The sequence below is a fragment of the Sorex fumeus genome, unplaced genomic scaffold (genome assembly GCF_029834395.1).
Source record: "Sorex fumeus unplaced genomic scaffold, SorFum_2.1 ptg000054l, whole genome shotgun sequence".
NCBI classification, from domain to species: Eukaryota; Metazoa; Chordata; class Mammalia; order Eulipotyphla; family Soricidae; genus Sorex; species Sorex fumeus.
The window spans coordinates 26660877-26869942 of NW_026606111.1; the positions used below are offsets into that span (position 1 = coordinate 26660877).

At 45.4% G+C, this 209066-nt stretch overlaps 1 protein-coding gene and 1 non-coding gene across 3 annotated transcripts; one reads left to right on the top strand and one right to left on the bottom strand.

Moving 5' to 3' along the window:
• The first annotated feature begins 1581 nt into the window (after positions 1–1581).
• Positions 1582–122997, top strand: FOXO3 (forkhead box O3). Of its 2 annotated transcripts, XM_056125053.1 has the most exons (4): positions 1582–1927; positions 3124–3949; positions 108770–110206; positions 122485–122997. In XM_056125053.1, exons 2-3 carry the CDS (start codon positions 3320–3322, stop codon positions 110168–110170), a joined length of 2031 nt encoding a protein of 676 aa, XP_055981028.1. In that variant the 5' UTR covers positions 1582–1927; positions 3124–3319; the 3' UTR covers positions 110171–110206; positions 122485–122997. The 2 variants fall into 2 exon arrangements, with proteins under 2 accessions (XP_055981028.1, XP_055981027.1); XM_056125052.1 differs by lacking the exon at positions 1582–1927 and having other exon boundaries at positions 2878–3949.
• A 71009-nt stretch (positions 122998–194006) lies between these two features.
• LOC130033891 (U11 spliceosomal RNA) lies at positions 194007–194141 on the bottom strand. Its single transcript, XR_008794000.1, has one exon. It is a non-coding gene; the product is annotated as a U11 spliceosomal RNA (small nuclear RNA).
• Positions 194142–209066: the final 14925 nt, after the last annotated feature.

Below are 209066 nucleotides of genomic sequence, written 5' to 3' on the forward strand. Positions count from 1 at the left end.
GCACCCCAAGCGTGGCAGGAGCGGCCCGCCAGGCGCTCTCCAACTTTGCTCTTGCGGCGGGACCCAGCGCCCCAAGGTCTGCTCCGGCCTGCCGCCCTTCCCGGTTCTCTCCTGTCCCCCGCCTCCCTGTGCCACTTTAACTCTCCCACCGTCTGCGCGCTAAGGATGGGCTTCGGTATTGCTCCTCTCCTCTCCCTCCTCGCTTCCCTTCCCTCCTTCCTGCCTTAGAATTTTACTCGATTGTTTATTATTTGCGGCGGGGCGGGGGCGGTGGGCGGAGAGGGGCGTCTGGGGCCTGGAGACTGGTGGCCGCGGCCAGTCAGCGCGCGGCGTGCCTTGACGTGTCCGCGGCGCAGCGAATGGCCGCGCGGCGCAGCGCTCCCGGGTCACGCGCGTGTGGACACAATGACATCATCTGTTTGTACGCGTCGAACTAGCTTGGTGCGGGGGCGGGGCCGTGCGTCACTTGAGTGACGGGCTCTGCGCAAAAGCCGGAGCCTGGAGTCGGGCTGTTCGGGAGGACTCCTGCAAAACGCTCTGTAGGACCTCTTTGGGTGTGGGGGGGGGGGGGGGGCTGGCAGTCGCGGAGCCCACTTTGGACTAAAATAGGACCAGTGACTCGACAGGATTGGAGGAGTGGTCGGAGGAGTTATTTATGAATCAAAGCCCCGCGAGAGACTTCTCTGTTGCGTGTGGCATGGACTCTTTTCTCGTGCACACACGCACGGTTTGGATACTGGTCGTAGACCGAGGACTTCTTAAGAGACTTCTTCTCCCCCGGACGGAGAGTCCTTTGTAAAGTTAAACAAACAAACAAAAAAAAGCACAACTAGCTGCTGCTATACTGTCACCTGCAGATTAGAAGTAATTTTCCACTCGGAACTGCGAATTCCCTTTTCCAAAGTGTTCAAAGCCTGCTCCTGTGCTTGAGAATCGGGACTCGTGCTGTTTTCCTGACTTAGTTGCACTCCCCAACCTCTCTGACCGCGAAATCCAGGAAAAGCGGAGCGCGGTTGAGGTCGAGCGCCTGAGGCAAGAGACTCAGCGCCAAACCCTTTTGGTGCCCGATTAAGTCAGAGGGTACCAGCCGATCGAAATCCCGCGGGCACCAACGTCGTCGCGTGTCAGTAGCCTACGCCGAGGTACCCGTTGGCGGTCAGCAGCCTATCTCGGGGGGGGGGGGGTGACTTGGTGTCCGGTTCTTAAGAGGGATCGGAGACACCAGGGCGGGCCCGGAGTCCGACTGCCCGGCGCGCAAGGCTTGGGGGACACCCCCCCCCCCCGCCGCCCCCGGGGACGGGCAGGCGCCTAGCGCCGAGTTAGAGAGCCCACGCGGCTGCGCTCCGCCGGGCGTTTGTAGGCGCTGCACCCCTCGCCCCCTCTTCTCCGCCTTCCGCGCCGCGCTTTGTTGTCGTTTGGAGGCTCGCGGGAGGGAGGAGGAGCCCGGCGGCGACGGCTGCGGGAGTCCACCGGGTCCTGGCCCGCAGCCCCCGCGGAGCCGGCCGCGCAGGCGCGCGTGTGAGCACATAAACACACGCGCCTACATTCATACACACGCACACACACACACACACATATACACACACGCACTCACACACGCTCGCTCGCTCGCCCGGGCCCGCCGCCCAGCCCTCCCCCTGGGCGGAGACCCGCCCGCCCGCCGTCAGCCTAGGTTGAGGCACCCTGCGTGTGTCTATAACTTTGTGCTGCTGCCGCGGCCGTCCTGCTCGTGGAAGGGAGGACGAGGAATGTGCAAGGCGGCGGCGGCGGCGGCGGCGCGCAGGCTGTCAGGCGGGTCCTCGCGCGGGCTGCGGCGGCCGGAGCGCCTCTCCTTCGCCCAGCTTGCGCGCCCCTTCCTCGCCGCGCCCCGGGCCCGAGCGGGATCGTGCGTCCTCCCGGCTCGTCCCTGAAGGGGGAAGGAACCGAGGTAGGCGCCGGTGCTTGTGCAGCGGGGCGGCAGCCTTCCCCGCGGGTGACTCCGGATCTGCTTCCGAGCTGGCCCAGGCGCTTCCCTTTCCCCCCCTCCTCCCCGTGACTCCGTGTGCGCGCCCTCCTTCTCTCCCGCTCGTGTTTTTTAAAAAAGGACTTGAGTGAAGGGGGGTGGGGGGAGGAAAAACTGTCAAGATGGCAGCAGCGGGTGCAAGGAGGTGATGAGCGTGCTGGCCGGGCTTTCGGGCCGCGGGGGAAGACTTGGCGCTGCCCGACCTGTTGGAAGATTTCTGTTCCGACTTCCCCCCTTCCCCCGGGCCTTCCAGGGCGAGGGCGAGGGCGAGGGCGGAGGGCGCTACGGTCGCGAGGGAAGCCCCCCCGGACCCCCACCTTCCCTCAGTGGCTACTCCTGCGGGACTCGCCCCTTGGCGACCCCAGCCGAGCACCCCCCCCCGCCCCCCCCCCCGTCCCCATCCCTTCTCCGCCTGTCTTCCAGGCTGGTGGGTAAAGGAGGATCCGGCTGCACGGGAGCGCGTTTGCCCTCCCAGCCCGCGGGCGCAACCGGGAGGAGAGGGGCCGCCTGCCCGCGCAGTACCCCGGGTCGCTCTGCAGCACGGGGGGTGGCCCGGGGAGCGCTGAGGCTGCAGGGGCCGGGGGAAGGGGCGAGGAGCCTGAGACGCCCCTGACTTTGGCGCCGCGGCGGGAAGCGCCGGAGCGGGCCGGAGCGCAACATAAACAAACGCACGCTCGGCTCGGGGGCCCCCGCGGCGGAGCTGCGCCAGCCGGGCTGCGGCGCGTTTTAAAGGCGCGGCCCGCGCCCCTCCCCCGCCCCTCCCCCTGCCTCCCCGCCCCGCACCTCGCCCCGGGGAGACCTGCGGCCGGGGCGGCGGCGGCAGCGGCGGCAGCAGCGGCGGCGGCGGCACGGAGGCACGGAGGCACGGAAGGGGGGAGGGGGCTGCCCCGGGCCCGCCCGTCGATTCGCTCGCGGCTCCCCCGCGGCCTGGCCAGGGGGCGGCGTCTGCTGCGCCAGGTTCGCGGGACGCACGTCTCCAGGTCTGCCTGCTCCGGGGAGGCGGGCGCGGTGCCGTAGGCAGCGGCGGCGGCGGCCGCGGCGGGCAAGGACTGGCCGAGCGCGGGGCTCCAGCCCGCGGTAACCAACTCTCCTTCTCCCCCGTCTCGTGCTTCCCCCCCCAGGCGGCGTCAGTAGCAGCGGCGGCGGCGCCCAGGAGCCCCGACCCCGAGCCTTCGCGGCGCCCCCCCCCCACCCCGCCCTCGCTCCCTTCCCCCCGCCGCACCCCACCCGGGCCCGAGAGGAGAGCGCGAGGGAGCGAGCGAGCCCGAGCCGCGGGCGGGCGAAGCAAGCGAGCGAGCGAGCGGGTGGGCGGCGAAGATGGCAGAGACGCCGGCCTCGCCGGCGCCGCTCTCGCCGCTCGAAGTGGAGCTGGACCCGGAGTTCGAGCCCCAGAGCCGGCCGCGCTCCTGTACGTGGCCCCTGCAGAGGCCGGAGCTCCAGGGGAGCCCGGCCAAGCCCTCGGGGGAGGCGGCCGCGGACTCCATGATCCCCGAGGAGGAGGACGATGAAGACGACGAGGACGGCGGCGGCCGAGCGGGCTCGGCCATGGCGATCGGCGGCGGCGGCGGCGGCGGGAGCGTCGCGCTGGGCTGCCCCGGGCTGCTCCTGGAGGACTCGGCTCGCTTGCTGGCGCCTGGTGGCCAAGACCCCGGCGCGGGGCCAGCCTCGGCGGCGGGCGCGCTGGGCGGCGGGGCACTGACGCCGCTGCAGCCCCAGCAGCCGCTGCCCCCGCCGCAGCCGGGGGCGGCGGGGGGCTCGGGGCAGCCGAGGAAATGCTCGTCGCGGCGGAACGCCTGGGGAAACCTGTCCTACGCCGACCTCATCACCCGCGCCATCGAGAGCTCCCCGGACAAACGGCTCACCCTGTCCCAGATCTACGAGTGGATGGTCCGCTGCGTGCCCTACTTCAAGGATAAGGGCGACAGCAACAGCTCCGCCGGCTGGAAGGTGCGTACCCACCTGGGGCGGCCCGCGCGCCCCGCCGTTCGGGCCTCCTTGCGCAGCGCGCGCCACGCGCCCGGGATGCGTCGGAGCGCGCCCGCGGGGGACAGGGGCCTTGCAGCCAGGTTTCGGGGAGGCTCCGTGCGACCCCCGGAGGAGGAGAACCTGGGGACTGCCTCGGGGAGCGAGGTGCGGGTGGGGTGGGGGTGTCGGTCACGGCTTAGGAGAGGGGGGCCGCGCGGGAAGGGAGGTAAGGACGGGCGGGCCCGAGCGCGTGTGCTGGATTCTGGACCGCCCGGAGGAGGTAGGTACGCGGTTTCCAACTTCGGAGTGGAAATCTCCGGAGTGGGGGGCGCGGCTGGTGGGGGTGGGGGCGCGCTACGGTGGACCGAGGGGGGCACTCGGGGCGTGTTGGCCACTCGGTACCCGGAGGAGGTGGTGGCGTGTGCTCCGCGGAGCGCGGTACGTTGGCACTCGCTAGAGGCGAACCACGGCCCTCGAGCCCCAAGTTTCGGGCGGGTCGGTTGTTCATTCCCAGCAGCAGCTTTGGCAAACCTTTGCCTCTTCTTCCCTGCCCGCGCTCACGTCTTCATTTGTTAGGGACGTGTTTCTGGTAAACCTGCCTGCCCGGGTTAGCCTCTCAAATACCTGGGAACCCAGAAGGACCACCAGAGTTGGGGGAAGGAGGCGTGCCGGCACACCTGCTGCTCTGCGGAAGCCTGGCACTGCCTTTAGAAGGGTTCTGGAGAGCTTGGCGTTTCCAACAGGCCCCTGGGAGGGAAGTTGGGTAGCAGCGCCAGGGCACAATGGCTTCTCCCTACAAGTGAACCTGAGGAGAGGCGCTCTACCGGCCCTTCTTCTCCTCCCCGGGCGGCCCTTCTCCTCCTCCTCGGGCGTGGGACACGTGGTCAGGGAGAGGTGTGGAAAGGCCTATGATGTAATGACTTCCTTGCAGTTGGGCATCGGCAGAGATGAACTCCTCTGACCGTGCAGGGCTGCTGATACCCAGCTGCTTCCTGGGTACCTCTTCCTCTTGGCCTCATCCCCCAAGACAGGAATGCCTCAGTACCAGGCCAGAGAGCCCTGCCAGGGGGAGATGTTGTCACTTACCAGGTGCTTCTACAGTGCAAGTTAGCCTTTTTCAGAGGTAGTTGCTTCTTCTAACCCTTCCTTTATTGTCTTTGGGGGAACCCTGTATATTTCTGGGTTCCAGTGTGGAATGAGAATACTTTAACCTCAGTGAGTGAACTAACCCATTGGAGAGGAACCTATTTGTGAAAGAACTAAAGAATTTATTGTAACTTGCTTTAGACATAAATACTGCAAAGCACCTTTACAGACACCTTTATCGTGGCCTGAATAAAATGGCCTTGGTCAGATTCTTAAGGAGTAAAATTTGTGCATTGGTATTATTTCACAAATCTCGGTCATGTCCTTGAAGGAATGTATGCACTTAATATTTGGTTTAATTTTATTGCTTTGCAAAGGAATGTCAGTTTTGTGATATGAGGGCTTTTTACAGAAAGGATGAGACATAAGTTCATTTCAGAGAAGTACTAATATGATACTGTGCTAATGGTAGTGACTTTAAAGCTTTTTTTTGCAGGTGATAGTGAGGATTAGTATATGTATAGTGTCAGGGAGGGGTGAGTTTTACAGGATCTAAGATGATGGATGTCGGTTTTGGAATATTTTTCAAGTTTCTCGTGCTTGAAACTTAGTCCTGCATGTTTTGAATTTAATGCAGAGATTCTGTTTAAAAAGTTCTTTCTTGTCTAAAAAGCTAGCAGAAGAAAAGTTTTCACCTTTCCTGATCTTTTTTAAGATTATAAAAAAGTTCTCTGAATAGCATTCTTTATGACAATAGGAATTATAACTGTTTAAATGTTTGATTTTTCTTGAAGATTTGCTTGAGGAAGTGGTATTAACAAGTTTCTGAACTGAGATCGGCTATAGCTGTATTTTCTTGTACGGTGTAAGACTTGCGATAGAAAATTTGGGCCCACTCATAAACTTTGTGGTTTTACGTTATAACCAGTTTTTGGTCTTAGGGGTTCCCCTTTCCTTCTCTAATTTCTCTTTAAAAATCTTAGGAAATATTGTAAATTGAAACTCTCAAGCTATACACGTTTAATGTGGCGCACATAGTTTATGATTTTTACTTCAAATTTTACTCTGGTTCTGAATATCACATAGCAGCTAATCCTTGAAGACAATAGAAATATAATCTAGTTAAAGGGTTTCTGTAAGATGACCTTCTTCAAAAGATGCAGCCATGCAGGAACTTCCAAATCTTTGATGATGAAGAAGGTCCTTTGAAACTGTGGCTAGTTTCATATTCTGATTATGACTAAGAGCCAATCTTTTAGTGTGTCCGTGGTTAGTGGGGGTGGAAGAAGAGGGAAAAGGGAGAGGTCAGGAACTAATTGTGACCCATTTCCATGCGTCCAAGTTTCAGGAGCTGATTGCTATCATGATTAGTCATTTTGGAAGCGTGCATAAGCCTTGAAACCATGCTACTTTCATTCTGAGTTATGTATTAGGCCTTTTTAGTTTCTGAAATTGCCTAGAATTCAGGATTTCCTCTTCTCACTTGTGCACCTAGACACAGTCTATAGGGTTTACTTGGCTACTTGCGTTTAGGGCCACTGCATTACGAGATGTAACCACAATTTTGTAGCCCACATTAACACTTCAATATCAGAATGAAAGAACTTAAAAAGAGGCTTGAAGAGCAGAATCACTCCCAGGGGTTTGAGGCTCTGATTGCATATTAGAATCTTCTAAAAGTTTAAAATACCAAAACCTAGAGTTTCTTACTTAATTGGATTAACACGGGCTTTGCATTTTCATTTTATTATTACTATTTTTTAGTTTCTCAATTGATTCTGATATGCAGCCGGGTTGAGGTTTATCTAGTTCAGTCCCCCACCCTTTTTTTTTTAAATAGTTGAAGAACCTAATTTTTCAAGATAATGATTTTTGTAACATCATGTGGCAAGTTATTGTGGGGTAATTAATTAGCCTCAGTTCTAAGGTCTGTGTCCTTTATCACAGTATTTTCCTCTTTAAATTGATCTCCCCCCCCCCCCCCCCCCCCCCCCCCCCCCCGGCAAGAAGTGGTCTTATATAAGCAGAAGTTGCTTTCCTGAAAAGCATGTTTGTCTCTCCCTCTCTGAACTATATTGCTTCTTTTAGCAGAAAATAGATGACTATTTACAGACTGAGCCAGTGTAGCTCAGTTCCCATTCCTGTGAGTATTTGGGAAACAATGCAGTGATGAAGGTGGCAAGCAGCAACTACTTCAAAGCACTAACATTGTTATAAAAAAGTTAACTCTTGGTTAACTTAAATTTGTCACTTGCAGCTTGTGCCTAGGGGGAAGGTGATGGCTATCTTACAGGTTCCCTTACCTCAGGCATTAAAGTAGAAATGAAGACTCAGATGTGGTTGAAAGGGGAAAAGGTTACATTTCCTTTAACTTAGATTAAGTTTGCTTGCACTGCACCCATGGTGGATGGTGGAACTGCTGAGTTCTCTTGGTTCCTCCTCTTCTGGGCAGACCTTTGGGACTCCAGGGTTTTTGTGGTAAAGCCTGCATTTCCCCCACTTTCTTGCCTACACCCCCCACACTGGCATTTCCTGTGGGTCAAGACACAATCACATTAGGTAGCCCTGAGTTTCTGTGGGTGCTTCAGAAATGGGTTGACTGTTCCAGCTGCTTTACAGGCTCCTTCAGGGCCTGAGTCTGCCTGCATGTGACAAAGTATATTCTTGGCTTCTTCCCAAGGCTTTAAAAAAAAAAAAGAATAAAATGAGGGCTGGCCTATCACATATGGTTTCTTTATGTCTTCTTTCTTTCCTTTCTTTAGATTAATGCAGCTAGTGCCTTCTCTATGCACTGCATTGAGATGGCAGCATTTTATCAGCAACTTTTACATGAACTTTAAAAAACATTTTTTTTTAAAAAAATGAACAAGACCTTTCCTGCTGGCTTGTGATTTTGGCCTCTGTGGCTTTTGGAGCACCTTACTGAAGGGCCAGTTATGGCCGTGTGGGAGGAATCATCCCTTTGCTTGGCCCAAGTTGCCGAAACACTGTTTTGTCATTTCCTTGGGCAGAACTGTCTTTGTCAGTGATTCTCAACTAATATAGTTCCTCTTTCTACAAGAGCAGTACACTAGGAGGACTGTCTTTCCTCTTTTTCAAAGCTTTGTCATCGCCCTGTAAAGTGAAGAAATTAGCCCTTTCAGACTTTGACCTGTAAGCCCCGTGTAGACTTTTAAAAGAAGAAGAAGTGTTTGTTTCTGTAGGTTTATCTCCTCTGAAAATGAAATGAAACTATAGCAGGCTTATTTTTAGAAGATTTTAGGAAGGTTCTATTTTAAGAGAATGACACCACAGAAGAACATTTTGTAGTTAAACTTTTTTTTAATACTCTGTGATTTTTCTTAAGACCCACAAGATGTTTTCATTTGGAAAATGTTAATGACGAAGCATCGTCTTACTGAAAAGCTATTATTTATTTTTTGGTTTAGAAAAAGTTTAGCAGTCACCATCCACTCAGAACTAGGAAAAACGGAGAGTTAAGACTGAGGCCTTCTGGTGGAGTAGCCTACTCGCCAGGACTGGTAAATAAAATTCCAGATTCTTGGAGCTGGAGAGAATTGAGGAATTTATTTTGCTTTCATCGACACTCTTGCCGTCAGGGAGCAGGCTTACCTATTCTTAACCCTTCCTTTTTCTCCATGCATTCTTCTGTATCACAAACTGAGGCACCTTGAGGACCTATTTTGACTTCTTGCTGCTGTGGAAGGTGCCGGGCTGCATGTCTGTAGTTGGGTTAGCGTTGGTGGATATGAGGTGGGTTAGCTTCAGTAGGTGTGAAGTGGCTTAGCTTCAGTGGGTGTGAGATGGGTTAGCGTTGGAGGATGTGAGGTGGGTTAGCATCAGAGGATGTGACAGCAAGTTGGTGCACAGCAAATGAGCAGCACATCACTGAGAAACCTTCGGCAGTCACTTGTATCACATCTCATTTCATTCGCTCAATGAATAATTTCTGCAGACGAGCTGTGTGCAGGGCACGGACTGCTGGACTCCAGGCACAGAACGGTCACTCAGGCATCTGAGAATCCAGTTAACCAGAGCTGACCTGCCACTGGGGGAAGACAAAAATGAACATGCAAAAATCTGTGCTTTGTGACCTTGTTGTTCATGCTTTTTGCCTTTTTCTTCCTCATCTATATGTGTGCTTTCTTCTCTGTTTTCAGCTCTCCCTAGAACAGTTCCTGGCAAGTGGCAAAGTTGGTGTTGAGTTCTATCTCGGAGCTGGTCACTCACTTCTCTGCAGATGGATTTTAGCTTTCTCTGGAGATAGAAGGCCAGTGTATCCTGGCTCCTGTGGTTTCGGGCTGTTTGGAAGAAGCTGGGGGTTTTGCAGGTTCACCTGGATAAGCACATCTGTGACTGCCTGGGATCGTTGGTTGTGTCTCAGGTGGCCTAGATGAGGGTAGGCCTCCCTCTTTGAGTGGCGATGATGCTTTGAGCTGTGCTGCATCTTGCCTCGTATTTCTAAGTAAAATGGACCGTCCAGCATATTAAACTGTTTCATTTTATAGGTGAGGCACAGGCCAGAAGCATGGGAGGGACTGGCTAGGGACCTTCAGCTTGAGCAGAATTAAGAGTATTATCGTCAGAAGGCCTGGCACTGCTGCCTTTGCTGTCTGCTGCAGGCCACTGTGGTTTCACAGCTCTTGGTGTCTGTGCTGTTGGCCTGCATGTCTGCAAACTCCCATTTCATTTATTCTTTCCTGCTGTTTCTTCCCTGCTTTCTAGACTGGCTCACGCCAGAGTAGGGGTTAGCATCATAGGGAAGCCTGCGATTCAAGTGGTCTCTTATTAAGAGAAAGTTGAAAGTCTGCCTCTGCATGCACCCTACTTTACGAAGTGCCATGTTCTCTCTGGAAGAGTCTCCAAAGGGATTCTTCACTGTTCTTACCTACTTCTTACAGGAGCAGAGCTGCTGGTTGAAACCAAGTTGTCCGAATGTTCTGCATTGTGTGCCCATGAGCATCTATCCATTGGAAATCAAAGTTACATATGGAAGAAAAGTGATAGCAAGCAGTCTTTCAGATGTCAGGGCCAGCCTACGGATCTGCTGGGTGTTACTGTGCAGTTAGACAACTGATAACTTCTGTTAACCTTCTGATTCTGATGTCTTTAGTCCCCAGAGTTGGTATCTAACCGTTTTATTTCTCAAACAACTTTTCACCTCTGTCACAATTTTCTCTGTTGAAAAAATTTAAGTACAATAAGCAGGGATCAAGAGAATATTGAGATGTCTTGCTCCTCTCTTGTGAAACTCGTGTGTGTGATTGGAATTTGATTTGACCTGGGCTGTTCTCGAGTTTGTGTCTACTACATTTTAGTCAGATCTTTTGGAGGGACTTTAATTTTCATTCAGACTTTTCTTTGCAGCACATCAGTTGTTATAGGGTATCTATACAAAGTGAAACTAACTTAGGGCTAGAGATAGAATAGCAAGGTAAGGCATTTGCCCTGCATGTGACCAATCTGGGTTCTATTCCCAGCATCCCAGATGGTCCCCTGAGCATAGCTGGGTGTGGCCCCCAAACACAAAACCAAAATGAAACTAACTTCTCTGATAACTGTGGTCTTTTCACTAATTTGCTGCTCCAGTGCTTGTGTGCTGTGAATAAGAGAGGTGACTTTCTGAGGGGGCTGGAGCAATAGCACAGTGGTAGGGTGTCAGGCAGCTGGCCCGGCCAAGCCGGGTTCGATTCCTCCGCCCCTCTCGGAGAGCCCGGCAAGCTACCGAGAGTATTTCGCCTGCACGGCAAAGCCTGGCAAGCTACCCGTGATGTGTTCAATATGCCAAACACAGTAACAACAAGTCTCACGATGGAGACATTACTGGGCCCGCTCGAGCAAATCGATGAACAACGGGAGGACCGTGACCGTGACTTTCTGAGGACTTGCCATGCCACGATGTCCCACTGATCCCGTGGGGAGAAAGAGAGATGAGTGCAGAGCAGGAGAATCTCGTGGCACATGACTGGACAAGACCACTATAGGAATCCCCTAAATGTTTTAGCTTTCCTCTTGTATGAACCCATAACACATCCACAAAGATGCCTTTGGCAGTTTTCAGTAGATTTTTGTAATATTTTTTTTCTTTCAGTTACCCAGTGTAGTTTTTATTGAATGAAACTTATTTAGATGGGGGGTGGGGGTGGGGGAGGTGATGGCTGAGTGATAGTACAGCACGTAGGGCACTTGCTTTGCATGCAGCTGACCCAGGTTCAATTCCTGGAACCTCCTATGGTCTCCCCGAGTCTGCCAGGAGTGATCCTTCAGTGTAGAGCCAGGAGTAAAAACTGAGCATCACCAGGTGTGGCCCGAAGACAGAAACCAAAGCAAAACTACACCAAACAAACCGCCACCAATAAAAACCTGAAAAAGAAACCTCAAAAAACAGAAAGCAAAGAAATATGGGGCTGGGGGACAAGGGATGGAATATGTGTTCACGAGAGAACAGGAGCTTAAAAAGAGCACGCTACAAGCAGAGACATAGAGGCAGGCACGTGAGATTGTGGTCGAGAACACAGGTGTGAGTGGGCAAGCGGTTTTTATGACTTTTTGTTTATATCAAGATGTTTGCACATGTGTAGGAGAGAATTTGTATAATTTTTTTTTTTTTTGCTTCTGATGTTTAGTGAAATTAAACTCTCCTGGAGCCATGGAGAGTTTATTTTAAATTCAGAGCCAGCAGAGGGAGTACACAAGTCTTTAAGCTCATTTTGAGTATTTCCCTCCACAAAGCTAAAATAATACTTGACTTAACACAAAATAAAATAGATGTACACTGCTTATAAATTTTTAGAAGAAAACTGATCTTCTAAGATATGTGGACCGTTTGTTATTCTCAAATGGTTCACTGTACAACAGCACTTTTTTTTTCTTTCCCAAAAGCACTTTTAACTGAAAGATTTCCCTTACTGATTTTAATTGTTTGGCTCCCCTGCACTAGTGACATATTTACATGTTCAACTTGACTTAATACCACATTTTTTCTGAGTGAGTCAGGTGTCTGCTTCCATGGAAGGGTTCTGTGTTTTAGAACTCTTCTGTTTGGGATATTTGATAATGTCCTAGACTATAACTACCCCATGGGGGAGATTATAAAAAAAAAGAGAGAGAGAAAATGACAACATTTTTCATTAGAATTAGTAGTCATGAATCCATTGAGGATTTTAGCAGAAGACATTTAAGGTTATGTAATGCTTTGAGTTGTCATCTCCTGCCGCTTTGTCCTATGTTTTGGTAGTGATGCTTTATTTTATTTTGTTTTTCCTGCCTTCCTTTTGTTGCTGCTGTTGCAGTAACCAGGGGAGCCAGTGTACATTTCATTGCAGAGCTTCCACAGGTTTCCACATCTGGTCGTGGTGCTTGCACATGGGGGGTCCTGCTCATTAGACTGCTGCTCACACATGGCAGCTGACGTTCATATGCCTTCTACTTGCTGGGGTCTCACTCCGGGCAGGGGTGCGTGCTGGGGGTCCTACACACCTGATTGGAGATTGTACATTCTGTTGTGGCCCCTGGGGTCCCAAATAGCAGAACCAGTGGGACCCCTGGAAGTCCCAGGTAGCAGCACCACTGGCACCGGAACTTGACATGACACATGTGGGTGGCACCAGGAATGGAACTCAAGGCCTCATACTTGCAAGGCAGGTGCTTGTTTGGCCTTGAGCCACTCTTTGGGTCCAATTTTAATATGGGAACTATAGTGGGTTGGAAACTATCTCTCTAAAGGTTATGTCTTCTAGAACCCCAGAAAGTGACCTTTTTTTGGAAAACCAGTTCTTTTATGGAGGTAAATAATGATCACTGGAATGATGAAGGCCTAATGATATCCACACAAGGAGTTGAGAGAACTCTCTAGATGCAGAGAGGGCCATGTGGAAACCTAGATAGAGGTTGAAGAGATGTTAAGCCAAGGAACACCAGGGTTTTTCCAGAAGCTTCCCAAAAGGGCCAGGCAAATTCTTTACCTAGAGCTTAGAGAAGCCAGAGCCCTGCTGGCAACTTGGACATGTAGCATATCTGATTTCTGTGGGAGAATGCACTTCCCTTGTTTTCATTCCCTGAATTTGTGGTCCTTTATTTTGGTAGCCCAAGAAGGCTGGGTTGCAAATAGAGATGCATCTGGTTGTGGTGCTTGCATACGTGGGGTTCTGCTCATTAGACCAGGTTTGGGCTGTTATCGCTGAGAAATTTCTATGTTTGGAGATAGGCTAATCAATGTGTTAGCTAGATGAATACAGACAATGTCACTAAGGAAAATTAATTTCAGGGGGAAGAAAGTAAGAATCTTACTTTCCTTGTCTACTTTTCAGCTTTAATTGTCATTAGTGTTAAGTTCAGGTTTACAATGTTTTTGTACATTGAAGAATGCATTGTTTTTGTACATTGAAGAATGGCTTCCAAAAGAAGTTTTAACTTCCATCACCAAGGCATATTTTCCCCTTGTAATTTTTAAATTTTATTTAATTATATGAATAAAAATATAAAAAATAATCTTTGGATTTTATTTTACTCTTTTCACCCTAAATGTCAGTGCTTAGGGATTCTGGCAGGGCTTGGGTGACCATCCGGTGCTGGGATTGAACCTGGGTTGACTCTTTGCAAGGCAAGTACTTTAATCCCTATACGATCTCTTGTATACCAATGAGAACTTTTAACATATGCTCGTGGTAACTTTAATATGTGACACAGTGTTGTTAACTATAGTCACCATGCTTTACTTGACATTACTGGAACTTAATTATTTTATGAGTCAAATCGGTACTTTTGTGGTTTGCCCACCTCTTGCAAAGGCTTTATTTAATGAAATTAAAGTGATTAAAGTAATAATCATACAGAGACTGCTTTCTGGTCATGTTTCTTACTTCTTTTAACCTGCTGAGTCCCATTCCTGAAAAGCCTGAATTCTTCTTTTGTTTCCCAGTTAGGATGCTGAACTGTCTCCCACTCATTGCTAATTGCATGTGTCTTGGAATTCCCTGCTTTTTTTCCATCCTTTGCCATTATCCATTTTTTTTTAAACATCTATTTCCACTAATGCTTACATTAACCCTTGAGAGTGCTGTCTGGTGTGCTTATCTTAGAGTTACAGCTGACTCAGGTGACAGCTTTGGGTGGGGCGGGAGTGGTCTTCCACCAGTGACCTCGGCTCCCTCCCTTGATTTTTGCATGAGCTCATATGAACTTTTGAAATGGAATCTGTAGGTTGGAGAGATAGTACGGGATTATGGTGCTAGCCTTGCAAGGGCTTGGGTGATGCCCACATATGGTCTCCCAGCAAAGCCCGGAGGAATCTCTGAGCGCAGAGCCAGGAGTAAACCCTCATCACCATTGAGTGTGGCTCCAAAACAAAATAATTTTGTCAGAAACTTGTTCGTTTGGGCATTCTCATTTGATTACTGTCTCATGTGGCCATGGCTTACTATGGGTCAGGTACAAAGTTTACTGTTTAGAATTTAATGGAGTGATAAATAGTATTTAGAAATCCTTTGGCTTGGGCTGTTTGTTATCTCTGAGAAATTTCTGTGTCTGGAGACAAGGTAATCAGTGTGTTGGCTAGATGAATATGGACAGTGTCACTAAGAAAAAGTGAGTTTCGCGGGGGGGGGGGGGGGCGGGAAATTGCAAGGAATTCCTGGTAGAGGTTTGTTGTCCAAATCAGATATAATTAAAGACATTAAAAATATATTTTGAGGTGTTTGACTTTTTGCAGTGCAGTTGTTAAGGAGTTTAAAGGCAGACTGCGAAGACGGAAGCAGAAAATGTTACATAATGCAGGTTGCTGGCCAGGTAAAATGTTTATAGGTGAAGACATTACTTCTTTTGTTTTCAAGATAAAAAATATGTATGAGTTCAACCTAAAATGATGATTTGAAGATTTTAATTGGCTTTAGGAATGCAGTACTCATGTACCTTAGGATGAAATGTGGCTGACAGAATACTAATCCTATGTGTTAGGAAACATTTCAGAACTCTCAGCTTTATAGTAAAGATAGGTGAGTGGGGGCTGGATAGTGTCCAGAGCAGAGCAGACTGAACCCCGGTGATAACTGTGCCGCAGGCAGAGCTGGTCTGTCCGATGTTAAATGTTGCCAGGGTGGGGCAGGAGGCACTTGGCAGTAGAAGGTGTCACTGGCCACTGGGTGGACTTTCAAAGGAGTCCTGCTCTGAGTATAAGCTTGAAGTTTAAGGAGGGTGTAATGTTTCATTGACAAAAACGCTTGTTCCCATCACCTTGAAAATTGGTACTACATTAAAGAGATCAAGTGGTTAGTTGTCACTAATTCATATATAGTTCATGTCTCAAAACTGCTTTTTTCTTGACGTGTCCTAATGTTTTTAAAAAGATGCGGCTTTCATCATAAATTGCCTAGGAATTTTATGATGATGCCTGATTCCATATTTCATATTAAGTTGTGCTGATTGATACTCACATCCTCTCTTGCCCCCCTTAATTGATTCAATTAAAAACCAAAAACTCTGATCGTTTTAATTTTCTTCTAATACTGTAATAGTTTTATAAAGTAAAAAACAGTTTTTTTTCTAGATCTTGCCCCTAGAATTCCTAAACAGTATTCTACGTAATTTAAAGCTCAGGTTTGCTATAGATATTTCAGAGTTTTTCTTTACTGTATCTGTACTGTTGTTTCTCCTGGCTTCTATTTCAAGTCAGGAATTTATTCCTGTCAACCTTCAAACCTAGTATGAAGGAGACATTACTGGTGCCTGCTTGAGGAAATCGATGAACAGGATGATCGTGATTATGAACCTTCAAACATTTGTATCTCAGCCTATGTAAGCACTTTTTTGTAGTTGTTGGTCAGCTGTTAGAATAAGAAGAGATTTTCTTTGTTCCTAAGTTTTTCACTGGTACCATAAGCACCGTTTACTTGCCAAGTATGTACCTATTTTGCAAGTTAACAGTACCCTAAGCTAAATTTTAAGTAAAATACTTAAAAAGTTCTTTTTTCTTTTTAAGAAGTGAAAAATTGGAACTCTGAGCTTAAGCATTATTCTGACTTGCTTTTTTTTTTTGCTTTTTTGGGTCACACATGGCGGTGCACAGAGGTTATTCCTGGTTCTGCACTCAGGAGTTACTCCTGGCGGTGCTCAGGGGACCATGTGGGATGATGGGAATTGAACCTGGGTCTGTCGCGTGCAAGGCAAACGCCCTACCCGCTGTGCTATCTCTCCAGCCCCCCTGACTTGCTTTAGAAGAATAAGGAATTGGAGTCAGAGAGATAGTACAGCAGGTAAGGCACTTGTGGACTGGATCACTGGAACCACATGTGGTTGGTCCCCGAACACCACCAGGAGTGAGCCAGATGTGGCCCAGATACCATCCTCCCCAATTGAAAAAACAATAGGGTCAGTTTGATCAGGTACATCTGTATACCTTTGTGTAACCCTGAGAAACCTGGAATGGGGCTTATGAAAATGTGGACCTGATTGTTCTTGAGGTCTCCTTGCATTCCCATGGGTGTGAGTGTGCATGCTTTGACACACTTAGGCTTGGAGGCTCTTGATAGCTTCCTGGGTGAGCTCGTCTACTATTTCTTGAAATGAGTGACCTAGATCAGGCCTTCTATCTCTAACGCTGTCCAATAAAGATAGACTTACCACCCTGTGTTGGAATAGATGCATGTCCTCCACTGAACTGCATTGTCTCAACCAGTCCTTTTTAGTCTATTTCCTTTTCCAAGAAAGACCCTTCTTTCAGGCTGAAAGATGAGAATCTCTTCAATCTGGGCCATATTTAGGCTTTACTACACTCAACTTCATGTCACTTACTAAGATTAAGTTTGACTGTAGGCATCTTACAGTAGGTGTCCTTTGTAGGAAGGATAGAAGTTCTTGGCAAATCTAAAATGAGGGACTGCTTTGAGTTAATTTCTGGGCAGTCACTACTGGATAAGTGAAATGCCATGTGTTAAATGTAGAAAGCTAATTTGTGCCAGTGCAGACTATGGTGCCTTTTATGCAGATATTAAAATTACAACTTTTAAGTACTATTTGGATGGTTAGAATGTTTTCCTTTGAAGAGCAGGGGAGCTAGTGGTCAGTAGGAAGACCAACCCCTGGGCATAAATTAGGGAGGGGAACATTAGGACAAAGGTGGAGGGGAAAATGCCTCTGTTGGAGGTGGGGGAAGGGAGAGGAAATTGGGACATTGGTGGGGGGGGGGGGGTTAGGAGGGGGTCAGGGGACACTGGTGAAGGGATTCTTGCTGGAACATTGTAGGCCTGAAACTCAATCATGAGTATCTTTGTAACTTAGTAACTCGTGGTGATTCAATTAAAAAAATTTTGTCAAAAAACTACAGTTTCTATTTTTAATTTGCACATCATAATTTTCTAATCAGATTATAAAAAGAAACTTCAGATGGAGAAATCAGTTAAAATTGTTAGTGCGTCTACAATTGGCAGTCTCTTTTTTCCTACAGTTTGCCCTGTTTAAGTGAGCAAGAGAGATAATTGCATCCGGCATCTGTCTTTGTTACCTGCCCCAAGAATCCCTGTTCTGTTCACTGGCCACCAGAAAGCTGTTTTTTGTTCTCAGTGATCTGTTTTTTGTTCACCATTCTGCCTGAAACAGAATCATAAAACTGTCAAAAGTACCCTCATACCCTTCAGTTGTTATCCACGTATCTGTGTTTCTCGGGAAGAAGAAGAAAACTTGTTTTTTTGCCTCTGCGTCACATGGTTTTTCAACTTTGAAGACATTTGTCAGCATGGTTATTGGGAGGATTTTTCCAATGACCAAGTCCTATGAGAGTTCCTTTTGAATCTCTTTTCTCCTGCCTCCCCTTTCAGAAAAACATTTACTTTTGCTCAGAGGTAGATTTTACTTTTCTGGTGCGTGTTTCCAGACTTTAAATTACTTGTCTGTGAAAAGTTAAAGCTCTCTGTTCTCAAATCCCTGTTAACTATTTTGAAATAAATAGCACCCCTTGTTAAAAATGCTTCCTGATAGATTTTTTTGGATGGAGACCAAATCTTTGCTAAATAAGGACACTTCATCGCCCATCCAGCCTTTTCTGGGATTTGAACCTAAGGCAGCTAATATTGGGATAAGCTTTAGACACTCAGAAATGAAGAACCTCACTTTTGCTTTTCTAGTTGCATCCAGGTAGTTTCGCGTCTTTTCTGGCAGGTCTGCTGTACATATATTAGGAAGAGGGAGATGCTTCTTTTTTCTCTCTTTCACATTCTCTTTAAAACCCCGCTCCTGGAAGAGAACAGCGCAGAGTCTCCTGCCTCCGTGCCTGGCTGTCCTCACCGGGGCCCCTTGGAGGAGGGTGGGTTGAGTCCCCCCACCCCGAGCAGAGTCCCGGCAGCTGAAGACCTCTGGTTCCAGCCACAGCCATGCTTATGACCACTCCCCACACATTCGGACGAGCCTCACGCATGAAAGAACTGGCAGAGGAACCCAGGTGTGCGGGACCCGGGGTATAGATCTCCAAGCCTGCTTGGATTGGGACTGGGGCCTCCTCCACCCAGATCCCCCATCTTCCAGTATGTAGGTGCTACACCCACCAACTGCCCCCGGCACCGTGTAATCCCATCAAGGGCCAAGACCCAGAGACTATAAAATCCTGCTCCCGGAAGCGTGTGGCCGCATTTGCTCGCGGCCGCACAACATCTTACTATCTAGTTCTTACTCTGGGGAACCTGGCAGGCTACCAAAAGTATCCTGCCCACATGGCAGAGTCTGGCAAATTCCCCGTGGCATATTCAGTCTGCCAAAAACCAGTAACAATGATGGGTCTCAGTCTCCTGACCCTGAAAGAGCCTCGACTGTGGCACTTTTTAAAATCTCAGGGCTAGGACAAAGGAGACGTTACTGGGGACTGCTCGAGGCAATCGAACAACAGGATGACACTGATATAGTGATAACATTCTCTTATGAGCTCTTTGGAACCTTCCTCTTAAGACTAGTGGTCCTCTACCCCAACCACGTTGGAGAATCACCTGGGAAACTGAGAATCTTTGTTCCATGTATATCTCATCATCTAGGTCAGAGCCTGTTTTCATGTGGGACCTGGGCATTTCTATTTTTTAAAAGTTTCAGGACATTGCAATGCACACTGGGTTTAAGAATCACTGTCTTCTCTCCTCTATGGGAAGATTATAAGGTGGAGTTTGTTCCTTTGCAGTGTAGTATGAAAGAGTGCTGTCAAATTGGGTCTAAGAATATAGTTAGCTTCTAAGACAAGGGCATCATTACTTAACAGACTGTTCTAGGATCTCCTCCTCCAAATGCATGTGGTTTCTTTAAACGTTCCAGTTCTTCCGCCCCACCCCTTGTTTTTCTAGTCACTGCTAGACCCTAGTTAAACTTATGTTGAAGTTTTAAAGAAATTGTAGGAAGAGATGGTGCTATTTCAAGTTTAACCTAAGACTTGAAAACTGAAACTCAAATATTCCTCCTTTGTGCAACCTGATCCAGTCGAGTAGAGGGTTCCTCCTTGTCTGGATGCTCTAAGCTACAAGGTCTCAAGGTATGGCCAGTAGCCAGCTTGGATAGCAGCATGGGTAGCACCTAGGAACTTGTAAGTGCAGATTTTTGGGTCCATCCCACACATAGACCAAGTTACAAACTCTGGATCCCCAGCATTCTGGTCTCCAGGTGATTTCGTTGCAAGCCCAAGTTTGAGAACCAGGCCTTTAAGTCATTTGCTAAGCCTATGGGATTCTCCTGGTGATGGATTGAGAGTTATCAGAATTCTCATGCCCTCTTGGCTTCAGAATCCTGACAAGAGTGGGAAAACACAAACAGATGTGGTATCTGTTGACATGGAACAAAGACCAGCCCCTGGAGTTTCTGGACTTCCCACAGATCCTGGTGGCAGAGAGGTGCTCTGACGAGACCCAGGCTCTATCTCTCTCCTGGACGGCAGCAGAGAAGGTCCCATGAGGAGGCACAGAGGAAATCGCATGTGCCTGTCCTCCAGTGTGACAGTGGGGATCAAAGGACGCCCGTTGAGGTCAGGTTCTTAACTTCTTTGTGATCTTTCCCCAAGTTGGTGCTGGTCTTTTGGGAATGTGCCTGGTTTCCAGACTAGCATCCAACAGGGGAGCAGTCACAGTGACTCACCCACAGACAGCTGTGGGACATGCGGGAGGAAGATAAGATTAAAAAGTGCTTGTTGTAATCGGTGCAAGCGGGCACGTGAGCAGAGTGAGCAGAGGGGAAAGCCTGCTGTGCTGTGCCCAGAGATGAGGGTGGAGAGAGGCCGTAGGGGGAGGAGAGGGCCCCTAACCTGGCTCAGAGTCCTGAAGGCGCGTGGCCTCTTGGCCTCAAGGTGAAGCCAGGTAAAGATCAAAACAAGTGAGTGCAGCTTGTCATTGCATTCTGTAGTCCATTAGGCAGAGCCTCATGATCAGCTCTATCAAACATAGCTGATGGCTTTAGGAATATAAATAGTGCACAGAACAGTAGGTTGGCCAGGACTGGGAAGTTCATTTCAGGACCTCTCAGCAGCTGCTTCCAGAATGTTGCCTAAGATTCATAAATATACTTATATGTGACATTTTAAAACAAAAACAAACAAAACACCACCACCAGGAGTTGTTTGGATTACACATTCTTTCGCTGCTCGTTGGATACTTCTTGCTATAGGAATCTCTGTCCCAGATGCCAGGGCTTGGGGTGCCCCTAGCTGTAGAGGGGCACACCAGTGCTCCGGGCTCTTCTTGGAAGTGGGGAGGATGGGTGAGCCACTCATCAAGATTCTGGAGAAGGATCAAGATCAAGCAGTCTCACCCAGGAGCTGGAAACTCAGAAAGTTCTCACAGTGGTGGGGGAAGTGGCATAGTTGTGTCCGGGGACAGTTTCGAAGGGAATCCTAAAGAATAAGCCTTAAACACCAGAGGCAACATTCAGAATTGGGCTCTGGGGACTGGGGGCGTGGATAGCTCCGGTCCGCGGTATGTACTCTATCTATGGAGGTACCTGGTTTTGCTCCGCAGCACTGCGTGGCCCCCTGAGCACTGTCCTTTAAAGTGGTCCTGGTGGCTTTCAGACTTCTGGGCCTAAGTGGAATCAAATCACCAGGCCCTCTCTCAGGCTCAGTTGGCTGGGCATTACAGGAATAGCCTCCAGGGCCCCCTGTGCACTGGGCCTATCCTCAGGCACCCCAAGTAATCGGACTTGGGGAGTGACTTAGGGACTTTTAAGACCAGCAGCCAGATGTAACCTGTGAGAACATTTGAAGTGCCTGGTCGTTGAGGGGCTTTGTAAAACTGCCGCTGCTCACATAGGAAATGAACACTTGTCAGTTCACTTCCATTTTTCCAAGGGAATGGGGTCCCAAAGGTTGGGCCCATGGTTTCTATGTTTCAGGGACAAGGGTTACTGTGAAATGAAAATCTGACATTCAAGATCCAGATGCAGAGAAGTACCTTAAGAGACTATCAGACTTATAAAGAAGAGCTTGCCCACCTAGAAGGTTATGCTGCTAGCTGAGGAACTGAGTCCTTGATCCCTCTGGCCTCAGACCTGAGTGTCTGAAAGTTCCTTTCAGGAGGCTGTGGAGAAAGTGGCTTGGGTTTTGAGAGCATGAAGCCTCAGTCCCATCTGCATGGGGAAACTTTTGATTCCCTGCACCCCCAAAGGACAAACATTAGTAAGATGGGTGTGAATGCATGTGCTATGTGCAGTCTAGCCTAAGGTTTGCAAAACCTTTATTTTCATGACCAAAACTAAAAGCTACTAATAATTGAGCATTTGTTATAGCGGAAGGCTTTGTGTATATTCGCTCTTCCTCTTCTTGGTGAGAAAGCTGAGGTACAGAGTGGGTAAGTGACCTGGCCAAGACCATGTCATTGTAATCGAGCTTGGTTACCTGTCTGGGGTTACTAAATAAATTCCTCAACTGGTACACTTCTAAGTTCTAGAAATATTATAAGTTCTAAATATTATAAGATCTAAGTTTGATCTTATAATACTGCCCCCAGCCTCACTGGACTGCCACCCTATCATAATTCTTACTTTGATTTAAAAGAAGAGGAAGGTGGAGTGTTGGCCTGATCCATTAAAATTGAGACGGGTAGTATACTTGGCTTTCAGAACTCTTTCAGAACCAGGGCCAGATCAGTAGTACAGTGGGTTGGTTTGATTCCCGGCATCCCATGTGGTCCCATGAGTTCTGTCAGGAGTGATTTCTGAATACAGAGCTAGGAGTACGCCCTGAGCACCAGTTGGTATGGCCAAAACCCCCAAAGCCAATAAAAACACCAAAAACCTAAAACTATTTCAGAACCATAAGAGCAGCTTTGAGTGTTAAATTGTGGGCAGGCATTCACAGTGAATACGAGGGAGGGGCTTTTCAGTACTTTTGTGACGTGTAATTATTGTTAGGGCTGGGACTCTCCAAACTGCCTCTTTTCTCCAGGCTGCAAAGTTAGACGTAAGTAATGCTCCAAGAAGGGTGACGCAGATCATATTTTGCAGATGTAAAAATGAGGCACAGAGACACTCTCACTCTGAACTGTGTCCAAACTTCCCTGCCCCTCTTTCCCTCTGGTAATGGAGGCCTCCATCTGGTGGGCAGCCTTGTGGTGCTTTAGAAGTCCTTGGGTCATGTGAATCGTTTCATTCTTGTTCTTGAATCTGCTTCACCCTTTGTGGCCCAGGATGCTGGAAATGATGGCTTAAGCTGATCTGAAATGAGCCGTGGATGTTGGGTGACAGAAGAAGGCAGCCACGTTGTATAAGACTTAGGTTGTGCTTTGATTGGCCAAGGGCAGCCTTTGAGCACAGGCCAGGGTCCAGTGAAAATATCTTGGCGGAAGCTGGAAGGTTGCGGTGTGTTGGTGCCGGAACACTGGGGCAGTGGTTAGGTGGAGCCCTCACATTTCTTCAGCAAATATTGTTGTAGAACATGTACATGTTTTCAGTTAAAAGTAATTAATAATCATGTTTTATCATGACATCAACAACAGATTCTCTTTCACTCTCCATCACGGGACCAGTGGGACGTACAGACAGGAGAGGGCCATCACAGTTCCTCACTCTGGATGAATAAAGGAAAGCAAAGTTATGATGTTGTTCCATAGTAGTGGGATTGGGAGGGAGGTAGGGTTTCGACGATGTCTTCTAAGGCATGCAGAATTAGGAATCTGTGCTTTGTTAGACTGGGAGAAGAACTCAGTTTGTGACCAAAATCTTTCCCAGTCCCCAGTGTTGAGGAATGAGAGAAAAGAAATAGGAAACTGTGCCGTCTTTCCCCCGTGATCACCCTTTCATGAAGAATGGTCTAAACCTTGCTGCCAAGACTTTTGTAAAAAAAAAAAAAAAACAGGATCGTCTGGTATTTCTCATCTATGTGAAAAACAAAAAGCATATCTTTTTTTTTCTGGGATGAATGGTAAAGAAAAAACTCCTCAGTTCTTTAGAGAATGCACACATTTGAAAATAAAAGCCCAAGTCCAAACCAAACAAGCAAAAACCTATAAACAAAGGTGGTTGTATTTGGAATATTATAGGAGAGTTTTGACTATCATGTAGAGACAAAATGGTTTTTTTTTTTTTGTACTCCTAACCCCATAGGAAAAATAAGAAATCATTCTTCTTTCTCTTTAGCAGGGACCATTTCTTACCAAGTCACTGATTTCTTACCAAGTCACTGGCCTAGCAGCCCAGAAGGATCATCTGGCACATAGAATGAAAGACTTGGCCTAGGTCTCTTGTTTTGCAGGTGTGGAAGCAGGCCCTGAGGGCTTGTGGTGTGTTCTGGGACAGGATGGGTCTTGGATGACCACATGACCCCTGTGCTTAGCCAGAGACTCCCAGAACCGCACTGTCCACTGGGCTGGTTTTCATCAGAAACTCATGCAAATTTATATAGTTGAAACAACTCAGCAGCATCTCTTTCCTCAGTGATTGGCAGTAATATTATTGAAAGGCTAGACATTTTAAATGAAAAGTTTGTTTTGCATGTAAACAGGACCCTCCCCACCCCAACATAAAAAAAAAAACAAGAAATGTAAATGACGTGTTTATAAGATAATGCATTTATGCTGCTTCCTACCTTTCTGGTAAGGTTTTGTCATACAGATGATCATTGACTCTACTTGTAGATATGAAGGGCTGGCTGGGGCTGCCTTTTTTCTTGAGACTGGTATTGAGACGTTTTCAGGCAGATTTTGGGTGTATCTTAGTTCTTGTTTACAATGCAAAAAGCAAGTCTGACTCAGAAAAAGTAGTGCAGTACTTCTCTCAAAATGTTACATGACCCCCTCCTTCCCTCCCCTGCTCCCCCTCCCCACCATCTGCTGTTCGCTCTGTCAGGTGTAACTGCACATCAGGCATTCCAGTCCCTCTGTCTCTTGGCACCAGGCCCCCCAACACCTTCAGAAACCCACTTTTCTGAACATTCTCTTGTCCATCTCATCTGGGCCTGAGGAATTTTTTTTCTGGGGAAGGACTAAGCCGAAGACTAAATTATTGTGCTGATAGCACATTTGAGTTACTGAACTGAATTCTGGATGTCATCTGATCTCTTTTTTTTTCTGGATGAGGCCATTTATAAGGATAAGAAAGAGGTAAAGAACTTACCGGAAGGTACCCAGGAAGATAGCTTTCTACTAGTCATGATCTCAAGTGATACAGGACAGCCGTTGGACCCTGGAGGATTTCTGCAGGTATTGTGACTCTACCCCATTATTGTCCTCATCACTTCCCTGTGGCCAGAGTGGAGATGATCTGTCCAGGTAGACTTTCCTGGGACCAGAATGCTGTCCTTGCAAACTACTGATCTTGGACTGATTGATCTTGGTGGCAGCCACATTTGGTGTGAGAGGGTCTGGGTTCTCTTAAGTGCTCGTGGCTTGTGACTCTTTCTTTTTAAGAAAGAGTTAAACTGCATGCGATGTTTCCAAGAATTAGTTTCTTTGAGCCCGAGGAGTGGGCACAGTAAACTGGATCAATGACTTTAATTGGCAGCAATTTGCTGCAAGGGAAGTTTGTAGTTCCACCCTTCTTAATGCTGGGTAGTTAGATCCTATGTTAGATACTGTTTGGTAGACATGAGTATCTTTCATTGGAAATGAAGTCCCCAAAGCAGCTTCCATAACTATTAAAGATAGATTGATGATGCTGAGCTCTTTTTATGCATTGAAGAATTTTAGCGGTCTGTGCAGTTTCTTCAGCTTTGCCTCTTTCCAGTCACTTTTAATGTGACGAGATTTTAGAGTCTTGACTTGGATTATTGAGAGACTTGTGGCAAATGGGATGTCTAATGTTGTAGTGAAATAACCACAACATAATAATAAATAATAATGTTGTGTGCTTTATTTATTTTTAGGTTTTGGGCCACACCCAGTGATGCCCAGGGATTACTCCAGGCTCTGCACTCAGGAATTAACTCTGGTGCTGCTTGGGATTCATATGGGGTGCCAGGAATTAAACTCGGGTTTAATGCAAGTGCCTGCCCCTTGAACTATATATATAGCTCCAGCCCCTGGTGCATGTTTTAAGGATAAGAGCTGTGAAAGTAGCAAGTTACCATGGAATGAAGCTCCCATGAACACAGCATTCTTGGATACAGGCAGGGTTGGAAGTCAGGGTGTGGCTTGGTGGTCTCTGTGCCCTGGGACAGGGTCTGAGCCTCGTCCCAGGGCTCACACCCTGTGGTCCTTTGAGAGGAGGCTGTGGGTGGTCTTGTGCTGCCTGGGTCACAGTCATGACTGAGTCATTCATCTGCTTTCATCTGATCAATATGGTGGTGGTACATGGAAGACCAAGAAGGATATAGTGGTGGGCCATGACTGACTGTGTAGTGTAGTGAAAACATAAGGAGAGGCCCCCCCCCCCAAAAAAAAATTGCATTATTTCTTGGGGGAGTGTGTGCAGTTCCTGTGCACCAGAGTCTCCCTTGCTTGGAAGGGCTGCCTGCTGAGCTGGGTGTCCCAGCCTAGATTTCTGCCCCTTGTTATTTTTACCTCTGATAATGAAATTTCAGACTGTACCCTGTGGTGTTGCAGTTCATCTTTTGTTGATAAAACTCATACCGTCATCAAAGAATTCCTCGCAGCCCTCAAGGAAAAGTGATTAAACATGGACCCCTCTTGATAGACTGCAGGGAACGGGGAGGAAGAATGTGTCCTTCTTTTCGCTGTGGCTTTGCTATTTGTTCGTGGAAGCATGAAAGGGTACTGAGCCTGCTTTTTCTGTACAGGACGTCACTTGGCTCGCCCCTGACGTGCGGAGTGTTGCATGAGTTCACGAGTGTAGCACTGCATCAGATGGGGCACTTAGGTAGTATTTTGATGATTTTTTTAACTGAGAATCTTGCCATCTGGAGGAAAGTTGCATTTACTAGAATGCAGAGCCAATTTTGGATGATACTGAGTCCAGTGTGTATTTTAAGTGGTTTAGAGTTTCATTTCGCTAAAGCCTAGGAGGTTGTGGGACTAATAGAATAATAATAATGACAGCTTTTCCTGAGGAGGCCTGAAGAGCCTTAGAAGCACACTAATGGAAGGTAAAAGGCAGGAATCTCGCTCCGCTTTATAAAGATGAAATTGAAACATGGTAGCTGGCACTGGGTCCCGAACTGTTGAAATGGGGCATTGAATTTACCATCCATGGCTATGGTTCTTGCTTTTCCACCAAACTTTGTTCTAAGAGGCCCCCTGGCCATGCAGTCTTTGCTCTTATTTTCCCAGCAAACCCAACCTCCTACCCCCTAGTGGGTGGGGTGGGCGGGGCAGATTTTCTACCTGGAGTTTCATTTCCACTGACTGTGTCTAGATCTGTGCCCGATAGATTCCACAGCTGGTTAGGGCTCATGATGCCCCTTGGCCTGGGCTCCTACAGCTGACCTTGGAGTTTGTAGCCCAGTTGGCAGCAGAGTCAGGGGACCCTTGCCACTTCTCAACCCCTGAGCAGAGAGAGGCTGGGATCTATCAGGCGAGATAGCGAGAGCCTCTGCAAGGTGTGTCCTGTGCTTTTCTTCTGGGTTGGAGACGCCTTTTACCACCCATTGAGTGCTGCTGAGGCCATTCTGGGCACCGAGGCACATCAATTATTAGTATTGGTCTACAGTCTCCCAGGTTTAGCCAGAAGAATATCTAAACCACTTTACATCCACATTGGATTCAATGTCATCACATTTGCCTTCTCCAGAGTGAGAGGTGTGCTGTTCCAGGTTTCTGTGCTTTTTGTTTTGGCCACTGCCCTCAGGTATCCTTCAAGGAAGGGGCTTGGGAAAGGTGAGGGGCACCTTCCTAAGTCCTGCTTTCCTGTCCTTCCTTTCCCACCTTCTCAGCAGGTCCCTCGCTTTATTTTTGCTTCTAAAACCCGAAATAGATCTGCCGTTCCTGGCTGGTCTCAAGCCAGCTTTCCTAAAGATGTTAATTTCAAATTTGTGTGTGTTTATGGGCCTCGTATACCAGAGTGACAAATTACAGAAATATATGCAGCGTGAATGGAAGAAACCTCAGGGTAAAGGACAATATAGTACTTGACAGGTGCTTGAGTTAGGTCACAAATTTGGCTCTTGGGTTTCAGAGCAGCTGAAGCAAAAGGGACATAAGATCAGATTCCTGGTTTGTAATTGCTTTTACGTTAAAACAGATTAGTTTTACAGCAGAAACATTGCCTTTTCTGTTGTCAAGAGGCCATTTCTCTCAGGTCTTCTTAAAGAGAACACTGATTTAATAGATAGCAGTCTCGTGCTTGAAATTTGGTTCTCTTAAGGCCCACTTGTTGGAACTTTCTTAGTTTGATGTGTTTATCTCTGTCTAGCATGGCAAATACTTCACTGATGTACCAGGCATTTGGTGAGCTGTGAATGGTACCAGATTTCAGACATGACCGGGGCTGAAATCTCGAAGTGGTAATGGCCAAGGTTTCTTTGGAAAGGTTTTTAGAACAGTCCATGAGAGAAGAGGGAAAAAGGTTGGAAAGCAGGAATGAGAAGAAGTTTAAGGAGTAGCTTGTAGCAGCGCCTCAGCAGAAGGGCCTGTGGGCTGTGGCCAAGGCCAGGAGTTGCTTTGTAGTTGCTGTCAACCTGTATGCCTGGGCATTCTCTGGCCTCCCGTAGCCCTGGGCCGGGGGTAAGCCTGGGTCTCCCGAGGCAGGCCTCATGGATATAGTCAGGCTCGGGAATCAGTTCTGTATTAACACATAGTCAGCACCATCCTCAGCAATCCCAAAGGTGAGGATGATTCCTTTTCAGTTGCTGCAGAAATTAAGACTCAGCTGGATCTGGCTCCTGAGTGGGAGGTTGTTGGTGCCACAGGCTTTTAGAGCTTCTATAGACCTGGTGTGCAGTGCCCACCATCTGCCCACTTCTGCCTCTTGCCTAGGTGAGGCACCCAGAGTTACCAACAATTGCTCGTGGCCAGAATAAGCCTTCAGGTGGCACGTATAGGAAGGATTCCTGACACTGTGGGGTTGCAGCTCTGCAACCAACAGAACTGGTCTCAGAAGTGCTCAACAGAGCTGGTTCCATGAAGCCCAATTAGAGGTGGGATTGTTGGAGGTAGGGTGGTCAGGTAGTACATGGGAGCTCTGTGCCCACCCATGGCACCTCTATGATACCAGTTCATACAACTGTGTGTGTGTGCGCACACACGTGTGTGCGAGCTGTGGGGTTGCCTTTGAGGTGGAAGCAGTGCTCTGTGCTCTGTGCTGTCCTTGTTTTTTCTCCTCTTTCTGTTAGGCGCGTCCGTGTTTCTGCAGACAGATGAGGCATTGTTTGAAGTACAATTGTACTCCTGCTTTTGCGTTGTCATCAGAAACCCTTGATGAAACATTTAATTTCTCTCTGAAGGTCTCTGGACTTGGTCTACTTGCCTGCTGGTACATTTGGTTCTGGAGCCTAGGGCACAGCTGTTTTTATAGAAAACTTAAGGATTTAAGTTTGAGATGCACTTTGAGATGACTTGGACTAGTATTTCTGATAGTACAAATAGGGACAGACAATGCTCTGCCCACATCTCTCTTCTGATATGTCCCACTGGCACCTTTTTGCTGTAAGGCAATAGGGAGCCTGCCTTCTAAGTAAGTTTCTGTCTAAAACCAGATTTTTGGTTTCAGATCTCCCAAGCCATGGCTCAGGGGCTCCCAAGGCCACTCTCTGTGTTTCTCAAACAAATGGGTCAGTGATTGAGCCCGAGAGCCCAAGGGTGCAGTACCATGCAAGGCCTATGATGCCAGAGACCACCTGGGCCAACCCAGCAGTGCTCAGGGACCCCCAGGCTGCCCCTGGTGGCGCTTGGTGGGGTGAGTATGGGATGCCAGGGATTGAAATGGGCTCTGACACATGCCTTCCATCTTCTTTATTTCCCAGACCCTAGAAGTTTTTCTCCTGCAGTACTAGGACTGTAAACCAGGTCTCCTGTATGCAGAGCATGTACTTTACCACTAAATCAGCAGCCCCTGAAAATAAGATAATTTTTAGGGCTACTTTTGACAGAGTTCAAAGTATTTGTTTGGGTCTGGAGAGATAGTGAGTAAGTGTTGTAGACTTGCACATGACTGACCTGGGTTCAATCCCCGACATCCCATATGGTGCTCTGGGCACTACCAGGAGTAATTCCTGGAGCCCAGAGCCAGGAGTAATCCCTGAGCATCACCGGATTGGCCCCAAAACAAAATGAACAAATAGTTTTTGTGGCAGTGTGGTAACACATTAATTTTCTTCATTACTACATTCTTATTGTGTTCTGTTTCATCCTCTTTAAGTTCATCTATCCAACAAAGGTAGAGATAATAGGTGTGTCTTGTTTTTTAAGGTAAATTTCTTTTAGTCTATTCTTTGGAATGCTTAAAGTTCTAGTTTTCCTCTGCTCTTGGGCTTCTGTTTTGCTAGTGTGCTCATTCACTTGATCAATAATTGATGCAATACTTTTTTGAAGTTAAACTATATGAAAAATTAAGATCAACAAAAAGACAAAATGAGGTGGTAGTTACTGTCTAATGAGCTGCTACATTTTTGTAAAAATAGCTTTCTAGGGCCCCAGTGATAGGACAATGGGTGGGGCATTTACCTTGTATGCGGCAGACCTGGGTTTGATCCCTAGCATCCTATCTGGTCCCTCAAGCACCACCAGGAGTAGTTTCTGTGTGCAGAGCCAGGAGTAACCCCTGAGCACTGCTGGGTGTCCTTCTCCCTCACCCCCCCAAAAAAAACTTTCAGAAATTTAGTCATTGTCTGCTTGCATGCACATGACAGATAGCTTTCTAGAACCAATCTGGTGAATACTACTTCTGCTTCTTATCTCATTCCTTGCTCCTCAAGCTCCTGTTCCCCACCCCCAGCCATGGCAGGCGCTAAGAAGTAGCTTAAAATATCAAGACATTGAGCCTCTCTTTGTGGTGAGTCAAGATGCAGGGTCCTGCTGGCTGCGAAGCCATGCTCCAGGCCTCCCAGAGTGCGGTAGGCCGGGGAAACAAAATGCAGCTTGACTGGGCCTTGCCCTTGCACTCAAAACCTCAGCAGGATGCTTTCTGCTGTGCTGGGATGATTTTCTGCATCTTGGGGAAAGAAATAAAAGCATGGCATTTGTTCTGGTGCAACTAGAAAATGGGAGAGCTTGCAGGATTACCATGTTTGATAGGAAGTGATGATAGCTATCTTAGTGCCTTAACACTGATTACGTGATCTTAGTGCCATAGATTCTGTAGTAGAACATCTGAAACCTGACATTCCTCAGGCAGACTTGTTGAACCCAGAGATACAGACTTCCAGTTATTCAGTAAATCAGCATGGGTTGCCATGTGTCGCATAGACGCGATAGTCAGTAATTTTGTAAATCAACAAAAAGCTCATTTAAAGACAGCGGTGGTGGTTGCAGAACATTGCAATTAGCAGTTGCACAGTCAAAAATGATTAAAATGTATATTTTGTGCATATTTTACCCTAATTAAAAAAACAACGCCAAACCTGTTTTGGTCTGTGGAAGTGGTGGGGGTGGTTTAATCCAGATCTGTTTGGGGGCCCCAAAGTGGATGGCATCATGGTGCCTGTCTGTTTCTATTCCCATGCAATTCTTTCCTGTGAACTAGCTACATTGCTTCAGAAAATTAGTGTTTTTTTTCTGGGGCTAGGAGGGGGAAATCTTAGTGGTAGTAAAAGAAATCAAGGCTGTACTTAAACGGGCTTCTGTCATGTTTTTCCTGGTCACACACATCCCACATTTTGGAGCTCCGTGACCCAAGCGCCATGGGCCGGAGTCAGCTGCTCTGGGACACGGAGATGTGGGCAGTCCTGGAGCCCTGTGAACTTCCTCTCCCAGCGCGAGGAGTGTGGGTACCAAGGAGGACCTTGTTCTGCACCAGCATTTCTGCCCATGCCTGCTCTGGGCCCTGTCATTCGAATGTCTTGGAAAATGCTGCTTTGGTGAGATGGGCTTTTGTTCTTAGAGAGCAGGCTGGATTCCCGGCCATGCACACTTTCCCAGATTCCAGTGCAGGCTTGCAGGCCCACTCCCCTCCTGGCTTGTCCAATGAGGAGGGATGGGTGGGTGGGTGGGCAGGGGAAAGTTTCCTGCCTCACTTTCCTTGGGCAGAGGCAAGTGGGAACAGGAGGAGGAGTTAGGCAGGGGGTGAGGTCTTGATGCAGCTGGGTGGCTGGAGAGAAACAAGTTTCTGCCTCTGATATTTGGGAAAGCTGTGCTTTCTTCGGATACTTACAGGAAATTTCAGGGGCTTTTGGATTACATAAGGCTATCTTCTAATTGTAAGTGTGTAAAAAAAAAACAGAACTGTTTTGTACTGAATTTTTAGTCAAGCTTAAGTGACTCTTTGCAGTTCCACAAATAATCAAAACAAATGTGTTGTCCAGAGTAAAACTTTAGCAAAAGCAGGCATTTTTATTTTTTTTTTTAGAAAAGCAGGTATTAAATTTTTTCAAGGGAACTTTTTATCTTCTAGAGAATATTCTTAATCAAAGGATTTTTCTCCTCCAATATAATAAATTATAATAGGGCTGGAAGAGAGCTCGGAGGCTCATGTGCGTGCTCTGCATTCAGGATCCTAGATTCAGTCTTGAGCACCGCATGGTTTCCAGAGCACCACCAAAAACCACCCAGGAGCATCATGCTGGAAGCAACCCATGAGCACCTCCACTTCCAGGAGTGACCCAAACACCACACTCAAAAGACAGAAATTCTTAAACAATAGTAGTTACTCAAAAACAGGAATGTAGATGGATAAAAATAACTAGAAAGACTAGAATCATGAATAGGATTTAATTTAAATCTTTTTCTTTGGGGAGGGGTGGTGGTCATACTTGGCCATGCTTGGCACTTATTCCTGGTTCTGCACTCAGAAATTACTCCTGGCAGTGCTTGGGGAACCATATTGGATACCAGGGATCGAACCTGGGTGAGCCACATGCAAGGCAAAAGCCCTATCTGCTGTAGTATCTTTCTGCCCCCTAAGTCCTTTCTTTTTTTTTCTTCTTCTTTTTTTTAAGAGATAATGCGCAGAGGAGGAATAACAGACAAAAGAATTATTTAGTGCCTGCAATGGTTAAGAATTAAGAATGGAAAGCTGAGTATCGTGCTCACAATTTCTTTTATGATTAATTTTTTTTTTCTCATTTTAGTCTTGATACTACACTTGATCTTAGCCAAAAGTTCGATTCCTCCGCCCCTCTCGGAGAGCCCGGCAAGCTACCGAGAGTATTCGATATGCCAGACACAGTAACAACAAAGTCTCCAATGGAGACGTTACTGGGCCCGCTCGAGCAAATCGACGATCAACGGGAGGGCCCTTTACATTTTAGTCTTGGGCTCCTCCTTTTTTAAGAGCTATCAGACAGGAAGGAATGTTCAAGCTGTTTTTGACCTGCTACTTCACTTGCTAGAAGGATAAACTGAGGCCCAGAACTTGTAATGATCTCAGCTTAACCAATTAGTTGGTTAGGGTTTGGAATGATTATTCTCAACAGAGGCTGCATTGTGCTGCCACGTGCTTTGGACACGTATATAAAGAATTGCTTGGAGCAAAGGTGGTGCATTGGAGGCTGAGAACATGAAAACTTCTGCTTCTGTGGTCTCGATATTTCTCATTTCCCAGCCCCGGTGTGGCAGGGACTGACCAGAAGTTCTGCACCTGAGCCTTCATTTTCCTTCCCAGCAGTGGGATAAGGATAGCCTCTGCGCCTCACAGAATGCTGCCTCCCTGCTCCAGGGGAACTGTGGTCTTGAAGCTAAGTTCCACCAAGGAGGAGGGGGACTTGCTTTAGATCTGTTAGCATTTCCCAAAGTGGCTTCCCTTGGGAACAGGAGTGATTTTTTTTGCATGGTTTGGACTATTAGATTAAGTACAATTTATATATATATATATATATATATATATGTTTTTTTTTTTTTTTAACTGGTGTCTTCAAGGCAATCCCACCTCGGCTGCAATTCCATCTCATTCCTTTGGTTGTTGTGTTACTCAAGAGTCAGCACGAAGTCCCAGATTCTGACTAATCAGGCAGAAGCAGAAGGATGGGAACCAAATTAAACCGTTGTCCTGAAGTTCACGTTTGGGTCAGGCGTTCAGGAAGCAGCACATAAAAATGTGCTTGGATACAGTTTCCTCATAGTTTTTCAACAGCTTGAAATAACATCTTGAGCTGGCAGTAAACAAAAATCTCGGGTTATCGTTTTTCTTTCCATCTGACTGAACAAGTTATTGTATAGGAAGGTGAAACAAAACTTTGTGTTTCTGATTTTTTTTTTTTGGGTCACACCCTGTGGTGCTCAGGGCTTACTCCTGGCTCTATGCTGAGGGATCACTCCTGGCAGGCTTCTGGACCATACGGGGTACTGGGGATTGAATCTGGGTCAGCCGTGTGCTAGGCAAGTAACTTGCCTGCTCTACCTGACATTTGGGATCCCCACTTTTTTTTTCTTTTTGGGTCACACCTGGCGATGCACAGGGGTTACTCCTGGCTCTGCACTCAGGAATTACTCCTGGTATTGCTCAGGGGACCATATGGGATGCTGGGAATCGAACATGGGTTGGCCGCATGCAAGGCAAACTCCCTATCTGCTGCACAATCGCTCCAGCCCCGGGATCCCCACTTTTTACTTAAAATTTTAGTTACCTTGAAAGAAGAAATTTTATTCTTAAACAGCTGAGTTTTAAGTTTAACCATTGTCACCTTTTAAAAAAAAGCATGGAAAGTCATGTTTTCATACAAAGTGGATATTACTTACCAAAATAAAAAAGGGACTGGAGATATAGTATAGTGGGTAAGACAGCCATTTCCTTACAAACTGCTGACCTTGGTGCCACATATGGTTCACTGAGCACAGAAGTAAGCCCTGAGCATGACCAGGTGTGTTCCCCAGACCAACAGTCCCTCAATTCCTAAAACAATAACACAACTTTGGGCCAAAAAGATAGTATATTTCTCCCATCCTGGGAATGCTGAGACTAGACTCTAGACCGAACATGTTGCCACTCGGTGCCTCTTTTGCAGGCCACAGCACCCAAAAAGAGAGAGAGAACAAAAGGGAGTGCCATGCCACAGAGGCAGGGTGGGATGGGGGGGATATTGGGGGGTGGGAGGGGTACTGGGATCAGTGGTGATGGAAAAAGGGCACTGGTGGAGGTATGGGTACTCGATCATTGTACAACGGAAACCCAAGCACAAAAATCTGTAAGTCTGCAACTGTACCTCATGGTGTTTCACTAATAAAAAAAAAAAAAGATAGTATAGCAGGTAGAGAATTTGACTTGCCAGCAGCCATCCTGGGTTAGATCCCAGACAACCACCTAAGCCAGTAAGTAGTAAGCCCTGAGCACTTCTGGGTTCCCCCTCACTACAACCCACCTACTCCCACCTACTCATCCAACCCCCCCCCCAAAAAAAAACATAAAAGCCCAACTAATTCATGGATGAATTTCATAAAAATGCCAAATGCTGGAGAAAAGGACCTGCTCTACGATTTGTATTTTTGATGACTTTTGGTTTTTATGGTTTTGGAAAAGACCAAATGAACGTCTGGTGAAAGTAGACCAGCAGCTGCCTGGGACCTCGGAGGTGGGAGATTAGCTGCAAAAAGGGCATCAGGGACTAATGTTGGCTGATAAAAATGGTCTCTATTTGTTGTGGTAGTGGTTACCCTGGAATCAATATGGCTGGAGCTTATTTAGCTGTGCTTTAAATGAGTACTTTTTTTTTTGTGGCGGGAGGGGTCTGTAAATTGTACCCCTCTAAAGTTTTTTTTAAAAGAAAAATTTCTAAAAGATGATGGTTGGAATTTCTTTGAGTAACTTGAGCAAATAGTACTTTTTAGCCAGATTTTAAGTAAACAGAGTCCTTTCACATTTCTTTGCTCCTTCCTTTATTCAAGCTTTATTCAAGGAATTTACCCAAGAGCCTTTTCATCACCTCTACTTTCCTTCTCATTTTAGTAAGAGCAGTTCTTTTCTTTCAGGAACTTACTTCTTTGCTAGTGAAGCAAAGATGGATTTGAAATTTTCCCTAGATTATTTTTCAGGTAGGAGTTCTGAAAGTAGGGGGGCAGTGGGAGTGCAGTTGGGGGGGGGGGAGAGAGAGAGAGAGAGAGAGAGAGAGAGAGAGAGTGTGTGTGTGTGTGTGTGTGTGTGTGTGTGTGTGTGTGTTGGGGGCATCTGTTCCTCAGGTCACTGTGCTGGGCTCCTCACACCTGCCTAATCTTCTGTGTGAAGATGAAAAGAAAGGATTGGATTTTGCTTTAGGCGTTTTCTAGTTGAGGCTTATGGGTGCACACTTGTGGCTTTGGGAGCTCTCAGAAGTCTTTTTGTTGAGAGGGTGGTGAGAATGGTTGGTGCAGGCAGTATTTCAGTGGCTGTGGGAGGAGTAGGATTCTCAGTTTTCATTGCACTCCAGTCTTTAAGCTCAGGCTCAGTTCCATTAGAAATGAGAGAGGCCATTTTCCTAGTGTGTCCACAGAGAAATGGATGTATGCTTAGGAATGTATAATTCAGTGGGTAACTTGAACATCCAGATATTGGGGATATTGCTGTGTTTGTGTTTAAAGTACCAGGCCTCCGTGAACAAAGTTAGCTTCTAAGAAAGAACTAACTTTCTCTTACTATAAGGCTCATGGTAGCTGGATTTGATACGTGTTTTTTTTCTTAGAATGGACGATAACACATTATAGTAACAAGATGTTCTTTTATTTCCTAGTTTATCAGAAGATGTTGATTGTGAAATAGGGTGTGCAGATATTTTAGCTCTTACTGTTTTTAAATAGATGAGCTTGAAAGAGTGAGAAAAGGTTATGTCATAAGATTAACTGTGCCTAAGGAAAGCTAAATAATGGGGGCGGGGAGAGAGAAAAATAAATATTTTTCTCTCTGCTGTGTATTTTCTTTGGACATCTTGGTTTTGTGTTTGTGTTGTGTTTTTTGCTAACTTTTGATGTGTCTTAGAGCTATTTAAAATAGAGGAGTCAATGGCACAAGGGCTGGACGTTCCTATTCTTTCCTCTCTTTTGTTTTCATTCTCCCCAGAAAGTTGTCCTCTGCAGGTTAATTTCAAATGGTAGGAAAAGGGCGGGTTGAATTTTTAGACAGATTTAAGTTTGTTTGCAAGTGGAGGACAGGTCATGTTTTAAGATCTTAGAGAAGAGCTTCTTTCTTTTCTCCTTTTCTCAGAGTGTTGTCAGTGCTGAAGCTCTCTCAGCCTCCTAAGATTTGTAAGTAGAATAAAACAAAACTGATAGGTGGCTCGAGTTTTGGTTTCTTGTTACCAGAATGAATAGTGACCAGTCTGTGTGGCCTTCTGCCTCTGAGGTCTTCAGCCCTCCCTTCGGCCCCACCTCTGCCTCCTTTGCTTATGCTTCTAACATCTTTGCTTTTCCTAAGAGGTGGATGAAGCCATTATGTATTCCTGCCTTTTAAGCTTCAGGAATATATAAATGGCAGATCTAAGCTCTGCCTACCCAGAGAGGGCCCTGGTCTCTCATTGTCCTTGCTCCTTGATTGAGAGCTCTGGGCCCTGGGGGTGGCAGTGAGCAAGGCACTGTGAGTCCAGACCCCCAGAGCTGCCTTGGGTTGTCGAGTGTGGCAGACCTCAAGTTTCTTCCTAGCTTCTCTCAGAGAGCAGGAATGGGCTGTAGCTGAGCAAAGCATCGTGGGGAGGTGTGTTTGCTTCTAATGCCCCACAGAACCTGTGTGTACTGGATCTGTATGAGTGATTTAGGTGGAGATATTTGGGACCTGAGATGTTCTCATGGTGCTTCCCTAAATGGCTTTGGCAAGAACTAAAGGTTCAGTTTATCCTTTTGGTATTTTAATGTTGGACTCAAGCAGAGAATTTTTCCTCCACTATAGGTGACTTGCACCCTTCCCAATTCCTCCCTCCCTGCACCTTTGCTGGGTTTTGCAAATCAAACAAACAAACAAACAGAAATCCTTGTTAAGCCACACATGTTTTTGAGGCCACAAACCTCTGGTTTATTTTGTTGTATTTATGAGAGGTGTGAGCATACAATGCTTTGAGGTAGTGATGTTGAAAGGAAGTTGAGTTTTCAGGAATCTTGGAAGGCTGTCTGAAGGCGGAGATGGCCTGAAAAATGCATTTTATTTTAACCATCCCCTTTTCAATTCCTTAATAACTTGAATATAACTAATTGGCACAGAAAAACTTTGGTGCTTATTACACTGAATTCACTTGCCAAGTTGTATTTTTATGTATTCATATAAAATATAATTTTATAATTATACAAAATTACTTTTTTATTACAAATTTAATAAAAAAAAACTGTGAGTAAACGGGTCCTTTCCTTGTTGTGAAATGTTCTCTCTGGGGGGAAGGCAAGTTTGCGTATACAGATCTTTAAGATGGAAAGATCTTTTTTTATTTACTCTGGAAGAGAAAGGACTAATGAAAGCAGAAAACTACAGAATTTGCCCTTTTTATGTCTCATGGCGTGTGTGTGTGGGGGGGCACACCCAGCAGTGTCAGGGCTTACTCCTGACTCTGCTTTCTGGGATCACTCTTGGCAGGACTCAGGGAACTGTATGAGTTCTGGGATTGAACCCAGGTCAGTATCGTGCAAGGAAACACTCTACCTGCTGTATTATTGCTCCAGCTCCAACTTCTTTTTCTGGTTTAAATAATTGTTGTCTAAGGAAGCTTTTTAGCACACAGTTGAAATTATAATGATTTCTATCAGACCACACTATGAAGGTCGTGCTGGGTTTATATGGCAAACTGTCATTTTATCTTGTTAGTGATGAGCTTCATAATACCACTGGAAATTGATTTTGAATTAATGGGCCCAAATAGGGATTATTTTGAGATTCAAAAAAATAAATAAATGACACTGGCAGCCCGGTCCCCATCATTCTGTCACTCTGACTAGAGCTGATTTCCTTCTTCTGTTTTTTTTCTTCTTTTTTTTTTTTTTTTTTTTTTTTAAATTTTTGGGTCACACCCAGGTGATGCACAGGGATCACTCCTGGCTCTTTACTCAGGAACTACTCCTGGCGGTATTCGGGGGACCTTACGGGATGCTGGGAATTGAACCCGGGTCGACTGCGTGCAAGGCAAATGCCCTGCCCGTTGTGCTATTGCTCCAGCCCCTCTTCTGTCTTTCTTGTTTAAAATTAACATTTTTTTCTACCCCAGATGTTCCCCTTTCCCCAAACTTACAGTGTCAATATATATTAGCATAAAGGTCATATGCCTTTTATTCATTACATGTCTCTTCTCCAGTCTACTGTCCCTTAGCATTGAAAACATTTTTGTGATGTCATTTTTGATGTTATTTACCAGTGATTTTGAGGAGTGATGGATCCCTTTGAGAAAGTTGCCCTGCCTACCCGCAGAAAAATGTGGTTGCATAAGGCATTTTGCATGTGATTTACATATGATTTCAGAGACTTAACAGGCTTTTTTAATACCCTCAATTTTAAAAAAACATGCAAGAGGCCGGGGAGCTGGCTCAGAGGGCTAGAGTGCTTGTCATCCCCAGCTCCACAGGCCTTCCTCCAGCCCCACAGCCTTCCTGGTTCCACCAGGCTGGCCCAGGGTGGTCCAGAGAAGTATCCACTTCTAGGTTTGGGTATTGGACTGGCAGCCCTGTTGAGCCAATGTTGCCTCCTCTCCCCTCATAACATTACCTGGGCAGCCCCTCCCCAAATGCTCAAGGGAAAAGGAGGAATGTGAACCTGGAAATATGGGGCTGAGGGGAAGCGGTATAGGTTACTCGAAAAGTTATAGACTTGAGGCTGGAGAGATAGCACAGGGGTTTCAGCACTTGCCTTGCATGTGGCCAGCCCATGTTTGATCTTTGGCACCATGTATGGTCCCCCAAGTACTACTAGGAGTGATCTCTAAACATAGAGCCAGGAATAAGCCCTAGTATCGCTGGGTATGGCCTTATCCCCTTCCACTGTCTCCTCTGAGAAAATTTATGGACTTAGGAGTGATGAATCTCTGATATTTTTTTGTAAGGAGAGAAGGAATGTGTTGGTGAAGGGCTGGGAAAGTTTAACCAAGAAATAGAAATCAGACATAGCAATGGTAAAAACATTTAGGGGAAAGAAGCAGTTAAGTGTATACTTAGCATAGGCGAAACACTTAAAAAATACGGTGATTCTAGAACACTAGCCTAGCCACACATTCCATGTTTAAAAAGATCTGGGGTTAAATTTGTTAAGAAAAACTTAATACACAGTCATTCTTAGGGGCTTAAAAATGTGTATGTCCTAGAATTGAAGTCCCTAAAAAATCCTGCAGTAAAGAAAGGAGTTTCACATAGTCAAACACAGCATTCCTGGTTTTAGATCCAAGGGATATGATTTTGCAGAATGTTATCAGAACATACTTTTGGAAATGAAATGCTAGACTAGATAAACTAGTCCTTATCAGTTTTAAGAGTAGAAGGTTGGGACCACAGCCTGAACTGCCAAAAAACGCAAATCCCAAAGTAGTAGAAAAGTTCCCTCTGGAGCTGGTGGCAGCTCTGTGAGGACATAGCTTGGTCTTGCAGTTGTGGCTCCTTTCCTGTCAAAGGGAAAGTACCTGAGCGTGGTGGGGGGGGTGGGGGGGGTGGGGGGTAATTGGCCTGTGTGGAGGCACATCCAGTTTGAAGGTGACGTTCTTTATCTAGGTGAGAAAAAAAAGTCTCCCACTGAGCTATTAGGAACAAGGTCATGCTGGAGGTTTAGTCTTTGGTTGTTCCCATTAATTCCATAAATCCACATCATTCAGGAATAGGGTGTAGGCTTGGTTACCTGAACAGAAGTATGATTTAGAATGTGAGAGCCATTTTTTCTTTTCAGTTGTGTGTGAGGATACTTATCTAAAAGAAATTGCTTTCTGTTCTACAAGATGATTGTGCAATTTTTAATTGGACCAGGAGATCTCTGTGTGCCTGTGGTATTCAGAACCTTTCTGGATAATGACTAAGTGACATTATGGATTCTGTGGGCTAAATGGAGGTAGGTAGCATAGGGCAATGGGGCACTTTGGTTTCATGTTGAATTTTTATTAGCCTCTCGAACCCAGCCTTCTCTTGCCTAGATAGACTGTGTTTTAATATGTCTGAAGGATTTTTTAATACATCTGAAAGGTGGCTTGTACTTAGACTCGGTGTAACCAAGTCTAGCCACGGGGTGTATAGTAGCTAGAGAGCTATTTCAGGATGAAACCTTGTGCTTCCTCTAATTTTTAATAAGCACTTAGGGCTGCCTGACTCCTGAGACATTATCACAGAGTCCATTGCATGCCACCTACGGACGAGCTACTAAAGAGCTACTAAAATTAGAATTCATGCTTTGGGTCTTTTAAGTTAGTGATTTTCTTTCTTTTCTGAAACTACTTACAGTCAGCCATGTTTGTTAAATAATGGCTTCTGTGCCCATAAAGCCTTAAGTAGACTTTGTGTGAATGCTTAGACTACTGAAGAAAAAAAAAATAACCCAAACAAAAATCAAATTCTTCTGATGAAGTTCAGAGTTTCCCAGTCACTGGGTGGGATTCATGTATTTTACTTTAAATAGTTGACTCCTTGGCAGTTCATCCTATACAGTATCATAGGTCTTCTGCTTTAATTCTTATACTCATTCCTGTGACTCTTCCCTCTGCTGCTGCCCCTAATTTAGGGAAGGACCCTGTAATTTAGGAAAGAGTCCCCTCCCTCCATGCTGTCTTCTTGGTTGAAAGCAGTCCTTTGGCTTTAGAATTATGTCCATGGCTAGTTTCTTCATGCTGTCTCCTTGGCTGCAGGAGAGAGAAATGGGGAGCGGAATTCTGCTGACTGGCCACCACCCAGCTCTGCTGATACGGACTTTCGGAGGGTGTGGGATGACAGGGGATTACCAAGCAGTTGCAGAATGATAGACTGAACAGAGGCAACCACAAGCAGGATGCATCTCCTCAGAGGAGAGCTTCGGGCACGCGAACTGTCACTCCGAATCAGTCGTCCATGCTGGGGACAGGGGACATGCCGGAGCTGTCTTACGAACAGAACCCCTGACTGAAGTCAGAGAGAAGTTGGGTCCCAGTGGGTCTGCAACTTTCTGGATTTATTGGGATGTGGTAGAGGGAGGAGTGTTCCCCAGTTCGTATTGATTGACTTACTGGAAATTCAACATCATGGAAACAAATTTAGGCAAAGAATTCTAAATATGTTCTGGGAACGCTCCCATTCGTTGAATTGGTTTGGCAGACACAGGCAGTGAGAAATGCCACCCAGATTTACGTCGCAAGAGGCTGACAGATGATCGTATGGTTTCCTGGTACCGAGACCTGTAGTGATTGGAGATTTCCTACCTACCGTAGGGCCCTCCTTCTCCATCCCTCTTCTACACACCCCAATTCTGGATTCTCATGGTTTTCTGGAAGAGGTTTCTCTAATTCTCATCTGTTCTTATCCTTCCTCTTTTTTTTTTTTAAAGGGCTGGAGCCATAGCACAGTGGTAGGGCGTTTGCCTTGTGTGCGGCTGGCCTAGCCGAGCCGGGTTTGATTCCTCTGCCCCTCTAGGAGAGCCTGGCAAGCTACCAAGAGTATCTCGCCTGCACGGCAAAGCCTGGCAAGCTCCCCGTATTCGATATGCCAAACACAGTAACGACAAGTCTCATAACGGAGATGTTACTGGGCCCACTCGAGCAAATCGATGAACAACGGGAGGACAGTGCTAAAAAAGACCGTGCTTTTAAAAAAGGATTGTTGGGCCAGAGAGAATTCAGTGGGCTGAGCACGTGCTTTGCTTGTGGGAGGCCTGGGTTCCAGCACCAGCACTGCACGGTCCCCATGCTTGGGAACAGCTTCTAACCAAATAATCAGGAGTAGCCCCCGGGTTCCACTAATAAGAAATGAATAAAAAGATAAAGGATTACGAACATAAGAAAAGTGATATGAATTGAGTTCATCAGAAAATTGAGTGAGAGATACTTGCCTGTTTCTAGGTCAGAATAATTTTGAGAATAGATTGTTTTTTTTTATTCCCTGCCCTTCATCTTCTGCTCTTATTCTATTTGATATGTCAGTGATTGTTCTGTTTGAAATAGGTTTGAGAATGTACTTTAAGAACAAAACCTTTAAGGAGCATACATGATAACCTCCATTGCCTGTACTGCAGGCCATAACGCCCAACAGGAGAGAGAGAGAAAGAAAAGTGCCTGCCATGGAGGCTGGCTGGGGAGGTGGTGAGGGAGAAACTGGGGATATTGGTGGTGGGAAATGTACCCTGGTAAAGTGATGGGTGTTGGAACATTGTATGACTGAAATGAAACCCAATCATGAAAAACTTTGCAACTGTGTATCTCATGGTGATTTGATTAAAAAGAAATTAAAACAAAACTTTTTGGATTGGGATGTTTATGCAAGACAATTTTTAAGGAACAGTAGTTTGTTTGGCCTAGGTTTTGAGTACATTCAATTCTTACTTGACCCACACCCAGTGTTTTGACCTAGGAAGTGGCAAACATTAAGATGATGAATTTTCATAATGCTTCCCATAACTGTTCACACAGCATGTCTTTATCCTAGGATTTGATGGGAATATTGTGCTTCCACAAAGATACTTTGGATCTCTTCCCTCATCATCAGCCACAGAAGGCTTTCCCAGGTTTAACATGCCGACCTTTGACTGCAGGTACATGGATTTCATCTTTCTAAAGCCCATCACCCATCCTTCTTCAGAACAAACAGTCCATTAAAATCTGACTCAGAAACTTCAAAGTGATGTAGAATAAGTATCTGAGAAGCACAGTTCCCATCCATCCAATTGCAGCAATTGAGGGCTCTCTCATTTCTTCAGATTTTAGCCATCCCTTTTCATTTACTCTACTGTGAATGTGGTCTTGTCTGTCTTAAGTGTCCTTCTAGAATATGGAGCCGTATTTCAGCAAGAAAATAACCAGGTGGTTCATTGTTGACTTGAAGATCCATCTGACTTTGTAAGACCTCTCTCTCTAGGCAAGGTGGAGTTTCAGTTGAGTACCAGTTGCCCCTCGATAGTCCTGTCTTCCCAGATTTCTGAGGAGTAAGCCATTATAATTAGAGCACAACTGATGGGACTGGAGAGATACCACAGGAGTTAAGGCGCTTGCCTTGCATGTGGTTGACTCAGGTTCAATCCCTGGCACCATATCTGGTCCCCTGAGCCCCATCCGGAGTAAACCCCAAACAATACCAGGTATGGCCTACCCCTTTCACTGGTAAATAAAACTTGAAACCATCCTCTACAAAGCATAGGAAGACTAAAGTTCTTTTTTTTTTTTTAACCGTTTCCTCTTAGTATCTATTTTCTGTTGTAAAAATCTTTAGCCTTAGAGGATTTGGTATGAGGTGACAGAGCTGCAAGAAGCAATTATGAGTATATCTGTTCTTATGTGCTGTCTCTTTTAACATATCTCATATTTATCTAGAGGAAGCAGACAAAAATGTGTTGTTGTAAGTGATACCTTAGGGGCTGGACGGGCCCAAGGTTTAGGTACTCGCCTTACATGAAGATGACCCTGGTCTGATGTGGGCACCACCAAACTTCTTCACTTTTTAAAATAAAGCGTAAGTAGTAGGTGTCTGTGTGTGTATGTGTGTGTGTGTGTGTGTGTGTGTGTGTGTGTGTTGTCCACTTGTGGTAGGGTGACCTCCCCCCCCCCCCCAAAAAAAAAAGAGTAAATAAAAAAGTAGGTAGCGTGATGAGGTTTTTTTTTTTTCCCTCCCTTATACTAAAGTGTTCTGCTGCTTTCTCTCCATGTGCATATGCAGTGATTTTGAGGGAATGAGCTAGGATTAGGAATATATAGCTGGGGCCCTGGGAAAGCTTAGTAGCCAAGCTGCCTTGCAAGGGTGTAGCTGCAGATTTACTCTCCAGCACTGTTCCCCCCTATTGCTACCCCCACCCCACCCGTGCACTGAACGTGGTCCCAGGGCCTCAACAACATCTAATTGTGCCATCCCCACGGCGCTGCAGCCAGTTATGTGTGAGAACCACAACTAAGGGTGCAGACAGCATGATCAAGTGTGCATCCCCAGGTAACAAAGCAACAGCGAAAAGGAAAGACAGTAGATATGCTAACTGATAATAAACTAAGTTACAAAACACACACACACACACACACACACACACACACACACAAAACTTTATCACATCCTGGAATATGTACCTGTGTATTTTGAGGCAAAGGAATGTTTGGTTTGAAAATTACTTTTTGATGGGATAAAGGCATTCCCAAACTGATATTGTACTCTGAAAACTTTTAATTTTAACATTTGAAGTTATTTTCTTCTTACATGTCATATTTAAGATGAATCAGGGTGATTTCATCTTTGTGTTGTTAGAATGGCAGATCATGCTTATAGAGGTTAGATGACAAGAAGAAACTGTGCTAGTCTGGAGCTCATATTAGTATTCCTGTAACAAAGGCCCTTTCTTAGAAGTAGTGAATGAAGGAGACTGGCAAAATCTGGCATTTTCTTTAAAGTTATAGTAAGTTTTTTTTTTTTTTTTATCCAACCATTTAAATACCACCTACAGTTTGTGGCTGAAAACTAATGATAAGTGTAAAGAACTGAGCAATACTAAGTAAGGTCCCATTCATTTAAATTATTGACTTTCTCGGAGATGGTTAAAAAAAAAAAAGCCATCTCATGTCAGTTCCTGCCAAATCATGATTCTTAACGTCTTTGGTGATCTGAACGTAAAGTTTTTTTAGAACATTCATTCTAAAACACATTTGTTGGCTTAGCGGAGAAAGTACAGCATTGAACTTTGTTCCTCTCTGGAAAATCACTAGGCTGTCAGAATGGCCCTGTGAGCTTTGTAAACCGGTGAGCCATTTTTTAGGCCCTTTTTACTGCAGATCACCTCAGGCAGGTGACCTGCGGTTTGAGTTCAGTCTCCAGCTTGACATTGACAGGCAAGAGCTTTAAGCCACTAAACTATATTCCCAACTCAGTTAGTTATTCTTATTGTCAGGTATTATGTATAGTCTGATTTCTAAAGAGAGCATATAGACAATGAAGGAAGGAAACTCTGGTTTAATGAGGCTCATCATTGAGAGAGTTTGGGATCAAGTTTTTTTTTTTTTTTCCTAAGCTTTACCCAGACAGCCTTTCCTTAACCAAGTTTCCCTTCAGCAGTAGAGTGGCCCTGGAATCTATTAACTTTATTGTAGCTCAGAGTTTAGTTCTGTTTTTAAACTAAAACTTTCTCTGTGTGGTGCTCTTATTTTTTATTTTATTTAAAAAGTAGTAGTTTTGTAATTATCATGTAATACCTATAGGTGTGAGAACTCTTAGAACAGTCTGTAGCTATAAAAGGAACCAGGATTGGTAACTTAAGCTACTTTAAAAGAATACAGTGTTGAGGATGAGCAAATGCAAAGAGTAGCATCAAACTTTGCGATTACTTTGACTTAAATGGTCACATTTGATTCTGAGTTGTGAGGAGACAAACGGCATCTTGCAAAATTAGTTTATTGAGGAGATGGAAAGGTGCTTGAAGAGAGGAAAACATGTATTTCAAACAATCTGGACTTTCTTGCGTGTAAATGTTTTAGGAAAGATTTACTGAAGGAAATCTAGAATTATGGTTTGTATTAAGTAATAAAGAGAAACTAAAAGATAACCATTTTATCTCATAGTCCCTTATGTCTTGGTGAAAATTGTTGGGTTCCTTTGCCCCCTTCGGTGACAGTTGTGTTCTTCTGGCTTACTAAACCTTGTTGAGTGTCAGAACTTACCAACCGTGTGTGTGTGTGTGTGTGCGTGTGTGTGTGTGTATTTCTGGATACTTGCTTTCACCTAAAGTTGATAAATAGTCCTATTCTAAAATTATTAAAGTGTGGAGATTCAATTTTTTTTTGATACTGGCCGATTAATGGAAAAGTAATACAGATTTCCATTCATTGTTCATTACTGTGTTAGACCAAAAAGAAATAATAATCATTTCTGTGTTAGAACTGTAAATTAGCCAAATGGCTTAGAACAGCCAGCTAGGATATTTCAGCCTCTTCCAAGTGTTTTAGGGCTAATTGTTGTTGCTTTTTTTGCTATTTAGGTTTGGAGTTTATTTATTTATTTTTAAGTATCTGGAGATTTGTCTTAGCTATGTTTCCTTCTCATGAAGATGCCCTCCTTTGTCACATGTGAGTATCATGTGTGAGTGATGATTTTGAGACATTTCCCATTTTATTGTGACAGGGCTCACGTTCCATAGCTCAATGAGGAGAGTGGAAAAGGTATGAAATAGAAGCAATGCTTCTGTTTCACAGATTTTTCTTTCACATTATAACACAGTTAATGAACTCCTGGCTATACTAACCTTTTTTTTTGGGGGGGGGGCGGGCCACACCTGGCAATGCACAGTGGTTATTCCTGGCTCTGCACTCGGGAGTTGCTCCTGGCGGTGCTCCAAGGATATGGGATGCTGGGAATCGAACCTGGGTCGGCCGCGTGCAAGACAAACGCCCTACCTGTTGTGCTATCGCTCCAGCCCCTATACTAACCTTTATTAATATTTTTCTAATCTTTATTTTTCCTTCCATTTTATTTATTGATCTAAATTTAACCACTGTGATTTACAGAGTCACAAAGTTAGTCATGATCAGTTTTCAGGTGTACAGTGTTCTAGCACCAATTCCTTCAATAGTGTATCCACTTCCCTTCCACCACTTTCCCAGTGGCTCCCCCTGCTAGCCTGCCTCTGCGGAAGGCACTTTTTCCTTTTTTTTCCCTTTTAGACAGCGTGGTTTACAATACTGCCAGTGATAGGACATCATGCATGACACTTTCTCTCCTTTCAGCACCCAGTCTCCTCTTTATTTTTAAGCTTAAGATATTACATAGGCCCAAATAAAGTTTTCATGTAAGATGAAGTGTCTAGTCATTTTTTATTATCACTATCCTTAGGTTTATTGCTATTTGGCAGCATTTACTGTATCAGGTACTGTAGACTAGCTCTGCTGTTTAGTGTTTCTAAACCTGCTAGAAGTTACTATTTTCTCAAAAAAATGAAAAAAAGGAGCCAGTGTTAGAGTAAGTAAAATCTTGTAAGTAAGTCTCTTACTAGAGCAAGTAAAATTTTGCCAAGAATTTCTAGTTGATAGGAAAATGGGATTTCAGGTAAAATGATCACAATTTCACAGGATCGTTTAGGTGTGATTAGAATTACCCATTAAGGAGAGGATTTGTTTGAGTTTGTCTGTTTTAGCACAGTGACTCTTGGGACATTGGAAATGTTGCTTGAAATTGAGGTAGAAGAGCAAATTAGGAGAACAACTGGGTTGGAGGGAGAAGTCACAAAATGCAATTATTTTGTAAAATGTGATTGCACATCACTCAAAAGACTGAAAACAAGAAAACTGTAATAGGATGAAGTGGGACTTATTTAATACCTTGTAAACTTGTCACCGGTAAAATTTCTTGAAAATTTTAATGTAAGAGTTTAAATCAAGACGATGTGTGCGCCACAAGGTAACTTTAGTGTGGCACCAAATGATAGCCTTTTTAAAATCAATGGGACAGGATCAGAACTGATGTGATATTAGTTGAAAGATTGGAGTTCTGTTCAGAGTAAGGCTAAACACTCTTTTTCTTGTTGCTGGCAATGTTCTTCTAATAACTAATTGCTACTCTTGCCTAGAAATTCAGAAATGCTGGGGATGGGGAATGCTTTTTTAAAAAACAAATTCCCCAGTACATTCCCCTTTTGTTTTCACTGCAAACTGGGCCCTGGCTCCTCTGCTCAAGGGCGGTACGTTGGCACATCCTCTCTAGCGGGTGGTGTTTTCTGCATAGTAATCCGGTCTTGACCATCTTGACATTCTTCCCTTACCCTAAACTCTTAGGGTTCTTGACACATAGTGGCAGTGCCCCTGTGTAGAACAAACATCAAAATGTGAAAAGTGAGGGACAGGGGCATCTCAATTTGATAGGTCTGTGTTATTTTTCTGCCTGCTGTGATTAAGGGAACCCTGTTAAAAACTTTGTTCCGTAGCAGCCTTGTACAAAAGGGAGGTTCTGAAAGCCTGAGAGCCAACCCACGTTTAGTCAGTGCTTCCGCCAGCCTGGCCTACTTTGACTGTGGGCTTAGTGAAGCCAAGGAAGAAGTTTTTATTTGTTCAGTGTTTCTTGATGCCAGCTATATGCCAGACTCTGAAACGTGTTTTCTTGATCAGTAGGTGATCCTGAAAAACCTAATCTTACTCATTCCCCATTTCTCAGAGCAGCACCGCAGCATTTGGAAAGTTAGTAGCAGGTTATGACTTTTGCTGCCGTTTTCCAAGGACCTTAGTATCATAGAAGGCCAGAATTGAAAGTTAATGTGGAACTTTTGGTGTAGTTCCCTCGTTTTCTTTTTCTTTAATTTTTAAAAAAATTTTTATTAGTGAAACACCATGAGGTACAATTGTAGACTTACAGATTTTTGTGCTTGGGTTTCAGTTATACAATGATCCAGCACCCATCCCTCCACCAGTGCCCATTCCCCATCATTTACATTTTTTAAAAAAATTTTTGTTAGTGAAACACCATGAGGTACAGTTTTAGACTTACAGACTTTTGTGCTTGGGTTTCAATTGTACAATGATCAAACACCCATTCCTCCACCAGTGCCCATTTTCCACCACCATAGATAATATCCCCCCCACCCCCATCCCCCCATCCCACCCTGCCTCTGTGGCAAGGCATTCCCTTTTGTTCTCTCTCTCCTTTTGGGTGTTGTGGTTTGCAAAAGAGGCATTGAGTGGCAATCATGTTTGTTCTATAGTCTACTTTCAGCATGCTTCTCCCATCCTGGGAGGATCCTCCCAACACCCTTTATTTGGTGCTCCCTTCTCTGTCTGAGCTGCCTTCTCCCCCAGCGTGTGCGGCTGGCTTCCAAGCCATGGAGTGAACCTCCTGGTACTATCTCGGCTATTCTTGAGTGTTAGTCTCCCATTTTGTTACTTTATATTCCCCAGATGAATGCAATCTTTCTGTGTCTGTCCCTCTCTTTCTGACTCATTTCACTTAGCATGATGCTTTCCATGTAGTACCACTTTAGTTCCCTCATTTTCTTCTTTAGGCATATTGTAGAAATTCATCTGCATGCTCTCAGCCTCAAGATCAACTCACATTTCTTTAGTTTATCATTTTTTATTTTATTTAGTTATATTTTGGGGTTCCGTTAGGGAAATGAGATCCATTTATTACTGGATTTGGCATATCAATTTGGTCTATTCGCTCTCAACGGAACCACCATCTCCGAATGCAACAGTTATATATACCTAGGTCAAGAAATCAACATGATGAATGACCTGGCACCTGAGTTGCGCAGGAGGAAGAGAGCGGCTTGGAATGCCTTCAAGAGCATTGAAGAAATAACTAAAAGGACAAAGAACCTCCAGCTACGAGCACATCTCTTTGATTCCACTATTCTTCCTGCATTAACATATGCCTCAGAGACCTGGACCCTACGAAAACAGGATGAGAACGCTATTCGGGTCTCTCAAAGAGGAATCGAAAGAACTATGCTTGGAATATCACGATTCACTCAAATGAGAGATAGAATCCGGAGTTCTGATCTTCGTCAACGCTCAAGAATCAGGGACGCTGTCTCATTTGCCAAGACATCAAAAATCAGATGGGCTGGACATGTAATGAGGTTTACAGACAACCGCTGGACTAGAGCCATTACTGATTGGATTCCACGGGACATCAAAAGATCACGTGGACGCCCACCTATAAGATGGTCAGACTTCTTCGTCAAGACCCTAAATGATCGGTTTGAGGCTCTGCATGTTCCTAGAACGAACAGATACCATTGGGCTACGCTAGCACGCAACCGGGATGAATGGAGACATTACTGGCACCCGCTCGAATAAATCGATGAATAACGGGGATTAAGTGATAAGTGATTAAGTGATATTTTGGGGACATTTTGGCGGTGCTCAGGGGTTACTCCTGACTCTGTGTTCAGGGGTCACCCTTGAGGGTATCTCTGGGGACCACGCAGTGCCAGGAATCAGACCTGGTCCTCCTGTATCCAAAGCATATGTCTCTCCAGTCCAGTGTTCCATCTCCACAGCCCAAGTTTCTCTATTTCAGATGTACATGTTTATCCTCATACTCAGAATCATCTTCAGAATGCTCAAGTCAAAATTTCTACTTTAGTCCCTGGGAAGTGATGCTTGGGTAAATTGACAGTCCTGTTTAAAGATGATTGAGAGCTGGCTCTCACAGACCTATTTTCTGGTGTTTCACTTCTGCCAGAGAGTCATATTCTTACAGGGAATTTTTCCCCCCGCAGAGGGAAATGAAACGTGGACTAGCTTAGAGACAAAGTCCAAACAAAGTGGAAGGTTACTCAAAGAACCTTTCAGAACTTGTTGGGTAAAAGAACCCCCAACCTTTTTCTGATGCCACTGTAGTTTCTCTATCAAATGGAATCCAGGAACAAAAATACCTTGGAAACCAAATCAGGAAACCAAAGACCTTGCATGCTAGCCAGTTCCATGGGTTCTGAACAGAGTGTGCCATTTGGGGTACTTTTTAGCTGCCTTTGTATTTATTTGAAAAACCACTGCAGTATTTGTAACAAGAGAACAATTTAAAAATATTCTTTGGCCTTGATACTTGTATAGGGTTTAACATTTCTGATAGTTCTTCAAAAATTTTGAAGAGAAACATGTTATTCTGAGAAATATACAAAGTCCAAAATTTTTCTTCACTCCTATTCTTCTAGGGTCATTAAATGCTCTGAATTCCCTGGACAGATTAGCTTCAACCTCTGGTTAGATGCTTAAGCTGTTGTTAATGCTAGCTGTCCAGTGCCCTTCCTTTTGTTAAGACATGAACTTGGCTGAGTGCTTCTGCTGTTAGAAAGGTTTGTTAGCCAGACCTCAGAATTTTACCGTAATTCAAATAGACCATCACTGGAGGCCATGCTACGGAAGAGGTTCTTGGAGGTTAGTGTTCAAACCTTAAATCTTTATGATCAGTCCGCTATTGTTCATAATCAATAAAGTGATTGTAGGCCAAGTAAATGGATTATCTCTAAGCCTTCCTATTTTTATTCTTTCCCTGAACCAAATGGTGAATAGTCACGTCTGTTCCAAACGTTTTTGTTTCTGAGCCTTCTTAGGAATCAAAGAGATCCCAGGAGTTATCTTCGGCGTAGATAGGAATGGTTGTGCTGAGTGGCAGTAAATCTATATGGAGCACCTGTGGGGCTGAGGTATTTGTGTTTCTGGGTCAGTCCCATGAGCCCGTGGAGTGACCTCTTCTGTGGAAGGCAGTGGTGTTCATACCTGTGGCTTCCTGCCTGCCCCTTCAGAGCCACTGTCCTTACTGGTCCTTCAGGTGTGCCGAGTGAGGAACCTTCACTGCTGCCCCAGGCCTGCCTGCCACGTAGTTCACAGTCCTTCCATTAAACTCAGGAGGTGTGCCTGTTGAGTTTTACAAGAGAGCACATGAACACACATATGTACGTTTTTGGAAAGAAGACTATTGGGGAAACTAATTTTTATGAGCTTCTTGCACTTTTGATCATATACACTGGAGCTCTTTTAATTTTAGTGATACTTAGAGATTTTTTTTCTGGGGCTGGAATGATAGTACAATGCATAGGCTGCCTGGCATGTATGTGGCTGACCTGGGTTCAAAGCTGGCAACCTATATGGTCCCTTAAGCCCACCAGGAGTGGTTCCTGAGTGCAGAGCCAGGAGTAGGCCCTGAACACTGCAGGGATTGACCCCTAAGCAAAGCAAAACAAAAGCATTTTTCTGCTCTTTGTTTTGTGTGTTTGTTTACTATACATGTTTAGATTCTGTAGCAAGTATTTTAAATAAATAGGGCAGAAATCAGCTGGATTGGTAACTCATTTAACCATTTCTTTGCTGGGAGAGCCTTTGCTTTTCACCCTTTCAATATTCTTCTATTTGTAGCACTGTAGCACTGTCCTCCCGTTGTTCATCAATTTGCTCGAGCGGGCACCAGTAACGTCTCACAACAAATTGTGAGACTTGTTGTTACTGTTTTTGGCATATTGAGCACGTCATGGGTAGCTTGCCAGGCTTTGCCATGTTTTTAGTACTATGTACAATTTTTATGAAGGTATGCTCCAGTGGAAAAAAAATAACTGGGCTTCTTAGTGTCAGCCTTTGCAGGATATATATAAACATATATATATACATATTATATATATGATCATGTATATGTATAAGATATATACATATTATACATATATATTATATATATGATAAGGACAACTTGTTTTAGTGTTATGTACAATTTTTATGAAGGTATGCTCTAGTAAACAAATAACTGGGCCGCTTAATGTCAGCCTTTGCAGGCTATATATTAAATTTGGGAAATAAAGGGAGGGAAAGCGAGACATATGTGCTCAAGAGAAAGCATAAGCTTCTCCAGAATGGGTAAGAAAGCAAAGTATACATCCCAAGCAGGGCTGTGTAGGCCCTTTCCCCAGAATGGAGCCATGCACCGTAAACTCTGTTTGCAGCTCAAATTTACAGGTGAAGGTTGGTGGACGAGATAAATTAGGAGGTCCCTCTTCATTCTGGTTTTCAAAAACAATGCTCAAAATTTCAAATAATAATTAAAAAACCATTCGTTAGTGACTTGCATAAATATTGTTTCAGAGAATAAAGAGTCATTGGCCCAAACAACATGCCACATGTCTCGAATAAATATTGTTTTAGAGATTCAGAACACGTCTCGCATAAATATTGTTTCAGAGAATAAAGAGTCATTCGCCCAAACAACACGCCACACATTCTATTTGTATAGATAAAATTTATGTAATATTAAAAGGATTAGCTCTTTGTACTTCTGTAAGTCTCTGAGGTATTCTCACCGTGGACTCTTGACCAAGAACTCGCAATAAACTCGAGGGAGGTTTGCCCCACAAGGAGCTAGATAGAATTAAGAGAGGACGGAGGATTCAGTGTGCGTAAGTCATACAAATGAGAGTCATGAGACGGGACTGTTCAGCCTTTTCACCTTTGTGCTCTGTGTCAAAGAGGAAAAAGAATAGAGAAAGAACTGGGTTGTGTGTGTGTGTTGAGTGTTGAGAGAAAGAATATATTTGAATTCTGTGGCTTTTTCAAGTAGATAAAAAGGATAGTGGTAGGGGTTGGGCAGAATTTGAAGCATATAAGTATAGTTTTAAGCTATTCTGAAGACAATTGACATGTTTTTCTAATTTTTTTTCTTGACCTTTATATTTTTTTATACTGTTTGTTTCTGTCCCACTCCTCCTCACCCTCTACCAATTAGTGACCTAGAAAGGATAGAGACTTTCTTTAAAGTTCTGAAGTCTAAGTATTTGGGTAATTTTGCAGTAAAATAAAATTCTCTCAAAAATGAAAAAAATTATGGTAACTACGTTGATATTCACGTATAGACAAAATGTAATAGAATGTTATTCTTTCCTCTCTCCCCTCCCCTTCCTTTTTCATTCTCCCTTCATCCTTCCCTCTTTCTTTCCCCTAGCAGTAGTCAGGGACTACTTTTGGCTCTGTGCTGGGGTTTGTACCTGGGCCTCCTCATGAAAAACATGTAATCCAGTTTAGTGAACTATTTCTTCAGCCCTCAGTCGTATAATTTGAATACAATAAAGTTTATCAACTTAAGTGTAAAATTTAAATTTTGATAAATGCCTACTGTTGTGTAACTAATGCTGCTGTCAGGATATAAAGCATTTCAAATGTTCTCTTGTGTGCTTTTTCCTTGACGCCCTCCCTCCGCCCCCACCACCACCCTTACTGGCCTGTGGCAGTGTCTGAGCTGCTTTTGCCCTTTCTAGAATTCCATATAAATGGAATCGTAATCTATGTGGCCCTTTGTGTTTGCTTTTTCACTTAGCACTTTCAGTTAGCATCCGTCTTTATCAGTGCTTTTAATTGCTAAGAAGTAGTACATTTTACGAGTAGTCTCTGATTTAAATATAGCACAGTTATTTTGTCCATTCACCAGTCGATGAACATTTGAGTTCTTATGACTAAATATTCATGTTTAAAATTAGGGGGAAACATATTTGTTTGTTTGGGGGCCATAGCATAGCAGCTGTGCTGGGACTTCCTCTTATCTCTGAGCTCAGAAATCATTCCTGGCAGTGCTTAGGAGGCCATAGGTAGTGCTGGGGATCAAACCAGGTCTGGCACATGCAAGACAAGTGTCCTACCTGCTATACTATCTCTCCAGCCGCCCTCAACCCTGCCTCCCCTTAAAAAAAAATCTCATTGGGAGTAAATGCCTAGGAATAGGATTGCTGGGTCATTTGGATCATATGTTCAGTACAGTATATTTTTATTTTAAAAACCTGTCAAATTAACAATGTATAAGAGTTCTAGTTGTAAAACACACCCTTCAACATGGATAATTGTCATTTTGCATTTATTCTTTGTAACATGTACTGGGTGTAATAGTAGATATTTCACAATTTTAATTTGCCATTGCTTACTATTGTTAAGCATCTTTTTTTGTGCATTGTTATAATTTGGTCAAAGGTCTGTTAAGATATTTTGTCTTTTTAGTAAATAGTAATATTTGTGATACAAGTATTACATTTCTTATGTTTTTTGAATACAGTTCTTTCGGAAATAAATTTTGAAACTTTTTAAAAAACTTTATATGGATTGCATATTCATTTTTTAAAATATCTTTTGAAGAGCAAGCTTTGACTTTGGCCAAGGTTAATTTGTACACTCTCTTTCAAGAAACTTGTCTAATTCAAAGTCACAATGATTTTTTTTCTTACATTTTTTCCAACATGCTGTACCATTTTATTTTTTAATTTTATTTTTATTAAGCTGTACAATTTGAGTTCTTTAATTTTAAATCTGATTCAGCTGGAGTTAATTTGAATATATTATTCATTTATCTGTTTAACTACACAATACCATGGTATATTTTGGGGGCTCTGTTCTAATCATCTGCATAAATTTTCTCATGCAGGCTTTTAATTGTAGCCTTTATAATAATCTTGAAATCCAGGTCTTCTACTTTATTACCTTTAAAAAATTACTGAAAGTGTTCTAAGTCCAGTCTCCTTTAATTTTCTTTGGCATTGTTTTGTATGTTTCAGATGTTTTAAATGGTAGTTGAATTTCCAGTGGTTTAATTTTAGTGTATAGAAAAGACAGTTGGGTTTTTCTGTAAAAATGTAGTAACCTTAACTTTTGTGACTTTCAGTTCACATGTTAGTTCTATTGCCTTTTGGGTAGATTTATCAAAAATTTCCTCTTTGATGATCATGTTTATGGAGAGTTTTATGTTCTTTTATTTATGCATATGTGTGTATTTTTATTTGTTTTTCAGTATTTTACTGTTTGGGAACTTGAAGACATTATTAAGTAGAGGTGGTTAGTATAAAAGTCCTTCCTTGCCTTATTTTGCAATCTTAAGAATATGTTTAATGCGTAGACCTTTTTCAGTGTGTTGAAGTTTCTTTTATTAGGATAAATATTTGTTAAACATAATTTTTCCTTTTTAAAAAATCATCAATGGATATTGAATTTTTTTAGATGCTTTCTTCATTTTTATTAATAATATCATATGGTTTTTATGTTTTCGGTTTTTCTTTGAGGGGGTGCGATTTTGGCCACACTCAGCTGTGCTCAGGGCTTAACTCCTGGCTCTGTGCTCAGTGATCACTTTTGACAGTGGTGCTGGGGAATCAAACCTGTGGATCATGTGCAAGACAAGGGTCTTATCTGCTGTATTGTTTCTCTGATCCTTAGTTTTTAAATAATGAAGCACATTGTTATTTTTAGTGTTAAAAGAATCTTGCCTTCCTGGATCAAGTCCCATTTGGTCAGGATGAGTCTTGTGTTGCTAGATAGGGTTGGTTCAATTTTCTGTCAAGGACTTTTTGTGTCACTTCATGATGTATATTTTACTAGTGTGTTTCTTAATCTGTATACCTCTGTCTGGTTTTTGGTATCAGAGTAATGATGGACTCAGGGAATGGGTTGAAAAGTGTTTCCTTTCTCTGCTTTCTGATCGAATTGTATAATCTGTTATCTCAACTATTGAGTAGAATTCAATACCAAATCCTTCATATCCTGGAATGTTTTTTATGAAGTGTTCTTTTGGTTTATTTTTTGGGGGCCACACCCAGCTATGCTCAGGACTTACCTCTGGCTGTGTGACCAGGACTCACTCCCGGTGGGCCCAGGAGACCATGTGGGGTGCTTGGGGATTGAACCCAGGTCAGCCATATGCAAGGCAAGCACTCTACCCACTAGACTATTGCTCCAGCCCTTTATGAGGCTTTTAACTACTAATTCAGTTTATGTAATAAATTTAGAGCTTTTATTGATGTTCCTTTTTTTTTTTTCTTGAGTTTCGATTGATAAAATGTGTACCTTTTTAAAAAAATTAATTTTGGTTCTTGGACCACACCCGGCAATGTTCAGGGGTTATTCCTGGTTCTGTGCTCAGGAATTACTTTTGGCAGTGACTGAAGGACCTATATGGGATGCAGGAGATGGAACCTCAGTTGGCTGCCATTCAAGGCAAACTACCTGCTGAACTATCTCCTTTAGCCCTTTTGCAGAGAAACTAAATTGACAATTTCATGAACAAAAAGGCTTTGTAATGCTCCCTTTGAATCCGTTTGTTACATGTTGGTTTGTTGTGGTTTTGTTTTCATTCCTAATCTTGATCATTTGTTTCATCTCTTATTAGTGTTAAACTTTAAAAATCTTATTGATCTTTTCAAAGAGTTAACACTTGGTATTTATGGATTTTTCTCCACAACTTTTTTTTTTAACTTTATTCATTGTTATTTTTCCTTATCTGTATTTTGGCTTTAGTAAATTAAGATGGAAGCCTAGATTATTTCTGCTTTCCTAATGAGCTTTAAATACTGCAGATGTTCTGCTAACTTGGCTTGTTTTACCTGTGGCTTCTTTGACAGTTTATTTCAGAGTGAAATAGGGCATAAAAGTGAAAATATAGGGGCTGGAGCGATAGCACAGCAGGTCAGGCATTTGCCTTGCATGCGGCCGACCCGGGTTCGATTCCCAGCATCCCATATGGTCCCCTGAGCACCGCCAGGAGTAATTCCTGAGTGCAGATCCAGGAGTAACCCCTGTGCATTGCCAGGTGTGACCCAAAAAGCAAAATTTTTTTTAAAAAGTGAAAATATAGGTTGAGGGTATGTTTCTATTAAAAGAGTAATCATCTTTTCAAGAAGGTTCAAAGAGAGCAAATATTTTTATATTTATTGATGTGGATACATTTCTTGCTTTAAAATAAACTTAGATGGGCATCTAATATTCTTTTTTTTTTTTTTTGGCTTTTTGGGCCACACCCAGCGATGCTCAGGGGTTACTCCTGGCTCATGCACTCAGGAATTACTCCTGGCAGTGCTCGGGGGACCATATGGGATGCTGGGAATCGAACCTGGGTCGGCCATGTTGGCTGCGTGCAAGGCAAACGCCGTAACTGCTGTGCTATTGCTCCAACCCCAGGCATCTAATATTCTTTTCTTTATACTTAATGAACTTTCTTTAACATGTCTTAGTGATGCTCTGACAAGTGAATCCACTCAACTTTCTTTCATCTGAAAAAACCTCAACTTTTGCTTTTGAAAGATGTTTAAGCTCGGTGTTCAATTCTAGGTCAATAGCTTCCCCCCCTTTTGGTTATTACTGTCTTATGCCTTACATAACTTTTTGAAAATAATTTACTTTTCATTCTGTCTTTATTCTATTTAATGTACATCTCCCCTACCTCAGGCTGCTTTAAAAACTAGTTTTTATTAAGCACTAGTTTTCATCTATGTTATCTTGTGATTATAAGTATTCCACTTGGGCTTGTTATATTTTCTTGAATTCTTGGGATTATAGTTTTCAGTGATTCAAAAAAAATGCTGTTATTTTTTCTTTTCCTTGCCTTTCTCCATTTATGAGCTAAATTTTGGTAAACATCTCAGTATTGTCCCACAGATTACTGTTAATCTGGTCACACACCCAGACATATGCAGATGCCCATGGGCAGCATCATTTATATTAGCTAGAAAAGTGAAACACAATCCAGTGTTCAATTGGTGAGTGTGAAGAAAAAAAAAGTGCTTTCTCCAATGGATCACAGCCACACACTTCTGCATGCTAGGTTTTGTTATAGTTCTTTAAAAAGTGCTCAGCTTGGGATTGGAGCCATAGTACATCAGATTGAGCGCTTGCCAGGTTTGCTCCCCAGCAACCCAGACGATCCCCTGAGCCCTGTAATCCATGAGTGCAGAGCCAGAAGCAAACCTTGAGCACTGCCTGGTGTGGCCCCCTAAAAACAAAACAAATGTGATTGGCTTGCTTCCAAAGTGTGTAAAATTGCTAGGAGTCGTGGCATTTTGAATTTAGCTTGAGGGTTTGCTGGGGAGGATCCAGAGTAGCCATTAGTTTAGGGATGATTTAGTGTCAGTAGTAAGATGTGAAGGTCCATGCTATGTGTATTATGAATAACTTACACTCTTATCTGGTAGATACATGAACTCTCTGTAGCTCTGTGTAAGAGGCTGCTTTGACCCCACTGCTCTCCTGTTCTTTTCTCCCCATCTGTCCCATCAAATAAGCGCAGATCAGAGCTTGGCCTCAGACTTCACTGGGCCTCACAGCAGCTCTTCTTATCCCCTGGCTGCTGTTCTGTCGGTTCTGGTTGTCCAGACCTCTCTGAAAGAAGACCGATTCTGCTGTTTCAGTCCAGTGACTGCTGTGCTCCCAGTTCTCCCTCCTTGATGCCATGACTTACAAACAGCCTCCTGAGCTGTAGTTGGCTGGACTCATTTGTTTCACTTTTTAAGAATCAAATCCTCTGTTGCCTGTTATCCCAGGTCTAAAAACAATTGCTTCATATTACTCTGTTCAGTTTTCTGCTGTTATTTCTTATAACCCCAATAAATGTGATGTTAGTGCCAGAATCTGCTGTTGTAGTCCCTTTTTTAAAACAGAACCTGTTTGAGGATGAAAAATAAAATTTTACTATGGGGTATGGGGCTGGAGCAGGAAGCATTTTGCCTGTCCATGTGGAGATATGGTACCCGAACTTCCTAACTTAAGGCATTTTTTTATTTTAAGAAGAGATACCTGTTACTTTATGTCCCCCAGATGAACGCGATCTTTTTATGTCTATCCCTTTCTTTCTGACTCATTTCACTTAGCATGATACTTTCCATGTAGTACCACTAAATTTCATGACTTCATCTTTTCTAACAGCTACATAGTACTCCATTGTGTAGATGTACCAAAGTTTCTTTAACCAGTCATCTGTTCGTGGGCATTCAGGTTTCTTCCAGTTTCTGGCTATTGTAAAGAGTGCTGCAGTGACCAAACAAGTGCAGATGTCACTTCGACTATACATTTTTGCCTCTCTGGGATATATTCCCAGGAGTGGTATTGCTGGGTCAAATGGGAGCTCAATTTCTAATTTTTTGAGAATCGTCCATACTATTTTCCAAAAGGGCTGAACCAGTCGGCATTCCCACCAACAGTGAAGGAGTGGAGATTAATACCCAAGAATAGCGAGATCAGTACCAGGAGGATTACTCCATGGCTTAGAGGCCAGCCGGGCATTCTAGGGGAAAGGGCAGCTCAGAGAAGGGAGCACCAAATAAAAGGTGTTTGGAGGATCCTCCCAGGAGGGGAGATGCATGTTGAAAGTAGACTATGGGTCGAACATGATTGCCACTCAATGCCTCTTTTGCAGACCACAACACCCAAAAGTAGAGAGAAAACAAAAGGGAATGCCCTGCCACAGAGACAGGGTGGGATGGGGGGAATGGGGGTGGAAGGGATACTGGGATCCATGGTGGTGGAAAATGGGCACTGGTGGAGGGATGGGTATTTGATCATTGTATAATCGAAACCCAAGCACAAAAATTTGTAAGTCTACAACTGTACCTCATGGTGTTTCACTAATAAAAATATATATATATAAAAGAAAAAATATATATAAATTTATATAAAAATACATATTATATATATATATAAAAACCTGAACTGCAGGGTTGAATAATTGTTGAGTAATTGTGAATAATAATACTCACTGTTTGAATAATTGCCACTTTTTAAATGTTGTAGTTTGCGCTTCAAGTCCATGTTCTCTCTTGAACATGGATCTTGCTTGCTTATTTCCACTCTGGAGAGACTTGTGTTCTCTCTCAAATGTGGAGATCTCTCTCTCCTCTCTTACCTTTCTAAACAAGTTTCAATAAAAACTATCTTCTTTACCAAAATAAGTAGTAACCAGTGCTTGATCCTCTGCTAGACATTGCTGCTTCTTAGTCCTTAATTCCTTCTTCCTTTCTCTTTTGTTTTTTGTTTTGGTTTTTGGACCACGCCTGGTGGTGCTCAGACTTACTCATGCAAGACAAGTGCCTTACCCACTGTATCTCTCTGCCCCCTCCTTACTGTTCCTAACAGTTGGAGTATGCCCAGCAAATGAAATAAAAATAATTTTCCTATTCTGGTTGCCAGTTGGATTCTTGGGTTTATCTCTCAAGCATTGACATTCAGAAACTAGAAGTAGAATAGTATATATTCTAAGCTGTAAAGTTAATTTTATTTCCTCACTGACCATCTGTTTATTTGCATCCAAGAATAACAAAATTTTCATGGCCATATCGGTATTATTTAATTACATAAAATAATGGGCTGAACTGTGCTTGCCCCACTTTTGAAACAGTTCCTCCTATGGGCTGTTGAGGTTGGAAGCTAATACCTCTGATTACGAATAAGGACAGACCTACATAAGCATATGTTGTATTGCTGTATCTGAAGTCATGAGGGTGTGATTAATGGTCCTTAAGAGTTTTAATTTGGCGTGTCTTGCTCCTAAATCTCACTTAAGCTTGGTTGCAAAGCCTGACAAATGAGTCTTCATACATCCCAAGCTAAGACATGTCACCGCCTTCTTGGGGCGTCATTTCCTAAACCTGCCTAGGTTCCTACAGGTTAAGTTACAGGACTGAACTTGCGTGGAGTCTCTGGGAATCTCCCAGATCATTCTTAGAGCAAAATAGTTAAATAACATTCCTTGCCTGAGTGGGTGATTCATTTTCCAAGCCTATACTAATAGGGTCCTCTGTTAGAGCTTTACATTAATGAAATCCTTTCATTGTATCTTAGAGTTCAGAGAAACAAAGTGCTGGTTTTGAGGAGCCCCCAAAATACACAACATTGGTGATGGATTTCTGTGTTAGAAGGCTTACATGGTTTCATGCTATTTAATTTGTTTTATGTGAGAAACATTTTTCCCTTAACACATTTAACAGCACATAAATTTCTTTCTGTCCTCTTCCTTAAATAGGATATAGGCAGTTTCTTTAACAGGAAAAATATAGAGTGGTAAGTTCCAATATATTCCATGTGGGATATATATGCTTCTCCTAGAAACTCCAGCCACCTTTCTGTTGGGGGAGTGGGAGATTGTTGGGCCACACCCATTTGTACTCAGGGGCTGGACCTGGCTCTGTGCTCAGGAAATCAGTCACCATTGGTGGTCCTGGGGGGAATATATATTGCCTTGGGGGAATCAAACTAGGGCCAGCCACATGGAAGACAAGTATCTTACTTCTTGTACTGCCTGCCAGGCCCTGACAATTGAGTCTTCATACATGACCTACCTGCTCTTTCAGGCTAGGGTGTTTGTGTATTTCTCCTTTGGAGATTTGGAAGGGTCCTGTGTATTTCAGGTCAGATGCAGGTGGAACTGAGTTGCTTGTGTTGTGAAACAATACTTCTGATTCTAACATGGAGACCAACTTAAGTTATTTAGCTGGAAATATTTATAGAATTTTGTTTTTTAGCTGCAGCTGTTTGCAGCATACTACTGCATATTTCAAGTTACAGCTTTTAATCTGGGCGCAAGTAAAGAACAAAATTTACTTGATAAAATTTGCTTTCTTTGGGGCTGGAGCAATAGCACAGCGGGTAGGGCGTTTGCCTTGCACGCGGCTGACCCAGGTTCGATTCCCAGCATCCCATATGGTCCCCCGAGCACCGCCAGGAGTGATTCCTGAGTGCAAAGCCAGGAGTAACCCCGAGCATTGCCGGGTGTGACCCAAAAAGCAAAAAAAAAAAAACACCTTGCTTTCTTTGATGTAGAATGTATCTGGTGTCTTTATTGTGTGCTCTTTTATTACAAACACCAGCAAATGTTTCTCTCTTAGTCTCCATGGCCTCCCACAAGATCTCAGAAGTCTTGAATGAATGATACCACAAAAAATATTAAAATACTTATTAAAATGTCCCTTATTTATACCCCTACTTCCATGAAAAATTGGGAGGGGGGTAACTAATATCTTAGTTCTTGAAGTTGGATAATTTTATTGAAAGGGGTAAAAAAAATCTATGTTCTTGTGAAATTGGGAGTTTATGAAACGAGATGGAGAAAAACGAGCATGTGTAATTGGGCATATCCTGTACTGTGTAGTGAATCACCAAGCCGGTGAACTCACCTCTAAGCACTTTGGAAACCAGGTTTTGTATGGCTTGCTCAGCCTGGAAACCTCTGCCCATGAGCAGTGGGTGATACAGGCTTTATAGGCAGACTTGATAACGATTACTTGTGTAGGTGCAAAGGCAACAGATGCCATCAGGGCAAACAAGGGCCTTCCACAAACCTTTTTACTATTTTGAGTTTAGTTAGACCACACCCAGTGGTACTCAGGACATACTCAGCAATTTTGGGTCACTCCTGCGGATGCTGAAGGGAACAAGATTCCTGTATGCAAAGCATTTGCTTCAGCTCTTGGAACTATCTTTCCACACTATATCGCATCCCATAATCTTTTTGTTGTTGTTGTTGCTTTTTGGGTCACACCCGGCAATGCACAGGGGTTACTCCTGGGTTTGCACTCAGGTATTACTCCTGACAGTGTTCAGGGGACCATATGGATGCTGAGAATAGAACCCAGGTCAGCCATGTGCAAGGCAAATGCCCTACCAGCTCTGCTATCGCTCCAGTTCCCCCCTTTCCTTTCCCCATAATCATTTTTAAGGTCACATTGGAATCTTATTTGAAATACTCTCCCACCTTCCAAAAGGCATTGTCCAGAGAAAAGAATGAAGTATTATGTACATGATGTATCTCAGCTCCTGCAGTGAAAAATCATTGGCACAAATCTCTTAGGTTCGCTAGTTTCTCTTCAGTATGAACCCACTGATGGCGCATTAGAATGAAAGCCAGTGACAAAGGTAAGATTGAAACCTACAACCAGATTTCAGTGTCCACTCGCTGTTGCTATGAACTCAGTCAGCCTTTTCACATGTTCATATAATGGACTGTAGGAGGGTATGTCTATGTGTGGTTTTGTTGAAAGAGGGTACCTAACTTCTCTAGCCTCTCAGAGGAATCCATGACTGCTGGGTGAAGGTCACCCTTGAAGAACTGGGGTGCAGTCATGAAAAGGAAGTTGAAGCTTGCTTTTTGGATTTGGGGCTGTACCCAGTGTTTGGTTTTTACTCCTGACTCAGAGCAGAGGTGGGGTTGGGGATGGGTCACTCCTGGCACCCAGGGAATCATGGTGCTGGCAAGGAAACTGGGCCCTTCTGCATGCAAGGCATCTGCTTAGCCCCTTGAGCCCTCTCTCCAGTCCCGAATTTAATTAGACTACATTCAGGTGTGAGCCATCAGTGGCATGTGCCAGCATCTAAGTGTTTAGGAAAATCTTTGATTTCCTTGTGAACAAAAGTTTTTCTAGTAGCTAGTTAGACTGCATTGAGAAATGGGACTTGTTGTTAAAGAACTTTATTGCCTTGAGAGCTCTTGCTTTTCTCCTTGACCAATACCCATTCTTGACTTCTTTGAGAAGCCCTAGAGATTTCCCATCCTTTTACACTGGACTTAGTGCTGCTGTGGTGTCGTGGTCTGGAGCCCAACTTTGCACAGAGCTTATAAATGAAAGGAATCTGTATTTGGATTGCTCCCCTCCACTTACAGCACTGTGACGTTGGGCAAGTCATGCAATCTCTTCGAACCTCTTTTTTTTCCTTTGCTGCAGAATGGGTAATATCCATATATTACAGGGCTGTTGTACGGATTAAAAGAGATAGTGGGTGTGAAGTGTTTTGCATAGAGCTTGATACATTATAAGCTTCCAATAAACCTTAGCTGTTGCTATTAGGGGCTGGTGATGCTGATGCACATATAATCTTTGCTTCTCCCAGCTGATGGTTAGCAAGTTGAGGACTGGAACCTTGGCTTATCCTTTGATATAGCATCTAGAGTCCCAGAATAATACTTCTGGTTGTTTTTACAGTGTGTTCCCAAGTAACAAATACTTTACACTGTAGACTTGTGTCTCCTCTTTCTTAGTTTTTCTATCGGGGATGTCATAAACGAGTTCAGTGCACCCAGACACAACTCTTAGGCAGCAGTGCTGCAATGTTCGGCTTTGTCTTGGCCATATTCAGTTCACTTTCGGTCGTGGATGCTGGTGAGATTCAGTCTTTTTGAGATTCTGTAAATTTTCTTTGGATAACGAAAACCTGAATTCCATTCTGTGTCCCTACATGTATGGGGAGGAAAAAAAAATTCTAATCTCAAGCTGTAAGCAGTGCATGCATCAGCTTTTTCTTCCTGTGTTGTGTTTTTCTCCTGGGAGCTCACTCCAGTCCCCTCTCCTGGACTCAGCTGGACCAGAAAGGCTAAGCCCTTTCCATGTGATCAGATCTTTGTGCTTCTTGCAGAGATTAATTCACTCCAAAGGTTTGCTATGTTTTTTGCCATTAATTTCTCTTCTCTCTTAAGAGTATTGGGATTGACACAGATGTAATGTGCTGACCTGATATCTTGAGCTTGTGGTTCTCAACATGGATGGATATGTGTGCATACTGTGTGTATCTGTGTGTGAGTGTGTGCACGTGTATGCATGCCCCCCCCCCCCTCCACAGGAGAGTTAGGCAGTTGTCAGAGGCCAGGGATGCTGATGAATATACTGCAATGCATGGGACAAATCCGCAGCCCCCTCCCAATAGAGAATTACCTGGTCCAGAATGCCAGAAGTGCCAAAGCTGAGAGACCATGCTTGAAGCCAGACAAGAGCACAGAGCATTTTGGAACTTGTTGGGGAGAAAATTGGGGAAATCTTTACTCCCCCGAGTCCAGACGAGTGTTCACCCCTGCAAGCAGGCAGTGTCTGGTGTCAGCGGCAGGTGCACGGAGGGCTTGTGGGTCTAATTTCAGTGGGTGTGCAGTTGTAGCAGGCCCCCTGAAGGGTATAATCCCAGATTCTCTCTGACTTGCTGGAATGCAGGTAGTGCAGAGGCTGCTGAATCTCCCCTCTCGGAGCTCAGGGACGCTGGGAAGAGAGAGGCAGCTGTCTGTCCTATTTGAGTTGTCTGCTCGAGTCTGTTGGGACAAGATAGAGCAGGCACAATGGCTCCTGCCCAGAGTAATTTCTCCCTGGAAATTGCTCTGCAGAGAGAGTTCTTGCCCTTTCGAGAGAATGCCTAGGATAGGTTAAGTTGAGTTTATTTCTTTCCCCTCCGGCTTGGATACTTTTGGTGGAGGTTTTAAGTTTTCCAACATCTCCCCATCCCCCCTTCCTGTGTGTTGAGCACCCTGCTGCTCGCCGGGTGGAGTCTGCATGGATGGAGCAGCAACAGGCTTCTTTGCTGTTCATCTCTCATATCTCCCAAGTGCCTCACTCCTTGTCTCTAAGCCAGGGTGGTGGCAGCACCCACAGATATCCATGAAGTGACTCATGGATGTCTGAGCACTGCAGCTTTCTGAGTGTTGCATCTCCCATTCAGGTGTTTCTTCAGAAGCGAGCTTCTGTGGAGGTCAGGCATCTAGGTGGCCTCTTCAAAAACACAGGAAGTATTTTCAGGGCTGGAGCGATACTACAGTGGGTAGGGAGTTTTGCTTTGCACACAGCCAACCTAGGTTTGGTCCCCAGCAACCCATCTGGTCCTCTGAGCACTGCCGGGAGTGATACCTGAGTGCAGAGCTAGGAGTAACCCCTGAGCATCGCCGGGCGTGGCCCCGAAACCAAACCAAACCCAAACAAAAAACATTAGAAGTGTTTTTCCTCCTCCCAAGCTGCAAGAACCACCTAATGGGAATGGCTCCAGAGAGAACACTGAAAGAGGTTCCAGTCCACCTGCGCCTCTCCTGTCCCTCAAAGACTCACAACCGATGTGGCTTCCTGCCTTGGTTTGGTGGAAGAATCTGTGGGGTCAGCAAAGGCGCCCAACCCCGTGTCTCAGCGGCCTCCTCTGATGCGCTTTGACTCTTGAGTTCATTATCTGGATTAAACAAGAAAAAGCATCCTGCTTTCATGTATTGTAGCACTGTAGCACTGTCCTCCCGTTGTTCATCGATTTGCTCGAGTGGGCACCAGTAATGTCTCCATTGTGAAACTTGTTGTTACTTTTTTGGCATATCGAATAAACCATGGGGAGCTTGCCAGGCTCTGCTGTGCCGGAGGGATACTCTTGGTAGCTTTCTGGGCTCTCCGAGAGGGATGGAGTAATTGAACCCGGGTCGACCTCGTGCAAGGCAAACGCCCTACCTGCTGTGCTATCACTCCTGCTTTCATGATGTCTACTAACTTGTAACCTTTTCTTCTTTGCAGGCAGTTGATGTTTTTTCCTTTCAAATAAATTTTAGAGAACAACCAGGAAGTTGTGTTGTTTAATCTGTTAAATGCATTTTAAAATAAATGGATTTCGTGACATTAGGTTGTGGGTAGGTAGGATCATCATGCCACCAAGATTTTGACATGTACTTTGTTCCCAAACTACGTCAAACTTAAGACAAAAATAGAAGGTACTGTTAGGGGAAGGGGATTTTATTATTTTCATGAACCTGTTTGATATTTTGGGTGTGCTTGAGAGGTTCTTTCACTCTGTTGGTGAGGTGATGTCAGATCACTGTGTCCCTGGTTTGCCCAAAAACTTGAGACTCACCTGAAGGTTTGGGCCGCCCACGGGTAGTGGAGGTGTAGCCACACCTCTTGTCTTGGTCTGAAGAGACAATTAGAGTCAACTAATGGTTAAAAAACTTTCAAGTTTACTCTGGAAATACACACTTTCTGGGCACAATTCCAGGGAAGTACAAGTGGGGATTCGTCTCTCTAATTATATTTCAAGATGTAAAGGGTAGGGGAAGGATTTTCAACTTTTTAGATCAGTAGGTTGCTGGCTTAATAAATGGTGGCAGGAAATAAAACGATGAGTCTGGGATTAGTATACTTCTTAGAAAATACTGTAGTCATTAGACCTGTCTTCTGTGAACTTGAAAAGAAAAATAGAAGTCACTACCTAAACCACAAAAAGTTCACGTTATTGACTGCCTTTGATAGAGCCTTAGATGTATGGTGGTTTTCAGCCCTTTCACACCTGTGAACTGCTGCCATCCATGGAACAGAGATCAAAATTTACTTGTTTCTGTATTTCTTCAGCTACTTTTCTCTGCCTAAAGTGGAGGTCAGTGAAGTCGCAGGTACCTCCTCAGCAGAATGAAAATAGGAGCCCGTGTTTCTCATATCTGTAACATTAACATCTCTAAACACTCAAGACTAAAACTCCGCTCTCTAAGCACATGCCGTGTGCATTGGATTAAACATTTTATGTGGTATTATTGAAGCAGGCACGTTGACAAGACTATGACCTAGCATTGTAGTTATAGTTAAGGTTTTTAAAATTTTTTTTTAGTTACCTGTGAAAGTTTTGATTCCTTACCATTTATTTTCTGTTGGGCTTGTTCAATTATTTAATCATTAAAAAAATGATTGAAACAATTTTGTTTGCTCAGTAGACGTCTGGTCTCTGCTTTTCTATATTAACAATTTTATTCTTTAGCCTTACATTGGAGAACTAGCAAAGAGCATAGATTGCTCAAGCAATATAGTTAAAACAATATCTGAAATATATGAAATAACTTGTCTTCAGTGTAGTAATCATTTGCACTAACCAATACATTTTAATTTTTAAATTTTAATTCACTCTGATTTACAAATTGGAGTGATTTACAAATCAAAGGACCCATGTTTCTCTCTCACCACTCCTCTCCTTAGCAAAATCTTTTGTTAAAAATGTATTTACTATAATTAGGATCAGGGTCTACACCCAATTCATTGCTCAAAATCACTCCTGAACTCCTAAAAGTTCTTGAAGGGTACCATGAGGTACCAAGGATCAAGCCTGGTCCTCCTGCATGCAAAGCATGCTCTTCAACTCTGAGCTGTCTCTCTGACCTTAAATATTAACTTTTAAAAGGTATGATGGTTAAAAAAAAAAGATGGCGAAAGAAATTCTTTCTCTAAAACTTAAAGAGATGCTTAGTCTGGGAAGCCATGGTGAGAAGAATCCAAGGGTAGTTTGCCCATAGTGTTCTGGTAAGATTTTCTCTCTCCTGTGACTCAACTTTGGTGTGATGGAAATGCAGTGTGGAGTCAGAAGACTGGCACCCAGTGCCACCCTGCCAACTTCCAGCAGTGAGCTTGTGGGTGATCTCACAGCAGCATCAGTGCTCACTTTGTCTTTAAAATGGAAACTCTGCTTTGTGCTGAGGTTTAACTGGGGTCATGGCATGCTGAGATGCTGCCTTGAGCCTGCCCCAGGTATTTGGTATGTTACGCTTAATACCTCCTTGTAAGGGAAACCAGAGTTCGGTGTCTTAGAATCATGTCTAAATTCAGCTGGTCTGTTGCATAAGTTTATCTATCTGGTTTTCCCTTTAGTACTTCTTAGGTAGACATCTGGGACTAGGAGAGAGGAAGCTGATTTCTTTGAGGAGAGAAATTACTCTGAAGCTGTTAAGTGCAGGCACCCGCCTTAGTATCAACATGCACCTCCAGAAAATGTTCACTTGTATCTAGTATACTCTTGAAAATGGCTAATGGGGGCTGGAGAGATAATACAGGGGTTAAGGCAAATATCTTGCACCCCACCAGACACCAGTTGAAATCCCTGGCACTGCGTATGGTCTCCAGAGCACTGCCAGGTGTCACTCTTGAACACAGAGCCAGGAATAATAGCCTCTGAACACTGCTGGTATGTCCCCCCCCCCCCCATCCCCAAAACTAACATTTTAATGTTTGGTATTTAGAAAGTTTGCTATGTGAAGAATTCATTTATGTCTAATACTCTTGTTTTCCCGCATACAAGGTAAACCAGTAAGCATAGCAAGTTGACCTGAGTAGTATTTAAATCATTTCACAGTGAGATTTCCCAAGATACTTGCTTTTTTCCTTGGTGGTGGTGGTTCTAGACCAGATAACATGGTACCCTGAGCTCTCAGGTGGGGTGGTTTTCTGGAATATCTCTCATGACCGTAAGGCAAAAGCCTTGTTCATGTTCCTAGATTCTTTCCTAACGACTTGAGCATATATATATCAGATAAAGAGACAAACAGACCATTGATGTTTGAGATTAAAAGTGTATAGGCAGGAGGGAAAGATAAAATCAGTACATTAAAGTAAGACTCAAGTAAATTTTTGTTGGTGGTGATCCCCATGAATTACTGATTTTAAAAAAACAGCTATTTTGCATGTTTCTGAGTGAAATACCCTTTGAAGATAATCTTGTTACATGAATCTGAACATTTTTGTTCTTCAATTGGCCGTGATATTAGGATTTTAGGTGATTTAAAAAAAAATTTTTTTTATGTACTCTGAGACAACTATGGTCCAGATATTTCAAACTGGTGAGCTATTTAGAAGTTTCACCTCTGAGCTGAGCCTTAAATGAGGACCAGGTTTTTGTTGTTTTGGGGTCTCCCAAGTGGTGCTCAGAAGGCGGGAGGGGTGTGGTGGGAAGGCCAGCAGGGATTTTCAGTGCAAGGGCCTGCAGATGTGATGCTGCTTGGGTCCGGCCAGCCCAGCAGATACCCAGGCGACCCCAGTGGGCACACTCAGCTGTGCCAGGGAAGGGGTCTCCAGGACTGCACGTGGTGGTGCTTGGGGACCAGATGGTTCCAAGAATTGACCTGGGTTGAGTGCATAGCAAGCCTGTGTCCTAACTGCCACTGCATATCTATCTTCTGGTTGGTCCCAAGGACTTGAGCTTCCTAATGCGAAAAAGGCTGGGTGAGTCCCATAAGGACAGAGAACAAGACCTTCCATCTCTCCCTCTCTCCTTTCCTTCCCTGTGAGCTACAGTTACAAAACTTTCATGTTTGAGTTTCAGTCATATAATGATTGAACACCCATCCCTCCGCCCGTGTCCATTTTCCACAAACAATGTCCCCAGTCTCCCTCCTCCCTCCCCCATCGCCATCCCACCCCTCCCCCTGCCTCTGTGGCAGGCAATTTTCCTCTTACTCTCTCTCTACTTTCGGGCATTATGGTTTGCAATACAGATACTGAGAGACCATCACGTTTGGTCCTTTATCTACTTTCAGCACACATCTCCCATCCTGAGCAATCCCTCCAACCTCCATTGACTTAGTGATTCCCTTCTCTATCCCAGCTGCCTTCTCCCCCAGCTCATAAGGCAGTGCCCTCACTTTCATCCTCAGTCCCAGCTCCTCCCAGAGACCTGGTGTGCCTTAGTGGTTCTCCATAAATAGTGGTCAGAGGAATAGATGGCTGAGCAGGGAGAAGACCAGGTAAGTGCACATAGGAGAACAGAGCTGTAAAGCAGCTAGGCTGGAGCTGAGAATGAACGCCTCCCAGAAGCCTGGTTCATCCAGTAGGGCACCTGACTCAGCCATTTCTCATGACTCAGCCTTAGCTGACTCATCCAAGCCAGTGGTGAGTGGGATAAAGGAAGGCGTGCCTGTCCTCCAGGAGCTTGCAGTCTTTTTAGAGAAACGATGGCCGTAACCAATAGAAAAGTCATCCACAAGTGCAGCTTGTGTGTCACTTGGGGATCCTGAGCACTCCAGCTTGGAGCCTAAGTGTCTGGGTTGAACTCCTTTCTTCTGCTTCTCAGCTGTGTGACCTTGGGCAACTGACACCATCTCATAGTATTCTCTACCTCAGAGGGTTGTTGTGAGGATTAAATGAGTCGATATTTGCTTATATTCTGTATAAGGAGTCATTCAGCACTTTCATGCTTAAAGGGTCCAGACTGTAATTGGACACATAGCAAGTGCTATATAATGCCACGGGAGGCAGAATCCACTAAACTTCAGCGAGAGGTTTTAGTGCAACCCAGTCTATAAAAGCTCCTAGCCTGACCCTGTGGAGTCCAGTTTGACCACATTGAGCTGGCATTTTCCTCTTTTCCCTTGGTCTGAGTTCGGTTCTCCTTCCATAAGCGATGTGGCAAGAGAGAATGTGCCTTCCCAGTCTTTTGCTTTGGGTTTCAGGACCTACTTTTTAGTAAAGAACATGCGTTTGTTACCAGACCCGCCCCCTGACAAGGATAATGACGTACTTCACCCTGTGCACCCTTCTTCAAGAGCCCTGAATGATCTTGGTGAAGATCAACAGGGAAGTCCCTGGCTTGCATAATTAAGTATTAATGAAGATGAAGTGTGAGCTCAGCAGGGGCTTTCTAGTGACTCAGCCACAGTAACTTATTTCTACATTTTTGTACCTCCCACACAGGAGATCTAGCAGGGACGGGACTATGCGTGGCCCTTTGAAAGGAATGCCACTTGGGGCTGGGGAAGGGGCAGGGAGAGCTCTGACTGCGGACTGTCCTTGCAGCCCCCCTGACTGTTCATCCAGAACAGGACCTGGGGACAGGTAGGAGGCAAGAGCTTCAGCACTGCTCTTGGCGGGTTCAGTGATGTTGAGCATGAACCCACAGCAGCTGCTGGTTGCAGTCACAAAGTGGTGTTATCCTCTGCCCTGCACACCCCCACATCCTCTGTGGACACTGACCAGGAGAGACAGGGTGATAGTGAGACTTGATCATCCTAATAAGTGTTGTGGCCTTCTAATGACCTACAGCTTCAGAATTGAGATTCAGGTGGGGAGTTGAGTAAGGTGGTGTGATGGGTTAAGAGTGTGGGCTTCCCCACGAATAGCTAAAGCAATTCTTGGGAAAAAGAAAATGGGAAGAATCAACCTCCCTAACTTCAAACTCTACTACAAAGCAGTAATAATTAAAACAGCATGGTACTGGAACAAAGGCAGAACTGCAGACCAATGGAACAGGGTTGAATACACTGACATCTCCCCTCAATCATATGATCATCTAATCTTTGATAAAGGTGCAAGTAATGTGAAGTGGAGTAAGGAAAGTCTCTTTAATAAATTGTGTTGGCATCACTGGACGGCTACATGCAAAAAAATAGGCTCAGAACTCTGCCTAACACCATGTACAAAAGTAAGATCAAAATGGATTAAAGACCTCAACATCAGACCAGAAACCATAAGGGTACATTGAAGATAAAGTTGGCAAAACCCTCCATGACATTGAAGCTAATGGTATCTTCAAAGATGCCACGCCACTGACTGAGCAAGTGAAAACAGAGATAGATAAATGGGACTATCTTAAACTAAGAAGCTTCTGCACCTCCAAAGAAACAGTGACCAAAATACAAAGACAGTCTACAGAATGGGAAAGGATATTCACCGAATACACATCTGACAAGGGGTTGATATCCAGGATATACAAAATACTGGCTAAACTCCACAAGAAGAAAACATCCAACCCCATCCAAAAATGGGGCAATGAAATGAACAGAAACTTTCTCAAAGAAGAAATCCAAATGGCAAAAAAGCACATGAGAAAATGCTCTACATCATTAATCATCAGGGAGATGCAGATCAAAACCACAATGAGATACCATCTCACACCTCAGAGACTGGCCCACATTCAAAAGAACAAAAGCAACCGATGGTGTGGATGTGGCGAGAAAGGGACACTCCTTCACTGTTGGTGGGAATGCTGACTGGTTCAGCCCTTCTGGAAAACAATATGGACGATTCTCAAAAAATTAGAAATTGAGCTTCCATTTGACCCAGCAATACCACTCCTGGGAATATATCCCAGAGAGGCAAAAATGTATAGTCGAAGTGACATCTGCACTTGTTTGTTCATTGCAGCACTCTTTACAATAGCCAGAAACTGGAAGAAACCCGAATGCCCAAGAACAGATGACTGGTTAAAGAAACTTTGGTACATCTACACAATGGAGTACTATGTAGCTCTTAGAAAAGATGAAGTCATGAAATTTACATACAAGTGGTACTACATTGAAAGTATCATGCTAAGCGAAATGAGTCAGAAAGAGAGGGATAGACATAGAAAGATTGCATTCATCTGGGGGATATAAAGTAACAAAATATGAGATTAATACCCAAGAATAGCTGAGATCAGCACCAGGAGGATTACTCCATAGCTTAGTGGCCAGTCGGGCATTCTAGAGGAAAGGGCAGCTCAGATAGAGAAGGGAACACCAAATAAAGGGTGTTTGGAGGATCCTCCCAGGAGGGGAGATGCATGTCGAAAGTAGACTATGGACTGAACATGTTTGCCACTCAATGCCTCTTTTGCAGACCACAACACCCAAAAGGAGAGAGAGAACACAGGGGATTGCCCTGCCACAGATACATGGGGGGATGGGGGGATGGGGGTGGGGGGATATTATCCATGGTGGTGGAAAATGGGCACTGGTGGAGGGATGGGTATCTGATCATTGTATAATCGAAACCCAGGCACAAAAAATTGTAAATCTACAACTGTACCTCATGGTGTTTCACTAATTAAAAAAAAAAGAGATAGGTCCTCTTCACCTATCTCCCCAGATTTCTTACAGATATAATGCCAGTTGAAGATTAAAGTTGGGTTATGTATCTCAAGTGCTTAGCATACGTTCCTAGCAAAAAAACTAAAACTCAACCTATTGGTGGTGGTGGTGCTGGTTGGGGTAGTAGTTGCTGGCAACAATCAGGTGCTGAAGGAGGCAGGTATAAGAGGAGGTGGTAGCATTCTCAAGAGGGAGCAAATTGAGTTCCTTCAAGCTGATGAAGGACCCTTGGAAACCTTTCAGCCCAGGTCTGCAAGAAAGGGAAGCAGAATTGAGAATGAGGGTTGTGGTTATCCGGACCTCCTTCCTGTGGGTCTCCAACATCTGTCGTGGAATCCTTTGGGAAAGGAGGAAAATTTGCCAGTCCAACTGAGAGTGGTTTGGTAGCTGGCAGTGTCATCTAGGGGAGAGGTTTTTGTGCTTGTTATTTCTCTTCTTACTATGTCTCCATTATAATTTTCCTTAATAACATTGCAAAGCAAGAGATAATAGTGTTATATGCAAATATTGTCTTTTCAGAAGGGATTAAAATGGGATGGGAGAAGTAGAAGCTTCAGTTAAGTTGTATTTTTGCTTCATAATTAAACCTCTCAGCAGTAATACTTTATAATACATATTTCCCCCAATGCCATTTTGTAGACTGGGTGTATAGCTCAGCAGTAGAACACTTGCTGCCCTCATCATGTGTGGGGTCCTATGTTTGATACTCCATACCCCCCCCCAAAAAAAAGCATTTTAGGTTTTGTTAAGAATTTTTTCAAAAAAAAAAGAATTTTTTCTTCCCCAGTTATATTGAGGCACCATGATTTACAATGTGGTTAATAATAGTTCCACACAAATATCATTACAAAGCCACACCATCACCAGAGTACCCGCTTTCTTCCACCGATGTAAAATGCCATTCTTAGGGGTCAGTGATACAGGTCTTTGGCAAAGTGTATGTCTGCATGTATCAGACCCTAGGTTGGGTTCCTGGCATTATAAAAACAAAACACTCAGAGACACTTTTTTTTTTTTTAAATCACAGGAGACAGGGCTGGAGCGTTAGTTAGCGCAGCAGGTAGGGCATTTGCCTTGCACGTGTCCGACCCAGGTTTGATTCCCAGCATCCCATATGGTCCCCTGAGCACCCCAGGAGTAACTCCTGAGTGCAGAGCCAGGAGTAACCCCCTGTGCATCGCCAGGTGTGATCCCAAAAAGCAAAAAAAAAAAAAAAAAAAAACCGGAGACATCAGATAAGCAAGACTTCTCCCGTTTTTGTGCTTTTGTGAGGCTTTTAAAAAATGATTAAAATAGCATTGTCAGGAGCGATATAGATATAGCACAGCAGGTAGGGCATTTGCCTTGCACGCGGCCAAACCGGGTTCAATTCCCAGCATCCCATATGGTCCCCCGAGCACTGATAGGAGTAATTCCTGAGTACATGAGCCAGGAGTAACTGCTCTGCATTGCTGGGTGTGACCCAACAACCAAAAGGAAAAAATATATATATATATATAACATTGCCTTTAATCAACTTTGATGGGAATTTAGATAATAAAGCAGTGGAAAAGAAGTATTTTTTCTTCCATAAATCTTAGTGTCCTTGAAAGTGAGCCTGTGATAAAAGCACCAGGAATACATACAGACCAGGAAGGAGATGTAGATTTATTTGCCTAGTTATATAAATTCTGCACTCTTGGACCTAATAGAGGAAACACTCCCACCCCCACCCCACCCTGCAGCTTTGGGGGTCTATGGGGAGGGGATTGTCTCCTTAAATTACAAGACATACTTGAACAGCTTTGGGCTAGAGCTATAACTTAGCAGGTAGGGCATTTTCCTTGGATGCGGCCAACCTGGGTGACCTGGGTTCGATTCCTCCGCCCCTCTAGGAGAGCCCTGCAAGCTACTGAGAGTATCTCGCCCACACAACAAAGCCTGACAAGCTACCCATGACCTATTCCATATGCCAAAACATAGTAACAACATGTTTCACAATGGAGTCGTTACTGTGTCCGATGAACAACAGGAGGACAGTGCAGTGCTACTTGAAGAGCTGTATTATTTTAAAATTGAACTCTGGAGCTAAAGTCTAATTTTCTTTTTTAGAATTTATATTAAGGGGTGTGTGTGTGTGTGTGTGTGTGTGTGTGTGTGTGTGTGTGTGTGTGTGTATAACTACTTCCTGCTTCCCACTTTGTGCTTTGTAGTAGGTGTACAACCATGTGGTGCCAGGGATTGAAGCTGAATCTGTGACATACAAGGCAATTAATTACCTTAACCCCTGCTCTGTATCTCTGGCCCTAAAATTCTAACATTGTCATCTTTTTCTTTTCTTTTTTTTTTTTAAGTTTAGATTCCTTATTCTTTGTTTCAGTTACAGCATATCTGGCTGTATTCAATTCTGTTTCTGTGCTCAAGGATCCCTCCTGCCTCAAGGATCCCTCCTGGCAGGGCTGGGGCTTCATATGCCATACCAGGGATGAAACCTGGTCCACAGCACGCACTGCAAGTGCTTTGTTGCCCGCTCTCGCTCTCTGGCCCCACACTCACTGGCCCTTTCTAAGAGAAGATTGTTTTCTGTGGTTTGGTTGTTGACAATGGCCTCAGGAAAACCAACTTCTAGGGCTTCAAAGAAGAGACAAGGAAAAGATAAGTACAGAGAGTGGGGGATAGGGGTGTCAATAGGAGTGGGAGCCACTGTCACAGGAGAATGAAAGGCATTGAGGAGGAAAAGGAATCCCTCTGCTCTCTGCTACCCGTTCTCAGCTCTTTGAGCTGCCACCTGGGACTGACACTGCCCATCCCTTGGGTGGCAAAGTTGCCTCTGGTCTGATGAAAAGGACAACGGGCTTGTTTAGGAAGTAAACAAGAGTACTTATAGCAGTACTCCCCACTACTCAGCTGACAGTACCTAAAGTGGCTTGTTCTTGTGAAACGTACTTGGTAGAGGTGATCCTAGAGTAGAAGACTGACTTCAGTTCCATCCCCAGATTGGTACCATTTCTGGGGGTTTTCCGGAGCAGAACTGCCTTTGGGTACTGGCGGATGCATCCTTTCTGCTGGCAGCCTGCCCTGAAAAACTCCTCTTTGCACTTTCTTTAGAATCTTATATGGGAGGATCTATGAACCACCAATCAGTTTATATCACTGTTCACTTGAGAAGGTGGTCAGAGGAGTTTGACGGTGTTTGTTTAGTTTGTGCATAAAATATTTTTGATTACTGCTTTTGAACCTCCAAAATTTAATTTTTTTTATGCAGAGCTGGGAAATGTGGCTCAAGTGGGCATATATGTGAGGCTTTGATCCCCACATCCCATTCCCAGCTTTCCCACTCCTCTGTCCCTGTGTCCTCCACTGCCATTGTGGTTGCTGAACAGTGAAAGTGTTTTAGGGCTGGGGATGTGACTCCATGGAAAAGTGCTTGTCTTGGGTGTGGGAGACCTAGGTTTCAATCTGTGGCACCACTCCAGTTAATTTTAAAAGTCCTTTTAAAAATTTGTTGTGAGGAACCAGAGAGACAGTACAATGGCTAAGGTGTTTGCTTTGCACACAGCTGATTCCTCTTCCATCCTTGGCACTGCATATGGTCCCCAACGCCTGACCAGGAGTGATCCCTGAGCCACAGAGTCGGGAATAATAAGCCTTGAGCTGGGTATGGCCTTCAAACAACAACCAAAAAATTGTCGTGCAAAAAAATCAGAGGTTTAGAAGTTTAGAGTATATAGTCAATCCTAATCAAGAAATTGCTTCTTTTGCTTCGTTTATTCTCCTATCTTGAGAATTTAAAGCAATTCTTAAATCTTCTTTTTCATGGCACACCTTGGAAAGACGGGTAGATGTATCACACGACCAGAGTGCCATCACCACTACTTTACATACTATATTTTACTGGCATCCTCTAATGCTCAATGAATGACTTTATCAATGGTATTAAAATGTTTTTTACAGTTATTTTATTAGAACCCAGTGTCCACATATGCATTGGTTTTATGTCTCTTGTCATCAGAACTGGTCCCAAGGTCCCCTTCCTCTTTTCCTTTTCCATGCCATTGATTGGCTGTTGCAGAAACTGGGTCAGTCATCCTGCAGAATGTCCCACATTCTGGATGTCTATTTTCCTGTGGTTGTTACCTTGATCCGCTGTCACTTGGGTTTCTTCAGACTGGAAATGTTCTCTTGAGGCTTGCTTAGATGCAGGGTCGACCTTTTTAGTTGCCCAGTACAATGGTGTCCTTCACACCAGGAGAAGCCTCCTTGCAGCTCACGAAGTGCACTGGACTTGGCACTCTGGGGGCTACCAAGCTGAACAAAGTGCATTCCCAGCTCTCTGAATCTCTTTTTGGAATCTGACTGTGACCAGCAGCATGACAGAGAAGAAGGAAAGGGTGGCCAGTGACCAGGAAGTTGAGCGTTTGCCAGTTTGCATGCCTTGTATTATGAGAAGAAGCCTTTGACGTTTCAGCACTTGGCTCCCATTTGATAGTGACTGTTCTCTGGAACATTTTGTTCTGTGTAATTCTTGGAGCACCTAGCCCACCGTGTATTGCATTCTTGGAGGCACTGTAATGCTGCCGAGCTGCCTCTTTGTGCAGCTGGGTCAGGCTTGGACCTGCAGGCTTCCCTGTGACTGCCCATATCTAGTCAGTGAGACACAGAGCAAATAAAGTGCATGGGAGGAGAATTGGCGCCCGTGGACTGCATACCCACTGGTGTCCACCGTCTGTAAATGTAAAGGTCCAGCTCTTGGCCCTGACAGAGGGTATGAAAAACCTCAGGCAGTAGTTGCAATTTCTAAACGTAGTGTTTCTTTTCCTTCATTCCCTGCTTTTGGAAAGACGTTACTAAGAGGTTTCTACTTTATCAAGAATGAAACTGTAACTTTAAAATTGTTCATGTGGCCTTTCTAAGACAATTAAAAAAAAAAAGTGAAGTGCTGTCTGCTTTATTTTAACCCTTCTGTTCTACCCAGTCCCTCACCCTTGTAATTTTTTGTTTTACACAAGAAAATGACATTTCAACAGGAAAATGTGCTCTCAATTGATGTTCATAAGTTAGGAACTTAAATCCTTCTGTAGATCAAAAATAAAAAGCTCTTGGAGTATCTGTTTTACAGATGTAAGAATTTAGCATGGTGTTGGGTACTCAGCGTTCCAGAAATACTGATTGAATAGAGTGAGTTGTTGAGGCAATAGCATTTACTCTTGTTTAGAAATCGCAAGTAATATGATCACAGTGAAAAGACTTTAGCACTCTTTGAATAAGTGACTTGGTGCAGTGGATGAGAGAGAAAGGGATGGAGGTCATGGCAAATAAAAGAAAAGGATTTCTCTGCCAGTTTTTAAGGATTGTATAAAGAACGTGTGAGTGTGTGTGTGTTGTGTGTGTGTGTGTGTGTGTACATATATATTTACAGCTTGAAAAACTGCTGAGTAGAATTCTGAATTTCACTTTTGAAAGAAAAATGACATTTTTCCCTTAACAACCAAGTTCTGTTATAAATGACTGAAAATTATTAGGGACCAAGCTTTGATGCATTTACTGCTTGAAGGTCAACTACTTAGGTCATTAAATTCTGCCCCCTTTTGTGTATGCAGTACAATGAGCTCTTTGATACGGCAATACCACATTCTCAAAATGAAGGAAGGTCACATGTTTGGGGGGAATTAAGAGCGTGATCTCCTTTTTGGTTCCCTGTTTTAAGTGGTTGTTGAGGGGAAAGCTGAGCTAATGAATGGCTTCTGTCTACCTTTGTACTATTTCTTTTTTTTTTTTTTTGCACAAAAGTCAATTTAATTGTAGTCCCTTAAAAGGGAAAGTTGAATGTCATGCAGCTGAGAACCAATTGCCCAGAGCAGTTACAAACAACCTTCAGTGTGGCTTAGTTACTCGGATTTTTATCACATACTTGCTGGAAGAGTTTGAATTGCTTTCATACATTTCTCAAGTATATGGCTTCTGTACATTCAGTGGGAATTGGACTTTTGTCTTGGGAGGCAGTGCGGGTAGTTCTGTGGGCCTTGGATCCAGTCTGCTGGCGTCAGTGGTTCCATTTATCAGCTATTTGACCTTAGGAAAAACATTTAACTGAACTGTGAACAGTTTCCTCATCTTTAAAATGAATTAATAGTGCAGCTGGAGGCATGAGAAAATAACAAAGTTTGCCACAAAGAAAGCACTTCGTAAAGCATTAACAACTACTGATATGTGTGTATGTGTAAATGATTTAGAGATGCATGCTGTTCCAGTGTGGAATATATGAAGGAGAGTGAGATTAGGGTTTCTTTCTAAGTGTTTGAGGATGTTTTCTTGAGCATTTCAAGTATCCAGAGACAAGCAGGGCTTGAACTGGGCTCGAAAGGGAATGGGGCTTGCCGGAGAGCCACTGGGAAAGGGAAGCTGGTCCTTGGAACTGGGCCCACCAAAGCTGGTATTCCTTGTTGCCTTATTGAATGTTTACTAATGATTGGAGGTTTTACTATTAGAGTGGTTGAAACCAGGTTGTATTTGGATATTTTTTTTCCCCTTTTACCAGGGAAGAAAAAGCCAACTCCAATAGAAACTGAACCTTGAAGTGTTGCATGTGTGGAATTTGTTTCAGAATAATTGTGTAAAGAGGGTGTGTGTGGGGGTGAATGGGGGTTAGATAAAATTACCCACAAGGATTGACCATAGGATGGGATAATCATTACAAGGGGGTTTTAGAACATTCTACTTTTGTATATACTTGAGACTCATACCAGAATGCTTTTGTTTTTAAAAGAAATTAAGCGAAAAGATTGCAAGTTACACAACCTAAAGACAGTGTGTTACCGTTTATATAAATTTGAAAACACAAGGGACCAGAGAGATGGTACGGTGGCTAGTAGGGTACTTGGCTTGCACACACGCTTGGCCTGGCTTCGATCCCCGGTATTCCATATGGTCCCCGAGCCTCCCATAGTAATACTTGAGCATCGAGCCAGGAGTAGCTCCTGAGCATTGATCGCCAGGTGAGGCCCACAGGCAAAACATGAAAAACTGTTACGTATTGTTTATGTGTACATAATATGCGTCAAAAGCTCTTAAACAATATGTAGATCTAGTAACCCTAACTTTAGAATATTGTTTACCAGAGAGAATGTTGAAGAGAAGTGGAGCAAGCAAGAGCACCGCAGAGTGTTTTATCTGTATCTGTAAGGTTTCTTTTTAGGAAAAGGTATTTGAAGTGAACATGACAAAATACAAAGATCTGTTAAACTTGAGTAGTGTGTCTCATGAGCATTCATCGTATTTTATTATTTTTGTTCTATTTGAAATAAATACCGAAGTATGGGCTGGAGAGAGAGTACAGCAGGTAAGGCACTCACCTTGTGGGTGGCTGATCTGGGTTTGATTCCTCAGCACTGCCTCTGGTCCCCCCAATTCCCACCCAGCCCATCAGAATTAAGCCCTGGGGTCTGTCAGGAATGACCTCAAAAGAAAAAAAAAGGATAAAATGTATCACTGTGAAAAGGGCAATTGGGGCTGTGATTCTGTGAGGAGTGTCAGGAGCCAGGCTGCAAGGAGGAATAAAGGTGCCTTTTCTTGCTGTATAGAGGGGCCCATTGCCTTGTGGTGGGAGTGGCTGAGGAAAGGCCAGCCTCTTATGTCTGTATGTGATGGGGGAGGGGAGGGAAAGGCCTCAGACAATTGCCCTGGCAAAGTTAGCCTTCTCCGGAGTACGTTCACCTGGTACCTTTATCAGAAAGTTGGAGCTCAGTTATGAGGGATGAGTTGGTGCCAGTAATGGCAAGTGTTTGAAGACTTCTGCACATAATTTAATATCTGTCACCCTTCAGCTAGAGAGATAAGCCCTCAGTTTGCAGGAAAGACTTAGTTCAGAGCTGAGGCCTGAATTCAAAGTGTTTTGACATCCCTGTGCTGCCCAGTCTAATTCTGGGAAGGGGCATGCAGAGATAGGAGTACCTGCCTGTGCTCAGGCTCCTTCTCTGAGTAAATTTGTCTGTTCATAGATGTTGGGACAGTACACACGTGCAAAACATAGAGAGTGGGGCAGTTTGCCTTGCACGTGGCCAACCTGGGTTCAGTCCCTGGCATCCCATACGGTCCCCTGAGCCCCACCAGGAGTTATCCCTGAGTATTGCTGGGTGGGGTGTGACCCAACAACCCCCCCAACCCCCCCACCCACACACACACATACTCCACCCCCTACTCCTCCCCACACATACACCAAAAAATATACTCTCTGGTATTTTTATTCACCAACCTCTCAACGGGAAATTACTGTTTCCTATGGCTCAACCTTCATTTAAGCAAGGAATGGATAAACCCTACAAGCCTCCTAGAATAAACATTCCCTGAATAGAATAGACTGTTGAGCTGCCGGGAGCTGGGGGAGGAGGGTACCCTGAGGCTGGAGCCTACAGCTCAGGTCCTGTCTGTGCACTGGTCTTGCTGGTGACCTAGATGTGAGGAAAGAGGCAAAGACCAGCCCTCTGGCTGCAGACCTTTAGGACATTCTCTGGAAACCATGGAGATTAGTTTGCCGGCCTCACTGAGAAGGGCCTCCCTGTGGTGTGTGCCAGGTAAGAGACCGCAGGAAGCCCAGGCTGCTGCTCCCTGAGTGGCCTCCTCCAGAACTGCCTGCCTGTGGCTTTCAATCCATTCCAGACTTGGAAGGATTTCAGAGGCCACCAGACCCAGGTGCCACGCTCAGCACTGTACACTTTTCCGTGTGAATCTCAGTTGCTCTGAGTGAGCGACTCGGGGAATAGATCCAGAGACCTTCTGAAATGCAGGAGCCGAGTGAGGGAGAGGTGTTAACTTCCACACAGTGTTGGGGTGTCTGGGTGTGGGACAGGGATCCCCTTCCTTGCCCCTGGTTAACTTTTTCCTATATCTTATTCAATGACTTTTAAACCGGTCCTTTAATACTATTTTTTTCCCAAAGCTGGACAAAAGTGAATTTTGGCATCACACTTGAAGAGCACATATAGAATGGAGAGGTGTCCCCCACACCACCATCACTTCTGGTCCCTGTTTTTAATTTCCCCTCATTCTTTCAAGCACCACTTGAACAAAACTTTACATTCAAGTTTGGTGAGTTTTATGCGAGCATGTAAATGAGTAGCTTCTTGATGCTACTGGGTTCAGTGACATAGTATGGAAAACAGAAATCTGCCCACAAGCTGAGCAACAGGCTTTCTCCTCAAGCCCAACTCCTTGGATTAAAAGGATTGAAATCCAGTACTCGATTCTCCCCCAGAACAGCAAGTGCAAAGCTGATTACTAACATGATAGTGTAATTGGCCTCTAGATGCTTTTGTGGCTGTGTATGAGTAACACGAGAAGAGTTAAGTCTGTGTGGATTCACTCTAGGTATGAGACTCCTGATCCACATAGAGTGAGTTGGTGGTTCTGAGCTGTGCTTCTCTAACAGCTTTCTGAGGGTCTCCCTCCTTCTTTCCCCCAATCCTTCTCCTCTTCTGAAAGTCAGCTGCGACACACTTTCCACGGATCTTTCTGTTTCCTCTCAGGGAGGTTTTTAGTTGTCTCCTAGAACAAATATTATCTTCATTAAAAAAATATTTTTCTCTTTCTCCAGTTGACTGATTGTAATGTCCAAGTTTTCTGACATATTTCTGAAAGTAGCCATTTATCAAAGAGAGCATCCTGACATCCTGAGAGTTAATAAAAATTTAATTCGTTAAATAAATATGTGTCCAGCGGCCAGTCAGTGGAACAGGACAGAAAATTGTTTTCGAATTTGTCAAACGAATGTACTTAGACGACACAACCAAAACCAAAATACATCAAACTGTCAGCAATGGTTAAGTCTGAGTAGCAGCTTTTCATCCTGTTTCCAAAAGTTTTCAGTGATGTTATTACAGGCAAACCTTGGAGATACCATGAGTCTGTTCCAGTTGCTGCAGTAAAGCAAATATTGCAATACAGCAAATCACATGAAATTTTTAATTTCTCAGGGCAGGTTATGTTAACTATACTGTCTCGTCTCACCTCCCCCCCCCCCCCCGCGCTTCTTTTTTAGTCATTGTGAATTAAATTTATTCATGTTTAGGTTTCAGATATACAGTGTTCTCACACCAAACACCAGTCCCTTTACCAGTGCCCGTTTTCTCCACTAATGTTTCCAGTTTCCCTCCCACCCTCCAGCCTGCCACCATGACAGGCATTTTTTTAAAACAAATGTTAGGGCGCTGCAGTTTACAGTACTGTTACTGATACGGTGTCATACATAACATAACACTTTACCAATTCCCAACACCTCGCATCCCCCCTGCCCTGACCCCGAGTGACCACTTCCCTTTATTATTGCCCTCTTAAAAGACTACAGTAAAGAAGAAGACAATAGTCTTTCACCTAAAAATATCGTACATGCAATGAGAAATACTTGATGACTGAACTATGCTAAGCAGCATTTGCGCCTTCAGCAAATAGTAATCTGTGTGCTGGGAAAGGAACTTCTCAAAAAAAGTGTTCGGGCTGGGGAGATGCTATAGGGATTTGGCTACATGCCATCCACGTGTCCACCCAAGGTTTGCTCCAGGCACCACACAGCTTCCCTGGCATTTCTGGCTGTGGCCTGGAGGTCCTTGTGCAGGGTGAGGCTGATGGTCTCCAGCACCAAGGGCCTGAGCAGTGCAGCATCCTTGGGCCCTAGTACTATTCCAGCAGTCCAACTGAGTATCAGGAGGAGTTGACCCCAAGGCCCCCCTCCAAAAAAAGTAAAACTGCACACACAATATAAAGCTCAACAAAAGTGCACTGCAGCACTGTTTATGCACACTAGTATTCTACCCTGAGCCCCACACCCCTGTAGCATTAGAGCGGGGGAGGGGGAAGGAAGCGTGAGGTAGAGTGTTGGTTTTAATTTTTTGAAGTTTTCCAAATTAATGTTTATTTCATAGGAAAAAAAGCTATATAACAGATAAACTATGAAGAAATCAAGGTCCACTATTTCCTCTAATCAGTCTACACTGATTTATTTGTTACAAATACCATGAAAACCATCACCTACTTAATTATTTGAAATCCCTTAAAGATAAATCTGGACTAGGTGATAAATCTAAAGCAGTCAGTGTTCAGGGATCATCAGTGGCTGAACATTAGAAAGAGTGTTGGTTTTTAAATGCAGACCTGAGACCCCAGAGATATTCAGTGAGTTGTGGGGCCAGAGGAAAGATCTTGCTTGGAAAAGAGGCTTGGGCTTTCTACCTTCCTCTCTAACCGTGTTGACTTGCTCTGTGTATCAAAGTTGCCCTGAAATCTCACCCGGAAAAGAATTTCACTGAATAGAAAGGTTGGGAAGACCACAGCTTGTATAGGAGAGAAGGAGCTTGGGCCTAAGCCAGGGAAGGCGTAGCTAGCAGTGTTTGAGTTGAGACACCTGTGGGTCCTTTAGAGCGCTGATGTTTTAGCATCTTTGAGGATTCTGTCAGGTGTTGGAGCTGCAGGCGGGAGGGGGCTGTGTGTGATTCCAGCTGGGCCGTTTCCAAGGCTCCTGGGGACCTCAGACCAGTAGCAGGCCTCCTGCTGTGGGGACTTGTTGTCTTCCTTGCAGTTTGCTTTATGCTAGGAGTGTGTGGTTAGGATGGGGAATCCTGGCACCAGTTTGCTCCTCTGATCTGTAAAGGGGGCTGGAGGGGGAGGGGGAGGGGTGGGGAGGGTGGTCCTTCCAATGTGTACCTCTCAGAGCTGCCTGTAGGAGCCCAGAATCTGCTTTGTTTTATATGCAAAGCTGTAACTTGTCACTCTGGGGAAAGTTGCAAAAGTCCACTGCTTGCCACACTATTCAAGCACGGGGAAAGCATTATCTCTTCGTTGATAAAGTATATGATGGAGTAAGTAAAGCCGAGAACCCTGTTTGTCAGTCAAAGGGCATGTACTGAAAGAAAAGGCCAGATGAGAGTGTCTTGCATCTTACTGTGCCTTGCGCTCAGAAAGTACTCCCTGGAATTAGCAACCCCTCTTGAAGCACGGGTTGCAGCTCTAACCTCAGTCACCCAAAGGACAAGTTGATCTCAGCCTTGTTTCCAGCAGGCTTGGGTTAGCTCTCAGCTGGAGTTTAAGCACCACCTTCACTCCTAACCACCTCCCTCAAATTGAACCTGCAATCACCTCGGCACCATCTCTTTATAGTTAATTTGAATAATTGTGGACTAACTCCTCCAGGAAAGGATATCAATTTTACATGGACACAAACTGGATGTTGGTAATTTTGTGTTTGGTTCTGGTTCTATAGCATAAAGCTGTAGGTTGTACTAAATCATTAAGTACATGCATTAGTACTTGCATTACATGCCCCAGTGCATGCATTAGTATTCATCATTAAGAGTGTGGAAAAAGTGACTCATTGGTCCCAGAACTTTGCACTCTGTTTTGTGGGGGGATTGTCCTACAAAAATAATGCACTTGTGCTTTTATGATCTTGAAACTTTTTGTATGAAATCATTGCCATCTGTGTAAACTTTTTAGCATCCATTATATAGCAAGTTTAGAACTTTTGAACAATTTGGGTTTTTGATTCTTCACAATTTCATGTGTACAATTAGTAGGTATACACTCCTGGGAATATATCCCAGAGAGGCAAAAATGTATAGTCGAAGTGACATCTGCACTTGTTTGGTCACTGCAGCACTCTTTACAATAGCCAGAAACTGGAAGAAACCTGAATGCCCAAGAACAGATGACTGGTTAAAGAAACTTTGGTACATCTACACAATGGAGTACTATGTAGCTGTTAGAAAAGATGAAGTCATGAAATTTACATTCAAGTGGTACTACATTGAAAGTATCATGCTAAGCGAAATGAGTCAGAAAGAGAGGGATAGACATAGAAAGATTGCATTCATCTGGGGGATATAAAGTAACAAAATATGAGATTAATACCCAAGAATAGCTGAGATCAGCACCAGGAGGATTACTCCATAACTTAGAGGCCAGCCGGGTATTCTAGGGGAAAGGGCATCTCAGATAGAGAAGGGAGCACCAAATAAAGGGTGTTTGGAGGATCCTCCCAGGAGGGGAGATGCATGTCGAAAGTAGACTATGGACTGAACATGTTTGCCACTCAATGCCTCTTTTGCAGACCACAACACCCAAAAGGAAAGAGAGAACACAGGGGATTGCCCTGCCACAGAGGCAGGGGGGGATGGGGTGGGGGTGATATTATCCATGGTGGTGGAAAATGGGCACTGGTGGAGAGATGGGTATCTGATCATTGTATAATCAAAACCCAAGCACAAAAAATAGTAAATCTACAACTGTACCTCATGGTGTTTCACTAATTAAAAAAATTAAAATTAAAAAAAAACAATTAGTAGGTATAAAATTTGGGTTATTTTGATAATAGTTCATTTAGCAATACTCTCTGGACCACCTTCTTTTTTTGAAGATCTGGTTTGTGTGGTTTTACCTTTGTATATTGGGTTTTGCTACAAAGCTTATGGATCATGGTAATTCATAAAGTAGGGCTGGAGATGTGGCTCAGTGGTAGAGCGTGTGCTATATGTATGAAGTCCTGGGCTCTGTCCTTGGCAATCTGAATGAGTGTGTGTGTGTGTGTGTGTGTGTGCGCGCGCGCACACACACACACATACACGCACTAGTTTATTCAACAGATATCCTGACAAACTACTTGCTAGGTACTATTTTAGGTGTTAAGTTCCTAGTTGTTACTATTAAAAACAAAAACTCAGTGTGATTGGATTGTTTTACCTAAATTTGGATTTTCTGATGTATTTGGTTTAAACTATTGGTTGATTTTAAGGTATTTTATTATTAATAGAAAAAAACAAATATTCTCACTTATATTTCTAAATCACTCATATAAATGTCTTTGAGAATAATAAGTTTTGGTAAATATGGTACATTAAATATTGGTAACTTGGTCTTCTCCCAGTGAGGACTTAAAGAACTTCTACAGTTTTCACTAACCAGTTTGAGTGCTGGCTTCTGAAATCTTGTCGCATTCCAAAATTCTATTTTAACTTCCTGTGCCATATTTCTCCTCTATTAAACTTCCTGTGCCATTTTTCTCCTGTATTAAATAGAATAATGAAATTTAGGTGATCAACCAGACAATGCGGTGATGGCTAATTGATAACAGATTTAGGGTGTAATTTCCCTTAATCCATTTTGGGACATGTATTTAGTGGCTCGTTGCTCCCATAGCACGCAGGATAGAGAATGAGGATTGCACGAGCAGCTGTTAGGACTTAGAATAATTTGAATATGATAGTAGTTGCACTCTAAATTACTGACCTCACTGAGGAAATCCTGAAATTTAACTCTGAAGATGCATTGTTCATGACAGTTGCTGGAGTAGTCACAAGTTGGATTGTCTAAGCTCTGTCTAGGTGAGTAGCACAGAATCCAATTAGTGATCCCATAATGCTAATTCTCCCCAGCTATTCCTGCAGCCTCAGCTTTTGTTGCTGTGGCATGTTTGCGTCTGGCCCTTTGTATACAGATTGAGCTCATTAATAAGATCCAAACTGCAGTGTATACTTCACAGGATGCCATATCGCTTCTCGGCTGCATAAGCTGCAGACTTTCTTTGTGTTTTCCACTCAGTCCAAAGAGACTGACTCATGAAATGTTCATTTCCTTGTCTTTTACTGATGTCTCTGAGGGCTCTACTGTAATAGGAATCTTATTGCACCCGAATTTTTCATATTTTATTTTTTGCATGTTGTTCTACCAATGATGACCCAACTTTTCATTGATTTTTTTGTAATTTTACGGTATAAGTGAATTCTTTACTCAGTTCCAGCTTGACCTCTGTAGACTTGAGTATACCCTTAACTGACTGAAGGCTTAAAGGATGAGGAAGGGGCAAGGGAATGACCTGACTCAGCCACTCAGGGACCATTTCTTGCTTCTGTTACTTGTTTCAGGTCATCTCGGAACTCGAGCTCACTCTTACTTACTCGTATCTTAAGGTGATTCCTTGCAGGCAGGGAGGAGGCAGGAGAAATGGCAGTGGGGTAGCAGGGTCTTTCTAAAGATAGGAGGAGTGGACCTTAGAAGAAATCCTTAGCTGCTCTCCTTTGTGTTTGTGTTTACTTGTGTTCTAGTTATGGAACAAAAGAATGGTTCTCCACAACAGTCTCGTGTCATTGCCCCCCTATTCCTTCTGGCTGAGCAGTACCGTGATTGGACACATTCAGCGTGTATCCTGTTAGCTTTAACCCTGCCCAGTAGAGCCAGCTGATTAAAAGGGCCTGGCTTAGAGCTTAACTGCAGAATGTGGACCAAGGGGTGGGAGCAGTAAGACCTTACTTTGGTTTAGAGTCAGCAATGTTTGCCAGGGGTTGGAGGGGCGAGGGGAGAGGGAGAGAGAGAGGAGGGGGGAAGGGTGGGAGGGAGGGAGAGAGAGGAGAGGAGGGGGGGAGGGGGAGAGACAGGAGAGAGAAGAGAGGGTACCAGCCAATAGAAAGTTTTTTTTTCTGCAGGGCCAGCTTGACCTTTTCAGACTCTTGTGTACACTGAACTGGAAGGGCTGGTCTGTGCTGCGGTCTCTCGGTGGCCTAATGAAGGCTGCCCATCTCACGTCCTCTCATGGGGACATCTCCTCTGTGTGAGGCTCAAGGTCCAGGCTGGTGCCAGTCCCTGTGCACACACCCTGCCTCTCATCTCCTCTCTCCCAGAGGCCTTTCTCTGTTGTTGGGGCCCTGAATCCTCAGCTCGTGGCGCAGGCTTGGGCAGGTTTCTTCAGCCTTTAGGTTTGTTGTGAAGGCTCTGCAGAGGGAGGTAATAGTGCCTTCATTGCTCCAGCATGCTTGGACCACAGTAAGTGCTCAAGGAAGATGAGCTTTTTTTTTTTAATTGATTAATTATCTCTTGCTTGCATTTTCCCTGGCTTCTGCCCCTAATAATTGTGATAACACTGCTGTCACCAACGCCACCGGTGATAACCTTTTTGTTTCCAGAGCTCCCAGTCACTCTTCCACTCTTCATTTCCTCCTCTCTCTGCATCATTGGCTAGCTTTTTGCCATGTGGCAGCCTTGTGTACCTCCAAGGGAGGCTTGGGAATTTAATCTCTTCTGGACATTCATATGCCTAGCTAAAAATCAACTCATAACTTCAAGCAATTAATTCAAATATTTGTATTTCCACAATTAACAAAAACTAACCTGATTCTTAATTTAAAGCAAAGCTCTCAAGCTGGAGTAATGGTTCACAGGTTAAGTTTGCCTTGCATGTGGCCAGTCCTGATTCAGTCCCCAAAACACAAACAAGATACAGTTCCTCAAGTACTGCCAGGAGTGATCCCTGAGCAGAGAGCCAGGAAAGCCTGTTGAGCCTAACCAGGTGTGACTCCCCCCCCACACACACATACCCTCCATTCTTCCTCCCCACCCCCAAAAGCAGCAAGAACCAGAAAACAAAATATGCTAGTGGCTAAGAGATAGTCCAAAGGTAGACTCAAAGAGAGAAGAGCAGAAGTACTGGTAGATGCGGCAGAAGCCGGGAAAAGTATTCGTAATGCCCGCCTGTCCTTCGCCAACTATAAGACCAAGATGACTGCCCTCCGACGTCCTGATGAATCCATCACATCCTCCAGAACGGCAATGGAGAGGATTATCCATGACTTCTACTCAAATCTCTTCAATAGCCGTGTCCACTTGCCGACATACCAGATTCCACAGGATGGATATGTCGTTCCCAACGTTCTCCCTTCCGAAATCCGACACGCCATTTCGTCGGTAAAAAAACAAACAGCACCCGGCCCAGACAAGGTCAAACCTGAACACCTGAAGAACCTGCCGTCAGTACTCATCAATACACTGGCTTGGCTCTTCACTCGCTACCTGTCTGAATGCAAGGTTCCGTCCCAATGGAAAACCAGCAGGACCGTACTACTGTTCAAGAAGGGAGACATCCATGACATTGGCAACTATCGCCCCATCTGCCTATTGTCTGTCATCTACAAGTTGTTCACTCGAGTCATCCTAAATAGGATTGGCAGAACACTAGATGAAGGACAACCATGCGAGCAAGCCGGGTTCCGCAAAGGATTCAGCACCATCGACCATATCCACACAATAACCAAGCTCATTGAGGTTTCTCGGGAGTTCAAGATGCCGCTCTGTTTAACGTTCATTGATTTAAAGAAGGCCTTTGATTCTGTTGAGATGGAAGCGGTCATTGAAGCCCTAGCCAATCAGGGCATTCAAGCCCCAATACATCAGGATCCTCCGTGAGCTGTATTGCGGATTCACTACCAGGATCTCACCATTCTACAAAGAAGTGATCGTTGATGTCAAGAGAGGGGTGCGGCAGGGTGATACCATTTCACCGAAACTCTTCAGTGCCACCCTCGAGAACATCATGCGACGACTGGAATGGGAAGGAATGGGAGTGAAGATAGATGGCCGGCAACTACACCACCTCCGCTTTGCTGATGACATTGTTTTAATAACACCAAACATCAGCCAAGCGGTACAAATGCTGGCCGACTTTGACCGTGAGTGTGGAAAGGTAGGACTACAGCTGAATCTTACGAAGACAATGTTTATGAGAAACAGCCTTGTTCCTGACGCCCCATTCGCTCTCAATGGAACGACCATCTCCGAATGCAATAGCTATGTGTACCTAGGTCGAGAGGTCAACATGACAAATGACCTGGCACCCGAGCTGCGCAGGAGGAAGAGAGCGGCTTGGAATGCCTTCAAGAACGTTGAAGAAATAGCTAAGAGGACGAAGAACCTCCGGCTCCGGGCACATCTCTTTGATTCCGCTGTTCTTCCTGCATTAACATATGCCTCAGAGACCTGGGCCCTACGCAAACAAGATGAGAACGCTATTCAGGTCTCCCAAAGAAGAATAGAAAGAGCTATGCTTGGAATATCACGTTTCACTCAAATGAGAGAACGAATCCGGAGTTCTGACATCCGTCGACGATCAAGGATCAGGGACGCTGTCTCATTTGCCAAGGTGTCGAAAATCAGATGGGCTGGTCACATAATGAGATTTAAAGACGACCGTTGGACTAGAGCTGTTACTGATTGGATTCCACGGGATGTCAAAAGATCGCGTGGCCGCCCACCTACCAGATGGTCAGACTTCTTCGTCAAGATCATGAACGATCGGTTTGAGGCCCTTCATGTTCCCGGAGCGAACAGATGCCATTGGGCTACACTAGCACGCGACAGGGACAAATGGAGACGTTACTGGCGCCCGCTCGAGCAAATCGACGACTAACGGGAAGTTAAGTGATTAAGTGATTAAGTGTGTTTCAATTAAGTAGCCCACTTAAAGTATGGATATAAGTGTGTGTGTGTGTGTGTGTGTGTGTGTGCATGCGAGTCTGTGTGTGAGTCTGTGTGTCTGTGCATGGGCCATGTGCCACATCTGACTGCGCTCAGAGCTTACTCCTTACTCTGCGCTGGGGTCACACCTAGCAGGACTCAGGGGACCATATGCTGTGCCGGGGATCATGAATAAAGTGAATAATATCCATATTTTGAGATGTTCTAAGTGATTCTAAGTTTTCTGAAGCTTTAAGGCAGACTCTAAGTTTAAATATAATTATTTACCTATGTATTTACTGTGATTTTAAGTGCTGACCATGGCAAAGGAGAACCTGGGGGAAAACTGTCCTCTTGCTTAGTGCTGGGTTTTATTGCAGTTTCTGACGTTGTTTAGCATGGTCTACCACGCAATAGAAAAGAAAGGGAAATCCATTTATCCGTTCGAAAAATATTACTGAAATTTCCATGGATCACCACAGAAAATGAAAGATGTGATTGTTTCTTCTTTTGCTTTTTAACTTTTCCCAGTAGCCCTTGAGATGGTCCCAGGTGACTTCTGGATTTTTGTAGACTGCATCCCACCCTAAAATGGTTTAGTAACCAATACTAAGAATAGTGTCACATAAACAGATAAAGAGAAATGCCAGGAAAGACTGAAAAGCTGTAGGACTTTTATAAAATGGACACGTGAGGGAGAGCTGGAGAGATTGTTCACTGTCCTGGGGACATATTTTGCATGGGGGAGGCCCATGCTAGATCCGGACACTGCCTGGTCCCCTGAGTACCACCAGGAGTGAGCTCCAAGTACCTCTGGGTGTGGTCTAAAAGCAAACCAAATGTTCAAGTGGTAACAACTTTAAACCTTTATTTTTTCTCTTTTTAGATCTCTGTAGACTTAAACCAAGTAAAATATTCTCTAGTAAGAACAACTCACTATAGTTCAAACTGGTGTTTTTAAATGACGTTGTTTGCCAGATTCTTTTGGCAGCTACTCTAAACGGAAAGCACTAAGAATTGATAACTTGCAAGTTATTGCTTAATAGATCATCTTTCATGCAGCTTTAGCCACCCAGTGTGGGCCAGGCCAACTGTATGGTGTTAGTATCTGGTGCCTATACAGCCATTTGCTACCCAAGTGGAGTGCATTGATTCTGGTTTAATCCTGGATGTCTATGGTCTTTTCCATGTATGTCCACAAATACCATCACAGCACGTTAACATAATTTTTTGACTGATGTAAAGAGTAACCAAATAAAGCTTGTTATGTTTGGAGGCCAAAATACCACACAGTTTGAGTCAATTAGGCCTGCTGGCCCATTTTATAGCTCTCTATAATTGATAATTATTTCTCAAAGAGTGCTTTATTTGACCATGTGGCAGTGATCCAGTACCATTCCAGGGACATGGGACGTGTCAGTGCATGTGAACCTACCGTAAATATCATTTCCCATTGCCAATAGAAGTGGTACATTATCCACGGGGAAAAGAGAGGGAAAAGAAAATAACTAATTTCCTATGTACCAGAACACGTCTGGTTTAAATTAGAGACTCTGGAGCTTGAAATCTTGTAAGGTTTTTCTGTTTTTATAGTAGAGGCTCCTGGTTCATATTTAATAACCTAGAAAATTGACCCTCTCCTGGAAACTTGGGGAGAGTATGTAAATGTGCATGTGCGTGTTTGCCCTTGGTCTACAGGAGCTGTGTATTTTGACTTCCCATTTGCAGGTCTGAAGCTGCTAAAGTACCATTAGAGGAATGAAGAAAATGTTTGTGGGAGAGCTACCATTTAAGGAGGGGGAATTCTGAGTTTCTGCAGAAATGGCACTGCAGGGGCTGCCGTTGCAGCCAGAGAAGGATGAGAAAATATTTCCATGGGGGTGAAATTTGGGCAGCCTACTGACAAGAGGGGCAGATTCATGAGAAGTTCTTCCCTCTGAGAACAGCCCCAGAGTGCCCTAATGGAGCAGTGGGTCCTGCAGAAACTCAGCCAGTGGCACCAACACCAGGGAGGTCTACCTTGTTATGGGATGGGAAGTGGAGGTGGGGGTTGGCCCGTGGTTAGAGGGATGGGGAAGAGTTGGACTTTTGCATCTGGGGAAGAGGAAGGCAAGCAGCTCAGGTGACCTGCAGCTAACTCAGCTCTGCTTTAAACTAGCAAACCACGGCATTGAGCAACAGCTGCAGAGTGACAGGGTGTGGGGGTTGCTTTCTCCCATTTCTCCCTTCTGGGAGTGGTTGGTTTTCTTAAAACCTTGCGGGGTCTTCAGCAGAACATTCCAGTTGCTGGAAAGAGGTGGGTGCAGGGGAGAGACAGAGACAGAGACTCCCTTGTATTTCCCTTTTTTACTCCATCCCATTACTTTGTGCCCCATCTCATTTATGGGGAAGAAGAGAGGAAAAACTTGGCACAAGAGCAGCTAACTGCCTGGTTTCATCTTTCACAGGAAATGTTGGCCATTCAAAAGCTGCAGCAGGGACCTGGCAGGAACTGCAGTGATGTGAGATTGAACCCAACCGGTCACCAGACTCTAGGGCCAGAGGCAGAGGAGGAATGCCTCAGACGCGTGCATTGTGCAGCAGGCTCTCCCTGTCTCCACGCGCCAGATGGGAGCCTGGTTCCTGGGCATGGAGGGAGTTTTGTTACCAGAAGAACCCTGAACCTTTTGGGTTCAGAGACCCTTTTGGCAGGAAGCAAGCTTGCCCTCTGCTCTTGAGGACATGCCGTTCCAAGGCTGTCCTCAATGCAGAAGTTGCGTCCTTGAGACCAGGACCAAAGGCTGGTCATTGTTTCTTTTGCAGAACATGCACAAACAATAGACACTCTACAGGTTGGGGAATTGTCTCCCAACCTGTAGAGTTAACCTTCTAGAAAGCTTGTGTGACTTTTCATTTCTGTCCACAAATCCGCATCAGACCTCAGTTGCCTTTGCTTGGGAAGTCTGCTGAGTTCATTGCTGTTAGATAGAATCCAATGAACTTGTGTCTGGAAAAACAGCTAATGCAAGGTAATACTGTTGGTGCAATACTTCAGAATTGGAAACTAACTTCTAATTCATATGAAGGTACCTTAACAGGAGGTGTTTTTCTGCACTTGTCTTAATGGCAGGGGATTAATCTCAGCAGTCCTTAATGCTTCGTACGTTTGAGGGAGAGAGCCATTACTGTGTGATGCACTCACCACAGTGCTCTTAACACTTGGGCAACCTAAGGGCAAAGAAAGGGCTGTTGGCAATCTCAGGAGGCCCAGATGATGGGCTCCAGGGAATTAGGCAAGAGCATTGAAAGGCTGACCCTACTAAGTCACACTCTACCGAAGAGGCAGCTATAAGGCCACCTGGGATCCTTGGGCCACTAGGAGTTCAGGTGCGGGGACCAGCAAGCCCCTGTACTCTGACACCTGGTTAAGGAGTGGGCTCTTAACCTTTCTTCTATACTGATTAACTCTTCAAATTTTTGATGTGACTGGCAAGGACTTGCTTCTGCCCTTGGGGTGATAGGTGCTTCCTACTCATGTTTTTATTTCCAAGTGCTGCCTAGCAGTGCACATGAAGTAGATTAGAATCTGGTACATATTTATACTAAAATTGTACTGTCCTGTCACGGCCTTAAGAAACACTAATTTATCCCAGACCCGTTGAGCCAACTTCGTTCATCATAGACTGAGGAGTGGTGCTGATATTTCCATGTGGGAACATCCCCACTTTCCCATGAAAAGGCACTGGCATCTGAATTGCTTCAGGTTTAGTTGGTGAAAATCTCTTCTCCTTTCCTTCTCTGATCATTTTCTGTAGACTTTTGAGCTGCCTGGGGCTCATGCATGTGTGATTGACACCCAAGAGTATCCTGAAAATAAATGGCCGATTCACTCAACATTTAACAGTTTCATTAGATTTGGTCGCTGAGCACTTTTGCATCCTGTAATTTTAAGGAAGAAGAAATCTTGCAAAACCAGTGCAGGAAAATGCTGTCTAGGCCTGTGAGGGGAGAGAAGCAGCTCCTTGGAATCACTCCTTTATTAGCTAACTTTTACTGGTTTGTGGAAGAGGAAGTGGGGCTTGCGTGCCAGTCACTGTGCTGAATTGTCGGCTGGACTCTCTTTCCACGAAGAACACGTCCAGTGGTGACTTCATGGCAGTGGCTAACGTGAGATATTCTGTAAGGTCGCATTGCATAACATTCTACTTATTTTTTTCTCTGATCCTTTCTCTCATAGCACCTTGATTTTTGGTGACTGTTAGAATAATTAGCACTGACACTTGGCAGATCGCCTGCTTCTGAGTGTTTGTATGCTTGTCTGTTTTGTAAATACTGGCCCCAACTTTTTCCTTTCCTAGCTGAAAAATTTGCCTCCACCCCTGCCAGTCTCCCCAGGGTGTGGGCCCGTGCATAGCTGTGTGACTGTGCCCACACGTTGGCATATATTTCAGAATTATCGAAAAGAACTCTGTTGCTCTTGAAATAACAAGACAAAAAAGAGCAGTTTTGCTGAGCCCTAACATCTGAAAAGAACTGGAAGCAGTCGATGTTTGTATATGTGATGCTACAGCCAGGGAATTTCATGTGAAGGCAGGGATTGTAAACTCAGAACAGAAAAGCAGTTTTCCTGGATTTCAGATGTCAAACTCTCAAGCTGTTTGACTCACCCACTCAGCACCTCCACATACATCCCTTTAATTTGCTTGCATTGTCAGTGATTTCTGTTTCTGCAGGTTTGGATGCCAAAAGACAAATAATAAAATAGCGCGCATCTGCAGCCTGAGAGCTGCCTCCTTCCAGAGTTTTTGATTGAGGTTAAACAGAAGCATCCCGGTCATGTTGTCAGTTGGCAGGCAAAAAAGCATCATATTTTTTAAATTCACATAGTTTTAAAGCAAGCTGATTTTTTTTCTGGCTCAATAGTAAACTAATTACATGTTTTAAATAGTATAGAGCTGAGTCCCTGTTTCAAATTAAACCTCTGTAATAGCAAGGTCCGGGTCAGAGCAGACATTTGCCTGATGCCTCTGGCTTGGGGACCCTTAGTTTGGTGCCAGCATTGGAGGGCCTGCGTGAGCCTGTCTGGGACAGTAGGTATTGCTAGTTGGACTCAGTTGGGTTGATGCTTCACAAACTTAGAGGCCACCAGCTGGGCCATCCAGGAAGACCTAGGCACTTAACTGCTTGTGTTGATAGTCAGGCTAGGTGGGTTTCTAAAAGTAGAGATCTCAGTTTAGGGCAGGCCATACGGTGGAGTCCCTTTGGTGTGTGTCTGTCGTTTGCAAAAATGATCAAGTTTTAACAAGGTTTACTTCGTAACTGTTCCTTTTCCTCCCTCTCCTCTCCTTTTCATGACCCCAGACCTTGTGCAGAAACGAGGTGGAAACATTTGACTCAGGTTTCCATATCTCTGAAGCTTTATTTTTGTTGGTCACCAATTAATGGTGCTCTGGTGCCCTAAGAGAGAATCACATTGTGAAGCTGAGAGCGTTATGATTTGTTTTGTTTTCTTCTTTTTTCTTTTTCTTTTCTCCTCCCCCCCCTTTTTTTGAGTTAGCGTTAAGCTTGCTTTCTAGCACCATCACCTACCAGACAAGTTATTAAACTTTTTTAGCCCTTCAGTTTTCCTTCCAACAGGTGTGTTGTGGAAAGAAGTGAGATTAGGTTTGTCAAGCACCGAGCATTGGCTGTTAGGCAACACATGTGTTACATTCCATAGGATTGCAGATGAAGTTGACTCTATTTGAAGGATCACTTGTTACTTTAACAGTGCTTGCTTGGTAGGGACCTGAATAAGGTGTGTCATCTGTGATTTTGAATGTGCCTCTGAAGGCCTCAGACCAACTGCATTTCTATGTAGCAGCGACCTCTGACCTCCCCAAACAGCTAAGGAGCCAGTCCCCTCACCCTGGATGGACTCTTGCTCAGTTCTCCAGCTCGTTGTTCCACCAAGTAGCAAACTAATGGTCATTGTGTCTTTACCATCCCTTATTGTAGAGCATCTCAAGCCTCCCTGTATTTACTCTAACATCTTATTTTTGGGAATTGGGTTGAGTCATTGAAGTTAATACCCAAGGATGAGATTTATCAACTTTAAAGTAGCCTCGATGCTATTTCACATGTTATAATAGACCCTGTGTCCAACTTCTCTGGTGAGCAGGGGTTATAGTACTGGCGGTGGGATTCTCCCACCTCCACCCCCTTTGATTGAAGTATTATTAATGGTTTTATAACAATTTCATCTTAAAGTACATTTCTGTATTTGTTGCTACCCCCTCTTCTGCTATCACTGATTAAAGCAATATTTTTGGAGCACCTTCTAGGTACCATGCCCATGCTAAATACTATGACAAGACATTATGTTTTCAAGATAGACTTCTCTTTCTTGAATAGGCAAACCAAAGTAATGGGTGGATGACCGAAGAGATGAAGGGGGGGGCAGGGAAATACTCTTTGCACTTCCTGTACTTCCTTTCTTTGATTGGGATGCTCATTCAGATCCTGCAACTAGTGCTCTTATTCCAGGTGGTAGGATATCCAGCTTAGCTGCTGTTGCCAAGATGATTGGATTCAGGTGTGTGCTGTGCCTCAGGTCCTCTGTGTCTTTTCCTGTGTGCAAAGACTGGTCCTCCAGCCCTTTCAGTCCTGACTTAACCTTTTGCTGAACTTCTGCCCTCATCACTTATCTAACCACATGAAAGTGATTCTGATTTTCTAATGTATTTCTGAACTCTAGAATTATATTTCTCATGCCCTCTTAGGGTTTTTTTTTTTTTGGTGGATTTTGGGTCACACCCTGGGGTGCTCAGGGATCACTCCTGGTGGGCTCAGGGTTCCATATGTGGTGCTGGAGATCAAACCTGGGTTGGCCACATGCATAGCAAGTGCTCTGCCCACTGTACTATTCTCTCCAGTCCCCCTTTATTCTCTTCATTACCTCCTACACCGAGTTGCAAACTGGAAAAACCTGCAATTCTTTTTTTTTTTTTTAACCTAATGAAAATTATGGTAATAAAACTAATCAGTTGTCTTTGTTCTGCTGTGCAGAGCCAGTTTCAAGAATCCTCTCATTTTGGTGCATTCATTTCTTTGGACTGTGCATAATCTTCCAAGGGAATACAAGTTTTCTGTGGTCCGGGGTGGATAGAGCCAGCAGATTCAGTCATTGCAGGGAAGCAACGTGGAGAATGAGCCCATAGCCAGATGCTGCAGCTTCTGCCTGCTTCTGGGATTGAAATTCTCAAGACTCTGGGACTGCTGCGTGCCCTTTGCTGCTGCTTCCTCAGTCTGGGGGGAGGAAGGCAGGGGTGTGTGGGGCAGGGCGGGGTGCTGCAGGCAGTGGGTGTGGGCAAAGCTGCAAGGCCGCCAGGGTTCTCTGTGTGCCGGAAGTGCAGGTTTGGCTGTGGGGAATGGAATGTTCCCTCTTGCCCTCCAAGAGCAGAAACAGCTGTGGAAGGAAGAACTTGAAAAGAAGACTGCTAAGTGGAAAAATAATAATAATAAATTAATAGGAAAATAAACACTGTAGAGAGCCCAACAAAACTGTAATAGAGGAGTGGACTCTTTCTTGTGCTGGAAGAGCACTTTAGGAATTCTTTTGTAATTGTGGGCAGCACAAACTGTCTACTTTTTATCTCCTAAGGAAACCTTATACATCTCATTTTGCTTGGATAGGAAATGGGTTGATTAAGGTGGCCACCAGATGATGATGATGATGATGATGATGGTTTTCATTCTGTTATCCCTCTGAATAAAGCTGGTGAACCCTTAAAACAAGCATTTGGTTTTTTCAAAGTACATCTCTGTGGGTAGAGGATTGTCAGCACATAGAACGGGAAATCTAGTTTCTGGCTGGAAATTTAATCCATCAGCCAAGTTCCCAACAATATTTATTTTAGAACATTGTCTTTTAAAAATAAGTCCCATAATGGTTTAAACTTTCAGTGCTTCAGACAGGGGTTAAAAAAAAAAGTGGGACAAGCCTGGAACTTATCTTGTTCATCACAGTGGCTTGCGCAATCCTCTCTGTGAGCGGTTATTGAAGTTTCTTTCTCATCTGAAAGGCTTGTTTGGCTATTACAGTTGGTGTTCCCTGTAGTCAGAAATAAAGGATTCTGCTTTCAGGGCTATTTTGTGCTATCATACTTCCTGTGCTTGCTTTTGAATGACACGTTAGTCCCAGAGCAGATCAAATCAAGTGGTAGAAGGTAGGCAAAGCCTAGATTCTGGCAGTGTCTGAGCCGAGGTGGCAGCCTGCTGGCGCCCCCTGCGGTGATGGCACTGCTTGGCCTCAGGCAGGTCCAGCCAGGGATCTTCCCACTGAGGATAATGATGTGTGTTTTGCAGGGTCAAGAGATAAGAAACAGCTTGTGATTGTTATTAGCATTCTTGAGGCTATCTGAATCTGTACTTTGGAGATCAGGGAAGTTCCTTAAGTAATACTTTGCTGTATTCTTAACAGTGGAAAGCTAATAAGTACCTCGGGGTTGGGGTATGGTTTTTTAAGTGGTTATTTTTACCCCATCTGTCTTTTTTTTTGGTCTTTGGTTTGAAGGACAGCCCTTTCTAAAAAGGGATTGTATGAGAGCACATGCTAACTCTGGGAGACTTCTGCAGCTGACAAGGGCTGCCAAACCCATACATATCTTCTCCAGCTGAAGTCAGAAACTAGTTTTTTTATTTTTTCCAGTTTTTGCTTTTTGAGTCCATTGACCTCTGGGTTATGGGCCCAGCACGGAGTGATAGCATAGCGGTAGGACGTTTGCCTTGCGCACAGCTGGCCTGGCCGAGCCGGGCTCGATTCCTCCGCCCCTCTCTGAGAGCCTGGCAAGCTACTGAGAGTATCTCGCCCGCCCAGCAAAGCCTGGCAAGCTACCCATGTCGTATTCAATATGCCAAACACAGTAACAACAAGTCTCAAAATGGAGACTTATTGGGCCCGCTGGAGCAAATCGATGAACAATGGGAGGACAGTGATAGTGACAGTGCTTTTTGAGTCAGACCCAGTGATGCACAGGGGTTACTCCTGGCTTTTGCACTCAGGAATTACTCCTGGCGGTGCTCAGGGGACCATATGAGATGCTGGGAATTGAACCCAGGTTGGCCGTTTGCACGGCAAATGCCCTACCCGCTGTTCTATTGCTCCAACCCCAGTAACTAGTTTTTAGTGCATGCCTTCTTGTAGTGAGAGTTTCCATGAGCCCTTCAAGGTCAAGGACCTTCATCTCCCCTCCTCCCCTAACCCCACCTCCTAAAAAAAGATGAGATACAGTGATGAAAAATATGTTGTGTTCTCCATTTACTCTTTGCTTCCAACCATAGCTTTAATCTCTGATCCCAATATGGTTTCCTTATGGTGGAAACTTAAACTTCAAGTTTGTCCACTGGGCTTGCCACCCAGCCTGAGAAGACATATGCCACCAGCTTGGGGACCCACTTGGGTAGGGGAGTAGTGCAGAAGGTCTCAGCATTAATCACACATTAGAATACTCTGGAGGGCTTCAAGACTGAGCCTCCGTGAGACCTTTCCTGTGCCATTCAAATAATAATCTTCATGAGAGGAGCGTGAGGGGCTCACATCTCCCAGGGGTGAAGAACTCAAGAAACAGCAGATGCTAAGGTTATAGAGAAAGCATAGGGATTAAAGCACATGACTTGCATGCAGCTGACCCCAGTTCAGTCCCCAGCATTATACAGTCCCTCAGCAATGCAGATGGTCTCACCCCTGAAGGGGGAAAAAAAGAGAAAAGAAAAGTCAGGTTCTTGTTTGAATAAAAGCTTCCCAGACCTGCTCTTGAAAGTGTATGGTTATGCCTCTTTGCTGTTCTATATAGTTCCTTGGGTCACTCTGGGACATGGGCATGACTTTTTGTTTTTCTAGCTGGAGCAGAGGCATTATGTTAGAATCCAGGGAACTGACAATCTTATTCTGAATTGTCAGTGCCCGCCAGCCTGGGTCTTTAGGCCTTCAGAAAATGCTCTTCCTATGTGCATGGTCGATGACCCCTGGGAATGACACAGGTGGACAGAGTATCCCAGCAGCTCCCTTGTAAAGACCAGGAAAGCTAACTGAAATCTGCCTGTTACAAAGCAGAAGGTCCAGGCTTGGGAGTTGACAAACCGTAACTCATTCTGTTTGCTTTTCAGACAAGGGGAGTTGTTGTTTTTTTTTTTTTTTTAATGGAGAATCTCTCTATTTTTAAAAGACAGAGGCCTTTAAGAGTTAAATTACACAACTCCCTTTTTATTTTTAAAGTCAGTGGATTCCTTGTTGCTGTTGCTAAGAAAGATAAATTGATACCACATGTTGCTTCCAGACAAAAACCTCTCTGTGTTCCAGGGGAAGCACATGCAGCTGGTGTCTGGGTTAGTGGACAGTCTCCACAAGGTAAACATGGTTTGGAAGGGACTGAAGTGGACACTGGGTAGCAGCCATTCAAAGAAGTGATCAGTTACTTCTGATTGGCACAGCACCTTTGAAATGCTTTTAAGAGTGAAATATTTTCCTGGAAGGACCCGCCCTCTCACCTTCTGGCTTGACGTATGATGCTCAGAAACAGTAAGTGAACGTTTGTGCAGTCACTGCTTCCGTGTGTGAGATCTGACCGTTGAGACACTCTTCGTGCTAGGCAGCCGATGAATATTTTGCGAGCACAAGTACTTCATTTCCTCTTCTTCACCATCGAGGGTCAGGCAGAGAGGGCACTTTTCATTCCCTTGCCCCCAAGTCTGTGCACGGGCCAAAGGCCAGGCCCGGGCTTCTGGCTGAAACCTGGTCAGCATCAAAGCATGCGAGCTTCCTTCAGGACCATGCTGCTTTCTCTCCATTGACACCTGCCATTGCACGCGTGTTTCATCCGCTTTGTAGAAAATGACTGGGATCCTTGGGCAGCATGTTCTGGCAGCTTCTTTCCAACACTTCATCTGGTTGGAGTCTATCTATACCAATTATTTATTGGTGTATGTATGCTTGGTGGACTGTGGACAGGATCACATTAGCAATAGATGTAGTTGGCACAGAAAACAATCCTCAGTATAGTGAGAATAATGACCAGAGTCCGCTCAATATAGTTGTCATTGTTCTCATCGCTTTACAGCCCCACTTCCTTTGCCTCCTTGAAGGATCAGGCTGCTAACTGCAGCAGCACTCACATACAACACAGGCAGCCAGTTCCAGCTGTTCCGTCTAAAGGGTTTCTCTCTGAGCGCAGGGCTTGCTTCATTCTGGAAAAGAGAAGATTGGCATAAAAATCAGCAAAAGAATATTCTTATCTCTGATCTCTCTGCAGGCACATTGTCATCGAATTCTTTAAAGGCACTGGGGGTGGGGGGGAGACAGGGGGAAGTGACAGTGCCCCCGACAATAAGCCTTTAAAATTTCTTCCTTAAGATGTTTGCTGTTCTATAATTCATCAGCCTCTTGATTTCTTTGTAATGAATTTAACCAGAGTAACTCACTGTGGTTTGGGGTTGGCATGGTCGGAGCTTCTTGCCTTTTTAGCCAGTAGATTGATAGCATAATGGCCTGAGCTCTAACAGTGGGAGGCCTGGAGGGTAATATTTACCTTATCACCATAGCCTGAAGGAAAGAACATCCCCAGTACTTCTGCCAGTTAGGACTGGTCTATCTCAAAAGGTATTGCCAAAAGTATATTTACTTGTGATTAGAAAAGTCACTATGGTCCTAGCAAACTATTCCTCCTCTACCCTCAGTTTCCAGTGTCCAAAGCAATGCTGAACTGTAGAAGTTTAGACTAATAAGACAGTATATGATTTGATGGGAAAACCATAGACTATTTTTAATAGTAGTTTTATACTTTAAAATAGAGTACATCGAAAATGAATTTACAGAGCCTTATGGAGACAAGTCTTTAGATAACAAACTTGAAGTAAAATGGGAAGTGATCTTGCAACTGGCTTATCTGTTGCTATAAACCACCTTTCTTCATTCTTGGGACTGAGGTGTGAGGGAGATGCAGTTTGCTGAAATCTTAGAGAAATCTCACCACCGTCAGCATCTGTTATCTACAAAGGTATGAGGAAACATTGCTTTTCTGATATTTTATCTGGCATTTTACACACACACACACACACACACACACACACACACACACACACAGAGTACTTTGCCAACTGCTGGGTAGAGAAACTAGTAATTAGAATCAGGACTTGTGAGGAATACAGCAGACTATATTATTGGATTCTGACATTGGCCAGCGAGAGGAAGGGCATTTGAGCTGGAAATGGACAGAGGGGTTTTGGGTCTTGATCTTTGTTAATGCCCCACCATCAGATTATGGGTTTTATAAATGGAAGGCTAACCTTTATGGATTGAAGTTTGTTGAGATAATTGGGAATTATGAGGCTTAAAAAGAAGTTCTTGGGTTGTCTTCGTAATAGAACTAGAGAAAGTAGCAAAAGAACTAGAGTGTAGGATATACATCTTTAGGAATGTATTTCAGTGCAGGTAACCTCTAAAATGATTGTTGATAAAGATCCAGCTCCAAAACTTGTCCTAGTCTTCTACTGAGTTGTTTGGGTTTTGTTTTGGAACTGAGAGCAGTTGGCATTGGTATGGTACCACCTGCCCTTTCTCAGAATGATGCAGTGTTAGCCAGCCTGCTCGGAGAACAACACATACTTCCCTTGAATAGGTTTTGCTCTTCTGAAAGAGAGGCTTCCTGTAAGTTTTTGCTTTGATATAACTTTAGGAAAAGCTCACTCAAATTATTATCCCTACTTCCTGAACAAAAGTCTAGTATGAGATTGTGCTTTTGTATTATTTCTCAAATTTTGCTTAGAAATGTTGTCCCCATAGATAATAAATTATGATCATTTCTGAATAGTATCTCTCAGCTTGTGCCTTCAGAATATGATCTGGCCACTGATAGCCACTTTATAGGTTGATCTTGAGAGTTAGAGATGCATAATCTAACACCTGTGCCCTGGAAAACACCTGCACTGCTTCCAGCCAACTTCATTCCCTCTGCCTGGCAAATGACCCTATGCCTGCTCCCCGGGGGTTTCGTCCTCAGTATGGGTATTTCCGCTCCATTACCATGTGCCTTTACAAAGGCTTAAATCCGGTCTCCAAATTTTAACCACAGAAACTTGTAATTTATAAAATTATATACATGCTTTGGGGTTTAGAGTTGTATAGTATAGCTGACTATTGGAAAACAAAATAGAGGTATTTCAGAAGTCTTTAAAGTGTTTCTCAATTTGGAATTGGTTAAACTATCAAATCATTAAAAAGATATTATTCATTAAATGCTTTGTTAAAGGAGAGGGTAATTGTGAGCAGTATTGTTAATTGTGGATTCTTACACAAACTCTCCAAAATCTAGAGCAAAGGAAGCTGCCCATGAAAATGGTCCTTGGGCCAATGTCATTTTGCTCCCACAAATCTTAAGGACACCCTCCCCCACCTTTCTTTCTGACCAAGAATCTTGATTTGTTTTTATTTTGTATATCTTTTTTTAATTTAAAATTATTTTTAATTTTGTCTTTATTTTGTATGATATCTAGTTATCATACTACTCACCTACACATTCTTACTTCTGAACCCTGTGGTATGAGTATTAAGAACAGACTTTGTAGCTGTTTTATAGAAGTGTTTTACTTTGGTAGGAGAGGTTTCGGGGCCTGACCTGGCAGAGCTTTGGGATCATTCCTGGTGATGCCCCAGGGCCATTGGTATGGTGCCAGGGATGAAATTGAGATACCTCACTTGCAGTGCAAGCTCCTTAACCCTGCTTGTCTCTGTCCCAGTATTTTACTTTGTAAAGAAATGTAATTTCTGAACCATTAGTAGAATTAACATTATTCTCTTGTAAGAATGAAAGGGAAGCAAGATTTCTAAGCAGCATTTTCTCATTAGATACTCTGCGTGTTGCCTGTTTTCCATTCTCATGTGCGTCTTTATTGTAGAGCTACCAGCTTTTTGTTGTTATTCTTTTGTTTGGGGGCCTTAGTGATGCTCAGAGATCACTCCTGGCTGTGCTTGGGGTACTATGTGTAGTTCTGGGGGTTGAACTGGCACCTGCTGCATGCAAGGTAAAAGCCTAAACCTCATTACTATCTGCCCAACCCCAAGTGGCCAGCCTGTGACCTATTATGAGTGCTCACTGCCCAGCCAAAGCTGTGGGCCTTGCTTGTGTGGGAACAAACCTAGGCAACACTTGAGTATTTTGGTTATTTGCTTTTGGCAAAATCCTGCTGACTTTATATGTTTAAAAAACATTTTTGGGGGGGCTGGAGCGATAGCACAGCGGGTAGGGCATTTGCCTTGCACGTGGCAAACCCAGGTTTGAATCCTAGCATCCCATTTGGCCCCCTGAATACTGCCAGGAGTAATTCCTGAGAGCATGAGGCAGAAGTAACTCCTGTGCATCACCGGATGTGACCCCAAAAAAAAAAACAAAAACAAAACCATTTTTCTGGAGCATGTGTATTTGTGTCTTCTACATAAGTACTTTTGGTGATTCCCGATATGTTTTAAGCTATGGTAACTTTCAGGGTTGTTCTTTTTTCATATTATGGTATCAGGCTACATATATATCCTGTTTGTCTTTAACTTAGAAAAAAGAAAAGCAAAACAACTTCATTTGGTCTATGGATCAGATGTTACAGATAAGGAGGCAGTACTCCTCTTTCACTGCAACTGTGGTATTCAACAGAGTAGAATGAGCCCCCACTGGGTGGTCAGCTCTCTACTCGAGGACACCGGGCTCTATACGAACATCCAGACTTCAGAGCAGGTCTGGTTCCTGAAGCACATCATCATAAATCATCCTCCCATCATCCCTGTCAAGGAGGGAGGTTTTGGATGCTATTATGACCATAATGAAGATGGAGAGTTGAAGTTGTTGCAGGCACATTAAAAGATTTTCTCAAGCTTTGTTCGTGACAGAGATGTGAAACTGGAACTGGGCTATCCTGTCAACCGGGCTTACCTACCAAATCAGGAGGATTCTTACATATAATGGGCGCAGTCATTAGGATTTGGGGGATGTTTTTACCCTATTATTTTTCTTGAACTCATATTTTAATGTAGGATGGTCTCAGATTTATATAAAACTTGTAAAACTAGTACAAAGAGTTCTCATACACTCAGCATCATCTCTCCTGTTAGTATCTTATATATTTGTTTGGTATGTTTGTCTCAAGTAATGAACCAATGTCAGTACATATTAACATTAACTAAAACCCATCCTTTGTTCACATTTCATTTTTTTTTTTTTTTTTACATAATGTTGATTTCTATTCTAACATTTCTCCTGGGACACACTATCACATCCAGCTCATCCATCATGCTTCCATTGACCCTTCACAGACACTTTTGAGGAACACTGGACAAGAATTTTGTAATTGTCCCCAATTGGGTATTTATGGGTTTTTTTTTTTTTGGTTGTGATGGTGGATTTTGGAAGGAAGACCACAGATCAAAATGCCATTTTCGTTGTGTCATGTTAAGGGAACATGTCAACATGGTTTAGTTCTGTTGATACTGCTCTGATCATCTGGATAAGTTCATGTTTGTCAGGTGCTTCAGAGGTCAGATTTCTCCTTCTCCATAGTCTACTTTTTGGAAGTTACTATGCTCAGAGTAACTGTGCATGAGAAGGGAGTATCTATGTACATTTACGACTTTCTGAATGAGAGTCCTGCCTACTTAGAGTAACTCACTTAATCCTGTTCTGTCCTTTTTCTGTTTTCCTAATAGTTGCCAGAAAGGTGTGAAATTGAGGCAGGAGGGAGTGGAATGCTGGAAAGGTTAGGTAAAAGTCCACACCCATCTTAAGTTCACAGACATGATTAAGAAAAGGTAGGCACTGCCTTGATACTAGCAGAGGAGGGAACCCTAGGAAAGTGACGTCTTGGGCGATTTCATACCCTTAAGAGAGCCAAGAAGACTTTTACAAAGAGCAGGAAGAGAACAGTGTGATAGTAAGTTATAACTGTGAACCTCAGGAAGGACAACAAAACCCAAGAGCTTGGGAAAATAATGCCAGTGAGCTTAGAGAGTCCCACATCCTCCTGCCTGTGAAGCCATCTCCCACTTTTTAGCTGTGGAACCTACTATTAACATGTTCTCATTTAATTCTCAGTCTAGAGGGCCATGTGTTTGTTGATTTTTTTTTTTTTAATAAAGCCTTTGGAATTGACCTTTAAGAAAACAAGGCCTGGGGCTGGAGCAATAGCGCAACGTTTGCCTTGTATATGGCCGACTCGGGTTCGATTCCCAGCATCTCTTATGGTCTCTTGCGCACTGCCAGGAGTAATTTCTGAGTGCATAAGCCAGGAGTAACCCCTGTACATCGCCGGGTGTGACCCAAAAAGCAAAAAAAAAAAAAAAATCCTTTCTGGTTAGTTCCTGTTGGTGTTGGGTTTTGGACCTCTATGACTCATGACTGCACTTCCCCTTCTCTCTCTGCAGAATTCCATCCGGCACAACCTTTCTCTGCACAGCCGCTTCATGCGTGTGCAGAACGAGGGCACTGGCAAGAGCTCCTGGTGGATCATCAACCCTGATGGGGGCAAGAGCGGGAAGGCGCCCCGACGGAGGGCCGTCTCCATGGACAACAGCAACAAGTACACCAAGAGCCGCGGCCGCGCAGCCAAGAAGAAGGCGGCCTTGCAGACAGCGCCTGAGTCCGCTGACGACAGTCCCTCCCAGCTCGCCAAGTGGCCCGGGAGCCCCACGTCACGCAGCAGTGATGAGCTGGATGCGTGGACCGACTTCCGCTCTCGCACCAACTCCAACGCCAGCACAGTCAGCGGCCGCCTGTCGCCCATCCTGGCAAGCACAGAGTTGGATGACGTCCAGGATGACGACGCTCCGCTTTCTCCCATGCTCTACAGCAACTCAGCCAGCCTCTCGCCCTCGGTGAGCAAACCGTGCACCGTGGAGCTGCCGCGGCTCACCGACATGGCGGGCACCATGAATCTGAACGACGGGCTGGCAGACAACCTCATGGACGACCTGCTGGACAACATCACACTCCCGTCGTCTCAGCCGTCGCCCCCGGGAGGGCTCATGCAGCGGAGCTCCAGCTTCCCCTACACCGCCAAGAGCTCAGGTCTGGGCTCCCCGACCAGCTCCTTCAACAGCACCGTGTTCGGACCCTCGGCTCTGAATTCCCTGCGCCAGTCTCCCATGCAGACCATCCAAGAGAACAAGCCAGCGACCTTCTCTTCCATGTCACATTATGGCAACCAGACACTCCAGGACCTGCTCACGTCGGACTCCCTCAGCCACAGCGATGTCATGATGACCCAGTCGGACCCCCTGATGTCCCAGGCCAGCACCGCCGTGTCCGCCCAGAACTCCCGGCGCAATGTGATGCTTCGCAGTGACCCCATGATGTCCTTTGCTGCCCAGCCGAACCAGGGGAGTTTGGTCAATCAGAACTTGCTCCACCACCAGCACCCGACTCAGGGCGCGCTTGGTGGAGGCCGTGCCTTGTCGAATTCTGTCAGCAACATGGGCTTGAGCGACTCCAGCAGCCTCGGGTCAGCCAAACACCAGCAGCAGTCTCCTGTCAGCCAGTCTATGCAAACCCTCTCGGACTCTCTCTCAGGCTCTTCCTTGTACTCCACTAGTGCAAACCTTCCCGTGATGGGCCATGAGAAGTTCCCCAGCGACTTGGACCTGGACATGTTCAATGGCAGCTTGGAATGTGACATGGAGTCTATTATCCGCAGTGAACTCATGGATGCTGATGGGTTGGATTTTAATTTTGATTCCCTCATCTCCACACAGAACGTTGTTGGTTTGAACGTGGGGAACTTCTCTGGTGCTAAGCAGGCCTCATCTCAGAGCTGGGTGCCAGGCTGAAGGATCGCTGAGGAAAGGGGGAAGTGGGCAAAGCAGGTCAGTGCCCATTGCTATGGCATAACGGTTAGTTAAGATGATGTGGGTGACTGGGTGGGGGTGAGGGGTGTCTGCCGTCTACTTCCTTCCGACTCCTTGCTATGTTGGGAAATTAAGAACCATGGAGCCAGGGTGCTTGATAAGCCATTGCTTCCAACTAGTTCATCCCACTGTTTTTTCACCTGCGGAACAAAAGACGTATCTGGTGTCCCTCCCCGCAGTTTGCGGACCGCTTGGGAATTTCATTGCCAGTAAAAAGAACACACTGACCCTCATTCAGAGGTTTTATTCCTTAGTATCCAGTTATCCACCCTGACCTATGACACAGATCCCCCTCCTTAATAGCAGAGGAGGATTAGAGGGGAAGGAAGAGAGCAGGGGGTGACGGACTTCAGCAGCATAAACATCTAGGTTAAGGACCCCAGTCAACAGATTTTTCTCAGACTCTCACACATTGTGATCTTTTCATGTTTTCTCCAGCTCTTTTCCCTGTAGAGATTTGCAGGTACTTTAAATTTTCCTGTAGAATGTATATTTTGGACTCTTTCACACAGGAATGTTTCTATGGGATGCAGGATCAGTTACATTCTTTGCCTTAGCACTAAATATCTTCATTATTTAACAAAGTATCTAAAACAATTAAACAGAAGACAGAGGTTTTTATTCAAAAGGCACTTACTTGCATCTCATTCTCTACCTTATAAATGATACCAGGTTTCAAACACTGCATGGACCTTGAATGGTGCAGACATTTTTAAAACAGTGGCCTTCTAATACCTAGGAACCAGAAGTCAAGCAACATGATGTAGTTTTCAAAGAAGAAATCCTGATTGGGATCACAAGTTGAGGGGCGTAGGTTTACATCTCTCTGGCTGCTCCTAGGAGTGTGTCACTTAGTCTCTAAGTCTAGTCTCTTCGTCTCTAAGCCTCAATTTCTAGTTTTATAAAATGAGGATAATAGTCCTTGTTACTTCACAGGGTTGTTGCAAGAGTCAAACGCACTAAAGTATGTGAAAGTGCTTTTGTAAAAGTGGAAAAGGCTGAAATGAGTAGCATATAATTAGGTAAACAGACTGACAGATGGAGAAGCAGAGAGCCCAGGGAGATTAAGGACTTTGCTCAGGGTCACACACCAGATCCAGAATCCGTCTTTCTCAGGCAGCTTGAACCTTCATGTTTCTTCCTAAATTTTTAGTGTTTGGAATGGAGTCACAGTAGCAGATAATGCGGAACTTACCCTGAAACTCTCCTTAAGAAGTGTGGTGAACTCCGGGTCTTCTGATAAGAATAGGTTTGCACCTCACACCTGCCCCTATTCAAGGGCTCTTCTGTGTGCCTTTTTAAAAAAGATTTCTAAATCTCAGCAAGCTCTGCTCACACTTCTTTTCATGGTATAAAAGAAAAACGGGATTCAGAGCCCCAGAAACCGGAGCCTTTTGGACCCTCTGCCCCCATGAAGGAATGACAAGGGTCTCTTACCGTGAGCCCCAGCCCCAGCTCTGGGGAGTCTAGAAAGCGGAATGTGAAGAGTCTGTGCTGCTGGGCTTCTCAGCTCTCCCAGGCAAAAGCTGCCTCTAATGGAGCTCTCATGTCTGTTTTTCGTCTTTAATAGCCCTTGAGATGATGAAAAGACTGTAATGGAAGCTAAATAGGGTAACCTGCGTCCTTGCCAGTCACAACCACAGTCAGACTCTGGCTGGTGTGGACTTGCCTTGAGAAAGGGAGGTATTTGGCTTTTAGAAGAATAAATGATTTCTCTTCTTTGAGGAAGAGGAATGTGATCTGTGGCTGCTACAGACACAATTAAAAGTTTTCATTTGGGGAAAACTTAAGTTTTGAGAAGGCTGTGTTCTGGATATTTCTAAGTTCAGAAGAAAATGTGCTATCAATTTTGTTGATTTTTTTTTCAAATGGAAGTTTCTGATGTAATCGTGTATGGCAGACAATTTGTATGTTTGATTCTGAAAGATCCGAATTCAATATGGGAGATTGAATTCAGGTTTGTTTGATTGTTAGTTTAAGTGTTTAATGGTCAGTTTGCTAAGAAATAGTTACTTTGGGGAGGAATGTGTTTTATTATTATGGCCTGTTAGAAATGTTGGGTCATTTAATCGCCTTTTTCTCAGAACAGTTTGAGGGAGGTTGTTTTGATTAAGTTATCTCTATAGTTTAAAAAAAAATGCAAAGTCACCAACTTTTCTTGGCAGCAGATGAGTTGGGTATGACCAAAACATCCTCAGAGACAAGGGTGGAGGGGGCAGGCTCCGGTTTCTGGGTGTAAGATTTCCATTTTGCTTTGGAATGAATTATTCCTCGAAAGAGCCAGGAGCAGGTATATTCTTTGCTTTTAAACTAGTGGCTCTCACTTCATTGACTCTTTCTAAATTCACTCAACAGGCCTGAAGGTACAATCTGAGTCCTCGTCTCCCAAAGAGAGCTCCTGTGCTTCCCAGGAGTTCAGCAGTGTCTTGCTTGGTTTGGCCTTTTCCTCCACCCCCGACCCCTCTCAACCAGAAGCTGTAGTGTGCTCCAGACTTCCTTCAGGGCTTGCTCACTGAAGGTCCATGACCCTGAATTGGAGCCTGTGTGTTGTGGACTTAATGGAGCAATTCATTCTGCCCAGTTAACAGACAGTCTTGCTGGAGAGCTGTGTTTGGGGACTTCTCTGGGAAGCTGGGAGTTTCACCCATCATTCACTTTAGACCACGTGTAAAATCTTTTGACCTATGGTCTGTCTATAAAAGGAAAAATAAATTACCTTTTAATGAGAGCCAGCTCCTGGGGTATGAAGGGTACTGTCTTCTTCTAAGCCCACGTAAAACCTGGTGCCTGAACTGCAGAGTGGCAGAAGGGAAGTTGATGAGTTTTTAGTGATGGCTCCTCCCATAGAGCTTTACTTCAACTTTACTCCCACTGCTATTTGGCATCAGAAGATGCCTCTACTTACTTGTTACACATTTTCATCTTTGGGGGCTCATAAGAAAGTCACCCATTAATGATTTTGTTTCACCTTCTTTATAATGGTGGGAAAACCAGGAAAAGCCCGGAAGGAAGGGAGGCGACTTTTCTGTCACTGACCACATCACTAATGAATTTCTCTTACCACATCACTAATAAATTTCTTTTAAAAGTATCACAAGAGATCCTTGAAAAGACTATGTGCTTTGTATGTGAGAGTTTGAGTCTGGGTTCTAGCCCTGGCACCTCATGGTCCCCTAGCACTACCAGGAGCAATTACTCACCTCCCCCTGCCTGCTGCCACCCCCCACCCTACCCCCAGTACTTAACCAGGAGTAACCCCTGGGCACCACTGGATATGTCCCCCAAACCAAAATTTCTTGACTCTGAAAAGAAGTCAGTCATAGATTCTATTCATTCGTTTAGGTTTGGGCAGTGCCACGGGCTTATTGCTGGCTCAGCACTCAGGAATCTTTTCTGGCAATTCTCGGGGGACCATATGGGATGCAGGGAATTGAACTCAGGTTGGCTACATGCAAGACAAGCACCCTACCGTATCACTGTGGCCCCCAGGATCATTGAGTTTTAAAGGTGATTGGTACATAGAAATTTAAACCTGAGACCTGCTGTTCTGTTGGGAAATGACTTCAGTAAAAAGAGAGTTGTTAATACGCCATCAGAAAGAAACGGGGGTTTAGTATGAGAAAAGAGCAGTGTCCAGTGTAGGGGCAAACTCTGAAAGGAGTACATCTCTGATGCTTGGGCACCCCTGTTAGTGCATCTTTAAATATGTATGTTGGTGGATAGGACTAATTACAATCAAATATACACAGCATAGGTGATTGGTGCCACTTTTTCATTGATGTGGAGATTTCTGTTTTCAAGGATGCAGCTTATGACAAATGCGAATCTGTGTGTCATCTACGGAAGCCTGAGTCTCTTCCTTGCACTCACAACTCTGATTCTTTTACTCCAGCGTCAAGAAGCCTGCATTTCTGCTGGGCTTTTTTCTTGCCTTTAGAAAAGCCTGAGATTGGAACTGCTGCTCATAAACTGAACTGCTTGGTTTGCGTTGTCAGCAGTAAAGGAGAATGAACGCAGCTGTGGAAAGGGGCTTTGTGGTCGAGCTGGTGCACCCCATAGTCCCTTCCTTCCCCAAGGAAGGTGACTCCCCGTACCCTGGATGTCCTTTCAGGCCCGCAGGCTTCATTGCACCCTGGCCTCCTGGCCAGCCGCCAAGCATGGGGACAGAGCCTAAGTGGCTCTCAGCAACAAGCAATTGTGTTTATCAGTGGCCTTCTGGAAGGTCTTTTTCTGGTCATACCTTAGGAGAGCATATCTCTCCAGCCCAGAAATCAGAGTTTTAAAGACTCAGAACCCTCTCCTCCACCTCTTCAACTCCCCCCCACACACACACACTTACATACCCACATATGCATTCCCAGTCTAGATCTTGTCTACAGCAGTACTTTCTGTCTATATTCAAGGAAGATTAAGCCTTGTTCAAATAAGTGGTGTGCACGACTTGGATATAAGAGGTCCTGAGTTTGAGGTCCAGCACCACATGCTCACCCTTCCCAGCACTGCCTACCGTGGCCCCGGCAAGCCCCAGCACCACTGGGTCTGAGCAGCAGCATATCCCCTGTCCCTGAGCATCTAATCTCAGGCCAGGCACCCCCAGGTTGCTGGAAGTGGCCCCCAGGCTTCCCTCCCTGGTAGGAGTCCCCCTCCCCCTCTTGCCCATCTGCCACCAAAATCTTAAGCCCTGGCAAATGTGAGTAGGTCTCAAGTGCTTCTAGGATGCTGCCACTCTTACTGGATTTAGTGTTTGTTTGGCAATGGGGAGGAGAGGAGAACTCCAGACAGGTGGGGGTTGGTTCTTCCATTCAGCCAGAATGTCATGGGCACCTGTCCTGCATCTCACCTTGTAGTCTACAGAGTCTAGAAAATTTAATTTTTTCTGGCAGGCAGATTCCATGTTTAACAACAGTACTCTTAAAATAGATGCCCCTCATGTGATTTGACTCAAAAACTTTGCCTTCAAGGAGTTCAGCACATCAGTGGTGAATGGCAGTTTCTAGGCAGTGGTCTCCTAATTCGGAGCTCTGGGGTTCTATGCCGGGGAGGCGGTGGTTTGGGAGTTTTGAGGAAAGGAGAGCTGGGGAGGGCGGGCCTCGGGACTGCCTAGAGCTGTCTGATTCATGGGCAGGCCTGGGGAGAACCGGGTGGAGTGTGGCTCAGCCTGGCCCTGTCAGCTGAGCAAGGAGGCCTTTGGGGAGGAGGAGCAGGGGAACGCGCCAGGAGCCTGGAGAGTTACAGCACCCTGCAAGAGTTTTTGCCTCTATGGTTTTCTGAAGGAAGGTCAGGAATTTTATAGTCTGTTCTGTGTGATTTGAGGCTCTGAGAATCTTTAAGGAAATCTCTGCAAGCTTCAATAGTAACTGAATTCATGTCGTCTTTCTACCATATCAACCCCCATGTTTGATTATGGATGAACAAAGAATCTTAAGCTAACATACCTCCTGCCCCAATCCAAAGACAAAAATAGGACCGTGTGTGTGTGTGTGTGTGTGTGTGTGTGTGTGTGTGTGTGTGTCTGGGTGTCTCTGTGTGTGTGTCTCCGGGTTTTGCTCCTGGCTCTGAACTCAGGGAACATTCCTGGTGGTGCTCTCAGGACCATATGAGATGGCAAGAATAGAACCCAGGTCAGTCATGTGCAAGGCAAGCGCCCTGCATGCTGTACTATCTCTCCAGCCTGCTTCTATTTTCTTTTCAAGCATAGCTTTATTGGAGCTCTCTTACACACATACCACTTTTTACATTATTTTTTATTATAAAATGTAGATAGATGAAGAAACCACACTAAAAGTTTGTTAACAACTGCTACATATGTCTAACACATATATTACAAAAGTAACTATTATGTCCTACATATGATCTATTTAAAGATAAACATTCTTGCCACCAACACTTGAACTGAGAATTAAAATTTTCCACTCCAAAAAACTCTGCTCCCAGTAATCACTACAATCTCTTCCTTCCTTCCCAAATTAAACTGATTTTTTTTTATATTCAGGTCCTGTATCTCTTTATGTGCTTACTGTTTATAAATGCACGTGCTTTGATACACTCTGAAGTTGGACAATCTATTCATGTTATCTTTATAGTCTTCTTGAAGCTATAGGTTCTTCCTCCACTCCTGTTTTCATTTGACCTGTTGGAGAATCCAGGTTGTTAAATGCACCGAGTTTCCTGTACTGTTCATTTCAGTAGTTGCTGATTCTTATCTTGCAGATCAGCAAATCTTCTGGCTCTGTGCCTTATGCATATGAGAATCATGAGTTTTGATTAGATTCATATTCATTTGACAAAACCATATATAGAGTGTTCTTTCATCAGGAAAGATGCATTGCTTCAATGTTTGTGTATGTAATGCTTGTAGAACTTTGGGAGTTTTTTGTGTTTGGTTTTATTTTCTGTCTTTCTGTCTGTCTTTCCTTTTTTTTTTTTTTTTTTTTTTTTGCCATACCTGGCAGTGCTTAGAACTTAATCCCGGCTCTGCCCTCAGGGATCACTCCTAGTGGGACTCAGGAAAACCATTTGTGGTTCTAGGGATCGAACCCAGTCAGCCACATGCAAGATGATTGCCCTACCCCCTGTACATTGCTTCTACTCCAGACATAGGATCTTCTGAAGTTAATCTCACGTTAACATTGTGTAATCCCTATTCCTATCATTCAAGCCACAGAAAAGCAGGCACCTTGCTGTGGGTCATGCCTGTTGTTTGGTGCTGGACGGTTTGTCCTCTGCCTGGGCGGCTTCTGTATGTTGTGAGCACAGCACGTGGCTGGCTGGAAGAGCCACTCACAGGGAGTCTGGGGTGGGGGGGGGCTTGCAAGGGGGGGTGTACCCAGTCCTCAAGGACAGGCTTCAGCTGCCACCGAAAAGGCCCAGGGAGTGCTTAGAGACAGCAAACAGGAGTCTTCCACAGGCCACGCTTTTACCCATACTGCTCTTTTTTTTATTTTTCTTTCAAGTAGTGTGCATAGATGAGTCTTTTCAGTGCCTTCCTGAGGGTCCTCTTTGCCATGAAAAGCTTATTCAAAACCCTCCTGGAGCATCTTCATCCCTTCAAGTACTGAGCCACTGCTGTCAGGCAGTGGGGACCGAGGGCCGTGTGCCGTGGAAGCTGGGCTTTGCTTTCGGGAGGCTCCTCACCTGAACATTTCTTTGGCCTCTGGCCTGGCCAGCACTTACACACCTGTCTTCTTTCCCTTGGCCACTGTTCACTGTGAAATGGCTGCTTGGCAGCACCTGCCGAGATGTATTTTATAGAACAACCTCATCTGATTCCTCTTCCAGTAGTTCAGGGGCGGGAGCGGCTCAGAAGTCTGATACGGAGGGCTGGCTTTCCAGGGGTGAGGCCCACCAGGGACCGTCTGACTGGTTCTTATGCCCGTCCATAAGTCCTCTAGATCACCCATTCCAACTTCGCGGAGAATTAGATTAATTCTTATTTTTTTGCTTTTGCGTTTTTGGGTCACCCAGCAATGCACAGGGGTTACTCCTGGCTCTGCACTCAGGAATTACTCCTGGTGGTGCTCAGGGGACCTGCTGGGAATCAAACCTGGGTTAGCCTAGTGCAAGGCAAACGCCCTACCCTCTGTACTATCACTCCAGCCCAGACTTAGCACTGTCCTCCCGTTGTGCATTGATTTGCTCAAGCAGGCACCAGTAATGTCTCCATTGTGAGGCTTGTTGTTACTATTTTTGGCATATCAAATACGCCACAGGGAGCTTGCCAGGCTCTGCCGTGCAGGCAGGATACTCTCAGTAGCTTGCCGGGCTCTCCAAGAGGGACAGAAGAATCAAACCTGGGTCAGCCACGTGCAAGGCCACCTGCTGTGCTATTGCTCCAGCCCAAAATAACCCAAGAAAATTAAGCACTGTAGCACTGTCCTGCCGTTGTCCATCGATATGCTCGAGTGGGCACCAGTAATGTCCCCATTGTGAGACTTGTAAGAAAATTTTTAAAAATTTTAAAACGTAGCTGCCTGCCTGAGCTCTTTTGAACTGTTTTCTACTGCCATTTTAGTGTTAAAAACTAAAGGCGGGCCGGGCAGGGGTGGGGTCTGGAAAGGTAGTACAGGGGTTAAGACACTAGCCTTGCATGACTGGCCCTGGTTCCAACCCTGACATTGCACACGGTCCTCTGAGCACTGCCAGGAGTGATCCTTGAGCATAGCTGGGTATGGCAGTCTTGGTGCATATGGGCAGATGGTTGTAGCTTGTATGAGACCAGGGGAAGGGGGTCCCTTAGATTCTTTATGGGGTGAAGTTTAGGGGGTAGTAAGTGAAGCAAAGATTGTGGGGTTTCTTCTGTGAATTCATGCTCTGAACCCAGACTTCTCATGAGGTTTCTCTGTCAGAGTGAATATCCATTCAGTGCTTCATAGTTAGTCCCCACCTTATCGTGTGTGTGTGTGTGTGTGTGTGTGTGTGTGTGTGTGTGTGTGGCTTCAGTCCTGTTGAAAGAGTGAAGTCAGGTGGTGCTTGAGTAGCCTTGCAATGGGGCCACCCTTCCATGTCCTTTCATTTGAGAGGATCTGGATGTGAGGGTGTCATTGAACCTGCCTTCTCTTTCCTCCCGTCTCCTTTGCCATAAGGGTCTTGATCTTTTCCTCTGTGCTGGAAAAGTGAAAAGCCACTGTGAAGCCAAAGCTGTCACGAGGGAGCCAAGTGGTGGGTGGGCGGCAGCAGGCACGTTCACGTTGCATTCCAGATAGAAGTTGATTGGGGTGCTTGCATTTGCTGTGGCCTTTTTCTTTTTTGGAGGCGTTGCCCTGTCTTAGCACATCATGTGATTTTGCGGTGATAATTAGGCAGAAACTTGTCTTCCCTACAGATGCCAAGATTACAGAGAGACTTACTCTCACCAGAGACCAGATGACAGCATCCAGAGATATTTTTAGAAAGAGCCTCATCATTTGGTCTCCCCATTTCATTTTCCTTGCAAGAACAGCCTGATTTCTTGCTGATGTGTTGGGGTGCATTGTTAGGGTTGTGAGCTGGAGGGGGGTCCTCTCCCATATCCGGAAAGTCTCTGGTGGGATGGGGACCGTGCTGACATAGCTTTCGTGTTCATTGGCTGGTTGAACTTGTTGAGAAGTGGTGGCTCTATTCCCTTTCAGTGGTATTGCCTGCTCCTCCTCCTCCTTCCAGATTGTTATGTTTTCGGCCTTAGACGGGCATCAGCAGGGACATTTAAACCCCACGGTTAGGTAATAGGCTGCCACGGTGAGAATGGCAGGGCTGCCCAAAGGATGTGTAATGTGTGTCCATGCTGAGTGTGTGCCTGTGTGGACTGGTCTCCCCTCTCAGTCCTGACCGAGCCCCCAGAGAGCCCTTAGATCCAGGCGGATGCTGTGCTGCTCTCCTTCGGGCATAGTTTCCATCGCTGTGTCTCCCTGCTTGGCACCCTGACGCCCTCCTCTGAGGATGACTGTGCCTCTCCCCCCACCCTCCGCTTCCTTGATGTTCTCTCACTCTTTCACCGTCTGTTTTCCTTCCGTCACAGAGGAAGCACGTTGTTCTCTGGGGCGGGGGCGGGGGGGGAGTGTTGAAACGAAATGTGTCCACATGAGAGTGACCTCGAGACCCTGGACTCTCCCGACTCAGCCTCCAGACACAGAGCCCCTTCGTGTCCAGGCAGGGGGCTGTCCTAGACAGAGTACGGCAGCTGACCCCACTTTCTGGTCTGCAGAAAGGCCAGAAATACGGGGTGGAGGGGGGGGTCTTCCTGCCCCTGGGGCTCTGCTAGGGTGCCTAGGTGCCACCTCCTCCTTGGTGCTGACCAGCCCCCTCATTAGCAAGCTGCCTGCTGGGCCTGTACTTGGGGAATGAAGCGTGTCCCCTTCCTGGCAGGCACTGGTTTCCGTGGCTAAATAATTAACACCGCAGGGAACTGGGGGGATGGGACCTGAATTAGGTAATACTGACAGCTTCTCCCTGGACTCCTACAGTAGGTCAGGTTTGGGACTTGGGGACTCGAGTCCCCTGATGACTCATTGCATAGTGATGTTAGATTGTGGTTTGTTCGTTGTAATTGTGAAGGAAAAAAACCGAATCCCCTCTTTAGGAAGCGCATCAGAACCTCTGTCTCTTCATGCCTGCAAGGTCCCAGGTAGAAGTCAGGATCACACAGTGCAGATGCTGAATTGTGACTGGCAGGCTGAATTCCTCCTGGATACCAAGGTGTCTGGCCTTTGCACTTTTCCTCCTTCTAAAATCTCTAAGCTGTGCTTCTGCAGTGCAGGGTGATAATACTTGAAGCAGACACTACCACCCAGAAAGCCAAGGGTGCCAGATCTCGGGATGCAGAGACCTCTTTCCCTCTGTCATTGTCCCTGCCCTCCTGTCAGAAAATTTCCCTTCTCCTCTGGGGAGCTGTACCCAGGGTAGACAGGACCATGGGAATGTAACCTTACAAGTGCTAAACCCTGAGGTCTTCGTGGAGATGGTAACAAAAGGTATGATGCCAGCCAGCCCAGCCACAGGAGAGATTGAAGTCACAAGCACATATTGTAAAAATTCCAGATGACCATTTGATCATCTCTTCTCTATGGAGGGAGGTGCAGGCGTCCGTGCAGGTGCGTGTGCACGCACGAGTGTGTCTGCGCTCACTTTTTGATGCATTTTTCATTACTTGTTCACCTTATCTGGTGAGTTCAAGTTGCTTCATTACCACTTTTCTATCCATTGCTTGACTTACAGCCATTTTCCCCTACCTTGACAGTCAACACTCTTTCCTTCTCTCCCTCCACTCTTCCCCGCCCCTCTCTCGGCTCTTCCCCGACCCCCAACAAAAGATCCTCTGTCTTGAGGTCTGTCTTGTCAGTTCCTTTAGCTCCATTTCTATGAGTGTACTTTTTATTTTAATCCTCTGACCTTTCCTGGGGCTGGAGCGATAGCACAGTGGGTAGGGCGTTTGCCTTGCACGCAGCCAAATGGCCAACCCGAGTTTGATTCTTCCGCCCCTCTCGGAGAGCCCGGCAAGCTACTGAGAGTATCTCACCCGCATGGCAATGCCTGGCAAGCTACCCGTGACGTATTTGATATGCCAAACACAGTAACAGTTGTCATAATGGAGACGTTACTGGGCCCACTCGAGCAAATCGATGAACAAGGGAGGACAGTGACAGTGACCTTTCCTGGGTTCCGTGGCCACTTGTAGTCTGGTACAGCTTACATACATTCAGATACTCTGAGAAAGAAATTTTGTGCTATTACCTTTGAAGATTATTGGAGACAGGATAATAGTAATAATGTTCATTGTTAATGGGATGTTTTGTGGGAGAGTTTTTGGCTGTGTGTGTTACATATATAGTTTTTCTCTGCAGATTTTTAATGCAAAAATCCAGTACCTAGGGACAGGGAGATAGCCCAAAGTGCTGGAGTATTTATCATGTGTGTGCCCCCAGTTCAGTGCCTGGCCCCCCCGCACTGCCAGGTAGAGCCTTGGAGGGACCCAGCATCACTGAAGCTTAGCCTCACCACATCATGGGGTGCAAGCATTAGTCTTTGTGGCCTCATTAGCCGAGTATTAACAGGAGCGGACCCTGTCCCCTTTGAGCATTGCATAGGAGACCCCACCCCCCAAAAACTTCTGAGATGGTCAACTTAGAAATAACTTGCTCCTTAATAGGGGAGGAATTTAAATTGACCCCTCCCTGCCAGTATGAGCATGAGCCTTTGTGGAAGGGAGTTATTTTTGGGTACTCCGCTAGTGGAGTATTCTGGGGGAGGCGGTCTTCTAGGCTGGCTAGTCCTCAGAGCCAGTAGGGGAATAACCAGAAACGTGTGTGCTCCCCTGAAGATCCCCTCCTTCCCTGGTTCCAGCATGAAAACCCTATCTCCTGGGAAACCCTGCAGTTGGAAAATTTAGAGAAAGATCTCCTCTTCCCCTGGACATCCTCCCTGCAAAGGACCCCTGTCACCACCCCACCCCACCCCCCACCATTCACCCTTCTTGGTTAACCTCCCAGAGTGATGAACCCCTTTTCCTTGGAGGCTTTGCAGCACCCGCATCCTGGCTCCAGCCCAGACAGAGGTTTAGGTGGTCTGCACATCCTTGGGTGTCCACCCTTGAGAGCAGTGTGGGCATGTGCAGGCGGGTCTGCTTTCCGGCCAGGCCCCTTGGCTGGGTGGTGGGGCCAGGAGAGGAGGCTGAGAAGCCACACACAGGCCGCCACCCCCTCCCAGCCCCGTTGCTGTGTGAATGTCCTGTACTCACCTCTGGTTTTCTTGTCTCCTTCTTTTAGACCCTCAAACTGACACAAGACCTACAGAGAAAACCCTTTGCCAAATCTGCTCTCAGCAAGTGGACAGTGATACCGTTTACAGCTTAACACCTTTGTGACTCCCGCGCCATTCCCTAGCCCAGCAGAGACTGTTAACAGCCCCTGACCCCGGGTGAAGCACTTAGTCCTGGAACAGAACTTTCTCTAAAGTATGCAAAACCTTCCTTGTACGGGGTGACGAGCCAGCCACCTGCCCGCGAAGGACCACCACTGCAGAGCATCCTGCGTGCCCCGTGTCTCCAGGCCCCAGTGGCCCATGGGATATTTTTAAGTGCTGTTCTGTGTTTGTTTTCCTTTGCTTTCTGGGGTTTTCACATGCATTAACTTGCAGTATTCTTCTGTTGAAATGTTAGCCATTCTTCCCCTGCAAGTTTTTAAAAACAGAAGGAAAAGTTTGTACCAGTGGCCATCCTGACTTGGGGCCTCACACATGTTTGAGCCCATAGAACTCTATGAATTAAAACATCACTTAAGCCAGAGAGGGGGTTTCATCTGGGGTTGGGTTAGCCAGAAGTCCTTATCTAAGAAAAAAAAAACAAAAAGAAAAAGTGGCACAATTATCTGCATACGCACGCCAGTCCAGGATGAACCCCACAGAGGGCACTTCCACGGAGCCCAGCACCGCTGACCCGACCACTTCTCAGTTCTGAGATGGTGGTTGGGCCTGTGGTCTCCTGTCTATATCCTCAGTGTGGGGTGATAAGTCAGCACCTTTCGGGGGTGGGGGAGTGGGGAAAGCAATCAGCTCAGCTTCTACTCATTGCCAAATGCCACGAAAAGGGTTTAGTTTTGGGAGGAAAGGAACAGAAAAAAGAAAAATAGTCCTATTTTGCTTTACAGAAGACACGAATATCCAGGGGAAGGCTCAGCCTGCAGTGAGACATGTGTGCAAGGCGGAGGGGATGCCTTCCTGGTCCCCTAACTCGAGCCCTGGTTGTTCCATCCTGGCTGCCTGGGATCCGTTGTACCTCCCAGGTGCGGCTGAGTGAGAGGCATCCTGCGGAGATTTGATAGAAGCTCAGATTTGGTGAGCCCGGCATAGGCTGCCGTGGAAGGATCAGATAGGGCAGTTTGTTTTCCCGCTTCTTTGGATTTCATTTTGTTTTTCCCTAAAGTTTTGGTGCTGTCTAGGTGCTTTTCTGTTTAACCCAGAGCGTGAGATTAGTCCCTCCCCCCACCTTTTTTGTTTTTTGTTTTTTTTTTAAGCAGACAGTGTAGTTGGGGGACACCTTCAGTACCTATGAGACTGGCATAGCGACACTCGATTATTAGCACAGCGTATGCATACTTCTCCAAAGTGATCGATGAAGACTTTTCTTTTCCTCTGCATAAATAAAACGCATTAGGCAGACAAATGTATAAATATATTTTACCGTGTACAGTACAAAAACAGACCCTCCTGCATGGGCGTTAGGAACCCTCAGCAGTGTCTCAGCCCCATGCTCCCTGCATGAGCCTTCACAGACCCCACGGTGAGCACTGACTCCCTCCCACCAACAGGGATGGGCCACCTGCGCCTCCCCCAGTCCCCCGCCTGCGGCACTCACACCTGCCACCGGGGCCCCTCGTGCACCCCTGCTTTGCAACCCTTCTGGGCCCAAGGTGGGTGGCCACCACAGCTCCCAGCATAGTGAAAACTCATTCAGTATCATCCTGCGTCTCTGCACCTTGCCGGGGCTGTGCTGTTTGTGTGACAGCCCCATTGACTCCACCTCGCCTTTCACCGACTATAAATCATCGTGCAGTTGTGGTTATGGTAGACCTATAGCCTATCGCCTTTTCCAAACAGCTACAAGTTTATAATCTTCATTTTAAAAATACGTATGATTTTTAAGAGATATTCTACGCACCAAGGTCTGCTTGTTGGCGAGACAAGGTTCTGCTAACAGTCTCCCTTGATCATTATGCTAGGGACCTCCTTGATCTCCTCCACGGCACGGCACGGCATGCTGTGCCCCAGAACTGTCTGTGGTGGTGACCCCACCCCTCACAGCTACCTCTCGGTGCCAGGGGGTGCTGGGGGTGACCTGCGGGGTGGACTTCAGTGCAGAGGGTTGATCACATCTCTTCTGAGCACGGGGAGACAGGCAGACTGACAGTAGCTTCTGGCCTTGGCAGTGTTTGAGGTGGCAGGAGTTCCTGTGGGAGTAAGAAAGGGGACCCACAAATGTGCTTCCACTTTGAAACGTGGGGTTCCTTTCATTTGATTGGCTCCCCTCCCCCACCCGCAGCAGGTGTTGGATTTCAAGTAGAATGTCTTAGTATTCTAGAACCTGAATATGATTTAACCTAAGGCAGCTGAGGGAGGGGCAGAGGACCCAGGAGAAGTAAGTGGAGAGGGGTGCTTGGGGCTGGGGAGAATGTACTAACACACGGGGTCTCCTCAGAGTGCTGGGGGCTGAGTGAGGGCAAAGTAGTGTCTCAGTATCCGCCCAGAAGGGGGTCAGACAAAAACGAAAGTCTGTCTGGGATCTTGCCACCCGTTCACAGTGCTCTGTCCCCATCAGGGACAGGCTCCCTTGGACTAACTGAGGAGCTGCTGTGCGCCCTCCCCCAGCACCCTTTCTCATCTGTGTGAGGGAGCTCCCTCCTGGGGTGCGGGCAGCCTGTTCTCTCCTGGGCCCCTATGGAGCACGCAGGATGTGTTGGGCTGGTGGCTGGAATGTTGGCATTACAAAAGAACTGGCCCAGGCTACTCTCCAGCTTCTAAAAAACTGCTCTCTGGACCACCCTCCCCCCCAGCCCTGCAACCCCTTCTGACAGGAAATTAGAAAGAAGGGTCACTGATGTTGAACATATGCCATGGGGCTCTGCGGTTCCCTCCCTCCTGGTTCCAGAACTGGGTACCTTTTACCAAAGTTAGCAAAGAGCTTTATCACAAGCCCTCACTGGCCTGGTGTGGGACAGCGCCCACCCCACCCCCCAGCCTAGACCAGCAGACCCCGTCAACTGTGAATCCCCACTCCCCCAGGTTCACCAGGACTCCTGTTTCCTGAGACATCCTGTGTACAGGGATGCTGTGTTGTGCGTGGCCCCTGCCTATCCTGACGTGGTGCTTAGCACCACGAAGTTCAGGCTTGGAGTCCTCCCTGGTGAGGTCCGTGCTTGCCCAGGATTGGAGGGGCACATGGACTCTGCCTTCACCCAGTGAGCACGCCCATACAGACTGTGACTTACCTGCCTGGGAAAGACTCTCCGGGAGAGGCAGAACGCCACCCAGGCCAGGTCACATGCTGCCACAGACTGTCACCCCTCCTTCCTCTGAGAGCAGAAACCAAACCTGACAGTGCTGAGCCCCTTTTCCTGCTACTGTCTTTGGAGAACATTGGATGATTAGTCATACTTTTTTAAAAAATTATTCTTTAAGAAGCAACGTTTTGGTTTTTTTTCTTTTTTTTTTTTTTTAAACATACAATCACTGGCAAAGAGGTACGAAAAAGCCAGCTTCTTTGGCAAACTGCGGGGCAGAGAGGCCCATGAGGAAAAGTAAAATTCTTGTGAAAATCACATCTGAGAACAGACTGTTAAAGCAGATGCCCTAGGCATGGGACCGCTTAGGTTTATATTTGGTCTGACTCTTTAACGGGAAATTTTTTATGCAGTTTGAATGAATGAAATAATTTCCCTCTTGTTTAGTTTTAGTTTTCTGTGTTTTTTTTTCTTTGATGAATGATTGGTTAGAAAGCCTTTGCCACACTCCAGAAATATTTGCGTGGCTGCTTGAAAAAAAAAAATGTGTGTCCGGTCACCTGTTTCTCTAAAATTATCTCATTGCTTGGCAGACAGTCTTTGCTCATATACTTGTTCTAGCACATAACATACACAGGAAATAGAAACAAATATGAAGGAAACCAAAAAATTAGTCGATATTAAAAAAAGTATCTTGTGCATTTTGGCTTCACATGTTGCACATTTTTTAAGAAAAAAGGTTGCATGAATGGGGGAAAAAAATCCGTAACAGTACCAGTAATTCGTAATGGTTTCTTTTGTCACACCCCATGCAGACTAGAATTGACATGGTGCATGGCCATATTCCAACACCAGAGAGGCACGCACTTAATCTGTTGAAGTACTTTATCCTTTCTTTCCAAGTGAACACTATCATGCATTCTGAGGATTTTTTTCTAACCATCTGAGTTGTCATGAATTAACTCTTCCACTTTTTTTTTCTCCAGATTTAAAACTGGTTTGAGTTGGGCATCTCCCCCCTTTCAAAATGAACTAGAGATGCAGCCCTTCCTTTCCTAGGTGTTGTAGATATTGCCTTGTGTATGCCATTTAAAACCATAATCTAGTTTGTAAAAGAGATGGTGAAGCATGTAAATAAAGCATCAATGACACTCTATCTTACTCCGAGAAGATTTTGTTCTCCCCTTTGGTTGGCACCGAGCATGGCATGGAATAGCCGAGTTCATGTCAAGATCATCCTGTGGGCGGACCTCATGGGGAAAGGGCACAAAGCTGGGATCTCGGGATGAATCTGGGGAATGTTGTCTCTGGTTCCCTTTTCCTCTACATGACAGCTAGACGATGGAATAAAAGCAGGTTGACAGCATCATTTCTGGGGGTTGATTGTCATCTTTGCATTCACTGGGTCAAGTTGGCCAAGAGTAGTTTTCTGCCTTTAGATGATCTTCACTGAGTGCCAGGCTTGGATGTGTCCAGTAAGGAATCAAATGAGTTCAAGAGATAACTTCACCTCCTGCATATTGAGAGTCGTACACGCAATATTTCAGGCTCTTGGGGTTAGCTGCATAATTGCTCACACTATGTACTTTTCCAGATTTCAAATAGTCTCAGTTAAGATTTGGAATCTCAAGAGGTCCACCCTATTGTAAAACTACTGGTAGACCAGGTTATGTGTGTGGTTTTAATAGACATGATCTAAAAAGAAATTATTCAGGCTGAGAACTGCAGAGAGGGGCCCCGAGCCTCCCGATCACCACATGGGACACTCAGAATTAAAAGAGTCTTGTTGATAGTTCAGTGGTCTAAAAATACCTGCTTTGCAGCCATGAGTCCAACTTCTGGTGCCATCCACATGCACGGAGCCTGGTTGCAGTGCCAGCCACAAAGTTTGGGGTCTCCCAACACACAGCCAGGTGTGTGCCAGCACTGCAGCTACAGTAGGGGCCACCCAGTGAGCATATGTGAGCACCACAGTGATCCCATGTAAGCAGTTCAGGATGTGTGCAAGCCCCTAAATGTGTGTGACCCCCAACAAGCACCACAGCAAGTGTGTGTAACCCGGGTCACCACCACAACAGTGTGGCAGCAAAGGGAAGGGGACAGGGGAGGAAAGAAAAAAGATGGGTAACATTAAGATCTGAAAGAGTTAGCATATGGGCCAGAGAGATAGGACTGGGGGTAAAGTGCTTGTCTTGCAGCTAACTCTGGTTTGATCCCCATCACCACATATGGTTCCCCTGAGCACAGAGCCAAGAGGAAGCTCTGAGCACCACCAGAAGAAGAAAAGAAAATATGAAGAAGGAAGGGAGGGTCATATGCATTTGGTGCCCAGCATCAATCACAAAGTATGTTTGCCTTCCTGAAGATCAACTGGAAACGCCAGCATCTCAGTCCCACTCAGGGAATAGGACTCTCCATGCTACCTCAGAGTCCTGCCTTCACCCATGCCCCCAGCACCTACTTGTGTGTTGGGTGCTATGTTTGTCCTGGGAAGTTTGGCCTACAGGGGCTCAGGCTGCCACCTAAGGCCTGTGGGCCTGCCTTACTGAGAGAACGAATGCCCTGAATTGCCAGTCAAGCTGGCACAGAGGGCCAGAGGAACTAGAGCAGAAAGGAAGAAATGGGTCAGGCCTTCTTATCCAGTAAGGAATCTCAGGAGGCAGAAGAGGTGAGGACATGACCTGACCATAGTGCAGAGTTAGCTCATTTGGGGGCTGAAAGAGCGCGAAGATGAGAGGCAAGAAGCTGGCCGGGAAAGAAAGCAGGCTGCCAGGACATTCGGACCAAGCACTGTAGGTATGGGTGCTGCTGGGGCCATCGGGAAGGTGCGGGGCCCATCCTGGACCATGCCGGGCTCTGGCAATACCGTGGGAAGTGGATCCCCACAGGAGGTGGTTGACGGAGTGAGAATTCGTGGTCATTCCAGGACTGCTTTCTTCACAGGAAATGATGGCCCATTGGGAGGACACTGGCTGTAGACCTCTCCCAGCCACATGCCAGGGCCTATTGAACAGCTCCATACCCCTGCCACTTGCCAGCCAAGTCTTGGGGTCAGTGACAAGGAACTTGGACATTCCACCCTTCGCCTTGTATAGTGTTTTGGTTTGCCAAAGTGGGAATATATTACTTTTATAAAGATAAAGTTTATAAACTAGTGAGCTGAGGGGAAGAGTTTGCTTTGGAGGCTTCCTTCGCTTCTGAAGCAAAGGGAGTAAGGAAGAAGACACTGAGGCTTAGACATGGAGACTAGAGGAACATTGCTGGTGAGTAGTGTCCTTGCAAAATGTGTCTTCAATTTAGGATTTCCATAATCTATTTGCATCTTAAATCTCATAGGAAGCACCTCATCAGAACAGAGGAGTAGGCCTCTATTAAGATATAATGAGAGCGATTTATATGTAGAAAATGCTCATTCCAAATGCACTCTTACAACTGCAATTATCTGGTTTTCTGACATTAGCAGCATAGGTTGATATAAGAAAAAAGCAGAAGCAGACTAGAAATGGTATGTGCCAGAGTCAACTGGCTGGGGAGAGGTGCTAAACTCTCAAATGCAAAAGCAAAGTATCTCCTTCATTCTGGACACTTCAAGCCTCAAAACTGTCTTGGGTGCTTCCTGGGGCACCATAATTTAGCTTAAACTGTTCCAGTCACTCCCTTCAAATCCAACATCAGAGACATCCACACTCCCTGAAAAGCTCCAATTGACAAGAGCCATAAGAACTGGCCTGCTAGGGAGAGCTCCATGGGCTGAGTGCACTTTAGCATGTAGGAGCCCCAAGGTCCATCCCTGATATACCACATGGTTCCCCAACACTGCTGGGGGATGTTCCCCAAGCCCAAAGCAAACATCAAGCAACCAAACAAAATAACCTTGGCTTTCCCAGTCAGGAAGGGGGACCCTCCTCCCCAAGATGCCTGATGGGTAACTCCACGAGAAGGGGGTTATCATCCGAGTGTATCCCCACAATTGTATTATTGCATTTTTTAAAATCAAAATCATTTTTATTCTTCCATCTTTACTTTTTTCACTATTTTTAAATAGTTTGAAATCATACTGCACATAATTCAAAAATTAGAAAATATATATGTCCATACTGGAATTGGCTTTCTGCCCATCTGTGACCTCCACTGCCTCCTTCCTTTCCACCTCAGAATGTCTCCAAAATTTCTTCTGCATGTACAAGCAACAAAATCAGTTTTTATTCCCCCTCTTCTATGGAACAAAGTCTGTTTACATGTTGTTCAATCCCTTGCTTTCTTGATGATTTTCTCACACAGGGAATGAAACAATTTGAATAGCTGCATAGAATCCAATCATATTACCATAATCTGTCTGCCCTGAATCCTCTCTCACAAAACCAGACACGGGATTATTTCTAAATGTTTGGATTATCTGCAACACTATGGCGATGGCCTTAAAGATAGATCTTTCATGCTATGCATGCTAATAGTGCCCGTGCATAGAATTACTGAGTCAATCTGTCTAATGTATATACTTGTTGGGGCTGGAGCAATAGCACAGCGGGTAGCGTGTTTGCCTTGTACACAGCTGACCCGGGTTCCATTCCCCAGCATCCCATATGTTCCCTTGAGCACTGCCAGGAGTAATTTCTGAGTGCATGAGCCAGGAGTAACCTCTGTGCTGGTGTGACCCAAAAAGTAAAAGATAATAATAAAAATAATAAATACACTTGCTTGTACCTTTGATGTGTCCATTGACCCTCAGGGTGTCAGTTCACAACATTACCGATATATGAGAACCCCTGTTTTCTCCCAGCCTCTATTTTTATTTGTGTGTCTGCAAGGGTGTGTTTGGGGCCCACACTCGGTGCTCAGGGCTCACTCTTGACTGCCTAGGGATCACTCCTGGTGTTGCTCAGAACATCCTGTGCAGTTCCAGGCATAAAGCGGGTCAGCTGCATATAAGGCAAGTACCTTAATCCCTGTTCTGTCTCTTGGCCTCTGTTAATAATATTCTGAAAATTAAATTGCACATCTGTTTCTTCCACTCCCCCTTTAAGCTTTGTAACTTTAAGCCTGTCTCTAATGGAATGAGGGCTGGTAAGGGTGAGGGTGTAAGGGAGAGAGTTAGTGGGTAGACCCAAGGCCTGGCAGTTGTGAGGGAGAAAGAAGGAGCTCTGGGCGCCCGCCATGGACCGCCCCTGTGCTGGTACTCGGAGGAGTCAGGCTGCCAACCTGTCCATCCGGTCTGGCCACCGGCTCCACCCCTCACGCCACCAGCCTGGACCGCCCAACCTTGGGTCAGCAGCGTGCCCTCACAGCTGCGTGCCCTCACCTCCCAGAATTCCAGAGGGGAGCTGTCACCCCAAGGAAACAAGTCTGGTCTCTTTGGCACTAAACCACACACCTAGACCTATTCATAGCCCGATTGCACAAGCAGCTGGAGGCCAGCCGGCTGGGCAGGGAGGGAGCTGCCCCTGACCTGCTGGGGCCCTGGGCAAATCTTGCAGCTTTCTGAGTAGCCATGCAGGGCTTCCTGGGGCTTCACTCAAGGGTCTGGTTGGCTTCTCCCAAGTGGGGGTGGTGGGAGGGGGAAGACTTGTGTTTATACAGGAAAAGCTCTACAACCCTCCCACCTTGCAGCTGACATGGGCTGAAAGGGATCTCAGAAAAGACTGAGCAGAGCAGGAGTTTCCAAAGAAGCCTTTGATGTCTCTAGGGAGCCCTGTGGCAGAAGGAATGGAATCTGGGGCTGGATTTAAACCCATCCTGCCTTTCCCTAGACGAAAGAGGATGCACATTCCAGGGCTCGGTCTTCTTGTCCATGAAATGGGAAAACGCTGTGCTACAGTTCTGAAGATCAACAAAGTGGGTGCACAGGAAGGGTCTGGGACCTCCCACCCCAGCCCCCACCTCCCCAGCTTGTGTATACCCGTTGCTTGAGGAAGGGCCCTTCTCTCTCTTCCCTGATTCCTGGCCCACCGATATGGGGAGGGGAGTGTGTTATCATATAAAAACACAAAACCAGACGTGACGTATGAACAAGCCCCAGCCGTATAATTAGATTGTATGGTGGTTAAGGCTAAAAGGCAACCCATTTGTAAGGATTTTCCCTTCTCCCTCCCTTTGATGTTCTTTGGGATCCGTGGGCAGTGGCTGCATTCCTGGCCCTGTCCTCCCTGCTGTGGGCCACAGAACAATGGTCCCTCTCATGGGCAACTCAAACACTGTGGCCAGAGAGCAGTAGATGTGTCACTTTTCAGGCCTGGAGAGATAGACAGGGTTTAGGGTGCTTGCCCTGCACACAGCCACCCCAGTTAGAGTCCCAGCACTACATATGGTCCCCTGAATCCTGCCAAGAGTGATCCCTGAGCACAGAGTCAGGAGTAAGCCCTGACCACAGCTGGGTGCGGTCCAATACCCCCAACAATTATAATAATGATAATAAAGGCTGTAAAAATACCCCTGTGTGAGGGTGTGGTGACTAGTTGTAAGGTCCAGGTAGAGGAAGTGAGGGTGTAGACTGAAGGGTGTAACAGAGGCATGTGAACTGGTCCTCACTAACTTTAGGTCTCTGTCTGTTTCCTGGGGTTCATATTAAAACTTCACTTTACAAGACTTATGAGGAGTAGAATTTATATAGACAAACGTGGCCAAAAAGTCTTTGTCTCAACAGCTGTTTATTAAGGGCCTGCAATATGTCAGCACTGTGTTAGAGTTAGTGCTTAAATGCAGAATTTCGAAAGAGGAAAGGAAGGGGCTGGAGAGATAGTACAGCAGGCAAAGTGTTTGCCTTGCATGCAACTTACTCTAGTTTGATTCTTGGTTCTCAAGCACTGCCAAGAGTCACTCCTGAGCACAGAGCCAGGACTAGCACCATTGGGTGTAACTGAAACCACCCACCCACCCACCTATCCACAAAAAAGAGAGAAAATGGGCAATTGTTTCTGCCCATATAGCCTCATATTAAGTTACTTAACCCCCTGAACCTCTGTTTTCTCATTACTAAAATATAAATGATCCTAATAACCTACCTCACCATGCTCTGTGAGGATAATAGGTGACGAGGCTTGGTAGCATTAGAAACATCCTTTCATATTGTGGTCTCATTGAATATCTCTGAAGGTTCTTGGAAATGGCAACTTGAAGCAAAGCAGCATATAATAAAACCAAGTTCTCTAATAAGGTCATTGTGTTCCATATCCACTGGCGTTTCTTTCTTCTAGTCAACTTTATGACCAAAGTAAGGAGTAAGGCCAGAGAGACGATAGTACAGGACTGAGGTGCTTGTCTTACACATAGCCAGCCTGGGTTCAATCCTTGACACCACAGATGGCCCCACCCAAAGCACTGCCAGGAGTGACACTGAGCCAGGAATAGTTCCTGAGCACCATGGGATGTGGCTCAACATCCCCTGCCCCACCCCCTAAAAACACTTGAAGTAAAATGACAGTATTTGTGAATCTGCTGTCGCTGGTATAGTGAGAGGCTGATAAGCAGTTCTATTTATTAGTATGTTGGGTTGTTCCGTGAATCATAGATCAAAGCCTTTGTAATCAGGTTTCTAAAACCTAGGCACAGTGCCCTATCTAAATACAGAAGAGAGCATGGTTTTCAAAACGTGACCCTTGGATCCTGGATCTCTCTGGATTCCAGGGATCCCTCCCTTTCAGATGTGCTGATCTGGGATCTGAAGTACATAGCCTTTTCAAACACTGTCTTCCCTGGTTCTAAGGTTCACTAAAGTCTTGCCATCTCTGGAGGTAAGACATAAAAGTATGCCTCTGCTCAGAGGCCCCCCACCCCAAAAATGCCTGCTCCTCAGTTCCTAGAATTGTGAATAGTATGTTAGGTCCACCAGAGATGGAGGAATTCAGGTACTGGGGAATGGAACCAGGGGAGTTTCTGCTCCTATCACCACAGACCTGGACCATGACTGATTCTTCCTGACTTTGGAGACAAGATGGGCCACAATGGTGGTGGTGGGGGGGGGGGGGCATGAGGGGGACAGTGTGTGAAACAAGAAAAGATGAGGGAACAGTCTTATTTCCCCTCAGAAGGAGAACAGCCTCGAGTCTATCTCCTCAAGAAACCCATTCCAGACTCCCTCACCCCCTAAGAGTCTCACGGTAACAGGCGTGGGCATCTCACATGTCCATATTTGTGGCAGTTTGTGATATACAACAGTGACCAGAAGCCACATGCTGGATGCAAATGATACCTGAAGGGTATCCTTGGCTGCAGGGAGTCAGCTGCCCCTTCAAGATCTGTTCTCATGGCCTGTGACGCCTGTCATCTACTTGTTCCTTCTAATGATGTTCTGTTGCTCAGACCAGCCATAAAGCAAGACACAGTCCTTCGAGGCTCACAGAGCCTAGGGCCTGCCCAAGGGCCAACTCATCACCAACTCCGAGGGGATGAAGCCCCTGAATATGGTCCCACTGGTTTCTCAGAACCCTGAGGCAGGAGCCCTCGCCTAGAGAGGGCCTCTTCTTCTCTGTACACGCGTTCTTGGGGTCTACAATCAAGCAAGATTCCCAGGATTCTGGCTCCCCACCCCCAACCCCAACACACCACACACACACACACACACACACACACACACATACACACACACACCACTCCTCCAGTTCCCAGTCTCCTTTGCTTTGCCATCTGCCTCCCTCCCCTCCCCAGCCCTATTGTGACACAGGGTGACAGGCAATGTGCATTTCCTCCTTCTGATTTTCTTATAAACATTTCCAAAATGTAGACAATTTGAAGGAATGGTGACACATATCCAGATTCAACAATTCCTTTATTGCTTTTTGGGGAGCCCACCATTGATTCTCTGCCAACCAGGGCCATGCAAGGGCCAGAGGATGGGGTGCTGCTGAGGGCCTGTGAGGTTGGGGAAACCTTGGCTTCCCCAGTGATACTGGGGACCCCCAGGGCCACAACTTGCAGTGATTGGGGTGGCTCCAGGTCTGAGCCCAGCAAGGTTTGAGGGACCATGTGATGTCAGGGATTGAACCTGGATTGAGAAAATATCAGGTGTGTGCCCTAATTGCTTTACTCCCAGCTCCTCAGTAATTTTGTTTCATTTGGGGGTCACATCTGGAGGTGCTGGGGGGTGGGGGTTACTACTGGCTTGGTGATCAAGGACTATACAGTGTCAAGATTAGAACCCAGGCATCTTATGTTCGGAACATGAACTTGGTCATCAAGCTCTCTGACCCAATTCACTGATTCTTCATAATTCCATCTTTGAGTTCTCTCTCACATAAAGACAGGGGTATGTAGATAGTGTTTGCAGTTGTCAAATATTTCTTAAAGTTTAGCCATGAAATCACTTCAACTCTGAATAACTGAGCTGCATCTTTGAAGTCTCCTACTATCCCCACAAGCAAGCAAAGTAAGGATAATATCAGCTCCATTATTATCCAAAGTAAGGATAATACCAGCTCCATCAGCACATGAACAAGTTGAAGGAAGGGCCAGAATGATAGTCCAGCAGGTAGGGCACTTGCCTTGCTCACCAGTCAACAGGATCAATTCCCAGCACCCTATATGATCCCCTGACCCTCTCCAGGAGTGATCCCTGAGTGCAGAGCCATCAGTAAGCCTTGAGTACTGTCCATGTGGCCACAAACAAACAAACAAACAAACAAACAAAACAGCAATAACAAAAAAGAATTTGAAGGAAAGAATTTGCACTACTAAAACATGAAATGACTCATACGGAAAGAAAATAAAAGCAATCACCCATGGTCAGTGCTGGACCTGCACCTCAATTCACAACTCTTCTGGGAGTGGTTCTGGGGTCAGAATTATGTCATTCCCCAAGGACATGCACATTCTTTCTGTGCAAAACCTCCAAGAGAGACAAAATTTTGTATTCCCCCTCCCAGCCCTCTCCCCTGAAGATCAAAGTTACTGCTTCCCAAGAGACTGGGTAAATGCCAGGAGGCCAGGTTCCCGGAAAAGATGCTGAAGGCTGGAACCCAGAGGCACAGATCATTAAGGCTGACATGCCCAAGGCCTCTGGGATGTAGGTAAGTCCTCAGCGCATCTTTAGTGTGTCTCTGACTGCCCTCCTGCCCTGCGTTGCTACCACGCAGGGAACAAGCAAGTTGTCCCCATTTTACTATCATGAAAGAGGCCTGCTTACAAAAGATGTTAACTCCCAGGGAGATAGCTCAAAAGGCTAAAGAACGTGCTGTGAGTGCAGGAGGTCTGGGTTCAATTCCCATCACCCTATGGGCCCCTGAGCACTAGCAGGGGTGGCCCATCTTCTCCCATCTCCCCCAATTTTTTTAATTTCCAACTAATATTTTGTTTTGATGTTGGGGCAGTACCCAACAGTGTTGTGGGTCTTCTCCTGGCCCTGTGCTCAGTACAGAGGTCTGGATGAAACCCACAATATTTCCAAAGCGTTTGTCTGTACAGGAAATGCCTGTTCCTTTCCCCAAGGCAGTGAGGATTACCTGGGGAAGGTGCTAAAAATTCAAGGACTTGGCCCAAGATCAGCTATTTGCAGCCTTTTTTTACACCCGGGCAGTGCCCTGCAGGCTAGTCATCTTGAACTACTGCCCTGGGTGAGCTGAATCCTTGGATCAGAGGCAAACCACAGTCCAAGTTATAAACTAGCCTTTCAGGTTAGTTTGGTCTAGGTGGTTAACAGTCCAATGTGAGGACTACAATTAGGCCTCTCTTCATTATTTGGGAATTTGGGCCAGAGAGAAAGGGCAGGGGTTAAGGGGTTTGCCTTGCATGTATCTGACTCCGGTTCAATCCCTAGTACTGCATATGGTCCCTGGGAGTGAGCCCTGAGTGCTTCCGGCACCCCCACCTTCCAAAAAATAGCCTACTTTTGCTCCATTGCTATCTGTTAAGCAATAACATTATTCCTAAAAAGCCACGTGCCCAGCATAACCAAATGGGTCAGACAGTGGGTGCATACTGCTGGAAGGGTGCGCCAGTAAACTCTTTCTTCACACAGGAGTGCCACGAGCCTTCAGTCTTTTGAAACTGCTGCCTCTGCCAAACGCAATAAAGACAAAGCATGATAAATGGGGGTCTGTATGGATGGTGCCACTTTACACACCCTGTCACACTCCTCCACACCACACAAGATCATGCTCAATCATGCCTACAACATTGCCTGCTAAATTGCTACCTATTCTTATCCATTTATAAAAATGCCTGAGGAATTTATTTTTTTCATGTTTAGAATTTCTAAAATTTTAGGGGCTGCACTGCTGAGTGTGATCCCAAAAACAAAAAGCAAAAGAAAAAAAGTAAACATTAAAAAATGTTACATAAAATAGAATTTATTTTTTAAATACTTGGAATCTTATAACCACCATCAGAATCAAGATAAGAAGAGTTTTATTACCCCTGCACCCCTCAAAAACCCATGTGCTACTTCTGTCTACTGAAATCCTTCCCAACTTCTTACCCCTGGTAAGTTTCCACTCCTATCATTTTTCTTTTTCCAAAATGCCACACAAGGACTGGAGAGATAGCACAGCAGGTACAGTGCTTGCCTTGTACACATTCAATTTGGGTTTAACCTCCAGCACCACAAATGATCCTCCGAGCACTGTCAGAAGTGATCCCTGTGCATAGAGAGCAAGGATTAAGTCCTGAGCACATCCAGCTGTGGCCCGTAAATCAAAATAATAAAACAACAACAAAAATACCATACAGATGGAATGATATGATATAGAACCCCTACCATTTGTACCATTTTGGTACTGCCGAGTAATATTCTACTGTCTGGATTCTCTGTGATTGCTTGCCCAAGTCTCAGCTGAAGAACACTGGGGTTGTTCCTGGGTTTTGGTAAAAACTCAATGATATCAATTTAATGAACAGATTCTTTTCCATGGAGAGAACAAGTCTTGCATTATGCTAATGTGATGGGAGGTGCTGGTGATGGGCTGGTGAGAGGCTGGTGAAAGTGGAGTAATCTGGCCAGTGGCTTAATGGGCCAGGCTCAAAGAAGACATGCATTTGTCATTTAACTGAATCTTATCATTTTCCAGAAATCATGAACAATAACAGGACCTTCAATGGGGCCCCAGAGCCTGTTTCTCACTAATGAAATGAAATATCTTTGGGGCCAGAAAGATAGTACAGTGGGTATTGCACTTGGCCTTCCATGTGGCCGCTCAGGGATCCATCCCCAGTACCCATATAGCCCCCGAAACCCACCCCTGAGGACAGAGACAGGAGTAAGCCCTGAACACGGTTAAGTATGCCCCCACCAAAAAAAAGAAACATCTTACAACATTAGCCCTTAAACTTACCCTGAAGCTTTCTGAATGTGCTTCTTGTTTTTGGATGGCAGCAAGGGAAGCCCCAAGAAGTATTACCCTCTAGTTTACTTTTGCCCAACTATTTGCTATTCCAACAGGTCCACGTGGGAAGAAAAAGGAGGACATTTTTACTGGTGCTACTTTGAAGGTAAACATAGGGGAGCTTGAGGAAACCAAGACTTGTCAAAAGTCAGGATTGGGTAAAATAAAACGGATGCTTTTCTCAACCCAGAGCTTTCTGGGTTTACATTTTTAGACCGTCTCCAGATGAACAGAGCAAGAGTGGTGAACATCTCTTTCATCCACTTGTTTGAGACTCAAATCCTGCTCAGAACTGAGTGTAGGCAGGTAGGTGGGAAAGAGCCCAGGGCAATGGAATTCCTGGGAAGTAATAAAACCAATAGCCCTGAAGCTGCCAAAAGCCCATTTTGCAGACACAGGAACTAAAGCCTGATAAGTCTTCACCCGGTGTCAACAGACCCAGAGAAGGCTGAAACCCACCCCACCCCCTTTGCTCTGAGTGAAGCTCCAGCAGAAACAAAGGCCAAGGAAAGGAATTTCAAAGAAGACCATGGACCACTTCCAACTCTACCCCCTAGCAACGGACTCTTACGTAGCTAAAGCCAGGTGGCTTGAGCAAAACCTTCTAAAAGCCACCTTGAACAAAGGAACATGCACATATGTTGCCCGAGCCCATGTGCTGCTTGAGCCCACGTCACTAAGTACGTGTGGAGCCCAAGCATATGTGTTGCCTGCATCTCCCCTCTTGAAATGTGTACTGGGGTTCTTTCCGTCTCTGGAGAAGCCTGTGTTCTCTCTTGAGCATGTTAATCTCTCTTCTTTTATTCTCCCTCCTTCCCCTTCCTAAAAGCCTCCATATAAAATTTGTTTTTACTTCACTGCTCATCTATTCCTAAATTTCTATTCTGTGAATAGAAAGACCAAGACCTGTGAGGCCTGGGTAAGGCCTGGGACTGGTTCTCCTCAGTCTTAGGCCTCCCACTCAGTCCCAGGGTGGCAGAGGTGGATCGGAAGAAAGTGGCCGTCTCACTCTCCCCTGCCCCACATAAGCCACCCATGGGACCCACCTACTTCAGTAGGGTGGGTGAAAGGGACCCGGGCTGAGTTGAGCCCAGGGCTTATGCCTGCTGATCTCAACCCATTTATAAGATGTGTTCCCATGTATAGGATTTGTGAATCAACCCCTGCCTCTTAGTACTGTTGCAGAGAGGGAACCACAGCATGGTGAGGCCTGTGGGATACTCTACAAACAGGATTTGGCTTAGTAAGTAGGTGAGCCTGCAGATAACTCTTAGCCACCATTAATTGTGTGGTGGGTATCCTGCTCCTCAGGGCTGCAGGCATTTTGGGAGCCTCCTTTGTTGTCTGGCAGCAAAGGAGGAAACCAAGGGGTTAAAGAGGAAGCCTGGAAGCCAGCCCAGCTGGGGACCATTAACTCCTAATGAGGGGCCTGGTGAGAAGGAGCCTCAGCTGTGATGAGGGGTTGCTTTCCCCCAGGAAACTTTGCTTTCCTTTATCCAGAACTCAGCTTCACACCATCCCTCTTGCAGTAAATGCCTGGCCTGGCCTGGCGGGGCAATGTTGCTGTTGCTGTTCAGCCAAAGAGGTTAAGAAACAGGATCTTCCAAATGGGGACGCTGTGGTTTGGCCTCCCAGAGTCTCCACAAACACAGCTGGGGGTTGAGATAGTTACCACAGGGTGGGTCTGGGGAGAGGGGAGTGGAGTTGCTCTTGGGGCACCCCACTCCCTGACCTCTTCTCAAAGGCTGCTGGTCACCTGCATGGCGGGCTCAGCTGTGTCACAGAAGGGCCTGTGTCCGGAAGTACTCCTGGGGCCACAGGAGCTGGAGAGCTGCGTCCTGACCACCCGAGGTCTCCCACAGACACATGATACAGACCAGAGAGGCTGTGTGGATCTAGGGAAGACCTGAGCATCCAACATCTCATGGATATGAAGACCTCCATGACTGACAGGACATCGGAGTGCCTTTGGCCCTCTCCTCTGTCCTGTGTTACATTGATTTGTCACTACCTGTGTGCTTGACACTGTGCCCTCCGTGTATAGCTGTGGCACCAGCTTGAAAACCATCGGTAGAGTGAAAGGATGAATCTGAAGAGACACCATCTCTTCAGATCTTCCAAAATGAGCTGGGGGATCTTTCCTTAGAGAGAGGCTCCAGGTGGCAGGTAAGAGACCCCATTCCTGCCCTTTGAACTTATTTCCTTTGAGTGTCTCCTTCCTTTGGAGCCCAACTATTCCCTCTGAAGGTGTGGGTGCTAAATCCCAGGCATCTGTGACTTTGGCTTCCAATGCCACCATGGACATCAGAGGTCTGAGTCTGGTCTGCTGTCCCCACTGAGTGGGCGCAGGCTTGTGGCAGGCAGAACCCATTTATTTAGCTTGTTCTCATTCATGGTTTCATGCACTCTGGTGCTGAGCCATGTGCTCGTGACCCTCTAACGCCAATTTAGTCCTGACAGTTCCCCAGAGAAGGCTGAGAAGTAACACAAACACTTCAGCCAAACAAGAAGAGAGGAGTTTATAGGGTCCCCGTTCCTGGAACTGCAAGCCCCTGTGTGAGAGGGACAGTGAAATATCACCCAAATGGTCCCAAACTAAGGATGGTTCAAGACGATGATATTTTACTTCTGCAGTGGGCTAGAAGCCATCACGTTCCGTAGCAGACAGACTTCACTATTTCTTTACATCCCCCAACGCCCTCAAATCAGCTTCAGGCTGTAGGCGAATGCAGGTGCTGGGTAGAGGCAGAAGCCCGAGTCCTCAGTCACACAATCCAAGGGGTCAGCGCCCCTCCACAGTGAGTTGTGGGGGCTTTAGGGAAAGATGGCATTTGGCATTCTCACAACCCATCATGTCTACAAAATGCACATCTGTGTTTGAGACATTCAACTTATACTGAGTCATAAAGCAGGCGTCCTGTTAGATTACTTTGCCCAGCTGGAGGTGAATATGAGCGTTCGGGAAGTGCAGTGCTTCTCAGCTGTGCTCCATCTGCTGCCCCCTTTCCTTCTTGTGCCCCCCCTCGACCTACCAGTTGACCTCTAGTCTGGTGCCGTGCACCCCTACCCCTACCCCCAGCAACTGATGCAATTTTCACCTGGGGTCTGCCCCTTTGAAATATGCTGGGGGCTTCTGGGGATCCATGTATCCTGGTGGGTTAAGCTACATCTGATACTTATCTTTTTATTTTTTATTTATAATTTTTATTAGTGAAACACCATTAGGTACAGTTGTAGACTTACAAATTTTTGTGCTTGGGTTTCAGTTATACAATGATCAAGTACCCATCTCTCCACCAGTGCCCATTCCCCACCTCCAATGTCCCCAGCATCTCTCCCACCCCACCCCTGTGGCAGGGCATTCCCTTTTGTTCTCTCTCTCCTTTTGGGTGCTGTGGCTTGCAAAAGAGGCATTGAGTGGCAATCATGTTCAGTCTATGGGAGATGCATGCTGAAAGTAGACTATAGACTGAACATCTGATGCTCATTTAACTTTGGGAAGATTCCGTGTGTGCTGGGTTTATTCACTGCAACCCCACCATGAATTGGGAAAGACCTCTAGTATGAGAAGATCTAGAAGAGGAGAGTAATCAGGGATTGCCCAGGTGATGATGCTTATGAGACTCTAAACTCTCCACAGATCTCTGGTCCCTGTGCCCAAGACTTTGCTCTCTCTAAGGCATGGAGCTGAATAGGGGCCTTGAGCTGAGTCAGTTAGTACAGCTAAGACTTGATTATGGACCTAACTGAGCTGTGTCCTGCATGTGCCTGCCTAGAGAAAGACAGCCAGAGCTCAGCGTCCTTAGCCTCTTGGGTCTCTGGAATCATATTCGGGGGGTACCCAGCAAATTGGGGCATAGTACCTGTTAGAGGCAGGGGTAGCATGGCAATTAGAAATAGGAGGAATGGAATAGCCCAACCACTCCCAACCTCCCTCTCCCCAAAGTGTACTTCTAAGCATCTGCACCCCTGAGCTTCCTTGGGTTCCCTCCCACACCCCACAGCCCTACCACAGTGGTAAGACACAACGGGCGGTGGGACAAGTGTCACAGCTCAGGCCAGAGAGAGGAATCTTGGGCCTTCGCTATTTTCAGAGCTCAAATTGAAGCCCATGGTTTATTTCCTCAGCACTTAATTAGACTCCAGTGCCGTGTGGAGCTGCCTCCTTCCCGCCCACCAGCAAATCCTGACCAGTGGGTTCGGGAGTTGACGCCATGTTCCAGGCGGGAGGGCTGGGGCCTGGGGTATTTTTACATATGGGAGGCTGTGGAGAACAAAACCACTTGGACACCAGCCAGGAACCCAAGTCAGTTGGGAGAACTAGGGAACAGGAAAACTGTTATATCATCCTTCCTTCTTTGAACTGCATCGTAAATCTGCTAGACAGGATATGGGGTGGAGGGGGCGGGGTGGCACCTTGAGGCTATGGTGGGGGTTGGGTTACTACCACTCAGCGGGAGCCCTGTCCTGAGGTGGGGGTGTGTGGAAGACAGAGTGGGGTTCTTCACATGAGGTTGGGGCAGAGTGACTCATTCTGTGGGTCCAGAGGGTCCTGTGTCAGGAGGGGAGGGTGTGACCTACTGCATGTGCCTGAGGTGATATCTCTGCTGCTGCTTCTCCAGTGAACATCATGCTTCCAAATACAGTTTTCAGATCTGGAAGGAAAGTTGGTCCTGTTTAATGAGAATGCTGGGGACTCAAGAGAAAAAATAAATGATCTGCAGCCACACAACTAATGAGAACAGGAAGTGGGGCTGGAGAGGCTTTCTCTCTCCTAATGTGAGTGTCCACCAGTTCTCCCTCTTCTCATTGATCTTTCTTGTTTTGTGTGGACACATAAGTCTTATATGATAAAAATGAAGATTAAGCATAGAATGCAAATGTATTTGGGTAAAATGACTCATCAATTCAATTCACCTTAAGAGTGAAAATAATTACTTAATACCTAACCAAGAAGATATGTGGGTGAGCAGAAGGCCCTGCTCTCCATGGAAAGTGATTCTGTTGGTTCATTTTGAGTTTTGTCTTGGAACCACAGCTGGGGAGTGCTAGGGGCCTACTCCTGGCTCTGTGCTTAGTGGACCATGCAGGGCTGGGGATGGAACTGGGATTGGCAAAACCCTTTTAACTTTGGCAGGAGATTTTTATGGCACCTCTTCATCTCATCGTCTTAGTCTTTGTGCTTCTGGGATGGGTGGGGATGGGGAAGGCTGGGAGTTGAGATCAGATTCCTCCAGGGAGGAGTGAAAACCGGAAACTTGACATTATGTTTTGAGCTGTTTCCCCAAAACACGTCTAGACATCAACCTTATGAGCTCATTAGTGTTCTGTGAAACTTGGGCTTACCCATGAAACCAAGAAACAGTGGTGTTTTCTGCCTCTTCCTTCCCTACTCAACACTCTTGAGGCTGCCTCTGAAGCAAGGAAGCTGATAAGAGTCGTTATCTTTACACAGGACTGGATTCAACTGTCAGTGGAGTAATAACCATAACCTGCATTTATTTTCCCAAGCACCTCACTAGCATCATTTCAAGTCATCTCGACTACTGTCATCATCATCATATCATCATCTGCATTTAACTACGAGGATATCAAAGCACAGAGAGGTTAAATAATGTCTTTCCTTCTCTTCCCTTCCCACGTTTCTTTTCATGTTACAAAGTCTGGGGTCATATACTGGGTGCAGAGATCTCACCGACAGACCTGGGAATTACACTGGGAGATATAAGGGAGGCAAAAATCCATTATTTGGTGTCTGCTAGAGGCAATTCTGAATTCTTGACCCTGGGGACAGTTGACATTAACTTTTGGTAGTTACTACTTCACCTCATACCTCCAGTTAGCTTTTCTCAATATTTTAAACATTTCCTCACCTCCAGCAGGAAGCTCACAAAGGGAGGGAAAGCATATTCAGTATTACTCAGTTTTAGTCTTTTGCTGTCAACTAACCTTGTTAGTAGGTGTCACTGGAAAAAGGGTAATGGGGAAGCAGTTCTGATATGTCTCATTAATCAAAATTATTTGAAAATTTTTTTACCCTTGTTTTGCCTCCCACCCCATCTTAGAAGGATTCTCTGGGGTTAAGAAAGTTAATTAGACTAGCCTAAGGCCTGTAGTTTGGAGGGTGTGAACCTGAACCTCTTATGGAAAGAAGCCACCTTGGTTCAATTTTGATTGGACCAAGACAGAAACCTAAGAACACTTCAGCACTGAGCAAACCCCAGCCCCCCTGGCTGGACAGTGCTGGCCAGTGAATACTGCAGTGAAGTCCCTCCCTTGACCTACACTGACCTTCTTTTCCATTACCAGAATGATGTTTCTCCAATCATTTTCTTGACCTGCTATGGATGTTCATGGTGTGTCTGTCCCTCACTGTGCAAGTCTACCTTTCCACTTGTGAACATGTACAAGTTCCCTGGAAAACTACCTGAGTATGTGTAGACTTATATTATCTTGGCTCTGCTGGACACAAAACCAGATTTTCATTTCCTTCCTTTAAAGTTTGAGTTACAGCCTATGCTAGTAAACAGGCTTCCAAACTTAATTGATTCTTTGCCAATAAAGCCCATCTTTTTTATTAAGAAAAAAATATCATTGATTGAGACTCTGTGATTTTTAATACTGTTAATAATGTTTTCTCATGCACACAATTCCAACACCATACCTATCACCAGTGTACCTATATCCCTCCCCTAAGAACCCCAATGCCACTCCCTTTCAGAACCTCCCCCCACCAACCCAATTTGTTGTTGTCTTTGGACTTTTATTGTTACCTTTCACGATTTTTATTATTTTTTAGAGCTGCACAGTATTCCATTGTGTATCTATATCTCAACTTCTCCTCCTCCTCCTCCTCCTCCACCTCCACCTCCGCCTCCTTCTCCTTCTCCTTCTTCTTCCTTCTTTCTTTCTTCTTGTTTCTTCTTCTTCCTCCTCTTCCTCCTCCTCCTCCTCCTTCTCCTCCTCCTCTTTCTCCTCCTTCTCCTCTTCCACAGGACTACATACTTCTGGCTCTGTACTCAGGGATCACTTCTGGCAGAGCTCATGGGACCATATGGGATGTCAGGGATCAAGCTCGGATGTACTGTGTGCAAGGTAACTACTCTATCCACTGCTCTATCTCTCCAACCCCAATACTATAACTTCTTGATTCATTCAATCATATTTGGACATTTGGACTGTTTCCTTATCCTAGACTAAGTGCAGTGATGAATATGGGAGTGCATATATTCAATTGAAGCAATGTTTTTGTGTTTGGGAGACAAAAGGGACAATAAAGCCTCTCTTCTCTGTTTAGTTGTTCCTGTGCCTTTTTAGATGACACTTGCATATTACCTTTTTGCTGGTACATTCCTAAACCTAAGTGATTGTCTGGTTTTTGCTTGTTTGTTTGGTTGTTTTGTTGTTTTCCTTAGTTAAGTTCTGGTTGTATTTGTTGAATCATGTTACCTTTTGGTGCCAAAGATATAGTATCGAGGTAAAGGTGGCTGACTTAAATGAAGCTGACCCCAGTTCAATCCCCAGTACCACATGGTCCCCTGATCATCACTGAGTATAACCCAAAAGACAAAACAAAAACCCATTCATGTTATTTATCACATAATATCCATGTTCAAGAAAAATTGTATTTATTTTGTTAGTTTGGGCGTCACATCTTGCAGTGCTCAGGAGTTATTTCTGGATAATGCTCAGGGGACCATCTATGGCACCTCAAGGAACCCTTACTTGGGTTGGCCATGTGCAAGGCAAATGCCTTACCCACTCAGTGCACTATTTCTCCAACCCTGCAAGACACCTTTGGAAAAATTCTGTGACAGCACTACTCTCTCATTGTTTCCCAATAAATGAATTAATGCATGTAAAATGACAAATGACAGGCTGTTCTCTGGTCCAGAGTAAACACTCAATAGCAGTTATTATTACTGGTTTTTATTTTTTTTTTTCTGTTACTGTGTCTGGCATATCGAATACTCTCGGTAGCTTGCCAGGCTCTCCAAGAGGGGCAGAGGAATCGAACTCGGGTCGGCCATGTTGGCTGCGTGCAAGGCAAACGCCCTACCCGCTGTGCTATCGCTCCTTTTTGGGTCACACACAGCATTGCACAGGGGTTACTACTCCTGGCTCATGCACTCAGTAATCACTCCTGACGGTGCTAGCAGTGCTTGGGGGACCATATGGGATGCTGGGAATCGAACCTGGGTTGGCTGCATGCAAGGCAAATGCCCTACCTGCTGTGCTATCTCTCCAGCCCCAACAGTTATTATTAGTGTTAATATTCTAAGATATTGCTTGAAACCAATATGCAATACACAATGCATCGATCATTTTGTTATCCTGAGACTTTTCATGGTAGCAGCTGGTACAGACTTTTAAAGCAAAAATTCCTAGAGGGAAGGAAAGAGTCAAGGTTGAGAAAATAAAATATTACTTACTATAAATTCATTCAGGAGAGACTTCTGCTTCTAGTTATGATGGATTTGTTTGTATGAGACCAATTTTCCAAATGAGAGCAACTATAAAATATCCTTTTTTTTTTCTTTTTTGGGTCATACCTAGCTTTATTCAGAGCCTACCCCTGCCTTTGTGCTCAGGGATCACTCCTGATGCGTGCTCAGGGGACCCATGTATGATATTTGCCTGCATACACTAGCTTTGTTTTGATCTCTAGGACCAGCTTTGTGAGAGGGTCTAGGTGCTAGAGAAAGAGAAAACATGGACAGGGGTGACTTGACATTGGCAGCACGTCTCAAGTCCCAGGAGTGTCAGGCTACAAATTAGCTGAACAGGACAGTTGGCAGATTCTCAGACCTGAGGACACAGAAGTCAGGATTCCAGACTTTCCAGGGGAGTGGCCCGAGTAAACAGTCCAGGTTTTCCAATGGAAATATTAAAAGATTGTTACACCAGATATACCTGAAACTAGCCTGAAAGTAGACTAGTACTCATGGATCCAGAAAACCACCCTGAACCCATACAATTCCAGGTTAGGTTAAGGAGCTACTCTAGCCAACTTCCTACCAGAAGCAAAGAAAATTCTTTCTAGGAGAAGATATTGTCATTAAGAATCCCCCATTAACTCTGTATCTTTTTGTGTACTGTACCTGGCATTAAAAACAGCAGCAGGAAAATGCACTTGCCTTGCCTGTGGCTGATCTGGTTTCAATCCCTGATATCCCATATAGTCTCTTCCAGGAGTAAATTCTGAGGAAAGAGCTTACTTTGCTCCAAAAGAAAACAAATAAAAAAATGCTCTGAGCAAAGCCATGTGCGGCTCCAAAAGAAAACAAATAAACCAAATCAGACATACCAGAAAGAGGACCAGATAAATAAAAACTAAGAGGAAAGCAAGCTTGAATGAAACTCACACATTGAATCTTTTTTAAAAATAAAATCAAATGAAACCTGTAGAACTGAGATTAAGAACTTGATAGAAGCAGATTAAAACATTTAAAACCAGATTAGTCGCAACAGAAGAGACGATCATGAACTTGAATACAGGCCAGAAGAAACTTAAGTGGACTTCACTATAATTAGAGCAAGATGAAAAGCATAAGGAAAACAAGACAAATCTCACATCTCAAAAAAAAAAAAAGTAGATACTTAGTGTGAATTTGAGTAATCAAAGTCTTAGAAGGAAAGAAAGAGACCCTGAAGCATAGTAACATTTGAAAAGAAAATGTTCGTGTATGTATTCAAGTGGGCTGGATTGATAACACAGCAGGTAGGATATTTGCCTTGCTCGCAGCCGACCCGGGTTTAATTCCTCCATCCCTCTCGGAGAGCTCGACAAGGTAACGAGAGTATCCTGCCTGCACAGCAGAGCCTGTGGCATATTTGATATGCCAAAAACAGTAACAACAATAATGTCTCACGATGGAGACATTATTGGTGCCTGCTTGAGCAAATCGATGAACAACGGGAGGACAATGCTACAGTGCTACATGTATTCAAGGTGCATTTGAGCCACACCTGCAGTGCTCAGTGGTTGTCTGCTCATGCTCAAGAGTGAGTCTGGGCAGTGCTCTGGGTACCACCTGTGGTGCTGGGGATTCAAATTAGGGCCTCAGCTGCTGCTGAACTGTCTTATCCACTGTACTCTCTCTCAGGCCCTTACCTGAGTATTGAAAATCTGACAACAGAGGTAGCACCTATAAAAACTAACAATTTAAGGAACTGAAGAGACAGGACTGCAGGTAGAGCTGTTGATCCAGTTCAATCCCTGATACTCTGTAGTTAATCCCTGATATGCTATATGGTCCCTTGAGCTCTTCCAGGGGTGAACCCTGAATGCAGAGTCAGGAGTAAGTCTTGAGCACTATAGAATTTGGTCCAAAATAATAAAGACAAACAGAAAACAAAAGCATAAACAAAAATAGCTTAAGATACTTAGAGTATATACACAGCAGCAACAACAACGATAACAAAAACAAGTAGAAGAAAGAAGTTGAAAGTATTCTAATATCCTTATCATTATGCAGGAACTGAAAAATTGCTACTAACCATATATTGGACTCTAATAGGATAACCAATAAGAAGATAATAACAGAATTAGCAGTTACCTGTTCATAGAAGAAGGAGATGGATTAATAAAATATTAATTGAAAGAAAGGTAAGGAGGGAAAAGAAAATTGAATAACTGTAATATGAGAAGACAAATGAGAAATAGTAGAACTAAGCCCAAATATGTTAGTAAGTATTAAATCTAAACAGACTAAACAACAAAGGTGGGCAGACTGGAAAGAAATAAACACAAATGTGGTCATACAGAAAAAGTAAAAGAAAGGAAAATATGTTTCTAATTAAGTTATCAATATTAAAGTAATGTTTGAGGCCAAGAAGCTTTATAAGAGATAAAGAATTACATAAGATTAAAATGTCACCGTCACTGTCCTCCCGTTTATCGATTTGCTCGAGCAGGCCCAGTAACGTCACCATTGTGAGACTTATCGTTACTGTGTTTGGGATATCGAATACATCACGAATAGCCTGCCAGGCTTTGCCTTGCGGGCAAGATACTCTCGGTAGCTTGCCGGGCTCTCCGAGAGGGGTGGAGGAATCAAACCCGGGTGGATTAAAATGTCAATCCATATAAAGAGTTAATAATAATAAACTACATCAATAACATATTCCAAAATATACATTTTTAATTTTTTTATTTGGGGCATACTTGACTATGTTTAGGTCTTACTCTTGGCTCTGTGCTCAGGGATCACTCTGGTGGTATTTGGGGGACCATATGTAGTTCTGGGGATAGGATTAGGCTCAATCTCATGCAGAGCAAGCTTCTTTTTTTTTTAAATTTATTTATTTATTTATTTATTGAATCACCGTGGGAAAGGTTACAAAGCTTTCAGGTTTAGGTCTCAGTCATGCAAATATCAAACACATTTCCCTTTACCAATACTTACTTTTTACCATGAAGAACCCCAATAAAACCCCACCCCCACCCCTCCCAGTCCCTGTGGGGCAGATGAATTCTAGTTAACACTCTATCTGCTTTGATTAGATTCATTGTTTCAATAAAAGATTCACCACTATTATTTAGAGTTTACCCCCCCCCCCCCAATAAGACATGCTGAAAAAGCATTGTGAAGTGATTTGCTTTCTACAGCTGGGTTCAAGAATTAAATGTTGGTTTTGGATTTCTGCTATTTTACTTATTGACCCTGGAAGTATTTCTACTGAAAGTCAGATAGTTAAGAAATTGGTTTCTGTGCTCTGGAGTTGTGGCCGTGCTGGAGAGCCGCTTGTGGGGGGCAACTGGTGGCCTCGGTAGGGCGTGAAGGGCGGACCGAAACGCCCCCCTTCCCATGAGGTTTTAGTCGCCCCAACTCCCCCGGCTCATACCTGCTGTCCACAAGGCTCCCATGCGGCCGCCATCTTTCTTTCCAGAGAGGAGAAGGCGACTGGGGCAACACCCTTTCCCCTCCGGACAGACATGATGGCCTGGATTAACGCATAGTCCTTTCACTTTTCTGCTCCAAGCTGCTGGGTTCTGCATTAAGTCCTTGTGCTTCTGGGGCTGTGGCTGTGCTGGAGAGCCGCTCGCGGGGGGCAACTGTTGACCTCGGTAGGGCGTGAAGGACGGACTGGAACGCCCCCCTTCCCATGAGGTTGTAGTCGCCCTCACACCCCCGGCTCATACGTGCTGTCCACAAGGCTCCCATGTGGCCGCCATCTTTCTTTCCAGAGGGAGGAGGGCGGAAGGGACCAACACCCTTTCCCCTCTGGGCAGACATGATGGCCTGGATTAACGCATAGTCCTTTCACTTTTCTGCTCCAAGCTGCTGGGTTCTGCATTAAGTCCTTGTGCTTCTGGGGCTGTGGCCGTGCTGGAGAGCCGCTCGTGGGGGGCAACTGGTGACCTCGGTAGGGCGTGAAGGACGGACTGGAATGCCCCCCTTCCCATGAGGTTTTAGTTGCCCCCACTTCCCCGAGCTCATGCCTGCTGTCCACAAGGCTCCCATGTGGACGCCATCTTTCTTTCCAGAGAGGAGAGGGCGAATGGGGCAACACCCTTTCCCCTCCAGCAGACTTGATGGCCTGGATTAACACATAGTCCATTCACTTTTCTGCTCCAAGCTGCTGGGTTCTGCATTAAGTCCTTGTGCTTCTGGGGCAGTGGCCGTGCTGGAGAGCCCAGAGCAAGCTTCTTAACTCCTATTTTATCTCTCTGTTTCCCTTGAAATTTTTTAAAGCAAAAGTTGACAGACAAGAAGTAAATTAAAAAATATATTTTGTCCTGTAATAATTCACAATTATAATGGGAGATTTTAAGCACACTTTCGTTTATCTCATTAGCATCTTCTGTTTGTTTTTGGACCCTACCCAGCTGTGCTGGGGTGACGGGGATGGTTACTCCTGTCTCTGTGATTAGGGATCATTCTTGGCAGTGCCTGGTAGGCCATTTGCAGTGCTGGGGATCAAATAAAAAATGACTACATGCAAGGCAAGCACTGTAACCCCGGTGCTGTTTCTTTAGCTTTTATGACAAAGAGTCCCACTCACATGTCCAGGAGGCCACAATTTATACACATTTCTTCAGACTTTTCCTGACACAAGTTAACTTAGTTCACCCTGCTAGTTCCTCCTCTAGCATTTGGCCTATTTGTGTCAACAACATGCATTATGGCCAGTGTTTACCATCTATGTGCAATTTCCCTTCATGATCCTTTCCTTGCTAATACTTAGGGGCAGACCCAAGGCATATCAGATCTGTTTGCAGGGCAGGTTTCTGCATCTACACAGTGTAGCTGTGGGAGCTCCCCAAACTGTCCCCATGGCCCTGGAAGCCTGCCTTGCTGCAACCACCTCCAAGTCCAAGCAGAACTGCGGGAATGTCATTTAAAGAAGCAAATTGTGTGGTGAAGTTGTCAATGCCTTTTTTTTTAAGCTTCTGGAGTTGAGTGACCTGACTTGTCTCTGACCTGTGAGGGTATCTACTTCCCCTTTGCCCTCTAGTCATAGGCCACCCAGGGCTTGCTGGACTGTGAGTGACAGAGTCCACAGCTGGAAGGGACACCCCAGAAGGTGAACTGAGTTACTGACTTCCCTTGAACTCTGGGCCCTCAGAGTCAAGGTGGGGTGCAGCCCTTCTCCTCCTCCATGCCAGATGGATCCTCTTTGATATTACTGTTGTTGTTATATGTATTTGGGGGCAAAGCCCTTGTGATGCTCAGAACTAGCTCCTGGCCCTGTGCTCAGAGATCACTCTTGGCTCTCTTGTATATGTAGGGGGGTGGGGTGGGGGTGGGGGAAAATATACATAGATAACATAGTTCCTGGGATCGAACCAGGATGGCCACATGCAAGGCAAACACTTGAGCCCTAGTACTATCTGTCTAACCTGGGGACTACTGTCTTAACCTGGAGCAATGAACAACAACAAAATACTGACACAAAGTGTTCAGAGCATCTGCACAACAGTTACATAAGCACTGTTATCCCCAAAACTGTTGGAACTACCTGCAACCAATATATAGGATAATGAAATCACAGCAGCTAACACTTCTGTACATTTCTCTGACCATGTACTGTGCACAATTCTTTCCTCTCATCCTTCCCTCCACCCCAGGCTAATGACATGGTTCTTAGCTAGTAATCCCACTTGATGGATGCGGAGACTGAAGCATAGCTGGGGGCTGGCCTTGTGACCTGAGAGCTGGGGTTAAGCCAGCCTGTGCACCTCACTCCCAGCGCACCCCATCATGCTGCTGCCTCTCCCAGCAGGCAGTGGCGGGAGGGAATTGACCATTCTGATTCTCTACATTCGTTCATGCAGAACTTGAAAGTGAAAGAGAAAGGGCCCCAGTCAGGCTCCTAAGGAATAAAAGGCCACCCCCAGAAACTCCTTTGCTCCTCGGAAGGAACCTGGATGCTGTCACTGACCTTTGCCTTTTGCTATTGGCTTCGTTTGGTGTTTTCATGAGGTTATCCTGGAGTTACTTGGTTCTTGGGGTTGAGAGGTTTCGTCCTTTCTTTCTGTGGAAGCATGCCTCTTTGAAGAGCACCTGGTTCATTGAGATTCCTGAGATATCATTCCTGAGGACTCTCTTGCTTTCTTAGTCTTAATGAGCTCTGGCAGTGTGTGGAGATCCCAGGCCACAGTGCAGGCTGACCTAGACAGGTGCTCGCTGGTGAAATGGTGCCAGGGGCTCTGGGCAGGGAGGCCTATGCTTGTTCCCTGCCATGCCTGACACCTGCCCCGTAGTGATCTCTTTAGAATTGGTTGTGGAAGGAATCAGTAAGGCAATCCATCTCTGCACTGAGTCAAACAACTTCACAGCTATGAGGGTGACAATGACCTAAAGGTCTCAAGGTGGGGGACAAACTAGAGGAGACAAAGTAGAAGGACAGAGGAGGAGGGTCTTTGGCACATCTGGTAGTAGAGGTGTTTGCCTTTGTATACCCCAAACATAAGCACTACTGTAAAATAAATAACACTAAAAAATAAAATTGGGGATGGAGAGATAGTACAGTGGTGAAGGTGCTTGTCTTGCATGCGGCTGACCTGGGTTTGATCTACCCTATCCCATATTGTCCCCCTAAGCACCAGCAGGCGTGATTCCTGAGTGCTGAGCCAGGAGTAAGCCCTGAGCATCTCCAGGTGTGGCTCCCCATATCTTAAATAAAGTCACTGTTACTGTCACTGTCCTCCCGTTGTTCATCGATTTGCTCGAGCGGGCCCAGTAACGTCTCCATTGGAGACTTTGTTGTTACTGTGTTTGGCATATCGAATACGTCACGGGTAGCTTGCCAGGCTCTGCCATGCGGGCGAGATACTCTCGGTAGCTTGCCGGGCTCTCCGAGAGGGGCAGAAGAATAGAACTCGGCTCAGGCATGTTGGCTGCGTGCAAGGCAAACGCCCTACCACTGTGCTATCGCTCCAGCCCGTCTTAAATAAATAAATTTTTATTTACTTATTTATCATTTTTTTATCTTAAATAAATAAATAATAAATACATTTAAAAAAATAGAAGAATCCAGACTTTCCAACCACTTATTTGCCTGGATTCAAGCTGTGTAATGGCAGACAGGGGCCTTCAGTCTACTTCAGCCTCCATGTTTCCCATCTGTGCAATGGGTGTGCCTGGGCACCGTCCCTGCAAAGCTGAAAGGGTTACAGGACTCATGTGAGAGGTGTTCGAAACAGTGCCAGACCCATAGACAGTGTTTGCTCTGGCTGTGGCAGCAAATATGACCCCAGAACTGGCTCATCTCCCTCCCACATGTGGCCCTCTTTCTGGTCCATTTTCCAGAAAATAAGCTTTGTGGTGTCTGTATTAGTCAGGAGTCCCACTTGAATACTCCCTACCAAAGTGTCTTTGGGCCTGCAGGTGGGTGAGGTGGGCTGCCTGAACTCACAGTGGGCACAGCAAGGACAGAGAGCCCATGTAGTACCCCTCCCAGGAGACAGAGGCTCTATGTCATAGCAATAGCTGAAAATCTAGCTCCACTTGCTGAAACCTCCTTCTAAAGTTTTATCAAACTTTTCATTATATTCTTTGATCAAATTTATTCATTTATTTTGATTTAGGGGCTACACCTGGCAGTGCTAGGGGCTACTCCCAGCTCTGTGCTTGGGGGACCATGTGGTGCTAGGGATAGAACCTAGACAAAGTATGTGCTAACTCCATGGAGTTATCACTCCTGCTGCTTTTAAAGTTTTAAAATTCTCTTTCTGTTGTTACAGTCAGAACAAGGAAGTTCAGTCATTCTAAGAGGAAGGACAGGAGAGGTCTGGCAGATAAAAGGCAGATCCCATAGCTAGGATGGAGGCATTGCTGGGACTCTCAGGGGAATTAGGGTGCAGGTGCCAGGGGAATCCAGCAGTAGGCCTCAGTTAAGGGGGACTTAACTTTCTACAGGCCAAAAAAAGTGGTCCATTTTTAAATTTGTCCATATAGCCCATAGTTTGGGATACTGTCTGTGTGCAGAGAGCCAGGGCTTGGAGATGACTAAGACAATATCTCCCCCATGAGGAATTTTCCTTCTGTGGTCATTCGTATCTGCTCGGTGCCAACCGAGAACATGGTCACACAACCTGGATGATGTCCTGGGAATCCTCAGACTAAGCCATAACCTGCCAAGGGTTCTCAGAAAGTTTTTAAGAATCGCATCCCTTTGTCCAGTGGGAAAACATATCTGGAATTCTTGTTGCCATGTGTAGGAGTCTCAATCCTGGTGGGTGGAGGGAGGACATCCAGGGTACTGGTCAGTCTTGTGCAGGACTCTATGCTTAAGAGTCAAAGTCCCATCACTCACACCCATCAAGAGACCACAATACCCCAAAACACACTCATCATGCACGCACATACACACATATATTCTCACACACACCTAAAGTCCATAAAATAACAACTATTATGCCTATACAACAAATTGGAAACTGTTGTGAGGCGCTGTGAGTGTATAAAATGATATAGTGACTAGAGTAATGGTATGGAGAAGCTTGAGAAACTAAAAACAGAAGTTCCTATTATGTAACAATCTTACTGGTTATATATCTAGGAGAATTCAAAGTAGGGTCCATAAGAGACACTTGCAAGCCTCTGTTCATAGTAGAATTATTCACAACAGCCAAGAGGTGGGAGTATCCAAGTGTTCATGGTTGAATAAATGGATAAACAAAAGGCAGTAGGCACATGTGATATAATATTTTTATCTTTATGAAGACAATTATGTCATATGTTACCACATGGATGAAACTTGAAGACATTAAGCTAAGTGAAACTGTCCAGTCACACAAAGACAAATACCACCTGATTTAAGACTATGAGGAAGTCAGACTTGGAGAGAAAGGAAAATAGTGGTTTCTAGGGACTCTAGGGGGGGTGGAAGGGAAGTGGGGGAGCTGTGGTTTAAAGGGTATAGTTTCATATTTGCAAGATGAAGTGCTCTAGAGATCAGTTTCACAACAATATAAATATACTTAGCATGACTAAACTGTACACTTAATGTATGATAACACTTAATGGCTGTGGGTGCCTGGACTCAAGTGGAAGAGCAAGAGGGGTGTGTGTGTGTGTGTGTGTGTGTGTGTGTGTGTGTGTGTGTGTGTATGTGTGTGTGTGTGTATATGTGTAAAAGAAAGGATAGATGGATGGATGGTTGATGGATGGAAAAGTGGGTGGATGAATAGGTAGGTGGATGGATGAGTCGATAGATAGATGGTGAATTGGAAGTAGAGAAGGGAATGAATTCTTATTGTCTTCATCATTATCCACAATATGTATAATGGCATCATTATCCATATATGCCATTATACATAAAAGGCATAATGTACCTACTGCCTTTTGTTTATCCAATATACCCATAATATACCCAAATGAATCTGGTCATTAGAAAGTCTGTGGCTATTTTTGCTTGCATGAGGCTGCAAAGGAAATGAATGGCACCCAGGGACTGACCGTATCTCCAAGTTCCCAACTTTCTATCAAGAGAGAAAAAGACAATAGTTTGGAGCTAGCATGCAAATGCAATAGTTGAAATCCTATCCCTGTCACTTGGCCAGTGGCAAGATGGCGAGATGACTGAGCTCCCCACTGCCGCCTTTCCTCATCTGTAAAAGATGAGCCAAACTCCAGGCATACGGTAAGGACTCTGCATGTTATCCTACAATAGGTCCCAGCATTTTGCCCTGTATGCTGTGTTCATGTTTATAAGTCTAGGATTCACTGATAGGGTTGAAAATAAATCAGAAAATTCATCTTGCACCTGAGCATCTCTGGGTGTGGCCCAATCCACCACCCAACCCTGCAACCTGCCAAAAATTAATAATAGTAATAAAGAAAGAAAAGAAGAAGAATATCTGAGAGCCAGGAGATGCTTAATGGGCTGAGAACATGCTTTGCATGCAGGAGCCCTGGATTCAGTCCCTGGAATTGCATAGTCTCTTAAGCACTGCTGGGTGTGGCTCAAAAATCCAAAAAAAAAGGAGGAGGCATTTCTGTTCAGGATGAACTGATGGCTTGACTAACCCTTCTAGATCAGAAGACTGGGTGGCACAGTAGTACCTAGAATCATTTTGCTGAGACTGGGAAGGCCAGCCAAAGAGCAGATTGGAATGTCAGCCAGGTGAAGAAGTGGCGGATCCTGTGGGCTCCGAACACAGTTTCCTTCTCCACACACACCCTCCGCACACCCCGTGCCCAGGCTGCGTGGGAGGAGCAGCCTGAGTGGGTGTGTAGTCAGCGAGAGGCCACGCGTGCAGGAAGTGTGGGGCCCCTTGGGCAGGGCCTCCTCTGGGGGCTGGTGCCTCCCATCCAGGCTCCAGTCTCCTCGGAAGAATCTTCCAGACTAACTCCCGAGGGTGCATTTAAAAACCGGTTCTTCCAGCTCTTCACAGCAACTCCTGACAAAACATACACCCAGGTGTTCTAATGAGGGTGGGAGGGGAGGCTGGATTCTAGGAATTTAGTGGCTGCCTCCCCTGCAGGTCACTCTGGGGTTGGGGCCCTGGCAGGCTTGCCATGGGCATAAGCTCCCAGTCAAGCTAAGTGCTCCCCACATCCCTGTGTCTGGGACCCTACGCCCTCTTCCACTGCTCCATGAGTATGTCCTCTAGTCTTAGGGCCCTTGGCACTCCTGCAAGGTGAGAACTGTAGAATCATTAGGCCTGAAGAGGAAGGATTCTTTGTCAGAAGGGTCACTCAGAGCACAGCCTCTTTGGGGGAAATGGAGATTTTGCCCCATCCTCTCACCTGCCCGGTGAGGTGGGGATAGTTATTTTTGTTATTTAAAGAGAAGCTGAGGCTCAGAGGAGGTTTGGTGCTGGTGGAAGGTCTTCCAGTCTTCAGAGGTGGGGATTTAAAACTCATGTATGAAGCTCCAAATCCTACCATGGCCACTTCCCCTTTCTGCCTCAGACTGAAGCAGAAATGGGCAGCCTGCACAGTCCATCTCATCAGGGCTTATAGGCAACCCCTTGTGGGGAGTGGGTGCTAAAACCTTCCAGTGCTTCACCTAAAATAGGATGACCACACCCCTTTGACCAAAACTCTTCTCAGAGGACCAGCAAGATAGTTCAGTGCCTAAGGTGCTTGCCTTGCACACTGGTGACCCTTGTTCTATCTCTGACACCACCTATGGTCCCCTGAGCTCTGCCAGGAGTGATCCCTGATCACAGTGCCAGGAGTAAACCCTAAGCACTACTGTGTGTAGCTCAAAAACCAAAAAGGAAAGAAAATACAGTAGTGACTTCTTTGCTGATCTGATCAAGTTAGAACTCTATCCAACAATACAAAGTACTGAACAACATATGGACAAAATATTAAATTTCTGTTGCCTTTATTCCTTTAAATTTTTTTTTCTGGGTCACACATGGCAGCGCTGAGGTCTTACTTCTGATCCTTTGGGTTTCAGGATCTTGGCAGGGTTTACGGTACCATATGTGGTGCCAGGGATCAAGCTAGGGTAAGCCACATGCCAGGCAAGTGTTTAACCCCCTAGCACAGTAGGTAGGGCATTTGCTTGCATGTGGCCAACCCGGCTGCCCAAGTTCAATTCCTCCACCCCTCTGAGAGAGCCCAGCAAGCTACCGAGAGTATCTCGCCCGCACTGCAAAGCCTGGCAAGCTACCCATGACGTATTCAATATGCCAAACACAGTAACAAGTCTCACAATGGAGATGTTACTGGGCTCACTTGAGCAAATCGATGAACAATGGGAGGACAGTACTACAGTGCAGTGCTACTGTCTCTCTGGTCCTGCTCATTTTTTCTTTCCAGGATCATCTTCAGTCTGGAGAGGAAAACAGTTCTACAGACTTGGAGTTGGAGCCTATAATTCAAGAGCTGCCTGAGGAGTACAGTGGGGTAGATAGGAGTCCCCAGCCCCTGCCTAGGCTCCCTGTCCCCAGCTATCAGAGGAAGTGGAACTCAGCTTGCCCTGTGGCTGCTGTTAATCTTGCACAGACCAAGGTAACTCACTTCCAGCCCATAGAAATGAGGGGGGCAACATTTCTAGTTGTCAAAGGAGACTTTGGACTCTGCAAACTTCATCCCCACATGGGTGAGGAAAAGCCCAGTGAAAGCCTTGCTTTTTCAGCCCCTTAAAAACAGGAGCAAAGGGTCTGGTGGAAAGCAGTCCTTCCGGTCTCCCCCCATCTCCTCTTCTAATGGGGCTGCTGGGCTGTGGGACTAGCAGATCTGGGAGATGTTGATATGCAGTATATCCAGTTTGTAGCAAGGCAGATGATGATGTCTCTTGTGACTTCCTTATTGGCAAAAATGGAGAAGTGTGAGCCAGGTGTGCTTTTGTGTGGAAATGATGTAGGTAAGTGGACAGGGAAGGGCCCCCATGACAATGGATTTCCTGGGAAATAATAAAATCAATACCCCAAGGCTACAAAGAGCCCACCTTGTGAGCACAGGAATGGAAGGCCTGATAAAACCCTCACCTGACACCAGCAACAGCTATAGAGAAGACTGGATCCTCCTCAGAGAGAAGCTACAGCAGGAACAAAAGGCCAGGAAAGGAATTTTATCCACCACTCCCCAACTCCCTTTCAACCACCCTAGCCATGAACTCCTGCCGAGCTAGAAAGCCCCACGTGGGGCATCTTGGGAAAAACCCTATAAAAGCCACCTTGAACAAAGAAAGCACGTGCATAAGCTGTCTGAGCTCATATGCTGCTTGTGCCCACGTGGCTGAGCACATGTGTTGCCCGAGCATTTGTGTCGCCCGCATGCTTTCTTATCTAATGCTGAGATGTATACTGGGGCTCTCTCACTATAGAGAAGCTCACGTTCTTCCTTCCACGTTACTCTCTCTCTCTTTTTGCTCTCCCTCCTTCTCCTTCCTTGAAAACCCTCCAAATAAAAATCTGTTTTCACTTCACTGCTCATCTACTCCTGAAATTCCTTTCTGTGAGGAAGATAAGAACCTATAAGTCCCATGTAAGGCCTAGGACTGACTCTCCTTTCCTACAAGGAGTAAGTCCTCACTTCATCCTGAGTCCTCGCCTTTTCTGCCAGTCACAAGGTAGCAGAGGTGGCTTGGGAGAGAGTGACCTTCTCTCTCCTCCCTGTCTCACATAAGCCACCTGTGAAGGCCCACCAACTTCAGAAGAACACACACAGAGCCAATGAGCCCCAGAACCTGAGAAACAGTGTGGGCTGGCAGCTCAGGGTAGGGTTATAGAGCAGAGTAACAGTCTCTGCTTTCAACTACTGTTTGAATTTTTTTGTTTGTTTGTTTTTGTTTTGGGGCCTATAACAACAAACCTCACAATTTGTTGTGAGACATTACTGGTGCCTGCTCAAGCAAATCGATGAACAATGGGAGGACAGTGCTACTAGACAATGCATTTTGGAGCCATACCTGCCTTGCTTGGGCTACTACTGGCTCTGTGCTCAGGGATCACTCATGGGAGTACTCAGTGGACACCATCTGTGGCCACAGGGATTGAACTGGGGGTCGATGAAATGAAAGGGCATTCACCCCTGTACTATTGCTCTGCTCCTGTTTGGGATATTTTCTCTTCTCCTTAACATAAAAGACAGCTGAAGCAGCTTTGGGAGGGCTCAACAGTTTGGATACAGAAATAGGAGCCAGCCAGACTGAGCTAATGGGCAGGCTTTCCTAGGATGAAACTTGAGCGGAGTCAGTGCAATGCTCTGGGCCTTTTTACCAATCAGCTATACAGGATGAAAAGGACTTAAGGGCTTTAGCCTGTTGAGCCCTGCCTGTACCCCTGGTAGCTCGCACTTGGATGAATCTTATTGAACCAACAGCTCCACAGGAACTAAGAGGAATTGAGTGTGATAAGAGGTACAGGGCTTGTGCCCACCTTCAGGTTTGCCCCATCCCTCCATAGGGTCAGACAGGCATGCCCTGACAGCCACACACTCAACCAGCCCTGGCATGTGCCATGCGTAGCTCATACCTCTGCTGGTCCTCGTTGATTCCTACTCCTTCTCCTCAAACTCACCGTCTGGCTTCCTACCATTCAGTGCTTTCAGCCTAGCCGATCCCCATCTCTGGTGGAGCCTCTTTCTCTCCCACCTGCCCCCACCTGAAACATTTGCCTCCCTCTGCTCCCCCATGGTCGTGCCCCTCTTTGTCAGTGGCCCCTTTCCCCACCGTCTCCCTTTTTTTATGCACACAAGGTGGGGGGTGTACACACAAGGTGGGGCGTCTCTTTTGTACAGTAGGTGCCCAACTAATGTCTGTGTCACGGTTCTGGCTTTCCCAGAAGCTCTTTTATGCTTTCACCATATTTACCCTGAGATTTCCCAGTTCACACAGAACAAGGTGACAACTTGAACAGAGGCTGTGGACCTGGCACCCACATAGACAGTGAAGAGACCCCAATTCAGGGAAAATGGGATGGAAAAAGTGAGAAAAAGTAAAAAAAATGCCAAAGATCAACAGGAAAAGAGAAGGAAATTTCAGAAAAGGATGTAAGAACTGTCTTTAAATGCTACAAGAGTGACAGTGAGTGGTATTTCTCTGGGGCAATCGGGGCTCTTTCTTTTCCTTAATTTTGTTTTTTGAGCTATATCCAGCGGTGCTCAGTGACAGTGTTTGGGGGACCATATGCCATGCTGGGTATAGAACCAGGGTGAGAGGCATGCAAAGCAAGTGCCTTATCTTCCAGCCCAGTTTAGGGACTTTCCTAAGCACTTGTGAAATCCTGAAGAGAGAGAGAGCAAGTGTGAGAGAGAGGGAAAGAGAACTCATACACATCCATACACACTTTCATACACATTTAGACACACACATCTCACACTCAATCTCCCCCCACTTCTCGCATCTCTCTCTCTCTCTCTCTCTCTCTCTCTCCTCCCACCCTCCCCCCTCATTTCCACTGAGGGAAGCCGGTATAGGGTGTGGTTTGAGAATTACCAATTCCTCCTGGGCCTTAAGCAAGTTCCTTAATCTCTTTATCTGTTTCCTTATCTATAAAATGGGGATAATATTACCCCCCCCTCACTAGAAAGTTAAATATGTTAATACATGAAGACATGTTTGGAAAAAAAATCTGGTGTTTCACTAATAAAAATCTAAAACAAACAAAACACCACAAATATCAAAAGAAAAAAAATCTGCCACTTTCATAGTTGTTAGCTTGAAAAGGCCAGAGGGTGTGCCTTCCCCAGAACCCAGAGGTCTTCTCTCTGGTGCCACAGACCTCCAGGTCCAGAGCATGCTGGCCCCTGACGAACTGTGAGTCTGGACCCTCCTCTCCTTTCATTAGCCCCAGAGCCCCTCTCCAAGCCCAATCTTTGATTTCAGAGAGCAGCGACTCCTTACTTTGTAGGTGCTACAGGGAACAGGGAAGACAAACAGGGAACAGTCACACCAACAGCTGCTAAATATGTTGTAGCCTCATCACTCAACACCTTCTTAACAACCTGAAGAACCAGGATGAAGTTCTAAACGACTACTGGTATTCAAATGGGAATTCTGTGTGCAAACATGGCAGTAGCTTGGGAAGAGCAGGAGCAAGGCCCCAGCCTGCCCGCATTTCCCACGGCCTCCCGTCCCTCACCACAGACCCCTCATAGACGGGAACTGGCACTGTGGGGAACGGCCATGCTGGCAACCACATCCCTGCCCCCAGTAGTCATTCTCGAGGTCTAGTGATGTTTGTTGAAGGCACAGTCTGTTCTCCCCAGCCTTGGGTGTGGGGGAGATGAGTGGAGGCAGGCCCAGCAAAGATGCTTCAGGCCAGTAGGGTGGGCATGTGGGTGTCCTGGACAGTTAGAGCATGGTGGGGCGGGGAGGGGCGTGGAGTGCAGAATATCAGTTCCCCTTGGCCCTTGGAGCCATAGGCTTCTGAAGGTGAAGCTCAGAGCAGAGGCCTCCGGCAGCATGGTGCCTATGAGCCCTCAAAAAACTACCACCAGACCCCGCTGCAGCCCCACAGGCATGCTTAGGGAGGGGCGGTGTTTGCCTTCTGGAAGTACTGCTTGGAATGAGGGAAGGGGGTTAAGACAGGGAAGGGACCACTACAATGGACAGATGGCAATGCTTGGGGGGAAGTGGTCAATTTGGATGAGAACTGGGTGCTGAAATGAGGTAGAGTGATATGCATGACATGCTTTCGGTAACAGTATTGTTACTGAAACCACAAACCACAGTGTCTTTTTTTTTTTTTTTGGCTTTTTGGGTCGGGTCACACCCAGCGATGCTCAGGGATTACTCCTAGCTCTGGACTCACGAATTACTCCTGGCGGTGCTGGGGGTACCGTATGGGATGCCAGGGATTGAACACGGATTGGCCACATACAAGGCAAACACCCTACCCGCTGTACTATTGCTCCGTCCCAAACCACAGTGTCTTAAAGGAAAAAAAAAAAGGGGGAAAAGTGCCTGCCACAGAGGCAAGTGTGGGTGGGGGAGGGGAAACTGGGAACATTGGTGGAGGGAAGGAGACACTGGTGATGGGATGAGTGCTCCATCATCATCCGCCTGAAAATCATGAATAATTTTGTGTCTTTAAATATTTAAAAATTCAATATCTCTTTTAAAATTTGAAATAATAAAATTAAAAATTATAAAGTGAAAAGGCAAAAAGGGAAGAAGAAAGAGCAAAAAGATGTAAGAGAAATCTGTACCCAGGGCCTGGCGAGCTGAGAAGAGACAGGGTGATGGACAGCCATAAAGAGAGATAAGAGAAGCCTGGGGGGGGGGGTGAGGGGAGGGAGGGGCTGGAGCGTGTGACTCGCACACAAAGGCCTAGGTTCCTTGCATAGCACTGCATACCTCTCTTAACACTGTTGGTTCAATTTGGCCCTGGGCAGCCCCGCATGAGCGGGCCTCAGCAGCTTCACAAAGTCAGGCCTGAGTCTCGAACCCTCCTGTGCCAGTGGGCTAAGCACAGTTTGGGAGGCACCAGCACATTTTTTTTTTTTCAGGGGAGGGAGGGAAAAGAAATGTAAGGAGAGAGGGAGGGAGGGAAGGAGGGAAAGAGAGAGAAAGGGGGAGAGGGAGGAAGAGAGAGGAGCAAGAGACATGCAGAAGGAAGACATGCCACCCAGGAGACAGTTCTGAGCTCAGAGGCATTGGTGTGGGAGGCCAGGTAGAGGTCAAGACTTCCGATCTCCAGGGCTGGGATGGGGCCTTCTTTCCCACCCCTCCCCCACCCTCACACCCCAGGCTGTTTCTCACCTCCCCAGGCTCTGACTGGCAGACAGCTGGCCCTGCAGGACTCCCCAAGGGGTCAGGTCAGCTGCTGACTGGGTGTGGCCCATGGTAGTCATTGCCAGGAGGAAATGTGTCTTTCTTTCCTCCTTATCTGCCTTGGGTGCCCTCTTTGACAGCAGCTGTGTTTTCTTTGTCCTCCCAACTCCTTCCATGGCCCATTTCCTTCCTGTGACCTTGACACTGCCCTTGGGGAATCTGCCGCCTTCTCCCTCTTCAGCCTCAGGCTCTGGTGGCTTCTTATTCTTTCTGATCTGAGTTGCCTCACTGTCCCCTGCTTGACTTCTGAACCTTCCCTCTCTCACCTGTTTCATCAATTCCTAGTATTTATTTATTTATAAATTCTCTTTATTTTTTAAATTATTATATATATATATTAATTCCTTGCATTTAATTTCTTCTGCTCCAGAGCTTCAGAAGTCATCTTCAGTTTTCCTAAAGTCAAGAGGCATACTTTTATGTACTAGTAAATTTCATTTAGCCTCCATTTTAGTCTTCAACACATCACCAACTTACTCAATAACCATTTAAAGAGGAAACTTGAATTAAAACTGAAACCTAAAGAAGTTACTTAGGGGCTGGAGTGATAGCACAGTGGATAGGGCATTTGCCTTGCACACGGCTGTCCCAGGTTCAATTCCCAGCATCCCATATGGTTCCCTGAGCACTGCCAGGAGTAATTCCTGAGTGCATGAGCCAGGAGTAACCGCGCCCCGCCCCTCAAAGAAAAACCCTCAAAGAAAAAGAGGTTACTTAGTTTTCAAAGGGTTCTAGCTAGTAAGTGAGAGAACAATGAAGATTTGGATCCAAGTCAGTTGTCACTCCTTAGTCTATTCTCTTTGCCATGTGCTCACTGCCTTTTGGAAATACTCCTTGGACAAGCGTCCTGGGAAGCATCTTGAAGGAGCAGTGTGGAAGTCAGTGAAGGTGCTGGGGAGACCGTGGGGGAGCACAGCTCTGGCCTCCTGAATCTACTCCAGCACTGCCTCTCCTCAGCTAGGGAGCCAGAAATAGACGCAACTTCGAAAACTCATCTGAGATCCTGAAGAGTCAGGGAGCTTACTGGGGCCCACCCCAGACTGCCATTCAGGCTGCTGGAAATAGATTTAAATGGTTTGGCTTAATGGAAAGCTGGGGAAGATGCTCTGATTTTTTTTCTTGAGAGACAAGAAGCCAGGCTGAAAGGAAATGCCTGCTATAATTAGGAATATTAAGATGTAATCCAGTTAATACCAAAGCAAAGAATTCTTCCCTTATCTCTGGTTTCTCCCTTTGCTTCTCTGCACTCAGCTGATGCTTTTGCGTTATAAGCTCGATGGCCACTGTTTGTTTCCAAGGCAAAGACCTGAGTTTTCTCCCAACTCATGGGGTGAGGGAGTGTATGTGTGTGGGGTCCAGAGGGTGTGGGCTGTTGAGAAGGGAAAGAGGAAGTGTGCAATGAGGTTCACAGTATTCTTTTTCTCAAATTATTTTTTTAAATTTATTTTTTCTTTATGAGGAGAGTGATTGGGGCCACATTCAGAGGTGCGTAGGGTCTATTTCTGGCTCTGTGCTTAGCTTGTGAACCCTGACAGTCACCACATGTGGCAGAGAACCATATGTGGTGCTGGGAACTCAGGCTGGTATTGGTAGGATGCAAGGCTGCAAGGCAAGTTCCTGAAACCCTGCACTTTCCTTCAGCTCTAATTTATCTTACAGTCACCCGAAAGGGGGCAAGAGATTTAGGTCACTTGCCTTGCACATAACCAACCAAGGTTCAAACTTCAATACCCCCATATGGTCCCCTGAGCCCCACCAGAGTGATCCCTGAGCACCAGGAATAAGCCCTGAGTACCACCGGTTGTGAGCCAAAAACAAAACAAAAAAATCACCTAAACAAGTTCTGGAGAGGTAATACAGGGATTTAGTCATTTGCCTTGCATGCTACCAGTACCAGTTCAATCCCTGGGACCACATATAACTCCCAAGCACTGCCCCTGAGCACAGAGCCAGAGTAGCCCCTGGGCATTTCTGGATATGACCCCACACTTCATTCTACCTCCTAAAAGATCATCTAAAACCTCATACAGATTAGAATGTAGACTCTAGGGGCCAGAGAAATAGTACAGCAGGTAAGGCTGCCCCCATGTACCTTGCATGGGGGCAACCATGATTCAATCCCTGACTTCTTATATGATCCTTCAAGCCCACCAGGAGTGATCCCTGAGTTCAGAGTCAGGAGTCAGCCTTGAGTACTGCTGCTGAGTGTGACACAAAAACAAACCAAACAAAAAAAGATATGAACTCTAGTGTGAGAGATGTCATCTGAGGGGACATGAGTGAGCTCTGGAGTGGTGGATGGGGAACCACCATGGAAAAACTCTACCCTGGGCTCTAAGATCAGTCTGAGAAAGCTCTGTTCTCCAAAGCACACCCAGCCTCCTGCTCGTGCCTGCCATTCTGGTAAGCAATGGGGGGAGCTGTGGATATGGTGATACTTGGGCCTCCCAGACCAGACTAGTCCCAGCTCTGCTGACGCCCTAGAGACTCTGTGGCAGAGCAGAGGGTCAGCCCCTACCTCAGCTTGGGTTGTCATAGCAGAGCTGGCCCAGATTGAACAGCTGCATCAAGGAGACTGAGAACTGCCTTCCTTCTAGGTGATGGGGAGATAGTGTCATTCTCTATCTCTTCATCACTCCTAGAACTGAAGCAGATTAGGACAGGGTAGGACTGCTATTTTCTAGCACCTGACCTAGGGGAGTCGATGTGAAGCTCAGGCCTGCACACAAAGGGGACCCCCAGCTCATGCCTGAGTTCTTGCCCTTCCACACACAGCTCTTTGATGCTACTGCCTGTAGGGTAAGAAAAGTGAGAAAAGGGCCAGCAAGAAAGGACAGAGAAAGGTTAAGGTGCTTGCCTTGCATGTGTTGGACCCTGGTTCAATCCACAGCACCACATATAGTTATTTGAGCACCTCCAGAAGTGATCCTTGAGCATATAAGCCCTGAGCACAGCTGGGTGTGGCCCAAATTTCACCCTCCTCCCCACCCCCCAAAAAGGGAGCAGAGCAAACATAATTTATAATCTGTAGTTGATGATGTTTGCACACCCCCTTCCATGCACTGTCTCCTCACAAAGGCCTGTGCTGTGGGCAGTATCCGCTCCACAGCCAGAGGAGGGTTAGCAGGATCTCAACCCATCCTGAGGTGATAGTCTTTCATCAATTGGAATAAGTCACTGGTATTGGCAGGCTGTGGATTGATTTTTCAGAACAGCCAATATTGGACAGACGACCTTGGATCGGTGAGTAGAATGACTTCCCCGCTCAGCCCAGAGCAGCTCTGACAGTGGTCTCGGTTCATTGGCTCAGAGCAGAAAAGGAAACTCCTGATGCCATTTGTTAGTCAGAATCCAACTTCTCCCCCTATATAGGAATTCTGGGTGCTTCTGGGGTAAGGGTGGTGGGGGATGGTCATGGGGAAGTCCAGCGGGGAGGGCAAGCCTCTGATTTCTACAAAGCTCAGTTGTTTGTATCAAGCTGTCTCCAAGTCCTCAGTGGACCCCCTTATACACTAAAACTCCCTGTTTGGGTATTTGGTGTGATTCATCTAAGAGGACCATTTCTCAAAAATCTCAGGGCACATTTTTCTTTTCATTGGGGTTTCCACCCCCCCTCCTCCAGTTGGCATCTGAATGGATACCACAGAACCCACTGACCAGATCGTTCCTGAAATGGCATCACTTCAGTAGCTGAACCCCTTGCTGCCCTTTTCTCCCCTCTTCTGCCCAACATGAAAATGTTCATCTCTAAACCCGGAGTAACTGAAACACTCAAGGGCCAAAGTAAAGGCCAACTGAAGTCTTACCCCACAAATTGTATTCAAAGAGGAGTTCCCAAAGACCTGAGGGAGGCCAGTGTCTGTTCTGAGTCTCTGTGGGATTACTAAATTACTCTACACTTCCTCTAGTAAGGCCTTTTCCTCCACACACCCTGGAAATTATGTGCCAATTAACACAATCAAGCAATCATCATAGGAACAACATTTGTTGTGGGGAGAGGGGAGGGGAGACTACATCTGGCTGGGTTCAGGGCTTATGCCTGGATCTGTGCTCAGGAATTACTCCTAGAGACCACATGAGGTGTCGGGGATTTGAACCTGGGTCAGCCTCATGCAAGGCAAGTGTCCTGTCCGCTATATTATTTCTCTGGTCCACTCACGTGAGAACAATTTTAAGCTCTGAATGTCAGTTTTGCATGTTCTTGACATTCCTACCCTTCCTGACTTTCCGGGGCTTTCCCTCTCTCCACAGTCTCATTCAGCTTGGCATGGGCTGGTGTGAAAGGTGGTGATTGTCCTTTTAAGCATTTATTGGAGTGTCCCCCACATAAGCAATCAAGTCCACAGGGCTGCCTACAAACCCGATGGCTCTAAGGCCAGCATTGAAACCACCCCAGAGCAGTCATTCTGAGGGGCCTTCAGCTGGGAACACCCTCTGGTAGGTCCAGAAAACAAAGCTGTCTTGTTCAGGAAGCTCATTTGAGCTCGAACACCTACACATTCATTCCCTCTCGCTCCTCAAGGTCCAGCTGGTGGGGGGTTGGTGGAGTGAGTCAGCAGCACCTGCCCATACTGTTTTCTAGGTGGGACTGGCACCTGCCTGACTGTCCTTGTGGTCCTGGTGACCTGCTTGTCTGGGGTGGCTGCAGGCCATGGCGATGGCCTTTCCTGAGGGCTACAAGAGTAGACACCAGGTCTTCCTCAGTTTCTAGCCAGGTGATGGACCAAATCACTTTCTTCTGCTTCTGTCAAAAGTAGAGAAAATGATGTTTACCTAGAAGAGGAGTTTGAGAACTGACAGGTGGAATTGAATTCACAGAGTGTGGGCATTCAGAGGAGATAGTTCAGTGGTTAAAGTGCTTATCTTGCAGGTGGCCAATCCCAGGTTGATCCCTGGTACCACATAGCCCCCCAGACATTGCCAGGAGTAACCTCTGAGTACAGAGCCAGGAAGACGCCACATGATGCTCCCTTCCCTACAAAAGGGTTTGCATTCTTTCTTAGGTTTCTTGTCATTGGACCCATGGAAAGAGAAACACCAACCAATAAGTCCCCCACGCCCCCATTAGTAGAGATTCACTTGGGGTTTGAGTCTGTGAAGGCCGCAAGGGGTGACTGTGTCTGAATTCTTGTAAAAAGGCTTATTGGAGTTTATAACTTTTGAAATATGGCACCACTAAAACAAGAGAACCTCATTCTTCCCCTAAATTTGTCTGTTGGAACTAAGGAAACAGAGAATTTAAAATATATTTGCCACCATGATATTTCTTCTGGGCATCATATTGCTTATTAGTCTCTTTAGAGTCATGCAATTTGGCAAAAAAAAAAAGAAAGAAAAATCTCTTTATGATTAACACAGGATTTTAATTTTTATTTGGTGACAGGACCCTTTTAGTTATGTCACACTGTTAATACCCCTGATTCACGAACATGCTTTGAGATAGCCTAGATCTGCATTTATCAACTGGGGCCCATATGGCTTCCTGTGGGTGTCCAGGGTATTCCAAGAGACCACAGGTAAAAATTACACCAATGAAACATGGCATGAGACTAGAGGACCATCTGGTAGGACAGGGTAGTCACTGTGAAGAAACGGGTTGGAAGGGGGCCATGGTGGGAAAAAGGTTGAGAAATGCTGTGCTAAATCACTGTGCTCCCATACAGACCCTTCCAAGGCCTGGATGATGTCAGTTGCTGTGATCATTTAGAAGAAATTTTAAATAAATTGAAAATCTAAGTTAGGGTTTGGATTAGTCACAGGATTTTTTTTTTAACCTGCTGAGTGGAAAAGGTGCCCTCTAATGAAAGGGACCTTTTATCTCCTAGTTTTAGAAACACCAGTGTCTAACCATTTGGTTTAACCAAAAAACTAATGTTCTGGGCTAGAGAGATGGTACAGCAGGCAAGGCATTTGTCTTGTATGCGCCTGATCCAGGTTTGATCCTAAGCACCTCATATAGTCATCAGAACACTGCCAGGAGTGATCCCTGAGCACCACCAGGTGTGATCCCAAAACCATTTTTTAAAAAATTTTATTGAATCACCACGAGATAGTTACAAACTTTCATATTTGGGTTACAATCACACAGTGATCAAACACCCATCCCTCTACCAGTGCACATTCCCCACCAGCAACATCCCCGGTATGCCCCCACCTTTCCCACCCTCCCCCTACCTCCATTGCAGATAATATTCCCCATACACTCTCTCTACTTTTGGGCAATATGGTTTGCAATACAGACACTGAGAGGTTATCATGTTTGGTCCTTTATCTACTTTCTGCACACATCTCCCATTCCGATCTTTGACTATATTGAGGAAAGTTCCTTGGATGCCTATTTTGCTGAGAGTTTTCATCATAAACGGGTGCTGGATCTTGTCAAATGCTTTCTCTGCATCTATTGATATGATCATATGGTTTTTATCTTTTCTTTTGTTGATATGATGGATTATGTTGATCGATTTCTAAATGTTAAATCATCTTTGCATTCCTGGGATGAATCCTGCTTGGTCATGGTATGATCTTTTTGATGAGTTGTTGGATTCTATTTGATAATAGTTTGTTGAGGATCATTGTGTCTGTGTTCATCAGGGATATTGGCCTGTAACTCTCTTTCTTTGTGCTATCTGTCTACTTTTGGTATAAGTGTGATATTTGCTTCATAGAAACTGTTTGGAGTAAGTCCTCTTTGAAGATTTGGAAGAATTCACTAGTGAATCCATCTGGGCCAGGATTTTGTGCTTGGGGAGACTTTTTATTACCGTTTCAATTTCCTTGATGGTGATAGGTCTGTTCAGGTAATCCTGGTCTAGTTGGTTCAGCCTTGGGAGGCTATAGGAATCTAGAAATTTATCCATTTCTTTGAGGTTTTTGTGTTTTGTGGCATAAAGCTTTAATTTATGTAGTTTCTGCTGTAATCTCACCCTTTTCATTTCTGATTTGGTTTATTAGGGTTTTCTCTCTCCCTTTCTTTGTGAGTCTTGCTAGAGGTTTATCAATCTTGTTTATTTTCTTGAAGAAACAGCTCTTGGTTTCATTGATCTTTCAGATTGTTTTTTGGGTTTTCATCTCATTAATTTCTGCTCTAGGTTTTATTTCCTTCCTCCTGTTTGGATTGGGCTCCTTTTGTTGGTCATTCTCTAAGCTCTTAAACTGTGAGGTTAGGTTACTTATGTGGGCTCATTCCTCCTTCCTGAGGAATGCTTGTAGAGCTATAAACTTTCCTCTTAACACAGCTTTTGCTGTGTCCCATACTTTTTAGTAACTCTTGTCCTCATTTTCGTTCATTTCCAGGAATCTTTTGATTTTTCTCTTTGATTTCCTGTCTAAACCACTCATTGTCCAATAGTGAGCTGTTTAATTTCCAGGTGTTTGGTTTATTTTTATGTTTGTATGTGTGATTTACTTCTAATTTCAGCATATAGTGGTCTGAGAAAACTGTTGATACAATCTTGCACTGCTGGTAGCAAATTAAGCAGATATCATTAAATGTAAAACCATGCCATGTTCATAGATTATAAAACTCAATATTGTCCCCCGAATTGGTCTACAGAGTCTCATTGAAATCAGATGAAAATTTTCTGTGAAGATTGACAATTTTATTCTAAAAAAATATATGGAAAGGTAAAAGACAGTATCAGCAAAGTTACCTCTAAAAAGAATATTTAAAGAACTAACATCACTTCATATCAAGACTTAATATAAAGTTACCATAATAAACATGGTTTAGTCTCGGTAAACAAATAAAATTGCTTGGAAAATAGCTCAATGGGACAAAATAGAAAGTCTGACAATACACCCATAGAGTTATTACAGGAGGTTTTTAATAAAGGTTCCAAAGCAATTCAATGAGGGAAAGAATGTTTTCAACAAATATTGCAAAGTGACTAAATCCAGAAAAAAATATAAACATAAACATCAAACCTTATTTCATACCACAAACAAAAATTAACTTGAAACAAACCACAGAACAAAATGTCAAACCTGAAACTAAAAGTAGGAAAAAATCTTTGTGGCTTTGGAAAGGCAGAGATTGCTTATGTGTCACATAAATGACAAGATAAATGAACCTCATTACAATGGAAAACTTTTTTTTCTTTAATAGATAAAAGAAGTGTCTGTGTAAGAAAGATTAACAAAATGTGAAAACACACTTGGAATGTTTTTCTACAAATATATCATAAAAGACCTGATACAACTAAATTTAAAAAGACTATGCTTAGGGCCAGAGAGATAGTTCAATGGTGAGCATACGCTTTGATTGCAGGAATCTGGGTTTGATCAGAAGTAGCCTCCAAACACCTCTGGGTATGACCAAAAACTAGGTCAAAAACTGCTCCCAAATATTTGAAGTGATATTTAATCAATGGAGACATTAAAAACAACCAATAAGCACAAGAAAATGTATTCAACATCATTAGTGATGAGGGAAATGTAACTTAAAAATCACAGTGAGGTGGCAAGATGATAGTACAGTGGGTAGAGCACTTGCCTTGAATGTGGCCCTTAAATCCCTAACATCCCATATAGTCCTTTGAACCCACCAGAAGTGATTCCTGAGCACAGAGCCAGGAGTAAGCCCCTGTGTGGCACAAAACAAAACAAAAAAATCTCAGCGATATGTCACTATGTTCTTAAATAAAAAGAACTTACTATGTGAAGTATTGGCAAGCATGTGGAGTCAAATAAAGTTGATTTGTAGGGATAGTTTCATGAGCGTTAACACATGCTAAAACTCATTGATTTCTGCGATCTTATTATTATTATTTTTTTAATAATTTATTTATTTATTGGATCACTGTGGGAAAAGTTACAGAGCTTTCGGGTTTAGGTCTCAGTCATGTAGATACCAAACATATTTCCCTTTACCAATACTCATTTTTAACCCCGAACCCCAATAGACCCCCACCTCCCACCCCTCCCAGTTCTTGTGAGGCAGATGAGTTCTAGTTAATACTCTATCTACTTTGACTAGATAGATTATTTCGATAGAAGATGCACAATTATTGTTTAGAGTTTACGACCCACCCCCCACAATCAGACATGCTGAAACAGTGTTGTGAAATGATTTGCTTTCTACAATTTGGTTTAAGAATAAAATGATGTCGCGCGGCCGCGATAGCTTTGAATTTCTGCTATTTTACTTATTGACCCTGGAAGAATTTCTATTAAAAGTTAGCTAGTTAAGAGATTGGTTTGTGTGCCCCGGAGTCGTGGCCATGCCGGAGAGCCGCTCGTGGGGGGCAGCTGGGGACCTCGGTGGGGCGTGGGGGACGGCCCACAAAGCCCCCCTTCCCATGAGGTCCCTGCCGCTCCCACCAGCCCCGGCTCAAACCTGCTTTCCACAAGGCTCCCGTGCGGCCGCCATCTTTCTTTCCAGAGAGGAGCGGGCGGCGATCTTATTATTTAGTTCATCAAATTAAGTCAGTTAAGAAATAGTGAAGCCACCAAAGAAATCAGGGTGGTTATGGGTCCATTTATTCATTCTCCTAAGGATCAGACCATTAAACAGCAAAATAACCCAGTTTTGAGGAGAAAGAGGGCAAGAGGAAAAAGAGCGAGTAAGAACAGGACCCTAGGGCAGCTCAGTGGCAAAAAGCAAAACCAAAAACCCACCTGCCCTGTGAACCTGAGTCTGGTAACGCCTCAAGCTTAGTCCCCAGCACTACCAGTCAATGCCAGCAGCTTTGCTGTGTGTGATCTTTGGTCATTGCAAAATGAACAACAGTGACAAGGAAAAGGGAGGGGATAAATAATAATAAAAATAATACATTTTACAATGTAAACAGAAAAGACAGTGAGGGCCATCCATCTATCTTAGGTGTGCTTCCTTTTGATAAATGTTGTGTGGGTTAAAGGGACACTAGCAGGCATCTGACACACTCTCATGACACCAGGGAAGAGGATGCCGAGACACAAAATTGCCCAAGTGGCACACGGATGCAGGTGGCTGGCTGTGGGGGTGCCAAAAACCCAGATGGTATGGATGGAGGGTCTGACGTCACCCAGAGGGCACTGCCTGCTGGCAGCCACCTGCACCCACCTTGGCCCTCTGAAGCTTGGCATTTTCATCTGAGACTTAGAGGAGAACAACGATTTCCTGCTTGTGAGATCCACACACAACAGTCATGGATTGTGTCCTTCCATGGGTGGGCAGCGACTCAGAGAGCTGAGGAGAGAAAATGCCCCTTGTCCCAACTGGAGCATGAATGATAAAGACAGTAAAGATAGACTCCCAACCACCCATTCCGGCCTTGGCAGAGGAGAGTGCTCAGGGGACTGCAGGAGCGGGAGGGATGAAGAGGGCGAGGTGGAGGTGAGGGAGTGGATGAACTTGGCCTGGGATCTTCGGGGCTCTGATTGAGAGGTTCCAGTAGGAAGGTGACTTGGTTTTAAGAGACGGCTCTGGGTCCAGAGGAGGCAGGTTGCCCAGGAGAGAAGGACTGGAACAGAGTTGAACAAAGAGCAGGTGCTGGCACACGGCTCCCCAAATATGCTCCTCCATCCTGGTCTCAGCCCGTTACAGTAGCCTGAGACCTTGAGCTGTCTCTCCCTGAAGGGGAATCTGCAGATGACCAAGCCCTGCACCCCCCGCCCTCCCCCTCACTGTCCCAGCTCCAGTTCAGGCTATTCATGTCCCTGTGAGTCACTGTGAGCTATTATCTGAGTGCCCCAACCTGTACCCCTTAAAATAAGCATGAGTTGGGGGCTATGAAGTTAGTAAGGGGTTTCCTTGGGGATCAGATTTGATCCCCAGCACCACCATATGGTCCTCTAAGCACCACCAGGAATGATCCTTGAGTACAGAGCCAGGAGTAAACCCTGAGCACTGCTGGGTGGCTGGGTGTGGCCCCAAACCTAATGATGATAATAATAGTAATGTATGTGGGTTTAGGTGTTGACAGATCAGGTTACCAACCTTGACTCTGTTCCTCACACACTATGAATGGGATCAAGTTACTAAACTTTCCAGCTTGAGTTTTTTACTTTCTTGACCAGAGTATCTCGATCTTGTTTGGCCTACTAGCCATACCTTTACAGAAAAATAAGTAAGGTAAAGTAAAAGTAAAGTAAAGGCCCTCCCGTTGATCGTCGATTTGCTCGAGCGGGCCCAGTAACGTCTCCATTGGAGACTTTGTTGTTACTGTGTTTGGCATATCGAATACTCTTGGTAGCTTGACAGGCTCTCAGAGAGGGGCGGAGGAATCGAACTCGGGTCGGCCATGTTGGCCGCTTGTAAGGTGAATGCCTTTTGCCTTGCACGCAGCCAACATGGCCGACCCGAGTTCGATTCCTCTGCCCCTCTCGGAGAGCCTGGCAAGCTACCGAGAGTATCTCGCCCGCACGGCAAAGCCTGGCAAGCTCCCCGTGACGTATTCGATATGCCAAACACAGTAACAACCAAGTCTCCAATGGAGACGTTATTGAGCCCGCTCGAGCAAATCGATGATCAACGGGAGGGCCTTTACTTTACAGAAAAATAAGTAAATAAATAAAAAAAAGATTTGTAAGAGTTCCTCATGCAGAAAGCTATGTTCTTTTAAAGACCAAAGAGAAAGTGCTTCCCACCTGCACCCAAAGTTACCACCTGGCCCTGCAATACCCAGGTACCCTGGGGCTGGTAGTATCTGCGCTGGGAGATAGATCTCTAACCAAATTTCCTCATGAGCGACCCCTTTTCACCAGGGAAATTTGACCCCTGAGTACAGGTCTTTGAAACAGGCACATGGATCCAACAGTCACTGCTAATACATTCTAAAGAATTTCCCTTAAAATGACACCCACATTTATTTAGTCACATGTTCCCATGTGGGGTCATGCCCCACAGTGTAAGCTGTGAAGCTCTTTACCATGGAGATAAAAATACCTACTTGCGGGGGATCATATTACTGGCATGTGAGATCTTTAGGGAAAGACTTAGGTTGGGTTTTCTGAAACCCCCATGAGCCAGACTAGTTTTCTGGCCTTTAAAACATAAGCAAATGGAAATAAAATTAGGAGAAATTTCTAGGATCTCTAGGGAAATGCAAGGGTCAGTGCAAACCCAGTGCAAATATCTGCACTGCGGTAGATATTCTGAGGCCTTGGAGTCCAGAGGTCTAGAACTGAGTCAAAGAGGAAGACGAGGATGGGGAGTCTTCTCCGGCAAGAAGTAGGCTGTCTCAGTCAGCAGACCTGGGGGTTCTTAGCTGAGAAGGATTTTTCCCTCCTATGGGGACTGGAGCGATAGCACAGCGGGTAGGGCTTTTGCCTTGCATGCGACGACCTGGGTTCGATACCTCCGCCCCTCTCAGAGAGCCTGGCAAGCTACCGAGAGTATTCCGCCCACATGGCAGAGCTTGGCAAGCTACTGTGGCGTATTCAATATGCTAAAAACAGTAACAACAAGTCTCACACTGGAGACGTTACTGGTGACCACTCCAGAAAATTGATGAGCAATGGGAGGACAGTGCTACAGTGCTATATAAATGTTTGGCAATAGTGGGAGACATTTGATTGGGCTGACATTTGATCAGGGTGGGGTGGGCAGAAAGGAGATTGCTGCTGGCTTTTGAAGCAAAGAAGCCCAGGGTGCTTGCTACTAAATGTCCTCTAATGCATAAGCCAACTCATCCACACCCACTGCAGCAAAATATTACCCAGCCTCAAGTATCATTAGTGCTGAACTGAGACACTCTGAGCTACTAAGATAACTGAGCTCAAAGTCCAGTTGTTAGACCAGGGAAGTGGCTCAAGTAATAGGATACATGCCTTGTACGTGTGAGGCCCTGGGTTTGATCCCCAGCACTGCCAAGGCTCCTGCTGAGTATTGCCCCACAACTAAAGAGAAAAAATTAGTAATACCTTTCTAGTTAAATGACCAGACCCTAGTTGTATTGTTTATAGCCATATAACTTGAACAAGTTATTTTACTTTTCTGTGTTTGTTTCCATATCTATTAAATGAGGGTCATCAAAGCAGCTTGTGGCCCATAAAGGCCACTGAGGGCACTTAATGAGTTTCTCATGTGCCTAGTGTCCACTCAGTGATGGGGAATCTGACAGAGGTGTTGAATATTGAATGATCCTCTTTGCAACCATTGCCCACTGGACTCATCTCTTTTCCCAGGATGATGCTCCAATCTGCATAAGTTTTCTCTTCTCTGGATCACACTATGACATGGCTTTACCATGTGGGTGGATTTTCTGGAAAGATTCTAGTGCATCTATCAAACATGCTTCCCATGATGGTACTCAACAGACCCAGTGTCCTGAAAACACAGAGGGACCACACTGTCTTCTTCCTTGACCTTGATGCAGTCCTCCATGACCACAGCTGTGTGGGGTTAGCTCCTAGAAGAGCTGGATGCTGCCATTGGCCACTTACATTTGGACCAACAGGACACTCTTCTCTGTTGCACAGACGAAGGCTCTGAGGCAAGAGTGTCCAGGGCAGAAAATCCAGGGAATTTGGTGCTCTGATGACTATTGATATATTGAAAAATAATTTTCACTCCACCTAAACTTCAAGTGACACTAAACTCTGCTTTCCTTGAGGTTATGTGGAGTGTGACTGAAGCAGGAAAGAAGTTCATGGAAAAGCCACGTCACCAAGTTGGAACACCTGACACATGCTCACCTTCGTCCTCACCTCTCCTCATCTCCCTGGCGGGGTCATGAGTCGGCCTTGCTATCTTTATCATTCTCTAAACTCCTCTGGGAATCATTTCTTCCAGAAATGGGAATGCACACAAGACTCTCCATGTCTCCTACTTGCACTCCGTAATGGCCTAAAGAGTGGCTGTTTGACAAAGAGAACAGAAGGTTCCTGGCAACTGTGATCAGCAAGTGCACATTTACCCCCCAAATTTCCTTGTGGGGGAGCCCACTTAGGCATTCTTCTCTGAGAGGACCTCTTACATGTGAATGGCTTTAGAGTGGTGCAATCAACCACGTGTTTGTTGATTTTTTGCCTTCATGGTGAGTTGGCAGGAATAGTGGATTCTAGGTACAGTGGTGGACAGGTAATGGTAGAGGCAAACTTGAGGTATTAAAGGGGAATAGGTGAACTGCATCAATCCAGTAAGAGGGGAAATACAACGTGGCTGAGACGTGCCAACCCAAAGTGCACAGTCCACCCAGACATGGCCATGGAAACCCTGATGAGTAAGAAGGAAGCACGCAGCCAGCTCAGACCAGGAGTGGGCTTACTTGTTTCGTTTTCCTTTTTATTTATTGCTGAATATTTCAAGTGGCCATCCCTTCTCTCCCCTGTGACTTTAAGTTTGAGCCAATTCCTTTATCTTTTTTGTTGGAGAGTTGGGCAGGGGAAGACTTTCAAGCAATATCCAGGGGCCCTTGGGGTAACTACCAGCACTTCTTGGCATGGTTCAGTGCTCTGCTGCTTAGGCCCTGTGCTGCAGGGGTTACCTGGGCCACCCTGCAATACTCAGGGGTCTCCAGGGCCACATCTGGCAATGCTCAGAGGACCATGTGATGCTGGGGATCAAACCAGGTGCCTTTAAAAACAAAACAAAACGGTTTCTTGGGAAATCCTTCACTTCAGTGATAATCCTACCTATAGGAGCTATGTATTTTCTAGGGATACCCTCAGCCCAGTGTTTCATTTTCACTTAGCAACCTTCACTCAGCGCCTCCATATTCAGTTCATTCTTAACTAGTAGTATTGGGTTTTATTTGTTTGTTTTTGCTCTTTGGTAGGAAGTAGGGGAATTAGGCCAGACCCAACGTGCTCAGGACCTATTCCTGGGTCTGTGCTGAGGGGTGACCCTGGCAGTGCTCCAGGGGCCATATATGGTCCCAGGGACCAAATTAGGGGTGACTACATACAACACAGATGCCTTAACCATTGTGTAATTTCCCCCGCCCCTTCCCCCTTCTTCACTTGGGTTTTATGACTTTTAACTGAGGGCTGCTGGGCCTAGCTAGATCATGAGATGAAACTAGATCCTAGATCTTTGCAAAAGATCAGAGCAGGGCTGTGCTGGTCCAACCACTCAGGTTGTAACAGGAAGGCTCAGGATCTAGTCTCCAAGCTGTGTTTTCTAGAGTGCTGGGGGGTCCTCAGATCAAGAGCAGGTGGGTAATGGAAGAGGCAGAGCAGATCGTAATCCCTCCTTTCCAACTCAAGTAATTTGATATGACTTGTGCACAGACATGTCCCTTCCCTTCGTCATTGTCACTAGTGGTTGCACACTGGGTTGCTGTGCAGGGAATCACGAGGGACTGTCCAGAAGGGCTGCTGTCCACAGGTGACATAGTTCCAGGTTGGAACAGTCTCATACCTACACAGTGGGCGTGCTATCACTTAGCTCTCCTGAGAAACTTTTGTGTTTCCCTTTAAAAATTGGATATCTGTATTAGAGAGACATGCCAACTATTCAAGTAGTCGAGGAATTTTACATGCCACATAAAGGGGAATTACTCTCCAGACCTAAAGCAGTCCCTCACTTACAGGCTTCATACATGGGGCTTCATACATGGGGTCCCCACTTGTAAACTTGGTTCAGGATTCACATCCAGCTGTACTCAGGCACTACTCTCAGCTCTGTGCTTGGGGGTCACTCTTGGTGGTGCTCCTGGATGATGTGGTGCCTAGGATTAGACCTGGGCCTCTCCTGAGCAAAGTATGAGCTCAGCCCATTGGACTTCCTCTCCAGCCCGCTGATTTGGAAATCATCTATAGAATCACTGGATGTTTCAAAATTGATAAATAGAGAGACACATGAGCTTGACTTTTGTTTTTGTTTTTGTTTTTTGGGTCACACCCGGCAATGCACAGGGATAACTCTTGGCTCATGCACTCATGAATTACTCCTGGCAGTGCTTGGGGGTGGGGGGAAGCATATGGGATGCTGAGAATCAAACCCGGGTCGGCCGAATGCAAGGCAAACGCCCTACCCAATGTGCTCTTGCTCCAGCCCCATAAGCTTGACTTTTTATAAATAGATCATTTGTTTTGGGACCACACCTGGCAGTGCTCTTGGCTCTGTGCTGCGGGTGGGAGGGGAAATGGGGGCAGTGTCACTCCCTCAGAGTTCAGGCATCATGCAGTGCTGGGGATAGAACCTGGGTCTCCCATGTGCAAATTCCTTGCAAAAGTTCAACAACTAGAAACAATATTTTGGACTGGAGAAATAGGACAGCAGGTATGGCACTTGCCTTGCATGAAACTGACCTGGGTTCGGTCCCTGGCACCATATTATAGTCCCTGAGCCTGCCAGGAATGATCGCTGAACACAGAGCTAGTATTAAGCCCTGAGAACCACTAGGTGTGGCCCCCAAACCATAAAATAAAATATACATTAAAAAAAATAAAATAAAAGAAAGCAGCGGTGGAGGAGGAAAGGTAGCGAATTCAGGGTCAGGCTCCTTGGGACTGAGTCCATGCTCTCCCTTTCTCTCTATGTATGTGGCGGAGTCTCCGAACCACCCTAAGCTGCAGAGAATATTCCTGCTGGAGACTGAATAGAAAGGACAAGGGTGCATGAAGGCATACAGTATCTTGTACCACACTGTGACATGGAAGGGTCCCAAGGCTCAGAGCCAGGCAGTCGGGAGAAGGAGCACTCATCAGTTTTCACCCCCTGGCAGCTCCAGTTGGCGGTCAGTAGCTCCGGAGCTGGTTCTTCTGGCCTGCCCCTCCTCCCCCACAGTGCGTCCCGTCAGCTGTTTGGGCAGGTGGGGTGTGGGTGCATTGGTCATGGGTGGGAGGACTGGGGAGCACTCGCAGGCCCCGAGGCTGTGTCCCACTGACACCACCAGGCCAGGCCAGCTCTGGGTCCTGTACTCTGACAGGCCCTTGCATAATCAACCTCCCATTCACGTGCCACCTGCCAGGCCCAGCCCAGCCCCAGGCAGGGGAGGGTGTGGCCCTCTGGGCTGGCCTGGAGAATTCCCACTAGGGCTGGTGACCCAAGTCAGGAAGTAGCCTGACTAAATCTTCAGGAGTCACACCTTAGTTCATTAGTGGGAGGGGAGCTGAGGGTGACTCTTGGCCACCAGGCCCTGACTCATCCCGGGGACCAAAATCCCAGCCTGGTGATGCCCCATCTGGGGCCTGAACTCTGGCAGGCAGGTGCTTGGAGCCACACCAGAGATAAAATCTGGGCGGGCCAGATCCACCAGTGCTGAACAATGGACAAAGGCAGTAGGTCGGCTCCTGTCCATCTGCTGTTGCCCAGGGGAGGCTGGGTGGGGGCAGGACTGGTTTCTCTCGTCATCCGCCAATGGAGCACACACCAGTGCCACCTCTGGGAAATAGAGCCTGACCCAGCCTGCCCTGGGACACAGCCGACCTTTGTGGGGCACTGTCTTTGTAGGGGTCTTCCATTCCCTGGGGGTTAACCTCTCCAGGACATTGAGCTTGACATTCTTAACCTCAGGGCCAGAGAGCTCTGGAACAAAAGGGTGAGGATGGAGATGGTGATGACAGATAGGATAAAGGAAGGGTAAGCAGCAGGTTAAGGGAATTCAGATACATCAGTGTTAAGGAATGATAGAGTCAAATATCCACTCTACAGAGTCAACAACACTGAAATCATGAGACCCAAACTTTAGCAACTGAACTTAAAAAGATGCAGGTCAAGAGGGCAGGTTGGAGGGGGGGTGGGGAATGGGAGGGAACCTGGGAGCACTAGAGGAAGGAAGTTGACACTGGTAGTGTGATGGGTGCTGGGATATTGTATGCCTAAAACTCAACTATGAATAACTTTATAAATCATGGCGCTTTGATAAAATTTAAAAAACAGAACAAAACAGAGGAACCTCACTTAAACTGGAGAAGTGTGTTTTTGTTTAAAAAAGCAACAGGGTGGGAGAAGCAGGCTGAAAGTAGACTATAGACCAAACATGATTGCCACTCAATGACTCTTTTGAAAACCACAACACCCAAAAGGAGAGAGAGAACAAAAGGGAATGCCCTGCCACAGAGGCAGGGTGGGATGGGGGGGTGGGGGGTGGGAGGGATACTGGGATCAGTGGTGTGGAAAATGGGCACTGGTGGAGGGATGGGTACTTGATCATTGTACAACTGAAATCCAAGCACAAAAATCTGTAAGTCTACAACTGTACCTCATGGTGTCTCACTAAAAAAAAAAAAAGCAACAGGGGCTGAAGAGATATGGAGAGATACGACTAGAGACATATGGCTGAAACAGTACCTAGGATGCTTGTAGGAGTAATTCCTGAATGCAGAGCCAGGTGTGCAGCCCCCCCTGCCCCCCCCCCCCAAAAAAAAAGCAAAACAAAACAGAGCCACTCTGTTAGATAGCACTGGGGTTAAGGGACTTGCTTCGCATGCAAGCAACCTTCTTTTGATCCCTGAGCACTGAGGACAGAGCCAAGAGTAAGCCCTGAGCACTGCCAGGTATGGTCCCTGACATCCCGAGAGTAATGAGAGTAAGGAGGGGTGTGCCTGGTGAGCATCCATCTGAGCCACGCTCCCCTTTTAGCACTTTGCAGACACTGCACTGTGGGCCTCTCCCCCAGGCTCTGTGGAGGGGACATGCTTGTTAGCATGTCCTTTCAGCCACTTGCCCTAACTGGTGAGTGGTGACGCTGAGCTTCAACTAAAGCCTCTCTCCTTTCTTCCTTTTGCTTCCTTGGCACAGAGACACTCTAAACCTTCCTCTGAACTTATCCCATAGTGGCCTGCCTGCCTTCCTGGAGAAGAATGCCCAATGGCTGTGCAGGCAGGAGTGTTGACCAGCCGCGGGCCTCTGTAACTTCACAGATCTGCAGGACCCAGCAGCAACCTTTCTGCAGAGAGTTTCTTGGAGTGGGGTGTGGGTGGTGTGGTCGTTTGCAGGCCCAGCTGGCATTCATGACCCACCTGCTTTACAGCCACACTCCTCCAAGCTCAGAAGGCTCTGGAATTACTAGGAAGTGGGGATGGTGGGGGTGGGGGGTTGGAGCATATTCAATCACAGAGGGCTGAGTTCCAATGCAGAGCTTGAGATTCTGGAGAATGTGCATTGCTACACTCCCTGGTGTTGCTTCGGAGGGTCGGCTCTTTGAGGGTACACACTTCGAGAATGATCGCACTGTGGTGCTGTTCTAAGATCAGAAAAGCAAGTTGTATTTGCCTTTCAGTGTTGGAGAAGGAGAAGTGAGCGGGCAGTAGGCGGTATGGCTGGTGATGAGGCGACAGCAGCGTCTAATAAAGAGGAGGGCCAGGACTTTAACCCGCATGTGACCTCCTGGACCCAAACCTTCTGCTAGACTGGACTCGGACTGAAATTGATGCCATGAAATATGCACACTCCCTTCCCCCCCAATTACGTGAGTCTCTTCTGAATCATCTGGGTGGCTAACCCCAGCTGAGTGCTGCCCGCCTCTGCCAGACACACCCCTGCATTTACGTCCTTGAAGGGGAGTACCCAACCCTGCCCAGAGCACATGGCAGGAAGAGGCCTGCTGAACTCAAAAGTGCAGATTCATGTGCAGGCATATCGCCCCCACCCAAGCTGTCACCTTGCTTTTATCAGACGGCTTGCACCTGAACGGCCCGCGGGACACCAAGCTTATCTCTGTCGAAAAGGCAAGAGGTCTCAGCTTGTGCCGTTGGCCGGCATTCAAGGCTTCCTTCGGGCTAAGCTTTCATGAGGAAGGAGTCCGGAGCTCCTGAAGTGACCTCCTCCATCCCTGCGGCTATGAAGGCCACTTTCCAGAATGCTCCTAGTGCAGTGGCAACCTCTGCTAATGGGAGATAGCCCTGCTGGCCCAGAGCCCTGCACAGACCCACACTACCTTCCTCAGGGAGTCTCAAGTGGCAGTTTCGTTCCCACAAAACCAGACGCTCATCTAGGAGGCAGGAAATCTATAGGATTTTAAAATTAAATTCTATATCTCATCTATATTTATTTGGAGATAGTCAAGGAACATAGGGAAAATAACTTAAATCAATACCAACTAGCTTGAGTGTTTGTCATGGATTTCTAGATTGCCAGGAGTTAGGGGAGGGAGAAATGGGCAGTTAGTGTGGGCTGTTGTTGCTGGTTGTTCCTGGCATCCAATCCAGGGCCTCCTGCAGGCAAGGAGGATGCTCTACCATGGAGTCACATCTCTTGGCCCTATTTTTTGGTTTTTCACTTCTTTTTGGTTTTTGTTTTGAGGCCACAACTGGCACTACTCAGGGATTACTCCTGGTTCTGTGCTCAGGGATTGAAAGAGGGTAATTTGCATGCAAAGCAAGTACCTTAACCCCAGTGCTGGCTAACAGAGTGGCTGTTTCTTTTGTTTGTTTTTGTTTGGGGGCCATACCATATCTGGTGGTGCTCAGGAGTTACTCCTGGCTCTGTACTCAGAATTACTCCCAGCAGTACTTGGGGGACTATATGGAATGCCAGGGATCAAACCTGGGCGGGTCACATGTAAGGCAAGTGCCCTACCTGATGTACTATCTCTGGGCACTCTGTTTCTTTTTAATTTTTTAAGTTTTTTGCTTTTTGGGTCACACCTGGCGGTGCTCAGGGGTTACTCCTGGCTCAGGAATCACTCCTGGTGGTGCTCAGAGGACCATATAGGATGCTGGGAATTGAACCCAGGTCGGCAGCATGCAAGGCAAATGCCCTACCGGCTGTGCTATCGCTCCAGCCCCACTGTTTCTTTTTTAAACAAAACACACCTCCAGTTTAATTGAGGCTGCTCCTTATTTTTTAAAATTTTATTAAGGCACCATGAAGGGGGTATGGTGCCACCAGCAGGTCCATCTGTACCTGTGAGACGAGTGCATCAGCAGCCTCATGGCGCCTTCAGACTTCCAGATACCTAAAAATTGCTGCTGTGCCTTTGACCAGACCCCAAAACTTGGGGCAAAGTTTACCAAGAAAGTAAATGGCCGGCCAAAAGTTAGGTATGTGGGAGACACACCCACAAACCACCTTGGGCTCAGCTATATAATTGGAAGCATGGCCTCTCTGGTTCCTGATAGAACTGCTTATCGGAACATGATCTCAGAGACTCAGAAACAAATCTCAAAGCCCAACGACTTTTGGCAGAAATGCATCCAGTACCTGCAGTAGGTTACCAGCGCCAGGCCACTCAAAGTGGGAAGAGGTTTTGTCCCTTGGCCTGTTGCCCCTAGTGGCCTGGTGGCCGTCATCCTCCAGAGGCCACTGGACAGTTAGGTTTGGGCCCGCAGTGACGAGACATGCAGGGCATTATGGGATGGGGGTGGAGCTGGCCCTTTCCTCCCCGTCCCAAAGAGACCCCGAGTGGCTGCCCAGGAATGACCTTTCTAGCTCCTGATCAAATTGCTTAACGGTCATGATCCCAGAGCCTCAGGAATAAATCTCAGAACCCAGCAGCTTTTGGCAAGAAATCCTTCCAGATTCAGTCATTAAAATTTCGGAATTTCAAAATTGCAGCCACTACTGCAGTCGCGTGACATCATATGTCATTCATAACCAGCAATAGAAAACAAATTGTCTACAGTTGTCTTTTCAGCAGATCTGAGTGTTGGGGTAAAATCCCAAATAAAAATGGTGGGTCTGGTGTCAAAATGTTGAATGTAATCAAAGTAGAGAGAGAGAGTAATTTGGAAATCATCTGCCCCCCAGGTAAGGGAGGGTGTGTGATGGGGTCTTTGGTGGTGGAGAATGGGCACTGGTGAAGGTACAGGTGTTTCATTGTATGACCAAGACTTAAACCCGAAAGCATTGTAACTGCTCTCATGGTAATTCAACAAATACAATTATAAAAAATGGAAAAAAAAGTAAGGTGAAGTTCATGTACAGTTCAATCAGCCTAATCAGCGGCTGAATAAATAGCAGTACTCCTACATAAAAAAATTTAAAAAAAAAAGCACCATGATTTACAGTTATTTATAGGTGAGTTTTAGTCATACAATGTTTCAGCACTGATCTCACCACCAGTGTCAACTTCCCTCCAGTGCTCCCAGGTCCTTCCCCATACCCCCTTCCTTCCTTGTGCCCATGTCTCCCCCGACCAGAGATCCCCAACCTGCCCTTTTGCTCCCCTCTTCTGCTGTCCCCAGACTACCCTTTTGACAAGCACCTTATTTTTTAGTACAGTTGTTAAAGTTTGTTGTCATGATTTCATTGTTGTTGACTCTGTGGTTTGGATTGTTGGCTCTTTAATTCCTTAACACGATTGATGTAGCTGAGCCCCCTTAATTGCTCCCTCCAACTTTCCCCTCCACTCTCTTTCTTTCCTTCTCCTCCAAATACTCTGGTGCCAAGGGTGATTGGGGCATCTCCCCTTTAACACATTGCATTTCCTCATCCAGTTATTCTAAACACCACATGTAGGTGATATTATCCTGTGTTTATCCTTCTTCTTCTGGCTTTCTTTATTTAACATGTCTTGCAGTGGAGAATAACATTAGTTTGTTCTTTCTCCTCTGCTGCAAGGAGCTTAAGTTTATTGGGTTACACACATCACAATGCTCCCCAAGCACTCCCATTTCCTCAGTGTTCATCTTTAACTTATCTGAGCTCTGCTTCCCCATCTGTTAATCACCTATATCACCAAATCAGACCCTATGGCTTTTAAGGTCAGAACTTTCTAGGGACTCTGGATTTTGTATTTGTAAGTGAAATATTGCTTTTTTCTCTTTCCCTTATGTCCTCTACGTAGTTTGCTTTAGAGTAAAGTCCTTTTTGTGTAGACACAGGAAGACAGTTAATGCTATGCTTTTGTAACTTGGGAGTTAATTGACTCTGAATAATATTCACTCCCAGGCATCTGTTTACCCAAGGTAAGCCTCAGTTTCCCTTAATTCCAAAGCATGGACCCAACGAAGGGACTGGGTGGACCCTGGCATCAAAATGGGCCAGGCCAAGCACCATAATACCTAACTATAAGTTAAGAGCACAGTCATGGACGAATTGTCATGATCTAAAGAGAAATAACTGAACAAGGACCCTGCTTAGAGTTAGGAAGGGCTCATCTGGCCTGAGCACTGTAGTCTGGGACCTATAGCGAGATTACCCAGGAGAGCCACCCTATAATTTTAATATATCTCTTTCTGTGTTCATACAAAATGACTAGAAATATTATTAAGAAGTAAATTCAAGATGACTGTTTAAATGTGTGTGGACTGAGATAAAAAGAAAACCACCCTTAAGGGGACCTCCTAACAGGAGAGCTTTGTCATAGAAGATCTTCCCAGGAAGGAAGGACTTTACATATGTTGATTGTGCTATCTCACCTAAGTGTCGGCCATGTTGGCTGCTTGTAAGGCAAATGCCCTTTCGCTGTGCTATCGCTCCAGCCCTTGTGATGTATTCCATATGCCAAACACAGTAACAACAAAGTCTCCAATGGAGACGTTACTGGGCCCGCTCAAGCAAATCGATGAACAACGGGAGGACAGTGACAGTGACAGTGACACCTAAGTGTAGTTGCTACCCCAACCTTGGAGATTGGGTTCTTGACTGAGGCTGTGAGACTGGGCAAGGGGAGATGAGCATGAAGGACAGGAGGAGATGGGAATGAGGGGCAATGTGAGACTGGAATGGGGCGCTCAGTGAGATTGGAATAGGCATACGGGGAGAATGGAATAAACAGTGGAATGGAGATTGTAATAAACTGCAACTGATGACTGACCAGTCTGGCAGCCCTGTTCACTCCTTCATGCAACTGTTGGCGGTGGCTGCAGGCCGTGGTGGGGAAGTGGTTCATGGTCACCGAATACACGTGGCGATAGAGTGCCACAATTCTTCACTTATTGAACACACATTGCAGTACCAACTATGTTGCTGCAAATTGCATGCTTTCATCATTCCTTACAGCTTCATAGTATCCCATTGTGTATATATACCACATGTTCATTATCCACTTATCTGTTGTTGAATATCTAGGTTGATTCCAAATTTTAGCTATTGTATTCATTATGATGAGTTATTCATTATAATGAATAATGATGTGCATACATTCTTTTGAAATTTTTTTCTATTCTGGGGTTAGATACCCCAAAGTAGTATTGCTGACTCATATGGGAGCTCAATTCTGAGTTTACTGGTGACCTCCATACTATTTTCCATAGAGGTTGAACAAGACATTTCCACTAGCAGTGGATGAGGGTTCATTTTTACCACATCCCCACCAATAGAGGTTGTTCCCTATATTTTTCATATGTGTCATTATCACTGATAATATCTCATTGTCTTCTTGATTTGAATTTTCCTAATAATAATTTTTTTATGACTTATTGTCTCATTCCTACTTTGGACAAACTTGCAGGCTATCGAATGTAGCCTGCCCACAGGGCAGAGTCTGGCAAACTCCCCGTGGCGTACCAAATATACCAAATACCAGTAACAATGATGGGTCTCATTCTCCTAAATAGCCTTGAATATAATCTCAGGGCTAGGATGAAAGAGACGTTACTGGGGCCTGCTCGAGGCAATCAACGAATAACAGGATGATGAAATGAAAATGAAATGAAGTGATGATGAGCATGTTTTCATGTGTCTGTTGACCATCCATTGGTTTTCCTCAGAAGAATATCTGTTCATTTCCTCTCTCTAGTTTTTGATGTGGATTTTAAATTGTTGTTGATCTTTGTGAGTACTTTATATATCCTGGATATCAACCTTTCATCTGCTGTGTTGAGTGCAAATACTTTCTTCTATTCAATTAGTTGTCTTTTGGTTTTAGTCCATGTTCCCTTTACAATACAAAAACTTTTTAGTTTGTTGTAGTCCCATTTGTTTAGTTTTGATTCTGTATCCTTTGCCGATGGCATTACATTGTTGAAGATTCTTTTGAGGTCTAAGTCTTGGAGTGTTCTGCTGATATTTTTCTTAATGTACTTTATAGGTTCAGGTCTGCTCTCAAGGTCTTGATCCACTTTGAGTTGAGTTTTTTGTAAGGTGAGATATGGGTCCTTCCTTAACTTCTTGCACGTGGTTAACCAATTCTCCCAACACTATTTGCTGAAGAGGCTGTCTTTATTCCATTTCATGCTCTCAGTTCCTTTGTCAGAAATTAGCTGACCATATATATGGAGGTTTATCCTTGGATATTATATTCTGACCCATTGGTCAGGGAATCTTTCTTTGTTCCAGTACCATGCTGTTTTGATCAGAATGGGTTTATAGTATTGTTTCAAATTAGGTCATGAGGTGCCTCCCTATTTCTTATTTTTCAGTATGTTTTTGCCTATCTGAAATATTTTATGATTCCACCCAGACTTTGTAATTGACTGTTCCAAGTCCTTAAAGAATGTCTGAATTTGGATAAGGATTGAGGTCATGAGGTGCCTCCCTATTTCTTATTTTTCAGTATGTTTTTGCCTATCTGAAATATTTTATGATTCCACCCAGACTTTGTAATTGACTGTTCCAAGTCCTTAAAGAATGTCTGAATTTGGATAAGGATTGTTTTGAATAGGTAGGATGGTCCCTTTGACAATATTGATTCTTCGGATCCATGAGTCTGGAATATTTCCCATTTCTTAAGGTCTTCTTCAGTTTTTGAGACCTTTTGAAGTTTTAATGGTATATGTCCCTCATCTATTTTTTTATTTTTTATAAATTTATTTATTGAATCACTGTGAGATCAGTTACAAAGGTTTTGGGTTTAGGTCTCAGTCATATAATGATGAAACACCCGTCCCTTCACCAGTGCACATTTTCCACCATCAAAACCCCCAGTATACACCTTCCTCCTACTCGCATTTAATTTTTAAAGTTGACTCTTAGATACTTGATGTTTTTGGACACTATTTTATTTATTTATTTTTTTCCCTAGGACTTTTTAAAAAATTTTTTTATTTGTGAAACACCATGAGGTACAGTTGTAGACTTACAGATTTTTGTGCTTGGGTTTCCGTTGTACAATGATCGAGTACCCATCCCTCCATCAGTGCCCATTTTCCACCACCACTGATCCCAGTACCCCTCCCACCTCCCTCATCCCCCCATCCCACCCTGCCTCTGTGGCATGGCACTCCCTTTTGTTCTCTCTCTCCTTTTGGGTGCTGTGGCCTGCAAAAGAGGCATCGAGTGGCAATATGTTCGGTCTAGAGCCTAGATGGACACTATTTTAAATGGGATAGAATTTCTTAACATTGGAAATCAATGAATCTCCCCTGATTCATTGTTTGCATATAGGAATGCAACTAATTTTTGCGTATTGATTTTGTAGCCGACCATTTTGGTGTATTAGTTTATTGTATCTAGGAGCTTTTGTGTGGACTTTTCCTTTTCTTGTTTAACTGCTGTTGCTAGGACTATAAACACAATGTTGAAAGAGTGGGGACAGTAGACATCCTTAGTGAGTTTGCTCTTTTAAATTGTGTCCTTTGAAAGCCTAATAAATCGACCCTTCACTTTTGGGCCCCTTTGGGATGGAGAAGGTAAACCCCATGAGGTGGGATGCTTCCCCTCAGTCAAAGTACCATGAAACACCACAAAGCACTATGGTTTTTCTGGTGAAGGTGAAATTGAGTAGTAAGAACATGCTGAGACACTTTGATGAAGGGAATTAATGGGCATCAGTAATCATGAGTTCTAGTCCAAGGTGTAGAAGAGAGATGTTGTCACAAGGTATGATGTAGCTTGAGGTATCATGGGAAGGTAAAGGGTGACTGCGCCCAGGTACACCCTTGATCCTTAGTGTCCAGGGACTTCCAGGCCTTCCAGGCAGGAGTTCTGCAAAGTAAGATTATGAGATCCAAAGGCTGGCTTGTCTACTCTGTATTGTTTCTTGCCATGTGACTTAGCTCACTCTGCTGTTTATTATCTACCAAATGGGAGTTGTCCTCAGCACCTGTTTCATGTGAGATAATCCAAGTAAAAGCTAGTCTGAACAGTAAAGTGCCATGCTCATGTCCATACTTTTTGTTTCCCCTCAGCTCAGGGAAGATGAAATGTTGAAGTCAACACAGTAACTCTGTTTTAACTCTTGCAAAACAGTCACCACAATGAGATTCTTTAACACATTCATCTCAGTTATGATTTTTCACCTTGATCGGGGGAACTTTAAAAATTGTACTCTTGGTTACATTTAAATCTACAGCAAAGCATTGTTCACCACATTCATGTGCTATTCTTAAATTCCCCAGAACCTAAAATAACTCATCCTTATAATGCAAGAGATCATACGCCTGATCAGTATACTTTTATACTTTGATCTCATAACTGGAAGTTGGTGTCTTTTGATCCTCTTGATCCCTTTCCCACACCCCCTTACCATTGCCCTTGGGAACTACCAATTTGATCTGTTTCTATGAGTTTTAGATTCCACAGGTATTAGAGAGCATCCCAGTATCTGCCTCTCCCCTTCCTTATTGTTAGATCTGTCCTTTTCAAAAGTTCTAGGTGGTTGCACCATCAGAATCCATAATTCTGCTCAAGCCTCCTGCTACTCCCCCACTGTGGGAGCAGGTCAGGCCCATCACTCAATTCCCCAGGGGTGCGGTTGGGGGGGCTACTTTTCAGGATTCACCTAAAGAGGGCAAATTCCATCTCTGTATACCTGAGGCTCTCCCCCAACTCCACCCCACCCCTCCTGAGAGAGATGAGGAAGTGAAACCCAAGACAATGTACTTGACCTTTTTAATGACACAAAGGTCATAAGTGGGCTGTCCCTGAATGTATTGTCTGGAACTGTCAGTCAGCAGACTCTCCAATTCTTCTTGTGAGACACTAGGATGGAAAGAGATACCACATGTTCCAGTCACTCAAGACCCATTTGGCAGAGAGTAAATCACTGAGAAATGCCAGAGGACCTGGCATGGGAGGAGGGAAGGTACACTGAGGATCAGGAAGTGAGGCAGGCTGGTGGAGAGAGGTAGGAGTCAGGGAAGGTGGGGTGTAAGTGGGGTGGAACAAGAAAAGGGTGGGGGTGTGTGCCCAGGCTTCAGAAACTTAAGAATGAAGCTTAGGTTTATCTGTGAAGGATATGCTGAGAATTTCTCTCGGTAGAGAAGTTAACCTCTTTTTCTACTATTTTTACCCATTAAAAAGCTTATTTCAGTGGATCACTCACAGGGAAGGAAGGAGGCATGTGAGAAGGTGGGGGGGGGGAGGTGAATCATTGCAGAAAACCCACGAAACTGGGGGTGAAGGTAGAGGGGCTAATGATCTGAACCAGGATGTGTCAATCATTCTAGCTCGGCAAATGGCAGTGACCCTGGAAAGCCTGCCTTCACCCTGAACTCCAAAGTCTACACCTTAGGACATATTGAATTTAATAGCATTTGGCTGGAAATTGAAAGAAAAATGAGTTGAGAAGATAAAGAGTTTTGGAATATGTAGAACGCATAGAATCCAGAGAAGATAGGCCCAGGCATTACCTCAAATTATTAATTTAACTAATTATTTTAAAGTAATAATATTTAATCAATATTACATATTGTCTTACATTACCTCAACAGAGGTATTTTGTTAGGGTAAACCATCAGATTTTATTCCATCAGAAATCCATATCTCTTACATAAAAGCTTTTAGTGATAAATGGTTTTAGTTATGCAAACATGTAGATATTTACTGGAAATGCAAAAACAATTCAAAAGTATGTTTTTTAAAAGATAATACACAATTAGAGGTCTAGCATTTAATTGGATGTGAACAAGAGAAAATTGGTATCTAGAAGTCTGAACTGTGCTCAGGATTTATGGGGAAAAATGGTGGATAGTCTTGGACATTTGGCAGTGGTGTAGGTACAATAACTTTATATATCAAGACCATAAATGCTAACACTATTATAAATCAGGCCACTGGTGCTAGTGACCTTTAGCCACTGGTTCATGGTCTGATGCCAGGCCATAGGTATAGAAAGGCTGAAGAATGCTGAATTACAATACAAAAAAAAAATCTTTGGGATATATTACATTTTTTTAAAAGTCTCCATTTTGGATGTAGGTTTGTATTGCCAGTGGAGAACTTTTACCTTCATTCCATCTGATTTGTATATACTAAGGGAGGCAAGGCACAGAGTGAGAGCAGATGAGTGCAGTACTGCTTTGTGGTGCATCATTGCCAAAGGTTCTGAAACTCCTGTGTCATCTAGGTGATCAATTCAGGGACAAAAAGTCATGCTTCTTGGCGGCTTGCTTCTCCTGATGTATCTTCCCCACGCCCCCAGGCTTAAATATCCAGAGACAATTCAAGAAATGTATGATTCACATCACTTACTCATGGACTCTTTCAATTGTGACTTCATTTCCCTCAGTTAATTCTGCAGAGTTTCAGCTCTGAGAGTCTGTGGTACCCAGGGCTGGTTCAGGCATGGGGAGGGAAAGCTTTTTCTGTTTCTTTTGCTAATCAGATGCTACATGAATCTGGCTGCCTGTATCTTTATGCCCATGTTAGAAACATTCTCCTTGCCTTGCACCCTCAGCCCCAGGCCTCCAAGTGATTTCTATCATCCCAGGAGCAGACAGTGGTTGTTAGCACACTCATGCTCACAAGACAAGGGTCAGAGGTCCCCAAGTGAGTAAATCTGTCCAAGTTTCTACAGCCCAGCACTTTACCTACCTTAAAATAAACGGGATGGGCACATTCGGTGTTAACTTCTTCCAAATGCCCCACAAGCCGGCCAGAATGGAGGGCATGAGCTCAAAAGAAATTCACCTCCTACCTCTCCTCCTTCCAACATGGGGCAGGGAGCCTTGCAGTGGAGGACCTGGTAGAAAGAGGACTGGCCTGGCTTCTTCTTGATCCGGAATAATTCCCATGCTTCAGGGAACACGTGCTGAAATGGAACAGAAATGACCCTTAAAAACTTCTCACAGGCTAGGTCCAAAGAAACTTTGAGCACCTTGTTCAGAAGAGCCCTGGGACAGCATCAAGTTCACTAGGAAACAGTTCTGGGATGAATTTTTTCAAGTCTGCTCCTGTAGCAACAGGATGGACAAAGAGGGGCCCAAAGACTGATGGTCTTCAACTCCTGGTACATGAACTGGTGCTTGTCTACAGGGACAGAAAGGCTGGAAACCCTGGTCTACCACCGTGATTATACATGCTGGTCTGTCGACCATTTTTCAGGGATGGTGCCTGTCCACAGATGTGAAAAGGCTGAAGAACACTGCTATAGACCAGAGGGTCTCAAACTTTTATAAGAAAAAATTGTGTGTGTGTGTGTGTGTGTGTGTGTGTGTGTGTATGTGTTGACTTTTGGGCCATAATCTACCATCCTTGGATACAAGTAACTAGTTTCCCTTATGTAGCACAGAAATTACTAGAAGCAGACTGCAGTTTTCACAAAATCTCCATCCCCCGCCCCTATAACAAAACAGAAACCTAATTAACAAAACAGAAAACTAATTTTCAAAATTCAACAAACTGATTCTGAGTATGAGCCCACTCTCTTTACTAACAATATTTGGGCCGCGGGACCAACAATTACCAGCTGCCTTGCTACTAACAAATGACACTTCCCAAATCTTTTGATGGTGATTCTGCACACAGAGCAAGCAAACTGCCTTTTAGGTGTGCCACTTATGACAGAAGCCCTTTCTTAAATTTTTCTTTATTTGTATCATCTGCAGGCATTTTAACACTCCCTATCTTTCTAATATTCCTAATCACAAGGTCAAGGGCCAGGTTGAAACAGTGAGAGCAGAGCCATCTGAGGGAGGGGCAAGGCACCCATATACCTAAGTCTGTTCAGGTGTTGCTGTGTGTAGTCCACTTGGAGACCCCCCTCCCCATCCCCCAGTTCTGGGCAATAGTCCAGAATTCTGATGAAGAAGCCAGACCCAATTTAACTTGGCTTCCAAGCTCCACCGATGAGTCCAACACCAGCTGATAAGAGCTCCTTGAGGCCATAGAGGAAGAAACAGGTCAGGATTCCATCTGGGACCTGCTTTGGAGAGCAGAGAAGATGCCTGAAGTGTTTATAGCTTTGCACATCAATTTCCACAGAAGGAAGAACAGTGAGTTTTTTAAATTAAGAGAACTGACAACCGACTTGCTTGTTTGCAGAGAATGAAGTAGAAGAGAGGTGCTGGGAGGCTCTGCCTTGTCCAGGAGCTGGTAACAGGGGAGGGGTAAGAGTGCTGAAATGGTTGGAAAAGCAGGTCAAATATCTGGGGACATCTGGGTGTGAAGGTTATGAGGAGTGAGAGGTGGGCGGAAGGAAGGCTGTACAGGGAGTAGTTCTGGGTGATTTTTAAAATACTACGTTGAGAATATTTTCTAGCTTTTCCTATTCTAAGATGATGATTAGAGGGAAACACTACTGATAATTCGATTATATGAGGCCCCCCCAAAGGAACTACAGTTTGCTTATAGAGGACATCCATGGAGATATGAAAATCTGTCAGTGTTAGAAGTGAATCAGCCTTTCCTTCTCTAGAAATGTCACCTAAGTCTACATGAAACCATAGAAGTGAATGGCAGCTAGCTCTCGAGTTTTCTTCTGTTTTATATTTGTGAATTGCACAGGGGCTAAACTGCTCAAAATTACTATGTCGCAAGAAGTTTATATCCCTATAAACTTTTTTTTTTCTTTTCTGGATACCATTCAATGCTCTTTCATGAGGAACAAGAGGGCATTTCTAAGTCGTCTATGGAAATACAGTGTAAATTCTATTTTATGGCCCAAATATTCTTTGAAGAATTAAGAAAAACAAAATATATTCATTTTCCTCGGAAATTGAGCTGAGCTTATTTTATGGACTGAAACTCTTCAAATTAAATAATTTTCTTTGAAAGAATCCAGAACACACATTTATTCCCGGTGTTTCCTGCCTCTTGGTGGCATGGTAGCCAGATCCAAGGACTTGCCATGCCAAAGTTCTACAAGTCTGGCCTTTAAACCTGTTTTCCAAGTCCTGCCGTTGTTTGTGGTGAAACATGCCTTTCATGATAAATGGAAACAGATCCAGTGTCAGGTTCTAAAATTAGAAAGCATCAGGCTTGGAAGGGGCGGGCAGGGAGTGGAGCCTGATGATGGTTACTTACTCAGAACTCAGATGGGATTGTACAGATTTTGTAATATGTGTTTTGTTTTACTATTCTCGCAAAATCCAGGGTTATTGTATGAGGAGCAAAGAGAGACATTATGAGGGACACGAGAGAGAGAGAGAGAGAGAGAGAGAGAGAGAGAGAGAGAGAGAGAGAGAGAGAGAGAGGAGGTAGTCCTAAATTTACAATTTAAAATCATAAATCTCCTCCATTAAATTCTATGGTAATCTGTTTTTGTTGTTTTTACTTCTAAAGGCAAAGTGAAAAGGCAATGGGTACATGAGTGAGTGGATAGGATGGACAGATGAATAGTGTGTGCGTGTGTGTGTGTGTGTGTGTATGTGAACTATGGGAAAGTTCTGAAGATACTTGAAGAGACTTCACTTTTGACCTTTGCCAATAAGTGTCTTACTCTTCTCCCCACACCTATCCTCACAACCCTGTGTCTGTGTGTCTGAGCATAATCGTGGCCATGTGGATTCTGACTGCCAGAGCCAGAGAGGAAAGATATAACTTTGGCACATCTACTTTCTGCTTGGCGCTAGGAATGGGTTCTCTTATGGGCTCTGTCAGAAGGGGAACGACCTCCATAGAAGTGCTCCTTACCCTCTGTGTCAAGGAATGTATAATCAGCCATCAAAGAAAATCCAAGCACAGTGTTTGCTGCCAACCCATGCACCCTCGAAGGCCCTAGGGTCCCGCCTCCTTTGTTCCGGTGCTCTCTCCTGCAGGCGAGTGCTTGCTTCTCTTTGCGGCTCTAGGACTGTGCATAGCTTTCTGGGCTGCAGCGACTGAGTTTGATATGTCTAGTTCATAATGTGAATTCAGCAAATATTTGCAAGAGCAAATTCTTGTTGGCACAGTTCCTGACATCTGTAGGCAAGACCCACACTCGGCAGGCAGTGTGGTGGAAGAGCCCAGGTGGCCACCCACCCACTTCATGCAGGCTCAACCTCAGGGGAGGGAGTAGAGATCTGACTGGGCTGGCAGGTGGAGATGAGGTCCCGGGCCCTCAGAGAGGTAGAGGGGCACCTCACGGATATTGTGTCTCAGTCGAAGTTTTGTCTAAAGGCAGAAACGCCAGAGTGTTAAATTGGCCTGTTTCAAATCCAAGGAATTCTTCCCTGTGAGTGGCATTTTGGATTTCTAACCTTCAAGTTACTAAAATTAGCCAAGCCAGTCTGGAAGACTCAATGGGGTGAGGCTTTTCTTTCTGCAGTTTCCATGAGGGGGGTGGGCATTGGGATTGGATGGGAAAAGTGCCTGCCCTGCCTGCTGTCCGACCCTATGCCTGCCTCCCCCCTCACCCAATCACCTTTCCCATGGCCCCTGGCAAGGACGCTAACACCCACAGCTTTGGGCTGAGGGCGTGGAACTGGCATCTGATGCTATTTGCCATGATGATTGGAGGTTGCAGGAAAACAGCTAAAATTAATCTTAGGTGGGGCACGAGTTTTGTTCTGGAAAACCCCATTGCTACTGTTGGTCTGTGGAAGTCGGGACTCTGAGGAGACAGTGTGCAGTGTCCAGAAGCGGGGCACAGGGAGGAGGCCTCGATGCAGCCCCTGGGGCCCCGCTGCCTGCTAGTTTGGGGGCAGCATGAAGGGGAGAAGATATGAGGTTAGGGTCAGCTTGGGAGTCCCCAGCAGAGCCAGAGAAGGGTGTGTAGTTAGCTACTGTCTTATTGTAACTCATTGACACCAGCAGGTACCACCTGTGGCTCACCCTTGGCTGTGGCTTAATTAACACAAATAGTTGATAGTTGAGATGATGTTGTTCCAGGATGGGGGAGGGGGCAAAGTTCACAATCTGAGCCTCATGGCAGAAGTTAACCTTCTGTTCATTCATTTGACATTAAAATGGAGACAGAGAGGGAGGGAGAGAGGGTGGAGGAAGGGGGGAGAGAGAGAGGTAGAGGGAGAGAGTGAGAGAGAGGAAGAGGAAGAGAGAGGGAGAGAGAGGGAGGAAGGGAGGGAGGGACGAAGAGTTATGTATCAATGAGCATATGCTTTGCTTGTAGGAGGCCCTGATTTGATCACCAGCACTGCATGGTCCCCCCAAGAACAGATAAAGGAGTAGTCCCCAAACATTGTTAGGTGTGTCCCCAAATAAAATGTAGACTGGTAGAATTAACGACCTTAAATACCCCTTGGGTCATTTAGAAACCTAGTAACAGAGAGAGGACAGAGGGGAGGCCCCTTGCCTCTGGAACCCCAGGTCTCTCAGTGACTGATTTGGCACAGGGGAGGGAGCACTGGAAGGGTCTTGGTGCCATGTGAGTGGGACATGACTGGGGCCCTGGGAGAAGGCTGGTAGCATGCATCCTCTCCATCCTGGTCCCACAACTTGGCCCTGAACTGCAAGGTCTTTTGTTTGGGGGAGGGGCGAGCCCTATGGTGCTGGGGTGGGTGCAGGTGGGACCAGCAGTAGAACCCAAGAACCACATGTGCAAGGCTTGGGCACTCCTACTGGAGCCACAGCCCAGACCCTGGGCAGCAAGACCTCTGCAGAAACTTAGAGAAAACTCTGGCTATATCTGGGGCTGTTGCTCTACAGCTCCAGACCTGAGACCAGGAGTGGAAACAGTGTGGAGACTTCCTGGGTCCCCCTCCCCTCCCCTTCCCTCCCTGAGCACCTCATAACTCCTCTCCCCATTTTCCTGCATAATCAACTCAGTGTCCCGATAGGTTCCAGCTTCTAGACACAGCTCCTGCCCCACTGCCCAGTGGGAACCAGGCATAAGGGATTGGGGGGGGGGGATCCCTGAAGATTTGGGACACAGTCAGGCTTCAGGAGCTGGACTCCAACTGTGCTCCTTCACTCCTGCCTGTGAATTTCCCTTCAAGCTATTCCCTGCAATTTCCCTTCAAGCTTCCTTGGCTGGCTCCTGCTGGAGGCTCCCTTTTCTGTCTTGCTAACAGTGTCTTCTGAGAGCTCATTAAAGTCACCACACAAGATGGCTGTCACTGCATCATCTTGCTGCAAGCCCTGGGACTGGCCCTGTACAGGGGGGTCTGTTAGCTCTCTGGGGGATGCCCTGTCTCTCCCTCTTTAGCAGAATCCATTGTCGGGTCCAGTGAGCAGTTCACTTTGGAGACTTAAGAGATTTGGAGACCATCGAAAGAATCATTGATAATGGCAGAAAAGGTCTATTGCCTAAACCAGAGCTTTTCATCTATTGTCCTATTGGCCTCGAAAGGTACATAAGGCTAGAGAGGAAGGACAGTGAGCAAGGCTGTGAGTAATTTTGTCCTATAAGGGATGGAACCCAGTTTTAACTCTGGTGCCCCATAATGTTTCCTAAAATGCTCCCCCCCTCCCCGTAGTCATTCCTGAGCACAGAGCCAGGAGTAAGCCCTGAGCACCACTGAGTGTGGGCCCAAACGAACAAAGATAAAATAGAATTATGATCTGAGTGTGCTGGTGTGGACCTGGGGCAGAAGAGTCCTGGGATAGTGGTGGTGGACTTCTGGCCCTCTGGTGGTATTCATGGCTTCACAGCACTGCAAGTTTAAATTTTAAAGGACAGGAGCTGGAGCGATAGCACAACGGTAGGGCGTTTGCCTTGTGTTTAGCCAGCTCAGCCAAGCCGGGTTGGATTCCTCTATCCCTCTCGGAGAGCCCGGCAAACTACTGAGGGTATCTCACCCGCATGGCAAAGCCTGGCAAACTACCCGTGACGTATTCAATATGCCAAACACAGTAACAAGAAGTCTCAAAATGGAGATGTTACTGGGCCCGCTCAAGCAAATCAATGAACAACGAAAGGACAGTGACAGTGTTTTCTAAAGGACAACAGGGGATTGGAGAGATAGTACAGTGCACATGGTGGATTGGATTCAATCCCTGGTACCACATATGATTCCCCCTAGCCTGCCAGGAATGATCCCTGAGCATAGAGCCAGGATTAAACCCCAAGCACATCTGGGTGTGGCCCCAAAACCAAAAAATAAAAATGAAAAGGAAATTGGAGTGTGGGAGGATTACTGGAGAGCTTAGTACGGCAAGTACAGCTAGTACAATCTTGCCTTGCATGTAGTAAACCCCAGTTTGATCTCCTGCCCTGGATATGGTCCCCCTGAGCAATACCAGGAATGATCCCTGAGCACAGAATCTCAGGAGTAACACCTGAGGACTGCCACATGCGGCCCCAAGACAATAACAACAAGAAGGATCAAGGCAGAGAAGGGCCTTGAGCCCTTGGGTGATGGTAAAGGTGCAGTAACTTTCTCTATCAACCCTAAATGTCAGCACTATTGCAACCATGCTACCTAAACTGCAATAGTAAATAAAGAACGGGTGGGAGTGAGGTGAAAAGCATGAACAGAACTTCTACCTGGGATCTGCACCAGGCAGGGCTGAGACACCGAGAGGGCCCAGCACCTGACCCCTGTCTTGTTGGGTTTCCGGATGGAAGGGACAAGGAAGGGGTTTCAGACATGTTGGCAATATCCTCTGCAGAGGAGGTTGCGTACTGTGTTTTCTGGACAAACGTTACCACATGCATATTTTATGGAAAACTCCAGCTCCGATGGCATCTCTGACTCTTGTGGGTCCCCTCTTTTTCTTCAACCAAAGGGTTCTTTGCTTTCCACCAAACAATTTCGGCCTTGTTCTCCTTTTTCACTTGGGATGTTGAAAATGCTCTCGGGAAACAGTCTGACCATTCAGAAATTCCAAATATATCCGTGGGCCTGTATTATTCTTCAAGGTTACGGGAATTTTCCTTGGAAACTCTTTGAATCTGAGCAGAATTTTTGCCTTTCATGTCTCCTCTTTTAAAATAAATTTGGGCCAATTAAAGTCTCCGAACTTATATTTACTTAGTTATTTTGCCACATGGAGTCTAAATATGCTTTTGTCGTTAAAAGGCAAAAAAAAAAAAAAAGTCATTTCAGCCCTCCCCATCCCCCCAGCGTCCTTTGAGAAATGAACCGGGGCGGACTCGCAGCCACGTCAGCACCCGCTGGACTGGCGTTATGGGACGGAGCCTCTGAACACAGCGGAAAAGACGTCTTGAGTGTCTCGGTTCATAGTCTGAACAAAACCTGAGAGCGGGTCCACCTTCTGGCCATACACTTTGTACACGAGGGCCCCGAATTAGTCGGATTCTAGGGCATCATTCCTCTCTGGGACATGTTGTCCTTCTAAAGAGGCGGGGAGAGACAGGTGTTGGGAGAAACAAGCGTTCCCCGCCGCGGGTGTGGGGGGCTGCCTCCCTGGCACCTCTCACCTGGCACTTGGGGTGGAAACTGCCCGTTGGCACAGGGGCGGCTCCCGGCTGGCTCAGAGCCTCTGCCCCGCCCCGCAATCTGTCCTGTGCCCCCTCAGCACAAGCTGTGGAGAGTCTGTAAGAAACTGCCGGGACAAGTGGGGCTGCTGGAGTAGGGTCTGGTCTGGGCTTTTTTGGGGGGAAGTGAGAACTTTTCCTTACTGTATGTGTGGGGGGGGCACGGGAGTGTGGGAGCCCCATGAGCAGGACTGCAGGAAGATCCACTGCACGGTTTCTTTCCCTCCCACCCCCCTTGTTCCCATCCCACTGTGTTTCCTTCCTTTGGAACCCCCAGTGTACTGGCTTTTTTTTTTTTTTGCCCTTTATGTCTCCTCTTTTTTTTTTTTAAGTTTATTTATTTATTTTTTTATTAGTGAGACATCATGAGGTACAGTTGCACACTTACAAATTTTTGTGCTTGGGTTTCAACTATACAATGATCAAATACCCATCCCTCCACCAGTGCCCATTTCCTACCACCACGGATCCCAGTATCCCTCCCACCCCCCAGCCCCCCCATCCACCCTGCCTCTGTATGTCTCCTCTTTTAAAGTAAATCTGTTTTTATTTTTTTAATTTAATTTTAAAACATTTATTTATTTATTTGCTTTTTGGGTCACACCTGGCGATGCACAGGGGTTACTCCTGGCTCATGCACTCAGGAATTACTCCTGGCGGCACTCGGGGGACCATATGGGATGCTGGGGATCGAACCCAGGTCAGCCGCATGCAAGGTAAATGCCCTACCTGCTATGCTATCGCTCCAGCCCCAAGTTTTTAATTTATTTTTAATATAAATAAAATAGTCTGAAGCTGTGATTCCCACATTTCTGCGGCCCCAGTGGAGATACAGCTCTCCTCACACCACAGTACCACTTGCAGATATTTTTGCCTCTCTTGTAGGGCTGGGCTTGAATAGGTTCAGTGGGACGCTCACAGACTTGGGGGCTCCTACCTGATATGGTCATTGTTCCTCCCTGGGGAGTGGTGTACGCTCAGAGGCACTGTAACCCCTGTGACTTCTCTGAGCTCTGGAGGATGGGCGGGGGTGGATAATGATGTCTCAGCCTACTCTCTAGACCTCCCTCAGGCCACCAGGCTGATGACTCCACAGCCATCTGGTACCCGTCACAGGGCACTAGCAGGGGGCGAGGGTACCATTTTGCTGGCCTGGGACTCTGCTAAGGTTGTGCTCTGAGTGGGTCCCCTGGCTTCCAAAGGGCCCTTGCCAAACTGTCTCCCATCCTCCCCTGGGCCTGACTTCTTCTCTTTGGACCTCTCCTGAGGATTCTGCCATGAAGACTGACTGTGTGAGAAGGTTGATCCGTACCTGTTTTCATTGCATCTCACTCTCTGGCTGCCTCAGTGAGCCCCTGCCACCTCCAGGACATGCTGGGTGCTTGGTTGGTCCTATGAAAAGGGCTCAGTTCAACTACCAGCCTCAGGGTCTGTATCTAGTGCTTCAGCTCTGAAGGTACTACAGACTTCCTGTCCCCTGTGATGCTGGTGGCCAGGGCAGCCCCCCAAGATCCTGCGGCTCAGTAGAGCCCTGTCCAGAGGGGAGATTCAGCCTCTGCTCCAGGTGCCCCTTGATTCCTCTTGGAATCACTCTTGGTTCAAGGAGCGGAAGAGGAAAATAAATTCACTGTTGTATATGCTGCAAGTCCCTTAACAATTAATTCCAGCCCCTGGCTCTATCTCTCTAGCCTTCCCCTCTGTCTTTAGAGTTTTGATACCTTGTTTTGCAAGGGGGGCTTTTTAAAAATAGTTTTGATGACTGTTTATTTTTTCTTTTTGGGTGGGGGAGAATGAATGCTCACCCAGCAGTGCCCAGGGTTTACTCCTAGCTCTGCCTTCAGGGATCACTCCTATGGGGTTAAGGGGACCATTTGTGGTTCTAAGACAAAATCTAGGTCAGGTACATAGAAGAGATAGGACTTGGTAGGTCAGATCTCTCTGACCCTAATTTTGATAATTCTTTAGTCTTGTGGCTTCTTTCTTTAGAATAGGGGACCACATGGCTCTGGGCATCATAAGTCCTCTAGCGACAGGAAATTTTCATGTGACTTGCTGTTATTTGTAGTGTCTGTTCAGCAAACAGTTCTTCAGTATGTGGCATGTACATAAGCATTTTGCCAAGGAGCTTCCAGTAAGGAGCACATGGGCCAGGCCCTTGGCCTCTCCTGGTGTGCTGGGTGGAGCCCCCAACTGCTCACTTCTAAAACTGTCTCTGAGCATCACCACTGGACTAAACTAACATCCTGTCTTCTGGAGCCCGTATTCTGCCTGTACTGTCATGTGCATGACCAGAAAGACAGTGGCAGCACCAGCTTTGTGATCAAGTGTCAAATGCCATAAAGGCCAAAGGTGGCTTTGAATCAATATAGATGACTCAATCAATGAAATGGTTTCAGTATTGAGTATGCATTGAGGCTGATTCTTTAACAAGTACAGACTTAGGTATGCTTCTATTTTAAAATTAGACAAATGTGCTAAGACGGAGATGGTGCCCCACAATCAGAATGTTTCAAATCTCATCATTCAACCATTATTTTCCTCTTCTAAAATAGTTCATAATTAATATATATACTGAATACACATAATATATATATACACATATATATGTATGTATGTGTGTCTTCCATTTGAAAGTATTATTTTCTTGCATTGAATTCCTGGTAGTGAATCTGTCACGGTCACGGTCCTCCCATTGTTCATCAATTTGCTTGAGCGGGCCCAGTAATGTCTCCATCGTGAGACTTGTTGGTACTGTGTTTGGCATATTGAATACGTCATGGGTAGCTTGCCAGGATTTGCTGTGTGGGCGAGATACTCTTGGTAGCTTGCTGGGCTCTCCGAGAGGGGTGGAGGAATCGAACCTGGCTTGGCTGGGCTGACTGCAAGCAAGGCAAATGCCCTACCCGCTGTGCTATTGCTCCAGCCCAGTGAATCTGTAATACCAGGAATTCAATGTGAGAAAAATAATCCATGTCAAGAGAGAGGTTCAGCAGGGTTATACCATTTCACCGAAACTCTTCAGTGCCACCCTCAAGAACATCATGCGATGACTGGAATGGGAAGGAATGGAAGTGAAGATAGATGGTCGGCAACTACACCACCTCCGCATTGCTGATGACATTGTTCTAATAACACCAAACATTAGCCAAGCGGCACAAATGCTGGCTGACTTCGACCAGAAAGGTCGGACTACAGCTGAATCTCATGAAGACAATGTTTATGAGAAACAGTCTGGTTCCTGAAGTTTCATTTGCTCTCAACAGAATGAACATCTTTGAATGTAACAGTTATGTGTACCTAGGTCGAGAAATCAACATGACAAATGACCTGACACCTGAGTTGCACAGGAGGAAGAGAGAGGCTTGGAATGCCTTCAAGAGCATCAAAAAAATAGCTAAGAGGATGAAGAACCTCCGTCTCCAGGCACATCTCTTTGATTCCACTATTCTTCCTGCATTAACATACGCCTCAGAGACCTGGGCCCTACGCAAACAAGATGAGAACACTATTCCAAAGAGGAATCGAAAGAACTATTCTTGGAGTATCACACTTCACTCAAATGAGAGAAAGAATCTGGAGTTCCAACCTCCATCAACGGTCAAGAATCAGGGATACTGTCTCGTTTGCCAAGACGTCAAAAATCAGATGGCCTGGACACATAATGAGATTTGGAGACGACTGCTGGACTAGAGCCATTACTGACTGGATTCCACAGGACATCAAAAGATCACGAAGCTGCCCATCTCCGCAATGGTTAGACTTCTTCGTGTTCCTAGAATGAGCAGATGCCATTGGGCTACACTAGCACACGGCAGGGACAAATGGAGACGTTACTGGCACTTACTTGAGCAAATCAATGGTAATGAGATGTCAAGTGATCAAGTGATCAAGTGACATTGAATTACACACCCTCTACCCCTCAAATAAAAATACCCACTATGCTGGGTGTTTTAAATGACTGCCTAATTGAAATCCTTAATCTACGTTTTATTTTGTTTTGGGTGCCATACTTGGTGGTATTCAGAGGTCACTCTTGACAGTGGTCAGGAGGTCATGTACTACTAGGGATTGAACCTAAACACCTCCTATATGTAAAGAATGTACCATTGATCTCTTTCTCTCTCCTTCTCTCTATCTTCTCCCTCTCTTCTCCCACAGGTTGATTTTTATTGTATGTTTTTTTTTTTTTTTGAAGGGGAAGGAGGCAAACCAAACCCATAGGTGTTTGGGAACTAGTCCTGGCCCCGTGCTCAGGAATCACTCCTGGTGATGCTCGGGGAACCATGTGGGGTTCTGGGGATTTAACCAGGGTTGGCTGCATGCAAGGTAAGCATCTTGACCCCTGTTAAACCTCTTCAGTTCTATAAGATTGATTTTTACAATGCAAAATTCACATGTTTTTAAAAATCCTGATTTTGGCATTGCCAATCAAAACTATTCAACTTAAAATGTCAGCCTTGCTCTTCAAGTTAGATTCTCTGTGTTTTGATTTTTGTGGGATATTTTTTCCCCATCTCATTAAACTTCAGCATGGATGAAAAGTTTTGATCGTGTACAGAGAAAAATACCAGATCTTTATTGTTGCCAGCGACTACATTTAAAAACTCTTGCGTTCTAACTCCTAATGTAATATATAAATCTCATTAACATTAGCCTTATAAATATGATTTTTTTCAAGAGCAGAGAGCATCTTCCTTTTTCTTTTATTTCTAATTTACATACTGGCACATAGTCCAAGAGTTGGCAGAAATTAATATTTTAAAGGGCATTGAAGTATAAGAATAACCACATGCTTGCAGATGTGTTAGGAAATATACCCTGTTAGTCACTTTCTATTTGACAGGCAGCAAAATAGGCCCCTAGCAACAGCAAGCCGTCACTCAGGATTAGAGAAAAGCCATTTACATCCAGGAGACAGACCCCCTCTTTGGGGGCTGTCAGGCTAGTACATTTAATTACACAAAAGATCCTCTCAAGGAGACTGGGCTGTTGATTGTCTGTACACACCACGAATGGCAGCAATGACATCCCAAAGGATTGTTGCTTTTGGCCAAGGAGCTGGGCTGTATTGGGAGCCTTCCTGCAGTTCCCTAAATCAGTCTTGTATAGGGAAGTGCCAGGTGCTGCTTGGGAACACTGCTTTCCCCTCTGCCACTGGTCCTTTAAAAATCTTTGCCTCTGGAGAGATCACTAAGAGGAATTCCCCCAGCCAGATCCCAGAAATAAGGATCCACACATTAGAATCTCAATTTCCTCTACCTGCCATGGAGGGTAGGGAGTGGGGCGCAGCAAATGTTTAGTTTTGCCTATAATGGCATCCGACTTGGTTGAGATTCTAGCAGTTTTTCCTATTTGTGAGGACAAGGAGTCAGCCGCAAGGAAAAGTGATGAAAGAGGAAGCATTGCAAAACTAAGTTTGGGTGAGGGAGAAAGTCTCTGTGGACCAACAAGTGCTGGTGCATCCTCTTTCTTAGACAGAGGAGAGCTACAGGGCCTGCCACCCCCAGTCACTCTTCAGATAGTGACTGAGCCCCCATGTGGGAATGAAGGGGTTCTGATGGAGGAGACATAGTCCTGTTGATTGGCAGTTTCCCTCCCTGAGCACCCCAGAAATGCTATCCATGTAACAGAGTCCTGGCATCGTTGAAGTTTACAGATAATCTAGTCAATATCTTTATTATTTTTTTAACAAATATTTACTGACTGAACCAAAAGGACAGAGTCCTAGTCAACATTGTAAAATTTAGACTCCTGATGATGAAATGTGGGGTGGAAGAGATAAATTGATAAATCTCCTATATGGTGGGGAATGACATGCATGGGTGAAGTCACAGCTGGACAGGAGACAGACTTCTTTCTCATCTTAAAAATAACAGAAGGGGGCTGAAACAACAGCTCAAAAGGCTGAGCACATGCTTTGCTTACAGGAGGCCTGAGTTAGATCCTGGACACTGCATGATCCCCTGAGCACCTCCTGGAATAGTTCCTGAGCACTGCCGGGTATGCCCCTCTTCCCAAAAACAAAACAAACAATGAAAGAAGGAAATAGGAGTAGAGGAGATAAAGATAGCATCTAACAAGCTATAAAGAGTGGTGGTGATTGCACATCTGAATGCAATTCATGCTCCAGAATTATATACTTAAAATGGTTTAAATGGCACTGCTTTGGTCTATATATTTGAACACTGTTTAGAAAGTAGAGCAATATACTGCATATTATTGAATGATTCCCTTTAAATGACTGAGTTGCAAGGAATTTGAATTTCTATTTCATTACTTTTTTTTTTTAAAGATACAAAGCAGAACATGTGCGAATTTGAGAGCACAAGGTGAGCCATGGTCCATTTCCAAGCTCATCTACTTTGGGTGGAAAATGTGAGAGGACTAGACAAAGGCAAGGAGGAGAAACATATGTCACCAGTCTGCCATTATTCATAACTGCCTTAGAGAAAGGGATAAAGAAGCAAGAACAATGCATGCGAAAATCCTATCACAATAGGGCAGACTTCACCTATGTTTATAAGAGGCGGGGATTCTCCACCCAGCGTCAGAGTCTGTTTTCTAGCTCTGTCCTTTGTTCTCAAAACCAGAGATGTAGACCAGCTGCGCTTGCAGAGACTCACAAAGGTGTGGCAACTTATGACCAGTGGAAGCTTCTATTTTCCAGTAGAAACAGCTGATGGTGCTTTGGAATGCTGCACTCCACCTTTGAGAACATCTTGGGGCCAGAGTCCCCTTTCCTAGAAGCATATTTTCAGTGTTGAGAGTCAAGACAGTGCTGAGCCAAGGCCCTGCCTCCTTGCATGTGCCATCTTGAGCCTCATCTCCTGGGCTTGGAGGCCAAAAACTTCAGGTAACAATACCTCCTTTGCCTTCTCCCTGGAGAAAGGTGAGCAGCAAAACACAAGCAAAAAATAATGTTGAAAGTGCTTGGTAATTTGGAATTACTGCTTTAGTGGATAGAAAATAGAAACCCAATTTTTTTTTTTTTAAAAAAAGGCTGGAGCGATAGCACAGTGATAGGGCGTTTGCCTTGCACGCAGCCAACAGGGCCGACCCAAGTTTGATTCCTCCGCCCCTCTCGGAGAGCCCAGCAAGCTACCCAGAGTATCTTGCCCGCACGGCACAGCCTGGCAAGCTACCTGTGATGTGTTCGATATGCCAAACACAGTAACAACAAAAAGTCTCCAATGGAGACGTTACTGGGCCCGCTCGAGCAAATCGATGAACAACGGGAGGACAGTGACAGTTTTAAAAAAAGGAAGGCTCTGAGTTGGAAGAAAACTGGGCTACCTCTCAGGAACTGTGGGCAGGCAGTGATGTTGGCTCCAGAAACGAGATCTGGAAGGCTAGAGCAAAGTCTGCTCACTCCTGTTGGTCCTCCCTGCTCCTCTTGCTTTCGTTCTCCCTTCTCTCTGTACCCCAGCTTCTGTGGTTCTGGCTGGCAGGGCTGCCCAAAGCACCTGTGATTATTACACAGTCTCCATTCGAGCCACAAGCCCAGACTTTTCTATCAGGCTCTAACTGAGATTGTTTTAGTTGGGAGTTCACTCTTCATTTGATGAATCATGAGCGTGAAGAAACCTAAAGGATAAATTTGCCCATTCGTTGTCTGTCTCGTGGGGGAAAATGATGAGCTGGTCAGGTTCCAGACATCACAGAAGCACTTAGAGGTATGCTAACTGCCATTCTATGTGTGACTTAGAAGATGTAGATGTATTTCATCATTCAAATGACCATATAAATTCAGTCTTCATCCATAGCTCCCCAAAGCCTTAGGAAGTTCTGAAGAGTTGCGAGTGAGAAAGATCTTTCTTGTCACATCAATGAAGGTGACACCTGAGACAGGGGATAGAAGAACCAACCAAGTAAAGAGGCTTGGAACTTCCGGTCCAACCTCCAGTTCCCTGAGAAGAGGAGAAAGCTGGAGATTAAGTTCAATGACCAGTGATTTAGCTTTAGGTCTATGTAATGCTCCCTGCAGAAGGAGGAAGGGCTTTGGAGAGTTTCTAGGTAATGAGTATGTGGATATTTGGGGAGAATGACCTGTACACTATGCCCATTGCCCAGGCCTATCTCTCTGCATCTTTTTCATCTGGTTGATCCCTGAGGTAGCCTTTGTAATAACTGGTGATTTAGTGAATAAACAAGAGGGCGGGGGGAGCTGTTTCCTGAGAACTGTGAG

Coding starts and splice junctions, on each gene's coding strand:
- FOXO3 (XM_056125053.1), top strand. CDS start 3,320: ATGGCAGAGACGCCGGCCTCGCCGGCGCCGCTCTCGCCGCTCGAAGTG. Junction 3,950..108,769: donor ACAGCTCCGCCGGCTGGAAG/GTGCGTACCCAC, acceptor CTCTCTCTGCAG/AATTCCATCCGGCACAACCT.